Genomic DNA, 278,221 nt, shown 5'->3' with positions numbered 1-278,221 from the left:
GCGGCGGGCGGGCGGGCGCGGGGCCGGGCGGGCGCGCGGGCGGGCGCGCGGGAGGAGGAGGATGGGGTGAGCGCGGGCAGGCGCGGGCAGGGCCGGGCAGCGGCGGCCGGCGGGGCGGGCGGCGGCTCCTGGCAGCCCGGGGGGCGAGCCAGCCGGGACCCCGCGGCGGGAGGCGGCCGGCGGCGGCGGCGGCTCCCTCCGGGGAGGGTCGGGGGGCGCGTCGGGGGCCCATGGGGGCGGGGCGCGCGGGGGCCGGGCCCTGAGCGCCGCGCGCGCACCATGAACTCGTGGGACGCGGGGCTGGCGGCGCTGCTGGCGGGCACCATGGGCGTCTCGCTGCTGGCCAACGCGCTGGTGCTGCTCTGCCTGCTGCACAGCGCCGACATCCGCCGCCAGGCGCCCGCGCTCTTCACCCTGAACCTCACGTGCGGCAACCTGCTGAGCACGGTGGTCAACATGCCCCTGACGCTGGCCGGCGTGGTGGCGCAGCGCCAGCCCGCCGGCGACCGCCTGTGCCGCCTGGCCGCCTTCCTCGACACCTTCCTGGCCACCAACTCCATGCTCAGCATGGCCGCGCTCAGCCTGGACCGCTGGGTGGCCGTGGTCTTCCCGCTCAGCTACCGCGCCAAGATGCGCCCCCGCGACGCGGCGCTCGTGGTGGCCTACACGTGGCTGCACGCGCTGGCCTTCCCCGCCGCCGCGCTCGCCCTGTCCTGGCTGGGCTTCCACCAGCTCTACGCCTCCTGCACGCTCTGCAGCCGCCGCGCCGACGAGCGCCTGCGCTTCGCCGTCTTCACGGGCGCCTTCCACGCGCTCAGCTTCCTGCTGTCCTTCGTGGTGCTCTGCTGCACCTACCTCAAGGTGCTCCAGGTGGCCCGCTTCCACTGCAAGCGCATCGACGTCATCACCATGCAGACGCTGGTGCTGCTGGTGGACATCCACCCCAGGTGAGGGCGGGGGGCGGGGGGCTGGGAGGGACGCGGTCGGTCTCCAGGAGGGTCGCACCCGTGTCCCGACGGCAGGTGGGCGCGTTTGGGGTGCCCCCCACTGCAGAGGCCAGGGCCACAGATCCGGGAGCTGCTTCTCCCTCCTCTGCGTGTGTGGGGGGGGGGGGGAGGAGGTGTGTGGGGCCTGCCAAAGGGGTCCCCCCGGCGTCCCCCTCTGTCTGCCCACCCGAAGCTGCTGTCCTTCCGGCTCTTCCCTGTCTCTGCCTCTTGATCCAAAGAGACTCCCCTGGGAACAGCTTCCTGGTTGAGGATTTGGGAGGGAGGGGTCTTCATGTCCCACCTGCTGAGCTCTGACCCCCTCTGTGGAGCCCTGAGACCCCGCTGGGGAAATTTTCACCCCATGGAGTGCTGGGATAGAGGCTGCCCACCCCCCTCTGTCCCCGCTGCTGCTGTTTCTCAGGTCATGGCTGGGGGAGGGTATCCCGGTGTAAACTAAACCCTCCCCCCCCCCCGCACTTGAAGTAATAGTGCCTTCGTGGCTGGGGAGTGGGGGGCATCTGGGTGTCCAGTGCCTCTCGGGAGACTGGGGAGAGACGGGGGAGTCTTAGCCGGGGTGTCCTGAGCCGGGAACAGGCTCACGGGGCTGTCTCCGGCCTTGGCTACTGCAGCTCCCCTGGACCAGAGGAAAGGTCCCCATCTCAGTTGGTGAACCCTCCGCTCCCCTCGGGGGGGGGGGGGACCTGGGTCCCTGCAGCCGATGTCCACAGCTACAGGACCCTTCTCCAGCCCACCAGGGTGGGTCTCCCCGGGGCCAGGGTCTCACCGTAGCTCGCCAACCCCCCTGGCCCACGGCTGGCCTGGTGGCCAAGACTGATGGACATGAGAACATTCCTGTCCTGTGGGATGCAGCCTCCAAGCAGCCCGACACCCCCCTACACACAGGCTTCTTGGCCCCCCACAGATCAGAAAGCAGAGGAGCCAGGCGAGCTGCCTCTAAGCCCCCAAGCCCCAGGGTCTCCCTGATCTGCGGCTGAGGTCTGGGGGCACAGAAGGGGACAGTCCTGAGTCCACGGAAGCCCCTGGGCTTCTGGCTGGGCAGTGGGAGGCAGGCGGGACCTTTGCTCCCTGGGCGTTGTGCTGACAGCTGCCATGCCAACAGCTCACGGACTCGATTCAGAGGAGCCTGTTTGGGGTTCCCAGGGGATCCGGGGTCTAGTCGCTAAACTCCAGGGGCTGCTGGATCTCCCCAAAGCATCGCCCATGCATCGAGCAGTAGGCTGGACTCCTGCCCTCGGCCACAGTCCAAGACCCCGAGACTCTCCACTCTAAATGAAACCTGGAGGGCTGAGACTCGCCCTCAGGTGATCCCCTTCCCTGTGGAACCCAGTTTCCAGGTCCGTGGAGCAGCTTAGAATCCTCAGTTGTCACTCTCCACCTGGGTGTCCAGCCCCCCGGTTTGTCGTGCTCAGGGTCACCAATCCCCACTCCAGGACAGAGATGGTCTGATTCTGTTCCTAGGGCACCGGATCTGGGGTTCTCCTGGGACCTGCCTCGGGGCACCCTGCCATTCGCCTCTGGGGCTTGCGTCCAAGTAGGGTGCCCGAGGCGGCCCCCAGGGCTCCTGCCCAGGTCTGCCACCGAGCTTGATGGGCTGGAGAGCAGGGCTGGGCAGGGAGCAGGAACACCCACGTGGTGATGAGACAGAGGGTCTCTCCCAACTGGCAGATAAAGTAGGTCGCCCCCTCCTGCCCACGGCTGCCCGCCTCAGGAGCGTGCCAGGCTCACGTGCGGATTCTCGGGCTCCTGGGACTTCTGTGCCCCCAACATACCTCTCTGCGGCTACACTCAGACGCCCCCTCGGGCTTTGAGCCCAACACAGGGAGATCGGACCCCCAGGAGAACGGGCCTGGGAACAGGGTTGCAGGATCAGAAATTACCCGGGTCACCAAGCTTGGGCTGTAGCCCCCCTAACTGGGGGGGTTGTGAATACGCCCCATCCTTCATCTGTGGGTGCCAGGGTCTCTCCAGGTCCAGAGCCTGGGCCAGGGACCTGTTTGCCCAGCCCTGAGCAAAGTGGGGAATGCCCGCACCAGAGTCCTCACCCCAAACCCAGCCTTTCTCCACCTGCCAGTTCACCCCACTTGCCTCTGTCTTCCTCGAAAGGCCAGAAAATTTAAAAATCTCTTGATGCGAAGCTCAGAACTGAGGACAGACATTGGGGTGCTCTGGGGTGTGGGGTGCAGCCTGCCTGGATTCCTGTGTCCGTGGGCTTTGGGCTTTCCCAGCCCCATCCGTGCCCAGCATCTGTTCCTACAAGGGCCCAGGGCTGGGAGGCACCCGGGTACTTCTCGGAGTCAGGGGACCTGGAGGAGACGGGGTCCGAGCCCCGTCCCAAACCTGGCGCGTACCCCTGGGTGTGGCTTGAACCCTCCCGCCCCATGTGTCCTGGACAGCCACTCCCTCGGCCCTGCTGTCCACCCGCCCCACTGGTAAAGCCGTGGGGAGCCCTGAGGCAGCTGTGGACAGTGATCGGGGAGCAAGTGGTCAGGATACGGATGGAAGGAGCACCCTAGCACCCCCCACACCCAGGGGCTGGCCTGACTGCTGCAGGCTGGGGACCCTGGCCCGCTAAGGAATCAGGGCACACTGGGCGGGGAGACTGGACCATTCTCTTCCATATCAGGGTTTGGGGGAGCAGCTTGTGTTCTCCACGATGCCGGCAGCACAGGAGGAAAATAATGAGGGGCGGCCTCCTGCACCCCTCCTTCTAGGGAGGCTGCTTCCTGGCACCCAAGCCTCAGTTTCCCCCTGTGTGGGCTGAGGGGCTGGAGGAACGAATTTCATTCTCGCGGGCCCACAGGTCACTCCCGTGAAGAGTGTGGCCCCAACTGTCCCTGCCTGTGCTGGGTCCAGGCTGTTCCCAATTGAGGCAGGATAAGTTTCTTTGTCTCTCCTCTGAACTTGCACAATTTGACTTTTCTGCCTCCTCAGAGCCTCCTGTCTTTGGAGGTGGGTCCTGGATGGGGCAGGGGCTCGGGGTGGGGCTGGAACATGCCTGGTGTCCAAGCAGAGGCTGAGGGAGTGAGCGGTGACTGGGTGCCCACTCTGGATCTCTGTTTGTGCTCCCTGAGTACAGAGCCAGGATGCTATGGGGTGGGCTTTCCCAGTGGGGGGCACCTCAGGGCCCAGCAGGGATTCCTAGTACCTCAGCAGGGACCCAGTCCAGCCTCAGGGAGCGGTGTGGCAGCCCTCAGAGCCGGTGACTCACTGTTGCCTCTGACATACTTGGCAGCCCTCATTACAGCTGCAGGGAGCTCGCCTTGGATGCTGTGAACCAGAGTAGGGGTGGTCAGGCCATTGGCTTGAGGCCACAAGGCTCGGATGGGTACCACAGGTACGAGCGTCCAGGCTGGTGCCTCACCCCAGGGATTCTACAGCCTCTGAGTTCAGCACTGGACATTGTCGGGGTCACAGACTGGGGGAGGAGGTGAGCCCAGGGCCACCAGCTTCTTGGCTGGACCTCGGTGAGTGCTCGGATGCAGCTGGGGCTCCCTCTCAGGTGGACCTAGCGGGCACCCGCCCCTCCTCTCAGTGCCCAGTGATCCCTGGTTGGTCAGGACCCCAAACACATGACCCAGGTCTCCACAAGCCTCACAGCCAAGGAGTGGAATTTGGGGAGGGGGGCTAAGTCACTCTCAGGACCCGTCCTGCTGCCAGCCCCCATGCTGTGCTCCCCCGGGGAGGCGGTGGAGCTCCTAGGGTGCCTGACTTCAGTTTCAAACCGAGACAGTGCCCAGTGCATGAGGACAAGCCAGTCACCCCACTGCCCTGGCCCGGGGCTGCTGGAAGGACGCGCTGCTGGGTCAGAGTTCGCCAGCAGCTGAGGAGTGACCCCCCACCCCACCCCAGCAGCTCAGCTCGGTCCTCAGGTGCACAGGTGGGGGGGGGGACGCTGAGCTGCCCTGCAGGGAGTGTGACCACGTGGCATGCCAGCCTCCAGGGGAGCAGAGCCTGGGTGCCTCTCCTGCGGGCACCCAGGCTCACCAGCTGCCCACCTAAGGCTGGTGGTCCTCAAATGCTGGACTTGCCCTTTTCAAAGGGGGAGGTGCCCCACCTTCCCTTAGGCTGAATCCTGTACTCGGAGCCACTGGGTGTCACAGTGTCCTGGGACACGTGGCCATGTTCCCCTCCCCAACTGACCCGGGAGCCCAGCCTGACCCCTGCTCCGGGGTCCTCTGGAAAGCAGGAGACCTACGGTCTGAGCAGGCAGGTGCCGGGAGGAGCTCCCATCCGTTTCTCTAGCCACTCAGCCCGTCCTGGGTAGATTCAGGTAGATCCCAGACGTCCCGACTCATGTGATTAGCAATCGGACCCAATGAGTACAGGTCATGCTGTCAGCCACAGATCGCGTGTGTGAGCTGCTCTGAAGCCCATGTGTGTTGAGTCGAACTCCAAACTCCTGGGAAGCCCAGGAGGAAACGCCGCTGGGATTCCAGCCTCGCCCAGTCGAGGGGAGCTGCCCCCTGGTGCATGCAAAGTTCCCAGGGAGTCCTGAAGTCGCGTCCATGGGAGACAGAGAGGCGGCCCCTGCCCTCCCATGGTCCCGTTTGTGCCCAACCACCTCTGCCCTTGGCTTCCTGGGCTGCTCTGTACACAGTGCTCTGTTAGGAATTGAGGCTTCTCTCACTTGAGAGCAGCAGGGATGCTGACCTGTGAGGGACATGCTGACTGCTGCTTCCGACTCGGCCCTCAAAGCTGTGTCCCCTGACCCCCTCAGAGCCTGGCCCGCCACTAGCTTCCCAGCGTGCAGGGCCGGGGTCGGCAGGAACCCTGTTGCTCACAGGGTGATGTCGGAATGTGGTAGCTGGAGGGACAGTAGAGTGGGCAGGGCACTGGCCTCGCATGCAGCTGACCCACCCGGTTCTATTCCCGGCGCCACAGATGGTCCCCTGAGCCCCACCAGGAGTGAGCCCTGAGCATGGCCAGGTGTGGCCCCCAAACTAGACAAAAGATTGTGGTGCCCCGGCTCGGCAGAGGTGGGGGTTGGGAGGAGAGGGGTGAGGCGTGGAGGGTCCTCTGGACACGCAATGCCCAGCTGCCCTGTGAATCACCAGGAACAAGAATGTGGATTGAAATCCTGCTTCCATCCACCCGCTGAGCCAGTTCTGTGATTCACGGAGCTCCTGGGCCTTATAAAATAGGGCAGGGAGATCCCAGCCGGCAGGGAAAATGCTTGTTTGCTTGTTTGTTTGGAGGCCACTCAGAGATGCTCAGGGCTTCCTCCTGGCTCTGTGCTCAGAGATCACTCCTGGTGGGCTCAGAGGGGCCCGAGGCATGCGGGGGAACAAAGCCGTGTGCATGGCAAACGCCTCACCCACTGCTCGATTTTTCTACCCCTGTTTGGTTTTGATTTTTAAAGGAATGAATGGAGTTAGACTGAGCAGCACTTCAGAGCTACTCCCAGCTCTGTGCTGGGGGCAGAGGGAGCATGAGCGGTGCCTGGGATCAAACTCAGGGCCTCCTGCATGATCTCAGCCCCTTACGCTCTCTGAGAGTCAGTATCAGGCCCAAGTTTATGTGCGTCTACAAAGGCAGTTCCTTCACCCGCTCTGTGCCTTAAAGAGCAGCATCATCTACACGGGCAGTTCCTTCACCTGCTCTGTGCTTTAAAGATCAGCATCATCTATACAGGCAGTTTCCTTACCTGCTCTGTGCCTTAAAGAGCAGCATCATCTACACGGGCAGTTCCTTCACCCGCTGTGTGCCTTAAAGAGCAGCATCATCTACATAGGCAGTTCCTTCACCCACTTTGTGCATTAAAGAGCAGCATCATCTACACAGGCAGTTCCTTCACCCATTCTGTGCCTTCAAGAGCAGCATCATCTATATAGGCAGTTCCCTCACCTGCTCTGTGCATTAAAGAGCAGCATCATCTACATAGGCAGTTCCTTCACATGCTCTGTGCCTTAAGGGGCAGCATCATCCGCTCGACTCTGGGTGTCCGACTCTTCGTTCCATGCAGTGGCTCTTAGTGGGGGTTCATCCCTACCCATGTGTTCCAGGAGGGGGCCTGGAGGTTTAGTGCTATCACCCAGGGGCCCAGGGGTGCCCTGCCCCCTCCAGCTGGGCCCTGGCCCCCGCTGACCATCTCCCTCTCTCCCAGCGTGCGGGAACGCTGTCTGGAGGAGCAGCGGAGGAGGAGGCAGCGCGCCACCAAGAAGATCAGCACCTTCATCGGCACCTTCCTGCTGTGCTTCGCGCCCTACGTCATCACCAGGTGAGCCCGCCGGGCCAGTGCGCAGGGCTGGAGCAGGGCAGGCCTGCGGCCCAGGGGCGTCCCTGCGGTTCCCTCCAGCACCCACTGCATCAGTCCGGGCCACTTGGCCCCTGTTGTCCCCACCCAGCCCTATGGGAGATGCAGTACCCACCTCGGGACGCATCCAAGCTCTTCCGGTGCAGAGCTGGGAACTGCAGTGCCTGGCGCCAGGGTGGAGGGGAGCCCCTGCCCGGGACTGGGTGGAGGGAGGGCCACCACTGCCCAGGGGCTGGGTGGAGGGAGGGTTACCCGGGAACTGGGTGGAGGGACGCCCATGCCTGGGGCCTCAGGGTGGGGCACACTGCTTCCTCAGCTCGTCCCCAGCAACTGTGTGATTTAGGAGGGAGTAAGGAGAAAGGGGGACTTTGGAGTACCAAGGAGGTAATTCAAAGGGCTGGCACAGTGGGCACCCCAGGTTCGGACCCAGCATACTCCAAAATATGGGGTTTCGGTGTTCTGTTTGGGGGTGCATGTGTGTTGAGTCGTGTAAGTGAAGGCAAGAATGAAAGAGAAAGAGAGAATATAGTTGATGGGGTAGGTAGGTGGGGTGCATGTGAGAGAATTCATGTACATAGATCGTATATGGTGCGTGTGAGTGGGTGTGTACGGTGCATGATACATGTACATGTCTATGTGTGGGTCTGTGACACTATGTGTGGTATGCATTTGGACGAAAGTGTCTGTGGTCTGTGTATGTGTATGTGTAGATGTATTGTGTATGGTGTTATGAGCAAGTGTGCATATTTGAGTGTGTGCATGGTATATTTGTGAGTGTATAGTGTGTATACACTGCACACAGACACAGGCATGCATGCATGCATGCATACACCACACACTCACTCAGACACATAGGTACCACACACATACACACCACCCACATTGACCTCCCTCTGTGTGCATAGAACAGATACCCGCACATGTATATACCACGCATGTGTGTTTGTAAGTGTGGGGTGTGTATGTCCATGCATGCAGATGGTGTGTGTGGGTGTGGGTATGTATGTCTGGGTGCCTGTGTGGTTGCAGATCTATGTGCGTCTGTGTGTCTGTCTGTGTGGTGGTTTGTGTTTGGTACGCTTGCGTGTTTATGTAGATATGTGCCTGTGTGAGTATGCGTACGCATCGTATGTGTATGCATGCGTGGTGTATACATTGGGTATCTGTTCTATGCACATAGAGGAATGTCAATGTGGGTGGTGTGTGTGTGTGTGGTACCTATGTGTCTGAGTGAGTGTGTGCTATATGCATGCCTGTGTCTGTGTGCAGGCATGTATGGTGTGTATATGTGTGTGTCTGTGTGAGTGTGCAATCATGTGCATTCATGGTATGTGTAGGTGGTGTGTAGGTATGTGGTACACGTGAGTGGGTCTGTGAGCCTGAACGAGTGTGCGAGTCCCTGGCATGGATGGCACCTGGCTGTCCCTGATGCCATGTCTGCGCGGCTGCCAGGTTCCATGGCACCTGGTTCTGGCCACAGCACCACCCACACTCTGCACGCCAGGCCTGGTCCCTTCAGCCCCGTGTGCCCTGCAGGGCAGCTGGGGCATCCACACAGCCCTGCCCTGGCATGCCGCTACCTCGGGGAGCTGAGCACTGTGGGGATGTGAGCCCCAGGGCTGCCCCCCCACCCCGTGCCAGGTGGATCTGGCCTGGGCAGAGCAGGGCTGCCCTTCTTCCTTCTAGAATTTTCCGCTAGATATCTCGGCACTTGGGACATCGGTTGGGCATTCTTTATGGGGGTCTGTCCTGTGCCTACTCAGAGCTGTGCCGTCAGCCTGGCTCTGTGCAGGGGCACTCCGACCCAGCCCAACTTCACGGGGACCTGCTTGTTATCTGCTCACTGACGTGTTGCTGTCCCCTCGGCTCTGGGCACGGGGGCCGGGGGCCCTGCAGGACATCCCCCTCTCCCGGCGGCTCCACATGGCTAGGCTGGCCCGGTCAGGGTGAGATGTGCCGAGGAGGAGCCCCGGGGTGGGGGCTACATGGACTGTGCGACCTGAGGGTGGCGAGAACTTGAGCCCCCCAAGGAGAATAGTAATGCGCTCCGACTCGGAACTATTGGATTTTTCTCCGGCTTAATCTCATTTCCCAGCAACACGGTCCCTTTTTTTTCCCCTCCCTGATAGCTCCTCTCGCTCTAATGGAGCCCAGAAAATAACGTTTCCGTCAAATTGATGCGAGACTCACCTCTCATCTCTCATCGTGTCCACTCCAAATGGATTTGGTGCATTTGGAGTTTTCAAAAACACTCAGAGAACACTTGCTCCTCTTACACGGGGACGAGTGACAGCTCACTCCAGAGAAAAACTGCATCCAGGAAACCTCTTAACTAAGCATCCGGGTTCTGGTGGGCCCCAGCCCAGCAGCCCCTCCAGGCGCCCGGCAGCCCTGTCTTATTGGGGAAGAGCCATCGGAATCGGATCTCAGGGCAGAGCAAACACGTGCTCCTCTCCTGCTGCCTACGTGTCTCTTAAAGATTTCTTTAGGATTGGGGCTGGAGTGATAGCACAGCAGGGAGGGTGTTTGCCTTGCACACGGCCAACCCGGGTTCGATCCCCGGCATCCCATAGGGTCCCCAGAGCACTGCCAGGAGTGATTCCTGAGTACAGAACCAGGAGTGACCCCTGTGCATCGCCAGGTGTAACCTAAAAAGAAAAGAAAAAAAAAGATTCCTTTGGGATTTTTAGACCACATCTGGTGTTGCTTAGTCTCTGTTCCCTGCAGAGACTTGGGAAACCTCTGGGGATTGGACTCTGGCTGGCGGCATGCAAGAAGACAAGCGCCTTCCCGCTGTTGTCTGGCTCGGGGCCCCGTGGCTCACATTCTCCAGCGTCTTCTCTCTGTAGCCCGGAAGGCTGAGAGGAGGCCTGCCCTGCCCTGTGGGTCTCCCAGTGGATCTCCCACTCCAGACTCAGTGGCCCTGGAGTGGCCCGTCCCCTGGTGGAGTCACAGTTCATGTGATAGACAGAGAAGGAACTCGGACTCTGAGGCAGGAGGAACTCATGCAGAGCCCAGGTCTTAAGGCGGGACTGGGGTTGGAGTGATAGCACAGTGGGTAGGGCGTTTGCCTTGCACGCGGCCGACCCGGGTTCAATTCCCAGCATCCCATAGGGTCCCCCGAGCACCGCCAGGAGTAATTCCTGAGTGCAGAGCCAGGAGGAACCCCTGAGCATCGCTGGGTGTGACCCAAAAAGAAAAAAATAAAGACGAGACTGGCCTTATAGACAGTGGACAATCCGCCAGAAAGAACCCAGGATTCGAGTATAGAGCCCTGAGACCCCAGGCATGGGTTTCTTCGGGGCTCTTGACCTGGCTGGATAGAGCGGCCATCGGTGCAAAATACAGCAACAGGACATGATATGGACTAAAATGATTATGTCTATGATTAACAATTTTATCTTCGTTTCCTAGTGAAACAGAGTTGAAGGGCGTTTCACCTGTTTGTTTTCGCGGCAGGGGAACTTGTTTCATTTATTTTGGGGTTTGTGGGTTTTTTTTCGAGGCCATCCCCCGAGTGCTCAGGGCTTACTCCTGGCTCTACAATCAGGGATCTCCCCTAATGGGGCTCGGGGAACCCTATGTGGTGCTGGGAATCGAACCCAGGTTGACAAAGTGCCCTCCTCGCTGTGCTATCTCTTTCCCCGTGGCTGGGAAATGTGTCTCTAACCCGAGGTCATTCTCTTTCCGTTGGATGGTGCCAATCTGTCTCCAGGACAGTTTTGGGGGAGAGTGTTCACGCCCTGACCCCATGTTCCCTTCTTCCCTTGGCCTGCAGCTACTCACATCCCCTTCACTGTCCGGGAACCCGGGGACCCAGCTCCTGCCCTGCTCAGAGTGTATGCCCCTCGAACCCCGGCCCAGTCTGAGTCCTGTTTAAGGGTGTCATCAGGAAGAGTCCAAGGTCAAGTCCAGGTGGAGTTGGGGGGACCTGGTGGGGCCTCCGGAACAGGAAACGGCAGCCAGGTAGTTGGTACAGGGAACCGCTCCTGATCGGTCTTCCCCGCTATTGTCTTGGGGCCACCCTGTGAGAGTACCAGAGCATTCTGGGGTGTTTAGGGAAACAGAGGACCCCCGTACACACCTCAAGGAGAACTCATTGGATCCCCCTGGCTCCCCGTGTGTGCGGGTCATGACCAGGATCATGGGCAGCTCCATTTTGAGGTCACTGCCAGGACATGAGAACCCCCAGGCTCAGGGCACGGGACCTGCTAGGGCTGTTTGCTGGGACATTCGTGTGCACTGCCTTGATTTGCGGGGCACATTGGTGAGAATTTACCAAAACCCCATACACACCAGGCATCCAGCACCGCTTACTGTGGGGTCTCTCAGCCTGGAGTTTGGGGCCACTGGTGCTCCCGGGGTGGTTCTGCTGTCCCCTGCATCATCCAAGGGGAGATGTGGCCACCCCCCTTCAGAAGACAGACTGCTCTGAAAGGCAGGAAGTGATCCCCACTGGAGAAAGCAGGGCTGCAGACTGGGGGGCCAGGGGTTAGGGAGGGTCCCTGAGAGCACACACACACACACACACACACACACACAATGAAACTGAGGACTGGGTTGGAGGGACAGATGAGTCATTTCCCTGAGCAGTGCATCGCGTGGGTGGTGAAGCTGCCGCCAGCCTCAGTGAGCTCTCGACCAGGTCTCCAAGCTTTTGAAAAGAGCTGATGAGTCTTCCAGGCCCCTCCCCCAGCCCCTGTTTCTGCGCCAGAACACAGAGCTCCCATCCTGAACCTGCTCCCAGGATGCTCTCCCCCACCAGAAGGGACCACCGAGAGTCACCAGGGACTGTGCTGGGATGGCCAGGCACAGTCTCCAGGGAAACAGCAGCAGTGGGTGGATGGATGGATGGATGGATGGATGGACGGACGGATGGATGGGATGGATGGGTGGATGGACAGGCAGATGAATGGATGGATGGATGGATGGATGGGTGGATGGATATATGGATGGATGGATGGATGGATGGATGCATACATGGATGATGGATGAGTGGATACATACATGGATGGATGGGTGGATGGATGGATGGGTGGATGGATGGATGGGTGGATGGATGGATGGACAGATGGATAGGATGGATGGATGGATGGGTGGATGGACAGGCGGATGGATGGATGGATGGATGGATGGATGGGTGGATGGATGGATGAGTGGGTACATACATGGATGGATATATACCTGGATGGATGTGTGGATGGATGGGTACATGATGAACAGAGATTGGGGAGAGAAGCTGACTCATGCTTGACCATAGAGACAGAAGTACCACAATCTGCCCACTACAAGTTGAAACCCAGGAAAGCCTCCAGTATCAATCTAGTCAAGTGCAGAAGTCGAGATGAGCTGACCCTGCCCAAGAGAGACAGGGAGAGGGTAAATTCCCCCTTCCTCAGACACTGGTTCTATCAATAGGCTGGAGAGTGCCTCCCCCCAAAACAAGAAAGGAGTGTCCGCTGTAGCAGGCCCATGGATTCAAATGCAAACCTCATCTGGAAAGTCTTGCAGACACTCCAGGTTATTCTGACCACCCCGAGGTCAGCCGAGTGGGCAGGAAGTTAACCATCAGACTTGGGTTAGCGAGTCGGCAGGCCTGCAGGACAGGGCCGGCGTGGGCCCGAGGAGACCATGGCTTGTTTTGGAGTCTCCTGGAAGAGGGGTCCAGCAGTGTAGACCTGTGTCCATCCCAGCTTATGCGGGTTGATGAGCTCAGGAGGCCCCGCGTGGGGCATATGTGAGCTCCTGCGAGCTGAGAGTCAGGCTCTTAGATGACTTTAGAATTCATTCTGAGACCCCACAGAGATGAGTGGGCAAATGGAGTGAGCACTGACAAATGGGGAAACTGAGGCTTGGGGAGCTGTGCCAGGTCGCCTGCTGGCAGCTGTGAAGGGACCCAGACAGGGGTCAGGGTGGCCGTCAGGCAGCTTTTGGGCCTCTCCCGCCACCCCGTCTCGTCCTCATCCCCTTTAAAACAGTGGGAAAGCCACCTAGGCAGCCCCACTGGGGCCGTGTTGGGGGTAGGACTGGAGAGGAAACTCATTTGCTTTGGATCCTGAGAGTAAACAGGCTTAGGCCCCCGCTCCCTCACTCCGCTCTGCACGGCCTTCTGAGCCTCACCGACATCCTCCTCTGCAAGAGGGGGAAACTAAGGCAGAGCCAAGTTCTGGACCCAACCTGGGAGTCCCAGCGGGGCCCTCCCTTTGCAGGTGGGGCCCCTCCTGCATTTCCTCCTGGTGAGTGTGGGGTGGTCCCTAGTCCACACAGAAGTGTTCATGATTCCAGGGATGACTGAGGAGCACCCTGGGGTGTCACTGACACCCCTCGCTGAGACGTCAGCACAGACACCCATACCGGCAGCGTCTGCCCACCACCCCCGCACCCTTCCTTCCCTTCCCCAGGGGCGTGTGGGTGAGCTGCTGGGAACACGGGTCCCGGGGGGAAGGGCACCCAGGATGGGGGCTCTGGTGGGGAAGACCCAGGTGGAGGGGCCGGGGAGGGGTGTTTCTGTGACCCCCGTCTCTGCCCCTCACCCAGAGACTTCCTCAGAGCATCAAGCACGTCGCTGGGCTTCCAAAGTCCCAGTCCGAGAGTTGGTCCCCTAGACAGTCAATTCTTCTCGGTGCGAGACCTCTTCTGAGCTCCATGTGGATTTCTGAGTGTCCTTTCTTGGGCCACATGGGACCCTTGGAGTGTCCATTGACACCCACACATTCATCCTGCACTCCTGGGGGGAGAGGGGGGCACACGCTCAGGGTGGCCCCTAGCACAGCTCTTGTGCTGGGACCGCCTGGGCCTGATTGGTGGCATCAAAGGTCTAACGGGTGCTGGCAAGCCCTTGGCACTGGTCTAGACCTGAGATTCAAAGCCACAAGGTACACCCTGCACCCCACGCCATGGCATGGACCCAACAGAGTGCCCAGACGCGGGTGGGGAGAGGCGGGAGGCACCGAGCCCCTTCCCCAGGGTGCCGGGCTGGGAGCACTTGGTCCAGAGCTGGAGGTGGAGCTCTTGGTTGACAGGATCAAGTGGGGCCCTGCATGTAGCTTCAGCTGTGGCAGCCAGAGCCTGCCCTGGGCCTGCCACTGACAGGGAAACCGTTTCTGGAAACCACAGCCTTTCTTCCTTTGTGTGTGTGTGTGTGTGTGTGGGTGCAAAGCCAGAGGCACTCAGGGGCCACTCATGGTAGTGCAGGGGGCTCCCTGCAGCAGGAGAGGAAGGCCCCCTGCATGCAGAGTGGGTGTCTCCCTCTGCCTCCTCCCCGCCTGGCCACCTCCACCCTGGCTAGGGCTCTATCCCTTCCGTCCACCGTCACACTGACCCCTGGGTCCCATCCAGGCCACCCCTGACAGCCCAGGCCCACCTCGGGCCTCTTTTCTGCATGCTCGAGTAGGATTTGATGATTTGCAACAGACTCTCACTCCGAAGCACTAATGAAATCATTTTGGAATTAAAACTTGCATGTGTAGCTGCCGCTGTACGCCTATTATCTCTCGCGGGGCGCTTGCAGATAATTATGGTTGTCCCCGACTCTCTGGGCGGGGCGTGGAGGTGCAGAGGATCTGACAGCAGCATTGGGTGGGGGAGAGGGAGACGGCAGAGGTTTGCCAAGCACGTGGCCTGCAGGATGATTAAATGTTCTCTCGCAGGACCCCTCTCCGTGCTGCTGTTCTGGAGGATGTGAAAGTGTCAGTTATTACGTTCAGGTCTTCAGATAGTTTTCCCCAAGTCTTTGGGAAGACTGTGTGTGTGTGTGTGTGAGAGAGAGAGAGAGAGAGAGAGAGAGAGAGAGAGACAGAGAGACAGAGAGAGACAGAGAGACAGAGACAGACAGAGACAGAGACAGAGAGAAAGGGAGAGAGGGAGAGAGGGTGGGGGACTAAGACAGGAAGAGAGAGAGGAAGAGAAGAAGAGAGAGAAGAGAGAAAGAGAGGAGAGAGGGAAGAAGGGAGAGAGAAGAGGAGAGGAGAGGGATAGAGGGAAGAGAGAGAATGGGTGAGAGAGAGGGAAAGAGAGAGGGAGAGAGAGAAAGAGGAGAGAGAGGAGGGAGAGAGGGAGAGAAACAAGGGACAGAGGGAAGTGGGAGAAGGCGGGTTGGGACGTGATGGAGAGCCCGGGTCTGAGGGAAGGGCGTGTGCCCAGTCCTCTGGCCCTGAATGGCAGAGCGGGGTGAGGTCCCTGCCGCTGGGCTCCCAGAAGGCTGGGGGAGGGGCAGGCAAGGGAGACACAGTCTCTATGCCTGGGCCCCGGGTTCGGAGTCTGGTTCTCCCGCGTGCAGAGCACGAGGCCTCAGCCTGCCCGAGAACAAGCGGGCTCTTGAGAGTTTGCAGAGCGTCATGGGGCGCCGACCACGGGTCCCTGGGGTGCAGGTCCCCCTCGCTCCCTCAGGGACTCACGTGACCCAGCCAAGGGCGGGGAGAGTGCTTCCAGGCCGCCTGCTCAGATGGCCTCTGCCAGGAGCACGGTGAGGGGGTCCGTGGAGAAGTCCTGGGGGCAGGGCCCTGGGAAGGGGGTCCCAGGCTCCCCTGGGTTTCACCAGTCAGAAAGACGCGCCTGTGAGCTGGCATCAGGTTCGCTGAGAGCCCCCCGCCTGCTGTCTGTCTCCAGTTCTCCAAGCACTCCCCGTGTTTTGGAACTCCTGAAATGCTGTGGTCCCTGCCCCCTGCCCCCGCTCCTCCCTCCCACCTGCTCCCTGTGTCTGTGTGTGCACAGGCAACTGTGTGTGAGCATATGTGAGCGTGAGCATGTGTGTATGTGTTTATTTGATTGAGCATGTGAGTACGTGGTCGTGTGTCTTTGTGTCTCTTTGTGTGTGAGTGTAACTGTGTTTATGTGAGCAACCGTGTGTATATGTGAGTTTGTGTACGTATGTGTTCATATGTGTGCATGTGAGCAAGTGTCTCTGTGTGACTGTGTTTTGTGTGGTGTGCGAATGTGAGTGACTGCGTATGCATATGTGAGATTGTGGATGTGTGGATGTGTGGATGTGTGTATGAGTGTTTGTGTCTCTGTGTGTATGTATGACTGTGTATATGTATACTTTTTGTATGTGAGTGACTTTCTGTATATGTGAGTTTGTGTATGTGTCCATATGTGTATGTGTGTGTGAGAGAGAGCAAATGTCTCTGTGTATGTGTGACTGTGTTTATTTGTGGGTGCATGAGCTTATGGGGGTGAGGATGAGCATATATGGGTGTGTCCATGTGCGTTCATGCGTATGTGTGGGAGTGCATGGGAGTGTGTATTTGTGTGTCTGGGTGTGTGAGCGTATACTTTTCCCCTTAGAAGAACACCGTCATATTGGATCAGGGACCACATACCCCATCCTGATCCCATCTGAATGTATATCTGCAGTGACCCACTTTCCCAGTTAGATCACATCTGAGTTGCTGGGAGTTAGAACTTCAGCAGATGTCTTGGGGGTGGTGGGGGCAGACACAGTGTAACCCCCAACCGGGGCTCTGGCAGAAGTGAGCAGAACCCCACCTCACTAGCATGAGGCCCCAGTCACCCCTAAACCCTGGGCTGTGAGATTCGACTGGGGGCAGGAGAAGGGGGTCCGACCTCATCCAGCAGCAATATCTCACCCACCCCATCCAGCAGTGGGGAACGGATGCAGAGGGCAGAGTCTCAGGACTGCCGTGGCACCAAGGGACAGGGCAGGTCTCTTGCCCAGCTCTGGGCTCAGGGGCACCGTGACAGTTGGGGACCCCTTGTCTGAAAGGAACAGGGACTGTGGGCAGGAACGGGCAGTGCCCTCACTGTGGGGACAGAACAGGGGGGTGCTGGGGAGAGGCAGGAAAGAGTCAGCCATCACATCTGAGCATGGGCTGTAGTTTGGCCCGGTCCCCAGGGTATCCCGGGCACTGACTTGGCCGCTACTGACCCAGTACCTCTACCCCAGAGCTGACGAAGGCCAACATGCCGTCATCTGTCGTATGGACAGGGACGCAAGGTGCATACCCTGGCTAGCACAGGGAACCTCCAGGGGTGGGAGTTTCCAGGGACCCCCAGGGCTGGTCTCAGCCTGTCATGCTGAGACCCTGGGAAGGTGCTGCTGTCTGTGGAGCAGGGTTTGCTGCATGGGACTCCCGCTCACTCAGATTCTCGTAACCTCTCTCCTTGTCTGTGGAATGGGGCCAGTGCCACCCATTCTCTGGGACAATATCAAGATTTTTCAGGATTGTTCCTATCGGGTATTTGACCCAAAGGAGACACTGGGCTGGAAGTGGCCCCTGAGCCAGGCCCGGTCCAGCCTTTACACCAAGTCTCCGAGATTCCAGCCCCGGTAGGCTTTGCCTCTTCATTATCTGAGTGGTGATGTTGCAAAAACATTTTATTCTTGGAATTCTACCGAAGCTGAAAATGGTAATTTTGATCTTGCTGGATGGTTTGATGAGGCCTGCCTCCTGGAATGTGTCCCCTTGGGAGTGGGAGACGCCCCCTGAACCTCGGAAGGAACCAGAGATGGAGGCATTTGGGGAAAGCCTGTGGCCGGCTTGCTTTGGCAGCTTCCCTCACAGCTTCTCCCTGGTGCTAATTAGGTGTCAGCTCTAAATTCAGGGTTTCTGTCTCCACAAATCCACCACTTCTCACTCACAGACTCCCAGGCAATCAAAGCACCCGTGGCCCTTGCCCCATCTCAACTCCCAAGGGTGCGAGCAGAAATGAGACCACATGCTTTGGGAGAGGCGAGGACCAGGGCCACCACAGAGAGAAGCCGGGGAGGACCCGGTGCATCCCCAAGGATGCTGGAAGACCAGAGGCCCCTGCAGCCCAGGGCCCATCCAACTGGCCTGGACAGAGCTCAGCCTCCCCAGAGGAAGCACCGGAAATATATGGGCGCTGGCCAAGGTGCTGAAGCCCAGCCCCGGGCGCCTCCCAGCCCAGAGCACCCACAGCCCCTCCTGCAGGGACACCCAGGTTCTAGCCATGGGCAGCATAGGTACCCCCACCCCCCAGCTCCCTGTGTGACACTGGGAACCCCTGCCCCCCCATGGGTCTCCCTCACTCGTTGGACAAGAGGTGGGAGGCTGCTTTCTGATCTGCAAGCTCTCTCTCCCTTCTCTCTCTGGGACTGGGGGTCACATCCAGAGATGGCTCAGACCCAGGAACACTTGAGAGAGGAGAGAGAACAAGCTGATCTGGGGGAGGGGTTTCACAAGCAGAAGAGCACATGGCGGCCTGCGGTTCTGCTTTAACTCCTTGAAGGCACCAGGAGAGTTTGAGCAGTTTCCCCCTCTTCTCCCTTGACACATGAACTGTGTCTTCCCTGGCGTCTACCACCAAATAAAGGTGACTTTAGGGCACCCTGGAAGCTGATCTGGTCCCAGGGGCTCCCAAAGTCCCAGCCCCAGAGTTGGTCCCCTAGTCAGTAGATTCTTCTAGGTGCGAGACCTCTTCTGAGCTTCACAGAATGTTTGCAGATTGGGGGGCTGGAGAGACACTGAGGCAGGTAATCTGCATGCAAGCAATCTCAGTTCAATCCCCAGCACCCCCAGATGGTCCCCAGGGAACCACCAGGAGTGGTCCCTGAGCACAGAGCCAAGAGGAAGCCAACTGGGTATGAGCCCAAACCAAACAGAATGAAGATTTTTTCTTTCTTCTTTTTAGGTCACACCTGGTAATTGCTCAGGGGTTACTCCTGGCTCTGCACTCGGGGATCACACCTGGGGGTGCTCGGGGGACCATATGGGATGCCTGGGATCGAACCCAGGTCAGCCGCGTGCAAGGCAAACACGTTCCCTGCTGTACTATTGCTCTAGTCCCAGACTGCAGATTTGCAGGTGGTCATCAACCCTCCCTCCCGCCCCTCCCCCAGGTGACAGGGCTAGGACTGGACCCACCTGGGTGCAGAGACCAGAAGGACAGTCTTGTCCAGCCCCCAGATTTCGTTCAGACTCACAGCGGGAAGCTCCTTCCCCGACTGGCAGGACAGTGGCAGGGCTGGAACAATTAGGCAGGACAAGTGGCTCTGGTGGGGGTTTCCACTGCAGACCTGGGGCAGGTCCCTCCTATCTGGGGTCCACTGGCCGCAGCGCCCCTGTGGGTATCGTCTCTCTGGTGCATTCAGGGACGCACCCTGCCCTTCCCCACCTGTTAAACTGAGGCTGTCCCCTTCCCCAGGAGTCCATGCTTGGCCCTGCAGGGCTCTTAGTGTCAAACCTGGAAGGAACCAAGCCTCTGACTGCCTGGGGCAATGCCTGGGGCGATGGTTGTCATGGTGACAAGTGGGACCCCAGGGAGATGCCAGCTTGCCCGGGTCGGGGTGCAGTGCCCCCAGTAACTCGGTGCCCGCCTCCCCGTGTGTCTGCAGGTTGGTGGAGCTCTCCTCGGCTGTGCCCATCGGCCCCCACTGGGGGGTCCTGTCCAAGTGCTTGGCCTACAGCAAAGCCGCCTCGGACCCCTTTGTCTACTCCCTGCTGCGCCATCAGTACCGCAAGAGCTGCCGGGAAATCCTGGACCGGCTCCTGGACCGGTTCCTGCACCGGCGAACGCTGCGCTCCTCGGGCTTCAGGGCGGCTGACACTCACAACCACAACATCCTGCCAGCCCCCGAGTGAGTGTCCACACACCGCCCCAGGCGCCCCTGTTCCTGCTTCCCTGGACTGTGCCTCGGGGCTCCCCAAGGCCGCTTGGAGCTCCTGGACTGGCCAGAGACCCAGAGACAGTCCGTCCTGGTGAGGATGCGCAGGGCCGGTGGCGGGGACTGCGGGCCCGGGCTAACATGGCCCCTGACACTGGCCTCACTGGACACGCGGCTGCGGGCAGTCGGCGGCTCCCTAGGACACTGCCCCTCTGCAAGGGAGGCCATCTGGCCTCGGGGCTTCCGTCCGCCTGACCCCTTGCCCCCGCTGGTAGTGTGTTCACTACAACAGACTTTCTCCAGCTGGCCCAGAGCCCCTGGTGCCCCGCTGGCCCTGGGGTCCTGAGTCCAGACCCCCGGGGTGCTGCCCAGTGGCTACCCACCTGTTGTCTTAGAAACGGTTTTGTTGGATTCAGTTCTGCTCTCTGTCTCCCCCTCCCCAGACCCCAAAGCTAATGTTCTTGTGTGCAGACAATCTTCGCATGAAAACAGTGACATCAGCGGGTGACCACGTCAGCGTGCGCTGGGGTGTGACCCCCGAGTCACCGCCGTCCCCTTCCCACACCACAGATGCCGGCGTCCAGGGGCGGGCAGGAGGGAGGAGCTGGCAGGGACAGGCATGTCAGGAAGTGACCCCTGGGCCTTAGGCATCTTGTCCAGCATGCCCGGGAGGCAGGTGGACAGGGTGACCTGCAGGGTTCTCACCTGGACGTGGGGGCCCAGTTTCTGCCCTCCCAGGGCCTCCATCTCGGGGTGGCCGTGAGTCAGTGTGAGTCACAAAGCGTGGAGACTTCCAAAGGCAGCGAGTCTCCGTGCACCATGCTGGGTCCCCGTGAGAACCCCTACTCTCATCCCCCACTCCCGTCCATCGTAGTTCCTTCTCGATGGACCCAAGCCCAAGTTGAGAGCTGTGGCCAGTCCCCTGCCATTGTGCTCCTGCCAGTGAGCATGCGAAGGTTAAGAGCAGGGAGCCTGGGCACCCAGGCCGAGCCCCCTGAGACATGCAGAGGACAGAATCAGAGGCGTCTCCTGCACTTGCAGCTGTAACTCTGCAGACCGCCCCCCACCCAGTGGGGACACCAAGGAACCTCTGGGTTTTCTCTGCTGAGGCTTTGTGTCAGAAGGCGCTCTCTCCCCAGCCCTCGCTCCTCACTTCCCAGCACAGCCCAGCCTACCCAGCCTCCGTTCAGGGTTTCCATGGAAACCAGAGCAGAGAGATGGAGCGGCCTGGACACCTGCCCGGGTTGGCCCTACCTGCCCCTCAGAGCCCAAGGGCACGTCCTCTTCCCAGTTCCATGGTGGCCCGAGCAGAAACCGGCCTCTCCGGTGGCGTGAGCTGATTGCTGAGTGTACCCGGGTCGGCCACTCATCTTAGCGACACCCAACATTCCTCTCTGCAGCCCTTCCCTGGGGCTCACAACCCTTCTTGTCCACCCACTCCCCCAGTCCCGGTAAGCTCGGGGGTGAGGGAAGATGGACAAGGTCAAACCCAGCACAGGGCAACCTTCTCTCTGGAAGTTTGTCAGTGCTGGTCAGAGGGGCCTGCTGACCCTCCAAGGTCAAGGAGCAGAAGTTCCAGGCTGTCCTCTGGGTATGTCGGGAGAGCTGGTGGGAAATGGCTCCTGGCAGAAAGAGACGCTTCCTAGTGGAACTTCCAGAAGCAACCAGGTGTTTCCCCCTTACCTGGAGCAAAAAGAAATGAAAATAAAATGTCTCCAGCAGGTGCCAGGCTTCCTGGGGCAGAGGGGCTCTGTGGCCACCAAATCTCTAGGGTGGCAGAGACCCCGGCGGGCTCCGCTGACGTGATAGCAGGGATGTCTGCTGGCTGGGTGCAGGCAGCATCCTGGCAAGGGAGAGAGAAACCCACCCCAGTCAGTACAGCAGCTGCCCCCCGAGCCCCCTGGCTCCCTTAGTCCTGCCGAATCATCTACCTCAGGGGTCCTGGAGCTCTGGAACCTGGTTCTCTCAGACCGGTCAGTCAGGAATGGTCGGATGAGCCCTGGGCGGTGCTGAAGGGCCGAGGCTGGCTTGTCGGTGGGTCTGGGAGGGAGGGGCCCGTGGGGCAGGCCCAGCTGTGGCGCTGCCGGACCGAGCACGGAGCGAACGTGGAAAAGGAGTTCCGAGAGGAAGCGTCCCCATCCCTGACCCATGCACCCCCTCTCTCGTGCGCTCTCGCAGTCTGTGGGTGCTGCCTGGCCTTGGGACCCCCATCCTTCCACGGGGGTCTCGCTGCTGAAGAAGCCCGGCCCCGTGAGGAGGAGTCTGTTCACTGGAACGAGGGGTCAGGCCCTGGGGCTGCCCGAGCAGTGGTCAGTGACCCCCAGAGATGCTTTGTGGGGTGTAGGGGGGAGGAGGGACGCCGGAAGGGGCCTCTGGGACCCCTGTGACTCCCCCAGGACTTGAGTCCGTGGCTGTGCCCCTGAGCAATAAACCTCCCTCGTCCTGTGGCGAACGTGGTTCCTTCTCCAGCTGCCGTTCTTCCCCTCTGCGTCCCGACAGCCTGGGAGAAATGGGCGCAGGGAGCAGACCCCCTCGCAGAAGCACAGGGGTGGCGGGTAGGGGGGCTGGTGGGAGTCCTGCAGACTGATAGTTTATTTTCGAGTGTTGGCGGGAGGGGCATCCCAGGGATCAAACTCGGGGTTCACACATGCAAAGCTGTGCTGTGTGGTCACACCCCCTCACCTGTGTTAGCCGTGTGGGCGGGGTTTCTAGTGAAGATGTTGTAGCAGGTGCCTGGAGTCCTGGTCTCAGCCCCTCTGTCCTCCGGGCCATGAGCCCCATGAGGAAAAGAGGGTTCGGGACATCCTTGGGGTGCCCCCGCCTTTCTGGAGGGTCACGAACAGCTTCCCAGTCTCCCTTCCCGCGCTGCCTCGCCAAGTCGGGCCACGAGGCGGGGCTCTGTCTCTGCAGACCCATCCCTGCCCTCCTGCACCCCCGGGAGCTGGACCATCCGGGCAGTGCCTCCTCCCCTCCACACAGAGCTTGCTTTCATTGGTCTCATCGCTCTGCTTCCTTCTCCAAAGGGCGTGAGGGGGGCCCTGCGCCCTGCACCTCACTCCAGGGCTGAGTCACTTTGTTCTCAGAGGGGCAGGGAGAGTGGGGGGCAGGGGGTAGGGGTTGCTGAGAGCAACAGAACAGCCTCTGCAAGCCAGTGTTCCCTTGGCGGGGCTGGAGGGTGCCTGGGCTAGGGACAGGTGTGGCATCCGGGCTTTGGTGGGGATCTGGAGAAGCCCGGGGACCCTGGCCTGGGTCCCACTTCCAGCTGTGGCTGGCTGCCTGGCTGCGGCACTGACTAGCGGCTTCAAGCGTGGGGCAACACCAAGCCAGACACCCCAACAGCCTTTTTCCTGCAGGGGACCCCCCACCTCCAGCTGACGCCTGCTCTCCCTACTCTGGGCAGCTGGAGGCACATGGTTCCTGCCCTGGTGGGCTGAGCCCCTGGTCCTGAGCCCTGGGTGCCGGCAGCAGCTGAAGCTCCCCCAGGATGGAGCCCGCCCTGGTCTCTGCCCTTTGCCCTGTTTCTGGGGGAGGCTTAGCAGCCACCTCTGTGCCTAACCCTCTCCCTCCCACAGGCCGGCAGCCACAAGGTTCTCGGCCTCGGAGCCTCCCTGCGGGGTCCGCACCCTCAGGCAGGAGGATGAGGCTGGAGACCCTGGGGAGGCTGAGCTAGATGGGGGTGAGGGGGTTCCAGGGTTGGGCAGGCAACATGTTTATAAGCTCCCCACTTTCCCGGCTAAGCCTTCCTTTGCTCTGAAGCCCAAGTGTCCCGTTGGCCCCAAGGAAGCCCCCCCCCTCGACCCCTCCCTTGGCTCTGCTGTGTGGGGGTCAGGGGACGGAGGGGCCAGGACCCTGGGAGCCTGGGAGCTCACACGCCCCTCCCCTCACATTCCCCCCACGGGCCTGGCCTCAGGGCACTCGCGTGAGCAGGAAGGGGTGGCCTGACCCAGACTTCCGGGGCCAGGCCTGCAGTCCCTCCCGGGCAGCTGTGGACTCCAGCCCTGATGCGCTCACCCCCCAGACTCTGCTCCTTTCAGTGTGCCTGGCCTTGTGCGCACAGGCACCAAGGAAGATCAGGAGTTGCATGCTGTGTGTGTGTGTGTGTATGTGTGTATTGCGGGGGGGGGGGGGGAGTCCCCGCCCGAGTGTGCCCATGAGGTGGGCTGCGGGGAAGGAGAGTCCTGAAGGACTTCATGGTGGTGGTGACATGGGTCCAGGGTTTGCTGTAGAGACGAGCCTATGACAAGACATTGGGATCAGGCCTGGGTAGAGACAGCATGTGCCAGGGACCATCTCGGGGGAACGTGGAGGAAACTTCTGTGCCGTGACAGGAAGAGCAGGTGTGTGTCTGTGGCCAGAGGGAGGTAGATAGAGCCTTGGAGCTGGAGACCCAGAATTAGATCTCTCAGCAGGAGAAACCAGGCCAGGGGAATGCACTTATCCGTCTATTGAAAACAAAGGAGAAGGCGGGAGAGACAGGGAAGAGAACAAGGGAAGGAGGGAGGAGGGAGGGAAGGAGGGGAAGAAGGGGCTGTAACCATAGTTCAGCAGATAAGGTGCTTGTCGGCACACGGCCAACCCAGGTCTGACCCCCAGCACCAAAGGTCCCCAAGAGCACAACTGGGTGTGGCCTCTAAAAAAAAAACAAATGGAAGCAGGGAAGAAGGGGGGAGGGATAGGGAGGAGGGAAGGAAGAAAGGGAAGGAGGGAGGGAGAAAAGAAGGAAGGAAGGAAAGAGGGAGGGAGGGAAGGAAAGAAGGAAGAAAGGGAGGGAGGAGGGAGGGATAGGGAGGGAGGGAAGGAAGGAAGGAAGGAAGGAAGGAAGGAAGGAAGGAAGGGAGGGAGGGAGGGAGGGAGGGAGGGAGGGAAAGAAGGAAGGAAGGAAGGAAGGAAGGAAGGAAGGAGGAAGGAAGGAGGGAGGGAGGGAGGGAGGGAAGGAAGGAAGGAAGGAAGGAAGGAAGGAAGGAAAGAAGAAGGAAGGAGGGAGGGAGGGAGGGAGGGAAGGAAGGAAGGGAGGGAGGGAGGGAGGGAGGGAGGGAGGGAAAGAAGGAAGGAAGGAAGGAAGGAAGGAAGGAAGGAAGGAAGGAAGGAAGGAAGGAAGGAGGAAGGAAGGAAGGAGGGAGGGAAGGAAGGAGGGAGGGAAGGAAGGAAGTCGGTCCTGAATGCCCTTTGGGTCTCGGGTCAGGCCTGTGTGTGCCTCGGGACAGTGACGGTGTCTGTGCCGTGTCCTTTCTCCCACGGCCCATGACTCAGCACCGGACTCTCTGGCACAAGGGAGTCACTGGACACATGGGACAGAATGGGAAGTTGGTGCTTCAGTGGGTTCAAAGGGCCGAAGACCCGCGTTGGCGCTGGCAGGCTCAGATTCTCTCCATCAGGGCCCCAAACTCAGTGATGCCCCCAGCCCCAATGAGTGTGCTCAGGGGACTCAGATGCCATCACAGAGACTGGCTGGCCTGGGTGTTTCCACTTCCTGTCAGCAGGTCAGAGCGTTCTCTCCCACCTGGTTCATAACCACTCCCCACCCCACCCCCCTCTGTCTCCTGTTGTCTTAAATTCAGGATGCCGAACACCACCTCTTGGCTTGAGTTCCTTACTAGTAACCAAACTCTGTGGCCTAAAAATCGTAAAAACCCTTCCGAGGCCAAGTTCCAGTGCAAACTGAGATCATTCCGAACCTCAGCAACCCTCGTCTACGGCCAGGGTCTGGGTAGAGTGCTGCTGGACTTTTTGGGAGAATTGGGGCGGGGGGGGGTGTCCAGGGACATGTCCTGGAAGGAAGCCTGGTCACGAAGTGTTGGTGTCCTGTGAAAAATCAAAAAGGTGCCTTGTCTCAACCTCCTCACCACCCGGGCGCTTCCTAAGTCTGGACGAGAGGGTCTTTATTTTTTCGGGCTCCATGGAAAAGGGAATTCAGCCCCTTGTCACCAGATGTGCGTATCTACCCTGGCAGCCCGTGCCCGTGTCTCCCATGAGCGTGTCCATTGCCCACACTGACCCTCCCCAGCAGCCCACGGGAGCAGAATCATTTCTCGTAGGCAACCAGACCCGACAGTTGCTCCCTCAGGATGCCTGGAAGTCCGAGTCACATGGTCGCCCAGCCTGGATTTTTCCATTCCTCTGCTTCTCAGAGGTGCCGTTATTTCTCGGTTCCCAGGTGCAGTGGGGCATGAGAACATCCTCTAGTCACAGGCAGGGGAAGGTCCAGAAAATGGACCAGGAGGTAGCAGGAGAGACCCACATTCGTGAAACCTGCACAGGGTCAGTCTTCCGGGAGGAATTCACTTTATATTTGGAAACTTCAAAATACCAGGATAAATCAGGACTAAGAAAACGAAAAGGTATTTTATTCCCAGGAACAACATGCTGTGTGAATAATGGGCCCCGGGCAATGTTCTGTCCCTAATGTCAGGCCCAGAAGAAAACGGGGGACATCTGTGTTTATGTCGGAGCAAATGTGCCCATAAATCAGCACCCGTGACTCTGTGTGCCCATAAATGCGCCCGCCCATAAACAGGGTGCCCTGACTCGGTGCCCTGGACTCGATGTCTGTGGGTGACTGTGCTCCAGCTGTTACACACCAAGCAGAAAGCAAATGACACAGATTTCGCATCCTCTCGTGTTTGTTAATATTGTAGCTTTAACTCTATTTCCTCCTAATTCATGAAGCAGAAGTATGGCTCTGCGTGCAAAAAGAACAAACATTACCAGACGCCCTCCCGATGTGGCACTATTACCTTTACTGTAGTAAGACACTTGCCCATTGCTGTTTTCTGTTTACCGTGGGACTCGGAAATTTGGAACCCAAAGCCAGCCTCGCCGGTTCTGTTTACAGTGGCTTATGTTTTGTGAAGACATATCAAATGTTGTAATATATTTTTATGATAGACCCAATGGTTAATACAGGAAAAAATAAACTATATATTGTGATTCTGTCCAATAAAGCGTCCTGTTATAAGATCTCACACCTGGGTGACCCAGTATGAAGGCATTTTTCTTATTTACATGTTATTGTCAGAGCTCTGACAGCCAAAGACCTCCAGAACCAGCCACAACCATGCTGAGACCACTCTCTACATGCCTGAAGGTACTGGCAGAGGAACAAAGGTATGCGGGTCCCGGGGCTGAGATCTCCAAGCCTGCTGGGATCGGGACTGAGCATCCTCCACCCAGAGCCTCCAAATTTCAGTAGGCAGGGGTCACTCCCACCATCTGGCCCTCTGGTGCCATGTAATCCCATCAATGGCCAAGACCCAGAGACTATAAAACCCAGCTCCCAGAAGTGCGCGACCACATTTGCAGCCGCGCGACATCTTATTGTTTCATTCTTACTTTGGACAACCTGGCAGGCTACCGAATGTAACCTGCCACATGGCAGAGTCTTGCAAACTCCCCGTGGCATACCCAATATAACCAAATACCAGTAACAATTATGGGTCTCATCCCCCTAACCCTGAAAGAGCCTTGAATGTGGCACTTTTTAGAATCTCAGGGCTAGAACGAAGGAGACTTACTGGTGCCTGATTGAGGCAATTGATGAACAACAGGATGATTGAGATTGTGATAGTGATTGTCAGAAGTGCTGGCTTTGGGGCTGGAGCGATAGCACAGAGAGTAGGGCATTTGCCTTGCACGCAGCCAACATGGCCGACACAGGTTCAATTCCCAGCATCCCATATGGTCCCCCGAGCACTGCCAGGAGTGATTCCTGAGTGCATAAGCCAGGAGTAACCCCTGAGCATGGCCAGGTGTGACCCAAAAAGAAAAAAAAAGAAGTGCTGGCTTTCTATTACTTCCCCCTGGGACAAAAGTTTCTCTCCTACTCTCTCATTTTTTATCCCCTTCTTTCCCTCTCCTCCTGACCCCTTTATTGGGACACTCACAGCTGTAGGGGGGGGTCACTGTTCACCCGCCAGGGTTTCTCTTTCCTTGTTTAACCCATGACTCCCCATGCTGGGGACTACACGGCACCTGACTGCCTTGACCTGGGGACTCAGGCACTGTGTGCCAGTACCCCACTGAATGGGTACCTGTCCCCTACATCCAGGGACAGAACCGAGGAACTTCAGAAGGGAAGGAGCTTCCTGAGTGTTGGGGGCTCGTGGTGTGCCAGATGCTGTTCCAGGGCTGCCTAGACTGAATGTGTGTGTGTCCCCCCCAAAAAATTATTTTTCAAGGGGCCTCCCAAGAGATTCTTGGGAGACACTAGGGCCACACTAGCAGTACCTGAACAACATCGGGTGATGCTCAGTGGAACCAAGATCTGGCCAAGACAAGGCCTGCACCCTGACCCCTAGACTATCTCCCCAGGCCTGCCCCAGACACCTCAGGATTCTTCTGTTGAAAGCTGATCTGCAATGTGATGGCACTAGGAGCTGGTTCAGATGGAAAATAGGTCAAAGGATGGAGTCCTGGAGAATTCCACGCATCCCCAAGGAAGGAAGAATGAAGTCATGCATGTTGCTGCAACTTGAACGGAGCTAGGAGAGTCCTGTTAAGTAAAGTAAGTTGGAAGAAAGACAAATGCCAAATGTTCTTATTTATCTGGGGTATAAGGAGCAAAGTGAAAGGAATTGGGAGGTACCAAAGTTGGGCAAACCTTGGGTCCTGGGTTACAGAAAGGAAAATTCCAGGGTAGGAGAAAAGGGAGGAGGGTGGAAGAGGAAGTGCCCTGGAGGTAACGGGCAAGGACCAGGAGTCATCTGTGGTGTGGAAATGAGGAATCGGGATGCACCAAAACCATTACAACCAGCCATACCAAAAGCCTGGGACACACCCTACAATTCAATGAAGAAACATGTTCGTTAAGGAGGCAGGTGGGTGGGCAGGAAGGAACCTGGGGACAGAGGGAAGTGGACAGATGGCAAGATTGGTGTAAGGACACTCTTAGCCGGAAACTTTATAACTGACAACTTTATCCAATCTTAAACTCAAAAAAATAAAGCTCTAGTGGGAGGGTCAACATATAAACCAATGGAAAAGCAGAGTCTGGAGACAGACCCTCCCACCCAAATACGAGCAACCAATCACAACGAAGGTGCATTTCCACGAAGGAATGAGGGCTTCCATCAGGGTCCTGGGACAGTGAAGTGTGAAAGGGAATCACAAACCTCTACACCTAGCTCACCACCTCTGCTAAGCTTGACTTCAAATCAATTATAGCCCCAGTGTCAAGACGAAAAATGAAAAATTTCGCAAGGAACGTGGGAGAAAATCTTCTCCACTTGGAGCCGGCAGCGACGACTTTGATAAATGCAAAGAGTGCGACCGTCGAATGAAAAATTGATGAATTGGACCTCATCAAACTTTAACACGGCTGCTCTCAGAGACCATTAAGGAAAGAACGGGCCGGCCGCAGGGTGGAGGGGATAGCTATAAGATATGAGTCTGGCCAAGGAACTGCACCCAGAATAGATCAGAAGATGATGCCACAAGGGGAGAATTCCAACAGCAGCTCCAAAGGGTCCGTGAAGGGCCAGAGGAGCCTGGGGAGGGTTGATGCTGTCCCCACGACAGGAAAGACCAAACCCAAGGGAAGGCACAACCCCTAGAAGGGAGCTGAAGATTGAGGACACCAAGCGCTAGACAGAGGAACCAGTGTCGAGGATATGACATGATCCTGGGGCACAGGAAGCCAGACCTCCCCTTACTATAGCCCAGCAGACCCCACAATCCCCACTTACTTCCGCCCCTCAGTTCCACACTAATCAGTGACCCCATGAGTCCACACTCACCAGTGACCCCATGAGTCTACGTTCACCCGTAACCCAATGATTCCACTCTGACCAGTGACCCCGTGTTTCCAGACTTATCTACAACCCAGCGGTGTCACACTTATACCATGACCCCCACGATTCTCCCTCCACACTTGCCCCTAGAAGAAACAAACGCACATGTGCATGCCCAAAAAGCAGTGTTAGGTGAGTGTCCTGGTATCTTCTCTAGGTAATAGACCCAACTGGCAACAACCCAAGCATCCACTGGCTGAGGAGTGAATCGTTGCTGTCTTGCCCAGAGGGTGTGGGTGACAAGAGACATGAGAAGCAGGAGACAGAGGGGCAGGGAGGAGGGGCAGGGCCCCTCTGGTTTGGGAGTGGCGCCCCTGCAGAGGGACAGAGGGATACGTGGGCAGGGATGGCAACGCCATGTGTGTCTTCCACTGCTGGCCACACAGCTGGTTTGTCAGAGCTCCTCAGGTGCATTCAGACAAGGGGGGCTAATAGGTGACTGATGTTCTGGCACCTCCAAAGGCCACTGCTGGGGCAGCACCAGCTTCCCACCACTATTTCAAACCTCAGGCACATAGAAGCCAAGGATACATTTTACGGGGCTGGAGTAATAGCACAGTGGGTAGGACGCTTGCCTTACACGTGGCCGACCCAGGTTCGATTCCCAGCATCCCATAGGGTCCCCTGAGCACCGCCAGGAGTGATTCCTGAGTGCAGAGCCAGGAGTAACCCCTGTGCAATGCCAGGTGTGACCCAAAGAACAACAAAACAAAACCAAAAAAAAGGGTACATTTTACTGTGCATGGACTAAGCCAAGCGACGTCAGTCTAACAAGTCCAGCTAGCGACCTGAGGTTCCAGCCAGCCCTGGGAAATCTCAGGAAGTAAGGACAGGAAGTGCTGATGGGAAGGTCCCACTTTTACCATACTGCCCAGCACTCCCTGGAGCTGATGTTGTGTCCACGCGCCTCCTCCTGCACCGCCCTCTCTGCATGCAGCACCGATGACCCCCATGGATGCCCGCAGATAGCGTCTTCCAGACAGAGTCTTCCAGACAGAAGCCAAGACAGAATCTCAAAGGCAACCAACTGCATTCCCAAGCGAAGGTTGGCCTATTTTCACTGCACTCGTGCGGCACGTGCGCTTGCTTGGCTTTAAGTGTGCCGAGGGACGAGGCGCACAGTGTGGCTTAGAGCTGCCGTCATGGCAGAGGACGAGCCCAGGTTGTCTTTCAAACACCTGCAAGAGCTCTTCAGCACCACGGCCCCTGGACTTGTACCAGCGACCGAGTCCCAAACTAATGTCCCTGAGGTCTGCCCTCAGCCTGAGGCGGGGAATGTTGCATCTCAGTGGCGTCACGGACTGAATCACACTGGTGCACTGAATCCCGGGTTGAGCTGGTGTGAGTCTGGCCCGGCCTGGCCTCGGCTGCCCCCAGACCCTCAGCTCACCCCCCTCTCCCGTGGGAAGGAAGGATGGGGCTCGGCACTGCTGGGGGAGGCGGGAAACCTGCAGAATTTACTGCTTCAGAAGTTGTTTTCTGAAAGGTGCAAGAGAGGCTCGTCTGGGGTCCCCATCGGGAGGGTCTGCAGGCTCTAAGCAGGAGCCGGAGGGAGGCTGGGGGCAGGGTTAGGAGGGCCAGGACACGCGGGGCCAGTCTCCCACCTGGGAACACCCCTGCTCTCCTGGGGGACAGGCAGGACGGTCGCCTCTGGCCCCTTCCTGTATCCAGCTCCCGCCCGCGCCGCCCCCCCGTCCCCGCCACCCCCCACCCGGCCAGGTCCACGGCAGGCAGGTGCTGAGCCAGCGCTTCTGGAACTGAACCCCCGTGATGAGTCACACCGAATGAGTGGCACTTTCCTGCTGGAGTTCTCAACTCCCTCACGCGTTCCTGCAGACACGAGGGGTTTCTGAGAGCCGCTGGGACGTCCAAGTCAAAATATTCCTTCTGACGCATGCTATTTGCAATTTCCACAACCCCAGTCATTATCCCCTCAGAGGCTCGAGGGTGGTGACGAAGCTCTCCCAGAGGGCTGCCAGGCAGGGGCGGCGACCAGCCTGCTGTCCTCCCCCAGTGGCCAATCCGGGCCACGGTTCTGTTCCGTTAACCGCGAGCGACCCAAAGAGTCCCAGGCTGGGACGCCTGGGCAGTGTGGGGTTCAGGGGGACCTCGAGTCACTCAGAATCCCAGGGGATATCCAATGCCCCAGGACCCCAGGAACCACCCCCCTCCCCTCCGGAGATGCTCCAGTAACCACAGATTGATTTCGACCGTGGGTCCTGCCGCTTCCGGGGCCCCCCTAGCGCACCCCCTCACCCCCTGCCTGACATTTCCCCCTGTTTATCTCATTAAGGAGAAGCTGCACGCTGCAGATTTTGCTCCTGGTTTCATTAGGAGGCTCCTCCTAATTGCAGGGTTTGAAGCGGAGCTCCGGGCTGTGCTCGGATGGAAATTAAACCCAGAGAGAAAGAGAACAAGGCGAGTGCGTGGGAGTCGGGTAATTGCATGCCTGTGTCTCTGGCGGGGCTCGGCAGGCCGCGCGGCAGATGGGGTGTACGAGGAAGGGAGGATGGAAATGGATCTCAGCTCAGAGCAAGGACGGAAACCAAAGCCGCCCGGAGGACAATTCTGGACCAGCCGCCCCCAGCGACATCCTCTGCAGCGTGGCTCTATCTGGCCGTTTCTCCGCTGGCCAGGGCTGATGGCTGTGCTCACGGGCCCGACTTGGTGGGGTTCTGACACAGGCTCCGAGCGAATGGGGTGGGGAGAACAGGGGTCTGGGTCTGCTTCAGACATAGCCGGGGTACCGCAGTCTGCAGACCCTGCATCCCTCTGGCCAAGTCCTGACCGTTTAGAACCTGGGGTCCTGCTCAGCCCGTCCCCCCGCACAGGCGAGAGGCTGTGTCATGGGCTCTGGAATCAGGTGTCCTGGCGGGGGTTCCATCCTTGCACCCTGTGACCGTCCCCTCTCCCGCCAGGCCCTGGTACCCAGATGCCCCTCGTTCTCGGTGCTGGTGCCTTCCCCACTAAACCTCCCACTTCCAAGGAATCGGTAATGTTCTCTGGAACTCTGGGCCTCCTGGCGTCTCGCTTTTCAGGACAGCATTTCTGGTGGAGAGCGGGTGGCCCCAAGAAGAGCCCAGGGTGCTCGGGCTGTGTGCCTTGGACGCCAGCCCCCCGGGGTCATCAGGCTTTTCAGACATTGTCGCACTCTGACCCGTGCAACAGAAAGTGGGGTGGGGGTGGGGCAGGGTGTTCAGGGCGTCTGCGCTTGAAGCACCCAGACTGGTGAGTTAACGTTAATGGACCGTTCAAATAGCTCCTTTGTTCCAGCCCAGACAAGAGCTCACACGCATCTCTGACACCTACAAAGAGGAACTCTCTAGAACTTGACTGGGAGACTCGAGTAGACTGGGGGCCCAGGTCTGCAGCGGGGCAGGGGTTCTGTGAAGCAGATGCTGGCTCTCTCACACCAGCCGTGTGAGCTCCGATGCCCTCCCGACCCGGAGCAGGGGCAGAGATGGGCAACTGCAGAGATGATGCGGGGAGACATGGCACATGCAGGCTTCTCTGTTCTGTGACGCACAGCTTCTGCCGGTGACTGCAGAACTTCCGCCCTTACCCCAAGGTACTCAGCCAGACCTTGTGCACTGGGTGGCCTGTGCACTGGGAGTCCCAGGAGAAGAGACTAATGAGTTTGCCATGTCCAGCTGGAGCCTTGAGCTGTCCCACAGACATTCAGTACTAACCCAGGTCTGCTGAGTAATGGGTCCCTGAAGATGTCCTGGTCCTTGAACCTGTGATGAGGCAGCAGGGATGGCGTTAAGTGCAGCCCTGGCTGAGTGTGGACCAGGATGACACTCCCGACTGGCACCACCCAATGACTTTGAAGGGCCCTTAAAGCGCAGAGGAAGGAAGCAGGAGTGTTGGGGAGGTTTGAAAACCTGCTAACAGCATTGAGAGAGGCCCAGGTGCAGAACCATGGAGGGCAGGGAACCCAGAAAAGCAGCCTAGCAGGGAGACAGCAGACCCAGAAACTCGAAGGGGAGCCCTGGCAGCATCTTCTTTGGGCCCAGTTGAGACTCACTTTGGCTTTTTTTTCCCTGTCTTTTGTGCTTATTTAATTTCCTTTTTTTTCAGATTTATTTTATTATTTGGTTTCTCCATGTAGCAAGAATCTGTCATGTCACTGTCACTGTCACTGTCATCCCATTGTTCATTGATTTGCTCGATCGGGCCCAGTAACATTGTGAGACTTGTTACTGTGCTTGGCATATCGAATACGTCACGGGGAGCTTGCCAGGCTCTGCCATGCGGGCGAGATACTCTCAGTAGCTTGCCGGGATCTCCGAGAGGGGTGGAAGAATCGAACTCGGGTTGGCCATGTTGGCTGCGTGCAAGGCAAATGCTCTACCCGCTATGCTATCGCTCCAGCCCATTTTTAATATATTTTTTAATAAATCACTGTGAGATACAGTTATTAACTTTTGTGATTACGTCTCGGTCATACCATGATCATTGTATCACTTTGGCTTTTGATGGTGTAATAAACCTGAATGTCAAGGTGTCAGAGCAGGGAATGGGTCACGGCAGCCAGAGAGGTCTACAGCCTCGGCACAGTCTCCACAGCCTGGCCTCCTCGTTCAGCAGTCTCACGGGGGCCCTAAGGGGGTTGATGTGGACTGTGGGGGTTCTGAGACAGTTACTGTGGCTGGGGCGGGGTTGAACACTTCAGGAAGGGCGTAGAACTGCAGCGAAAGGAGTCCCCCGTCTGTGCAGAGGTCATCCTGTCATCGTGGACAGTTTCCTAACTGGCAAACACCCCCCAGAGTAAGCCGCAAGCCCTGACTCTCCCCCCTGCAGGAGACGGGAAGGCTGATGGCACCATCACAGTGATGAACGCACGGAACTTTCCACGCGGCGGCTGGATAGCTCCCCAGTCAGCAGGTCAGAGGGCCGAAGCGACAGCACAGCGGGGAGGGCACGTGCCCTGCATGCGGCCAACCCCAGTTCGATCCCAGGCATCTGCCAGGAGTGATTCCTGAGTGCAGAGCCAGGAGTAACCCTTAAGCACTGCCGGGTGTGGTGTGCCCCCCAACCCAAAGCAAAATAAAACCAAAAAACCCCCAAGTCAGCAGGCAGGTAAAGTATCCAGAGAGCTGGTCAGGCCCCAGGAGGTAAGATGGCAACGATGGTTTGGTTTGTGGCCACACGGCACCGGAGAGGTCAACTGACTGTCCATCCATCCACAGGGCTGACTTCACAAGCTGCTGTTTATTAAATGACTCGAGAGGTTTTTAAGGAAGCAGGTGGCGTTTACAGATCGGTGAAGAATCAGCTCCCAACTTTATTTTTAGGTTAAAAAAAAAAGCAAGGTGCAGAATAGCATATGTAGTACTTTTGTCTGAAAAAGCTGTGAAACTCTGTAAATAGACTTCCCCGGAGAGCGCAGGCAGGAGCTAGGTAGACTCGGAGGAGGCTGCTCGGGGCTGGGGGCTGCAGGTGTCCTTGACTTGCCCTTCGCCTTCTCTCGGAGCTCCGTGCTCCCCTCCTGCATCATAAATCAAAGGAAAGGTGGCCGAGAGGGAAGGAGCAGAGGGCCCTGAGCAGCTGGTGTGCAGCTGCTGTGAGAGGCAACGAGGTGTTTCCGCGGGCAGGACACACTACTGACTGAGTTAAAAACCAGCAAGAACGTGCCTGCCATGCCAGGGCACTGTGTCAGAGCTGACTGAGTCTTGAGGAACTGCAGGGTTTGGAGGAGTCAGTGCAAAATGTTGCACTTGTGTGGGGGTCCTTAAAACCTCCCTGATGTCTGAGCCCTTTCTAGGCCTTCTGAGCTCCAATGAGGAAAGTGGGTCCCCTCTGGAACACAGAGAAGTTTCACCATCTCAAGGCTTCTAGAAACTTCCTGGTGGGCTGAGGACAGACGTCAGGCCCTCTCAAGGCTCACTGTTCCCCACCTTTCCCGGACCTGCTGCTGTCCCTCTTATTAACCTGCACGCCAAGTTAAGACTGTGCGGCCACCACCCACCTCTGACACACTGAGGGTGTCCCGCGCCCAACCCACCCTGGTGACTCTCCCCTAGGATTAAACACCCGATTCAGACGCTATGTGCCAGGTGCTGATTATCCCGTTACAGAAATCATGTGCCTGGAATGACCCTCGAACCTCCCAGTCATCCAATTTCACTCACCTGAGTAATGTGAGGGCCTCTTGAGAGCTTCAGGAAATGAGGTGTGAGAGGGAAATGACTGACCGTTAGTAGGGGCATGAGAGGGGTGAGCTGAGCGTGAAAGTCTGCCCATGGAGAGCAAGACTGTGGAGAGATTGGTGGTGGTGGTGTGTGTGTGTGTGTGTGTGTGTGTGTGTGTGTGTGTGTGTTTGGGGGGGATGGGGGGTCTGTGGCACTTTGGGGCCTCGGCGGGGATCAGGGAGGTCGTGCTTCTGGGGCGGATGAAAGCCAGGACTGAGGGTCACAGAGGCTTGGGCAGGCACGAGAGGAGTGTCCTAAGCCTGGGAGGGAGAGGTTTCCAGAAAGAGAGGAGGCCTGGCAGAAAGGACCACGAGGTGAAGTAATGTTCTGGGATGGAGAGAGGGGACTGTGGGGCATATGACAGGTACAGGGGGACAGTGGATGGAGCCAAAGTCAAGACAGGAGGTGGGGGGAGGACCATGACAAAGTGAGGGGAAAGAGGAGGAGGGAGAAGCGGGAGAGGGAGAGAAGGAGGAGAGGGAGAGAGAGGGAGGGGAAGGAGGGAGGCGAAGAAGGAGGAGAGTGAAAGGATGATAAAGAAATAAGTTAGAGATATTTGTCCCTATTTTTCCCAGCTCCTTCCCCCAAAGCTCAGTGTGTGTGTGTGTGTGTGCGTGTGTGTGTGTGTGTGCGTGTGTGTGTGTGTGTGTGTGTGTGTGTGGGCGCGCACATGAGCACACGCAGGGTTTAAGTCACTTTGCTTTCAGATTCTTAAACTGAAAAGCAGCACTGTCCTCCTGTTGTTCATCAATTTGCTCGAGCGGGCCCAGTAACGTCTCCATTGTGAGACTTGTTGTTACTGTGTTTGGCATATTGAATACTGTCACGGGGAGCTTGCCAGGCTTTGCCATGCGGGTGAAACACTCTTGGTAGCTTGCCAGGCTCTCTGAGAGGGGCGGAGGAATCGAACCTGAGTCATCCGGGCCGGCCGCGTGCAAGGTAAATGCCCTACCCGCTGTGCTATCGCTCCAGCCCAAACTGAAAAGTAAAAAACAAAAACAATTTGAATGCGTCCTATATCGGTGGGGTTCTCCAGGAAGACAGAAGCATTAAGAGATTTATTCGGGATATTAGCTCTCATGACTCTGGGGCTGCAAATGCAGGGCTGGCGGGCAGGGGCCAGGAGACTGGGGACAGAATTTCTTCCCTGGGAAACTAACTTGTGCTCTGAAACCCTTTATGAGCGGGGTCCCCTCTGCCGTCCAGCCTGTGTCAGAGAAATCCACTCCCCGACATGCCTTAATGACCACAAGTACGGGCCCTTCACCAGAGCCCCCTGACGAGGCTAGAGTTAGGGTTTGGTTGATAGCTGGCCAAAATCACGCCCCCCAAAGCCTGCAAACTTGTGGGCTCGGGGTCTTCTGCCACAGCTAGACCCAGGCAGGCTGATTTCATATCCTCCTAAGATAAGTCTGGAGGTGGGAAGAGTGGGCTGGGGGTGGCAGGACCTCAGGAGTGCACACACAATGCAGGTCTCAGCTCCCAAGGTTCTCCCTGGGCTGGGGGACACAGGACAGACACCTACTCACCACCCCAAGTGGCCTCTCCCCATGGGAGGTGCTTCCCGCTGTGTGCAGGGAGGGGGAGTGAGGGGCCCAGCCCACCCAGGGCACACTGGACTCAAGTCCTTCCCCTGCAGCCTGCCCGCCTCCTGCACGGGGTGTCCTAAGGAGCGTGGGACGCCCAGACACCCTCATGACACCTCTGAAGGCAGCCTCCATCCTAACCTGACTGGGCCGGAAACGCATCATAGCGCAGACGGGAAATACATCAGACTGGAATTATGTCAGACCTCAATCACCCTAGTCACTGTCCTACCGCTCCAGCCCATATTCAGTTCTGAACTCCACGTATAAGTGGACTTATGTCGTGACTCTGATTCTTGTACCTATTGTCATGTGTGCAAGTCCATTCCTACTTCTGCAAATGGCAGAATATCCTTCCACATAGCTAAATAATTCCATTGTGCATTTATGAATGTATTCTTATATAAAATTCCATTGTGCATTTATGAATGTATTCTTATATAGGCTGGAGTGATAGCACAGCGGGTAGGGCGTCTTCCTTGCACGCAGCCAACATGGCTGACCCGCGTTCGATTCCTCCGCCCCTCTCGGAGAGCCCGGCAAGCTACCGAGAGTATTCGATATGCCAGACACAGTTACAACAAAGTCTCCAATGGAGACATTACTGGGCCCGCTCGAGCAAATCGATGATCAACGGGAGGGCCTTTACTTACTCGAGCTCGAGCTTATATATACATATTATACATATATACACACACATATATATTTTACGCCTTTGATGGGCATAAGTTGTTTGCACATCTTGGCTATCACGAATAAAGCTGCAATAAACTTGGTAGTTCTTCAAAATACCCCCTTTCTGTTCGTGTTGGGTCCATGCCCACTAGTGGAATTCCTGGATCATGTAAGAGATTTGCTTTTCATTTTTTTTGAGGATCACACATCTGATTTCCCAGATACGTTATAATTGCATTTCATCCTAATGAGTTCTCATCCTAAATCTGTGTACATTGAAGCACATGCTTTTAAGAGCTGGTGGCTGAGGAAAGGTGCAAACCTCTTCCCTAGCTCAGTGTTCTTCAAGCCACAAGGATGAGTCACACAGCTCTGGGGCATAAAATCGACCTAGTGGGATGGAATTGCTATTCGGGGTGGGGTGGGGGTGGGGAGCTGGGGTCAAGACAAGCAGAGTTCAAGGACTACTTCTGGCTCTGGAGTGACCCTGCAGTGCCAAGGGATCCCCATGGGGTGCTGGGGATCAATCCACATCAGCTACATGCAAGGCAAGCGTCTTAACACTATCTCACCAACCACCAACTGCCATTTCTCTCAAAGCAAAACAAACAGAAGAGGAAATATCAGGAAATACCATATGTAGCAAGGTCACGGCAGACTTTGCTAGTTGTGCGAGGTGTGTGTACAGTCACAGCATTAAATGTCTCTCTAAGTACGTGCGTGGCCCAAATGTTTAAGATCACAGCTCTGGAAAGCAGGTCTCTCAAGGACAGATCTCCTGACCATGGTGAGCCCACCATTATGTACCTCCCTACTGATGCTTGGACGATGTCTGGAGTTCCCAAGCACTCAGCCAATATTTATATAAAGGGGACAGGTTGACATCCGAAGGATAAGAATCCTATTCTCTCCAGTTTTTATCCCAAACGGCTCTTGATCCTATTCAAGCCCTGTGCTGGGCATGTGCGCAGTACTTTAAGTTAGTTGTGAAGTTCCTGTTCACCTTTTGGTCCAGCAGGATGTGCAATTGGGTTATGTTCTGACCTCAGGGGGTGGGTGGGGAGTGCGCCTGAGATGGTTGGTACATATTCCTGGGTACAAGCTACTTCCAGAGCCAGAATGGCACTTGGACAGAGGCTCTGAGCCAGAGCCTGAGGGCTCCCAGTGGGGGAACCGGGATGCAGAACGGCGGGCGGGTACAAGAACTGGGACAGCTCAGCCGGACACTGGTGCTCGGTGGTACCGGCAATGCTCTATGAGGTCGAGAACAGATAGAGGAGAGATGGGGTCTCTGGTCTCAGAACTCCATCTCCCACCTATCCACAGCAGTAAGGGTGCATGAAATTCATTTGTGGGACACAAAAAATGCATAGTATGCTACCCAAGGACAGTCGAAACAAGGGCCAGGAGGATTGATCCATGTTTGGAAGCTTGTCACAAGTGTGGAGGGGGGCAGTTAGGACAGAGAAGGGACCACTATGACAATGATACTTGGAAATGATCACTCTGGACGAGAACTGTGTGCTGAAAGGAGAAAAAGGGATATATATATATATGATAACCATTCAGTTACCTATACTGCAAACCATAATGCCCATAGGAGAGAGAGAAGGAAAGAAAGAGAGAGTGAGAGAGAGAGAGAGAGTGTAGAAGTGTTTGCTATAGAGGCAGGCTCAGGGAGAGGGTCACGATCACGATCACGATCACGGCCATCCTGTTATTCGTCGATTGCCTCCAGCAGGCCCCAGTAATGTCTCCTTCGTCCTAGCCCCTGAGATTTTTTTTTAAGTGCCATATTAAAGGCTCTTTCAGAGATAGGAGAATGACACCCATCATAGTTACTGGTATTTGGCATATTGGGTATGCCACGGGGAGTTTGCCAGACTCTGTCGTGTGGGCAGGTTACATTCGGTAGCCTGCCAGTTTGTCCAAAGTAGAAATGAGATAATAAGATGTCGCTTCCGGGAGCTGGGTTTTATAGTCTCTTGGTCTTGGCTGTTGATGAGATTACACGGCGCCAGGGGGCCAATTGGTGGGTGTGACCCCCGCCTACTGGAATTTGGAGGATCTGGGTGGAGGATGCTCAGCCCCAATCCGAGCAGGCTTGGAGATCTCAGTCCCAGGACCCGCATGCCTTTGTTCCTCTGCTGGTACCTTCATGCGTGTGGAGAGTGGTCTCAGCATGGTCTCAGCATTGGTTCTGAAGGTCTTCGGCTGCCGGAGCCCTGGTCAGGGCGGGGAGGGAAACTCAACCCACTCCCTCCAAGGGGCCCCGGCGAGGACAGCCAGGCGCGGGGGCAGGAGACTCTGCGCTGTTCTCTTCCGGGAGCTGGGTTTTATAGTTTCAGGGTCTTGGCCATTGATGGGATTACACAGCACCAGGGGACCAGTTGGTGGGTGTGACCCCCGCCTACTGGAATTTGGAGGATCTGGGTGGAGGATGCTCAGTCTCGATCCGAGGAGGGGTTGTGGTAGGGAAACTGGGGACATTGGTGATGGGAGGTGTACAGCGGTGAAGGGAAGGGTGTTGGAACATTGCACGACTGAAACTTAATCATGAACTACTTTGTAACTGTGTTTCTCACAGTGATTCAATAAAAAGATGAGTAAATAAATAAAACTGAAAACCTTTTAAACACTCTTTAATAAAAGAGTCCTTGAGACAGTCCAAATCCCTGGACAGTGCGTCACCTGCCCTAGGAGGGCGGGTGCTTGCCTTGAACACACCTTCTGGTCTGGACTCAGTCCCTGGCATCCCATATGGTCCCCCATCCCCCACCAGAACTGATCCCTGAGAACAGAGCCAGGAGTAGGTCCTGAGCATCGTCAGGTGTGGCCCCCAAACCAAAATAAAATAAAATGACCCTTGGTTCTTCACATCCACTCCGGGGGCAGAGGGCCCAGGAATGTGTTCTGCATGACTGATTACAACGGCTGTCACCATCTTCGCAGGGGAAGGAGCACAAATGTGAACCATGTGGAGTGAGACACACGGCAACCTACTGCCAGCATCAAGAGCTGCCTCTGCCCACTGTGCCAGCACAAAGCCACAGCTCCCAGAGGAGAGCACTGACCTTCTCCTCGAAGTCACCTCAGATCTGGAACATTCCTTCCTGCCTGCATCATCTCTGAAGAGCAGAAGCAGCAGAGGCAGCCTGACCTCTGTCCTTAAATGACCTTAAAAGCTATCGGCTTCCGGCTCCCAAGGTGCTCAGCTCTAACCCTGATAAGTACTGCCCCACGGCTGGGTACCCTGGAAACATCTCCCGCACCATCTGGGCTGGGTGAGGGCTTCTCCCTCGTGTCCAGGAGTTCAGGCTTTCTTGTGTGCATTTGTGGGATGCAGTGTTTTTCTAAGCTGTGTGTGTGATCCTCACTCACACCGACCTAGAATGGCAATTGTCTACCATACTTACGCGTGGGCTGGAGCAATAGCACAGCGGGTAGGGCGTTTGCCTTACACACAGCCAACATGGCCGACCCGAGTTCGATTCCTCTGCCCCTCCCGGAGAGCCCGGCAAGCTAGCGACAGTATCTCGCCTGCACGGCAGAGCCTGGCAAGCTCCCCGTGACGTATTTGATATGCCAAACACAGTAACATCAAGTCTCACGATGGAGATGTTACTGGGCCCGCTCGAGCAAATAGATGAACAACGGGAGGACCGTGACTGTGACCGTGACTTACGCATGCTTATAGAGAATGCAAGCCTAGCATACACATGAGATGGCAAATCTCTGCCAACTTGCATGCATGGGCCCTTCTAGATAATGGTAAGTCTCCTAGACACGTATGCATGTGCGTGCACGTGTGCACATGCGCACACACACACACACACACACACACGCTCACCCCCCAGCTCTGCCAATCTCTGCTCTCCCAGCTGGCCCCCTGGCTGCAGGGGAAGGTGGTCTTTCCGAGCTACCTCGGGCTCCATCCCAGTCTCCATGGAAACCTTGAAAGCAGACAGGACTAGGCCAGGCTGAGTTATTTGTCTCACAAATGACGAGCTACAGCAGCGTCCACTCCCTGCGGCTAGGAGTTAATAAGACAACAACTTTCCAAATGGACAGGCAGAGCACTCCTTTGCCTCTGAGAACCGGAGCCATTTCCCTGCACCAGCCTTTCAAACAGCCGTGCACAGCTGCGGACCCTGAGCGCTGACACCAGATACGGGCTAATGTGTGCAGAGGAGGCATCATCTCGGAGAGCTGAGCGGCTCTTTATAACGCTGATCAAAAGACAAAGGAGTGGGGAGCGCTGAGCTCCTGCCGGGTGCCAGGCACTAGGGGGGAGGCTCTACCTAAAATTACCTCCTGTAACCTGCACCAAGATTCATCTTCCTGCAGTTACAGAAACACCCTCAGAATCCCAAATCGGTTCCTTTCCTCTGCAGTGCTAGTGCCCCAGCTGACGTGGGCATTGTTCTGTCCTGCCCAAGGCAAAGGGCCCACCACCTCCCTCTGGAACGTCTGTGTCCCTCTGAGCTGAGATAGCTCTGCCCCAGAGCCAGTTTTGTGGACAGAGGACCCAGGTCGAGTTGATCTCATCTTTCAGTGACCTGAGATTTGCTCCCACCCTCAACGACTATTGTATGTTTTTGCTTTAAATTTTTATTAGTGAAACACCATGAGGTACAGTTGTAGACTTACAAATTTTTGTGCTTGGGTTTCAGTTATACAGTGATCGAGTACCCATCCCTCCACCAGTGCCCATTTCCCACCACCACGGGTCCCAGTATCCCTCCGACCCCCCCATCCCCCCCCATCCTCTGTGGCAGGGCATTCCCTTTTGTTCTCTCTCTCCTTTTGGGTGCTGTGGTTTGCAAAAGAGGCATCGAGTGGCAATCATGTTTGGTCTATAGTCTACTTTCAGCATGCTTCTCCCATCCTGGGAGGATCCTCCCAACACCCTTTATTTGGTGCTCCCTTCTCTATCTGAGCTCCCTTTTCCCCTAGCATGTACGGCTGGCCTCCAAGCCATGGAGTGAACCTCCTGGTACTTATCTCAGCTATTCTTGGGTGTTAGTCTCCTCTTTTGTTACTTTATGTTCCCCAGATGAATGCAATATTTCCGTTAAGTTTTAAGAGCTCTTTTTATATTCTAAATCTAAGTCATTTATCAGTTAAATCCTCCGCAAAGGATCTTTCTCCCAGGAAGGAACCACAGACCAAGATGTCAAACCTCAAGCACCTCAGACTTGAAGACAGAGGAGACAATAGCCATGCCTTGAGGTAGGCAAGTAAAATCAGAGCTCATGAAGAGCAGATGGCAGGCTTCCGGGTGTCAGAAGAGACTGGGGAATGAACGGCTGAAGCTCTTCTGCCAAGTTGGAGTCAGGGTGTGAGTCTCACAGACACCTCGTGACCGTCCGCTGGCAGTCCTCTTGTGTGTCTGAAGGGTCAGCTCTCGGACCTCGGGGCCTCAAAATCTCATACTCTAATTGACTCTCACCATGTCCCAGGCCTCAGTTTCCCCTTTAGAAAATGGGATCTTGGGGGCTGGAGCGATAGTACAGTGGGGAGGACATTTGCCTTGCACGCGGCTGACCTGAGTTCAATGCCCGGCATCCCATATGGTCCCCCTGAGCACCACCAGGAGTAATTCCTGAGAGTACAGAGCCAGGAGAAACCCCTGAGCATCACTGGGTGTGACCCAAAAAGAAAAAAAAAAGTAGAAAATGGAATCCACGCCCTAGAGAGCTTCCCAGTAACTCAGACTCTGTAAAACCTTCTGAAACACAAAATGCAATAAAGAGAAGAAGAAGAAACACAAGTTGGAATGTATGTGTGTGCGTGTGTGTGGTGGAGGGTGGGGATGGGAGGTGGGAATCTAAATATTTCAGGAATCTCTGCTATCAGCTCAATGTCCCAGCCTCGGAAGGTAGGTGGGGTAGTAACTCAGCTTCTCAGGAAGCAAACGGGGACGGTTACTTTCCTAATTCAGTTTTGGGGCCGCAGCCAGCAACACTCAGGGCTCACTCTTGGTGATATTCAGGGACCATCTGCAGTGCCAAGGATCAAACCTGGGTCGGCCACAGGCCAGGCAAGCACCTTATCTGCTGCACACGCTCCTCTGCCTGCTGAGGACTATTTCAGAAAAGCATTTCTGGCCAACAGCTCCAGAATTGATCTGTCCTTCCATTCCGGAACTCCTGGACTGGGCCATGGGGAAATAGCTCAAATCTCCCATGAGGCTGGGAATAGGCTTTTCTTTTCAGTAAGAGAGGGCAGGAGGAGGCCCACGTAAGATGGTCAGGGGGCTGCGTGGGTAAGATGGGCACGAGGAGGCCCGGGTAAGACAGGGTGGGGTGGGGGGTGTGGGTAAGACAGGCAGGAGGCCTGGGTGAGATGGGTAGGAAGCAGGCAGAGTCCCTCTGTGCATCATTGGCCAGGCTTGGGAATGGACGCTCGGGGGGACCAGGTCCCTCCCACCCTTCCCTGCGTTGCTAATCCCGTGCAACAAAGCTCAGCCTCCTCATCTTTTCATTCCACCGTGGCTGTTTTCGGGGTCACTTTTTAGGGCAGGTTTGCCCTATGGGACCGTAAACCCAGATGGGCCTCAGATCTCGGTGTCCCCAGCCCCCGTGAGAGGTGAAGCATGTAGGAGAGAGGCTGCCTCGGCCACATGACAGCCCAAGCCCTGTTCCAGCATCAGAAGGCCCATGGGAAGGGGGCCCTGTTAGCCCCTGGGACCTCGGGGACCCAGTGCTGAGCCCTCAGTTCCACAACACAGGCTCAAGGCTGGCAGGGAGCAGCCCCGCTCCCGTCCCCAGCACCTAGGGAGTTCCCTAGAGAGAACCAAGATTCATGTACACAGCTAAGGCACAGGCCTGAGGAAAAGGGGGGATGCAGGGGCTGATGGGAGGGAGATATAGAGAGTGCAAAGCCTCCCCCACCCCCCGATGTCACTGTCCTGTCACTGTCCTCCCGTTATTCATCGATTTGCTTGAGCGGGCCCAGTAACGTCTCCATTGGAGACTTTGTTGTTACTGTGTTTGGCATATTGAATACATCACGGGTAGCTTGCCAGGTTTTGCCGTGCGGGTGAGATACTCTCGGTAGCTTGCCGGGCTCTCCAAGAGGGGTGGAGGAATCGAACTCAGGTCAGCCATGTTGGCTGCGTGCAAGGCAAACGCCCTACCCTCTGTGCTATTGCTCTGGCCCCCCAGATGAACCATCACAAAGGGTGAGGAAAAACACACATATAATTGAAGGTTTGCACAGAGGTTACTTACAAGCACTGTCACTCAGACCTGTTTTATGTCACCAGGGATGTCCGTGGATTCATATTTCACAGAAAAGAATGCATAGTGGTTCATAAGGACATCTTACGAGCCAAGCACTTTATAAACATGACGATTTTCGTCTTGTAGCAGCCAAGAAATGTTGGTATTTGCGTCGCCACTTAAAAGAACGAACAGATTTCTGCTCACAGAGCTTAGGGTCTCATACCTAAGAGTGGCACCCCTCCCTCCAAAGAACCCCCACGCCACTGCCCTTTCTGGGAGGTTTTAAAGTGGGGGAGGGATTGGAAGAGTTGCCGTTCTAGTCCCCAGTCTCTTGGGATTCGTTCAGGTGAGGAAACTGTGGTCGGGGGAGGCATGAGTGGCAGAGGAAACTGTGGCAGAGTTCACCGAGTGGGGGGAAGGGAAATAGGAACCTGGGACACAGGCTGGGGTGCCTAGTCTCTGGCCATATTCACTGGTGCCTACCTAACCCAGGGGAGCATACGGCAGACCTGACCCTGGGCTGTGGGCAGAATCACACCCCTGTTCTCACTTGACCAGTTAAATCACAGCCGGGTTACCTATCTGCCAGCATCCTAACTCAAAGCGGTCTGGGAAATTATAGGAAAAGTCTTGGGTCCTTTCATAGAGTGGTTGACAGTCAGGAACTGGCATGGCTGCATTTCCATGTAATGGTTCCACAGGCCTTGGTTCCCGTCCCCCCCTCCCCCATCACCTGTCTAGTTGCCAGACCCGCCCTTCAGTTATTTTCATCGCTTCAGTCTTGGCTGGAGAAAGCGAGATGTGCCCCCCACTTGCCAAACAGGAGCTGTTGGGACATCAGGAGATAGGTGGCCTCTCTGCCTTCAGGAACTGCAGAAGATCCCCTCTAGCCTGGCTTCACACTCGTACCTTGTCTTCCCAGGGTAGCTCTGGGTCTCCAGGGGTCACTCTCCGCAAGAGTCAAGCCTCCCAATACTCGGCTTACAATGCCACGGAAAGGAACCCCCAGAAAGAATTTCAAATGTTTCTCGCCTCCCAGTATTTTTCCATCACCTAATAAATGTCAGGCCCAGAACGCATGTCAGGAAGAAGACTGTAAATCAGCCGCTGGCATTTGTGCTGAGTGGGATGATTGATGGTGGGGAACTTGAGTGTGTAAGCTGATCCCCTTCATTTCCCGGGAGATTGACGCATCCCCAGGAAAACACATCACTCCTGGGCAGGACACAGTCGCTGCCAGGCAGCCTTTTCCTTCCCACGGAAGGCACGTGTCTGCTTCAGAAGGGAATGAGCTACTTCTGTGCAGTCTTACGTGATGCCCGGGATGGAAAGACCCAGGACCGTCTCCCCATCCACAAATCTGCTGCCCTTTGGGGCCACTGGCACCCAGTGCAATCTATTTCCAGTGTACACACCCAATACTGTTGGTGTCCCCAAAGTATAGCAACTGCCGAAACGATCACATCTATTGTGCTTCCCAGTAGATCATGACTTACATCCCGGTCCCATTAATACAAACAGGGGGACAGCAAGGCTTTCACTGGAGACTTTCAAGGAAGAGAGTTCCTTCCAACGACAAGCTTTAGAAGTGCGGGATCAGTAACCTACTTTCATCTTTTGCCAAAAGCTTGTGTGTTCCATCCAAGAACTGTGGCCTGAACAAGATGGGGTGGTCAGGATTAGAACCGGGCCAGCTCTGTGATTCCAAGGCGTGGAGTCTCAAGGTCTTGACTTCAGGCCTCCCTGCTGAGGGGTCAGAGGGTCTGGCTTGGAGACACCAGAAGCCAAGACAGAATGTCAACCCTTTGAAGCATTAATGGGGAGTTAGAGGCACTAAACTTGAGCTCAGCAGCTCGACTGGAGTCTTGTACCTGACTTGGGCTCCTTTCATCCAGTCCAGTGATAAAACAGAACCAGCCACCACCACGCTGAGACCATTCTCCGCACACAAGAAGGTACCGGCAGAGGAACAAAGGCATGAGGGTCCCGGGGCTGAGATCTCCAAGCCTGCTCGGATTGGGGCTGAGCATCCTCCACCCAGATCCTCCATCTTCCAATAGGCAGGGGTCACACCCACCAACTGGACCCCTGGCACCATGTAATCCCATTAACGGCCAAGACTCAGAGACTATAAAACCCAGCTCCCGGAAGCGACATCTTATTATCTCATTCCTACTTTAGACAAACTGGCAGGCTACTGATGTAACCTGCCCACACGGCAGAGTCTGGCAAACTCCCCATGGCGTACCCAATATGCCAAATACCAGTAACAATGATGGGTCTCATTCTCCTAACCCTGAAAGAGCCTTGAATATGGCACTTTTTAAAAAATCTCAGGGCTAGGAGGAAGGAGACGTTACTGGGGCCTGCTCAAGGTAATTGATGAACAACAGGATGGTCGTGATCGTGATTGTGATTTAAAGCCAGACAAGAGCAAAGGGAAGTTGGTGCCACAATACGCTTCCCTTCGCCCAATGCCACCCACTTCCCCAAAGCGCAACTTCTACTGGTTCCATTATTCCTGGGAGAGGCAAGGTATGCTGGGATTCTATCACAGCCCAGTTCTCTCTCATCTGCACATGCAAGGCACGCTGCTTCTCTCATGTCTGGGCACTCCCTTGCCTCATGGCCTCACTGAACAAGGTTCTGGATCCTGATGTTCACAAAACAACCCCTCCCAGCAGGGGTAACACCTGCTCCATGATTTTCTGAGCTTCCTCGCTCTCAGACATGCCCCTGTTCAACCCTGGAGAATCTCTCACCTGGACCAATCTCCTCCCTCCCCTCCTCCTTTCCCCAAGCGCCTCTCCATCCCTGTATACTCTCAAATGAGCTTCCTCGATGAGAGAACAGAAGAGTCAGAGAACGACCACCCACTGTTGGCTCAGTTCCAGGCATCAGGGATGTCGCAGCCCCTATGAAGGCAGACACACAACCCCCACCCCACCCAATGGGCAGAGCACCTGGGCCACCTGCAGTGAAAGCATACCCCCCTTCCTGGACCACCTGCAGTGACAGTATGCCTCCCCTTCCTGAGCACAACCTCTAGAGTCCACCCAGAAGTCTGAGTCTTGCTCATCCTGGCCCCAAAGCAGCAGATGCTGAATCTTCTAGTCCATTCCTGGACTGGCCAGTTTTCCTGCACCCACACAGTGAGCCTTCCCCGGCAGACCAAAAGCACCTGGAAGATGCCATTCCCATGTGGGCATAGCCCACCCCTCTCCCTCTCCTGCACCACACAAAGCATTCACCTTCCAAACAGCCAGGAGTGAGGCCAGGCTTGCTGCATGAGTCTTTCCTTGCCCACAGGGCTTCTGGCCAGTTCCAGCTGGCCAGTTACCCCGGTGAACAGTCTCGATGTTTCTTAGATGCAACTGTGGGGCTTGGCAGCCCGGGCACAGGAGCACAGAGACGGTGGGGACTGACAGCACCCTACCCAGGCGTCCCTAGCACTGTGCTGCTCAGATCTTGCCGGGGCTGCAGCTGCCTTTGGTGATCCCCGGCATGCCCTGGTCAGCCCCTTCCATGCCCAGACCCTCCCCCACAGACTCCTCCACCTCCCTTGCTCTGGGGATGGCCCAACCGCGTGCGCGTGGGAAGCTTATTCCAGGGGATCCGACTTTGCCAAGTTTAGCTGCGCAATTAGCTCCTAAAGCCGGTCCTGCCGTTCCTTGATTTTTTTTAAGAAGCCTGTTTCTCCCCTTTTCCTAAGAACTAAACGACGCCTGCACCCCGTTGATTAGAGCGCGCCTGACTGGCCCTCCGCAGGTGCAGGACTCTCCCTGCGCGCCTCGGAGTGGGGATGGTGCCCGCTGGCCGCTGTGTCCCCTCCTTCCCCCTCCTAGGCTGGAGTTCTCCTAGAGGTCCCCCCAGGACTACGCCCAGTGTCCCCCAGCACCGCAAGGACTGTCCTCGCGGGGGTGGGTCGCAACCCTGCATAAACCCTCTGAGCACCTGGACGAGGAGCACCTCGGAGCCCCCAGTGTCCAGTAACTCTGGGTTCACGGTCCCCGGAAACCTCCCTCACGGCCCCTTCCCCAGCTGCTGTCAGGGCTGGACTGGACACAGCTCTCGCTGGTCCCCCCTGAGGGCCGAACCTCTATGCTACTGCCCCCCATTCTGTCTTGGGGGGTCCCTGCCTTACTGGACCCGCAGGCCGTGTGGGTCCCCTCCTCCTCGCCTGCGCAGGGTGGGGCAGGATTGTCTTCTGCTCCCGAGAGAGCAGACACTTGGCTCCACCCTCCTTTGTCTCCCAGGACCTGCAGGGGTCTGTGCGATTCTGTGCCCACCAGACCCCCAGCCTTCTACCGCACCGGCCAGTGTGTTGTGAGCACTGCGGATCAGTCCCGCAGACCCAGGGAGCGATCAGGGCAGCTGCAGGACAAGGCCTGGGGCTGGGGCAAGCAGAAAACGCAGAACCCCATCCCTCCCCCCACCCCTGTACAGAGACCCCATCAGAGTCCTGTTACAAGGAGGTGATCCATTGGGGCTTCTCTTCGGCCACCCCTCTTGTGTCATAAGCAGAGAGAGAAATAAGGGACAGCATCAGTGACAATCAGCATTTGAGAACTCTGGCCACCTGTCGGGGTTGCTGCAACTCTTCCTAGCCAACACTCTGATTTCCTGGCGCCCACAAGCCGCTGTCTCCTTAGAGGTAAGGAACTGGTGGGTTTCTGGGGCTACTTGGAGATTGCGGGTGTGGGCAGGTCCGAATCCGACTGTTAGATCATCTCTGGACCCCTGACGTTTGTTCTTCAGTTGCTCTCCTCGGCCTGCCACCTGCTCAAAACCTAGCGGCTGCCGGAGAGAACCCGTTTCTTCCAGGATGGTCCCCCCCCCTTTTGTTTTTTTATCAGTGAAACACTATGAGGTACAGTTATAGACTTACAAATTTTTGTGCTTGGGTTTCAGTCACACAATGATCAAGTACCCATCCCTCCACCAGTGCCCATCCTCCCCCACCACGGGTCCTAGCATCCCTCCCCCCCATCCCCCCCCCCCCGTCCCACCCTGCCGCTGTGGCAGGGCATTCCCCTCTGTTCTCTCTCTCTTCTTTTGGGTACTGTGTTTTGCCAGAGAGGCATTGAGTGGCAATCATCATGTTTGGTCTATAGACTACTTTTAGCATATCTCTCCCACCCTGGGAGGGTCTTCACAACACCCTTTATTTGGTGCTCTCTTCTCTATCTGAGCTTCCTTCTCACCTAGCACCTGTGGCTGGCCTTCAGGTCATAGAGCAAAATTCCTGGTACTAATCTGAGCCCTTCCTGGGTGTTAGTCTCCCGTTTTGTTGCTTTATGTTCCCCAGATGAATGCAATCTTTCTGTGTCTATCCCGCTCTTTCTGACTCATTTCACTTAACATGATACTTTCCATGTAGTACCACTTGTATGTAAATTTCATGACTTCATCTTTTCTAACAGCTACATAGTACTCCATTGTGTAAACGTACCAAAGTTTCTTTAACCAGTCATCTGTTCTTGGGCACTCAGGTTTCTTCCAGTTTCTGGCTATTGTAAAGAGTGCTGCAATGAACAAACAAGTGCAGATGTCACTTCGACTATACATTTTTGCCTCTCTGGGATATATTCCCAGGAGTGGTATTGCTGGGTCAAATGGGAGCTCAATTTCTAATTTTTTGAGAATCGTCCATACTGTTTTCCAAAAGGGTTGGACCAGAGACACCCTCACTCCATCCCTTAGCAAGACCAAGATCCAGGACAGCCTCCAGTTTCCTGGCAACGGAAAAAGTATGCTGTGAAGTTCCCAACTGATGGAAGCAGTGGTTTGGGCTGGGTGTGCCCAGGTGCAGTAACCCAGGCTTCCTGCGACGATCCAGCCTGCAGGAAACGTGCCCAGATGTGGAGCATCGTGGGCTTCACGGCGGCCCGGTCTGCATGCAGAACCACATGCTCCTCCTGCTGGATTCCTGGCCCAAGCCGAGAGCCAGGAGGGGCCGAGCGACAGCTTGGAAGGCTTTTGAAATAGCAGGGCGTCTGTGTACATAATGCACCGTTTCAAAACTGGAACGAAGCCATCCTGGAAACAGGATTATTCTTTCCTGCCGCCGTTTCGCATCTTGGCTTGGGTTTTCTAAAGTTCTCCGGCGGACGAAATTAGAAAAAAATATATGCAAGAATGTTCCTGAGTTGAGTATTGCTTACGGACTGGGGATACTAACTCTGGCATCCGAGAGACCTGGATTTCAGCTTGCTATCAGTTAGGATAAAGAACCGTTGTCTGTGCCACCAAACCTGACAACAGATGGTCACTAGCTATGTGAAAAAGTACGCTTCCTCACTTATTATCGGGGAAATGCAAATCAAAGCGACAACGGGTGAGTGAGATTAGCACATATCAAAAAGTGGGGAAAAAATCCAGTGCTGGCAGGGATGTGGTGGAAACGGAAGCCTCGTTCACTGCCAGTGGGGATGCCCTGCTGGTGGGAATGCTGTCTGGTCTGGCCTCTGTGGAAAACAGGATGGAGTCAGCTCAGCAATGAAAGAATTGAGCTTCCAGATCACCCTGAGATTGCATTTGTGGCAGCTACCCCCAAAAACAAACAAACAAAAAACATTAATTCGAAAAGATACCTAGGCACCTGTTTCCATCACTGCTACTCACAACAGCTAAGACCTGCCAGCACCCCAGGTGCCAAGAACAGAGGAGTGGATAAAGCAGCTGTCGTCTGTGCCCATAGTGGAATACGACTCAGCTGAGAAAAGATGAAATCCTGCAGTTCACTTGCCCTGGGACGGAACAGGAGAGCAAAGTGAGAAAAAACAAAAAGCGTTCTCTCTCCTATGTGCAGTGTCAGGAAACTTAGTAAGGGAAGGAGCGTAGTGGCCTCTGATGACAGACCCCAAGAGCCAGCTTATCCTTTACTTTGCCGGGGGCAGGGGTGCTGATGTGAAGAGGGGGCCTGGCGCTCGTAGGAGGGTAATTGTCTCTGGCATCAGGACCAATGCAGCAACACTGTGTGCCTCAAACATTACTGTGACCAGCATCGTAACCCTTGCCTAAAACAAACACCAGCCACTACATCTAATGAATGAGGCTGAAACAAGATAGACCAGAAACAGACGGAAACATCTGAGGACTCAGATCTGCTTTGGGGTCAGCAGGCAGCTCTGCATCCTCCGTGCCTGCTTTCAGGGTCAACCTCAAAGGAGGCTGCAGAAGCACCAGCCTTCACAACTCCATTCCAGCTCGTCTACGGAGAGAGGACAGAGTTCGCTTACATCAGAGCTCATACACCTGGTGCCCTGAGCCCTCCCGGACAAGCATAGGAATGTAGACTTCCCCTTGTTTATATTCCTGACCCATAAACTCACCAGGAGTGAAGGATAGTAGGGATAAGGACCAAGAGGATTACTCCATGGCTTGGAAGCCAGTCTCCCATGCTGGGGGAAAAGACAACTGAGATAGAGAAGAGAGCACCAAATAAAGGGTGTTGGGAGGATCCTCCCAGGATGGGAGAAGCATGCTGGAAGTAGACTATAGACCGAACACGATGGCCACCCATTGCCTCTCTTGCAAGCCACAGGACCCAAAAGGAGAGAGAGAGAGAACAAGGGGGAATGCCCTACCACAGAGGCAGGATGGGACGGGGGGATGGGATGGGGTGTTGGGAGGGATACTGGGATTATTGGTGGTGGAGAATGGGTACTGGTGGAGGGAGGGGTACTTGATCATTGTATGACTGAAACCCAAGCACTAAAGTATGTAAGTCTGTAACTGTACCTCATGGTGATTCACAAATAAAAATTATTTAAAAAATAAATAAAATAAAATAATCAGAAAAAAAAACTCACCAGGAGTGACCCAGGCTTTCTAAACAGAAGAGGAAGTCAGAACAACCCTCAGAAGTAGCTTCAGGGAGGATGACTCCGGTGAATCTGGGAGCACGCAGTGGCGATGTGGAAATGAGAAAGGAGAACCGCAAAGAGGTGATGTCTCTCTCTGTCCCACCGAAAGGGACCCTGACTTCCGGGTCCACTTAGAAATGTCCTGAGCAGGGGCCTGAGGTGGAGGAGTTAGTTCCCACTCTTTGGGGAGGGAGTGCTCCCAGAGCACATTTTCTCACACTCCACTCCATGGCCTAAGCACAGAGGACCCCAAAACCCTGCATACAGAGAGCAGACCACTCCCACTCTGGGAATCTCTTGTCTATTGTCTGTTGATTGGTGATTTTTTTTTTAATTAAATCACCATGAGATACACAGTTACAAAGTTGTTCATGATTGGGTTTTGGTCATACAATGTCCCAACACCTCCCTTCACCAGTGTGTTTCCCACCACCAGTGTCCCCAGTTTCCTTCCACCCTGCACCCCTAGTCAGGGACTTCTCTCTTCTCTGTCTCTCTCTCTTTCTCATTCTCTCTCTCTCTCTCTCATACCTCTGGGAATTATGGTTTGCAATACAGGTGAGTGTGGAAAGGTAGGACTACAGCTGAATCTCACGAAGACAATGTTTATGAGAAACAGCCTTGTTCCTGATGCCCCATTCGCTCTCAATGGAACGACCATCTCCGAATGCAACAGCTATGTGTACCTAGGTCGAGAGGTCAACATGACAAATGACCTGGCACCCGAGCTGCGCAGGAGGAAGAGAGCGGCTTGGAACGCCTTCAAGAACGTCGAAGAAATAGCTAAGAGGACGAAGAACCTCCGGCTCCGGGCACATCTCTTTGATTCCACTGTTCTTCCTGCATTAACATATGCCTCAGAGACCTGGGCCCTACGCAAACAGGATGAGAATGCTATTCAGGTCTCCCAAAGAAGAATCGAAAGAGCTATGCTTGGAATATCACGTTTCACTCAAATGAGAGAACGAATCCGGAGTTCTGACATCCGTCGACGATCAAGGATCAGGGACGCTGTCTCATTTGCCAAGGTGTCGAAAATCAGATGGGCTGGTCACGTAATGAGATTTAAAGACGACCGTTGGACTAGAGCTGTTACTGATTGGATTCCACGGGATGTCAAAAGACCGCGTGGCCGCCCACCTACCAGATGGTCAGACTTCTTTGTCAAGATCATGAACAATCGGTTTGAGGCCCTTCATGTTCCCGGAGCTAACAGATGCCATTGGGCTACACTAGCACGTGACAGGGACAAATGGAGACGTTACTGGCGCCCGCTCGAGCAAATCAACGACTAACGGGAAGTTAAGTGATTAAGTGATTAAGTGAATACAGATACGGTACTAAAAGGTTGTCATGTCTATCCCTTTACCTGCTTTCAGCACTTAATTCTTGTCCAGAATGATCATTCCTAACTATTATTGTCATGGTGGTCCCTTCTCTATCCTAACTTCCCTCCCTTTCCCCAGCCCTCTTTTCTATTGTCCCTGGGTAATCATCTCATTATATGTCTTTTTTTTTGTGTCCCACAAATGAGTGTAATCATCCTATGTCTGTCTCTCTCCTTCTAACCCTTTACTCAGCATGATACTCTCCAAATCCATCCATTTATAAGCAAAATTCATGACTTCATTTTCTTTTGGAGTCTGCATAGTATTCCTCTGCGTAGATGTACACACTTTTTCCAGTCATCTTCTCAAACAAGTTGAGTTATTTCCAGATTCTGGCTATTGTGAGTAGTGCTGCAATGAACATAGAACTTCAGATTGTGTTCTTGCTATGTTTTGGGGGGTCCCTCAGGTATATTCCCAGAAATGGTATGGTTGGGTTGTATGAAATCTCAGTTTCTGGGTTTTTTAGGGATGCCCATATTGTTTTGCACAAAGTCTGGACGAGCTGACCAACAGTGAGAGTCCCTTTTTCTCTGTATCCACACCAGAACCTGTTGTTCTTGTTTTTTTTTTTTCTGATGTGTGTCAGTCTCTGTGGTGTGAGATGATCTCTCATTATTGCTTCGATTTGCATCTCCCTGATCATTAGTGATGTAGATCATTTTTTGTGTGCCTTTTGACCATTTGTATTTATTCTTTGAGAAAATTTCTGTTCATTTCTTCCCATTTTTTGGATGAGATTGGACATTATTTTTCTTGGAAAGTTCTATCAGTGCCTTATATACCTTTGATATTAATCTCTTATCAGATGGGTATTCAGTAAATAATTTTCCCCATTCCGTGGGCTGTCTTTGTAACTTGGGTGCCATTTCTTTTGAGGATCAGAATCTTCTTGATTTAATACAGTCCCATTTGCTTCCACTTCCTTGGTCAGTGGTGTCTCATCATTGAAGATGCCTTTAGATTCAGTGTCATGGAGGATTCTGTCTACGTTTTTCTCCAAGAACCTAATGGATTCAGGTCTGATATTGAGGTGTTTAATCTATTTTCATATGTATCAACAACCCCTCATGGATAGCTAAAGCTATCCTTGGGGAAAAAAAGATGGGAGGCATCACCTGCCCCAATTTCAAACTATACTACAAAGCGCTAGTAATTATAACAGCATGGTAGTGGACTAGAGACAGACCCTCAGTTTAATGAAATAGAGTTGAATATACTGAGACAGACCAGCAAATATATGATCATTTAATCTTTTTTTCTTTTTGCTTTTTGGGTCACACCCGGCGATGCTCAGGGGTTACTCCTGGCTCTGAACACAGGAATTACTCCTGGTGGTGCTTGGGGGACCATATGGGATGCCGGGGATTCAACCTGGATCAGCTAAACACCCAACCTGCTGTACTATTGCTCTGGCCCTGATCATTTAATCTTTGATAAAGAAAAGCAAGTAATATGAATCAGAGCAAGAAAAGTCTTTCCAACACATGCTGGGTAATCTAGACAGCAACATGGGGGAAAAAATGAACTCAGACCTCTTACACCAAGCACAAAAGTCAGGTGGGTTGGTTTTGAGTGGAATGGAAGGGAAGAACTGCATGCCTTCAGGAAAGAGAACAAACTCTCACCTAGGAGCCTGGGAGTTGGGAGCAGCAGAATCAAAGCTACCAGCTCCTTACGAACCCGAAACCTCTGTGTGTGTCTGTGTGATTGCGAACGGACTTCCCTTTCACTCCGCATTTGCTGTGTTTCTGTCTCCAGAGTGTGACTATGTCAAACGGCAAAGTCAGCTGCAAAGGAATGGCCCAGCTCAATTAACCTGGAAAAGAAAAGGATGCCTCTGAATCTTCCCAGGTACACGGTCCAGGCTGACAACTCGGGGCCTTATCAGAATGGGACCCACTGACTCCCCTTTCTGCCGGAAGGCTCCGTAGCCCACAGCCACACCCGACACGCTCCGATGTAGAAACAGCTCAGCTCCACAACTGAAGCTCATCAGACTGCCAAACCATAAAACTGTTCCAGCTCTATAGTTCCTGAACTGTTGCATATTTGGTTTTGCAACACCTCCAAATTTCACAGGACCGTCAGCCAGTGGGAACACAGGAAATCTGATGGGAAATTTGTGTAGAAGACCACAATGAGCAAAAACAGTGACACAAAAGGCTCAAGTAGCACCAACCAGACCAGTAAACTCTCAGATTAAATTCTCATTTAGTAACACCATGGTGAGATACAGCAACGATCATAAATTGACTTTCGTTGATCTAATTTTTGTTCATTCCATTTGCCTTTGTGTTCTAATAAGCAATATGACGTAAGTACATCTGTGCCTGTAAGGCGGAAGGCTGGAGGGGTGGGTGGGAAACTGAGGACATTAGCGGAAGGATACATTGACGGTGGGGTTGGTGTTGGAACATTTTTTTCTATTAGTGAAACACCATGAGGTACAGTTGTAGATTTACAAATTTTTGTGCTTGGGTTTTGATTATAAGTTGGAACATTTAATGCCTGAAACAATTGGATTATGAACAACTTGAGGAAACCATGGTGCTAAAATTAAAAAATTCTAAAAAGATAAATCAAGTGGTAAGACTCTTGCCTTATACTTGGCCAGCCCCAGTTTGATTCCCAGCATATGAGTCCCTGAACACCGCCAGAAGAGGTCCCTCAGCACCAAGCCAAAAGGAAGCCTTGAGCATTGCTAGAAGTGGGCCCCCAAACTTTTGGTGAAAGAATAAAATAATGGACAAACAAATGGGCAGTTTTGCATTTTAGAAAGAAAAGCAAAGTCTCTTAACAGCGCAGAGTTCTGATCACATCCATAGAGATGAAACAAAAGAATTATTTCCTCAACTAATAAGAGAGGGCATTAAAAACAGAATACTTTAAGAATGTTTTCTGCTGCCATAGAGAAGCCCCTTAGGAATTCACAGAATTAAGGCAAATCTTGGAAACTAGCTTGATCATTCTGACTTAATAAGAACAACTGTGAGTCCCATAATTTATTCATGATTTCGTACTATGAATTATATTGTTTTCTGCCACATATGATTTTCCTTAAACTTATTTACTCTCACTGGTCAAATGAGCTCCCATGAGTTAATATTTAGAGTTCTCAAGCATGTACATTTGTGTTCAACTAAATTGAATTCTATCCTGATCAGCCATGTTTGGATAGTTTTGTCCTATGTCAGATTGGATACATGATGGTCATGATCTTTTGCTAATTTAATTCTTGGGTTAATATTCCATTTATCAAATAATGCTAACCATGGGATGCTTTGACCACCGATGAGACCACAGCCTTGCCTTCAAATGCAGAAGTTTGAATTCATATGTTTCTTATTTTTGTGTCTTGGGACGTATTCAGAAACACATTTTTGCACATTTTTGTTCTGCTTTTGGAGATTCTCCAAGGGAGAGATGTGTCAACTCTATTTCCACGTGAACCCAGGAGCTCAATTCTCAACCCTCCATCTCAAGTGTGATCTGTGAAAGAGACACAGCTTGTTTATGCTGATAAAAGCCATCACTGGTCCGAGGGACTGGGGTTATTATGTAAGCAACAGTGAGAGAGAAACAGCGGGCATGCTTCTGCTTCTCCAGGAAATGGTAGTTGGGTGCTTAACATCACAGTTCTCGGCTTCTTTCTGGCTTCTTCCTGCACCTTCAACCTCATAAAGTTTACCCGGGCTCCTGGCGAACTTTGGGTTTCTAATATAACTTAGTGTTTCCTGTGTTGGAAATTAAAACAGATTTCAAGAGCTCTATTTTAAAATGTTCGTGAACACATTTGAAGAAAACCACGAATCTGTGACATGTGAATAACATCTTAGTACTACTGTCGAGTCACAGAAAAAAAAAAAACAGGGAAAAGAAGATTCCCAGAAGATGAAATAAATGGAATGTCACCAGGCCGGATCTGATGAGATGATAACCATCTTTTGCATCCTCGATAACAAAAAGATGAAGGGATCACCTGCCTACCAGCAGTTTCTGCTCTAGCCACCTGACTCATCCTGAGATTCATCAAAGAAGATGCGAAAGGGGCTGGAGCGATAGCACAGCGGGAAGGGTGTTTGACTTGCACACGGCGGACCCAGGTTCGATTCCCAGCATCCCATATGATCCCCCCAAGCCCCACCAGGAGTAATTCCTGAGTGCAGAACCAGGAGTAATCACTGTGCATTGCCAGGTATGACCCTCCCCCCCCCAAAAAAGATGAAAAATATGCAGCTGGCTGGTCTGTCTCTGTAATGTTTCTGCAAGATATGCCCGTTCACCCCTCCACTTACAAAGGCACAAAAGAGGAAACTCGTCGTCCATTACCCACTCTGGGATCCTGCCTGTGGGGAGGCATTCTGTCTGTTTTCTCTCTTTCCTCTCCCTTTAAGTAAAACCGCTCGAGTCTAGCCAAGTTTTGTTTCTTGCTTTTCATCTTCCATCACCGGAGACAACCTGTCTGCTAGCTACAACGCTCTTATTAAATTAGTCTGGCCTCAAGGAAAGTGCTCATTTATTCCAGAACATGAAGGGGCTAATGAAGGACAGACGTAGGCAGGGAACTGGATTTGCCTTGTTTCCAGGACCTTCAGAGAGGCTTCCAGAGTCTTCCCACTTGGCCGGGCTCCATGGTCATTTGCATAGTTAGGGATTAGCGGTTACAGTTATATATTTGCCTAAATTGTTATTTCAGTAGGACCCGCTCCTCTTTCTACGCGGATAGAATCGGAAGATTTGGCTCCGCCGCCGAGCCCTGGCCTGGAATGCTGTCCTGGGGATGATGTTTATTGAATCCGTTCAGTCACCTCTCTTCAAGAGCAGCTCTATTGAGACGTGATCCCTACCACACAGTTCACTCATTCAAAGTGGATAATGAATGGCTTTTTCAGAGTCGTGCAAACCATCATCACAATCGATTCTGGAGCATTTCTGCCACCCTCCCAAACACTCCCCAGCTCCCCAAGTCTTTTCCTTCCCTGCAATCTCCCCACCCCTTGGCCTGAGGCAACCGCAAATCTATTTTCTGCTTCTCTGGCTCTGCCTCTCCCGGGACCTCCTGACAAGCAGAATCAGACAGTGAGTGGTCTTTGTCAGGAAGTGTTGCGCCAAGCCTCCTGTGCTCAGAGCGTGTCTTTTTTTTTTCCTTTTTGGGTCACACGTGATGATGCTCAGGAATTAGTCTTGGCAGTGCCTGGGGGACTGTATGGGATGGCAGGGATCGAACTCGGGCCAGCCGTGGGCAAGCCAGAGCTCTCCCCAGTGTCCTATCAGTCCAGCACCGTCAGAGCGTGTCTGGGTGGATGTGGCTGCGTTTCCCCTTCCCGTGGGTCCTTCCTCTCGCCCAGGGACTCCACCACTCACTGACCCACTCATCTCATGGAGACAGGGGGCTCTTCTGAACAGCATTGACACACTCTGTGCTGTCAATACCACCGAGTTCTTTGGGTTTAGAGCTTAGGCCTAGGAGCAGAATGACTGGATCCTGTGAAGTCACAATGCCAGTTTCTCCAAACTGCCAGACTGTTCCCTAATGCACTTTCGAAGTTCTGTGAGAACAGGCTGCTTTTATATCTGCATCTTTCCGAGGCTGAAAGCTCCAAACATTTCAAATATTTCTACCTCGGATTGAGTCTTCCCAACACGCCCAGAGGCAGGGATCACTCTACCCACTTTAGAGACGATGAGAAACACTTCAGCAGGGTGAGATGGTGTTGGTGTCGTCCAGATGCTCCGAAGCAGCACCCAGCCCCCCGCCCGAGCCCCACTGCTCTCCACCCTGGGGGAGTGACCCGTGGGTGGGCCTCCTTCCTCCACAGGTCTGGGGGGGCGTGGAATTTTCCTGAGGGGGCTAAGGTCTGTTGTTCTTGTTGCCCACGGAATCTCTGGCGGTGTATTTTCTATGCCTCAATCAAAGTCAAATCCAGCACTGATCCCAAAGTCCAGGCATCTCTGTACTTCCCCAGCACTGAAGGAGGACAGGACCCAAAGGACACGTCTTCTTCCGTGCCCCCTTGATTATCGGGAGTCTGACAATGAGGGCCTGGAAAAAAATAATACCCAAGGTGGCAGAGCACGAGAAGTCAGGACAACTGCATCGAACAGGAAGTCAGGGGCAATAGCACGAGACAGGAAGTGAGGAAACTGCATCAGACTGGAAGTGAGGGAGATCCCGTAGGACATAGGATAAAAAGGAAGTAGGGGACAGTAGGGGACAGGAATTCGGGGGAGAGGACAGGAAGTCAGGGAGATAACACCAGACAGGAAGTTGGAGGATAGCATGGGACAGGAAGTAAGGGCAACATTAAACAGGAAGTGGGGACAACTCGGAACAGGAAGCCACACGGGAAGGGGGGGTTGTTGGGTAGAGAGGCTGTTTGGCCTGAGACCGCACACAGGGCCATACTAGGACGGGATGGCATGGCCCGGGTGGCAGCCTGCTGGTGGCCCAGCGTGGCAGGCACGCACCTACCGGGGGCCAGACCTGACTTCCGGTGGGGCATAGGAACTGCTCCTCCCGCCGACCTCGGGGGCAGGCACATCCTTGCAAGGGGGCTTCCCAGCGCCCCCTGTTGGGACTCACGTGGCTCTTGAGGCTTCACCAAGGTGCCACCAGAGGGTGAGATGCTCGGGCCCCAAGGCACCCGGGGCCACATTTCAAGGGCTCGATAGCGACAGAGCTCAGTGACTGAGCCCTGGGCTGGTCCCCTAGAGTGGCCTTGCTGTGCTTTCTTCGTCTTTGAGGCACGTGACCTCCTGAGCAGGGCTAGGACCCTGGGCCACTCCTGGGGCCCTTGGCCAACTGCATGATTCAGTGCTGGGACCCCGAGGTGTGGTGCTTCAGTCCTAGGAGTCGGGGAGGGCATGTGATGCCTGGGAGCCAAGCCCTGCTTGCATGCGATGCATCCCTGGCCCTCACTCCCGGCCCTGCCACACGTGTTCATGAATGAAGTCTTATTGGGGCGCAGCCCTGCCCTCTCACACATGTATTATGTGGGTGTTTTCCTGCTGTGGACAGTTGCAAGGGCTCAGTTATCCACTCTCTGCAGGGTTAGAGGAACAGGGCTCTGGACAGAGGGTCAAAAGGCCCACAGGGGTGTCCCTATAGGTGTCAAGATGGCCACACACACACACACACACACACACACACACACACACACACAGTGGGGTGGGTGCAGAAGGTCCCTCCAGAGGGCAGGTCAGAGCAGGGTTGTGTGTCTCTGTGTGGCTGTGACTCTCCAGGAAACCACACGCTACAGCTCTTTCCACTGGCTTTATTCCCTCCACTCCAGGCCGGTGAGGCAGCAGCAGAAACGAAATGAAAAGTGGGACCCGCAGTTTCCCAGGTGGTCACTGAACCCCAGCTCTAACCCCGTGCCCTGAAAGTGACTGTACACATCCCATGACTCTGAGCCTAGGCTGGGAGCTCAGGCCTGGCCATGCGTGATGGGGCCCTACATGGTCAGCTTGTCTACAGGGGCTCGCGGCAAAGGAAGGCAGAGCTGGAGCCAAGAGGTGGGACATGAGCCTTCTTCTGGCCCTCCTCAGGTTCCCTCTGGACCCTCAAACAAGGACACCCCCAGCTCCCCTACCCAGTGATCCCCTGGCTACTGACCAGAGGGAGCCTGGACAATCTCTCTGATCTAGCCTGCGTGTAGTAAATCCCCTGGCTACTGACCAGCAGGGGGCTGGACAGTCTCTCTGGTCTAGCCTGCATGTAGTGAGTCCCCTGGCTACTGCCCAGCGGGGGGCTGGACGGTCTCTCTGGTCCAGCCTGCATGTGGGTGCCCCATGCCTGGCCAGGAGTCCTGCTCCCTATTCCTGACCTTGGGGTCAGCCTCTGGGGCGTGTCCTCTGGGTCCCCTGGCACTGAGAAGGTTCCCGGCAGTTGGGCGAGCCCCGGAGCAGAGACAGGGTAAGGTGGGGTGGTGCTCTCAGAAGCTGTGGGTGCTGCAATGGCAGACTCGTGCCCTGGCAGAGGGGGCGCCTGCTGGCACACCCACAGGAGGAAGACACGGGGCCCTTCCCGCGAGGACGACCAGCCCCGGGGCACGCGCTCACCCTCCCTAGCCTGGCTCTGACACTGGCCTTTTGCCATCACCCACTGAACTACTCAACTACAAGGGAACAAAGGAAAGAAAACCCTTTCCCAGGGCCGACCTCGCAGGGTAACACTCCCCAGCCTCCCCAAGCTTGAGCAGGGTCCGGGCGAGGGTCCCCCGAGGGCCAGGTCTCAGGGCCTCCGTCTGGCACGCTGCCGCCTCCGCCGGCGTCTCCTCCCCTGTGGCTGGGCCGGTGGGGTCAGCGGCTGCTTCCCGAACCGCTGCATGATCTCCCGGATGCGGGCCAGGTTGGTCTTGCTGAGCGTGAAGTCACAGCGCGTGGCGCCCATGTCGTAGCCCACCAGGCAGTTCTTGGTGGACGAGGTGAAACCTTCGGCCCTGGCCGTGACCACGTACTCTCCGGGGTTCAGGAGGCGCCAGTAGTCCCCGTCGCTGGCTGGGGAAGGAGGGCGGGGGCGGGGGTGGGGTGGGGTGGGGAAAGAGATGGGGCAGGAGTTCAGACGCCCGCCTTTTACGGGGCTGACCCGGTCACTCAGGTCCCCCCTGAGTGCTGCCAGGACCAAGAAAGGTCTGTCCCGAGGCAGACCACTGCGGATCTGGGCCCAGGGGCTCAGTTGTCAGCATGGAGCCTGAACCCCACCACCTACCTGGACCCCATCCCGGGTGAGCCCCGGCATCTGGAAGCCCTGATGTGCCCTCTTTGGGAGCTGACTTAAGTGGGCGGGGTGGGGGCAGCCCCTGAGCCAATGGGGAAATGACCACTGGCTTGCCTGCATGGGGTGATGTGCACCCCAACAAGCACGCCACTTCCTGAGCTGGGGTTCCCAGAGGCAAGTAGAGACGCCCTGGGTGGCCCCCACCCACCTGTGGCGGCCGTCAGTCAGGCAAGACAGAAGTGACAATTTGGAGGGTGGGACCAACCCGGCACCCTCAGGCACCCGGAGGCACTCAGCCAGTGGACCTCGAGGTTCGCCGGGAGGGTCAGAGGGTGGGGAAGCTCGTGGACCTGGGTGCTGGGCACCCCAAGAGCCACTCAGTGATGCTGACACTTCCATCCTCTGAGCAGGCCCAGCCCAGTCCCTTAGTGAGTCGTCAGGAGCACTGTGTGGGAGCACCCTGCTATCTCGGTCCACCATGACTGGGCATGGTGAGGGAGGTGACAGCCGGGAGCAGCCACCTCTGCCGGAGGCCTCTGGAGGGGACCCCTCTCCACGGCGGGTGAATGCCCACCCCCGAAGAGGAACCCAGAGCTTCTGCGGGAGGTGACCAAGGGGGGTCACATCAGCTCACAGCAACGTGTGCCTGAAGGAGCCTCTGGGGAGCACTGTTCCCCCCCAAGCCAGGAGGCTCCCTCCTGCCCACAGCCGGGCCCACCCCCCTTTCTCTAGTCACATGACCAGCCCACTTCCTGTGCCGGGGCTCAGTCGCAGGGACAATGAACGCAAAGTCCCGGGGTGACCCCCACCCCGGTGACCATGACCCAGGCCTGTCCCTGACCCCGGCCCCAGCCCCTCCTCTCAGAGCTCGCACCCCCGCCCCGAGCCCCTGACTGTGGCCTTCCTTCGGCTGTCCTCCACCTTCCACGCAGGCCCATGATCCCTCCCCCGCCCAGACACACCCCGGGGGCCACAGAGATGCCAGAAGTGGACAGCAGGCTCTTCCTGTGCTTCTGCAGACAATCCGGACCCGACTCACTCACTCTGGGGGAAATCCTGAGCAGTTGGGGTGTGGGGGAGGGGAGTGTTACCTTCAGAAAAGTACTAGTTGTGCACCCCAAACTCAGGCCCTGCTGATCGCCACTCTCCAGTGACGCCATATGCCACACTGTCCTGGCCCACTGCTCTCCAACCACTCCAGACTCTGAGCCTTGCTCATTTGACAGCACTGTTCCCTGTGGAATGCTCTTCCCTGCACTTCCAAAGGACATTCTGCACTCGTCCCCTCAGGGCGGGCATCCTTAGTCCACCCCTGGTGTCTGAAGGCCAGATGCGCCTTTCTTCCTGACTCTTCACTACAGTGCTCCTTTATGCTGACTCGGAGACACCCCACAGGGCAGCAGGGGCCTCGCTGAGGTACAAAGCAGAGGTACAGCAGGATATCCTGAGGGACAGGGGTCTTGGTGGGGCACATTGGTGGTGGTGGTGGTGTGGCTGCATGCACCAAAACCACCCGTGCCAACATTACCGAAAACATCTCTCATCCAAATCACAATCATTCGGTTTTTCGAAAGTGGTGAAGGGTTGTTGGCACTTTGGTGGTGGTACACTTTGTTTGTTTGTTTGTCTTTGTTCCTGGCTCTGTGCTCAGGGCTGACTCCTGGCTCTGTGCTCAGGGCTGACTCCTGGCTCTGTGCTCAGGGCTGACTCCTGGCTCTGTGCTCAGGGCTGACTCCTGGCTCTGTGCTCAGGGATCACTCCCGGCTCTGTGCTCAGAGATCACTCCCGGCTCTGCGTTCAAGGCTCACCCCTGGCTCTGTGCTCAGGGATCACTCCAGGCTTTGTGTTCAGGGGTCACCCTTGGCTTGTGCTCAGGGCTCACTCCTGGCTCTGTGCTCAGGAATCACTCCTGGTGGTGCTCAGAGGACGTTACATATGGTACCCAGGACTGAACCCGGGTCTGCTGTGTGCAGAGCAAACACCCCACCCCCTGCACTAACTCTCTGGACGCAAGATATACTAAGTTTGTTTATCAACATTGAAAGTACGGATGTGATTGTAACCACAATACCCGAACTACACAGAGACATGGCAGGACAATGAACAAGATGGCCAGAGCCTGTCCTGCCTGCGGGCCTCTGGGCTCTGAGACACGGCCCTACTCTCTGCTGCACGTGGGCACCCTCACTGCTCAGGGCTCACGCTGGGCACTGTCCAGTCTGTCCTCAGGCTCCTGTTCTGACTGCCACACCTGCCCGCGAGGCACACCTGGGATCAGCCACTTCCGGGAGCTCAGGGGGATGTGTGCTGGGGTACTGTCCCCTGCCCTGGGTCATCAAGGCAGCGGGGACAGCCGGGGGAGGACATCACGGCCAGTGCCGCTCAGCAGATACACGCAGCGGGGCCCATCCAGGCGGCACTAATGTCCACGCTTGGCAGCCAAGTGGCATTTGGACCCGGGGCCGGCGACAGACAGCTGTGCCTGCCTAAGGTGCCTCACACGCTTCCTCGCGTGCATGCAGAATTCTACAGAACACGGCTGTTCGTGTCATGCCAAACCCCTTCTGGGGATTCTGAAATCAAACCTGTCAGCTCACATCAGCCTCAGAGGGAAGCCAGGCGGGAGCGGAGGAAGCACGGGCTTGTGAGACAGCAGAGCCCACCCGGCCCGCGCGCCAGCCACCACCCGGCAACTGTGGCTCCGGAAAGAGTCCGAGCTCCAGCTGGGTTGGCATCTCCTGCCATCCTAACCCTCCCGCTTCCTCCCAAAGAACATGCCGGGGGCTTCTACTAGAGGTTCTACTAGAGGTTCCGTGGCAATGTGGAGCACGAGTCCTCCGCAGGGCCGGACCCCGCAGCCCTCGGGGAGAGTGACCACAAGCCCACAGCTCTCTGCAGCGGTGGACCCCACAGCCCTTGGGGAGAGTGACCCAGACCCACAACGCACATCTCAGAATGAGCAGACCAATGGGGGGTGGGGGGTGACGTTCGGACCCAGATCACACATGGATCCTGCCCCGCGGTGGGACTGAGACTGTGGGAGACGGGGTGACTACCTGGGCACCCGGGGGCTCCCTGACTGCTGTGTCGTGGGCACGTTCCAGAGTAGGTGGGGCCAAGGCTGGGGTACAGCGGCTTCCCCCATGGTGGCCGAGTGACAGTCAGGAGGGATCTTGGGGGTGGGTCTTGGATATGTGGAATAATGCACACCCCCCCCCCCACACACACACACATACACACTCGGAGGAAAGGCCTTTGTGGGCATCACCAAGGCTGTGGGTGAGTGGGTGCCTGCGTGGCATGGAGCGGGAAGGTCCTAAGTCCCCTAACTGCGACCTGACACGAGACTGAGGACCTGCGTGGGGGAGGTGGCAGGAGCAGGGAGGCCGACAGCGTCTCAGGGCAGCCTGAGGCTGGAGCACTCTGACCGGAGTCTTTCATGCCAGCCGAGACAGTGTCTGGCTTTCAGACTTCCGGCACCCTGACCAGGAGAAAATGACAGCAAGGGGCACCTCTGGTGATGCTTGGGGTCAGCAGGCCTCGCCTGGCAGTGCTCCGCAGCCCACGGGGTGCTGGGGACCAGGCTCGGGGTCCGTACGTGTCAGGCATGTGCTCCACCCTTACGTCAGACGCCCGGGTCCCAAACACCTGTGTGGGGTCCCTGTCACAGGCTTTAGCGGCTCTGTGGGAATCTGGAGGAGCCCAGGGAGCTTCTGGAAACTTCCTCCTGGTCTTTCTGCTTGGTTGCTTTGGCTCGGAGCTTACTCCGGGCTCTGTGCTCGGGGATCACTCCTGGCAAGTCTCGGGGTATGTGGGTAGATATGCCAGGCTGGGGATTTACCCTAGGCTGGCCTCATGCAAGGCCAGACCTGAACCTCAGGACCATCTTTCCGCCCCAGGTTCACCCCGTGAAACGGCTCAGGAATGCCGGGTCCTGCCGGGCGTATGTGTGTGTGCCCGGGTACCTGTTTGTACGTCATGATCGATGCCTTCCACAGAGACCACCGCACCGGGGATGCCTTGCCCGAGCGAGTCCCGCACGAGGCCTTTGATGCCACGATGGACCTGTGGGGGACAGGGAGAGAGCGGGTCAGGGTCCCCCAGACTGCCCCCGCCCCTGACACCCAGACCCAGAGCTGGCCTGACTCTGTGTGGATTCGTGTCTAATCTTCTGACCTGTGCACCAGAGAATCTCCTACTAGACTTAGAATATTGCAGAAATTTAAAAACAGGATCAGTACTCCCAAAATACACACACATTTGGTAAAAATGAAATTTAATTTTGGGGGGTGGGATGGTTACCAGGTAGCAGGGAGAGAGGAGTGGGGAATTAGTGTGGGGGTTGGTTTTGTTTTATTGTCCCTGGATCCAACCCAGGGCCGCAGGCGTGCACTGACCACTGGGCAACCTCCTTGGCCCTCCGTGTATATTGGTTAACACTTTCCTGGGCTGTGTCCACTTAACTACTGAAGCGTCCAAGAGGCCTTTGCGGAAGACACTCAGTCTACAGGGTCCTTCCACTGACAGGCCACGGAAAGTGGCCATGACCGCCTGAGCCTCATGCCCGGTTCCCCATCTCTCATATGTTGTGACTTCCCATTGCTGCCCAGGACCCTGTGCTGGACGTCCGGCCCTTGAAAGGCTGGGGTCAAGCTGGAACCATCCCTGCAGAAGGACAAAGTCTTTGCTCTCTTAGGAAACAATCAAATCGCAGAGTCGAGGCCAGACAGGGTGGAGCGTTGGGCAGGGCAGGGGCCACTGTGTCTGATCAGCCTCTGCGTGAAGAGTGGCTAGCAGCACTGCCCGCATGCTCGAGGCTCTTGGGAAAGGAAAGCTCAGGGGTCTACTTGGTCTCCACAACAGCCCCTTCGAGGGGAGAGCGTGGAGACACTTCACTCGTTAGTGTGAGCACCCATGGTGAGGGCACAGCACCTGCAACCACGTAGGAAGAGGGTTCCCAGGAGTTTATTTTATTTTATTTTATTTTATTTTGCGTTTTGGGTCACACTGGTGATGCTCAGGGGTTACTCCTGGCTTTGCACTCAGGAATCACTCCTGGCGGTGCTCAGGGGACCCTATGGGATGCTGGGGATCGAACCCGGGTTGGCCGCGTGCAAGGCAAATGCCCTACCCGCTGTGCTATTTCTCCAGCCCCCGGGTTCCCAAGAGTTTAAACAGTGACCAAATCCAGGATGGGCACAGACAGGGCCACCAGGGTGCCCCAGGGTGGCCAAGAGCCCTGGTTGATGACGCCTGATCTGATCTCCCCCCGGTGCCACCTGGGCACAGATGCTGGTGCTGGCCAGGAAGCAGCGGCCACAGCCCCCGGCTGAATGCTTCTGAGCCACCCAGGTCAGCCATGGTGGAAGGGGCTTCCGGGTCCAGCGGGTGCCCTATAGCGGGTGATGGACACCCCGGGGATCTGATGTATCCCCTCCTCCATGCTGATGTCGAGGGAGTCCGGCAAGTCTGTGCTTAGTGGGCCTGGACAGGGTTCAGGGAGTCCCCCCACCCCAGCCCAGAACAGGCAGGCGCCACTCCGCTTGGGGACGGGAAGGGGAGGGGTTTGAGCACCTGGTGCCCACAGCAGGGCTCCCTCACCCATGGGCAGCACAAGCTCCCTGCTCCCCTGGGAACTGCCCCTAAGACACCCGCTACCTGCAGCCCTGCCCCGTGACTCTCCCGCCAAGGGCTGCTGCACCCACCCACCCCCACCCCTGCCAAAGTCACAAGTTGATGCTCCTACCCCAGTCCCTTGGGCTGGAGCGATAGCACAGCGGTAGGGCATTTGCCTTGCGCGCAGCCAGCCCAGCTGAGCCGGGTTCGATTCCTCCGCCCCTTTCGGAGAGCCCGGCAAGCTACCGAGAGTATCTTGCCCGCACGGCAGAGCCTGGCAAGCTCCCCATGATGTATTCGATGTGCCAAACACAGTAACAACAAGTCTCACAATGGAGACCGTTACTGGGCCCACTCGAGCAAATCGGTGAACAACGGGAGGACAGTGCGACAGTGCGACCCCAGTCCCTTCGGATGTGACCGTTGGTGGGTCTCTGAGGGTCTGTAAGGTGGTGAGGGAGTGAAAGTCACTAGCTGGGCCCTCAGAAGCAGGGACAGACAGCCAGGGTGCGGACACAGAGTGAAGGCCACCAAGGGCCCCTGTGTGCCAGCCACAGCAGTAACCTGGAACTCACCTGCTGACCTGTCCCTCTCCCTCTCCTGGCTCCAACTGCCCCCACAAACGCTTCCCCCCCCAGCAGCCCCAGCTGACTCACCCATCTCCACAGAACAGCCCCTGAGCACCCCCAAAAGTCTCCCTGTCCCTGCCCCGGCGGGTGTGGTCAGCAAAACCACAGGGGGCCCCAGACCGTGGACAGCAGCCGAACACCACGGCATGGGGGGGTCACTTCCGGGGGGAGGGGAGGCATCCAATAGCTGCAGACAGACGAGGTCCCTCCCCCCACGGCTGGTGGGGGCACAGGACAGGGACAGGGTCCGAGGGCCGGTTGGGTTCTCGGCTTCCGGCCGCACACCCACCTGTTCCATGAACACGATCAGGGACTCCCTGTTGTTCTCCCACTCCTCGGGCAGCTCGCTCTCGTGCGGGAACTTGTCACAGCCCACGTAGATGGAGAGCTCGAAGCAGTTGGTGTGGAGGTAGCTGAAGTCGTTGAGACCTGCCAAGGGGTTCGGGGCTGCGGGTGGGTCTGAGTCCAGCCCCTTCCCCGATAGGGGTGAGGGTGTGCTTCCTGCCGGGACTGAGCAACCTGTGAGAACCTCCAGGGCTTCCGGGCAGTGGCCTCAGACACTGGGTCCAGAGACAACGGCAAAGGGGCTGTTGCCAGGGCACCCAATGTTTCCCAGAGAACATTCTAGATTGATAAAGGTAAAGGTAAAGGCCCTCCCGTTGATCGTCGATTTGCTCAAGCGGGCCCAGTAACGTCTCCATTGGAGACTTTGTTGTTACTGTGTCTGGCATATCGAATACTCTCGGTAGCTTGCCGGGCTCTCCGAGAGGGGCGGAGGAATCGAACCCGGGTCGGCCATGTTGGCCGCGTGTAAGGCGAACGCCCTACCCGCTCTGTGGCGCAATGGATAGCGCATTGGACTTCTAGATTGATAATGGATTAACAATTTGCCAATTTGACCTTGGGGACGTGGGTTGCCATAGACTGGTTGGGGTGGTTGGGGGGCCTTAGAAACCTTTAAGGGGGAGTGGGTTTTGTTTCTGTTGAGTAGCTTAGAGGTTCTGAGTTTGCATCCCCTGAAGTTGCAGGTAGACACACAACCATTGACTTTCCCCTCTGCCTTCCTCGACATATAATCACTGCTTACCCTGAATTGACTTGTCAGTTGCCACCCGTCACCGGCCTGCGTCTGCTGGCTCCCGGTCGGTAGCTCCCATCCACATCTACGAACTATCAGTCTTAGGAACGTGTTGGAATCGGTTCTTAACTCCAGGTACCCCATGTTGCTGGACGGTGATGCTGGGGCTGAGTTTTTTGTTTTGCTTTTGGACCATACCTGGAGGTGCTCAGGGGTGACTCCTGGCTTTGCACTCAAGAATTACCCCTGGTGGTGCCTGGGGGACCGGCCATATGGGATGCAGGAGACCAAACTCAGGGGTCCGTGTGCAAGGCGAATGCCCTCCCCGCTATCTCTCCAGCCTTGGTTTTGTGTTTTGGAGGGAGCCACACCCAGCTGTGCTCAGGGGTTCCTGCTGGCTCTGTGCCCAGGGATTACTCGGGCAGCTCAGGGGACCACGTGGGGCACTGGGGGTGGAACCCAGCTGGGGTTGCGTGCCAGGTAAGTACCCTACCCACTGTACTAGCACTCTCCACCCCTCAGCCAGCTTCTTAAAATTTGACTATGGGGAAAGATTGCATTCATCTGGGGAACATAAAGTAACAGAATAGGAGACTAACACCCAAGAATAGCCGAGATAAGTACCAGGAGGTTCACTCTATGGCTCGGAGGCCAGCCGCACATGCTAGGGGAAAAGGCAGCTCAGATCGAGAAGGGAGCACCAAATAAAGGGTGTTGGGAGGATCCTCCCAGGATGGGAGATGCATGCTGAAAGTAGACTGTAGACCGAACATGATTGCCACTCAATGCCTCTTTTGCAAACCACAGCACCCAAAAGGAGAGAGAGGACAAAAGGGAATGCCCTGCCACAGAGGCGGGGTGGGATGGGGGGCTTGTGGGGTGGGAGGGATACTGGGATCCATGGTGGTGGGAAATGGGCACTGGTGGAGGGATGGGTACTCGATCACTGTATAACTGAAACCCAAGCACAAAAATTTGTAAGTCTACAACTGTACCTCATGGTGTTTCACTACTAAAAACCAAAAAGAAAATTTGACTATGGGTCCAACTGGGCAAATCCTGGGCACCCATGATCTCTGGACTGACATCTACCTTGAACCACAAGCAGAGAAGTGGCCATGTGTGGGGGGGGGAGGGGGAGGTGCAGAGCTCAGGCTTTGCATGTGGGGGCCCCAGGTTCAGTCCCTGACACCCTGTGGTCGCTGGAGCACTGCTGCAAGTAGTTCTGAGCTCTGTGTGTGACCCTAAATCCCAAATAAATATATGTAAGCAGGTACATCTTAGAAAGACTATGGCCAGGTCTTAGGCCTGCATTAGAAAAGGCAAGAATGTTGCGTGGGGGTTAAGGGGGAGGGATACTGGGAACATTGGTGGTGGAGAATGGGTTCTGGTGGAGGGATGGGTACTCAGTCATTGTATGACTGAAATGTAATCACGAAAGTTTGTAAGTCTGTAACTATCTAATGGTGATTCATTGAAATATATATATATATGAAAGAAAGAAAGGAAGAAAGAAAAAAGAAAAAGGAAAGAAAGAAAGAAAGAAAGAAAGAAAGAAAGAAGGCAAGAATGCTTTGTGTCCATTAAGAAACTTTCCCCAGAGAAAGTGTTTATATAAAAAAAAATTTTTTTTCTTTTCTGCATCCCTGGTGGAAATAAAAAGCCTCCGCCCCGCAGGCAAGTAAGGAAGGCCTGGCAGGCATTCTGCACCTGCTTCACGACGGCCACGGGAAAAAACACATCTGCGGGTTCTCAGTTCTCTCTGCCCTAGCGTGGAAAAGCTCCTGCAAGGCACGTGTGGGTGGAACCCACGCGGAGTGAGATCACCTTCAAGGTCATCAGCAGAGTGACCGAGGGAGCGAGACACCTTCAGAGAGCAGGTGCCTATGACCAAGGGCGAGAGGAGGGCCAGACCCCCTGGGCCGGCCAGTGCACCCCCTCATCCATCATTCACTGAGGGAGGAAGAGACATCCCATCGCCCTGGGCATTCTGTCCATCCTGCAGATGGGAAGGGCGAGTTCCCGGCAGGCAGGTCGCATGTGCCAGGCCACAGACCATCCTGTGGAGCACTTTGACGCTGGGTTTATTTGTCACAAACATGCTTCAAGTGTGCCACTAAATGGGCATCCCCCCCACCCCGAAAGGTCAGGAGCATAAGCAGGATCTGCTGGGCTGGAGAGAGCTCAGGGCAAACACATGCACGTGTGTGCGGCAGCGGCCAAGTCTGAGCCCCAGGGCCGCATCTGGTCCCCTGAGCACTTGTCAGCATCAACTCTTGAGCATGGAGCCAGGTGTGACCCCCAAAGCAAGGAATGCACCCAGCCGAACACAAGTCCTGAATGACAAGGAGGTCACCCAGCCGGACCCCAACACCCTCATACAGGATGTGGCCTGGGCTCTGCCTCTGTCCCGGCCCGGTTTCCACCACAGCGGCAGCTTCACTGCACACCTTGGGGCGGGGGGGTCTCGCACCTCTGGGAACAGTGCCACCCCAGCTTCCTGCCCACGCCAGCCTGTGTCCTGCTCATGTTAACCAGCCTCAGGCCCACCCCCGGCTGCTTTGGGGCTTGTCACTTCCCCACTGTCGGCATTTGCCTGTCTTGGCCCTTGAAACCCGAACAGCCCTGAGTGGATGCTGAAAGGGACAGACAGACAGGCCACAGCTCTGGGCCTGGCTGCCTGGGGCAGGGTCCTCCTGGACTCCCAGTGACCCCGTTTATAAACGAGGAGTTGGGCCGGGGACTCAGTGCAAAAGGGAAGGGACCGACTCCACCAGCTGTGGACTCTCAGTGGACAACACAACAAAGGCCCAGAGAGCACGTCAGCACAGTGCCAGGAGGATGCCAGAGCATGGTGGGGTGCAGCCCAGCCCCCCTCAAAAGCATAAATGTCCAAGGGCGCCCCTGGCGCCCTTGGTCAGCACACTGCTCTGGTTAGCTGGGTGCTCAGAGCCCAGTGCCCCAGCCTGGGAGGGGGCCGGCCCAGGAGAGGGTAGTCCGGGAGGGGGTGGCCCAGCGGACACTTACTCCCGGCCACCGTGTGCCAGGAGGCCCCGTTGACCGTGCCGTCCTCCTTCTGGAAGTCCTCGGTGTGGCACACGCGCCGTCGGGCGTCGGTCATCAGGCGGTGCGTGGACGCGTAGGCATAGGCCAGCCAGCGGAACACGTGGTCGTCGGGCGTAGGCGTGCGCTCCTGCGGCCGCTGCGCCGACTGGGCCATGTCGTAGGGGTAGGCCACCACCAGCTCGCCGCCCTGCAGGCTCCCGCCCAGCACGAAGGGGACCTTCTCCAGCCAGGCGATGACCGCGCGGGTCTCGGCCGCCACCTGCGCACCCGGGGGACATGGATAAAAGACCCGGAACCGACCCAGCCCTACCCCCGCTGGTCACTCGGACATTGGATACGGCTCAGAGACCTGGAACCGCCCCTTCGCTGACCACTCGGACACTGGACACGGCTCAGAGACCTGGAACCACCCCCCCTCCGCTGACCACTCAGACAGCTGGACATGGCTCAGAGACCTAAAACCGCCCCTCCACTGACCACTCGGACAATTGGACACAGCTCAGAGACCCGGAACCGCCCCTCCTGCTCCCTCTGGTCACTCGACAGCTGAACATGGCTCAGAGACCTAGAACCGCCCCTTTGCTGACTGCTCAGGCAGCTGGACATGGCTCAGAGGCCCTCCGCTGACCACTCAGACACTGAACATGGCTCAGAGACCTGGAACCTCCCCTCTGTTGACCACTCGGATGCTGGACACGGCTCAGAGACCTAGAACCACCCTCTCACCCACTAGCCACTCGGACAGCTGGACATGGCTCAGAGACCCGAAACTGCCCCTCTGCTGACCACTCAGACACTGGACACGGCTCACAAACCTGGAACCGCCCCTCCGCTGACCACTTGGAAAGCTGGACACGGCTCAGAGACCAGGAACCACCCTCCTACCCACTGGCCACTCGAACAGCTGGACACAGCTCAGAGACCTGGAACCGCCCCTCCGCTGACCACTCGGACAATTGGACATGGTTCAGAGACCCGGAACCACCCCCCTCACCCGCTTGGCCACTCGGACAGCTGGCCGCACGGGGACAACTCTGGCCCACTGAGCTGGCCATATGGGACACGAGCTGGCCCTGGGGTGAGACCACCCAAGTGATGCTTCGGACATTGAGCCCTGCCCTGGGGAAGGTGGACACTGTGGGGATTAATGAAGAGAAATGAGGAATCCCAGGGTGGTCCCAGTGGTGGGGAGAGGGACGGATTTGTGCAGTGAGGGGCAGCAGGCAAGGGCCACGCAGCACAGAGAAGGACAGAGGGATAGGCCGGCCATACTGGGTCCCCGCAGTGCCCAAGCCTCTGTCCTTTGTCCCACCACAGCCCTGCGGGCCGGGCTTGTGTCTGCACCAGGGCACAGTCCTGGGAAAGGACATAGCAAGTTCCCACACCACTGTGGCCAGGGGCCTTGCTGTGTTCAGCTTTTGGAGTCTCTGGCCTGGTCCCATCTGAGTCTCCCTGGCAGTGGACAGGAAGCTGAGAGGAGACCACACTGGACACCCGGGCACGGCCAGCAGCACCCACACAGGGGCAAAGGCCGCCAAGCAAACTACTGATCCTCGCCTGCGTGTTCTGTGGTAAATCAGAGCAAAATGGGATGAAGGAAGACTGTGATTAGAGAAGTAGCCATGGCGGAAGGGAGACGGAAACGCCGTAAGCCAGAGGCCCGAGCCATGGCACAGCGGGACTGCATCTGCCTTGCACGCGGCCGACCTGGGTTTGATCCTTGGCACGTGATATGGTCCTCTGAGCTCACCAGGAATGATCCCTGAGCACAGAATTGGGAGTAAGCCCTAAGCACCACTGGGTGTGGTCCAAACACACACACACACACACACACACACACACACACACACACACACACACACACACACGTCAGAACCCAGGGAAATCAGAGGGGTGGCTGAATCCTATTCAACTTCAACAAACCCAGAGAGAGAGAGAGAAAGAGAGAGAGAGAGAGGGGGGGGGGGAGGGAGGGGGAAGGAGGGAGAGAATGAGGGAGGAAGGAAGAGAGAGGAAGGGAGGGAGAGAGGGAGGGAGGGAGAGAGGAAGGGAGGGAGGAGAGAGAGGGAGAGAGAGATTCAGAGATAATCAGGCCCTTGAGAACCAGGTGGAGGGTTTGTAATAGTGAGAATTTCTTTTCAGGGACTGGAGCAATAGCACAGAGGGTAGGGTTCGATTCCCAGCATCCCATATGTTCCCCTGAGCACCGCCAGGAGTGACTCCTGAGTACAGAGCTAGGAGTAACCCCTGTGCATCCCCAGGTGTGACCCAAAAACAACAACAACAAAAAAAGCAAAAAAAAAAAAGAATTTATTTTCAAAGGATGATCAATCGCATAATTAAGGAGACGCTAAGGATGTGAGGAGATAGGACACATGCACACAAACACTCACTAAAATAGTCACTCATGGAACAAAGGGAGGTGTGAAAGGCGACAGAACAGCAGGCCAGGCATTCACCTCACACCACATGTGGCTGACCCCAGTCCGTCCCTGGAAGCACCTGTGATTCCCTGAGCCCCCGCCAGGAGCGACCCCCAAGCACAGAGCCAGGAATAAGCCCCGTGCATTGCCGGGAGTGACCCCAAACCAAAACCCAAACTAAGACATTTTAAAGAGAAAGGAGATGTGAGATTTGCTTCACAAACTTCTGGGTGGGGGGATGAGGAAGGTACGCAGGCCTGGAAGCTGAGGGGGCATGGGAGAATTTTCCCAGCTTTCCATCTCTGTGTTCAATATGCTTTAATGTTGGCAAAGTTAAAGGAGAAGAAAACGGGCAAAGTCGGAAGCCCAAGCTGGACAGTGTGCTTGTGCTGGCTCAGGTGAAAGGCTGAGCCGTGCGTTTGGATCCAGCCTCAGTCACGCTTGGGAGGGGATTTCAGGAGAAATCCAACCCGAGTTCAATTCCTCCGCCCCTCTCGGAGAGCCCGGCAAGCTACCGAGAGTATCTCGCTCACACGACAAAGCCTGGCAAGCTCCCCGTGACTATTCGATATGCCAAACACTGTAACAACAAGTCTCACGATAGAGACGTTTCTGGGCCCGCTCAAGCAGATCGATGAACAACAGGAGGACAGCGCTAGTCACCAGCAGGAGCCAAACAGCGGAAGGGGCTGACACGAGCAGGGCACGACCAGAGACAGTTGGTTAAGAAACACCCAGACATACACACACACACACACACACACATACACACACACACACACACACACACACACACACACACACGGTTACATTCTGAGTTTGTTCGTCAGGACCCCCAGGTCCTGAGCATCTCCCTCATGGGCTCCCTGTTGTATTTTAGTTTCCAAGGGGTGATGAGTCCTGGGCACTGCATGCAGAGATCACTCCTGGTGGGCTCGGGGGACCGTATATGGTGCCAGGAATCAAACCCGGGTTGGCCGCGTGCCAGGTGGGCACCTTCCCCGCTGTCTCTCTCCAGGCCCCCTTTGTGCATTGGATGAACTCAGCCTTCGGGAAGCCTCCCGAGGCTTCCTTCAGACACAGCCGTACTCCAGCCGATGTCTGCATTCACCCCCTGCCCCCTCTGCCTGGTCCTCCCGCCTGTCCCCACACCCCATTGACTGATTCTCTTTCTCCAGTTGGTGCCATCCCATGAGGGTGTCCCGGAAAACGCGAGGCCCGTCTAACTGGCTCTTGATCTACGTAGGGCGTGCCCTGAGTTTCAGGTCCTGCGACTCTGCACTGTGACCCGGGACTTTCCTGCAGCTTTTGCATGGACACAGTGAGCTCTGCGGCTCCCTCCTTCCTGCAGGGAGAGCCACCCCCCTCCCCCCGGGCCTCGGCCCCTTTCACTCCCGTGAGCCCCCGCTGCCTGGGACGTACTCAGCTGACCACACATGGGCACAAACACGTTGGTTTCTGCCACACACGTAGGAGATGGATGGAAATGCCCCGCCTCCAAGGTGGCTCCATGACTCCAAGGCCACTGGGTCCTGTGGACTCCCACCCCAAGACCCCAGATGTCCCTTTCCCCCTAACCCCCAGCTCCAGACACCCCCATTTTTGCTTTTTGGGTCACACCCGGCGATGCACAGGCATTACTCCTGGCTCGTGCACTCAGGAATTACTCCTGGTGGTGCTCGGGGGACCCTATGGGATGCTGGAAATGGAACCCGGGTCGGCTGCGTGCAAGGCAAATGCCCTACCTGCTGTGCTATCGCTCCAGCCCCAGACACCCTTTTTAACAGTGTCTGGCGGAGGGAATATAACACCCTTCCCTCCTTTCCTTAGCATGGAGAGAGGCAAGACCCTTTCAGGGTCATAAGCCCTCGCTTCCTCCTGTGCAAACCCCTCTCTGTACACCACACATCCCCGTTTCTACCAAGTGGCTTTTGTTTTTCTTGCTCTTCCTGGGTTTTTGTTTGTTTTTGTTTGGGGGGGGCACACCTGGCAACGCTCAGGGGTTCCTCCTGGCTCTGCACTCAGGAATTACTCTCATTGGTGCCGGGGATCAAACCTGGGTCAGCCACATGCAAGAAAAGTGCCCTCCCCACTGTACTATTGCTCTGACGCCTTTCTCTCACTATTTCTTACGCATTTTATTTATTTATTTACTTAAAATGTGTAATTTTACATTTTTATTCTATTTTTGGGCTGGAGTGATAGCACAGCGGGTAGGGCATTTGTCTTGCACGCAGCCAACATGGCCGACCCGAGTTCGATTCCTCTGCCCCTCTCGGGGAGCCCGGCAAGCTACCGGGAGTATCTCGCCTGCACGGCAAAGCCTGGCAAGCTCCCCGTGACGTATTCAATCTGCCAAACACAGTGACAAGTCTCACAATGTTACTGGGCCCGCTCGAGCAAATCGATGAACAACAGGAGGACAGTAATGCAGTGTGATTCTATTTTTAATTATTTGGGGTTAAAGCTGTGCTCAGAAGTACTGGAAGTCCTTCTGCCACAGTAAATGGGGAGACAGGCTTGCGGGGCTGGGTGCCTGCTTCAGCGCCCACATTAAGGCACCCTGGGATGCAGAACGCTTTGGGGTTGTTTTTTTTTTTTGCTTTTTTTTTGGGGGGGGTCACACCCGGCGATGCACAGGGTTTACTCCTGGCTCTGCACTCAGGAGTTACTCCTGGCGGTGCTCAGGGGACCCTATGGGATGCTGGGAATCGAACCCGGGTCGGCCACGTGCAAGGCAAATGCCCTACCCGCTATGCTATCTCTCCAGCCCCCAGTTTTTAATCTTTTAATGAAGACACTTCCTAATTTTAATGAACAGTCATTCTAATAGCCAAAATTATTTATCGTTTATTTGTTGATTAGTGGCTCAGAAATACTCATCAGATTATTAAAAGGCTTTGTTATGGGGCATGATTGTTAAATATTATCGAATGCTCTTTTCAATAGACAAATTGTTTGCCTTGTTTTCTAGCATTACATTGATTTCTACTCAAGGTCTCTGTATTTACAGCGTATAATCTGGTTGCTCTTTTGCTAAAACTTTCGATCAATTTTCAGGATTTTTTTTCCCTTCTGAGCAACATAATCACTCGGAGTCACACACATCCCGAGAGCTCTCTGATAGGGGCTGGACTCTGCCCATTTTGATGTGTCTTGTAATCATTAACATTGGGTTCTATTTTTCTAGCTGCAGTATAATTTTTTTATTTGACTCATTATTTTGAAAAGTATGGGGCTTACTCCTAGCTCTGTGCTCAGGGATCACTCCTGGCAGGGCTCAAGGCATCGTGTGGGGTGCAGATCAAACCCGAGTTGGCCATACATAAGGCAAAGAGCCCTACCCACTGTGCTATCTCTCCGGCCCCAGCTTCAGCTGCTGCAAACATTCCTGGGACGGCCGAGAATAAACATTTTCCACTTGTTGACTGTAGAGTTCTTTGAGTCCTTTGTGTCAAGTCTCACTGGTCTTTCCCGCCTCTTCTGACTTTGTGCCTACGATAGCCAGGTAGGGTGCGAGCTGGGTCACCCTCCCTCTATTCCAGAGCACGGCAATCTCAGGAAGGGGGATTCTGGAGAAAGCTCAATGCTCCTGCCTTTCCCTGACGGTGCTGCCAGGTGACGGTGCTCCTCTCCTACAGTGTTGGGAGTCACCCACATCTTCCCAATTTGGTGCAATGAATGCCCACTTTTTTTTTTTACTTTTTGGGTCACACTGACGATGCTCAGGGGTTAGTCCTGGCTCTGCACTCAGGAATCACTCCTGGCGATGCTCGGGAGATTATATGGGATGCCGGGGCCCAAACCCAGGTCAGCCGTCTGCAAGGCAAACACCCTCCCTGCTGTGCTATCGCTCCAGCCCCAAGATGCCCACTTTCTAATGTGCCAGAATTCCCAGGTGTGCCGGATAGTTTGAGGGAAGGGGATACTGCCTAGGATGGACCTAAGCAAATTTGACGTTTCTCATGTCACCGTGTTTTGCCTTCCAATGAAGCACTCATGCAGGGTTAATTTGGGGACTTAAAGGACAAGTAAGTTCTCTTGCGTCCCTGGGTGATGAGGACCCCTACGGAGCCACCTTTGGGCCAGAGAGGAGGGTCCCTGCAGGGGGGCTGGTCCCAGAGGCTCTGCCTGGGAAGAAGCCCCTGAGACTGCAGCCAGGTGGGGAAGCATGGGATGTGAGATGCCACCGTGACCTCAGGCCCATGCAGACACGTTGTCACTCACCGTGGCGTTTTCCGACAGGAACCACTCAGGGATGGCGATGTGGTGATTGGGCAGTTCCCTGGACCCGCCGCGACGCGCCTCGGCCTCCCACAGCAGCGTGTTGAGGTCCGGGAAGTTGTTGTTGATGTCGATCCCGTCGTGGGTCCAGCGGCCCAAGGACCAGCCCCCCAGCTCCGAGCCCTGGGGGCCATGGGGGATGTGTGGGGCCCCAGTGCCTGGAGCGCACCTCCTTCCCCTAGAGCTGCTGCTGCCCAATGCCCGCTTCACGCACCCATACTTACATCACCCACCTCCTTCTCTCCCCACCTTCCACCTGTGAGGCTGAAGTGGAGCCTGTCACTTTAAGACTGAGATTCACTGGGCTGGAGCCATAGCACAGCAGGGAGGGCGTTTGCCTTGCATGCAGCTGACCCAGGTTCGATTCCCAGCACCCCATATGGTACCCTAAGTACTGCCAGGAGTAATTCCTGAGTGCATGAGCCAGGAGTAACCCCTCTCTCAGTTTCCCCCATCAGAAATTCCCGACTTCTCAAAGAACAATATCACCCCAGGCAGATGAACCGCCATGTGACAACAGCTTATCGGAGTAGGGGGCATAGGCAGTGGCACCCACCCAAGCACAGAGGGCTGAGGGAGTGGAGTCACGGGATGACAGGGACCAAGAATTGGAAACATAGTGATGGTCCCTGAAGCCACAGGACTGGACAAAGACAAGAATTGGTCACATTTTGCCAGTTCTTAGGGAAAAAATGCTGTTATATAACCAAACCCTAATAAACTGCTTAGAATTTGGAGTTGGGGTCCTTGTCAAGACTCCACTGCATGGAGGAAGAAACTGAAAAAGAAAGCTGGGTACTTCGGACAAAATGGAAAGTTGGTGTGAACTGTGATGGCTGGTCTTGACCCATGGTGATTTCTATGTCTAATGAAAACTATTTCATAAAATGGTATATAATAAAAATTGTTATCACTGTCACTGTCCCCCCGTTGTTCGTCGATTTGCTCGAGCGGGCCCAGTAAAGTCTCCATTTTTTTTAAGACTTGTTGTTACTGTGTTTGGCATATCGAATATGTCACGGGTAACTTGCCAGGCTTTGCCGTGAGGGCAAGATACTCTCGGTAGCTTGCCGGGCTCTCCGAGAGGGGCGGAGGAATCGAACCTGGCTTGGCCGGGCTGGTTGCACGCAAGGCAAATGCCCTACCGCCGTGCTATCGCTCCAGCCCAAAATTTGTTATAAAAATTAAAAAAAAAACAAGACTCCACTGCATTGAATGAGACTCGGACCCTAGCTCGAGCTAGCGATAAAGGGGCCTTGAGTTTGCAGCCTCGCGTCTGGTCTGGTCAATGTGCGAGCGAAACTCCAATCCCAGGACATAACAGACCCACCCCCACTTCCGCATCCACTTCCCCACCCCCCATCTCCATCTGGTGTGTGTCCCCAGACCCCGACGACCCCCCCGCCAGCTGCCCGCATGGAAAGGCAGGGGGAACACTGTCCATTACCATCCTGGTGGGTCACTGTGTGTAGTTCCCTCTGAGAAGGGCGGGGCTCCCGGACTCCTCCCTGCCTGCAGGGGCTGGGGGAGAGGGGGGCTGGGGCTTACCCCTTCCCAGGCCTTCTCATAGCCATCGGGGTTGAGCGAGGGCAGCAGGTGGATGCGGGTACCCTCCACCAGGCGGATGATGCGTGCATTCCCCGCCAGGTACTCCTGGCACAGGAACTGCAGCAGCAGGAGAAGCAGCTCCCGGCCCAGCACCTCATTGCCGTGGGCTCCCGCGATGTAGTGGAACTCGGGCTCACCTTCGGGCACACAAGGGACAAGGCAGAGCTGCACCCCCAACTCCGGGCCACTGGGGTGGAGTCCCCGGGCACTGCCCAACTGGCTGTCTCAGCTCGAGCTATCCCATCCAATCCGGGCGCGTGGGTTCTCATTGCCAAAGAGTGAGGCAAAAACAAAACAAAACAAAACAAAAAAAAACAAAACAAAAAACAGACAAAGATCTTAGAATGAATGGCTACGGGGTGATGGGTTTGTCCTGAGTTCGAGATATAGCGCAGGGCAGTAAATCAACGCTAAGGCACGCACCAGCCCTTGGGAGCGGCACAGGCATATCTTAAACAATGCTGGATTCTGGGGCTGGAGCAATAGCACAGAGGGTAGGGTGTTTGCCTTGCACATGGCTGACCTGGGTTCGATTCCCAGTATCCCATATGGTTCCCCGAGCACCGCCAGGAGTCATTCCTGAGTGTAAAGCCAGGAGTAATCCCTGAGCAACGCCGGGTGTGACCCCAAAAAAGCAAAAATAAATAAATAAATAAATAAACAAACAAACAATGCTGGATTCACATGAATCAATTCACAGCAATGGCATGGGGTCTCCGAGCCCCACCGGGATGAGCACAGAGCCAGGAGCAAGCCTGGTGAGGCCCCAAACACCAAAAAGAGAAAAGGAAAAAGAAAAAACATTTGTGTGGCATCTACCAGGGCACCAAGATGAACAGAAGCAGCCGCAGTCCAGCCCTGGTGCAGTTCTGTAAAGGGCTGCTCTCAAAACTCAGTTTCCCTGGAATTGACTGAGCTGGAAATGCCAGGGATTCTCAGGCTGAAGGAAAAGTCTGGAAACAGCCCCGACTCATGAAACTAAGAAGACGCCTCGAATGGGAGCTATGAAGGGGAGGGAGCCCAAAATACTGCCCCAGACCAGGGCTCACTTTGGGGATTCCTCCAGGCCCTCTCCTTTGGCTGCAGACACACACGGGGCCACTCGACTTTGATGCAGCCCATGAAGGCTCAGGGCCCGGAGTCTGCACCCTGAGTGTGCGGGGCGAGGGTGGCTCCTAGGGCTTCTGGAACATTCTGTGCCCTGCCCCACTCGGCCCTCTCTGAGGACGGAGCATGCAGGGGGAGGGAGACCCACCGACTTCGTGCTCGCCGGGGTGGTCCGAGATCTCCACGGCGTACAGCTTCAGGCCCTGGTGGCTCTTGCCGATGTTGTAGATCCTGGTGATGTTGGGACACATTTCATTCACCACCTTCATCAGCTGGGGAGACGAGGGGGAGGGCTCTGAGCAGGCAGCCTCAGAGGGGACCAGGCCCCAAGAAGGGACCACCCGCTGCTCCGACTCTCCTTGTGACACAGGGCTCCCCTCTGCCCTGCGGCCCTGACCCCAACACCCCTCCCTGCTGTGGTTTCTCCCCCAAGTGCCCTCCCCTTCCCTGGCCGTGGTTCTCACTTCCTCCCACTGTGGTATCACCTCCCTGGCTGTGGTATCATCTCCTTCCACTGTGATATCACCTCCCTGGCTTTGATTCTCACCTCATTCCACCGTGGGATCACTTCCCTGGATGTGGTATCACCTCCCTGGTTGTGGTTCTCCCCTCTACCACTGTGGTATTGACTTTTCTAGCCATGCTTATCACCTCCTTCTACTGTGGTGTCACCTACCCTGGCCGTAATTATCACCTCCTTCCAGTAGAGTATCACCTCCCCTGACGGTGGTTCTCACCTCCTTCCACTGTGGTATCACCTCCCCAGACTGTGGTTTTCACCTCCTTCAAGTGTTACCACCTCCCCTGGCCGTGGCTCTCACCTCTCAGAATTTATTATTTTCTTTGTCCCTTCTCTAGACTGCAGAGCCTCTCAAGGACAGACGAAGCCCTCTCCTTCCTCAGTGCCCCTCACCGCCCCCCACTTCCTTAGTAGCCCCTTTTATTTCTCCAGCAAGGCCTCTGGAGACGTGTCTTTACAAAGGTCCCTGCAGTGGGCTCCCCTGAAGTGCCAGGAAGCAGTTCTCTGCAGGGTCTTGGGGGCTGCAGGACTCAGTCTGTGTCTTCCCAGACAGGCAGCAGCGAGTGATCCCAGGAATAAAACCCCCTTCTCCACCCCTACACCGGGTAAGGCCCATGTTGTTCATGGCTTTGGAGCACGCATTCCTAACAGGGGTGACCTCACCCCCAAGGAGATGGAAATACGCTCACTGATGCCCCGAGTTTAAGATCACAGGATGGACTGTGGCTCCCACCAGCCGTGCAGCCTCAACCCACAGAGTTCCGCAACCCACCACATCACCCTGGTCACTGAACGGAGCCCACACAGCCCCATTTTCTGGGCACAGGACACACTGCTTCCCAGAGAGTCTGTATCTTACCTGGCGCATTTCCTTATAGCTGTGGTGCCGGAAGTCTAGGTCATCCGTGGTGGTCATTTCGTTCCGTCGGTGATAATAGTTATTGGGATCTGGGGACAGCAAAGGGCCTGTGAGTCACTTCACCACTTCAGACTTACGGCCACTGTGAAGGTCTCTGATTCGTGCAGGAACACGGTCTAGGCTCCAGCTCCTGACATTCATGGAGGAGGGAGGTGACTTTCCGAAGCATCAATGACAGCAGATTGGGTGTTGGAGATCAGGGGTCGAGAGCCAGAGGGCCTGGGTTCAAGAGGCTATTCCTGGCAGTGAGACCCTGGAGAAACTCCTGGGGTCATCTCTCATACTGATTTTTTCATCCCTAACAGGGAAAAGAAGGTTACTCCCCTTATTGATTCCTTGTCAGTATTAGATGGGATAATCAATGTGCCTTGCAAACTATTAGTACTACATGGATAGCAGGAAGAATGGGTGGCGGATAGATAGGTAATAGATGGCGGGATGGATGACAGGTGGTTGGATGGAGAGAGGAAGGGATGGATGGCTGGTGCATTGATGGATGGATGGATGGATGGATGGATGGATGGATGGGTGGATGGATGAGTGGGTGGTCAGATGGATGATAGATGGGTGGGAGGGTGAGTGGGTGAATGGATGGATGGTTGGGTGGGTGGATAGATTGATGGATGATGGATGGGTGGGAGGGTAAGTAAGTAAATGGATGGGTAGTTGGGTGGATGGTGGATGGTGGATGGATGGATGGATGGATGGATGGATGGATGAATGGATGGATGATGGATGATGGATGATGAATAGAGGATAGATGTCAGGACAATATGCATAGTCTGGAAGTGTGGTGGGCAGAGTTAGTGACTATCTGACTTTCAGATACTTTATCCTACCTAACAGAGGCTCTACCTCTGTCTAGGTATCCTTTCTCCCCTCCTAGAGACAGACCTTGCATCCTAAGTCCAGTGTCCAACATGGCAGGCTCAGCCAATCAACACAGCACTGCCTGGCCACTCTTACTGGTCCAGATAGAAGAGGACAGCAAAGTCCTTTGAAACTATGCCCCTCCTCTTTCCCCCTGAAAAGCAGGATACGTGGGGTTAGAAAAAATTTAAATGGGCTGGTCAGATGCTTGCGGTTTGGGGGTGTGACAACTGCTTCCTGGGGGGCTGCTTCTTACATTCTATTGGATCTGGGGGCGGCTAATGTAAACCTTAGGAACTTGTATGCTGTTGAGGACCCAGTTCCTGATTGGTCAGTACTGGTCAGTAGAGATCGTTTGGTAGAGTCTAGTTCGGCCCCTAGTCACCACAGTCTTCATCACCACACTAAGTCACATCCCTGGGACCTTTCTCCACCATCATCTGTATATGTCATGTATGGGTTTTGTATGTTCTTCAATAGCAGATGCTGGTCACTCTCCCTCATGAATATGTCTGAGTTTTCTGGAAAATTACTAGATTATGTATAAAGTGCTGTATCACTTTACAAGCTCTACGGGGCATCACACCAGACCCCCCAGCTCCCTCTCTTCAAAGCAGTTCTCCAGTCCCACGCCTGGGGGATGAAGGCGGGTGGTGTCCTTCCCACTTGAAGCTCTTTCATTGCCAACAAAACCCTTCTTTTCTATCCAGCTGTTCTGCTGCATTTTCCAGGGTGACAAGCAGGAGTTTGTTGATACAGAGGATCAATGAGCTCAGGACAGAGAGAACCCCGATGACACTCCAAGCGACTGAACAAATCAATGCCGGATACCATCTTCCGGGACCTTCCAGTGATGAGGGATGTGGGGGCTGGAGAGGACCCAACCCCCTTGCCTGAATCCCTTCCATAGCAACGCTTAATCCCGTTTAGCACACCCAAGTAGCTTCCACAGTCACGAAAGCAAAGAACTCCACCAGAAAAGGACTGGCCTCCGGAAGTGAGGAGCACTACTGAAGGGAGCACTCTGGGGGCCCCCGAGCTCATGCTAGGAGGACCCAGCAACGTCCAGACAGCACTCTTCTGGGAAGTTGGCAGAGATCCTGGCCTGCTCAGAGCTGAGTGCAGTGCTCAGAGAAGCCCACCTACCTACCACCCCAGGACCCCTGGGAGGGAAGAGGGCTTCCAGGCAGCTGTCTGCCAGCCCGCAAAGGCTGGAAGGGGGCCCTAGGGGCTGCGGCGGCCTGGAGCCTGCTGTGAGCCCCCAAAGGCAGTCCACACACCAGCCAGTTGGCTGCTTGATGGACCCATTGGGGAACAGCCGAATCCACATTTTCACAAACCCCCCCATTGGGCTGTTTGGAGAGAAGCTTGAGAAGCACCAGGTGCAAGTACTGAGCACCCAGCCTGCAGGGGTCGCCCCAAGGCCAGAGACTTGCTTTGCTCTTCCCCAGGGATGGAGCAAAACTATCCGACACAAAGCCCTGGCAGGGTAGTGAGATGGGTGGAAAGGAGAGTGAGAGTGTCCAGGAAAGCAGCACCAGCCCTCAGGGGTGTCAAATCCCCCCTCAGACCCATTGTGTGGTGAGGAGGTTCCTCCCGGTGCCTGTGGGCTGAACACGCCCCTTGCATTTGCAAACTTCTATTTTCCTAGCAAAGTTAGAGCCTCCCCCTCGGGGCCTCTGCGCCTACATCTGCCCACTTGCTCCTTTCTGGGAGCAATTCAACACCCCCAAGCCTCAGGGGGCTCTTTCCTAAGGCCTGCAAAGCTCTCTTTATCTTGAAATACAAATTAGACCTTCAAGGGTCTCTGAAAGGATTGAAAAACCCTCGGAGCTCAGTACAAAAGACCTCTGTTGGGTCACATTCTCGCAGCCTTGAGACGAATCAATTTGCTCTGGGATAAAAGTACTCAGCCCCCACCAGGCTCCCAGCGAGCCCTCCTGGGGCCCTGGCCAGGCCGACAAACACAGATTCTGAGGGATCAGGTTTGTCAGGGACCTCTCGGGCACCCTCCCAGCAGGAGCCAGGCCAGCACTTCCCTTCCCCTGTGGAAATCCATTCCAGATGGTTCTGAGGGAGTGGCCGGCACACCCAGGTATGGGCCTGTGCAATAAAACGGTCTTGCTACTCTCTCTCTCTCTCTCTCTCTCTCTCTCTCTCTCTCTCTCTCTCTCCAAAAAGAACCCAAAAACCCTTCTGTCTCATTTTCCCTGCTCACTGCCTTGCACGCGGCAGACCCAGTTGGCCCAGGTTCAATTCCTCCACTCCGCTTGGAGAGCCCAGCAAGCTACCAAGAATATTTTGCCCACACGGCAAAGCCTGGCAAGCTACCTGTAACGTATTCAATGTGCCAAACACCCTAACAAGTCTCACGATGGAGACGTTACTGAGCCTGCTCGAGCAAATCGATGACCAACAGGAGGGCAGTGCTACAGGGCAGTGCTCCTGCTCAGTGTCAGCTCTGGACGTTGTTGGGTTTTCTGCCTTGAAACAGGCACCAACTCAAAACCCCAGAAGGCAAAGCCCCGGCTGGTGTAAGCCCCTGACTTTCCAGAGGCCCACGGGGCTTCCAGTGGGATCACAGATCCCAGCTGAGTCCCTCAGGGCTGACGTGTGTTCCCCAGAACCCTACTCTCGACCTGGTTTCTGTTCTCTAAGGAGCCAAGGTCCAGTCTTTGCAGCCCCTTCTCTGGCCGTCCCCTCCGTCCCCCACTCTGGTGTCCCCACAGCCCCGATCCCATCCCTGACTGGCCGGTGGCTCCTGTCTCCGCGTCCCCCCCGGCCTCACCTGGCAGGGGGCAGCCCAGCACCTCCAGCCGCAGGCAGATGCCACCCCCCTCGAACCAGGACTGCGGGTTGATACGGATGTAGCGGGCCACCATGGGCACGGGCAGCTCGTTGAGGACGGGGGTCTCCTTCTCACTGTTCCCCTCGAACACCTGTGAGGGGGAGAAGCCACTGCTGGGCGGGAAAGATGCCCCAAGGGTGGAGAGTGGGCGGCCGTGCACGACCCCTTGCCCCACCCCCAAACCCCATGACACCCCCGGCTCGAGCACTGTGCAGCCCTGGATAGAGCACTGTGGGAGCTCCCAGCCCTGGGATGAAGCCACTCAGGGCTGCCTTAGGAGGGGACCCCAGCCACACTCGAGTCCTCCCTACCCATACATTTGCAGGGCGCTGAGGGGACCCGCCCTCGCGACGACCGGACGGGGAGAGATCAGCACGGCGGAGGGGGGGGAAGAGCGAGGGGGCAGGGCCCCAGGGGGGTCAGAGTCGAACAGTGCTGTCACGTGGTGGCCGTGGGTCCTGCCCTGTGAAGTCCACACTGGCCTACGGAAGGTCATGAGTGTTGTTTGGGCCAGGACTGGAGATGGGATGAGACCTCACACCTCAGGGGAGGTTGGGAGGGGACAGAAAGGCCTCCAGGCAGAGCCCATGAGCACAGCCCACCTGCAGAGCCCAGCAGGCACACCCCCATGCAGACCCACCAGACGTACCTCACATGTGGACCCTACAGCCACACCCCCCCATGCAGACCCCACTGGTGCCCCCACGCAGACCCCACGGACACCCCCCATGTAGACCCATGGCACCCCTATGCAGAGGCGGCCACTGCCTGGGCACTCACCATGTCCGCAGAGCCATTCTTGACCGTGACCCAGGTGTGGCTGTCGTTGCTGACCAGGACCTTGTAGGAGGTCACCCAGTCACTCCTGAGGAGAGAGGCGTGTGTGGGACCCCACGCTGCAGGTAGGGGTGCAGGGGAGAGCGGGTGGCAGCTGTTGGCCCTGACCTTCCACCCTCAGGCACTGTCAGAATTCACCGGATGGGGGCGCTGTGAGCTGGCTCTGGCCTTGTGGCCACCCAGGGGCAGAGCCGGGCCACAGCCCAGCTAGAACCCCCAAGTCAGAACAGAGGGAGACTCTTCCCCAACCCTATGAAGAGCAGTTTGGGGCTCAGAGCAAGAGCCAGTTTCCTCTTGGCAGCCAGCCCTGGCCCAACCGCACTGCAGTGACCCCTGGGTCCCCGCCAGGTCCGCCCTCACGCCCTCCTGAGCAGAGACAGCCGGGGCACGGTGCGGCCAAGAGCAGAGGCCACAGCCCTTGGGGGAAGCCCAGCTCTTCCTGCCGCGCTTGTTTCTTGAACCGTGTGGTCTGTTATGAAAGTGTTAAAGAGCAGAGGAGAGTCACAGACGCCGCGCCCTTCATGGTGTTCACGGTAGCACTGTAGCACTGTCCTCCCGTTGTTCATCGATTTGCTCGAGCAGGCCCAGTAACGTCTCCATTGTGAGACTTGTTGTTACTGTGTTTGGCAGATCGAATACATCACAGGGAGCTTGCCAGGCTTTGCCGGGTGGGCGAGATACTCTCGGTAGCTTGTCGGGCTCTCTGAGAGGGGTGGAGGAATCGAACTCGGGTCAGCCCGGTTGGCCGCTTGCAAGGCAAACGCCCTGCCACTGTGCTATCGCTCCAGCCCCGTGGTGTTCAGAACGTTAAAATGAAGCAGTGGTTTACGCAGAGCTTAGAACATTCCAGCAGCCGAGGCGCTCGGAACCCTTGCCCTGGGCGAGGGTCTGGGGACCCAGGACTCAGACCCCAGTCAGGGTCGGTTGCGGCTGGGAGCGAAATCTCAGGTGGAGTTCGTACAGGAAGCACAGCTGGGTCTACTCACTCAGGCTCGTTGGTTCACTTGCTAGGAAAATTATTCCCAGAGGATTCAGACAGCCCAGGCGGCAAAGCCTCACCTGGAACCTCCTCTCCCTTCCTCCTCCCACTTGCTTTGCCTGAAGCCCCCGAGGCCCTCCGGGGAGGTCTGAAGGCTGAAGCAGACCACCAGCCTGGGAGCATACAGTCTCGAAGCTTCTCTCCTGCCTGATGCTGTGAGAGACGGGGCTCAACTCTTGGTGCGGGGCTTTGCCCTCCTACTGGACAGAAACGCCGACTTCAGACAAGACAGGACTGAAGCTCTGGTGTGACATCTGGGCCCGGAAGTCCCCGGATGCTCCTCTCGGGGGCCCACCTGGGCATGGCCCTGGCATGCACTTGTGCTTGAGATCTGCTTTAACTTAAGGAAGTGACTCATTATTCCCAGATAAAGAGGAGTTTCTTACTTTCTTACTTTTTTGGGGGGAATGATGGTAGGACTTGAAGCCACCAAGGCGGCCCTCGCACTGCTTGGGGCACACCTGGGGTACATCTGGTGATGGGGATGGAGGGGGATAAGGGATCTGAGGTCCCAGGGACTAAGCAGGAGTCTCTGAGCACAAGGCCTGCGTGCCTGGCCCTGAGCTCTCTCTCGGGTCAACCCAAGCTCTTCTCCAACACAAACAACTCACCCCAAACGTCTCTCCAGTGCCTCTTCTGGGTCTGTTCCAACCATCCTGTGACTTCTCTGGCTGAGTGTCATGTATGTGGTGAATCATACCGAACGGTTACATTTGTGGGTAAATCACATTTATCTTCCTGGAATCATTTCTACTTGGCGGGGCTATGTGAGCTTTGATGCACATTGCTGAGTTCAATTTGGTAAGATATTGGTTGGGTTTGCTGAGCCCGTGCTGATGAAATCATTTTCTGCAATTTTCTTTTTGAAATGTCGCCTTAAAAAGGACCTTCGATTGTTTGGAGGGGGCCAAGTTTTAGGAAGAGTTTTCTTCGTGGGCAACTTTTTATAACAGGTTTTTAGTAAATATCAGGTAATTTGGATTTTTTTTATCGCTTCTTTTGTCAACCCTAATAACTTCTATTTCTTAAGCATTTCAGCTGCTTTCTGTCAATTTTGTTATTTAGTTCCTGGGTGTGTTCAGGGCTTACTCTTAGTTCTGTGCTCAGGAATCAATCCTGGCGTTTCTCAGGGTCCTGGAATCAAATTGGGGTCAGGAACTTGCAAGGCAAGTGCCTTACCTGCTGTGCGATCTCCCTGGCCCCTCATTTTATCATCGTTTTTAATGTCTCAGGTTGTCAGTGGTGTTTTCTTTTCCAGTCTCGTAATTGGTGGTTGATTGGCCCCTTTCTCCGGACTACTCCGGAGTTTATTACTTAGATTACTCTTCAAAGAATCAACTTTTGGCTTCAACTATTCACTATTGTTTGCTTCTTAAAGATTAAATCACTTTTAAAGATCAAAATGATTGACGACTATTGGCAATTTCCCAGTGCTCAAACTCCATTATTTTTTTTTTTCTAGCTGAGCCCTTTTGGTTTGATTTTCTGCCCCTTTCATAGTGTGACCTTCAGTCTTTTTTCCTTTCTAACAAATACACTGAAGATGAGAAAGCCCTCATCTGAGCCCTGTTGTAGCTGCATGTCACATTATTACGCCATATCTTTATTATCGTTTATTTCAACAGCTCAATTCCTATTGCGAATTTTCTTCAGCATTAAGACATTTGTAGGAGAGCAACCTTAAATTTCCAGAGAGTGAGAGGCTTCTAGTTGTCTTTTTTAGGACTGTTTTCTAACATCCCACGTGAACAGAGCAGTCTTTGACAGTGTGAGACTAACTTTGTGACTCAACATCTGATCAATGTTGGCTGATGCTCCGTGAGACCTGGGAAACCGTGGCTCTGTCAACATTGGTACAACTATGCACACGTACAATCCTGAACGAATGGGCTGGAGAGATAGTACAAAGGATAGGGCACTTGCCTTGCATGCAGTCAATTTGGGTTCAGTCCCCAGCACTCCATATAGTCCCCAGAACCCTACTAAGAGTGATCCCTGATCTCAGAGCCAGGAAAAAGCCCTGGGCACAACTGCTTATCGCCCAAAACCCATTTTCAAATGGGGTCCATGAATAAAAATGGGACCAGAAACATAGCATTGTGGGTAAGACATTTGCCTTGCATGTGCCCAACTGGGTTTGATCCCTGGCATCCCATATGGTTCCCCAAGTCTGCCAGATTTCCCTGAGCACAGAGACAGGAGTTCGCCATGAGCACCACAGGGCGTGGCCCCCAAACAAAACAAAACAACAATATCAACTCCACATTCCAATTGTGGGGGCCAGAGAGATAGTGTAGCAGGTACAGTGACCTGGGTAGCTGACCTGGGTTCAATACCCAGCATCCCATATGGTCCCCTGAGCACCGCCAGGAGTAATTCCTGAGAGCAGAGCCAGGAGTAACCCCTGAGCATCACTGGAAGTGACCCCCAGACAAACAGAAAATCCCAGTTGTGCTGCTGCAATCTGGTATCCTGAATGATTTTTTTTTTGTCTAGATTCTATCAGTTATGGAAAGAAGTACGTAGAAAATTACTAGTAAATTGTGGATTTATCTGCTTCCCCTGTCAGTCTTTGCCATATAATAGAAGCTGATTCACTGGTTGCTGACAGACTGAAGGCCCTGAGGACTGACTCTTGCGATGATGAGACGTCCTGCTCTATCTCCATCCTTCCCTGGGCGTCAACTTCAATATTAGCAGTGCTAACCCTGAATTGTTTGGTTTGGAACTTGTGTAGCTTTTTCCTCCTTCACTTTGAACTTTACGTCTTATTTACTCTCTTGTAAATAAAACAGTTCCATTTTCTAGATCTTATTCCCAAGTGCTGAGTGGTGCAGTCTTGCCCCATTAGAGAATATGGTTAAACGTAATGTCATTTCTGTTCTATCTGGATTTGTATCTTCCATCTTATCATTTTCTACTTGACCATCTGGTTCAGCTTCCTGTTCTCCCTTTCTCATTTTATTTTATAATCAGTCTCATTATTCCATTTTTCTCTTTGCTATATACTCATGGTATTCTCTTTCTGATCATTGTAAAGATTACAGCACGGACCCTTGTGTTTTTGGTCTCATTCAAAAAAACAATTTCTACTTCCAGATAGTACTAGGGCTAGACGCTAAGCCCATTTACCCAATGGTGTTTTGTGTTAGTTTGAAAATGATTTTGAAGTTTGTAACAATTTTCAATTTCCTAAGATACTACCATAGCTTTTTTTTTACAGTTGATATTTATAAAGTTACCTCTAATCCTTTTTGTAGTCTTCACTTATTTTTGCATTTCCATATAGGCATTTTCTTTCTGCTTGAGGATACCTTCGCTATTTTCTTCCTTTTATACCAGGCATATATATGAGCACTTCAATAGCTTCACTTCTTTCATGTCTCACCATGGCCTTACTTCATTCTCGCTTCTGAGTGATATTTTTTTTCTACGAAATCTAAGTTGACTTTTACTTTCTTCGAGTGCGTTAACATTTCATTTTATCGGCTTCTCAGAGCAATGTTTTCTTGACCCACAGACACACAAGCACTTGAAATCCCCACTGTGGCACTTGGTGGCCACACAATAAGAAAGCTTATGAGTAGAAAAATGTGTGCTGACCCAAGGTTGGCATTGCAGTCTCTTACGCACAGGAACCGGATGCAATTCCCCAAGTTACCAGAGATACTGGTAGGGAGCCCAAGAGTCACTGGTATGTTGTGGGTGTCATTCTGGCTTATGGTGCCCATGTGCTTCCTGAGTCCACGAGTTGCCTGTCCCATATGTTGCTGCCGAGCACATGTGGCACCTGAAACACATGTGTCACCCGCATCTCCCCTCCTGAGACATGGACTCTCATATTTCCATACTGAATGCTGGGCTGTGTCCTGGGACACCCTCTCCGCTCTGGAGAAGCCCACGTTCCCTAGAAACCCAAAGGCCTGGGTATGGTCCAGGACTGACTTTCCTTTCTTTTTTTTTTAATTTTTATTAGTGAAACACCATGAAGTACAGTTGTAGACTTACAAATTTTTGTGCTTGGGTTTCAGTCATACAATGATAGAATACCCATCCCTCCACCAGTGCCCATTTCCCACCACCATGGATCCCAGTATCCCTCCCACCCCCCATCCCCCCACCCCACCCTGCCTCTGTGGCAGGGCATTCCCCTCTGTTCTCTCTCTCCTTTTGAGTCCTGTGGTTTGCAAAAGGGAGCACCAAATAAAGGGTGTTGGGAGGGTCCTCCCAGGATGGGAGATGCATACTAACTTTCCTTTCTAGCTCCACAGCTGACTCTCATCAGTCCTACATTTTCCCAGCAGTTTTGTTTCCCAGGTGGCAGAGGTGGAGAGAGAGAGAGAGAGAGAGAGAGAGAGAGAGAGAGAGAGAGAGAGAGAGAGAGAAGAGAAAAGATTTCCTCCTCAAGGCTGTGGCCTCTTTCCTCCTCACTTGATACAAGTCACCCGGGGACCCCACCGGCATCATTAAGTGGCGACCACAAAGGGACGATAATGATTTGGAGAAGAACTTCCAGAGGAAGGAGGACTGTCCTGTGGAGGCACGCTCTCTGGGGGAAGGAGTTCTCCCCTGTAGAGACATGCTTCTGAGGGAAGAAGTGCTCCCCTGTGGAGGCACATTCTCTGGGAGAAGGAGGGGAGTCACGCTCTCTGGGGGAGTGTCCAGAGGGAGGCCTGCACCGTTTAACCTCTGTGGATAGGGTTCTCTGTGAGGAGGCTCCGCTCCCTTGTATGTCTCCTGCCCCACCAGCCACAGTGGGAAGGACACAAGAGAAGCCCACAGTGGTTGTTTTTTTTTTCTTTTTGGGTCACACCCGGAGATGCTCAGGGGTTACTCCTGGCTTTGCACTCAGGAATCACTCCTGGAGATGCTCGGGGGACCCTATGGGATGCTGGGAATCGAACCTGGGTCAGCCGCGTGCAAGGCAAACGCCCTACCCACTGTGCTATTGCTCCAGCCCCCCAACAGTGTTTAAGTGCTTGAAGATTCTACGGGGTTATGGTATAAGATCAAGCCCAGGCAGGACCCCTTTCTTCCACCTCTGCTCTCAGTCATCTGCTTCATCTCAGGCTTTGAGACCAAGGGGAGCCATGCATCCTTGTCCAAAAGGCAGCCCCTCTGTTCTATCGAGAGCTTCCACCTGTGGGGGTCAGCTGGTGCCTGTGGGCCATCAGGTATCAGCCCTGCCACTACCCACGCAGGGGACACGCCGGTTCCAGCAACTGGAACACTGCGGGAGAAGATCGCAACCCCAGTGACCTCTGCCACAGGACCACAGTGGACACAACACCCACATTTCTTAGGAGGAAGAACGTCAGCCTCACCCCAAGGGTGCTGGCAGCCGGCTACAAGCATACTTAAGAACAAATGACTGGAATCCATCCTAAAATTAAGAAGGTTGATAATCGGGGGTGAGAGAAGAGATGTTTGCTGGACACTGTCACTGTCCTCCCGTTGTTCATCGATTTGCTCGAGCGGGCCCAGTAACGTCTCCATTGTGAGACTTGTTGTTACTGTGTTTGGCATATCGGATACGTCACGGGGAGCTTGCCAGCTTTGCAGCGTGGGTGAGACACTCTCGGTAGCTTGCTGGGTTCTCCGAGAGGGGTGGAGGAATCGAACCCGGCTCGGCCGGGCTGGCTACACGCAAGGCAAACACCCTACCACTGTGCTATCAGACGAAAGGGGTTAAAGTATTTCCGAGAAGGGCAGCCACGCACAGCTCTGACAGTGGCGTCCACACTGCCTTCCAACCCCAAGACCCACGGCTACCTCGACCACGCCTCTGAGTAGACAAAGGAAGCTTTGTCTGACCACTTTCCTCCAGCCTCTCACATGATCAAAGATGATGGGGAGCAAAGGGGAAACTGCATCTGTCTGGGCTGAAGCAAGGCCGGAGTCTCTGGGGCACACGGTGCCGAGGGCAGCCCTGGGGAATGAGAGACGTGCCCTCCGTAGGGGTCGCATAGAGACCTACTGCGTGAGCCTCTGTCTCCAGCCAGCTGCAAAGACTGGCTCCAGAACGTCCACGTGTCCGATAGATTGCTCCCTAGCTGGAAGCCTGCCTCATGAACAAAGGGGAGAAGGCAGCTGGAATAGAGAAGGGATCACTAAGAAAAAGACCGCGGGAGGAATTGGTCGGGATGGGAGATGTGTGCAGGAAGTAGATACAGGACCAAACATGTTGGCCACTCAGGAGCTATATAGCAAAACGACGCCCCAAAGTAGAAAGAGAGTATGGGGAAAATTGTCTGCCATGGAGGCGGGGGGAGGGTGGGAAAGGGGGATATACCGGGGACATTGGTGGTGGGGAATGAGCACTGGTGGAGGGATGGATGTTTGATCATTGTGTGATTTTAATCTATACATGAAAGCTTGTCACTATCTCACGGTGATTCAATAAAATCTAAAAATAAAAGAAAGAAAGAAAGAAAAGAAAAAATAAAGTCCACGTGTCCTGGGCTCCATGCCGCGGGGAAGACTGGAACTCACCACCCTGTACTTCTGTCCCCTCACTTCCCATGGGGAGCTTCTCCGAAGCACAAAACCACCCCGGCTTTGGTTCTCTGGGAATGGAGGTGCAACTCCACCTCACGTAGCCCAGATCAAAAAGTTCCTGTCAAAGGCCTGCAGAGCGGAGGAGAGGTGGGCCGCCGCCTCACTCCAAACTAAAACAAAAGACAGAAAAGGAAAAATAGCCAGACCTTGTCATGCCATTCCCCCGCCTCCCGCTGACCAGAACAGGGGAGAACAACCAAGGAAAATGCTGGAAGACATCCACATGTTCCACTACCTGATGTTAATCTGGCTCCAAGAAAAACCAGAGAAGCCCACCATCAGCCAAATGCCAGGCTCGCCGCGCCCAGAACCTGCCAGCTGGCCCAGTCCGGCTCTAGTTTCATTACTCCAAAACAAGGGAGCAGTTGAAAATACTCAGGCAAGTGAAGGAAATCTTCCAGGGGCCAAAGAGCTGAGAAATGGAAAGAAAAATGAGCCACTAGCAAACACAAAAGGTAAAGGTGTCTGGGAAGAAAATGCAGCTAACAGCACCAGGATCAAAACCCTCTTTCCTTCCAAGACACATCAAACTGCAAGTCACCGACCCTGGGACTCTCCCCAGAGCTCAAAGGAGGCGAAAAGTGCCCACTTAGCACCTGAAAGAAGCACACTGAAATTCCCCTTAAAGAAAAAAATCTTCAAGGTGAGAGACAGAGAGAGAGAGGTAGAGAGAGAAGCAGACAGAGAGAGAGACAGAGAGAGAGACAGAGAGAGAGACAGAGAGAGAAGCAGACAGAGAGAGAGAGACAGAGAGAGACAGAGAGAGAGGTAGAGAGAGAAGCAGACAGAGAGAGAGGCAGAGACAGAGACAAAGAAAGACATATAGACAGAAAGAGAGAGAGACACAGAGACAGAGAGAAAGAAAAAGAGGCTGAACCCAAGTTCTGCAAGCGGGACCCCCAGGTTCAATCCTGATGCCCTATGCCACCTGAGCACTGCTGAGAACAATCCACAAGCACAGAGTTGGGACCCAGAAGTAGCCCCCGAGTACCACCAGGGGTGACCTCAAAAGCAAAACGAAAAACAAAAATCTTCAGTTTAGGTTCTTAGGGTTTTACAAATACCATCTCATCAAAGCCTATAATTTAACAAAATCAGGGAGCACACACAAAAATTCCCCCGTGATAATTAAAATGTCCCAAATGCAGAAAAGAAACATGGGTAGACAGACACCCCGACAAATTGAGATCCCAAAGAACTTTAAGATTTGAGGATATTTTAAATTTTCTTATCATTGATACATTCATACTTCCCCCTGTCGGGCATTCTTCTAACACTGTACAAACAGAAGCTCCTTTTATCCTCATATCAGCCGCACAACACAGGAGCTAAAATTACCCCAAATTCCAAGTACAGAAGAGTCTCGAGGTGGCCACATTGGTAAGTGGTGATGTCAGAAGTAAAACGCAGGAACTTGGCCCCATACATCTTTTCTTTTTTGCTTTAAGCTAGTTTTACCTATGACATACTTAAGAAATATGAGGTGAGACCATCAAAGAGAAAGAGACTATAAAAATGACCGGGCAGAACCCAATGTACCTTTCAGAAATGGAAAGGTCGGTGGAATAAGCTGAGTGAATGGAGTCCAAGAGTTTCGTGAGCAATTCCTGGAGAGAGGAAGAGTGAGGCAGAATTGAGGGATGGAAAAATCCACCGCCCCCCCCCCACGAGAGCAGCAGGGACCAAGAAACACACACTCCGAAAGAGCAGGGACTGGAAGGAAATGTCCTCTCTCCTTGAGGGGTGACAGAGAGCGTGAGTCTCAGAAACAGCCTGTCAGGGGAAGGATGGCAGGAACCAAGCAAAGGCCAGAGCCCAGGCCAGGGCATCTCTGCCAGCTCCAAGGGGAGGCATTGGAAAGCGCTTCCTGTTGGGGGAGTGGGTTGAAGAGGAGAGCACACCCAGGACTATTGGGAAACTCTGGATGGATGCATGAGAAATTCCTAGAAACTATCAACAAAAAGGCAACCAGGCAAAAAATGTTGCACAGCAAAGAAAAGACGATGGTGGTATAGCTAGTGGCCAGCTCTCAAAAATAGTTGGGTGTGGGCTGGAGCGACAGCACAGCGGGGAGGGCCTTTGCCTTGCACGTGGCCAACCTGGGTTCAATTCCCAGCATCCCATAGGGTCCCCCGAGCACCGCCAGGAGCGATTCCTGAGTGCAGAGCCAGGAGTAACCCCTGAGCATCGCTGGGTATGACCCAAAGAGAAAAAATAAAGAAAAAAATAGTTGGGTGAATCCCGCGCCAGGCTGTTTCATTCGTGGAGCCCCAGAGGGGGGCGGGTGAGACCCCTCCCTGCCCCAAGGGACCCAGCCCTGGCAGCCAAAAACCTCCAGAACTCAACTGCTGCCAGGCTCACGGCCTCTCTCCACACACTCGGGCAGAGCCTCACCCATGAATGAATCTGCAGAAAACCCAGGTCACTGTCACTGTCACTGTCCTCCCATTGTTCATCAATTTGCTCGAGTGAGTCCAGTAACATTTTGAGACTTGTTGTTACTGTGTTTGGCATATCGAATATGTCACGGGGAGCTTGCCAGGCTTTGCTTGCCATGCGGGCGAAGATACTCTCGGTAGCTTGCCGGGCTCTCCGAGAGGGGCGGAGGAATTGAACTCGGGTCGGCCATGTTGGCTGCGTGCAAGGCAAATGCCCTACCTGCTGTGCTATCTCTCCATCTCAGAAAACCCAGGTATGCAGGACTTTGTGACTGAAAACTCTGGGTTCAACAGAACCAGGAACAGGAGTCCTTAGGCCATACCACCCCTGCTTCTGGCAACTCAGTAGTCACGCCCATAAGCCACCTCTGGCTGGCTCCAGATAATCTCGTCATCGACCATGATCCAGAGTCCCATGTCCTCTCCCCAAAGGGAGCTTAACATGACACACATCATAAAAATACCACCAGATCCCGTGCCAGGCTGTTTCATTTGGGGTGCCCTGGAGGGGGACGGGTGAGACCTCTCCCCACCCCAAGGGACCCAGTCCTGGCAGCCGAAAACCTCCAGAACTCAACCACCACCATGCTCACGGCTGCTCTCCACACACTCGGGCCAAGCCTCACCCAAGAGTGAACCTATCCCTGGACAACTCATACCTCACACCATCTTAGAGGGAAGTATTTCTTTTACAGATATATATAAATATACATATCATATATTTATATGTATAAAAGGCATGCAACCTTTAACAACACGTGATCTCTTATAGGAGGACTTAATGACCGCTCGGTGAAATACAACAATCTTCACATTCCTTCCGCTAAGGAAACTTTTTTGTAGCATTTTCAGCAGTTTTTCATAACAAACAATACAAAATAAACTATTTCGGTTCCGCTTTGGGCCAGGGGTTGGGGTTCAGGATGGAAACCTCCAAAGTATGGTGGTGGGCAGATGTAATCCTGGTGGGACTGGTGTTCGAATATTAAATGTAATCAAATATTGGGCTGGAGAGATAGCACAGTGGGTAGGGTGTTGCCTTGCATGCGGCCGACCCAGGTTCGATGCCCAGCATCCCATTGGTCCCCTGAGCACCACCAGGAGTAACTCCTGAGTGCAGAGCCAGGAGTAACCCCTGTGCATTGCCGGGTGCGACCCAAAAAGCAATAAATAAATAAATAAATAAGGTAAAGGTAAAAGGTAAAGGCCCTCCTGTTGTTCGTCGATTTGCTCGAGTGGGCCCAGTAACGTCTCCATTGGAGACTTTGTTGTTACTGTGTTTGGCTGGAGCAATAGCACAGTGGTAGGGCGTTCGCCTTGCACGCAGCCAACATGGCCGACCCGAGTTCAATTCCTCCGCCCCTCTCGGAGAGCCCGGCAAGCTACCAAGAGTATTCGATATGCCAAACACAGTAACAACAAAGTCTCCAATGGAGACGTTACTGGGCCCGCTCGAGCAAATCGATGATCAACGGGAGGGCCTTTACTTACTTAAATAAATAAATAAATGCAATCAAATATTGTGGAAAAAATAAAATAAACAAAATTAAAAGAATAATAAAAAAAAAAGCAGTTGGGTGATGAGAATGGCACAAAGTGTAATAGTGATTTGTGCGGCCAGAGAGAGAGAGTACAATGGGTCGGGTCCTTTACTAGCACATGACCGATCCCCAGCATCCCATATGGTCTCTGAGCCTCCCAGGAGTGGTCCCCGAGTGCCAAGCCAGGAGTAACCCCTGAGTACTGACCTTTGTGGCCCCCAAGGGAAAAAAAATAATAGTGATGTATTTCAAATGCAGAACACAACTCTCTGGACGAACAGGGGACAGACAGAGGACAAACATGTGTGTGTCTGTGTGTATGTGTGTGTGTGTGTGTGTGTGCGCGTGTGCGTGTGCGCGTGCGTGTGCGTGTGCGCGCGCCTGTGAGTTTCCAGTCGGTCAACAGGACAGTCACATCAGGGAATGAAATACAGGGAGGAAGAAAAATAAAAGTGAGGTAGCAGTGTGGGAGTTCCCAGCCGCGCTTGTGGCTTTTCCGCTGCCCAGGGTGGGTTAATGAGCCCACGTGCCTCTCTCCTGGCTGCTTTTCGCCTTTGGAACTTTCTCGGTTTCACCACCCAGTTCAGGGTCATTTTCTTCCAATGCAAACCAAAGCCAAGTTCCACAACACTTACAAAGTTCCACTCCGGATTAGCGGCAGTTTTATTTTATTATTATTATAATTTTTCTTCCTTTGCTGTTTGGGTTCAGTGTTTACGACATGGCATTCGAGAGAAGAGGGCGTGGGTCCGACTGAAAAGGGAAAGTGCATGGGTTTCACTCTCCACTGCCAGCTTCAAAAGGTGCCAGAGAAATGATCGCAGGCCGCCCCGAGGCCACTTTCCACATGGACTTTAAAGGAAAATGGGCGATCGGAAGGCTGTTTGAAAAAAAAAAAAAACACTGAAATTGACTTCTAGGAGGCAAAGACTTTTCATGCGGAAAATGCTCAGAAAAACTATCCTATTCTTTGAGTCTGGACTGGAGTAGAAAGGTAGTAAAGTCTCTTCACTCCAAGACACAGGTGTCGGGGGTAATAAACAAGCAAACAATAACCAGGGAGCTTCAAGGGCTAGAGACGGCACCGAGGGAAGGAGCTTGTCTTACAAGCAGAAGACCAGGATTCGATCCCCAACACCACCTGTGGGCCCCCAACCCCATCAGGAGTGATGCCTGAGCAGAGAGCCAGGAGTCAGCCCTGAGCACCGCCAGGTATGGCCCAAAGACAAAAACGAAAGAAAATTATCACTTAAAAACCCCAAGTTTACCTCAGAAGGGAGAGGGCGAGTCCCTTTTTTTTTTCTTTTTTGGCTCACACCCGGTGACACACAGGGTTCCTCCTGGCTCTGCACTCAGGAGTTACTCCTGGCGGTGTTCAGGGGACCATATGGGATGCTGGGAATCCAACCTGGGTTGGCCACATGCAAGACAAATGCCCTACCCACTGTGCTATCTCTCCAGCCCCGAGGGTGAGTCTCTTTACCTGCCCCAATAGAACCCTGGAAACCACAAACTCCAGAACCCAATCGCCGACCTTCACAGGCTCAGGATGAGCCCCTCACGCATCAGAATGAATGTGCTGAAAAACTCCGGTATGCGGGTTTTGTGACTGAAACCTCCAGGCTCACATGGAGTTGGGAACGGGCGACCTCCCCCCATCTCCCTGTGCTTCTGGGAGCCTGGCAGTCCTGTGCATGAACTGCTTCTGGGCACCATATAAGCTCATTAATAGCCATAATCCAGAGACTCACAAATAAATCTTGGGAGAGAGAAACATGCTACAGAGATGCCTCTGGACCCCCCAAGTCACCATCCGTTAACATTTTAACTCTAGCTCTAGCACCCTGTTTAAAATTTTAGAATTCCTGGAGCGATATCTCATACTTTATGCCACTGATATACCAAGAGCAGCACACCACACTGGATGGGGTTCAAAGTAGAAGGTAACTGATCTTGATCAAAAAAAAATATATATATATATATATATAAATTAGCACAGACTGGCTCAACCTGTGACGACATGTTAATGATCTCTGATACAGGGGCTTATGACCCCAAGGTGAGATACAACACTTTTCACATACTTTCCTCTAAGGAAAGCTTTTTGGATCATTTTTAGTGGATTATTAATAACTTGATCACTTGATCACTTGACTTCCTGTTAATTGTCGAGTTGCTCGAGTGGGTGCCAGTAATGTCTCCATGTGTCCCTGTTGCGTGCTAGTGTAGCCCAATGGTGTCTGTTCGTTCTAGGAACACAAAGAGCCTCAAACCAAGCGTTCAGGGTCTTGACGAAGAAGTCTGACCATCTCGTAGGTGGGCGGCCATGCGGTCTTTTGACATCCCGTGGAATCCAGTTGGTAACGGCTCTAGTCCAGCGGTCATCTCCAAATCTCATTACGTGTCCAGCCCACCTGATTTTTGATGCCTTGGCAAACGAGACAGCGTCCCTGATTCTTGATCGTCGTTGACGGAGGTCAGAACTCCGGATTCTTTCTCTCATTTGAGTGAAACGTGATACTCCAAGTATAGCACTTTCGATTATTAATAACAAGCAATACAAAATAAATTATTTAGCATATGCCTTTGGGGCAGGCTTGGGAGGTGGTGGGAAAATTCGAAATAATGGTGGTGGGAAGGTGTAATGGTTGTGGGATTGGTGTTGAAAAGTTGAATGTAATAAATTATGGTGAACTTTATAAATATAAAATTTAAAAAATACCTGAGTTTAGGGCTAACTTGGAGCTGGGCTGGCTAGTTCCTGTTCAACAAAGCCCTGGTTGCTCCTGCACACATCAAAGCTGCCTCCAAGCCTCCAGTCAAAACGCCCAGTTAAATATTCTGGATTTTCTGGAGTGACATCTCCAAACTCTACACTGCTGACACATCCCAGCAGCAGCCACCAGACTGGATGGGATGCAACGAAGAGGCAACCCATCTCCACTAACAAAAACGTGCCCACAGATGGCTTAACTTGCAACAACAGCTCAGTCAACCCTCCGACAAGAACTTAATGTCCCCTTGGTGAGATACAACAATTTTTCCAAATTTTCTTCTACGGAAATATGCGGGTCCCGGGGCTGAGATCTCCAAGCCTGCTTGGATCAGGGCTGAGCATCCTCCACCCAGATCCTTCATATTCCAGTAGGCAGGGATCACACCCACCAACTGACCCACTAGCACTGTGTAATCCCATCAATGGCCAAGACCCAGAGACTATAAAACCCAGCTCTCGGAAGCGACATCTTATTATCTCATTCTTACTTTGGACAAACTAGCAGGCTACTGAATGTAACCTGCCCACACGGCAGAGTCTGGCAAACTCCCCGTGGCGTACCCAATATGCCAAATACCAGTAACAAGGATGGGTCTCATTCTCCTAAGCCTGAAAGAGCCTTGAATATGGCACTTTCTAAAAAAATCTCAGGGCTAGGACGAAGGAGACGTTACTGGGGCCTGCTCAAGGCAATTGACGAACAACAGGATGGTCATGATCGTGATCGTGGAAATATGTTTTGATCATTCCATTAGCCATTGAGTGGTGACAAGCAATATAAAATACATTATTATGGGCCTGCTTTAAAAAAAATGTTGCTTCTTTACAAAGTTCTGAAGTATTACACCACAATTACGCAAAGGGACGTGTGTGGAAAATATTCAAAAAAGTGATAAATAGACTGACATTCGGCAGACAGTAAAAATAACAGCTACTGGTCAGGCAAAAAAGAAAAACTTTTAAAAACCCCACCTAAATCCCGAATTTAAATCACAACGCTCTTTCTACAGACACAACACCCCACAGGCTGGTTCTCTGTCTCAGGACCATCTTTTGCCCAGGGAGGTGACCTCTGCAGCCTGACTGCCCCTTGGCAGGGGTTCCTGCCCCAGGGCACTGCCACCTGCCAACAGTACCCCTGTGCCACTGGCCAGCCCCTCCTTTTTCTCCTCTGAAAGTTTCCTTTGGTCCCAAACCAAAATGGCCAAACAAGGTTTGGAAATTTCTGCTAAGACGGCTGGACAGTCACCAGAAATTCCAGATCAGAAGCCTCTGTCTGGGCAGGGGATTAGAAAGAGAAAAACACAGGCCCGGGGTCATGGCACAGCGGGCAGGGCACTTGCCTGACGTATGGTTGACCCAGGATGAATCTCTGACACGACACAGGGTGTCCCCCCAGCCCGCCAGGAGTGACCCCCGAGTGCAGAGCTGGGATAAGCCCTGAGCAGCACTAGTGGTGACCCTCCAACAACAGAGGAGAAGGGGTCTTGGGGTTAAGGTGCTTATTGCACGTGGCTGACCCAACACATCCATCCCCAGCACCAGATATGGTCCCCAAGCCATGCCAGGGGTGACTCCTGAGCACAGAGCCAGGAGTAAAGTCCTGAGCACCACCATGGATAGCTGAAAAATAAGCCAAAATTATGAATCTCGTGGGCCAGAGAGAGAGCTCAGCCCAACACACACTTTGCATAGAGCAGGAGGCCGGGTTCGATCCCTGACACCGCAGGGTACCTCAGGCAATGCTGGGTGCCGAGCACAGACCCTGAGCACTGAGTTGGGAACAGCCCCTGAGCACTGTTGGGTGCCTGCTTCCCTCTCATGCAAAAGAGACAATGAAGTCGGTCCTGCAGAGCAGGGCCTCACACCAGCATCTGGCGACAGGTGGGGTAGGGGTGGGACAGGGGCATCATTGGATGATGCCAGGGTTAGACCGGACCTCCTGAACTCCACACCACGTGGCCCAGCAGACCCACAGCTGCCCACCGGAGGCTCCCTGACCACAGGGGCTGCACCAGGGCCAAGGGGCTCCACCCAAAAGGCATGTGAGGGTAAAAAAGTTGAATCTCTGCCCTAGACCCCCACGGCAATATCCGCCCCCGGGGGCTCTGAAGCCCCCTCCCTGTGGAATCAAAATGGTCAAAGCACCAGAAGCAGCAGCAGGGGAGGTGTCTGACGCCTGCCACGTGGCGCCTCCGTCTCGGGAAGACACTCGGACACAAAGTGACCAGCAGGGAGTCCTGGGGAAGGAAGTCCAAGCAGCTCCAGGCTCAGCATCAGGGGTGGCCTCGAGGGTCAGCACTGCCAGAGCCCCACGCTCTGACCTTGGGGCCACCTTCGCTCCCTCCACGTCCCGAGCCCCTCACAGACAACCACCGCCCAGGTGGGCAAACACTGTTGTTCACTGTGGTACAGGATCACGGTCAGCCCCTCTCGGGGACGCTGCCACCCTGCCTCCCGTGACCCCAGACACACGCGCCAGGAAGCCCTAGGCTCTGAATCCCATTTGGGTTGTTGCCCAGCCGGAAAGAAACCCTTTGATGGTCGCCAAGTTACTCGGGACCCCCACGTTCAGTTCCGGGGCCACGAGCCACCGTTTAAGAAGTGAGGACAGGGAGCATGGTAGCATCCACCGCTTGGCACCGGCAGGCAGTGGCAATGCCGCCGTCTCGGCTGGGGTGGGCAGAGCCACACAGTGCCCCGTTTGCCTGGCCAGCTTCCTTTTGGTGCAGGAGGACACCGGCAGCTCCTGCGTCCGGCTCACCCCCCGCCTGAAGCAACCCCACTGATTCCACACCCCAGCGGGGCTGAGTTACAACTCAGCAAGGCTCAGAGGGCCACACTCGTCTTCCGGAAACTTCTAGAAACCATATTGTGGGGGGGAGGGAGGGACAGTGGCCGCTGGTGGTGGAGGTTTAGCTTCTGCCCAGACAAGCCACAGTCAAGGACATTAATTCCACTCCTGCTCCCCGACTCCCCCCGCCCCTGTCCCCATCTGTCCCCCACCCCTCCTCCCCGCTGGCCTCTTCTCCTCCTCTCTCTCTCCGGGACCCGCAGAGCCCGAGTTCACGGGCAGTGCCACATGCCCAGTGCGAAGGCTGGACACGGTGTGAAAACCTGGCCGGTTGATTTATGAGATTTTCCTTTTGGGGTTGGCTGCCGTGGCCACTGGAGAAGGTGGGGCCCACGGAGGAAACACCATCCACGGAAACAGCGTTTGTTTTCCATTACCTCCCATGAAAAATGTCAACGGAGACGCGGGGGGCGGGGGGGGGGGAGGAATGCCTCTCGAGGGGCCAAATCCAATAAATTTGGGTCTGGGGGTGGGGTGGCGGCAGGTCTGTGGTGAAGCCCGGCGCCGAGAGCAGCAGGTCAAAGGCGGACGCTGACGGCCCCCAGGTCTAGAAGGTCCCTTGGCCTGTGAGACTGTGGAGAAAAGGGATCGGGAGAGGGCTGGAAACGCCAGAGACGGAGTGGGCGAACTGGCCGCTGCCCATGCAGGCACGGAGCAAGATGGTCACAGAGAGGCTGCCTGGCCGCTCCTGTTCCTGCCTTCTCCGGGGCTCCCGGGACCAGGATCTGCAGAGAGGCATATTGGGGCCCGCAGTCGGGAGACAAGTGTCTGGGTTTCCAGACCTGCAGCCTGCAGAGAGAAGACTCAGTCGCCCAGCATTGGTGACAGTCACAAGCTGGGCACTGGAGTGACATCAGAGCGAAGGGGAGCACAGAGAGACAGGACACGTTTCAGAAGGAAGGCTAGAGTGTGGCTGCAGGAACGGAGCTTCCGGACAGGAGGAGGCATGTGCAAAGGCCCAGGGGCAGGGCAGAGTTGACTGCTTCCAACGCACAACTTCTGAGCAGGGGGCTCTAAGGCCAGTAAGCCTGGAGCGGCTGTGTATGAAGGCGTGGAGCCAAAGTAAGTGAGGGGGTGGGCCCCCCTAGAATCGATGAGAAGCTCAGTTGCACCCACAGCCTTTGCAGGGATTTTGTGGGGGAGACACTGGGGGTCAGAACCCCGAGAAAAATGGTGCATGCCCTGTTTCCCCTTCAGAGATGATTCTACCTTCTGAGAACCTGCTTCTTCTTCATCACCCTGAAAACCAACTGACCTAAGTGAGCCTTATGGTTTCATGTGCAGTGACTCCTCACTGTTGGATGAGAGAGACGGAGAGTTGGCGCACAAGACCTAGAGCTGGTCTCCCGGAGAGAGACCCAGGCCGGCCTCCCAGAGACAGAGGCCCAGACTGGCCTCCCAGAGCGGGTGAGGAGCTCATTAAACACGTCCGATTCCCTACAAGGCACAGTTCAGAGCAGGCCGATCTATAAGGGTGAGAAAGGGGCCTGGAAACTTCTGTCTCCCCCGCAGGTGCCAAGTGCATCGCTCCACCCATCCTCAGGACGTGCAGCGTGACGCGTTCTGAAAGCACATTCGCTCCCCAGGAGGGCATGGAGCAGTGATGGATGGGGCCTGGCCGCACTGTCTGCCAATTCCTCCTGGCTCCAGCCCTTCCCTCGGTGCCCTCTGCCCCTCCCCAGGCAGCCACGTTGCCCCTGGGCCCAGCCTAAGGCACATGCAGAGTCAGGATGACAGCCAGAGAGTAGGGGAGGACAGAACACCCCATGGCCAGGGGACTCGGGCAAGGCAGAGCCCGGATCTCCACATCCATCTGGTTTCCACAGCGGTGTGTCCTGCAGTTCCTCCTGGGAGCCTGTGGCTTCCCACGGACACTTTGCTCTGCTCAGACCCCAGCCTCGTCCCACCCCACCAAGTCCAGACTTGGAAGCCCGCACTGAGCGCCAGCCCTGCATTCCCAGACGGCCGCTCCCGTCCGCCCCCCACGGGCCCGGAGTCTCAGGCCAGGCCTCCTGCACCTCCTCTCCCTGTGGCCTTGGGCCAGGACAGACGCTGGACCCGCTTATCCACAGCCCCAGGCTCAGCCTGGGGTCCTCGGGATCACCGTCCCCCAGAGCCTGCCACAGTCTGGCTTCCTGACGACCAGCGACCGCTGGCTCTACCGCCCCTTTGTGGGCATGCCAGCAGTGCCAATGGGCAGTAGCCAGTCCCCTGAGCTGCAGAGGTGGGAGAACGCTCCCTCGACCGGACAAGGAGCCCCTTGGTCCGCTTGCTTTACATTTGCACCCCCAAACTTGCCTTCCTGATATCTGCAGAGGACCCCACGTCCCAACTGACTCAGAACATAAAACTTACCAGTGGGGGGTCTTTGAGTGCTCCCGATTCCCCTTAGCTTCCCGCTATTCCCATCTTGGGGGGCACCCTCCTTCCAGCCCCGAGGCAAGCCCCTCACCACCATACCTGGGGCCCTCAGAGCCACCCAACCGCCCAGACCCACTCGCTTCCAGGACAGGGGGGGACTTTCCCTGTCCTCATTTTGCTTCTGGGCTGTGACCTCGTTCCCTTCACCATCAGAGGTCCCCCAACGGACCCCCATGCCTGTCCTTTCATGGCAAAAAGAAATCCACCCCCCACCCCCACAGGCCTGAGTCCCCGCTGGCTCACCCCGAGTTCGCTGGCTCACCCCGAGTTCCCGGCACACGCCCGAGCACCCCGCTGGAATGAGCACATCAGCCCCACCCACCTCAAAAGCATATCCACGAGACTGAAAAGCTCCTTCTAAGGACACAGGCACGGGCAGACGCGGGGATCACGGCAAGCGTCTGTCTCGTCAACAATTAAGACCGAAGATATTTGGTTGTTGTAAATAGCACGAGCTTCAACCCGAGTCATTAGCCATGGCTGTTGGAGCAGAGGAAACACGGCTCATCACCCCATCGGGAGTAACCCTGCACTGTCTCTTTGCTTTCTGAAACTTGGGGGCAGGAGAACGGTTCTGATTCATTTCCTGAGGTTTGCTACGCTGCAATGCTGTGGGACGGATCGTTTCAGCTGGTGAAAAATGCAGCTCATTCAATATCATGAAACCGATTCTATTTTGTTGTGTTCGAAAAAAATTATTTTTGTGGCTGGGCCGTGTCATTGCCAACCTGTGCTCCCTCTCCTGCCCCTTCCCGACTTCCTTCCGTGCGTCCCTGAGTCTGTAACCTGCTTTGTCGGACTCCAGTGCTGTGCACTTCGCCGGTTCTAAGGATCCGGCTCTGCTCTCAGATTCCTTGACCTGACCGAGCGCCCCACGAGCAGGTACTACCCGTCTCTGCCCATGTCAGGAGTCAGGGCCCTGTGAAGGAAGGAAATGTCAGGAACAGATACCACTGTGGGGTTCCATTAAAAGTCCTACAAACATGGGCCGGAGTGTTCACACAGCGGGAAGGGCGTTTGCCTTGCATGCGGTTGATGTGGGTTCCATCCCTGGCACCCAGTATGGTCCCCCAAGCACCACCAAGAGTAATTCCTGAGTACAGAGCCAGGCATTACGTAACCCCTGAGCATCCCCAGGTGTGGCCTCCAAGCCAAAGAAAGATCCTACAAATGTGAATGCATCCAGAGAGTTGGTTTAAAAAAAAAAAAAAAAGATTGGTGACACCTAGCAGTATTTGGAGACGACCCAGGTGCTGGACACCGGGGTAGTGACTCAGCATCAGGCGATGGACGCTGGGGTTCTGTGAGCCCCTCCCCCGCCCTTAATGTCCCTACAGACCAGAACTCCAAAGGGGGCATTTGCTCACCCCAGGGAAAGCTGCGACACGCCCACAGATGCACCGAGTGCCAACCCCAGGGAACCAGCCCGTTTCCTTTCCGTCCCTGAAGCCTGGCCAAGCCCCCGACAGCACCCCAGAGTATCGCAGACTCCACACCAGGCCTGGGAGACGCTCCTCCGGTCCTGCCCCTTGAGCTCCCAGCCCACCCGGAGGACTGAGAGAGGCGTGGGGGAGGGGACGGACCCTTCTTACTGGGGGTGCTGCTGGGAGGGGCGGGCAGGCCTCCAGATCCCCCACCACTGCCTCAGCCAGCTGCATCTTCTGTCCGGGAAGTGCATTCACAGGAAACAGGATCAGGGGCCCAGTCCAGAGGGTAAGGCCCCTGCAGACCCTGTTCGAATTCCCGGCACCATATACGGCCCCCTGAGCACAGAGCCGGGGCAGGCCCTGAGCACTGCCAGTTGGGACCTCATCCCCCAGACTACTTCATTAGAAGTAGAGCTTGGAAACCGGGACTCTGAGAAACCCAGTCACACCATGGGAAGACTCCCACTGCACCCCGACTGTCCGGAGGCCCGGGAAGCCGAAACCCACTGTGAGATCACAGCTTGAAACGGATGCAAAGACCCACACCCACCCCCAAGAGGAGCCCAGCTTGGGTCTGAGAAGGAAGAGAAGCAGCACGCGCTGGGAGCGAGACCGCCCCCCCCATCCCTGGGAATCCTCTGGGCCTCCCCATCTCTCCAGGCATCCCCCGCCCTTACACGGGAGCCTGTTCTGGGCCAGTCACATGCACAGGTTCCATCTTCGTAACCATTCAGAGCCCGAGGACCCTCATCAGGGGCCACTTCCTGTAACGACCTTCATTCATCCCAGAGTCACCTACGATTCGCCAGCAGAGGTCTGGGCTTGGGCGGGGGTCCGGGCCGCAGACTCAGAGAGCACGGTCTGCCATCCAGACCCTCGAAGCACACTGGTGGAAGACATGAACCCCAAGGCAGAGGGCACAGCCAGAGCCGGCCACCGGGGTACAGGGCAGGGGAGGAGAAGTCCACGACCTCCGACATGCCACAGCCGAGGGTGATCACAGCGTGTGACCTGGTGGGGCAGAGTCGGTGCCACCGTCACTCGGGGCTCAGACGCCATCACTCTGCTGGCCAGCGGGCAGCCCGACCAACTGGGAACACTCGCTCCAGTCCGTCACGGCCCTTCAGGAGACTCACGGGTGCAGGACTGGGTAGAGTGCTCGTCGTGACTATGAGGCCCCGCACTCCATCCCTGGTGCCTCCCCCAGCAAAGAAGCAAGGGGTGTGGTTCCCAGGGACCCTGCAGGGCCAGGGTGGGACATGGGCCTGACAGCCCAAGGTCCGGCATGTCACCCCTGAGCTCTGACGCAGGGCCCTCACCCTCCAAGGAATCAGATGTGGAATCCAGTCTCCTCCGTGCTCCTCCGCAGTGCTCCTGATGCTAATCATCCGGAGAAAGGTCTTACCCCGATCCCCCCTCAAGGTCACCCCACATCCTCTCGTGCTTCTTGTGTGCGTGGGCCGATGGGCATTAGTCTCTCCCAGATCTGTTTTTCATTTTTCTTTTTTAAGTTTTTGGGCCTCATTTGGCAGGGCTCAAGGCTTCCTGCTAGCTCTGAACTCGGGGATCTCTCGGGACAGGGCTTGGGGCAACCGTAGGTGGTGCCTGGGACCGAACCCAGATCAGCTGTGTGCGAGTCCCAGTTCTTTCGAGCCCAATAATCAACAGCCCTCCATGTCTCTCCTCACGGCGGGAGGGAGGGGAGGATCTATCCCCACACAAGGAAAACTTCTGTTCTCATCTATGTTCCATCTCCAGCTTTTCTTTCCAAGTTTCCACAATTCACATCCTCTCCTCACCGCCTTCCTCCCTACCAATTTGTAATCAGTGTCAACAAAGGTAACAAGAAGGTTCCAGCAAAACGCAGAGCAACACGTGGCATACACAGACATGCGTGCCACGGGAAAGCCACAGGGAAACACCACACCACGGACCAGTGCAACCCACGCCTGGTGCCACCAACCGCATGGCTCCACTGAGCGTCAGGCGTCTGTTACAAAGTGGGGGCTCAGAGGCCGACAGAAGGGGAACGCAGAACACTGGCAACGAGACGCAGAGCCAGGTGATTAAACAATCTGGTAACAGGGGCTGGAGTGATAGCACAGTGGGTAGGGCATTTGCCTTGCACGCAACCGACCTGGGTTCGATTCCCAGCATCCTGTATGGTCTCCCGAGCTCCCCCAGGAGTGATTCCTGAGTGCAGAGCCAGGAGGAACCCCTGAGCATCGCCGGGTGTGACCCAAAAAGAAAAAAAAATCTGGTAACGGGATGAACATCCAGGGGTATGTGGTACTTTTTAGGGGGGATGAGGGATCTCTCTAAAGATGCTTCTGAATCTGGGGGCCACTTCCCATGATTCTGCAGCCTGCAAGGGTGCCTGGTGGACCGGGGGTGCTCAGGGCAGGGGGTGCTGCTTATCTGGGGGGGCTCACGGCAGCTCCCCCAAGGGGCTGGGGAGAAGGCAGGCTTCTGGGCCTGAATCACGACGCCCATCAGCCCTCGGCCCCGTCTCCCTGCTCCCGAGATCTGCTTTGAAGTTAAAAATAACAGCATGTGTAATATGATCCCAAATAAGTTTATTTTTCAAAAGCCTTGTTTACCCAAGAACACTGAAGTCCTGAGTAATGTTTTAAAATAGCATTAGATGTTCTAACTTATCTTTACAGTAAAAAAAAAAAAGACTCGGAGGAAACTCGGTAGAGAGTCAGCCTGACAATGGTCGGACAGTCCCTTTCTGGGCCAAGGACAGGGAATCCCTGTGGGCTCCGGGGCCGTGGGCCCCTCATGGCCCTTACTGGTCACGCTGGCCTTGCTCGGAAATAAACTACGTCTCTCCAGCAAATTCCAGCAGATTCAGCGTGATTGTGACCCGGGGGGCTGGTGAGTGTCGGGTCTCAGCGTGCAGTGTAGACAGGAGGAAGGGAGAGGCCATGCCCCTAACCTCCTGGGTCAAAGGCCAGCCTCTGGCTCCTGCCTCTGTGCTGGAGATGGCTGGCAGGGCCAGGAGGAGTCTTCCTTTATTTATTTATTTATTTATTTATTTATTTTGCTTTTTGGGTCACACCTGGCGATGTTCAGGGGTTACTCCTGGTTCTGCACTCAAGAATTCCTCCTTGGCAGTGCTCGGGGGACCATATGGGATGCTGGGGATCGAACTCGGGTCGGCTGTGTGCAAGGCGAATGCCCTATCCACTGAACTATCTCTCCGGCCCCAGGAGGAGCCTTCTTTTAAATTCGGACAGTGTGAGGCCTTCTGGGCCCCCAGGCCTTGCCAAACCCATGTCTACCGCCTCTGTCCGCACTGGGTAGCCACAGGGCACCGGGGGTGCATCCCTGCTCCCCGGCATCCCTGCGCTTGGCTGGAGTACGCGGGGCTTGTGGTTCTGCAGTGAAGAGGTGCCTCTTCCTGTTCCCGGAAGCTCCCTTCAGGGGTCCCACCCATCCCCCATGCGGGACCCTCCCCTGCCCCAAGGAGACCTGACAGCCACCTCTGCCTTCTAGCACCTTCTCTCCTGGGATCCCCAGGGGAACCTGGGAAATGGACATAACAGCATCCGACCCCCAGGGGCCCCCCAACTGCATTCTGCACCTGGGAACACTCCGCCGCAGGCCCTGAGATAGCCAGCCTGGCCTGTCCAGTTGCTGTTACTGCCACAGCCTTGGCTCTGAGCTTCAGGCTGGGTGGGCTTCCAGCTCCCGCCCGGCCTTCCTTCTCTAGAGCACTTGGCGCCCACCTTCGAGGGCCGCACCTTCTGCCCAGTGCTGCCACCGACTGCCCAGAGCTCCCGCTGCAGCCCCGAGAACATGCCACAGGTCCCACAGGGCTGCCACCAAGTCCCAAGGGCCCTGCTCCCATAAAGTGAGACGTGCGGCCCCGAAGAAGCCCCTTCCCCCGGACACGAGGACCCCTGGTGACGCTGCGGCCCCTCCCCTCCAGCCTCGGCCACCACCTGGCTCGCAGGACCTCAGGCCCAGGCCGGGCACAGCCACTCACAGCCACAGCGAGTTCCTCCCCTGCGTGATGACCCCCGTGAAGCGCGTCAGCCGCCGGGCGTCGACCTCCAGCCACTGGTGCAGATCCTTCCGGCCGGCGCACCAGGCCCCGTCGTAGACGTCGTTCTCAAGGATCCCCGCCTGCAGAGCGGAAGAAGCGGGAAGGTGAGGACAACTGGGTGGAGGTGGCAAAGATCGAGCTCAGAAGGGGAGGCACCGGGCCTGGCTACTGCCTCCCTCCCAAGAGGGGCTGCTATGGAATCAGCTGGGACCCCCTCAGCCGGCCCAGCCTCCTCCCGGCCAGACTCCAGGACGGGCTTTAATGGGTTTCCTGGGCTCTCCATCCCTCACGTGTCTGACACACGGCATCTGCCTCTCCCCCGGGCAGCTGTACGCCAGGTGCAGCACAGACAAAGGGTGGGCCGCCTCCTCCCGGGAGCCCGCCAGGCAGAGGCGTGGAAACAGACTCAGGAGAACACAGTGTGGCAGGTTCTGTGCCAGGGAGGGAGGATCTGGGCCCGCGCCAGTTCTCAGTGGGGAGACCAGAGGGGAGGGCTGAGCAGAAGGCCCTCGGGTGGACCTGGGGAACCCCAACTTGGTACCACGTTTGCCCCTGGACACAGGCGAGGCTCTCTGAACCCGAATCCCCAAGCTCAATCTACATACGGATTGAGCTGTTTCTTCTCTAGAATTTCCCACGTGGGATCAACATTTGAAGGGAGAATCCCCTTCCACCCCCTCCGAAACAGGACATTTGGACCAAGCGAAGCTTCCTGGGGGTACCGAGTCCCTTTCGACATTAACTCCAATTCCCCAAAGCCATTGCACAATACCGAGTGAGAACTGTGTGACTGACGAGGTTCACCAGAAGGGCCCTCTCCCTGCCGCCCTGTCTCGGGAACCCCACCAGGGCACTGGCTGCCACCCACAGCAGCCCACCCCAGCCTTGGGTCGGGGCCGGAACCCCTCCCCTCACACCCCGGGGCTCCCCACCAGCCGGCGGTTCTGAAACGCTGCCCCCTCCGAGGGGAGGATGGGAACCTGGACCCAGCTCCTTCCCAGACCCCAGCTCCACCATCCAGCACCCCAGGGCTGAAGACATCGGGGATGTCTCTAGTAGGACCCCCACATGCTCTGAAGTCCTGCCCTCTAGAATCACAAGGACAGATGGAAGTTTCTGGTCCTCGGTGGCACGTGGGAACCTGGGGTTAATGTGCTCTCAGCAGGTCAGCCAGACCCTGTTCTCTCCCGCACAGGCAGGCAGCCGGGAGACCCTGGGATTTGGAGTCTGGGTGGCCACACCTAGCGATGCTCAGGGGTCACTCCTGGCTCTGCACTCAGGCATTACTCCCGGCGGTGCTCGGGGGACCCTATGGGAGGCTGGGAATCGAACCCGGGTTCGATTCCACATGCAAGGCAAATGCCCTCCCCGCTGTGCTATCGCCCCAGCCTCTTGAGACCCTGGGGTTTAGAGAGAAAGATGTACATGCCCGAGGGAACCACCATCGGGAGTTGAAAGTTCCGGCAGAGCTGGGAGTTTGGGGGGTCAGGTGGAGTGTGGAGGGCACTGCTGGCACCGCCATCTGGGAGACGTGTGTACTCTGGAGCTGGCTGAGCTGCAGCAGTACATGTGTTCACGGCGTTGGTTGGGTGCCCAGGACCCCTGAGGGCCGTGGCCCTGTAAACACCCGTGTCTTGAGAAATCAAAGTTGCGTCCACAGGTGGCCGGCGTCCAGCTGCTCTAGCCCTGCAGGTGCCTGTTGGGCGGGCCCAGTGTCCGGCCCCATGGCCCCAGCGGCAGAGAGGGGATCTCAGGGTTACACTGCCAGAGTGAAGCCAGACATCGGACCCCTGCAGTTGCCAGGACCTGGCAATCTCCATACTAGGCCACCACGAAGCAAATTCCAAAGCCTTTCCCGGGTGGAGTTGTAGCTCTGGGCTGGGCCCTGAGAGCTACCATAAGGCCCAAGCTCAAGGCGTGTGCACAGGCACAAAACATAGTGACTTTTTCTTTTTTTCTTTTCTTTTCTTCTTTTTGGGCCACACCAGGCAATGCACAGGGGTTCCTCCTGGCTCTGCACTCAGGAATTAACTCCTGGCGGTGCTCAGGGGGCCATATGGGATGCTGGGGATTGAACCTGTGTGCAAGGCAAATGCCCTCCCCACTGTGCTCTCTCCAGCCCCAGACAGCTGAGAAAAGGAGTCATGGAACAGTGAGGCGACTTTCCAGGCTGGCTGTGCCTCCCAGCTCGGGAGGGACGGGCCATCAGAAATGTGAGCTGACCATGTGGGCCATACTGTGAGGAGCCCAAGCACCCAGGAAGGGCCAGGTGGGGTGGCAGGGCACATGCCCAGCGTGTGTGATGCCCAGAGCCCCATTCCTGGCATCGCTTGGTCTCCCCAAGAGCGTCCTTCTGAGCACCACAGCTAGGAGGGGCTAAAGGCAGGGCGCGGGAGCCCCCCAGGTCTTCCCAGGGGACTGAGGCTCCAGGGCGTGGGCTCCCCTATCCGGGCACCATGACCCTGGACCCCTCTGCCCTGAGCCTGTGCTGCCTCCTTCCTACGATGCAGTTTCCCAGAGCAGAATGAAGAGTCACTGACATTAGTTTCAGAGAAACGAAACGACAAAGTGAGGAAGAAGCACGAGGAAGGACACAGACCCCACCCGAGTCCTGGGTGCCCTGATATCAGGGTTCGCAGAGAGGGTCCTTGTTATCCTGGGGTCCCCCTTTTCTGGTCCTGGGCTACCTGACCACCCCCTTCCCCCAGTGTATGATACCACCTTGTCGAGGATAGGCACAGTGCCACGCACCCACCTTGTGGCAAACCCTCTTCTAGAATTTTCTAAGAAAGTCATGACTTATAATATTCAGCCCCACCTCGGAGGGGGGAGGGTTGAATTTGCCTCCCCGCCCCAAGCAGCACCCTGGCAGCCGAAAAACTCCAGAATCCAACCACCATCATGCTTAAGGCCACCCTGCACACGCTCGGGTGAGCCTCACCCAAGAGGGAACCGGCAGAGGAACCCAGGTGGTGTGGCCCCGTGACTGAGATCTCCAAGCCCACTAGGATCAGGACTGGGCATCCTCCCCACAGTTCTCCAGTTTCCACTCCTCTAACTGCCCCCAGTGCCATATAATCTCAACAGCCAAGACCTGGAGACTATAAACTAAAGGTCCCGGAAGAGAGCAACACAGAATTTTCTGGAGAGCTCGGCCGCAAAATCCACTTGCTTGTATTCTCTTATATTCGGGCTTAAATGGGTCCAGAATAAAATACAACAACCTTCACATGCTTCCCTCTTATTGAGGTGGGAAGGGGCTCGGTGGTGGGATTGGTGTTTGAATATTATCTGTAATGAACTATTGTGAACTACTTTATGAAAATAAAAATACATAAAAATTGCAAAAAACATTACTGCAGTGTAACACTGTCCTCCCTTTGTTCATCGATTTGCTCGAGTGGGTCCAGTAACATCTCCATTTTCAGACTTGTTGTTACTGTGTCTGGCATATCGAATATGTCACGGGGAGCTTGCCAGGCTCTGCCGTGCGGGCGAGATACTCTCGGTAGCTTGCCGGGCTCTCCGAGAGGGGCGGAGGAATCGAACTGGGGTCGGCCAGGTGGGCCACGTGCAAAGCAAATGCCCTACCTGCTGTGCTATCGCTCCAGCTCTGTGCTATTGCAAAAAAAAAATTTTTTTTTTAAATTTTAAAAAATTTAGCCCCATTGTTCCCACCAAAAAAATCTAATGATGAAAAATTTCAGCATGTTGGCATGTCAACACCATCTCCCGGACTGTTTCCTTGAAACCAGGCACAGACAAACCCCCTTTATCAGAACACACACAGCATTGTGGGCCTGTGAAACTAGAAAACCGACTGACCCTCGTGTTTGCTTCTTCCCACCACACAGAGAGCCCGGGGGCGGGGAGGCTTATGGCTCCCCATGAGAGAACCCCAAGTGTAGGACCCACGTTAAAGCTCCAGATTAAAGCCCCCAACTCATAGCCCCAACCCTGGGCCTATCATGGAGTCCCATCAGAGCCCATAGAACACCCCATCAGGGAGTCCCCTCCGAGTCCCTTTATAGGAACCCGTCACAGAGCCCCAGTTAGAGCCCTCCTGGTCACAGAACCTCCAGTAAGAGCCCCCACCCCGCCCCGGCACAGCCCCTGGTGAGAGTCTCCTGGTCACAGAGCCCCCAGTTAGAGCCCTCCTGGTCACAGAACCCCAAGTTAGAGCCACCTGGTCACAGAACCTCCAGTAAGAGCCCCCCCCCAGCCCTGGCACAGAGCCCCCAGTTAGAGCCTCCTGGTCACAGAGCCCCCAGTTAGAGCCCTCCTGGTCACAGAACCCCAAGTTAGAGCCACCTGGTCACAGAACCTCCAGTAAGAGCCCCCCCCAGCCCTGGCACAGAGCCCCCGGTTAGAGCCTCCTGGTCACAGAACCCCCAGTTAGAGCCCTCCTGGTCACAGAACCCCAAGTTAGAGCCACCTGGTCACAGAACCTTCAGTAAGAGCCCCCCCCCCCCACAGCCCTGGTCACAGAGCCCCCAGTTGGAACATGCAGAGGGAGCCAGCAGGGGAGGGCAATGCTCCAGCTGGGCGTGAGACAAGACGTCTGTGCAGTGCAGAAGCCGTGTCTAAGGACAGGGCAGCAGAGCCAGGAGTCGACCACCAGGAATGGGAGCAGGTCCTAGTGTCGCCAGGGCCCAGCAGGTGGCGGCTCCGTCCAGCGTTGTGGCTGCATGTGGGGCCAGAGCCACGCCTATCCTGGGCAAGCTGCACCCCAGTGCCCACCCCCCACCCCTGCACATACCTGGATGTTGAGCCTCCCGCGATGCGCCCCGAGTCCGTAACGCTTGGTCGTGGAGGCGTGCAGTTGGAAGTCTGTGACCTTCAAGTTCTCCAGGCCTAGAGGCGGGCACTCTGCAGAAGAAGCACACGTGACGCGCAAGGACACTGATGGGAGAGGTAAGACTCTCTGAATCTCCGGGCACTGTCCACCCACCACACGCCCGGTGACCTCAGGTCACTCCTCCAGTGTCGCCCAGGGGCCTGAGCCCATCCCATGCTCGTTCCGTGCCTGTCCTGGGGATGGGTGCATGTTAATCAGGACAACGTGCCTGTGAATCACAGCCACGGGGCCAGGTGGGTTGGGGTCCCACAGAAGGGGAAAGTGGAGCGGGAGAGGTACCAGCTGTCGCTGGGGGCCCTGGGGATATCTGGGCCCAGGTGCTAGGACCCCACACCTCCTGCGGCCACCAGTGCAAGCCGCTCCCTTGGCCCCAAACACGGAGGTGCTGTGACTCTGCATTCCTCCTGTCACCTCTCTGAACTGGACAGTCAGCAGGTCACAGAGCATGTCGGGGGCCTCTCGGTGCCCAGAGAACTTCCTCTTGGGGGACTCTCTCCCTGCCTCGGCCGTCTCTACCCTCTCTCATAGCAAGGGAGTTACGGTCAGCTTCTCGAACCTTCCTTATCGCCGTGACCTCTCAGAGAAGAAGGAAATCCCATCACAAAAGACCCGCGGACCCTCACCCTGAACCCTCCAGGGAGGGGACACACTGAGCTAACTTCAGAGTCTGGTCTTTGGGGAGCTTAGGGGATTCCTGGGTCCTCCCCAGAAATCCTGACTGACCAGTCCATGGGGATGGAAGCTGACTGCTCATCTTCCTGGCAACTCGGAGACCTCAGAACTGGCTGGGGTCCCCCCTGCTCGGAGGGTCTTCTCAGGCCCCCTGGTTAAACTTCTGGGGCTCTGGCAGCAATGTCAGCTGGAGCTTGGTGGGAATGAATCATTCGCACACACAACCAGGGTAAATTGAACTGCCGAAAACTCATCCCTGGCCCAGTTTCCCTCATGAATTCTCCGGAAGCCACACACCTCCAGTCCTCTGCACTCTTCCTTCATATTTTCACTAAAATCACAGGTTTTAAATGCAAACACGTTAATGTCAAGGAAATTCTGATGAGTAGAAGGTGACAGCGGAAATAGCTTTATGATCATTCAGTAAAACTGAAAATGAAAATAGATTTCAATATAAAACTAAAACATAAGGGGAAAATATCTGATGTATTGAACACTCCTGTGGTTCAAAACACCGAGAGTATATGAAAAGGGGTGCAGACGGAGAAGTGGCTGAGAGAGAAGGGGCAGAAAGAGAAGGAACTGAGGGAGAAGGGTGATGAGGGAGAGGGGGCTGAGAGAGAAGGGTGATGAGAGAGGAAGGTGTGAAGAGAGGAGGGTACTGAGGGAGACGGGGCTGAGGGAAAAAGGAGCTGAGGGAGAAGGAGCTGAGGGAGAAGGGTGATGAGGAAGAAGGAGCTAAGGGAGAAGCAGCTGAGGGAGAAGGAGCTGAGGGAGAAGGGTGATAAGGGAGAAGGGTGATGAGGGAGAACGGGCTGAGGGAGAAAGAGCTGAAGGAGAAGAAGCTGAGGGAGAATGGCGATGAGGGAGAAGGGGCTGAGAGAGAAGTGTGCTGAGAGAGGAAGGTGTGAAGAGAGGAAGGTGATGAGGGAGAAGGGGCTGAAGGAGAAGGAGCTGAGGGAGAAGGAGCTGAGGGAGAAGGAGCTGAGGGAGAAGGAGCTGAGAGAGAAGGGTGACAAGGAAGAAGGGTGATGAGGGAGAAGGGACTGAGAGAGAAGGGAGCTGAAAGAGGAAAGTGTGAAGAGAGGAGGATGCTGAGGGAGAAGGGGCTGAGGGAGAAGAGAGATGAGGGAGAAGGAGCTGAGGAAGAAGGAGCTGAGGGAGAAGGGTGATGAGGGAGAAGGAGCTGAGGAAGAAGGAGTTGAGAGAGAAGGATCTGAGGGAGAAGGTCGACGAAGGAGAAGGGTGATGAGGGAGAAGGGGCTAAGAGGGAAGGGTGCTAAGAGAGGAAGGTATGAAGAGAGGAGGGTACTAAGGGAGAAGGAGCTGAGAGAGAAGGGGCTGAGGGAAAAGGAGGTGAGGGAGAAGGAGCCGAGGAACAAGGAGCTGAGGGAGAAGGGGGAAGAAAGAGAAGGGGGATGAGGGAGAAGGAGAGGAGTGAAAGGGAGCTGAGGGAGAAGGGTGATGAGGGAGAAGGAGCTAGGGAGAAGGAACTGAGGGAGAAGGGTGATGAGGGAGAAGGAGCTGAGGGAGAAGGAGCTGAGGGAGAAGGGTGATGAGGGAGAAGGGTGATGAGGAAGAACGGACTGAGAGAGAAGGGTGCTGAGAGAGGAAGGTGTGAAGTGAGGAGGGTGCTGAGGTAGAAAGGGCTGAGAGAGAAGGGGCTGAGGGAGAAGGAGCTGATGGAGATGGAGCTGAGGGAGAAAGAGCTGAAGGAGAAGGGTGATGAGGGAGAAGGAGCTGAGGGAGAAGGAGCTGAAGGAGGACGGTGATGAAGGAGAAGGGTGATGAGGGAGAAGGGGCTGAGTGAGAAGGGGGATGAGAAAGAAAGGCGTAAAGAAAGGAGGGTGCTGAGGAAGAAGGGGCTGAGGGAGGAGGAGCTGAGGGAGAAGAAGCTGAGGGAGAAAAGTGATGAGGGAGAAGGGTGATGAGAGAGAAGGGGCTGAGGGAGAATGTGCTAAGGGAGGACCTGAGGGAGAAGGGGGATGATGGAGAAGGAGCTGAGGGAGAAGAAGCTGAGGGAGAAGGGTGATGAGGGAGAAGGGTGATAAGAGAAAAGGGGCTGAGGGAGAATGTGCTAAGGGAGGACCTGAGGGAGAAGGGTGATGAGGGAGAAGTGATGAGAAAGAACGGTGATGAGGGAGAAGGAGCTGAGGGAGAAGGAGCTAAGGAAGAAGGGTGATGAGGGAGAAGGGTGTTAAGCGAGAAGGAGCTGAGGGAGAAGGAGCTGAGAGAGAAGGGTGATGAGGGAGAATGGACTGTGGCAGAAGGAGGTGAGGGAGAAGGAGCTGAGAGAGAAGGGTGATAAGGGAGAATGGTGATGAGGGAGAAAGTATTGTGGGAGAAGGAGGTGAGGGAGAAGGGTGATGAGGGAGAAGGGTGATGAGGGAGAAGGAGAGGAAGGAAAAGGAGCTGAGAGAGAAGGGTGATGAGAAAGAATGGGCTGAAGGAGAAGGAGCTGAGGGAGAAGGAGCTCAGGGAGAAGGGTGATGAGGGAGAAGGGTGATAAGCGAGAAGGAGCTGAGGGAGAAGGAGCTGAGGGAGAAGGGTGATGAGGGAGAAGGGGGCTGAGGTAGAAGGTGCTGAGGGAGAAGGCTGATGAGGGAGAACGTACTGTGGGAGAAGGAGCTGAGGGAGAAGGAGCTGAGGGAGAAGGGTGATGAGGGAGAAGGAGCTGAGGGAGAAGGAGATGAGGGAGAAGGGTGATGAGGGAGAACGGTGATAATAGAGAAGGGGCTGAGGTAGAATGTGCTTAGGGAGGAGCTGAGGGAGAAGCGTGATGAGGGAGAAGAAGCTGAGGGAGAAGGGTGATGAGGGAGAAGGAGCTGAGGGAGAAGGAGCTCAGGGAGAAGGGTGATGAGGGAGAAGGGTGATAAGCGAGAAGGAGCTGAGGGAGAAGGAGCTGTGAGAGAAGGGTGATGAGGGAGAATGGACTGTGGGAGAAGGAGCTGAGGGAGAAGTAGCCGAGGGAGAAGGATGATGAGGGAGAAGGGTGATAAGGGAGAAGGGGCTGAGGGGGAAGGCACTAAGGGAGGATCGGAGGGAGAAGGGTGATGGGGAGAAGTAGCTGAGGGAGAAGGGCGATGAGGGAGAAGGGGGCTCGGGTAGAAGGTGCTGAGGGAGAACGGTGATGAGGGAGAATGTACTGTGTGAGAAGGAGCTGAGGGAGAAGGAGCTGAGGGAGAAGGGTGATGAGGGACAAGGAGCTGAGGGAGAAGGAGATGAGGGAGAAGGGTGATGAGGGAGAACGGTGATAAGAGAGAAGGGGCTGAGGTAGAATGTGCTTAGGGAGGAGCTGAGGGAGGAGCGTGATGAGGAAGAATTAGCTGAGGGAGAAGGGTGATGAGCGAGAAGGAGCTGAGGGAGAAGTGAGATGAGGGAGAATGGACTGTGGGAGAAGGAGTTGAGGGAAAAGAGGCTGAGGAGAAGGGAGATGAGGGAGAAAGAGCTGAGGGAGAAGGAGCTGAGGGAGAAGGGTGACGAGGGAGAAGGGTGATGAGCGAAAAGGAGCTGAGGGAGAAGGAGCTGAGGGAGAAGGGTGATGAGGGAGAAGGGGGATGAGGGAGAAGGGTGACGAAAGAGAAGGAGCTGAGGGAGAAGGGTGACGAGGGAGAATGTACTGTGGGAGAAGGAAATGAGGGAGAAGGAGCTGAGGAGAAGGGTGATGAGGGATAAGGGTGATGAGGGAGATGGGGCTGAGAGAGAGGGAGCTGAGGGAGAAGGGTGATGAGGGAGAAGGGTGATGAGGGAGAAGGAACTGAGGGAGAAGGAGCTGACGGAGAAGGAGATGAGGGAGAAGGAGCTTAGAGAGACTGGTGCTGAGAGAGGAAGGTGTGAAGAGAGGAGGGCACTGAGGTAGAAGGGGATGAGGGAAAAGGATGAAGAGGCAGAAGAGTTGAGGGAGAAGGAGCTAAAGGAGAAGGGTGATGAGAGAGTAGGCTGATAAGCGAGAAGGAGCTGAGGGAGAAGGAGCTGAAAGAGAAGGGTGATGGAGAATGGACTGTGGGAGAAGGAGGTGAGGGAGAAGGAGCTGAGGGAGAAGGAGCTGAGGAAGAAGGAGCTGAGGGAGAAGGGAGATGAGGGAGAAGGGTGATGAAGGAGAATGGCCTGAGGGAGAAGGAGCTGAGCGAGATGGGTGATGAGGGAGAAGGAGCTGAGGGAGAAGGATCTGAGGGAGAAGGGTGATGAGGCAGAAGGAGCTGACGGAGAAGGAGCTGAGGGAGAAGGGTGATGCGGGAAAAGGGGCTGAGTGAGAGGGCGGTGATAGAGGAGCTGAAAGAGAAGGGAGATGAGGGAGAAGAAGCTGAGGGAGAAGGGTGATAAGGGAGAGGGTTATGACGGAGAAGGATCTGAGGGACAAAGAGCTGAGGGAGAAGGAGCTGAGGGAGAAGGGTGACCAGGGAGAAGGGTGATGATGGAGAAGGGGCTGTGAGAGAAGGGTGCTGAGAGAGGAAGGTGTGAAGAGATGAGGGTGCTGAGGGAGACAGGGGTGAGGGAGAAGGAGCTGAAGGAGAAGGAGCTGTGGAAGACAGTGATGAGGGAGAAGGGGATGAGGGATAAGGGGCTCAGAGAGAATGTTGTTGAGAGAGGAAGGTGTCAAGAGAGAAGGATGCTGAGGGAGAAGGAGCTGAGGGAGAAGGAGCTGAGGAAGAAGGGTGATGAGGGAGAAGGGGATGAGGGAGAACGAGGTGAGAGGGGAGCTGAAGGAGAAGGGTGATGAGGGAGAAGGAGCTGAGGGAGAAGGAGCTGAGGGAGAAGGGTGATTAGGGAGAAGGGTGATGAGGGAGAAGGAGCTGAGGGAGAAGGAGCTGAGTAAGATGGGTGATGAGGGAGAAGGAGCTGAGGGAGAAGGAGCTGAGGGATCAGGGAGATGAGGGAGAAGGGTCATGAAGGAGAAGGGACTTAGGGAGAAGGAGCTGAGGGAGAAGGGTGATGAGGGATAAGGATGTTGAGAGAGAAGGAGCGGAGGGAGAAGGAGCTGAGGGAGAAGTGTGATGAGGGAGATGGAGCAGAGGGAGAAGGAGCTGAGGGAGAAGTGTGATGAGGAAGAAGGAGCTGCGGAAGAAGGAGCTGAGGGAGTAGGGAGATGAGAGAGAAGGGTGATGAAGGAGAAGGGACTGAGGGAGAAGGAGCTGAGGGAGAAGGGTAATGAGGGAGAAGGAGCTGAGGGAGAAGGAGCTGAGGGAGAACGGGATGAGGGAGAAGGAGCTCAGAGAGAATGGTGATGAGGGAGAAGGAGCTGAGCGAGAAGGGAGATGAGGGAGAAGGAGCTGAGGTAGAAGGCTCTGAGGGAGAAGAGTGATGAAAGAGAAGGGTGATGAGGGAGAAGAGGCTGAGAGAGAAGGGAGCTGATAGAGGAAGGTGTGAGGAGAGGCCTGTGCTGAGGGAGAAGGGGCTGCGTAAGAAGGAGCTGAGGGAGAAGGGTGATGAGGGAGAAGGAGCTGATGAAGATGGAGCTGAGGGAGAAGGGTGATGAGGGAGAAGAGGCTGAGAGAGAAGGGAGCTGATAGAGAACGGTGAGAAGAGAGGAATGTGCTGAGGAAGAAGGGGCTGAGAAAGAAGGGTATTGAGGGAGAAGGAGCTGAGGGAGAAGGAGTTGAGGAAGAAGGGTGATGCTGGGGAAGGGGCTGAGAGAGACGGGTGCTGAGAGAGGAAGTTGTGAAGAGAGAAGTTTTCCAAGGGAGAAGGTGCTGAGTGAGAAGGGGCTGAGGAATATGGAGCTAAGGGTGAAGGAGTTGAGGGAGAAGGGTGATGAGGGATAAGGGTGATGAGAGAGAAGGAGCGGAGGGAGAAGAAGTTGAGGAAGAAGGGTGGTGAGGGAGAAGGAGCGGAGGGAGAAGGAGGTGAGGGAGAAGGGTGATGAGGAAGAAGGAACTGTGGAAGAAGGAGCTGAGGAAGTAGGGAGATGAGAGAGAAGGGTGATGAAGGAGAAGAGACTGAGGGAGAAGGAGCTGAGGGAGAAGGGTGATGATGGAGAAGGAGCTGAGGGAGAAGGAGCTGAGGGAGAAGGGGCTGAGGGAGAAGAGTGATGAGGGAGAAGGAGCTGAGGTAGAAGGCTCTGAGGGTGAAGAGTGATGAAGGAGAAGGGTGATGAGGGAGAAGGGGCTGAGAGAGAAGGGAGCTGATAGAAGAAGGTGTGAAGAGAGGCCTGTGCTGAGGAAGAAGGGGCTGAGTCAGAAGGAGCTGAGGGAGAAGGGTGATGAGGGAGAAGGAACGGATGGAGAAGGAGCTGAGGGAGAAGGGTGATGAGGGAAAAGTGGCTGAGTGAGAGGGCAGTGAGAGAGGAAATGAAAGATTAGGGTGATGAGGGAGAAGAAGCTGAGGGAGAAGGGTGATAAGGGAGAAGGAGCAGATGGAGAAGGATCTGAGGGACAAAGAGCTGAGGGAGAAGGAGCTGAGCGAGAAGGGTGAGGATGAGGAGGGTGATGATGGAGAAGGGGCTGTGAGAGAAGGGTGCTGAGAGAGTAAGGTGTGAAGAGAGGAGGCTGCTGAGGTAGAAGGGGCAGAGGCAGAAGGGTGATAGGAAAAAGGAGCTGAGGGAGAAGGAGCTGGGGAATATGGTGATGAGGGAGAAGGGTGATGAGGGAGAAGGGGCTCAGAGAGAATGGTACTGAGACAGGAAGGTGTCAAGTGAGGACGGTGCTGATGGAGAAGGAGCTGAGGGAGAAGGAGCTGAGGAAGAAGGTTGATGAGGGAGAAGGGGCTGAGGGAGAGCTATGTGAGAGTGGAGCTGAAGAAGAAAGGTGATGAGGGAGAAGGAGCTGAGGGAGAAGGAGCTGAGGGACAAAGAGCTGAGGGAGGAGGAGCTGAGGGAGAAGGGTGATGAAGGAGAAGGGTGATGAGGGAGAAGGAGCTGAGGGACAAGGAGCTGAGGGAGTAGGGTGATAAGGGATAAGGAGCTGAGGGAGACAGAGCTGAGGGAGAAGGAGCTGAGGGAGAAGGAGCTGAGGGAGGAGGAGCTGAGGGAGAAGGAGCTGAGGGAGAACGGAGATGAGGGAGAAGGGTGATGAAGGAGAAGGGCATGAGGGAGAAGGAGATGAGGGAGAAGGGTGAAGAGGGAGAAGGGTGATGATGGAGAAGGAGCTGAGGGAGAAGAACCTGAGGGAGAAGGAGCTGTGGGAGAAGGGTGATGAGGGAGAAGGAGCAGAGGGAGAAGGAACTGAGGGAGAAGGGTGATAAGGGAGAATGAGGTGAGGGAGACAGAGTTGAGGGCGAAGGAGCTGAGGGTGAAGGAGCTGAGAGAGAAGGAGCTGAGGGAGAAGGGAGATGAGAAGGGTGATGAAGGAGAATGGCCTGAGGGAGAAGGAGCTGAGGGAGAAGGGTGATCAGGGAGAAGGAGCTGAGGAAGAAGGAGCTGAAGGAGAACGGAGATGAGGGAGAAGGGTGATGAGGGAGAAAGTGCTGAGGGAGAAGTGGCTGAGGGAGAAGGAGCTGAGGGAGGAGCTGAGGGAGAAGGGTGATAAGGGAGAAGGACCTGAGGGAGAAGGAGCTGAGGGAGAAGGAGCTGAGGGAGAAGGAGCTGAGGGTGAAGGGAGATGAGGGAGAAGGACCGGAGGGAGAAGGAGCTGAGGGAAAATGGGGATAAGGGAGAAGGAGCTGAGGGAGATGGAGCTGAGGAAGAAGGAGATGAGGGAGAACGAGCTGAGGGAGAAGGAGCTGAGGGAGAAGGGAGATGAGGGAGAAGGGTGATGAAGGAGAAGGGTGATGAAGGAGAAGGGCCTGAGGGAGAAGGAGCTGAGGGATAAGGGTGATCAGGGAGAAGGAGCTGAGGAAGAAGTAGCTGAGGGAGAAGGGAAATGAGGGAGAAGGGTGATGAGGGAGAAAGTGCTGAGAGAGAAGGTGCTGAGGGAGAAGGAGCTGAGGGAGAAGGGTGATGAGGGAGTAGGAGCTGAGGGAGAAGGAGCAGAGAGGAAGTGTGATGAGGGAGAAGGAGTTGAGGGATAAGGAGCTGAGTGAGAAGTGTGATAAGGGAGAAGGAGCTGAGGGAGATGGAGCTGAGGGAGAAGGAGCTGATAGAGAAGGAGCTGAGGGAGAAGGAGCTGAGGGAGAAGGGAGATGAGGGAGAAGGGTGATGAGGGAGAAAGTGCTGAGAGAGAAGGTGCTGAGGGAAAAGGAGCTGAGGAAGAAGGAGCTGAGGGAGAAAGGTGATGAGGGAGAAGGAGCTGAGGGAGAAGGAGCTGAGGGAAAAGGAGCTGAGGGAGAAGGAGCTGAGGAAGAAGGAGCTGAGGGAGAAGGAAGATGAGGGAGAAGGGTGATGGGGGAGAAAGTGCTGAGAGAGAAGGTGCTGAGGGAGAAGGAGCTGAGGGAGAAGAAGCTGAGGGAGAAGGAGCTGAGGGAGAAGGAGCTGAGGGACAAGGAGCTGAGGGAGAAGGAGCTGAGGGAGAAGGAGCTGAGGGAGAAGGAGCTGAGGGAGAAGGAGCTGAGGGTAAAGGGAGATGAGGGAGAAGGGTGATGAAGTAAAGGGCCTGAGGGAGAAGGAGCTGAGGGAGAAGGGTGATCAGGGAGAAGGAGCTGAGTAAGAAGTAGCTTAGGGAGAAGGGAGACGAGGGAGAATGGTGATGAGGGAGAAGGAGCTGAGTAATAAGTAGCTTAGGGAGAAGGGAGATGAGGGAGAAAGGTGATGAGGGAGAAGGAGCTGAGGGAGAAGGATCTGAAGGAGAAGGGTAATGAGGGAGAAGGGGCTGAGAAAGAAGGGTGCTGGTAGAGGAAATTGTGAAGAGAGGAGTGTGCTGAGGGAGAAGGGGCTGAGAAGAAGGGGGATGAGGGAGAAGGAGATGCGGAAGAAGAAGCTGAGGGAGAAGGGCAATGAAACAGAAGGAACTGAGGGAGAAGGAGCAAGGGAGGAGGAGCTGAGGGAGAAGGGTGATGAGGGAGAAAGTGCTGAGAGAGAAGGTGCTGAGGGAGAAGGAGCTGAGGGAGAAGAAGCTGAGGGAGAAGGGTGATGAGAGAGAAGTAGCTGAGGGAGAAGGAGCTGAGGAAGAAGAGTGAGGAGGGAGAAGGAGCTGAGGGAGTAGGAGCTGAGTGAGAAGTGTGATAAGGGAGAAGGAGCTGAGGGAGAAGGAGCTGAGGGAGAATGGTGATCAGGGAGAAGGAGGTGAGGAAGAAGGAGCTGAGGGAGAAGTGTGATGAGGGAGAAAGTACTGAGAGAGAAGGTGCTGAGGGAGAAGGAGCTGAGGGAGAAGGAGCTGAGGGAGAAGGGTGATGAGAGAGAAGTAGCTGAGGGAGAAGGAGCTGAGGGAGAAGAGTGATGAGGGAGAAGGAGCTGTGGAAGAAGGAGCTGAGGGAGTAGGGAGATGAGAGAGAAGGGTGATGAAGGAGAAGAGACTGAGGGAGAAGGAGCTGAGGGAGAAGGGTGATGATGGAGAAGGAGCTGAGGGAGAAGATCCTGAGGGAGAAGGAGCTGAGGGAGGAGGGTGATGAGGGAAAAGGAGCGGAGGGAGAAGGAGCTGAGGGAGAAGAGTGATAAGGGAGAAGGAGCTGAGGGAGACAGAGCTCAGGGCGAAGTAGCTGAGGGAGAAGGAGATGAGGGAGAAGTGGCTGAGGGAGAAGGAGCTGAGAGAGAAGGGTGATGAGGGAGAAGAAGCTGAGGGAGAAGGAGCTGAGGGAGAAGGAGCTGATAGAGAAGGGTGATGAGGGAGAAGAAGTTGAGGGAGAAGGCTCTGAGGGAGAAGAGTGATGAAGGAGAAGGGTGATGAGGGAGAAGAGGCTGAGAGAGAAGGGAGCTGATAGAGGAAGGTGTGAAGAGAGGCCTGCGTTGAAGGAGAAGGGGCTGAGTAAGAAGGAGCTGAGGGAGAAGGGTGATAAGGGAGAAGGAGCTCAGGGAGACAGAGCTGAGGGCGAAGGAGCTGAGGAGAAGGAGCTGAGGGAGAAGGAGCTGAGGGAGAAGGAGCTGAGGGAGAGGGGAGATGAGGAAGAAGGTTGATGAAGGAGAAAGGCCTGAGGGAGAAAGAGCTGACGGAGAAGGGTGATCAGGGAGAAGGAGCTGAGGAAGTATGAGCTGAGGGAGAAGGGAGATGAGGGAAAAGAGTAATGAGGGAGAAGGGTGATGAAAGAGAAGGGCCTGAGGGAGAAGGAGATGAGGGAGAAGGGTGAAGAGGGAGAAGGTTGATGATGGAGAAGGAGCTTAGGGAGAAGAACCTAAGGGAGAAGGAGCTGAGGGAGAAGGGTGATCAGGGAGAAGGAGCTGAGGAAGAAGGAGCTGAGGAAGAATGAGCTGAGAGAGAAGGGAGATGAGGGAGAAGGGTGATGAGGGAGAAAGTGCTGAGAGAGAAGTGGCTGAGGGAGAAGGAGCTGAGGGAGAAGGGTGATGAGGTAGAAGGAGCTGAGGGAGAAGGATCTGAGGGATCAGGGAGATGAGAGAGAAGGGTCATGACGTAGAAGGAACTCAGGGAGAAGGAGCTGAGGGAGAAGGGTGATGAGGGATAAGGGTGATGAGAGAGAAGGAGCGGAGGGAGAAGGAGCTAAGGAAGAAGGGTGATGAGGGAGAAGGAGCGGAGGGAGAAGGAGCTGAGGGAGAAGGGTGATGAGGAAGAAGGAGCTGTGGAAGAAGGAGCTGAGGGAGTAGGGAGATGAGAGAGAAGGGTGATGAAGGAGAAGAGACTGAGGGAGAAGGAGCTGAGGGAGAAGGGTGATGATTTAGAAGGAGCTGAGGGAGAAGGTCCTGAGGGAGAAGGAGCTGAGGGAGAAGGAGCTGAGGGAGAAGAGTGATGAGGGAGAAGGAGCAGAGGTAGAAGGCTCTGAGGGTGAAGAGTGATGAAGGAGAAGGGTGATGAGGGAGAAGGGGCTGAGAGAGAAGGGAGCTGATAGAGGAAGGTGTGAAGAGAGGCCTGTGCTGAGGTAGAAGGGGCTGAGTAAGAAGGAGCTGAGGGAGAAGGGTGATGAGGGAGAAGGAACGGATGGAGAAGGAGCTGAGGGAGAAGGGTGGTAGGGAGAAGGAGCTGAGGGAGACAGAGCTGAGGGCGGAGGAGCTGAGGGAGAAGGAGCAGAGGGATAAGGAGCTGAGGGAGAAGGAGCTGAGGGAGAGGGGAAATGAGGAAGAAGGGTGATGAAGGAGAAAGGCCTGAGGGAGAAGGAGCTGAGGGAGAAGGGTGATCAGGGAGAAGGAGCTGAGGAAGAATGAGCTGAGGGAGAAGGGAGATGAGGGAAAAGAGTTATGAGGGAGAAGGGTGATGAAGGAGAAGGGTCTGAGGGAGAAGGACATGAGGGAGAAGGGTGAAGAGGCAGAAGGGTGATGAGGGAGAAGGAGCAGAGGGAGAAGAAACTGAGGGAGAAGGGTGATAAGGGAGAAGGAGGTGAGGGAGATGGAGCTTAGGGTGAAGGAGCTGAGGGAGAAGGAGCTGAGGGAGAAGGAGCTGAGGGAGAAGGAGCTGAGGGCGAAGGAGCGGAGGGAGAAGGGAGATGAGGGAGAAGGGTGATGAAGGAGAAGGGCATGAGGGAGAAGGAGATGAGGGAGAAGGGTGAAGTGGGAGAAGGGTGATGATGGAGAAGGAGCTGAGGGAGAAGAACCTGAAGGAGAAGGAGCTGAGGGAGAAGGGTGTTGAGGGAGAAGGAGCAGACGGAGAAGGAACTGAGGAGAAAGGTGATAAGGGAGAAGGAGGTGAGGGAGACGGAGCTGAGGGCGAAGGAGCTGAGGGAGAAGGAGCTAAGGGAGAAGGAGCTGAGGGAGAAGGAGCTGAGGGAGAAGGGAGATGAGGAAAAGGGTGATGAAGGAGAATGGCCTGAGGGAGAAGGAGCTGAGGGAGAAGGGTGATGAGGAAGAAGGAGCTGTGGAAGAAGGATCTGAGGGAGTAGGGAGATGACAGAGAAGGGTGATGAAGGAGAAGAGACTGAGGGAGAAGGAGCTGAGGGAGAAGGGTGATGATGGAGAAGGAGCTGAGGGAGAAGGAGCTGAGGGAGAAGGGGCTGAGGGAGAAGGAGCTCAGAGAGAAGGGTAATGATGGACAAGGAGCTGAGGGAGAAGGAGCTGAGGGAGAAGGGTGATGAGGGAGAAGGAGCTGAGGTAGAAGGCTCTGAGGGTGAAGAGTGATGAAGGAGAAGGGTGATGAGGGAGAAGGGGCTGAGTGAGAAGGGAGCTGGTAGAGGAAGGTGTGAAGAGAGGCCTGTGCTGAGGGAGAAGGGGCTGAGTAAGAAGGAGCCGAGGGAGAAGGGTGATGAGGGAAAAGGAGCTGATGAAGTAGGAGCTGAGGGAGAAGGGTGATGAGGGAGAAGGGGCTGAGAGAGGAGGGACCTAATAGAGAAAGGTGAGAAGAGAGGAATGTGTTGAGGAAGAAGGGGCTGAGGAAGAAGGGTGATGAGGGAGAAGGAGCTGAGGAACAAAGAGCTGAGTGAGAAGGGTGATGAGGGAGAAGGGTGCTGAGGGAGAAGTAGCTGATGGACAGGGACCTGAGGGAGAAGGTTGATAAGGGAGAAGGAGCTGAGGGAGAAGGAGCTCAGGGAAAAGGAGCTGAGGGAGAGGGAGCTGAGGGAGAAGGGTGATGAAGCAGAACTGCCTGAGGGAAAAGGAGATGAGGGAGAAGGGTGAAGAGGGAGAAGGGTGATGATGGAGAAGAAGCTGAGGGAGAAGGAGCTGAGGGACAAGGGTGATGAGGGAAAAGGAGCGGAGGTAGAAGGAGCTGAGGGAGAAGGGTGATAAGGGAGAAGGAGCTGAGGGAGACAGAGCACAGGGCGAAGGAGCTGTGGGAGAAGGAGCTGAGGGAGAAGGAGCTGAGGGAGAGGGGAGATGAGGAAGAAGGGTGATGAAGGAGAAAGACCTGAGGGAGAAGGAGCTGAGGGAGAAGGGTGATCAGGGAGAAGGAGCTGAGGAAGAAGGAACTGAGGGAGAAGGAGCTGAGGGAGAAGGGTGATCAGGGAGAAGGAGCTGAGGAAGAAGGACCTGAGGAAAAATGAGCTGAGGGAGAAGGGAGATTAGGGAGAAGGGTGATGAGGGAGAACGTGCTGAGAGAGAAGGTGCTGAGGGAGAAGGAGCTGAGGGAGAAGGAGCTGAGGGAGAAGGGTGATGAGGGAGAAGGAGCTGAGGGAGAAGGAACTGAGGGGAAGGGTGATGAGGGAGAAGGAGTTGAGGGATAAGGAGCTGAGTGAGAAGTGTGATAGGGAAGAAGGAGCTGAGGGAGAAGGGTGATCAGGGAGAAGGAGCTGAGGAAGAAGTAGCTGAGGGAGAAGGAGCTGAGGTAGAAAGGTGATCAGGGAGAAGGAGCTGAGGAAGAAGGAGCTGAGAAAGAATGAGCTGAGGGAGAAGGGAAATGAGGGAGAAGCCTGATGAGGGAGAAAGTGCTGAGAGAGCAGGTCCTGAGGAGAAGGAGCTGAGGGAGTAGGAGCTGAGGGAGAAGGGTGATGAGGGAGAAGGAGCTGAGGGAGAAGGAGCTGAGGGGAAGGGTGATGAGAGAGAAGGAGTTGAGGGATAAGGAGCTGAGTGAGCAGTGTGATAAGGGAGAAGGAGCTGAGGGAGACAGAGCTGAGGGAGAAGGTGCTTATAGAGAAGGAGCTGAGAAGAAGGAGCTGAGGGAGAAGGGAGATGAGGGAGAAGGGTGATGAGGGAGAAAGTGCTGAGAGAGAAGGTGCTGAGGGAGAAGGAGCTGACTGAGAAGAAGCTGAGGGAGAAGGAGCTGAGGGAGAAGGAGCTGAGGGAGAAGGAGCTGTGGGAGAAGGAGCTGAGGGAGAAGGGAGATGAGGGAGAAGGGTGATGAAGTAGAAGGGCCTGAGGGAGAAGGAGCTGAGGTAGAAGGGTGGTCAGGGAGAAGGAGCTGAGTAAGAAGTAGCTTAGGGAGAAGGGAGATGAGGGAGAACGGTGAAAAGGGAGAAGGAGCTGAGGGAGAAGGATCTGAAGGAGAAGGGTAATGAGGGAGAAGGGGATGAGAAAGAACGGTGCTGGTAGAGGAAGTTGTGAAAAGAGGAGTGTGCTGAGTGAGAAGGAGCTGAGGAAGAAGGGGGATGAGGGAGAAGGAGATGCGGAAGAAGAAGCTGAGGGAGAAGGGCAATGAAGCAGAAGGAACTAAGGGAGAAGGAGCGAAGGGAGGAGTAGCTGAGGGAGAAGGGTGATGAGGGAGAAAGTGCTGAGAGAGAAGGTGCTGAGGGAGAAGGAGCTGAGGGACAAGGAGCTGAGGGAGAAGGGTGATGAGAGAGAAGGAGCTGAGGGAGAAAGAGCTGAGGGAGAAGAGTGATGAGGGAGAAGGAGCTGAGGGAGAAGGAGCTGAGTGATAAGTGTGATAAGGGAGAAGGAGCTGAGGGAGAGGGAGCTGAGGGAGAAGGAGCTGATAGAGAAGGAGCGGAGGGAGAAGGAGCGGAGGGAGAAGGATTATAAGGGAGAAGGAGCTGAGGGAGACGGAGCTGAGGTAGAAGGGGCTGAGGGACAAGGAGCTGAGAGAGAAGGGAGATGAGGGAGAAGGGTGATGAAGGAGAAGGGCCTGAGGGAGAAGGACCTGAGGGAGAATGGTGATCGGGGAGAAGGAGGTGAGGAAGAAGGAGCTGAGGGAGAAAGGTGATGAGGGAGAAGGAGCTGAGGGAGAAGGAGCTGAGGGAGAAGGGGCTGAGGGAGAAGGAGCTGAGAGAGAAGGGTGATGAGGGAGAAGAAGCTGAGGGAGAAGGAGCTCAGGGAGAAGGAGCTGATAGAGAAGGGTGATGAGGGAGAAGAATTTGAGGGAGAAGGGTGAGGAGGGAGAAGTGTGATAAGCGAGAAGGAGCTGAGGGAGAAGGAGCTGAGAGAGAATGGTGATGTGGGAGAATGGACTGTGGGAGAAGGAGCTGAGTGAGAAATAGCTGAGGGAGAAGGGTGATGAGGGAAAAGGGTGATGAGAGAGAAGGAGCTGAGGGAGAAGAAGCTGAGGGAGAAGGGTGATGAGGGAGAAGGGTGATAAGGGAGAAGGGGCTGAGAGAAAATGTGCTAAGGGAGGAGCAGAGGGAGAAGGGTGATGAGGGAGAAGGAGCTGAGGGAGAAGGGTAATGAGGGAGAAGGGTGATGAGCAAGAAGGAGCTAAGGGAGAAGTGTGGTGAGAGAGAATGGACTCTGGGAGAAGGAGCTGAGGGAGAAGGAGCTGAGGGAGAAGAGTAATGAGGGAGAAGGAGCTGAGGGAGAAGGAGATGAGGGAGAAGGGTGATGAGGGAGAAGGTGCTGATGGAGGAGCTGAGGGAGAAGGGTGATGAGGGAGAAGGGTGATGAGAGAGAAGGAACTAAGGGAGAAACTGCAGGAGAAGGAGATGAGGGAGAAGGGTTAAGAGGGAGAAGGGTGATGAGGGAGAAGGAGCTGAGAGAGACTGGAGTTGAGAGAGGAAGGTGTGAAGAGAGGAGGGCGCTGAGGTAGAAGGGGAAAAGGGAAAATGGTGATGAGGCAGAAGGAGGTGAGGGAGAAGGAGCTGAGGGAGAAGGGTGATGAGGGAGTAGGGTGATAAGGGAGAAGGAGCTGAGGCAGAAGGAGCTGAGGGAGAAGGAACTGAGGGAGAAGGAGCTGAGGGAGAAAGGCGATGAGGGAGAAGGGTGATGAGGAAGAAGGAGCTGAGGGAGAAGGAGCTGAGGGAGAAGGAGCTGAAGGAGAAGGAGCTGACTGAGAAGGAGCTGAGGGAGAAGGGAGATGAGGGAGAAGGAGATGCTGAAGATGAAGCTGAGGGAGAAGGGCAATGAAGCAGAAGGAACTGAGGGAGAAGGAGCTGAGGGACAAAGAGCTGAGGGAGGAGGAGCTGAGGGAGAAGGGTGATGAAGGAGAAGGGTGATGAGGGAGAAGGAGCTGAGGGAAAAGGACCTGAGGGAGTAAGGTGATAAGGGAGAAGGAGCTGAGGGAGACAGAACTGAGGGAGAAGGAGCTGAGGGAGAAGGAGCTGAGGGAGAACAGAGATGAGGGAGAAGGGTGATGAAGGAGAAGGGCATGAGGGAGAAGGAGATGAGGAAGAAGGGTGAAGAGGGAGAAGGGTGATGATGGAGAAGTAGCTGAGGGAGAAGAACCTGAGGGAGAAGGACCTGAGGGAGAAGGGTGATGAGGGAGTAGGAGCAGAGGGAGAACGAGCTGAGTGAGAACGAGCTGAGGGTGAAGGGAGATGAGGGTGAAGGGAGGTGAGGGAGAAGGACTGGAGGGAGAAGGAGCTGAGGGAAAAGGGTGATAAGGGAGAAGTAGCTGAGGGAGATGGAGCTGAGGAAGAAGGAGATGAGGGAGAAGGAGCTGAGGGAGAAGGAGCTAAGTGAGGGGGAGCTGATGGAGAAGGGTGAGGGAGAAAGTGCTGAGAGAGAAGGTGCTGAGGGAGAAGGAGCTGAGGGAGAAGGAGCTGAGGGAGAAGGGTGATGAGGGTGAAGGAGCTGAGGGAGAAGGAGCTGAGTGACAAGTGTGATAAGGGAGAAGGAGCTGAGGGAGACGGAGCTGAGGGAGAAGCAGCTGATAGAGAAGGAGCTGAGGGAGAAGGAGCTGAGGGAGAAGGGAGATGAGGGAGAAGGTTGATGAAGGAGAAGGGCATGAGGGAGAAGGAGATGAGGGAGAAGGGTGAAGAGGGAGAAGGGGGATGATGGAGAAGGACCTGAGGGTGAAGAACCTGAGGGAGAAGGAGCTGAGGGAGAAGGGTGATGAGGGAGAAGGAGCAGAGGGAGAAGAAACTGAGGGAGAAGGGTGATAAGGGAGAAGGAGGTGAGGGAGATGGAGCTGATGACGAAGGAGCTGAGGGAGAAGAAGCTGAGGGAGAAGGAGCTGAGAGAGAAGGAGCTGAGGGAGAAGGGAGATGAGGGAGAAGGGTGATGAAAGAGAAGGGTGAAGAAGGAGAAGGGCCTGAGGGAGAAGGAGCTGAGGGAGAAGTAGCAGAGGGAGAAGGGAAATGAGGGAAAAGGGTGATGAGGGAGAAAGTGCTGAGAGAGAAGGTGCTGAGGGAGAAGGAGCTGAGGTAGAAGGAGCTGAGGGAGAAGGGTGATGAGGGAGAAGGAGCTGAGGGAGAAGGAGCTGAGGGAGAAGGGTGATGAGGGAGAAGGAGTTGAGAGAGAAGGAGCTGAGTGAGAAGTGTGATAAGGGAGAAGGAGCTGAGGGAGATGGAGCTGAGGGAGAAGGAGCTGATAGAGAAGGAGCTGATGGAGAAGGAGCTGAGGGAGAACGGAGATGAGGGAGAAGGGTGATGAGGGAGAAACTGCTGAGAGAGAAGGTGCTGAGGGAGAAGGAGCTGAGGAAGACGGAGATGAGGGAGAAGGAGCTGAGGGAGAAGGAGCTTAGGGAGAAGGGTGATAAGGGAGAAGTAGCTGAGGGGAAGGAGCTGAGGGAGAAGGAGCTGAGGGAGAAGGAGCTGAGGGAGAAGGGTGATGAGGGAGAAGCAGCTAAGGGAGACTGAGATGAAGAAGAAGGAGCTGAGGGAGAAGGAGCTGAGGGAGAAGGAGCTGAGGGAGAATGAGCTGTGGGTGAAGGGTGATGAGGGAGAAAGTGCTGAGAGAGAAGGTGCTGAGGGAGAAGGGGCTGAGGGAGAAGGAGCTGAGGGAGAAGGGTGATGAGGGAGAAGGAGCTGATGGAGAAGGAGCTGAGGGAGAAGGGTGATGAGGGAGAAGGAGTTGAGGGAGAAGGAGCTGAGTGAGAAGTGTTATAAGGGAGAAGGAGCTGAGGGAGAAGGAGCTGATAGAGAAGGAGCTGATAGAGAAGGAGCTGAGGGAGAAGGAGCTGAGGGAGAAGGGAGATGAGGGAGAAGGGTGATGAGGGAGAAAGTGCTGAGAGAGAAGATGCTGAGGGAGAAGGAGCTGAGTAAGAAGGAGCTGAGGGAGAAGGAGCTGAGGGAGAAGGAGCTGAGGGAGAAGGGTGATAAGGGAGAAGTAGCTGAGGGGAAGGAGCTGAGGGAGAAGGAGCTGAGGGAGAAGGAGCTGAGGGAGAAGGGTGATGAGGGAGAAGCAGCTAAGGGAGACTGAGATGAAGAAGAAGGAGCTGAGGGAGAAGGAGCTGAGGGAGAAGGAGCTGAGGGAGAATGAGCTGTGGGTGAAGGGTGATGAGGGAGAAAGTGCTGAGAGAGAAGGTGCTGAGGGAGAAGGAGCTGAGGGAGAAGGAGCTGAGGGAGAAGGGTGACGAGGTAGAAGGAGCTGAGGGAGGAGCTGAGGGAGAACGGTGATAAGGGAGATGGAGGTGAGGCAGATGGAGCTTAGGGCGAAGGAGCTGAGGGAGAAGGGTTATGAGGTAGAAGGAGCTGAGGGAGGAGCTGAGGGAGAACGGTGATAAGGGAGATGGAGGTGAGGCAGATGGAGCTTAGGGCGAAGGACCTGAGGGAGAAGGAGCTGAGGGAGAAGAAGCTGAGGGCAAAGGAGCTGAGGGAGAAGGAGCTGAGGGAGAAGGAGCTGAGTGAGAAGGGAGATGAGGGAGAAGGGTGATGAGAGAGAAAGTGCTGAGAGAGAAGATGCTGAGGGAGAAGGAGCTGAGGAAGAAGGAGCTGAGGGAGAAGGAGCTGAGGGAGAAGGAGCTGAGGGAGAAGGGTGATAAGGGAGAAGAAGCTGAGGGGAAGGAGCTGAGGGAGAAGGAGCTGAGGGAGAAGGAGCTGAGGGAGAAGGGAGATGAGGGAGAAGGAGCTGAGGGGAAGGAGCTGAGGGAGAAGGAGCTGAGGGAGAAGGAGCTGAGTGACAAGAGTAATTAGGGAGAAGGAGCTGAGGGAGAAGGGAGATGAGGGAGAAGGTTGATGAAGGATAAGGGCATGAGGGAGAAGGGGACGAGGGAGAAGGGTGAAGAGGGAGAAGGGTGATGACGGAGAAGGAGCTGAGGGAGAATAACCTGAGGGAGAAGGAGCTGAGGGAGAAGGGTGATGAGGGAGAAGGAGCAGAGGGAGACGAAACTGAGGGAGAAGGGTGATAAGGGAGAAGGAGGTGAGGGAGATGGAGCTTAGGGCGAAGGAGCTGAGGGAGAAGGAGCTGAGGGAGAAGGAGCTGAGGGAGAAGGAGCTGAGGGAGAAGGAGCTGAGGGAGAAGGAGCTGAGGGAGAAGGAGCTGAAGGAGAAGGGAGATGAGGGAGAAGGGTGATGAAGGAGAATGGCCTGAGGGAGAAGGAGCTGAGGGAGAAGGGGGATGAAGGAGAAGGAGCTGAGGGAGGAGCTGAGGGAGAAGGGTGATATGGGAGATGGAGGTGAGGCAGATGGAGCTTAGGGCGAAGGAGCTGAGGGAGAAGGAGCTGAGGGAGAAGGAGCTGAGGGCGAAGGAGCTGAGGGAGAAGGAGCTGAGGAAGAAGAAGCTGAGTCTGAAGGTTGATGAGGGAGAAGGAGTGGAGGGAGAAGGAGCTGAGGGAAAAGGGTGATAAGGGAGAAGGAGCTGAGGGAGACTGAGCTGAGGGGGAAGGAGATGAGGGAGAAGGAGCTGAGGGAGTAGGAGCTGAGGGAGAAGGAGCTGAGGGAGAAGGAGCTGAGGGCGAAGGAGCTGAGGGAGAAGGAGCTGAGGGAGAAGAAGCTGAGTCTGAAGGTTGATGAGGGAGAAGGAGGGGAGGGAGAAGGAGCTGAGGGAAAGGGGTGATAAGGGAGAAGGAGCTGAGGGAGACTGAGCTGAGGGGGAAGGAGATGAGGGAGAAGGAGCTGAGGGAGTAGGAGCTGAGGGAGAAGGAGCTGAGGGAGAAGGGAGATGAGGGAGAAGGCTGATGAAGGAGAAGGGTGATGAAGGAGATGGGCCTGAGGGAGAAGGAGCTGAGGAAGAAGTAGCTGAGGGAGAAGGGAAATGAGGGAGAAGGGTGATGAGGGAGAAAGTGCTGAGAGAGAAGGTGCTGAGGGAGAAGGAGCTGAGGGACAAGGAGCTGAGGGAGAAGGGTGATAAGGGAGAAGGAGCTGATGGAGAAGGAGCTGAGGGAGAAGGGTGATGAGGGAGAAGGAGTTGAGGGAGAAGGAGCTGAGTGAGAAGTGCTATAAGGGAGAACTAGCTGAGGGAGAAGGAGCTGATAGAGAAGGAGCTGGTAGAGAAGGAGCTGAGGGAGAAGGAGCTGAGGGAGAAGGGAGATGAGGGAGAAGGGTGATGAGGGAGAAAGTGCTGAGAGAGAAGATGCTGAGGGAGAAGGAGCTGAGGAAGAAGGAGCTGAGGGAGAAGGAGCTGAGGGAGAAGGGTGATAAGGGAGAAGGAGTTGAGAGGAAGGAGCTGAGGGAGAAGGGAGATGAGGAAGAAGCAGCTAAGGGAGACTGAGCTGAAGAAGAAGGAGCTGAGGGAGAAGGAGCTGAGGGAGAAGGAGCAGAGGGACAAGGAGCTGAGGGAGAAGGAGCTGAGGGAGAAGGGTGATAAGGGAGAAGGAGCTGAGGGAGAAGGTGCTGAGGGAGAAGGGAGATGAGGGAGAAGCAGCTAAGGGAGACTGAGCTGAATAAGAAGGAGCTGAGGGAGAAGGAGCTGAGGGAGAAGGAGCTGAGGGAGAAGGAGCTGAGGGAGAAGGAGCTGAGGGAGAAGGGAGATGAGGGAGAAGTAGCTAAGGGAGACGGAGCTGAGGAATAAGGAGCAGAGGGAGAAGGAGCTGAGGGAGAAGGAGCTGAGGGAGAATGAGCTGAGGGTGAAGGGTGATGAGGGAGAAAGTGCTGAGAGAGAAGGTGCTGAGGGAGAAGGAGCTGAGGGAGAAGGAGCTGAGGGAGAAGGGTGATGAGGGAGAAGGAGCAGAGGGGAAGGAGCTGAGGGAGAAGGAGCTGAGGGAGAAGGAGCTGAGTGACAAGTGTAACTAGGGAGAAGGAGCTGAGGGAGAAGTAGATGAGGGAGAAGGTTGATGAAGGATAAGGGCATGAGGGAGAAGGAGATGAGGGAGAAGGGTGAAGAGGGAGAAGGGTGATGACAGAGAAGGAGCTGAGGGAGAATAACCTGAGGGAGAAGGAGCTGAGGGAGAAGGGTGATGAGGGAGAAGGAGCAGAGGGAGAAGAAACTGAGGGAGAAGGGTGATAAGGGAGAAGGAGGTGAGGGAGATGGAGCTTAGAGCGAAGGAGCTGAGGGAGAAGGAGCTGAGGGAGAAGGAGCTGAGGGAGAAGGAGCTGAGGAGAAGGAGCTGAGGGAGAAGGAGCTGATAGAGAAGGAGCTGAGGGAGAAGGAGCTGAGGGAGAAGGGAGATGAGGGAGAAGGAGCTGAGTGAGAAGTGCTATAAGGGAGAAGGAGCTGAAGGAGAAGGAGCTGATAGAGAAGGAGCTGATAGAGAAGGAGCTGAGGGAGAAGGAGCTGAGGGAGAAGGGAGATGAGGGAGAAGGGTGATGAGGGAGAAAGTGCTGAGAGAGAAGATGCTGACAGAGAAGGAGCTCAGGAAGAAGGAGCTGAGGGAGAAGGAGCTGAGGGAGAAGGGTGATAAGGGAGAAGGAGCTGAGGGAGAAGGAGCTGAGGGAGAAGGGAGATGAGGGAGAAGCAGCTAAGGGAGACTGAGCTGAAGAAGAAGGAGCTGAGCGAGGAGCTGAGGGAGAAGGAGCTGACGGAGAAGGAGCTGAGGGAGAAGGAGCTGAGGGAGAAGGAGCTGAGGGAGAATACCCTGAGGGAGAAGGAGCTGAGGGAGAAGGGTGATGAGGGAGAAGGAGCAGAGGGAGAAGAAACTGAGGGAGAAGGGTGATAAGGGAAAAGGAGGTGAGGGAGATGGAGCTTAGGGCGAAGGAGCTGAGGGAGAAGGAGCTGAGGGAGAAGGAGCTGAGGGAGAAGGAGCTGAGGGAGAAGGAGCTGAAGGAGAAGGAGCTGAGGAAGAAGGAGCTGAGGGAGAAGGGTGATAAGGGAGAAGGAGCTGAGGGAGAAGGTCCTGAGGAAGAAGGGAGATGAGGGAGAAGCAGCTAAGGGAGACTGAGCTGAAGAAGAAGGAGCTGAGGGAGAAGGAGCTGAGGGAGAAGGAGCTGAGGGAGAAGGAGCTGAGGGAGAAGGGAGATGAGGGAGAAGCAGCTAAGGGAGACGGAGCTGAGGAAGAAGGAGCAGAGGGAGAAGGAGCTGAGGGAGAAGGAGCTGAGGGACAATGAGCTGAGGGTGAAGGGTGATGAGTGAGAAAGTGCTGAGAGAGAAGGTGCTGAGGGAGTAGGAGCTGAGGGAGAAGGAGCTGAGGGAGAAGGGTGATGAGGGAGAAGGAGCTGAGGGGAAGGATCTGAGGAAGAAGGAGCTGAGGGAGAAGGAGCTGAGTGACAAGTGTAATTAGGGAGAAGGAGCTGAGGGAGAAGGGAGATGAGGGAGAAGGTTGATGAAGGATAAGGGCATGAGGGAGAAGGAGATGAGGGAGAAGGGAGAAGAGGTAGAAGGGTGATGACGGAGAAGGAGCTGAGGGAGAATAACCTGAGGGAGAAGGAGCTGAGGGAGAAGGGTGATGAGGTAGAAGGAGCAGAGGGAGAAGAAACTGAGGGAGAAGGGTGATAAGGGAGAATGAGGTGAGGTAGATGGAGCTTAGGGCGAAGGAGCTGAGGGAGAAGGAGCTGAGGGAGAAGGAGCTGAGGGAGAAGGAGCTGAGGGAGAAGGAGCTGAGGGAGAAGGGAGATGAGGGAGAAGGGTGATGAAGGAGAATGGCCTGAGGGAGAAGGAGCTGAGGGAGAAGGGTGATGAGGGAGAAGGAGCAGAGGGAGAAGAAACTGAGGGAGAAGGGTGATAAGGGAGAAGGAGGAGAGGCAGATGGAGCTTAGGGCGAAGGAGCTGAGGGAGAAGGAGCTGAGGGAGAAGGAGCTGAGGGCGAAGGGAAATGAGGGAGAAAGGTGATGAGGGAGAAAGTGCTGAGAGAGAAGGTGCTGAGGGAGAAGGAGCTGAGGGAGAAGGAGCTGAGTCTGAAGGTTGATGAGGGAGAAGGAGCTGAGGGAAAAGGGTGATAAGGGAGAAGGAGCTGAGGGAGACTGAGCTGAGGGGGAAGGAGATGAGGGAGAAGCAGCTGAGGGAGTAGGAGCTGAGGGAGAAGGAGCTGAGGGAGAAGGGAGATGAGGGAGAAGGGTGAGAAAGGAGAAGGGTGATGAAGGAGATGGGCCTGAGGGAGAAGGAGCTGAGGGAGAAGTAGCTGAGGGAGAAGGGAAATGAGGGAGAAGGGTGATGAGGGAGAAAGTGCTGAGAGATAAGGTGCTGAGGGAGAAGGAGCTGAGGGAGAAGGAGCTGAGGGAGAAGGGTGATGAGGGAGAAGGAGCTGAGGGAGAAGGAGCTGAAGGAGAAGGGTGATGAGGGTGAAGGAGTTGAGGGAGAAGGAGCTGAGTGAGAAGTGTGATAAGGGAGAAGGTGCTGAGGGAGAAGGAGCTGAGGGAGAAGGAGCTGATAGAGAAGGAGCTGAGGGAGAAGGAGCTGAGGGAGAAGGGAGATGAGGGAGAAGGGTGATGAGGGAGAAAGTGCTGAGAGAAAAGATGATGAGGGAGAAGGAGCTGAGGAAGAAGGAGCTGAGGGAGAAGGAGCTGAGGGAGAAGGGTGATAATGGAGAAGGAGCTGAGGGGAAGGAGCTGAGGGAGAAGGAGCTGAGGGAGAAGGAGCTGAGGGAGAAGGGAGATGAGGGAGAAGCAGCTAAGGGAGACTGAGCTGAAGAAGAAGGAGCTGAGGGAGAAGGGGCTGAGGGAGAAGGAGCTGAGGGAGAAGGGAAATGAGGGAGAAAGGTGATGAGGGAGAAAGTGCTGAGAGAGAAGGTGCTGAGGGAGAAGGAGCTGAGGGAGAAGGAGCTGAGGGAGAAGGGTGATGAGGGAGAAGGAGCTGCGGGAGAAGGAGCTGAGGGAGAAGGGAGATGAGGGAGAAGCAGCTAAGGGAGACTGAGCTGAAGAAGAAGGAGCTGAGGGAGAAGGGGCTGAGGGAGAAGGAGCTGAGGAAGAAGGAGCTGAGGGAGAAGGACCTGAGGGAGAAGTGAGATGAGGGAGAAGCAGCTAAGGGAGACATAGCTGAGGAAGAAGGAGCAGAGGGAGAAGGAGCTGAGGGAGAAGGAGCTGAGGGAGAATGAGCTGAGGGTGAAGGGTGATGAGGGAGAAAGTGCTGAGAGACAAGGTGCTGAGGGAGAAGGACCTGAGGGAGAAGGAGCTGAGGGAGAAGGGTGATGAGGGAGAAGGAGCTGAGGGGAAGGAGCTGAGGGAGAAGGAGCTGAGGGAGAAGGAGCTGAGTGACAAGTGTAATTAGGGAGAAGGAGCTGAGGGAGAAGGGAGATGAGGGAGAAGGTTGATGGAGGATAAGGGCATGAGGGAGAAGGAGATGAGGCAGAAGGGTGAAGAGGGAGAAGGGTGATGACGGAGAAGGAGCTGAGGGAGAATAACCTGAGGGAGAAGGAGCTGAGGGAGAAGGGTGATGAGGGAGAAGGAGCAGAGGGAGAAGAAACTGAGGGAGAAGGGTGATAAGGGAGAAGGAGGTGAGGGAGATGGAGCTTAGGGCGAAGGAGCTGAGGGAGAAGGAGCTGAGGGAGAAGGAGCTGAGGGAGAAGGAGCTGAGGGAGAAGGAGCTGAGGGAGAAGAAGATGAGGGAGAAGGGAGATGAGGGAGAAGGGTGATGAAGGAGAATGGCCTGAGGGAGAAGGAGCTGAGGGAGAAGGGTGATGAGGGAGAAGGATCTGAGGGAGGAGCTGAGGGAGAAGGGTGATAAGGGAGATGGAGGTGAGGCAGATGGAGCTTAAGGCGAAGGAGCTGAGGGAGAAGGAGCTGAGGGAGAAGAAGCTGAGTCTGAAGGTTGATGAGGGGGAAGGAGGGGAGGGAGAAGGAGCTGAGGGAAAAGGGTGATAAGGGAGAAGGAGCTGAGGGAGACTGAGCTGAGGTGGAAGGAGATGAGGGAGAAGGAGCTGACGGAGTAGGAGCTGAGGGAGAAGGAGCTGAGGGAGAAGGAGCTGAGGGCGAAGGAGCTGAGGGAGAAGGAGCTGAGGGAGAAGAAGCTGAGTCTGAAGGTTGATTAGGGAGAAGGAGCAGAGGGAGAAGGTGCTGAGGGAGTAGGAGCTGAGGGAGAAGGAGCTGAGGGACAAGGGAGATGAGGGAGAAGGGTGATGAAGGAGAAGGGTGATGAAGGAGATGGGCCTGAGGGAGAAGGAGCTGAGGGAGAAGTAGCTGAGGGAGAAGGGAAATGAGGGAGAAGGTTGATGAGGGAGAAAGTGCTGAGAGAGAAGGTGCTGAGGGAGAAGGAGCTGAGGGAGAAGGGTGATGAGGGAGAAGGAGCTGATGGAGAAGGAGCTGAGGGAGAAGGGTGATGAGGGAGAAGGAGTTGAGGGAGAAGGAGCTGAGTGAGAAGTGTTATATGGGAGAAGGAGCTGAGGGAGAAGGAGCTGATAGAGAAGGAGCTGATAGAGAAGGGGCTGAGGGAGAAGGAGCTGAGGGAGAAGGGAGATGAGGGAGAAGGGTGATGAGGGAGAAAGTGCTGAGAGAGAAGATGCTGAGGGAGAAGGAGCTGAGGAAGAAGGAGCTGAGGGAGAAGGAGCTGAGGGAGAAGGGTGATAAGGGAGAAGGAGCTGAGGGGAAGGAGCTGAGGGAGAAGGAGCTGAGGGAGAAGGAGCTGAGGGAGAAGGGAGATGAGGGAGAAGCAGCTAAGGGAGACTGAGCTGAAGAATAAGGTGCTGGGGGAGAAGGAGCTGAGGGACAAGGAGCTGAGGGAGATGGAGCTGAGGGAGAAGGTGCTGAGGGAGAAGGGAGATGAGGGAGAAGCAGCTAAGGGAGACGGAGCTGCGGAAGAAGGAGCAGAGGGAGAAGGAGCTGAGGGAGAAGGAGCTGAGGGAGAATGAGCTGAGGGTGAAAGGTTATGAGGGAGAAAGTGCTGAGAGAGAAGGTGCTGACGGAGAAGGAGCTGAGGGAGAAGGAGCTGAGGGAGAAGGGTGATGAGGGAGAAGGAGCTGAGGGGAAGGAGCTGAGGGAGAAGGAGCTAAGGGAGAAGGAGCTGAGTGACAAGTGTAATTAGGGAGAAGGAGCTGAGGGAGAAGCGAGATGAGGGAGAAGGTTGATGAAGGATAAGGGCATGAGGGAGAAGGAGATGAGGGAGAAGGGTGAAGAGGGAGAAGGGTGATTACGGAGAAGGAGCTGAGGGAGAATAACCTGAGGGAGAAGGAGCTGAGGGAGAAGGGTGATGAGGGAGAAGGAGCAGAGGGAGAAGAAACTGAGGGAGAAGGGTGATAAGGGAGAAGGAGGTGAGGGAGATGGAGCTTAGGGCGAAGGAGCTGAGGGAGAAGGAGCTGAGGGAGAAGGAGCTGAGGGAGAAGGAGCTGAGGGAGAAGGAGCTGAGTGAGAAGGAGCTGAGGGAGAAGGAGCTGAGGGAGAAGGAGCTGAGGGAGAAGGGAGATGAGGGAGAAGGGTGATGAAGGAGAATGGCCTGAGGGAGAAGGAGCTGAGGGAGAAGGGTGATGAGGGAGAAGGAGCAGAGGGAGAAGAAACTGAGGGAGAAGTGTGATAAGGTAGAAGGAGGTGAGGCAGATGGAGCTTAGGGCGAAGGAGCTGAGGGAGAAGGAGCTGAGGGCGAATGAGCTGAGGGAGAAGGAGCTGAGGGAGAAGAAGCTGAGTCTGAAGGTTGATGAGGGAGAAGGAGCTGAGGGAAAAGGGTGATAAGGGAGAAGGAGCTGAGGGAGACTGAGCTGAGGGGGAAGGAGATGAGGGAGAAGGAGCTGAGGGAGTAGGAGCTGAGGGAGAAGGAGCTGAGGGAGAAGGGAGATGAGGGAGAAGGGTGATAAAGGAGAAGGGTGATGAAGGAGATGGGCCTGAGGGAGAAGGAGCTGAGGGAGAAGTAGCTGAGGGAGAAGGGAAATGAGGGAGAAGGGTGATGAGGGAGAAAATGCTGAGAGAGAAGGTGCTGAGGGAGAAGGAGCTGAGGAAAAAGGAGCTGAGGGAGAAGGGTGATGAGGGAGAAGGAGCTGAGGGAGAAGGAGCTGAGGGAGAAGGGTGATGAGGGTGAAGGAGTTGAGGGAGAAGGAGATGAGTGAGAAGTGTGATAAGGGAGATGGTGCTGAGGGAGAAGGAGCTGAGGGAGAAGGAGCTGATAGAGAAGGAGCTGAGGGAGAAGGAGCTGAGGGAGAAGGGAGATGAGGGAGAAGGGTGATGAGTGAGAAAGTGCTGAGAGAGAAGATGCTGAGGCAGAAGGAGCTGAGGAAGAAGGAGCTGAGGGAGAAGGAGCTGAGGGAGAAGGGTGATAAGGGAGAAGGAGCTGAGGGAGAAGGAGCTGAGGGAGAAGGAGCTGAAGCAGTAGGAGCTGAGGGACAAGGAGCTGAGGGAGAAGGGAGATGACGGAGAAGGAGATGCGGAAGAAGAAGCTGATGGAGAAGGGCAATGAAGCAGAAGGAACTGAGGGAGAAGGAGCTGAGGGACAAAGAGCTGAGGAAGGAGGAGCTGAGGGAGAAGGGTGATGAAGGAGAAGGGTGATGAGGGAGAAGGAGCTGAGGGACAAGGACTTTAGGGAGTAAGGTGATAAGGGAGAAGGAGCTGAGGGAGACAGAGCTGCGGGAGAAGGAGCTGAGGGAGAAGGAGCTGAGGGAGAAGGAGCTGAGGGAGAACAGAGATGAGGGGGAAGGGTGATGAAGGAGAAGGGCATGAGAGAGAAGGAGATGAGGAAGAAGGGTGAAGAGGGAGAACGGTGATGATGGAGAAGTAGCTGAGGGAGAAGAACCTGACTGAGAAGGAGCTAAGGGAGAAGGGTGATGAGGGAGAAGGAGAGGAGGGAGAAGGAGCTGAGGGAGAATGAGCTGAGGGTGAAGGGAGATGGGGGAGAAGGACTGGAGGGAGAAGGAGCTGAGGGAGTAGGGTGATAAGGGAGAAGGAGCTAAGGGAGACTGAGCTGAGGAAGAAGGAGCCTAGGGAGAAGGAGCTAAGGGAGAAGGAGCTGAGGGAGAATGAGCTGAGGGTGAAGGGAGATGAGAGAGACGGACAGGAGGGAGAAAGAGCTGAGGGAAAAGGGTGATAAGGGAGAAGGAGCTGAGGGAGACAGAGCTGAGGAAGAAGGAGATGAGGGAGAAGGAGCTGAGGGAGAAGGAGCAAAGGGAGGAGGAGCTGAGGGAGAAGGGTGATGAGGGAGAAAGTGCTGAGAGGGAAGGTGCTGAGGGAGAAGGAGCTGAGGGAGAAGGAGGTAAGGGAGAAGGGTGATGAGGGAGAAGGTGCTGAGGGGAAGGAGCTGAGGGAGAAGGAGCTGAGGGAGAAGGAGCTGAGGGAGAAGGAGCTGAGTGACAAGTGTGATTAGGGAGAAGGAGCTGAGGGAGACATTGCTGAGGGAGAAGGAGCTGAGGGAGAATGGAGATGAGGGAGAAGGTTGATGAAGGAGAAGGGCATGAGGGAGAAGGAGATGAGGGAGAAGGGTGAAGAGGGAGAAGGGTGATGACGGAGAAGTACCTGAAGGAGAAGAACCTGAGGGAGAAGGAGCTGAGGGAGACTGGTGATGAGCGAGAAGGAGCAGAGGGAGAAGAAACTGAGGGAGAAGGGTGATAAGGGAGAAGGAAGTGAGGGAGATGGAACTTAGGGCGAAGGAGCTGAGTGAGAAGGAGCTGAGGGAGAAGGGAGATGAGGGAGAAGGAGCTAAGGGAGACGGAGCTGAGGAAGAAGGAGCTGAGGGAGAAGGAGCTGAGGGAGAAGGAGCTGAGGGAGAATGAGCTGAGGGTGAAGGTTGATGAGGGAGAAAGTGCTGAGAGAGAAGGTGATGAGGGAGAAGTAGCTGAGGGAGAAGGAGCTGAGGGAGAAGGGTGATGAGGGAGAAGTAGTTGAGGGGAAGGAGCTGAGGGAGAAGGAGCTGAGCGAGAAGTAGCTGAGGGAGAAGGAGCTGAGTGACAAGTGTGGTTAGGGAGAAGGAGCTGAGGGAGACAGAGCTGAGGGAGAAGGAGCTGAGGGAGAAGGGAGATGAGGGAGAAGGTTGATGAAGGAGAAGGGCATGAGGGAGAAGGAGATGAGGGAGAAGGGTGAAGAGGGAGAAGGGTGATGAAGGAGAAGGAGCTGAGGGAGAAGAACCTGAGGGAGAAGGAGCTGAGGGAGAAGGGTGATGAGCGAGAAGGAGCAGAGGGAGATGAAACTGAGGGAGAAGGGTGATAAGGGAGTACGAGGTAAGGGAGATGGAGCTTATGGCGAAGGAGCTGAGGGAGAAGGAGCTGAGGGAGAAGGAGCTGAGGGAGAAGGAGCTGAGGGAGAAGGGAGATGAGGGAGAAGGGTGATGAAGGAGAATGGCCTGAGGGAGAAGGAGCTGAGGGAGAAGGAGCTGAGGGAGAAGGAGCTGAGGGAGAAGGAGCTGAGGGAGAAGGGAGATGAGGGAGAAGGGTGATGAAGGAGAATGGCCTGAGGGAGAAGGAGCTGAGGGAGAAGGGTGATGAGGGAGAAGGAGCAGAGGGAGAAGAAACTGAGGGAGACGGGTGATAAGGGAGAAGGACGTGAGGCAGATGGAGCTTAGGGCGAAGGAGCTGAGGGAGAAGGAGCTGAGGGAGAAGGAGCTGAGGGCAAAGGAGCTGAGGGAGAAGGAGCTGAGTCTGAAGGTTGATGAGGAGAAGGAGCTGAGGGAAAAGGGTGATAAGGGAGAAGGAGCTGAGGGAGACTGAGCTGAGGGGGAAGGAGATGAGGGAGAAGGAGCTGAGGGAGTAGGAGCTGAGGGAGAAGGAGCTGAGGGAGAAGTGAGATGAGGGAGAAGGGTGAAAAAGGAGAAGGGTGATGAAGGAGATGGGCCTGAGGGAGAAGGAGCTGAGGGAGAAGTACCTGAGGGAGAAGGGAAATGAGGGAGAAGGGTGATGAGGGAGAAAGTGCTGAGAGAGAAGGTGCTGAGGGAGAAGGAGCTGAGGGAGAAGGAGCTGAGGGAGAAGGGTGATGAGGGTGAAGGAGCTGAGGGACAAGGAGCTGAGGAAGAAGGAGCAGAGGGAGAAGGAGCTGAGGGAGAAGGAGCTGAGGGAGAATGAGCTGAGGGTGAAGGGTGATGAGGGAGAAAGTGCTGACAGACAAGGTGCTGAGGGAGAAGGAGCTGAGGGAGAAGGAGCTGAGGGAGAAGGGTGATGAGGGAGAAGGAGCTGAGGGGAAGGATCTGAGGGAGAAGGAGCTGAGGGAGAATGAGCTGAGTGACAAGTGTAATTAGGGAGAAGGAGCTGAGGGAGAAGGGAGATGAGGGAGAAGGTTGATGAAGGAGAAGGGCATGAGGGAGAAGGAGATGAGCGAGAAGGGTGAAGAGGGAGAAGGGTGATGAAGGAGAAGGAGCTGAGGGAGAATAACCTGAGGGAGAAGGAGCTGAGGGAGAAGGGAGATGAGGGAGAAGGAGCAGAAGGAGAAGAAACTGAGGGAGAAGGGTGATAAGGGAGAAGGAGGTGAGGGAGATGGAGCTTAGGGCGAGGGTGCTGAGGGAGAAGGAGCTGAGGGAGAAGGAGCTGAGGGAGAAGGAGCTGAGGGAGAAGGAGCTGAGGGAGAAAGGAGATGAGGGAGAAGGGTGATGAAGGAGAATGGCCTGAGGGAGAAAGAGCTGAGGGAGAAGGGTGAAGAAGGGAGAAGGAGCTAAGGGAGGAGCTGAGAAAGAAGGGTAATAAGGGAGATGGAGGTGAGGCAGATGGAGCTTAGGGCTAAGGAGCTGAGGGAGAAGGAGCTGAGGGCAAAGGAGCTGAGGGAGAAGGAGCTGAGGGAGAAGAAGCTGAGTCTGAAGGTTGATGAGGGAGAAGGAGCGGAGGGAGAAGGAGCTGAGGGAAAAGGGTGATAAGGGAGAAGGAGCTGAGGGAGACTGAGCTGAGGGGGAAGGAGATGAGGGAGAAGGAGCTGAGGGAGTAGGAGCTGAGGGAGAAGGAGCTGAGGGAGAAGGAGCTGAGGGCGAAGGAGCTTACGGAGAAGGAGCTGAGGGAGAAGAAGCTGAGTCTGAAGGTTGATGAGGGAGAAGGAGCGGAGGGAGAAGGAGCTGAGGGAGTAGGAGCTGAGGGAGAAGGAGATGAGGGAGAAGGTTGATGAGGGAGAAGGAGCTGATGGAGAAGGAGCTGAGGGAGAAGGGTGATGAGGGAGAAGGAGTTGAGGGAGAAGGAGCTGAGTGAGAAGTGTTATAAGGGAGAAGGAGCTGAGGGAGAAGGAGCTGATAGAGAAGGAGCTGATAGAGAAGGAGCTGAGGGAGAAGGAGCTGAGGGAGAAGGGAGGTGAGGGAGAAGGGTGATGAGGGAGAAAATGCTGAGAGAGAAGATGCTGAGGGAGAAGGAGCTGAGGAAGAAGGAGCTGAGGGAGAAGGAGCTCAGGGAGAAGGGTGATAAGGGAGAAGGAGCTGAGGGGAAGGAGCTGAGGGAGATGGAGCTGAGGGAGAAGGAGCTGAGGGAGAAGGGAGATGAGGGAGAAGCAGCTAAGGGAGACTGAGCTGAAGAAGAAGGAGCTGAGGGAGAAGGAGCTGAGGGAGAAGGAGCTGAGGGAGAAGGAGCTGAGGGAGAAGGGAGATGAGGGAGAAGCAACTAAGAGAGATGGAGCTGAGGAAGAAGGAGCAGAGGGAGAAGGAGCTGAGGGAGAAGGAGCTGAGGGAGAATGAGCTGAGGGTGAAGGGTGATGAGGGAGAAAGTGCTGAGAGAGAAGGTGCTGAGGGAGAAGGAGCTGAGGAAGAATGAGCTGAGGAAGAAGGGTGATGAGGGAGAAGGAGCTGAGGGAGAAGGAGCTGAGGGAGAAGGGTGATGAGGGTGAAGGAGTTGAGGGAGAAGGAGCTGACTGAGAAGTGTGATAAGGGAGAAGGTGCTGAGGGAGAAGGAGCTGAGGGAGAAGGAGCTGAGAGAGAAGGAGCTGAGGGAGAAGGAGCTGAGGGAGAAGGGAGATGAGGGAGAAGGGTGATGAGGGAGAAAGTGCTGAGAGAGAAGATGCTGAGGGAGAAGGAGCTGAGGAAGAAGGAGCTGAGGGAGAAGGAGCTGAGGGAGAAGGGTGATAAGGGAGAAGGAGCTGAGGAAGAAGGAGCTGAGGGAGAAGGAGCTGAAGGAGAAGGAGCTGAGGGACAAGGAGCTGAGGGAGAAGGGAGAAGAAGGAGAAGGAGATGAGGAAGAAGAAGCTGAGGGAGAAGGGCAATGAAGCAGAAGGAACTGAGGGAGAAGGAGCTGAGGAACAAAGAGCTGAGGGAGGAGGAGCTGAGGGAGAAGGGTGATGAAGGAGAAGCTGATGAGGGAGAAGGAGCTGAGGGACAAGGACCTGAGGGAGTAAGGTGATAAGGGAGAAGGAGCTGAGGGAGACAGAGCTGAGGGAGAAGGAGCTGAGGGATTAGGAGCTGAGGGAGAAGGAGCTGAGGGAGAACAGATATGAGGGGGAAGGGTGATGAAGGAGAAGGGCATGAGAGAGAAGGAGATGAGGAAGAAGGGTGAAGAGGGAGAACGGTGATGATGGAGAAGTAGCTGAGGGAGAAGAACCTGACTGAGAAGGAGCTGAGGGAGAAGGGTGATGAGGGAGAAGGAGAGGAGGGAGAAGGAGCTGAGGGAGAATTAGCTGAGGGTGAAGGGAGATGAGGGAGAAGGACTGGAGGGAGAAGGAGCTGAGGGAGTAGGGTGATAAGGGAGAAGGAGCTAAGGGAGACGGAGCTGAGGAAGAAGGAGCTGAGGGAGAAGGAGCTGAGGGAGAAGGAGCTGAGGGAGAATGAGCTGAGGGTGAAGGGAGATGAGGGAGAAGGACAGGAGGGAGAAAGAGCTGAGGGAAAATGGTGATAAGGGAGAAGGAGCTGAGGGAGACAGAGCTGAGGAAGAAGGAGATGAGGGAGAAGGAGCTGAGGGAGAAGGAGCAAAGGAGGAGTAGCTGAGGGAGAAGGGTGATGAGGGAGAAAGTGCTGAGAGGGAAGGTGCTGAGGGAGAAGGAGCTGAGGGAGAAGGAGGTAAGGGAGAAGGGTGATGAGGGAGAAGGAGCTGAGGGGAAGGAATTGAGGGAGAAGGAGCTGAGGGAGAAGGAGCTGACAGAGAAGGAGCTGAGGGAGAAGGGAGATGAGGGAGAAGGTTGATGAAGGAGAAGGGCATGAGGGAGAAGGAGATGAGGGAGAAGGGTGAAGAGGGAGAAGGGTGATGAAGGAGAAGGAGCTGAGGGAGAAGAACCTGAGGGAGAAGGAGCTGAGGGAGAAGGGTGATGAGCGAGAAGGAGCAGAGGGAGATGAAACTGAGGGAGAAGGGTGATAAGGGAGTAGGAGGTGAGCGAGATGGAGCTTAGGGAGAAGGAGCTGAGGGAGAAGGAGCTGAGGGAAAAGGAGCTGAGGGAGAAGGAGCTGAGGGAGAAGGAGCTGAGGGAGAAGGGAGATGACGGAGAAGGGTGATGAAGGAGAATGACCTGAGGGAGAAGGAGCTGAGGGAGAAGGGTGATGAGGGAGAAGGAGCAGAGGGAGAAGAAACTGAGGAGAAGGGTGATAAGGGAGAAGGAGATGAGGCAGATGGCGCTTATGGCGAAGAAGCTGAGGGAGAAGGAGCTGAGGGAGAAGGAGCTGAGGGCAAAGGAGCTGAGGGCTAAGGAGCTGAGGGAAAGGAAGCTGAGTCTGAGGGTTGATGAGGGAGAAGGAGCGGAGGGAAAAGGAGCTGAGGGCAAAGGGTGATAAGGGAGAAGGAGCTGAGGGAGACTGAGCAGAGGGGGAAGGTGATGAGGGGGAAGGAGCTGAGGGAGTAGGAGCTGAGTGAGAAGGAGCTGAGGGAGAAGGGAGATGAGGGATAAGGGTGATAAAGGAGAAGGGTGATGAAGGAGAAATGGCCTGAGGGAGAAGGAGCTGTCAGAGAAGTAGCTGAGGGAGAAGGGAAATGAGGGAGAAGGGTGATGAGGGAGAAAGTGCTGAGAGAGAAGGTGCTGAGGGTGAAGGAGCTGAGGGAGATAGAGCTGAGGGAGAAGGGAAATGAGGGAGAAGGGTGATGAGGGAGAAAATGCTGAGAGAGAAGCTTCTGAGGGAGAAGGAGCTGAGGGAGAAGGAGCTGAGTAGAAGGATGATCAGGGAGAAGGAGCTGAGGGAGAAGGAGCTGAGGGAGAAGGGTGATGAGGGAGAAGGAGTTGAGGGAGAAGGAGCTGAGGGAGAAGTGTGATAAGGGAGAAGGAGCTGAGGGAGAAGGAGCTGAGGGAGAAGGAGCTGATAGAGAAGGAGCTGAGGGAGAAGGAGCTGAGGGAGAAGGGAGATGAGGGAGAAGGGTGATGTGGGAGAAAGTGCTGAGAGAGAAGATGCTGAGCGAGAAGGAGCTGAGGAAGAAGGAGCTGAGGGAGAAGGAGCTGAGGGAGAAGGGTGATAAGGGAGAAGGAGCTGAGGGAGAAGGAGCTGAGGGAGAAGGAGCTGAAGGAGAAGGAGCTGAGGGACAAGGAGCTGAGGGAGAAGGGAGATGAGGGAGAAGGAGATGCGGAAGAAGAAGCTGAGGGAGAAGGGCAATGAAGCAGAAGGAACTGAGAGAGAAGGAGCTGGGGGAGAAGGAGCTGAGGGAGAAGTGTGATGGGGGAGAAGGAGCTGAGGGAGAAGGAGCTGAGGGAGAAGGGTGATGAGAGAGAATGAGTTGAGGGAGAAGGAGCTGAGTGAGAAGTGTTATAAGGGAGAAGGAGCTGAGGGAGAAGGAGCTGATAGAGAAGGAGCTGATAGACAAGGAGCTGAGGGAGAAGGAGCATGAGGGAGAAGGGTGATGAGGGAGAAAGTGCTGAGAGAGAAGATGCTGAGGGAGAAGGAGCTGAGGAAGAAGGAGCTGAGGGAGAAGGAGCTGAGGGAGAAGGGTGATAAGGGAGAAGGAGCTGAGGGAAAGGAGCTGAGGGAGAAGGAGCTGAGGGAGAAGGAGCTGAGTGAGAAGGGTGATGAGGGAGAAGGAGCTGAGGGACAAGGACCTGAGGGAGTAAGGTGATAAGGGAGAAGGATCTGAGGGAGACAGAGCTGAGGGAGAAGGAGCTGAGGGAGAAGGAGCTGAGGGAGAACAGAGATGAGGGAGAAGGGTGATGAAGGAGAAGGGCATGAGGGAGAAGGAGTTGAGGAAGAAGGGTGAAGAGGGAGAAGGGTGATGACGGAGAAGTAGCTGAGGGAGAAGAACCTGACTGATAAGGAGCTGAGGGAGAAGGGTGATGAGGGAGAAGGAGAGGAGGGAGAAGGAGCTGAGGGAGAATGAGCTGAGGGTGAAGGGAGATGAGGGAGAAGGACTGGAGGGAGAAGGAGCTGAGAGAGTAGGGTGATAAGGGAGAAGGAGCTAAGGGAGACGGAGCTGAGGAAGAAGGAGCTGAGGGAGAAGGAGCTGAGGGAGAATGAGCTCAGGGTGAAGGGCGATGAGGGAGAAAGACTGGAGGGAGAAGGAGCTGAGGGAAAAGGGTGATAAGGGAGAAGGAGCTGAGGGAGACAGAGCTGAGGAAGAAGGAGATGAGGGAGAAGGAGCTGAGGGAGAAGGAGCAAAAGGAGGAGGAGCTGAGGGAGAAGGGTGATGAGGGAGACAGTGCTGAGAGAGAAGGTGTTGAGGGAGAAGGAGCTGAGGGAGAAGGAGGTGAGGGAGAAGGGTGATGAGGGAGAAGGAGCTGACGGAGAAGGAGCTGAGGGAGAAGGAACTGAGAGTGAAGGAGCTGAGTGACAAGTGTGATAAGGGAGAAGGAAATGATGGAGACAGAGCTGAGGGAGATGGAGCTGAGGGAGAAGGAGCTGAGGGAGAAAGAGCTTAGGGTGAAGAGAGATGAGGGAGACTGACTGGAGGGAGAAGGAGCTGAGTGAAAAGGGTGATAAGGGAAAAGGAGCTTAGGGAGAAGGAGCTGAGGAAGAAGGAGATGAGGGAGAAGGAGCTGAGGGAGAAGGAGCAAAGGGAAGAGAAGCTGAGGGAGAAGGGTGATGAGGGAGAAAGTGCTGAGAGAGAAGGTCCTGAGGCAGAAGGAGCTGAAGCAGAAGGAGCTGAGGTAGAAGGCTGATGAGGGAGAAAGAGGTGAGGGAGAAGAAGCTGAGGGAGAAGGAGCTGAGGGAGAAGGAGCTGAGGGAGAAAGAGCTGAGTGACAAGTGTGATAAGGGAGAAGTAGCTGAGGGAGAGGGAGCTGATGTAGAAGCAGCTGATAGAGAAGGAGCTGAGGGAGAAGGAGCTGAGGGAGAAGGGAGATGAGGGAGAAGGTTTATGAAGGAGAAGGGCATGAGGGAGAAGGAGATGAGGGAGAAGGTTGAAGAGGGAGAAGGGTGATGATGGAGAAGGAGCTGAGGGAGAAGAACCTGAGGGAGGAGGAGCTGAGGGAGAAGGGTTATAATGCAGAAGGAGCAGAGGGAGAAGAAACTGAGGGAGAAGGGTGATAAGGGAGAAGGAGTTGAGGGAGATGGAGCTGAGGGCGAAGGAGCTGAGGGAGAAGGAGCTGAGGGAGAAGGAGCTGAGGGCGAAGGAGCTGAGGGAGAAGGAGCTGAGGGAGAAGTAGCTGAGGGAGAAGGGAAATGAGGGAGAAGAGTAATGAGGGAGAAAGTGATGAGAGAGAAGGTGCTGAGGGAGAAGGAGCTGAGGGTGAAGAAGGTGAGGGAAAAGGGTGATAAGGGAGAAGGAGCTGAGGGAGACACAGCTGAGGAAGAAGGAGATGAGGGAGAAGGAGCTGAGGGAGAAGAAGCAAAGGGAGGAGAAACTGAGGGAGAAGGGTGATGAGGGCAAAAGTGCTGAGAGAGAAGGTGCTGAGGGAGAAGGAGCTGAGGGAGAAGGAGCTGATAGAGAAGGAGCTGAGGGAGAAGGAGCTGAGGGAGAAGGGAGATGAGGGAGAAGGGTGATGTGGGAGAAAGTGCTGAGAGAGAAGATGCTGAGTGAGAAGGAGCTGAGGAAGAAGGAGCTGAGGGAGAAGGAGCTGAGGGAGAAGGGTGATAAGGGAGAAGGAGCTGAGGGAGAAGGAGCTGAGGGAGAAGGTGCTGAAGGAGAAGGAGCTGAGGGACAAGGAGCTGAGGGAGAAGGGAGATGAGGGAGAAGGAGATGCGGAAGAAGAAGCTGAGGGAGAAGGGCAATGAAGCAGAAGGAACTGAGAGAGAAGGAGCTGGGGGAGAAGGAGCTGAGGGAGAAGGGTGATGGGGGAGAAGGAGCTGATGGAGAAGGAGCTGAGTGAGAAGTGTTATAAGGGAGAAGGAGCTGAGGGAGAAGGAGCTGATAGAGAATGAGCTGATAGACAAGGAGTTGAGGGAGAAGGAGCTGAGGGAGAAGGGAGATGGGGGAGAAGGGTGATGAGGGAGAAAGTGCTGAGAGAGAAGATGCTGAGGGAGAAGGAGCTGAGGAATAAGGAGCTGAGGGAGAAGGAGCTGAGGGAGAAGGGTGATAAGGGAGAAGGAGCTGAGGGAAAGGAGCTGAGGGAGAAGGAGCTGAGGGAGAAGGAGCTGAGGGAGAAGGGAGATGAGGCAGAAGCAGCTAAGGGAGACTGAGCTGAGGAAGAAGGAGCTGAGGGAGAAGGAGCTGAGGGAGAAGGAGCTGAGGGAGAAGGAGCTGAGAGAGAAGGAGCTAAGGGAGAAGAGAGATGAGGGAGAGGCAGCTAAGGGAGACGGAGCTGAGGAAGAAAGAGCAGAGGGAGAAGGAGCTGAGGGAGAAGGAGCTGAGGGTGAAGGGTGATGAGGGAGAAAGTGCTGAGAGAGAAGGTGCTGAGGGAGAAGGAGCTGAGGGAGAAGGAGCTGAGGGAGAAGGGTGATGAGGGAGAAGGAGCTGAGGGGAAGGAGCTGAGGGAGAAGGAGCTGAGGGAGAAGGAGCTGAGTGACAAGTGTGATTAGTGAGAAGGAGCTGAGGGAGACAGATCTGAGGGAAAAGGAGCTGAGGGAGAAGGGAGATGAGGGAGAAGGTTGAGGAAGGAGAAGGGCATGAGGGAGAAGGAGATGAGGGAGAAGGGTGAAGAGGGAGAAGGGTGATGACGGAGAAGGAGCTGAGAGAGAATAACCTGAGGGAGAAGGAGCTGAGTGAGAAGGGTGATGAGGGAGAAGGAGCAGAGGGAGAAGAAACTGAGGGAGAAGGGTGATAAGGGAGAAGGAGGTGAGGGAGATGGAGCTTAGGGCGAAGGAGCTGAGGGAGAAGGAGCTGAGGGAGAAGGAGCTGAGGGAGAAGGAGCTGAGGGAGAAGGAGCTGAGGGAGAAGGGAGATGAGGGAGAAGGGTGATGAAGGAGAATGGCCTGAGGGAGAAGGAGCTGAGGGAGAAGAAGTGAGTCTGAAGGTTGATGAGGGAGAAGCAGCTGAGGGAAAAGGGTGATAAGGGAGAAGGAGCTGAGGGAGACTTAGCTGAGGGGGAAGGAGATGAGGGAGAAGGAGCTGAGGGAGTAGGAGCTGAGGGAGAAGGAGCTGAGGGAGAAGGGAGATGAGGGAGAAGGGTGATAAAGGAGAAGGGTGATGAAGGAGATGGGCTTGAGGGAGAAGGAGCTGAGGGAGAAGTAGCTGAGGGAGAAGGGAAATGAGGGAGAAGGGTGATGAGGGAGAAAGTGCTGAGAAAGAAGGTGCTGAGGGAGAAGGAGCTGAGGGATAAGGAGCTGAGGGAGAAGGGTGATGAGGGAGATGGAGCTGAAGGAGAAGTAGCTGAGGGAGAAGGGTGATGAGGTAGAAGGAATTGAGGCAGAAGGGGCTGAGTGAGAAGTGTGATAAGGGAGAAGGAGCTGAGGGAGAAGGAGCTGAGGGAGAAGGAGCTGATAGACAAGGAGCTGAGGGAGAAGGAGCTGAGGGAGAAGGGAGATGAGGGAGAAGGGTGATGAGGGAGAAAGTGCTGAGAGAGAAGATGCTGAGGGAGAAGGAGCTGAGGCAGAAGGAGCTGAGGGAGAAGGAGCTGAGGGAGAAGGGTGATAAGGGAGAAGGAGCTGAGGGAGAAGGAGCTGAGGGAGAAGGAGCTGAAGGAGAAGGAGCTGAGGGACAAGGAGCTGAGGGAGAAGGGAGTTGAGGGAGAAGGAGATGCGGAAGAAGAAGCTGAAGGAGAAGGGCAATGAAGCAGAAGGAACTGAGGGAGAAGGAGCTGAGGGACAAAGAGCTGAGGGAGGAGGAGCTGGGGGAGAAGGGTGATGAAGGAGAAGGGTGATGAGGGAGAAGGAGCTGAGGGACAAGGACCTGAGGGAGTAAGGTGATAAGGGAGAAGGATCTGAGGGAGACAGAGCTGAGGGAGAAGGAGCTGAGGGAGAACAGAGATGAGGGAGAAGGGTGATGAAGGAGAAGGGCATGAGGGAGAAGGAGATGAGGAAGAAGGGTGAAGAGGGAGAAGGGTGATGACGGAGAAGTAGCTGAGGGAGAAGAACCTGAGTGAGAAGGAGCTGAGGGAGAAGGGTGATGAGGGAGAAGGAGAGGAGGGAGAAGGAGCTGAGGGAGAATGAGCTGAGGGTGAAGGGAGATGAGGGACAAGGACTGGAGGGAGAAGGAGCTGAGAGAGTAGGGTGATAAGGGAGAAGGAGCTAAGGGAGACGAAGCTGAGGAAGAAGGAGCTGAGGGAGAAGGAGCTGAGGGAGAATGAGCTCAGGGTGAAGGGCGATGAGGGAGAAGGACTGGAGGGAGAAGGAGCTGAGGGAAAAGGGTGATAAGGGAGAAGGAGCTGAGGGAGACAGAGCTGAGGAAGAAGGAGATGAGGGAGAAGGAGCTGAGCAAGAAGGAGCAAAGGGAGGAGGAGCTGAGGGAGAAGGGTGATGAGGGAGAAAGTGCTGAGAGAGAAGGTGCTGAGGGAGAAGGAGCTGAGGGAGAAGGAGGTGAGGGAGAAGGGTGATGAGGGAGAAGGAGCTGAGGGAGAAGGAGCTGAGGGAGAAGGAGCTGAGGATGAAGGAGCTGAGTGACAAGTGTGATAAGGGAGAAGGAACTGAGGGAGACAGAGCTGAGGGAGATGGAGCTGAGGGAGAAGGAGCTGTGGGAGAAAGAGCTTAGGGTGAAGAGAGATGAGGGAGACTGACTGGAGGGAGAAGGAGCTGAGGGAAAAGGGTGATAAGGGAAAAGGAGCTTAGGGAGAAGGAGCTGAGGAAGAAGGAGATGAGGGAGAAGGAGCTGAGGGAGAAGGAGCAAAGGGAGGAGAAGCTGAGGGAGAAGGGTGATGAGGGAGAAAGTGCTGAGAGAGAAGGTGCTGAGGCAGAAGGAGCTGAAGCAGAAGGAGCTGAGGTAGAAGGGTGATGAGGGAGAAGGAGGTGAGGGAGAAGGAGCTGAGGGAGAAGGAGCTGAGGGAGAAGGAGCTGAGGGAGAAAGAGCTGAGTGACAAGTGTGATAAGGGAGAAGTAGCTGAGGGAGAGGGAGCTGATGGAGAAGCAGCTGATAGAGAAGGAGCTGAGGGAGAAGGAGCTGAGGGAGAAGGGAGATGAGGGAGAAGGTTTATGAAGGAGAAGGGCATGAGGGAGAAGGAGATGAGGGAGAAGGTTGAAGAGGGAGAAGGGTGATGATGGAGAAGGAGCTGAGGGAGAAGAACCTGAGGGAGAAGGAGCTGAGGGAGAAGGGTTATAATGCAGAAGGAGCAGAGGGAGAAGAAACTGAGGGAGAAGGGTGATAAGGGAGAAGGAGTTGAGGGAGATGGAGCTGAGGGCGAAGGAGCTGAGGGAGAAGGAGCTGAGGGAGAAGGAGCTGAGGGAGAAGGAGCTGAGGGAGAAGGGAGATGAGGGAGAAGGGTGATGAAGGAGAATGGCCTGAGGGAGAAGGAGCTGAGGGAGAAGTGTGATCAGGGATAAGGAGCTGAGGAAGAAGGAGCTAAGGGAGAACGGAGATGAGGGAGAAGGGTGATGAGGGAGAAAGGGCTGAGGGAGAAGTGGCTGAGGGAGAAGAAGCTGAGAGAGAAGGAGCTGAGAGAGAAGGGTGATGAGGGAGAAGGAGCTGAGGGAGGAGCTGAGGGAGAAGGGTGATATGGGAGAAGGAGCTGAGGGAGATGGAGCTGAGGGAGAAGGAGCTGAGAGTGAAGGTTGATGAGGGAGAAGGAGTGGAGGGAGAAGGAGCTGAGGGAAAAGGGTGATAAGGGAGAAGGAGCTGAGGGAGATGGAGCTGAGGGAGAAGGAACTGAGGGAGGAGGAGCTGAGGGAGGAGGAGCTGAGGGAGAAGGAGCTGACTGAGAAGGGAGATGAGGGAGATGGGTGATGAAGGAGAAGGGCCTGAGGGAGAAGGAGCTGAAGGAGAAGTAGCTGAGGGAGAAGGGAAATGAGGGAGAAGAGTAATGAGGGAGAAAGTGATGAGAGAGAAGGTGCTGAGGGAGAAGGAGCTGAGGGTGAAGAAGCTGAGGGAAAAGGGTGATAAGGGAGAAGGAGCTGAGGGAGACACAGCTGAGGAAGAAGGAGATGAGGGAGAAGGAGCTGAGGGAGAAGAAGCAAAGGGAGGAGAAACTGAGGGAGAAGGGTGATGAGGGCAAAAGTGCTGAGAGAGAAGGTGCTGAGGGAGAAGGAGCTGAAGGAGAAGGAGCTGAGGGAGAAGGGTGATGAGGGAGAAGGAGCTGAGGGAGACGGAGCTGAGGGAGAAGGAGCTGAGGGAGAAGGAGCTGAGGGAGATGGAGCTGAGTGTGAAGGTTGATGAGGGAGAAGGAGCGGAGGGAGAAGGAGCTGAGGGAAAAGGGTGATAAGGGAGAAGGAGCTGAGGGAGGAGGAGCTGAGGGAGAAGGAGCTGAGGGAGAAGGGAGATGAGGGAGATGGGTGATGAAGGGGAAGGGTGATGAAGTAGAAGGGCCTGAGGGAGAAGGAGCTGAGTGAGAAGTAGCTGAGGGAGAAGGGAAATGAAGGAGAAGGGTAATGAGTGAGAAAGTGCTGAGGGAGAAGGTGCTGAGGGAGAAGGAGCTGAGGGAGAAAGAGCTGAGGGAGAAGGGTGATGAGGGAGAAGGAGCTGAGGGAGAATGAGCTGAGGAAGAAGGGTGATGAGAGAGAAGGAATTGAGGGAGAAGGAGCTGAGTGAGAAGTGTAATAAGGGAGAAGGAGCTGAGGGAGAAGGAGCTGCGGGAGAAGGAGCTGAGGGAGAAGGGAGATGAGGGAGAAGGGTGATGAGGGAGAAAGTGCTGAAAGAGAAGGTGCTGAGGGAGAAGGAGCTGAGGAAGAAGGAGCTGAGGGAGAAAGGTGCTGAGGGAAAATGTGCTGAGGGAGAAGGAGCTGAGGGAGAAGGAGCTGAGGGAGAAGGAGCTGAGGGAGAAGGAGCTGAGGGAGATGGAGCTGAGGAAGAAGGAGATGAGGGAAAAGGGTGATGAGGGAGATGGAGCTGAGGGAGAAGGAGCTGAGGGAGGAGCTGAGGGAGTAGGGGCTGTGGGAGAAGGAGCTGAGGGAGAAGGGTGATCAGGGAGAAGGAGCTGAGTAAGAAGTAGCTTAGGGAGAAGGGATGATGAGGGTGAAGGGAGATGAGGGAGAAGAACTGCAGGGAGAAGGAGCTGAGGGAAAAGGGTGAGAAGAGAGAAGGAGCTGAGGGAGACAGAGCTGAGGAAGAAGGAGATGAGGGAGAAGGAGCTGAGGGAGAAGGAGCTGAGGGAGAAGGAGCTAAGGGAGAATGAGCTGAGGGTGAAGGGAGATGAGGGAGAAGGACTGGAGGGAGAAGTAGCTGAGGGAAAAGGGTGATAAGGGAGAAGGAGATGAGGGAGACAGAGCTGAGGAAGAAAGAGATGAGGAAGAAGGAACTGAGGGAGAAGGAGGAAAGGGAGGAGGAGCTGAGGGAGAACTGTGATGAGGGAGAAAGTGCTGAGAGGGAAGGTGCTGAGGGAGAAGGAGCTGAGGGAGAAAGAGCTGAGGGAAAAGGGTGATGAGGGAGAAGGAGCTGAGGGAGAAGGAGCTGAGGGAGAAGGAGCTGAGGGAGAAGGAGCTGAGGAGAAGGAGCTGATTGACAAGTGTGATAAGGGAGAAGGAGCTGAGGGAGACAGAGCTGAGGGAGAAGGAGATGAGGGAGAAGGGAGATGAGGGAGAAGGTTGATGACGGAGAAGGGCATGAGGGAGAAGGAGATGAGCGAGAAGGGTGAAGAGGGAGAAGGGTGATGACGGAGAAGGAGCTGAGGGAGAAGAACCTGAGGGAGAAGGAGCTGAGGGAGAAGGGTGATGAGGAAGAAGGAGCAGAGGGAGAAGAAACTGAGGGAGAAGTGTGATAAGGGAGAAGGAGGTGATGGAGATGGAGCTTAGGGCAAAGGAGTTGAGGGAGAAGGAGCTGAGGGAGAAGGAGCTGAGGGAGAAGGGAGATGAGGGAGAAGGGTGATGACGGAGAATGTCCTGAGGGAGAAGGAGCTGAAGGAGAAGTAGCTGAGGGAGAAGGGAAATGAGGGAGAAGGGTAATGAGGGAGAAAGTGATGAGAGAGAAGGTGCTGAGGGAGAAGGAGCTGAGGGTGAAGAAGCTGAGGGAAAAGGGTGATAAGGGAGAAGGAGCTGAGGGAGACACAGCTGAGGGAGAAGGAGCTGAGGGAGAAGTAGCTGAGGGAGAAGGGAAATGAGGGAGAAGGGTAATGAGGGAGAAAGTGCTGAGGGAGAAGGTGCTGAGGGAGAAGGAGCTGAGGAAGAAAGAGCTGAGGGAGAAGGGTGATGAGGGAGAAGGAGCTGAAGGAGAATGAGCTGAGGAAGTAGGGTGATGAGAGAGAAGGTATTGAGGGAGAAGGAGCTGAGTGAGAAGTGTGATAAGGGAGAAGGAGCTGAGGGAGAAGGAGCTGTGGGAGAAGGACCTGAGGGAGAAGGGAGATGAGGGAGAAGGGTGATGAGGTAGAAAGTGCTGAGAGAGAAGGTGCTGAGGGAGAAGGGAGATGAGGGAGAAGGGTGATGAGGTAGAAAGTGCTGAGAGACAAGGTGCTGAGGGAGAAGGAGGTGAGGAAGAAGGATCTGAGGGAGAAAGGTGCTGAGGGAAAAGGTGCTGAGGGAGAAGGAGCTGAGGGAGAAGGAGCTGAGGGAGAAGGAGCTGAGGGAGAAGGAGCTGAGGGAGATGGAGCTGAGGAAGAAGGAGCTGAGGGAGAAGGGTGATGAGGGAGATGGAGCTGAGGGAGAAGGAGCTGAGGGAGGAGCTGAGGGAGTAGGGGCTGTGGGAGAAGGAGCTGAGGGAGAACGAGCTGAGGGTGAAGGGAGATAAGGGAGAAGGACTGGAGGGAGAAGGAGCTGAGGGAAAAGGGTGATAAGGGAGAAGGAGCTGAGGGAGACCTAGCTGAGGAAGAAGGAGTTGAGGGAGAAGGGGCTGAGGGAGAAGGAGCGAAGGGAGGAGGAACTGAGTGAGAAGGGTGATGAGGGAGAAAGTGCTGAGAGAGAAGGTGCTGAGGGAGAAGGAGCTGAGGGAGAAGGAGCTGAGGGAGAAGGGTGATGATGGAGAAGGTGCTGAGGGAGAAGGAGCTGAGGGAGAAGTGTGATGAGGGAGAAGGAGCTGAGGGAGAAGGAGCTGAGGGAGAAGGGAGATGAGGGAGAAGGGTGGTGAGGGACAAAGTGCTGAGAGAGAAGGTGCTGAGGGAGAAGGAGCTGAGGAAGAAGAAGCTGAGGGAGATGAGGGATGAGGGAGAAGGAGCTGAAGGAGAAGGAGCTGAGGGAGAAGGAGCTGAGGGAGAAGGAGCTGAGGAAGAAGAAGCTGATGGAGAATGCAGATGAGGGAGAAGGGTGATGAAGTAGAAGGGCCTGAGGGAGAAGGAGCTGAGGGAGAAGGGTGATCAGGGAGAAGGAGCTGAGTAAGAAGTAGCTTAGGGAGAAGGGATGATGAGGGGGAAGGGTGATGAAGGAGAAGGAGCTGAGGGAGAAGGAGCTGAGGGAGAAAGAGCTGAGTGACAAGTGTGATAAGGGAGAAGTAGCTGAGGGAGAGGGAGCTGATGGAGAAGCAGCTGATAGAGAAGGAGCTGAGGGAGAAGGAGCTGAGGGAGAAGGGAGATGAGGGAGAAGGTTTATGAAGGAGAAGGGCATGAGGGAGAAGTAGATGAGGGAGAAGGTTGAAGAGGGAGAAGGGTGATGATGGAGAAGGAGCTGAGGGAGAAGAACCTGAGGGAGAAGGAGCTGAGGGAGAAGGGTTATAATGCAGAAGGAGCAGAGGGAGAAGAAACTGAGGGGAAGGGTGATAAGGGAGATGGAGGTGAGGGAGATGGAGCTGAGGGCGAAGGAGCTGAGGGAGAAGGAGCTGAGGGAGAAGGAGCTGAGGGAGAAGGAGCTGAGGGAGAAGGAGCTGAGGGAGAAGGAGCTGAGGGAGAAGGAGCTGAGGGAGAAGGGAGATGAGGGAGAAGGGTGATGAAGGAGAATGGCCTGAGGGAGAAGGAGCTGAGGGAGAAGTGTGATCAGGGATAAGGAGCTGAGGAAGAAGGAGCTAAGGGAGAACGGAGATGAGGGAGAAGGGTGATGAGGGAGAAAGTGCTGAGGGAGAAGTGGCTGAGGGAGAAGAAGCTGAGGGAGAAGGAGCTGAGAGAGAAGGGTGATGAGGGAGAAGGAGCTGAGGGAGGAGCTGAGGGAGAAGGGTGATAAGGGAGAAGGAGCTGAGGGATATGGAGCTAAGGGAGAAGGAGCTGAGTGTGAAGGTTGATGAGGGAGAAGGAGCGGAGGGAGAAGGAGCTGTGGGAAAAGGGTGATAAGGGAGAAGGAGCTGAGGGAGATGGAGCTGAGGGAGAAGGAACTGAGGGAGGAGGAGCTGAGGGAGGAGGAGCTGAGGGAGAAGGAGCTGAGGGAGAAGGGAGATGAGGGAGATGGGTGATGAAGGAGAAGGGCCTGAGGGAGAAGGAGCTGAAGGAGAAGTAGCTGAGGGAGAAGGGAAATGAGGGAGAAGAGTAATGAGGGAGAAAGTGATGAGAGAGAAGGTGCTGAGGGAGAAGGAGCTGAGGGTGAAGAAGCTGAGGGAAAAGGGTGATAAGGGAGAAGGAGCTGAGGGAGACACAGCTGAGGAAGAAGGAGATGAGGGAGAAGGAGCTGAGGGAGAAGAAGCAAAGGGAGGAGAAACTGAGGGAGAAGGGTGATGAGGGCAAAAGTGCTGAGAGAGAAGGTGCTGAGGGAGAAGGAGCTGAAGGAGAAGGAGCTGAGGGAGAAGGGTGATGAGGGAGAAGGAGCTGAGGGAGACGGAGCTGAGGGAGAAGGAGCTGAGGGAGAAGGAGCTGAGGGAGATGGAGCTGAGTGTGAAGGTTGATGAGGGAGAAGGAGCAGAGGGAGAAGGAGCTGAGGGAAAAGGGTGATAAGGGAGAAGGAGCTGAGGGAGGAGGAGCTGAGGGAGAAGGAGCTGAGGGAGAAGGGAGATGAGGGAGATGGGTGATGAAGGGGAAGGGTGATGAAGTAGAAGGGCCTGAGGGAGAAGGAGCTGAGGGAGAAGTAGCTGAGGGAGAAGGGAAATGAAGGAGAAGGGTAATGAGTGAGAAAGTGCTGAGGGAGAAGGTGCTGAGGGAGAAGGAGCTGAGGGAGGAAGAGCTGAGGGAGAAGGGTGATGAGGGAGAAGGAGCTGAGGGAGAATGAGCTGAGGAAGAAGGGTGATGAGAGAGAAGGAATTGAGGGAGAAGGAGCTGAGTGAGAAGTGTGATAAGGGAGAAGGAGCTGAGGGAGAAGGAGCTGCGGGAGAAGGAGCTGAGGGAGAAGGGAGATGAGGGAGAAGGGTGATGAGGGAGAAAGTGCTGAGAGAGAAGGTGCTGAGGGAGAAGGAGCTGAGGAAGAAGGAGCTGAGGGAGAAAGGTGCTGAGGGAAAAGGTGCTGAGGGAGAAGGAGCTGAGGGAGAAGGAGCTGAGGGAGAAGGAGCTGAGGCAGATGGAGCTGAGGAAGAAGGACCTGAGGGAAAAGGGTGATGAGGGAGATGGAGCTGAGGGAGAAGGAGCTGAGGGAGGAGCTGAGGGAGTAGGGGCTGTGGGAGAAGGAGCTGAGGGAGAAGGGTGATCAGGGAGAAGGAGCTGAGTAAGAAGTAGCTTAGGGAGAAGGGATGATGACGGTGAAGGGAGATGAGGGAGAAGGACTGGAGGGAGAAGGAGCTGAGGGAAAAGGGTGAGAAGAGAGAAGGAGCTGAGGGAGACAGAGCTGAGGAAGAAGGAGATGAGGGAGAAGGAGCTGAGGGAGAAGGAGCTGAGGGAGAAGGAGCTAAGGGAGAATGAGCTGAGGGTGAAGGGAGATGAGGGAGAAGGACTGGAGGGAGAAGTAGCTGAGGGAAAAGGGTGATAAGGGAGAAGGAGATGAGGGAGACAGAGCTGAGGAAGAAAGAGATGAGGAAGAAGGAGATGAGGGAGAAGGAGGAAAGGGAGGAGGAGCTGAGGGAGAACTGTGATGAGGGAGAAAGTGCTGAGAGGGAAGGTGCTGAGGGAGAAGGAGCTGAGGGAGAAAGAGCTGAGGGAAAAGGGTGATGAGGGAGAAGGAGCTGAGGGAGAAGGAGCTGAGGGAGAAGGAGCTGAGGAGAAGGAGCTGAGTGACAAGTGTGATAAGGGAGAAGGAGCTGAGGGAGACAGAGCTGAGGGAGAAGGAGATGAGGGAGAAGGGAGATGAGCGAGAAGGCTGATGAAGGAGAAGGGCATGAGGGAGAAGGAGATGAGCGAGAAGGGTGAAGAGGGAGAAGGGTGATGACGGAGAAGGAGCTGAGGGAGAAGAACCTGAGGGAGAAGGAGCTGAGGGAGAAGGGTGATGAGGAAGAAGGAGCAGAGGGAGAAGAAACTGAGGGAGAAGTGTGATAAGGGAGAAGGAGGTGATGGAGATGGAGCTTAGGGCAAAGGAGTTGAGGGAGAAGGAGCTGAGGGAGAAGGAGCTGAGGGAGAAGGAGCTGAGGGAGAAGGGAGATGAGGGAGAAGGGTGATGATGGAGAATGTCCTGAGGGAGAAGGAGCTGAAGGAGAAGTAGCTGAGGGTGAAGAAGCTGAGGGAATAGGGTGATAAGGGAGAAGGAGCTGAGGGAGACACAGCTGAGGGAGAAGGAGCTGAGGGAGAAGTAGCTGAGGGAGAAGGGAAATGAGGGAGAAGGGTAATGAGGTAGAAAGTGCTGAGGGAGAAGGTGCTGAGGGAGAAGGAGCTGAGGGAGAAAGAGCTGAGGGAGAAGGGTGATGAGGGAGAAAGAGCTGAGGGAGAATGAGCTGAGGAAGTAGGGTGATGAGAGAGAAGGTATTAAGGGAGAAGGAGCTGAGTGAGAAGTGTGATAAGGGAGAAGGAGCTGAGGGAGAAAGAGCTGTGGGAGAAGGAGCTGAGGGAGAAGGGAGATGAGGGAGAAGGGTGATGAGGTAGAAAGTGCTGAGAGAGAAGGTGCTGAGGGAGAAGGGAGATGAGGAAGAAGGGTGATGAGGTAGAAAGTGCTGAGAGAGAAGGTGCTGAGGGAGTAGGAGCTGAGGAAGAAGGAGCTGAGGGAGAAAGGTGCTGAGGGAAAAGGTGCTGAGGGAGAAGGAGCTGAGGGAGAAGGAGCTGAGGGAGAAGGAGCTGAGGGAGAAGGAGCTGAGGGAGATGGAGCTGAGGAAGAAGGAGCTGAGGGAGAAGGGTGATGAGGGAGATGGAGCTGAGGGAGAAGGAGCTGAGGGAGGAGCTGAGGGAGTAGGGGCTGTGGGAGAAGGAGCTGAGGGAGAACGAGGTGAGGGTGAAGGGAGATAAGGGAGAAGGACTGGAGGGAGAAGGAGCTGAGGGAAAAGGGTGATAAGGGAGAAGGAGCTGAGGGAGACCTAGCTGAGGAAGAAGGAGATGAGGGAGAAGGGGCTGAGGGAGAAGGAGCAAAGGGAGGAGGAACTGAGTGAGAAGGGTGATGAGGGAGAAAGTGCTGAGAGAGAATGTGCTGAGGGAGAAGGAGCTGAGGGAGAAGGAGCTGAGGGAGAAGGGTGATGATGGAGAAGGTGCTGAGGGAGAAGGAGCTGAGGGAGAAGTGTGATGAGGGAGAAGGAGCTGAGGGAGAAGGAGCTGAGGGAGAAGGGAGATGAGGGAGAAGGGTGGTGAGGGACAAAGTGCTGATAGAGAAGGTGCTGAGGGAGAAGGAGCTGAGGAAGAAGAAGCTGAGGGAGATGAGGGATGAGGGAGAAGGAGCTGAAGGAGAAGGAGCTGAGGGAGAAGGAGCTGAGGGAGAAGGAGCTGAGGAAGAAGGAGCTGATGTAGAATGCAGATGAGGGAGAAGGGTGATGAAGTAGAAGGGCCTGGGGAGAAGGAGCTGAGGGAGAAGGGAGATGAGGGAGAAGGTTGATGAAGGAGAAGGGCATGAGGGAGAAGGAGATGAGGGAGAAGGTTCAAGAGGGAGAAGGGTGATGATGGAGAAGGAGCTGAGGGAGAAGAACCTGAGGGAGAAGGAGCTGAGGGAGAAGGGTTATAATGCAGAAGGACCAGAGGGAGAAGAAACTGAGGGAGAAGGGTGATAAGGGAGAAGGAGGTGAGGGAGATGGAGCTGAGGGCGAAGGAGCTGAGGGAGAAGGAGCTGAGGGAGAAGGAGCTGAGGGAGAAGGAGCTGAGGGAGAAGGGAGATGAGGGAGAAGGGTGATGAAGGAGAATGGCCTGAGGGAGAAGGGGCTGAGGGAGAAGTGTGATCAGGGATAAGGAGCTGAGGAAGAAGGAGCTAAGGGAGAACGGAGATGAGGGAGAAGGGTGATGAGGGAGAAAGTGCTGAGGGAGAAGTGGCTGAGGGAGAAGAAGCTGAGGGAGAAGGAGCTGAGAGAGAAGGGTGATGAGGGAGAAGGAGCTGAGGGAGGAGCTGAGGGAGAAGGGTGATAAGGGAGAAGGAGCTGAGGGATATGGAGCTGAGGGAGAAGGAGCTGAGTGTGAAGGTTGATGAGGGAGAAGGAGAGGAGGGAGAAGGAGCTGAGGGAAAAGGGTGATAAGGGAGAAGGAGCTGAGGGAGATGGAGCTGAGGGAGAAGGAGATGAGGGAGGAGGAGCTGAGGGAGGAGGAGCTGAGGGAGAAGGAGCTGAGGGAGAAGGGAGATGAGGGAGATGGGTGATGAAGGAGAAGGGCCTGAGGGAGAAGGAGCTGAAGGAGAAGTAGCTGAGGGAGAAGGGAAATGAGGGAGAAGAGTAATGAGGGAGAAAGTGATGAGAGAGAAGGTGCTGAGGGAGAAGGAGCTGAGGGTGAAGAAGCTGAGGGAAAAGGGTGATAAGGGAGAAGGAGCTGAGGGAGACACAGCTGAGGAAGAAGGAGATGAGGGAGAAGGAGCAGAGGGAGAAGAAGCAAAGGGAGGAGAAACTGAGGGAGAAGGGTGATGAGGGCAAAAGTGCTGAGAGAGAAGGTGCTGAGGGAGAAGGAGCTGAAGGAGAAGGAGCTGAGGGAGAAGGGTGATGAGGGAGAAGGAGCTGAGGGAGACAGAGCTGAGGGAGAAGGAGCTGAGGGAGAAGGAGCTGAGGGAGATGGAGCTGAGTGTGAAGGTTGATGAGGGAGAAGGAGCGGAGGGAGAAGGAGCTGAGGGAAAAGGGTGATAAGGGAGAAGGAGCTGAGGGAGGAGGAGCTGAGGGAGAAGGAGCTGAGGGAGAAGGGAGATGAGGGAGATGGGTGATGAAGGGGAAGGGTGATGAAGTAGAAGGGCCTGAGGAGAAGGAGCTGAGGGAGAAGTAGCTGAGGGAGAAGGGAAATGAAGGAGAAGGGTAATGAGTGAGAAAGTGCTGAGGGAGAAGGTGCTGAGGGAGAAGGAGCTGAGGGAGGAAGAGCTGAGGGAGAAGGGTGATGAGGGAGAAGGAGCTGAGGGAGAATGAGCTGAGGAAGAAGGGTGATGAGAGAGAAGGAATTGAGGGAGAAGGAGCTGAGTGAGAAGTGTGATAAGGGAGAAGGAGCTGAGGGAGAAGGAGCTGCGGGAGAAGGAGCTGAGGGAGAAGGGAGATGAGGGAGAAGGGTGATGAGGGAGAAAGTGCTGAGAGAGAAGGTGCTGAGGGAGAAGGAGCTGAGGGAGAAGGAGCTGAGGGAGAAGGAGCTGAGGGAGAAGGAGCTGAGGGAGATGGAGCTGAGGAAGAAGGAGCTGAGGGAAAAGGGTGATGAGGGAGATGGAGCTGAGGGAGAAGGAGCTGAGGGAGGAGCTGAGGGAGTAGGGGCTGTGGGAGAAGGAGCTGAGGGAGAAGGGTGATCAGGGAGAAGGAGCTGAGTAAGAAGTAGCTTAGGGAGAAGGGATGATGAGGGTGAAGGGAGATGAGGGAGAAGGACTGGAGGGAGAAGGAGCTGAGGGAAAAGGGTGATAAGAGAGAAGGAGCTGAGGGAGACAGAGCTGAGGAAGAAGGAGATGAGGGAGAAGGAGCTGAGGGAGAAGGAGCTAAGGGAGAATGAGCTGAGGGTGAAGGGAGATGAGGGAGAAGGACTGGAGGGAGAAGTAGCTGAGGGAAAAGGGTGATAAGGGAGAAGGAGATGAGGGAGACAGAGCTGAGGAAGAAAGAGATGAGGAAGAAGGAGCTGAGGGAGAAGGAGGAAAGGGAGGAGGAGCTGAGGGAGAACTGTGATGAGGGAGAAAGTGCTGAGAGGGAAGGTGCTGAGGGAGAAGGAGTTGAGGGAGAAAGAGCTGATGGAAAAGGGTGAAGAGGGAGAAGGAGCTGAGGGAGAAGGAGCTGAGGGAGAAGGAGCTGAGGGAGAAGGAGCTGAGGAGAAGGAGCTGAGTGACAAGTGTGATAAGGGAGAAGGAGCTGAGGGAGACAGAGGTGAGGGAGAAGGAGATGAGGGAGAAGGGAGATGAGGGAGAAGGTTGATGAAGGACAAGGGCATGAGGGAGAAGGAGATGAGCGAGAAGGATGAAGAGGGAGAAGGGTGATGACGGAGAAGTAGCTGAGGGAGTAGAACCTGAGGGAGAAGGAGCTGAGGGAGAAGGGTGATGAGGAAGAAGGAGCAGAGGGAGAAGAAACTGAGGGAGAAGTGTGATAAGGGAGAAGGAGGTGATGGAGATGGAGCTTAGGGCGAAGGAGTTGAGGGAGAAGGGAGATGAGGGAGAAGGGTGATGACGGAGAATGTCCTGAGGGAGAAGGAGCTGAGGGAGAAGGGAGATGAGGGAGAAGGGTGATGACTGAGAATGTCCTGAGGGAGAAGGAGCTGAAGGAGAAGTAGCTGAGGGAGAAGGGAAATGAGGGAGAAGGGTAATGAGGGAGAAAGTGATGAGAGAGAAGGTGCTGAGGGAGAAGGAGCTGAGGGTGAAGAAGCTGAGGGAAAAGGGTGATAAGGGAGAAGGAGCTGAGGGAGACACAGCTGAGGGAGAAGGAGCTGAGGGAGAAGTAGTTGAGGGAGAAGGGAAATGAGGGAGAAGGGTAATGAGTGATAAAGTGCTGAGGGAGAAGGTGCTGAGGGAGAAGGAGCTGAGGGAGAAAGAGCTGAGGGAGAAGGTTGATGAGGGAGAAGGACCTGAGGGAAAATGAGCTGAGGAAGTAGGGTGATGAGAGAGAAGGTATTGAGGGAGAAGGAACTGAGTGAGAAGTGTGATAAGGGAGAAGGAGCTGAGGGAGAAGGAGCTGTGGGAGAAGGAGCTGAGGGAGAAGGGAGATGAGGGAGAAGGGTGATGAGGTAGAAAGTGCTGAGAGAGAAGATGCTGAGGGAGAAGGGTGATGAGGGAGAAGGGTGATGAGGTAGAAAGTGCTGAGAGAGAAGGTGCTGAGGGAGTAGGAGCTGAGGAAGAAGGAGCTGAGGGAGAAAGGTGCTGAGGGAAAAGGTGCTGAGGGAGAAGGAGCTGAGGGAGAAGGAGCTGAGGGAGAAGGAGCTGAGGGAGATGGAGCTGAGGAAGAAGGAGCTGAGGGAGAAGGGTGATGAGGGAGATGGAGCTGAGGGAGAAGGAGCTGAGGGAGGAGCTGAGGGAGTAGGGGCTGTGGGAGAAGGAGCTGAGGGAGAACGAGCTGAGGGTGAAGGGAGATAAGGGAGAAGGACTGGAGGGAGAAGGAGCTGAGGGAAAAGGGTGATAAGGGAGAAGGAGCTGAGGGAGACCTAGCTGAGGAAGAAGGAGATGAGGGAGAAGGGGCTGAGGGAGAAGGAGTGAAGGGAGGAGGAACTGAGTGAGAAGGGTGATGAGGGAGAAAGTGCTGAGAGAGAAGGTGCTGAGGGAGAAGGAGCTGAGGGAGAAGGAGCTGAGGGAGAAGGGTGATGATGGAGAAGGTGCTGAGGGAGAAGGAGCTGAGGGAGAAGTGTGATGAGGGAGAAGGAGCTGAGGGAGAAGGAGCTGAGGGAGAAGGGAGATGAGGGAGAAGGGTGGTGAGGGACAAAGTGCTGAGAGAGAAGGTGCTGAGGGAGAAGGAGCTGAGGAAGAAGAAGCTGAGGGAGATGAGGGATGAGGGAGAAGGAGCTGAAGGAGAAGGAGCTGAGGGAGAAGGAGCTGAGGGAGAAGGAGCTGAGGAAGAAGGAGCTGATGGAGAATGCAGATGAGGGAGAAGGGTGATGAAGTAGAAGGTCCTGAGGAGAAGGAGCTGAGGGAGAAGGGTGATCAGGGAAAAGCAGCTGAGTAAGAAGTAGCTTAGGGAGAAGGGATGATGAGGGGGAAGGGTGATGAGGGAGAAGGAGCTGAGGGAGAAGGAGCTGAGGGAGAAAGAGCTGAGTGACAAGTGTGATAATGGAGAAGTAGCTGAGGGAGAGGGAGCTGATGGAGAAGCAGCTGATAGAGAAGGAGCTGAGGGAGAAGGAGCTGAGGGAGAAGGGAGATGAGGGAGAAGGTTTATGAAGGAGAAGGGCATGAGGGAGAAGGAGATGAGGGAGAAGGTTGAAGAGGGAGAAGGGTGATGATGGAGAAGGAGCTGAGGGCGAAGAACATGAGGGAGAAGGAGCTGAGGGAGAAGGGTTATAACGCAGAAGGAGCAGAGGGAGAAGAAACTGAGGGAGAAGGGTGATAAGGGAGAAGGAGGTGAGGGAGATGGAGCTGAGGGCGAAGGAGCTGAGGGAGAAGGAGCTGAGGGAGAAGGAGCTGAGGGAGAAGGAGCTGAGGGAGAAGGGAGATGAGGGAGAAGGGTGATGTAGGAGAATGGCCTGAGGGAGAAGGAGCTGAGGGAGAAGTGTGATCAGGGATAAGGAGCTGAGGATGAAGGAGCTAAGGGAGAACGGAGATGAGGGAGAAGGGTGATGAGGGAGAAAGTGCTGAGGGAGAAGTGGCTGAGGGAGAAGAAGCTGAGGGAGAAGGAGCTGAGAGAGAAGGGTGATGAGGGAGAAGGAGCTGAGGGAGGAGCTGAGGGAGAAGGGTGATAAGGGAGAAGGAGCTGTGGGATATGGAGCTGAGGGAGAAGGAGCTGAGTGTGAAGGTTGATGAGGGAGAAGGAGCAGAGGGAGAAGGAGCTGAGGGAAAAGGGTGATAAGGGAGAAGGAGCTGAGGGAGATGGAGCTGAGGGAGAAGGAGATGAGGGAGGAGGAGCTGAGGGAGGAGGAGCTGAGGGAGAAGGAGCTGAGGGAGAAGGGAGATGAGGGAGATGGGTGATGAAGGAGAAGGGCCTGAGGGAGAAGGAGCTGAAGGAGAAGTAGCTGAGGGAGAAGGGAAATGAGGGAGAAGAGTAATGAGGGAGAAAGTGATGAGAGAGAAGGTGCTGAAGGAGAAGGAGCTGAGGGTGAAGAAGCTGAGGGAAAAGGGTGATAAGGGAGAAGGAGCTGAGGGAGACACAGCTAAGGAAGAAGGAGATGAGGGAGAAGGAGCTGAGGGAGAAGAAGCAAAGGGAGGAGAAACTGAGGGAGAAGGGTGATGAGGGCAAAAGTGCTGAGAGAGAAGGTGCTGAGGGAGAAGGAGCTGAAGGAGAAGGAGCTGAGGGAGAAGGGTGATGAGGGAGAAGGAGCTGAGGGAGACGGAGCTGAGGGAGAAGGAGCTGAGGGAGAAGGAGCTGAGGGAGATGGAGCTGAGTGTGAAGGTTGATGAGGGAGAAGGAGCGGAGGGAGAAGGAGCTGAGGGAAAAGGGTGATAAGGGAGAAGGAGCTGAGGGAGGAGGAGCTGAGGGAGAAGGAGCTGAGGGAGAAGGGAGATGAGGGAGATGGGTGATGAAGGGGAAGGGTGATGAAGTAGAAGGGCCTGAGGGAGAAGGAGCTGAGGGAGAAGTAGCTGAGGGAGAAGGGAAATGAAGGAGAAGGGTAATGAGTGAGAAAGTGCTGAGGGAGAAGGTGCTGAGGGAGAAGGAGCTGAGGGAGAAAGAGCTGAGGGAGAATGGTGATGAGGGAGAAGGAGCTGAGGGAGAATGAGCTGAGGAAGAAGGGTGATGAGAGAGAAGGAATTGAGGGAGAAGGAGCTGAGTGAGAAGTGTGATAAGGGAGAAGGAGCTGAGGGAGAAGGAGCTGCGGGAGAAGGAGCTGAGGGAGAAGGGAGATGAGGGAGAAGGGTGATGAGGGAGAAAGTGCTGAGAGAGAAGGTGCTGAGGGAGAAGGAGCTGAGGAAGAAGGAGCTGAGGGAGAAAGGTGCTGAGGGAAAAGGTGCTGAGGGAGAAGGAGCTGAGGGAGAAGGAGCTGAGGGAGAAGGAGCTGAGGGAGAAGGAGCTGAGGGAGATGGAGCTGAGGAAGAAGGAGCTGAGGGAAAAGGGTGATGAGGGAGATGGAGCTGAGGGAGAAGGAGCTGAGGGAGGAGCTGAGGGAGTAGGGGCTGTGGGAGAAGGAGCTGAGGGAGAAGGGTGATCAGGGAGAAGGAGCTGAGTAAGAAGTAGCTTAGGGAGAAGGGATGATGAGGGTGAAGGGAGATGAGGGACAGGGACTGGAGGGAGAAGGAGCTGAGGGAAAAGGGTGATAAGAGAGAAGGAGCTGAGGGAGACAGAGCTGAGGAAGAAGGAGATGAGGGAGAAGGAGATGAGGGAGAAGGAGCTGAGGGAGACGGATCTAAGGGAGAAGGAGATGAGGGTGAAGGGAGATGAGGGAGAAGGACTGGAGGGAGAAGTAGCTGAGGGAAAAGGGTGATAAGGGAGAAGGAGATGAGGGAGACAGAGCTGAGGAAGAAAGAGATGAGGAAGAAGGAGCTGAGGGAGAAGGAGGAAAGGGAGGAGGAGCTGAGGGAGAACTGTGATGAGGGAGAAAGTGCTGAGAGGGAAGGTGCTGAGGCAGAAGGAGCTGAGGGAGAAAGAGCTGAGGGAAAAGGGTGATGAGGGAGAAGGAGCTGAGGGAGAAGGAGCTGAGGGAGAAGGAGCTGAGGGAGAAGAAGCTGAGGAGAAGGAGCTGAGTGACAAGTGTGATAAGGGAGAAGGAGCTGAGGGAGACAGACCTGAGGGAGAAGGAGATGAGGGAGAAGGGAGATGAGGGAGAAGGTTGATGAAGGACAAGGGCATGAGGGAGAAGGAGATGAGCGAGAAGGGTGAAGAGGGAGAAGGGTGATGACGGAGAAGGAGTTGAGGGAGAAGAACCTGAGGGAGAAGGAGCTGAGGGAGAAGGGTGATGAGGAAGAAGGAGCAGAGGGAGAAGAAACTGAGGGAGAAGTGTGATAAGGGAGAAGGAGGTGATGGAGATGGAGCTTAGGGCGAAGGAGTTGAGGGAGAAGGAGCTGAGGGAGAAGGAGCTGAGGGAGAAGGAGCTGAGGGAGAAGGGAGATGAGGGAGAAGGGTGATGCAGGAGAATGTCCTGAGGGAGAAGGAGCTGAAGGAGAAGTAGCTGAGGGAGAAGGGAAATGAGGGAAAAGGGTAATGAGGGAGAAAGTGATGAGAGAGAAGGTGCTGAGGGAGAAGGAGCTGAGGGTGAAGAAGCTGAGGGAAAAGGGCGATAAGGGAGAAGGAGCTGAGGGAGACACAGCTGAGGGAGATGGAGCTGAGGGAGAAGTAGCTGAGGGAGAAGGGAAATGAGGGAGAAGGATAATGAGGGAGAAAGTGCTGAGGGAGAAGGTGCTGAGGGAGAAGGAGCTGAGGGAGAAAGAGCTGAGGGAGAAGGGTGATGAGGGAGAAGGAGCTGAGGGAGAATGAGCTGAGGAAGTAGGGTGATGAGAGAGAAGGTATTGAGGGAGAAGGAGCTGAGTGAGAAGTGTGATAAGGGAGAAGGAGCTGAGGGAGAAGGAGCTGAGGGAGAAGGAGCTGAGGGAGAAGGAGCTGAGGAAGAAGGAGCTGAGGGAGAAAGGTGCTGAGGGAAAAAGTGCTGAGGGAGAAGGAGCTGAGGGAGAAGGAGCTGAGGGAGAAGGAGCTGAAGGAGATGGAGCTGAGGAAGAAGGAGCTGAGGGAGAAGGGTGATGAGGGAGATGGAGCTGAGGGAGAAGGAGCTGAGGGAGAAGGAGCTGAGGGAGAATGAGCTGAGGGTGAAGGGAGATAAGAAAGAAGGACTGGAGGGAGAAGGAGCTGAGGGAAATGGGTGATAAGGGAGAATGAGCTGAGGGAGACCTAGCTGAGGAAGAAGGAGATGAGGGAGAAGGGGCTGAGGGAGAAGGAGCGAAGGGAGGAGGAACTGAGTGAGAAGGGTGATGAGGGAGAAAGTGCTGAGAGAGAAGGTGCTGAGGGAGAAGGAGCTGAGGGAGAAGGAGCTGAAGGAGAAGGGTGATGATGGAGAAGGTGCTGAGGGAGAAGGAGCTGAGGGAGAAGTGTGATGAGGGAGAAGGAGCTGAGGGAGAAGGAGCTGAGGGAGAAGGGAGATGAGGGAGAAGGGTTGTGAGGGAGAAAGTGCTGAGGGAGAAGGTGCTGAGGGAGAAGGAGCTGAGGAAAAGAAGCTGAGGGAGATGAGGGATGAGGGAGAAGGAGCTGAAGGAGAAGGAGCTGAGGGAGAAGGAGCTGAGGGAGAAGGAGCTGAGGAAGAAGGAGCTGATGGAGAATGCAGATGAGGGAGAAGGGTGATGAAGTAGAAGGGCCTGAGGGAGAAGGAGCTGAGGGAGAAGGGTGATCAGGGAGAAGGAGCAGAGGGAGAAGAAACTGAGGGAGAAGTGTGATAAGGGAGAAGGAGGTGATGGAGATGGAGCTTAGGGCGAAGGAGTTGAGGGAGAAGGAGCTGAGGGAGAAGGAGCTGAGGGAGAAGGAGCTGAGGGAGAAGGGAGATGAGGGAGAAGGGTGATGCAGGAGAATGTCCTGAGGGAGAAGGAGCTGAAGGAGAAGTAGCTGAGGGAGAAGGGAAATGAGGGAAAAGGGTAATGAGGGAGAAAGTGATGAGAGAGAAGGTGCTGAGGGAGAAGGAGCTGAGGGTGAAGAAGCTGAGGGAAAAGGGCGATAAGGGAGAAGGAGCTGAGGGAGACACAGCTGAGGGAGATGGAGCTGAGGGAGAAGTAGCTGAGGGAGAAGGGAAATGAGGGAGAAGGATAATGAGGGAGAAAGTGCTGAGGGAGAAGGTGCTGAGGGAGAAGGAGCTGAGGGAGAAAGAGCTGAGGGAGAAGGGTGATGAGGGAGAAGGAGCTGAGGGAGAATGAGCTGAGGAAGTAGGGTGATGAGAGAGAAGGTATTGAGGGAGAAGGAGCTGAGTGAGAAGTGTGATAAGGGAGAAGGAGCTGAGGGAGAAGGAGCTGAGGGAGAAGGAGCTGAGGGAGAAGGAGCTGAGGAAGAAGGAGCTGAGGGAGAAAGGTGCTGAGGGAAAAAGTGCTGAGGGAGAAGGAGCTGAGGGAGAAGGAGCTGAGGGAGAAGGAGCTGAAGGAGATGGAGCTGAGGAAGAAGGAGCTGAGGGAGAAGGGTGATGAGGGAGATGGAGCTGAGGGAGAAGGAGCTGAGGGAGAAGGAGCTGAGGGAGAATGAGCTGAGGGTGAAGGGAGATAAGAAAGAAGGACTGGAGGGAGAAGGAGCTGAGGGAAATGGGTGATAAGGGAGAATGAGCTGAGGGAGACCTAGCTGAGGAAGAAGGAGATGAGGGAGAAGGGGCTGAGGGAGAAGGAGCGAAGGGAGGAGGAACTGAGTGAGAAGGGTGATGAGGGAGAAAGTGCTGAGAGAGAAGGTGCTGAGGGAGAAGGAGCTGAGGGAGAAGGAGCTGAAGGAGAAGGGTGATGATGGAGAAGGTGCTGAGGGAGAAGGAGCTGAGGGAGAAGTGTGATGAGGGAGAAGGAGCTGAGGGAGAAGGAGCTGAGGGAGAAGGGAGATGAGGGAGAAGGGTTGTGAGGGAGAAAGTGCTGAGGGAGAAGGTGCTGAGGGAGAAGGAGCTGAGGAAAAGAAGCTGAGGGAGATGAGGGATGAGGGAGAAGGAGCTGAAGGAGAAGGAGCTGAGGGAGAAGGAGCTGAGGGAGAAGGAGCTGAGGAAGAAGGAGCTGATGGAGAATGCAGATGAGGGAGAAGGGTGATGAAGTAGAAGGGCCTGAGGGAGAAGGAGCTGAGGGAGAAGGGTGATCAGGGAGAAGGAGCTGAGTAAGAAGTAGCTTAGGGAGAAGGGATGATGAGGGGGAAGGGTGATGAGGGAGAAGGAGCTGAGGGAGATGGAGCTGAGGGAGAATGAGCTGAGGGTGAAGGGAGATGAGGGAGAAGGACTGGAGGGAGAAGGAGCTGAGGGAAAAGGGTGATAAGAGAGAAGGAGCTGAGGGAGACAGAGCTGAGGAAGAAGGAGATGAGGGAGAAGGAGCTGAGGGAGAAGGAGCTGAGGGAGAAGGAGCTAAGGGAGAATGAGCTGAGGGTGAAGGGAGATGAGGGAGAAGTACTGGAGGGAGAATAGCTGAGGGAAAAGGGTGATAAGGGAGAAGGAGCTGAGGGAGACAGAGCTGAGGAAGAAAGAGATGAGAAAGAAGGAGCTGAGCTAAAAGGAGGAAAGGGAGGAGGAGCTGAGGGAGAACTGGGATGAGGGAGAAAGTGCTGAGAGGGAAGGTGATGAGGGAGAAGGAGCTGAGGGAGAAAGAGCTGAGGGAAAAGGGTGATTAGGGAGAAGGAGCTGAGGGAGAAGGAGCTGAGGGAGAAGGAGCTGAGGGAGAAGGAGCTGAGGAGAAGGAGCTGAGTGACAAGTGTGATAAGGGAGAAGGAGCTGAGGGAGACAGAGCTGAGGGAGAAGGAGCTGAGGGAGAAGGGAGATGAGGGAGAAGGTTGATGAAGGAGAAGGGCATGAGGCAAAAGGAGATGAGCGAGAAGGGTGAAGAGGGAGAAGGGTGATGACGGAGAAGGAGCTGAGGGAGAAGAACCTGAGGGAGAAGGAGCTGAGGGAGAAGGGTGATGAGCGAGAAGGAGCAGAGGGAGATGAAACTGAGGGAGAAGGGTGATAAGGGAGTAGGAGGTGAGGGAGATGGAGCTTAGGGCGAAGGAGCTGAGGGAGAAGGAGCTGAGGGAGAAGGAGCTGAGGGAGAAGGGAGATGAGGGAGAAGGGTGATGAAGGAGAATGGCCTGAGGGAGAAGGAGCTGAGGGAGAAGGGTGATGAGGGAGAAGGAGCTGAGGGAGGAGCTGAGGGAGAAGGGTGATAAGGGAGAAGGAATAGAGGGAGAAGAAACTGAGAAAGAAGGGTGATAAGGGAGAAGGAGTTGAGGGAGATGGAGCTTAGGGCGAAGGAGCTGAGGGAGAAGGAGCTGAGGGAGAAGGAGCTGAGTGAGAAGTAGCTGAGGAGAAGGGAGATGAGGGAGAAGGGTGATGAAGGAGAATGTCCTGAGGGAGAAGGAGCTGAGGGAGAAGGGTGATGAGGTAGAAAGTGCTGAGAGAGAAGGTGCTGAGGGAGAAGGAGCTGAGGGAGAAGGAGCTGAGGGAGAAGGGTTATGAGGGAGAAGGAGCTGAGGGAGAAGGAGCTGAGGGAGAAGGAGCTGAGGGAGAAGGAGCTGAGGGAGAAGGAGCTGAGGGAGAAGGAGCTGAGGGAGAAGGAGCTGAGGGAGAAGGAGCTGAGTGACAAGTGTGATAAGGGAGAAGGAGCTGAGGGAAACAGAGCTGAGGGAGAAGGAGCTGAGGGAGAAGGGAGATGAGGGAGAAAGTTGATGAAGGAGAAGGGCATGAGGGAGAAGGAGATGAGGGAGAAGGGTGAAGAGGGAGAAGGGTGATGACTGAGAAGGAGCTGAGGAAGAAGAACCTGAGGGAGAAGGAGCTGAGGGAGAAGGGTGATGAGGGAGAAGGAGCAGAGGGAGAAGAAACTAAGGGAGAAGTGTGATAAGGGAGAAGGAGGTGACGAAGATGGAGCTTAGGGCGAAGGAGCTGAGGGAGAAGGAGCTGAGGGAGAAGGAGCTGAGGGAGAAGGAGCTGAGGGAGAAGGGAGATGAGGGAGAAGGGTGATGAAGGAGAATGTTCTGATGGAGAAGGAGCTGAGGGAGAAGGGTGCTGAGGGAGAAGGAGCTGAGGGAGGAGCTGAGGGAGAAGGGTGATAAGGGAGAAGGAGTAGAGGGAGAAGAAACTGAGAAAGAACGGTGATAAGGGAGAAGGAGTTGAGGGAGATGGAGCTTAGGGCGAAGGAGCTGAGGGAGAAGGAGCTGAGGGAGAAGGAGCTGAGGGAGAAGGAGCTGAGGAGAAGGGAGATGAGGGAGAAGAGTGATGAAAGACAATGGCCTGAGAGAGAAGGAGCTGAGGGAGAAGGGTGATGAGGGAGAAAGTGCTGAGAGAGAAGGTGCTGAGGGAGAAGGAGGTGAGGGAGAAGGAGCTGAGGGAGTAGGGTTATGAGGGAGAAAGTGCTGAGAGAGAAGGTGCTGAGGGAGAAGGAGCTGAGGGAGAAGGAGCTGAGGGAGAAGGAGCTGAGGGAGAAGGAGCTGAGGGTGATGAAAGAGAATGGCCTGAGGGAGAAGGAGCTGAGGGAGAAGGGTGATGAGGGAGAAAGTGCTGAGAGAGAAGGTGCTGAGGGAGAAGGAGCTGAGGGAGAAGGAGCTGAGGGAGAAGGAGCTGAGGGAGAAGGAGCTGAGTGACAAGTGTGATAAGGGAGAAGGAGCTCAGGGAGAGAGAGCTGAGGGAGAAGGAGATGAGGGAGATGACGGAGAAGGTTGATGAAGGAGAAGGGCATGAGGGAGAAGGAGATGAGGGAGAAGGGTGAAGAGGGAGAAGGGTGATGACGGAGAAGGAGCTGAGGTAGAAGAACCAGAGGGAGAAGGAGATGAGGGAGAAGGATGATGAGGGAGAAGGAGCACAGGGAGATGAAACTGAGGGAGAAGTGTGATAAGGGAGAAGGAGGTGAGGGAGATGGAGCTTAGGGTGAAGGAGCTGAGGGAGAAGGAGCTGAGGGAGAAGTAGCTGAGGGCGAAGGAGCTGAGGGAGAAGGAGCTGAGGGAGAAGGAGCTGAGGGTGAAGGTTGATGAGGGAGAAGGAGCTGAGGGAGGAGGAGCTGAGGGAGAAGGAGCTGAGGGAGAAGAAAGATGAGGGAGAAGGGTGATGAAGGAGAAGGGTGATGGAGGAGATGGGCCTGAGGGAGAAGGAGCTGAGGGAAAAGGGTGATAAGGGAGAAGGAGCTGAGTGAGACTGAGGTGAGGGAGAAGGAGATGAGGGAGAAGGAGATGAGGGAGGAGGAGCTGAGGGAGAAGGAGCTGAGGGAGAAGGAAGATGAGGGAGAAGGGTGATGAAGGAGAAGGGTGATGAAGGAGATGGGCCTGAGGGAGAAGGAGCTGAGGGAGAACGGAAATGAGGGAGAAGGGTGATGAGGGAGAAAGTGCTGAGAGAGAAGGTGCTGACGGAGAAGGAGCTGAGGGAGAAGGAGCTGAGGGCGAAGGAGCTGAGGGAGAAGAAGCTGAGGGAGAAGGAGCTGAGGGTGAATGTTGATGAGGGAGAAGGAGCTGAGGGAGGAGGAGCAGAGGGAGAAGGAGCTGAGGGAGAAGGGAGATGAGGTAGAAGGGTGATGAAGGAGAAGGGTGATGAAGGAGATGGGCCTGAGGGAGAAGGAGCTGAGGGAAAAGGGGGATAAGGGAGAAGGAGCTGAGGGAGACTGAGCTGAGGCAGAAGGAGATGAGGGAGAAGGAGATGAGGGAGGAGGACCTGAGGGACAAGGAGCTGAGGGAGAAGGTAAAATGAGGGAGAAGGGTGATGAAGGAGAAGTGTGATGAAGGAGATGGGCCTGAGGGAGAAGGAGCTGAGGGAGAAGTAGCTGAGGGAGAAGGGAAATGAGGGAGAAGGGTGATGAGGGAGAAAGTGCTGAGAGAGAAGGTGCTGAGGGAGAAGGAGCTGAGGGAGAAGGAGCTGAGGGAAAAGGTGATGAGGGAGAAGAAGCTGAGGGAGAAGGAGCTGAGGGAGAAGGGTGATGAGGGAGAAGGAGTTGAGGGAGAAGGAGCTGAGTCAGAAGTGTGATAAGGGACAAAGTGCTGAGAGAGAAGGTGCTGAGGGAGAAGGAGCTGATGGAGAAGGAGCTAAGGGAGAAGGGTGATGAGAGAGAAGGAGCTGAGGGAAAAGGGGCTAAGGGAGAAGGAGCTGAGGGAGAAGGAGCTGAGGGAGAAAGAGCTGAGTGACAAGTGTGATAAGGGAGAAGGAGCTGAGGGAGAGGGAGCTGATGGAGAAGCAGCTGATAGAGAAGGAGCTGAGGGAGAAGGAGCTGAGGGAGAAGGGAGAGGAGGGAGAAGGGTGGTGAGGGAGAAAGTGCTGAGAGAGAAGCTGCTGATGGAGAAGGAGCTGAGGAAGAAGAAGCTGAGGGAGATGGGGGATGAGGGAGAAGGAGCTGAGGGAGAAGGAGCTGAGGGAGAAGGAGCTGAGGGAGAAAGGGCTGAGGAAGAATGAGCTGATGGAGAAGGGAGATGAGGGAGAAGGGTGATGAAGTTGAAGGGCCTGAAGGAGAAGGAGCTGAGGGAGAAGGGTGATCAGGGAGAAGGAGCTGAGTAAGAAGTAGCTTAGGGAGAAGGGAGATGAGGGAGAAGGGTGATGAGGGAGAAGGAGATGAGGGAGAAGGAGCTGAGGGAGAATGAGCTGAGGGTGAAGGGAGATGTGAGAGAAGGACTGGAGGGAGAAGGAGCTGAGGGAAAAGGGTGATAAGAGAGAAGGAGCTGAGGGAGACAGAGCTGAGGAAGAAGGAGATGAGGGAGAAGGAGCTGAGGGAGAAGGAGCTGAGGGAGAATGAGCTGAGGGTGAAGGGAGATGTGAGAGAAGGACTGGAGGGAGAAGGAGCTGAGGGAAAAGGGTGATAAGAGAGAAGGAGCTGAGGGAGACAGAGCTGAGGAAGAAGGAGATGAGGGAGAAGGAGCTGAGGGAGAAGGAGCTGAGGGAGAAGGAGCTGAGGGTGAAGGGAGATGAGGGAGAAGGACTGGAGGGAGAAGTAGCTGAGTGAAAAGGGTGATAAGGGAGAAGGAGCTGAGGGAGACAGTGCTGAGGAAGAAAGAAATGAGGGAGAAGGAGCTGAGGGAGAAGGAGGAAAGGGAGGAGGAGCTGAGGGAGAACGGTGATGAGGGAGAAAGTGCTGAGAGAGAAGGTGCTGAGGGAGAAGGAGCTGAGGGAGAAAGAGCTGAGGGAAAAGGGTGATGAGGGAGAAGGAGCTGAGGGAGAAGGAGCTGAGGGAGAAGGAGCTGAGGGAGAAGGAGCTGAGTGACAAGTGTGATAAGGGAGAAGGAGCTGAGGGAGAGAGAGCTGAAGGAGAAGGAGCTGAGGGAGAAGGGAGATGAGGGAGAAGGTTGATGAAGGAGAAGGGCATGAGGGAGAAGGAGATGAGGGAGAAGGGTGAAGAGGGAGAAGGGTGATGAAGGAGAAGGAGCTGAGGGAGAAGAACCTGAGGGAGAAGGAGCTGAGGGAGAAGGAGCTGAGAGAGAAGGGTGATGAGGGAGAAGGAGCTGAGGGAGGAGCTGAGGGAGAAGGGTGATAAGGGAGAAGGAGGTGAGGGAGGTGGAGCTTAGGGCGAAGGAGCTGAGGGAAAAGGAGCTGAGGGAGAAGGAGCTGAGGGAGAATGTGCTGAGGGAGAAGGGAGATGAGGGAGAAGGGTGATGAAGGAGAATGACCTGAGGGAGAAGGAGCTGAGGGTTAGGGTGATCAGGGATAAGGAGCTGAGGAAGAAGGAGCTGAGGGAGAACTGAGATGAGGGAGAAGGGTGATGAGGGAGAAAGTGCTGAGGGAGAAGTGACTGAGGGAGAAGAAGCTGAGGGAGAAGGAGCTGAGAGAGAAGGGTGATGAGAGAGAAGGAGCTGAGGGAGGAGCTGAGGGAGAAGGGTGAAAAGGAAGAAGGAGCTGAGGGAGACGGAGCTGAGGGAGAAGGTGCTGAGGGAGAAGGAGCTGAGGGAGAAGGAGCTGAGTGTGAAGGTTGATCAGGGAGAAGGAGTGGAGGGAGAAGGAGCTGAGGGAAAAGGGTGATAAGGGAGAAGAAGGTGAGGGAGACAGAGCTGACGGAGAAGGAGATGAGGGAGGAGGAGCTGAGGGAGAAGGAGCTGAGGGAGAAGGGAGATGAGGGAGAAGGGTGATGAAGGAGAAGGGTGATGAAGGAGAAGGGCCTGAGGGAGAAGGAGCTGAGGGAAAAGGGTGATCAGGGATAAGGAGCTGAGGAAGAAGGAGCTGAGGGAGAACGGAGATGAGGGAGAAGGGTGATGAGGGAGAAAGTGTTGAGAGAGAAGGTGCTGAGGGAGAAGGAGCTGAGGGAGAAGGAGCTGAGGGAGAAGGGTGATGAGGGAGAAGGAGCTGAGGGAGAAGGAGCTGAGGAAGAAGGGTGATGATAGAGAAGGAGTTGAGGGAGAAGGAGCTGAGAGAGAAGTGTGATAAGGGAGAAGGAGCTGAGGGAGACAGAACTGAGGGAGAAGCAGCTGATAGAGAAGGAGCGGAGGGAGAAGGAGCTGAGGGAGAAGGGAGATGAGGGAGAAGGGTGATGAGGGAGAAAGTGCTGAGAGAGAAGGTGCTGAGGGAGAAGGAGCTGAGGGAGAAAGAGCTGAGGGAGAAGGAGCTGAGGGAGATGGAGCTGAGGAAGAAGGAGCTGAGGGAGAAGGGTGATGAGGGAGAGGGAGCTGAGGGAGAAGGAGTTGAGAGAGAAGGGTGATGAGGGAGAAGGAGCTGAGGGAGGAGCTGAGGGAGAAGGGGCTGAGGGAGAAGGAGCTGAGGGAGAAGGAGCTGAGGGTGAAGGGAGATGAGGGAGAAGGACTGGAGGGAGAAGGAGCTGACAGAAAAAGGTGATAAGGGAGAAGGAGCTGAGGGAGACCAAGCAGAGGAAGAAGGAGATGAGGGAGAAGGGGCTGAGCGAGAAGGTGCGAAGGGAGGAGGAGCTGAGTGAGAAGGATGATGAGGGAGAAAGTGCTGAGAGAGAAGGTGCTGAGGGAGAAGGAGCTGAGGGAGAAGGAGCTGAGGGAGAAGGGTGATGATGGAGAAGGTGCTGAGGGAGAAGGAGCTGAGGGAGAAGTGTGATGAGGGAGAAGGAGCTGAGCGAGAATGGAGATGAGGGAGAAGGGTGATGAGGGGGAAAGTGCTGAGAGAGAAGGTGCTGAGGGAGAAGGAGCTGAGGAAGAAGAAGCTGAGCGAGAAGGGGGAAGAGGGAGAAGGAGCTGAGGGAGAAGGAGCTGAGGGAGAAGGAGCTGATGAAGAATGAGCTGAGGGAGAAGGGAGATGAGGGAGAAGGGTGATGAAGTAGAAGGGACTGAGGGAGAAGGAGCTGAGGTAGAAGGGTGATCAGGGAGAAGGAGCTGAGTATGAAGTAGCTTAGGGAGAAGGGAGATGAGGGAGAATGGTGATGAGGGAGAAGGAGCTGAGGGAGAAGTATCTGAAGGAGAAGGGTAATGAGGTAGAAGGGGCTGAGAAAGAAGGGTGCTGGTAGAGGACGTTGTGAAGAGAGGAGTGTGCTGAGGGAGAAGGGGCTGAGGAAGAAGGGGGATGAGGGAGAAGGAGATGCTGAAGAAGAAGCTGTGGGAGAAGGGCAATGAAGCAGAAGGAACTGTGGGAGAAGGAGCGAAGGTAGGAGGAGCTGAGGGAGAAGGGTGATGAAGGAGAAGGAGCTGAGGGAGAAGAGTGATGAGGGAGAAGGAGCTGAGGGAGAAGGAGCAGAGTGACAAGTGTGATAATGGAGAAGGATCTGAGGGAGAAGGAGCTGAGGGAGAAGGGTGATGAAGGAGAAGGAGCTGAGGGAGAAGGAGCTGAGGGAGAAGAGTGATGAGGGAGAAGGAGCTGAGGCAGAAGGAGCAGAGTGACAAGTGTGATAAGGGAGAAGGAGCTGAGGTAGAGGAAGCTGAGGGAGAAGGAGCTGATAGAGAAGGACCTGAGGGAGAAGGAGCTGAGGGAGAAGGGAGATGAGGGAGAAGGGTGAAGAGGGAGAAGGGTGAAGAGGGAGAAGGGTGAAGAGGGAGAAGGGTGATGATGGAGAAGGAGCTGAGGAAGAAGAACCTGAGGGAGCAGGAGCTGAGGGAGAAGGGAGATGAGGAAGAAGGGTGATGAAGGAGAATGGCCTGAGGGAGAAGGAGCTGAGGGAGAAGGGTGATCAGGGATAAGGAGCTGAGGAAGAAGGAGCTGAGGGAGAACGGAGATGAGGGAGAAGGGTGATGAGGGAGAAAGTGCTGAGGGAGAAGTGACTGAGGGAGAAGAAGCTGAGGGAGAAGTAGCTGAGAGAGAAGGGTGATGAGGGAGAAGGAGCTGAGGGAGGAGCTGAGGGAGAAGGGTGAAAAGGGAGAAGGAGCTGAGGGAGACGGAGCTGAGGGAGAAGGAGCTGAGGGAGAAGGAGCTGAGTGTAAAGGTTGATCAGGGAGAAGGAGCAGAGGGAGAAGGAGCTGAGGGAAAAGGGTGATAAGGGAGAAGGAGCTGAGGGAGACGGAGCTGAGGGAGAAGGAGATGAGGGAGGAGGAGCTGAGGGAGGAGGAGCTGAGGGAAAAGGAGCTGAGGGAGAAGGGAGATGAGGGAGAAGGGTGATGAAGGAGAAGGGTGATGAAGGAGAAGGCCCTGAGGGAGAAGGAGCTGAGGGAGAAGTAGCTGAGGGAGAAGGGAAATGAGGGAGAAGGGTAATGAGGGAGAAAGTGCTGAGAGAGAAGGTGCTGAGGGAGAAGGAGCTGAGGGAGAAGGAGCTGAGGGAGAAGGGTGATGAGGGAGAAGGAGCTGAGGGAGAAGGAGCTGAGGAAGAAGGGTGATGATAGAGAAGGAGTTGAGGGAGAAGGAGCTGAGTGAGAAGTGTGATAAGGGAGAAGGAGCTGAGGGAGACAGAGCTGAGGGAGAAGGAGCTGAGGGAGAAGGGAGATGAGGGAGAAGGGTGATGAAGGAGAAGGGCATGAGGGAGAAGGAGATGAGGGAGAAGGGTGAAGAGGGAGAAGGGTGATGACGGAGAAGGAGCTGAGGGAGAAGAACCTGAGGGAGAAGGAGCTGAGGGAGAAGGGTGATGAGGGAGAAGGAGCAGAGGGAGAAGAACTGAGGGAGAAGCGTGATAAGGGAGAAGGAGGTGAGGGAGATGGAGCTTAGGGCGAAGGAGCTGAGGGAGAAGGAGCTGAGGGAGAAGGAGCTGAGGGCGAAGGAGCTGAGGGAGAAGGAGCTGAGGGAGAAGAAGCTGAGTGTGAAGGTTGATGAGGGAGAAGGAGAGGAGGGAGAAGGAGCTGAGGGAAAAGGGTGATAAGGGAGAAGGAGCTGAGGGAGACTGAGCTGAGGGCGAAGGAGATGAGGGAGAAGGAGCTGAGGGAGAAGGGAGATGAGAGAGAAGGGTGATGAAGGAGAAGGGTGATGAAGGAGATGGGCCTGAGGGAGAAGGAGCTGAGGGAGAAGTAGCTGAGGGAGAAGCGAAATGAGGGAGAAGGGTGATAAGGGAGAAAATGCTGAGAGAGAAGGTGCTGAGGGAGAAGGAGCTGAGGGAGAAGGAACTGAGGGAGAAGGGTGATGAGGGAGAAGGAGCTGAGGGAGAAGGAGCTGAGGGAGAAGGGTGATGAGGGAGAAGGAGTTGAGGGAGAAGGAGCTGAGTGAGAAGTGTGATAAGGGAGAAGGAGCTGAGGGAGAAGGAGCTGAGGGAGAAGGAGCTGAGGAAGAAGGATGATGATAGAGAAGGAGTTGAGGGAGAAGGAACTGAGTGAGAAGTGTGATAAGGGAGAAGGAGCTGAGGGAGTCAGAGCTGAGGGAGAAGGAGCTGAGGGAGAAGGGAGATGAGGGAGAAGGGTGATGAAGGAGAAGGGCATGAGGGAGAAGGAGATGAGGGAGAAGGGTGAAGAGGGAGAAGGGTGATGACGGAGAAGGAGCTGAGGGAGAAGAACCTGAGGGAGAAGGAGCTGAGGGAGAAGGGTGATGAGGGAGAAGGAGCAGAGGGAGAAGAAACTGAGGGAGAAGCTTGATAAGGGAGAAGGAGGTGAGGGAGATGGAGCTTAGGGCGAAGGAGCTGAGGGAGAAGGAGCTGAGGGAGAAGGAGCTGAGGGCGAAGGAGCTGAGGGAGAAGGAGCTCAGGGAGAAGAAGCTGAGTGTAAAGGTTGATGAGGGAGAAGGAGCAGAGGAAGAAGGAGCTGAGGGAAAAGGGTGATAAGGGAGAAGGAGCTGAGGGAGACTGAGCTGAGGGAGAAGGAGATGAGGGAGAAGGAGCTGAGGGAGTAGGAGCTGAGGGAGAAGGAGCTGAGGGAGAAGGGAGATGAGGGAGAAGGGTGACGAAGGAGAAGGGTGATGAAGGAGATGGGCCTGAGGGAGAAGGGGCAGAGGGAGAAGTAGCTGAGGGAGAAGGGAAATGAGGGAGAAGGGTGATGAGGGAGAAAATGCTGAGAGAGAAGGTGCTGAGGGAGAAGAAGCTGAGGGAGAAGGAGCTGAGGGAGTCAGAGCTGAGGGAGAAGGAGCTGAGGGAGAAGGGAGATGAGGGAGAAGGGTGATGAAGGAGAAGGGCATGAGGGAGAAGGAGATGAGGGAGAAGGGTGAAGAGGGAGAAGGGTGATGACGGAGAAGGAGCTGAGGGAGAAGAACCTGAGGGAGAAGGAGCTGAGGGAGAAGGGTGATGAGGGAGAAGGAGCAGAGGGAGAAGAAACTGAGGGAGAAGCTTGATAAGGGAGAAGGAGGTGAGGGAGATGGAGCTTAGGGCGAAGGAGCTGAGGGAGAAGGAGCTGAGGGAGAAGGAGCTGAGGGCGAAGGAGCTGAGGGAGAAGGAGCTCAGGGAGAAGAAGCTGAGTGTAAAGGTTGATGAGGGAGAAGGAGCAGAGGGAGAAGGAGTTGAGAGAGAAGGGTGATGAGGGAGAAGGACCTGAGGGAGGAGCTGAGGGAGAAGGGAATGAGGGAGAAGGAGCTGAGGGAGAAAGAGCTGAGGGTGAAGGGAGATGAGGGAGAAGGACTGGAGGGAGAAAGAGCTGAGGGAAAAGGGTGATAAGGGAGAAGGAGCTGAGGGAGACCAAGCACAGGAAGAAGGTGATGAGGGAGAAGGGACTGAGGGAGAAGGTGCTAAGGGAGGAGGAGCTGAGTTAGATGGGTGATGAGGGAGAAAGTGCTGAGAGAGAAGGTGCTGAGGGGGAAGAAGCTGAGGGAGAAGGAGCTGAGGGAGAAGTGTGATGACAGAGAAGGTGCTGAGAGAGAAGGAACTGAGGGAGAAGTGTGATGAGGGAGAAGGAGCTGAGGGAGAATGGAGATGAGGGAGCAGGGTGATGAGGGGGAAAGTGCTGAGAGAGAAGGTGCTGAGGGAGAAGGAGCTGAGGAAGCAGAAGCTGAGGGAGAAGGGGCATGAGGGAGAAGGAGCTGAGGGAGAAGGAGCTGAGGGAGAAGGAGCTGAGGGAGAAGGAGCTGAGGGAGAAGGAGCTGAGGGAGAAGGAGCTGAGTGACAAGTGTGATAAGGGAGAAGGAGCTGAGGGAAACAGAGCTGAGGGAGAAGGAGCTGAGGGAGAAGGGAGATGAGGGAGAAAGTTGATGAAGGAGAAGGGCATGAGGGAGAAGGAGATGAGGGAGAAGGGTGAAGAGGGAGAAGGGTGATGACTGAGAAGGAGCTGAGGAAGAAGAACCTGAGGGAGAAGGAGCTGAGGGAGAAGGGTGATGAGGGAGAAGGAGCAGAGGGAGAAGAAACTAAGGGAGAAGTGTGATAAGGGAGAAGGAGGTGACGAAGATGGAGCTTAGGGCGAAGGAGCTGAGGGAGAAGGAGCTGAGGGAGAAGGAGCTGAGGGAGAAGGAGCTGAGGGAGAAGGGAGATGAGGGAGAAGGGTGATGAAGGAGAATGTTCTGATGGAGAAGGAGCTGAGGGAGAAGGGTGCTGAGGGAGAAGGAGCTGAGGGAGGAGCTGAGGGAGAAGGGTGATAAGGGAGAAGGAGTAGAGGGAGAAGAAACTGAGAAAGAACGGTGATAAGGGAGAAGGAGTTGAGGGAGATGGAGCTTAGGGCGAAGGAGCTGAGGGAGAAGGAGCTGAGGGAGAAGGAGCTGAGGGAGAAGGAGCTGAGGAGAAGGGAGATGAGGGAGAAGAGTGATGAAAGACAATGGCCTGAGAGAGAAGGAGCTGAGGGAGAAGGGTGATGAGGGAGAAAGTGCTGAGAGAGAAGGTGCTGAGGGAGAAGGAGGTGAGGGAGAAGGAGCTGAGGGAGTAGGGTTATGAGGGAGAAAGTGCTGAGAGAGAAGGTGCTGAGGGAGAAGGAGCTGAGGGAGAAGGAGCTGAGGGAGAAGGAGCTGAGGGAGAAGGAGCTGAGGGTGATGAAAGAGAATGGCCTGAGGGAGAAGGAGCTGAGGGAGAAGGGTGATGAGGGAGAAAGTGCTGAGAGAGAAGGTGCTGAGGGAGAAGGAGCTGAGGGAGAAGGAGCTGAGGGAGAAGGAGCTGAGGGAGAAGGAGCTGAGTGACAAGTGTGATAAGGGAGAAGGAGCTCAGGGAGAGAGAGCTGAGGGAGAAGGAGATGAGGGAGATGACGGAGAAGGTTGATGAAGGAGAAGGGCATGAGGGAGAAGGAGATGAGGGAGAAGGGTGAAGAGGGAGAAGGGTGATGACGGAGAAGGAGCTGAGGTAGAAGAACCAGAGGGAGAAGGAGATGAGGGAGAAGGATGATGAGGGAGAAGGAGCACAGGGAGATGAAACTGAGGGAGAAGTGTGATAAGGGAGAAGGAGGTGAGGGAGATGGAGCTTAGGGTGAAGGAGCTGAGGGAGAAGGAGCTGAGGGAGAAGTAGCTGAGGGCGAAGGAGCTGAGGGAGAAGGAGCTGAGGGAGAAGGAGCTGAGGGTGAAGGTTGATGAGGGAGAAGGAGCTGAGGGAGGAGGAGCTGAGGGAGAAGGAGCTGAGGGAGAAGAAAGATGAGGGAGAAGGGTGATGAAGGAGAAGGGTGATGGAGGAGATGGGCCTGAGGGAGAAGGAGCTGAGGGAAAAGGGTGATAAGGGAGAAGGAGCTGAGTGAGACTGAGGTGAGGGAGAAGGAGATGAGGGAGAAGGAGATGAGGGAGGAGGAGCTGAGGGAGAAGGAGCTGAGGGAGAAGGAAGATGAGGGAGAAGGGTGATGAAGGAGAAGGGTGATGAAGGAGATGGGCCTGAGGGAGAAGGAGCTGAGGGAGAAGTAGCTGAGGGAGAACGGAAATGAGGGAGAAGGGTGATGAGGGAGAAAGTGCTGAGAGAGAAGGTGCTGACGGAGAAGGAGCTGAGGGAGAAGGAGCTGAGGGCGAAGGAGCTGAGGGAGAAGAAGCTGAGGGAGAAGGAGCTGAGGGTGAATGTTGATGAGGGAGAAGGAGCTGAGGGAGGAGGAGCAGAGGGAGAAGGAGCTGAGGGAGAAGGGAGATGAGGTAGAAGGGTGATGAAGGAGAAGGGTGATGAAGGAGATGGGCCTGAGGGAGAAGGAGCTGAGGGAAAAGGGGGATAAGGGAGAAGGAGCTGAGGGAGACTGAGCTGAGGCAGAAGGAGATGAGGGAGAAGGAGATGAGGGAGGAGGACCTGAGGGACAAGGAGCTGAGGGAGAAGGTAAAATGAGGGAGAAGGGTGATGAAGGAGAAGTGTGATGAAGGAGATGGGCCTGAGGGAGAAGGAGCTGAGGGAGAAGTAGCTGAGGGAGAAGGGAAATGAGGGAGAAGGGTGATGAGGGAGAAAGTGCTGAGAGAGAAGGTGCTGAGGGAGAAGGAGCTGAGGGAGAAGGAGCTGAGGGAAAAGGTGATGAGGGAGAAGGAGCTGAGGGAGAAGGAGCTGAGGGAGAAGGGTGATGAGGGAGAAGGAGTTGAGGGAGAAGGAGCTGAGTCAGAAGTGTGATAAGGGACAAAGTGCTGAGAGAGAAGGTGCTGAGGGAGAAGGAGCTGATGGAGAAGGAGCTGAGGGAGAAGGGTGATGAGAGAGAAGGAGCTGAGGGAAAAGGGGCTAAGGGAGAAGGAGCTGAGGGAGATGGAGCTGAGGGAGAAAGAGCTGAGTGACAAGTGTGATAAGGGAGAAGGAGCTGAGGGAGAGGGAGCTGATGGAGAAGCAGCTGATAGAGAAGGAGCTGAGGGAGAAGGAGCTGAGGGAGAAGGGAGAGGAGGGAGAAGGGTGGTGAGGGAGAAAGTGCTGAGAGAGAAGCTGCTGATGGAGAAGGAGCTGAGGAAGAAGAAGCTGAGGGAGATGGGGGATGAGGGAGAAGGAGCTGAGGGAGAAGGAGCTGAGGGAGAAGGAGCTGAGGGAGAAAGGGCTGAGGAAGAATGAGCTGATGGAGAAGGGAGATGAGGGAGAAGGGTGATGAAGTTGAAGGGCCTGAAGGAGAAGGAGCTGAGGGAGAAGGGTGATCAGGGAGAAGGAGCTGAGTAAGAAGTAGCTTAGGGAGAAGGGAGATGAGGGAGAAGGGTGATGAGGGAGAAGGAGATGAGGGAGAAGGAGCTGAGGGAGAATGAGCTGAGGGTGAAGGGAGATGTGAGAGAAGGACTGGAGGGAGAAGGAGCTGAGGGAAAAGGGTGATAAGAGAGAAGGAGCTGAGGGAGACAGAGCTGAGGAAGAAGGAGATGAGGGAGAAGGAGCTGAGGGAGAAGGAGCTGAGGGAGAAGGAGCTAAGGGAGAATGAGCTGAGGGTGAAGGGAGATGAGGGAGAAGGACTGGAGGGAGAAGTAGCTGAGTGAAAAGGGTGATAAGGGAGAAGGAGCTGAGGGAGACAGTGCTGAGGAAGAAAGAAATGAGGGAGAAGGAGCTGAGGGAGAAGGAGGAAAGGGAGGAGGAGCTGAGGGAGAACGGTGATGAGGGAGAAAGTGCTGAGAGAGAAGGTGCTGAGGGAGAAGGAGCTGAGGGAGAAAGAGCTGAGGGAAAAGGGTGATGAGGGAGAAGGAGCTGAGGGAGAAGGAGCTGAGGGAGAAGGAGCTGAGGGAGAAGGAGCTGAGTGACAAGTGTGATAAGGGAGAAGGAGCTGAGGGAGAGAGAGCTGAAGGAGAAGGAGCTGAGGGAGAAGGGAGATGAGGGAGAAGGTTGATGAAGGAGAAGGGCATGAGGGAGAAGGAGATGAGGGAGAAGGGTGAAGAGGGAGAAGGGTGATGAAGGAGAAGGAGCTGAGGGAGAAGAACCTGAGGGAGAAGGAGCTGAGGGAGAAGGAGCTGAGAGAGAAGGGTGATGAGGGAGAAGGAGCTGAGGGAGGAGCTGAGGGAGAAGGGTGATAAGGGAGAAGGAGGTGAGGGAGGTGGAGCTTAGGGCGAAGGAGCTGAGGGAAAAGGAGCTGAGGGAGAAGGAGCTGAGGGAGAATGTGCTGAGGGAGAAGGGAGATGAGGGAGAAGGGTGATGAAGGAGAATGACCTGAGGGAGAAGGAGCTGAGGGTTAGGGTGATCAGGGATAAGGAGCTGAGGAAGAAGGAGCTGAGGGAGAACTGAGATGAGGGAGAAGGGTGATGAGGGAGAAAGTGCTGAGGGAGAAGTGACTGAGGGAGAAGAAGCTGAGGGAGAAGGAGCTGAGAGAGAAGGGTGATGAGAGAGAAGGAGCTGAGGGAGGAGCTGAGGGAGAAGGGTGAAAAGGAAGAAGGAGCTGAGGGAGACGGAGCTGAGGGAGAAGGTGCTGAGGGAGAAGGAGCTGAGGGAGAAGGAGCTGAGTGTGAAGGTTGATCAGGGAGAAGGAGTGGAGGGAGAAGGAGCTGAGGGAAAAGGGTGATAAGGGAGAAGAAGGTGAGGGAGACAGAGCTGACGGAGAAGGAGATGAGGGAGGAGGAGCTGAGGGAGAAGGAGCTGAGGGAGAAGGGAGATGAGGGAGAAGGGTGATGAAGGAGAAGGGTGATGAAGGAGAAGGGCCTGAGGGAGAAGGAGCTGAGGGAAAAGGGTGATCAGGGATAAGGAGCTGAGGAAGAAGGAGCTGAGGGAGAACGGAGATGAGGGAGAAGGGTGATGAGGGAGAAAGTGTTGAGAGAGAAGGTGCTGAGGGAGAAGGAGCTGAGGGAGAAGGAGCTGAGGGAGAAGGGTGATGAGGGAGAAGGAGCTGAGGGAGAAGGAGCTGAGGAAGAAGGGTGATGATAGAGAAGGAGTTGAGGGAGAAGGAGCTGAGAGAGAAGTGTGATAAGGGAGAAGGAGCTGAGGGAGACAGAACTGAGGGAGAAGCAGCTGATAGAGAAGGAGCGGAGGGAGAAGGAGCTGAGGGAGAAGGGAGATGAGGGAGAAGGGTGATGAGGGAGAAAGTGCTGAGAGAGAAGGTGCTGAGGGAGAAGGAGCTGAGGGAGAAAGAGCTGAGGGAGAAGGAGCTGAGGGAGATGGAGCTGAGGAAGAAGGAGCTGAGGGAGAAGGGTGATGAGGGAGAGGGAGCTGAGGGAGAAGGAGTTGAGAGAGAAGGGTGATGAGGGAGAAGGAGCTGAGGGAGGAGCTGAGGGAGAAGGGGCTGAGGGAGAAGGAGCTGAGGGAGAAGGAGCTGAGGGTGAAGGGAGATGAGGGAGAAGGACTGGAGGGAGAAGGAGCTGACGGAAAAAGGTGATAAGGGAGAAGGAGCTGAGGGAGACCAAGCAGAGGAAGAAGGAGATGAGGGAGAAGGGGCTGAGCGAGAAGGTGCGAAGGGAGGAGGAGCTGAGTGAGAAGGATGATGAGGGAGAAAGTGCTGAGAGAGAAGGTGCTGAGGGAGAAGGAGCTGAGGGAGAAGGAGCTGAGGGAGAAGGGTGATGATGGAGAAGGTGCTGAGGGAGAAGGAGCTGAGGGAGAAGTGTGATGAGGGAGAAGGAGCTGAGCGAGAATGGAGATGAGGGAGAAGGGTGATGAGGGGGAAAGTGCTGAGAGAGAAGGTGCTGAGGGAGAAGGAGCTGAGGAAGAAGAAGCTGAGGGAGAAGGGGGAAGAGGGAGAAGGAGCTGAGGGAGAAGGAGCTGAGGGAGAAGGAGCTGATGAAGAATGAGCTGAGGGAGAAGGGAGATGAGGGAGAAGGGTGATGAAGTAGAAGGGACTGAGGGAGAAGGAGCTGAGGTAGAAGGGTGATCAGGGAGAAGGAGCTGAGTATGAAGTAGCTTAGGGAGAAGGGAGATGAGGGAGAATGGTGATGAGGGAGAAGGAGCTGAGGGAGAAGTATCTGAAGGAGAAGGGTAATGAGGTTGAAGGGGCTGAGAAAGAAGGGTGCTGGTAGAGGACGTTGTGAAGAGAGGAGTGTGCTGAGGGAGAAGGGGCTGAGGAAGAAGGGGGATGAGGGAGAAGGAGATGCTGAAGAAGAAGCTGTGGGAGAAGGGCAATGAAGCAGAAGGAACTGTGGGAGAAGGAGCGAAGGTAGGAGGAGCTGAGGGAGAAGGGTGATGAAGGAGAAGGAGCTGAGGGAGAAGAGTGATGAGGGAGAAGGAGCTGAGGGAGAAGGAGCAGAGTGACAAGTGTGATAATGGAGAAGGATCTGAGGGAGAAGGAGCTGAGGGAGAAGGGTGATGAAGGAGAAGGAGCTGAGGGAGAAGGAGCTGAGGGAGAAGAGTGATGAGGGAGAAGGAGCTGAGGCAGAAGGAGCAGAGTGACAAGTGTTATAAGGGAGAAGGAGCTGAGGTAGAGGAAGCTGAGGGAGAAGGAGCTGATAGAGAAGGACCTGAGGGAGAAGGAGCTGAGGGAGAAGGGAGATGAGGGAGAAGGGTGAAGAGGGAGAAGGGTGAAGAGGGAGAAGGGTGAAGAGGGAGAAGGGTGATGATGGAGAAGGAGCTGAGGAAGAAGAACCTGAGGGAGCAGGAGCTGAGGGAGAAGGGAGATGAGGAAGAAGGGTGATGAAGGAGAATGGCCTGAGGGAGAAGGAGCTGAGGGAGAAGGGTGATCAGGGATAAGGAGCTGAGGAAGAAGGAGCTGAGGGAGAACGGAGATGAGGGAGAAGGGTGATGAGGGAGAAAGTGCTGAGGGAGAAGTGACTGAGGGAGAAGAAGCTGAGGGAGAAGTAGCTGAGAGAGAAGGGTGATGAGGGAGAAGGAGCTGAGGGAGGAGCTGAGGGAGAAGGGTGAAAAGGGAGAAGGAGCTGAGGGAGACGGAGCTGAGGGAGAAGGAGCTGAGGGAGAAGGAGCTGAGTGTAAAGGTTGATCAGGGAGAAGGAGCAGAGGGAGAAGGAGCTGAGGGAAAAGGGTGATAAGGGAGAAGGAGCTGAGGGAGACGGAGCTGAGGGAGAAGGAGATGAGGGAGGAGGAGCTGAGGGAGGAGGAGCTGAGGGAAAAGGAGCTGAGGGAGAAGGGAGATGAGGGAGAAGGGTGATGAAGGAGAAGGGTGATGAAGGAGAAGGCCCTGAGGGAGAAGGAGCTGAGGGAGAAGTAGCTGAGGGAGAAGGGAAATGAGGGAGAAGGGTAATGAGGGAGAAAGTGCTGAGAGAGAAGGTGCTGAGGGAGAAGGAGCTGAGGGAGAAGGAGCTGAGGGAGAAGGGTGATGAGGGAGAAGGAGCTGAGGGAGAAGGAGCTGAGGAAGAAGGGTGATGATAGAGAAGGAGTTGAGGGAGAAGGAGCTGAGTGAGAAGTGTGATAAGGGAGAAGGAGCTGAGGGAGACAGAGCTGAGGGAGAAGGAGCTGAGGGAGAAGGGAGATGAGGGAGAAGGGTGATGAAGGAGAAGGGCATGAGGGAGAAGGAGATGAGGGAGAAGGGTGAAGAGGGAGAAGGGTGATGACGGAGAAGGAGCTGAGGGAGAAGAACCTGAGGGAGAAGGAGCTGAGGGAGAAGGGTGATGAGGGAGAAGGAGCAGAGGGAGAAGAACTGAGGGAGAAGCGTGATAAGGGAGAAGGAGGTGAGGGAGATGGAGCTTAGGGCGAAGGAGCTGAGGGAGAAGGAGCTGAGGGAGAAGGAGCTGAGGGCGAAGGAGCTGAGGGAGAAGGAGCTGAGGGAGAAGAAGCTGAGTGTGAAGGTTGATGAGGGAGAAGGAGAGGAGGGAGAAGGAGCTGAGGGAAAAGGGTGATAAGGGAGAAGGAGCTGAGGGAGACTGAGCTGAGGGCGAAGGAGATGAGGGAGAAGGAGCTGAGGGAGAAGGGAGATGAGAGAGAAGGGTGATGAAGGAGAAGGGTGATGAAGGAGATGGGCCTGAGGGAGAAGGAGCTGAGGGAGAAGTAGCTGAGGGAGAAGCGAAATGAGGGAGAAGGGTGATAAGGGAGAAAATGCTGAGAGAGAAGGTGCTGAGGGAGAAGGAGCTGAGGGAGAAGGAGCTGAGGGAGAAGGGTGATGAGGGAGAAGGAGCTGAGGGAGAAGGAGCTGAGGGAGAAGGGTGATGAGGGAGAAGGAGTTGAGGGAGAAGGAGCTGAGTGAGAAGTGTGATAAGGGAGAAGGAGCTGAGGGAGAAGGAGCTGAGGGAGAAGGAGCTGAGGAAGAAGGATGATGATAGAGAAGGAGTTGAGGGAGAAGGAACTGAGTGAGAAGTGTGATAAGGGAGAAGGAGCTGAGGGAGTCAGAGCTGAGGGAGAAGGAGCTGAGGGAGAAGGGAGATGAGGGAGAAGGGTGATGAAGGAGAAGGGCATGAGGGAGAAGGAGATGAGGGAGAAGGGTGAAGAGGGAGAAGGGTGATGACGGAGAAGGAGCTGAGGGAGAAGAACCTGAGGGAGAAGGAGCTGAGGGAGAAGGGTGATGAGGGAGAAGGAGCAGGGGGAGAAGAAACTGAGGGAGAAGCTTGATAAGGGAGAAGGAGGTGAGGGAGATGGAGCTTAGGGCGAAGGAGCTGAGGGAGAAGGAGCTGAGGGAGAAGGAGCTGAGGGCGAAGGAGCTGAGGGAGAAGGAGCTCAGGGAGAAGAAGCTGAGTGTAAAGGTTGATGAGGGAGAAGGAGCAGAGGAAGAAGGAGCTGAGGGAAAAGGGTGATAAGGGAGAAGGAGCTGAGGGAGACTGAGCTGAGGGAGAAGGAGATGAGGGAGAAGGAGCTGAGGGAGTAGGAGCTGAGGGAGAAGGAGCTGAGGGAGAAGGGAGATGAGGGAGAAGGGTGACGAAGGAGAAGGGTGATGAAGGAGATGGGCCTGAGGGAGAAGGGGCAGAGGGAGAAGTAGCTGAGGGAGAAGGGAAATGAGGGAGAAGGGTGATGAGGGAGAAAATGCTGAGAGAGAAGGTGCTGAGGGAGAAGAAGCTGAGGGAGAAGGAGCTGAGGGAGTCAGAGCTGAGGGAGAAGGAGCTGAGGGAGAAGGGAGATGAGGGAGAAGGGTGATGAAGGAGAAGGGCATGAGGGAGAAGGAGATGAGGGAGAAGGGTGAAGAGGGAGAAGGGTGATGACGGAGAAGGAGCTGAGGGAGAAGAACCTGAGGGAGAAGGAGCTGAGGGAGAAGGGTGATGAGGGAGAAGGAGCAGAGGGAGAAGAAACTGAGGGAGAAGCTTGATAAGGGAGAAGGAGGTGAGGGAGATGGAGCTTAGGGCGAAGGAGCTGAGGGAGAAGGAGCTGAGGGAGAAGGAGCTGAGGGCGAAGGAGCTGAGGGAGAAGGAGCTCAGGGAGAAGAAGCTGAGTGTAAAGGTTGATGAGGGAGAAGGAGCAGAGGGAGAAGGAGCTGAGGGAAAAGGGTGATAAGGGAGAAGGAGCTGAGGGAGACTGAGCTGAGGGAGAAGGAGATGAGGGAGACCGAGCTGAGGAAGAAGGAGATGAGGGAGAAGGGGCTGAGGGAGAAGGTGCGGAGGGAGGAGGAGCTGAGTGAGAAAGGTGATGAGGGAGAAAGTGCTGAGAGAGAAGGTGCTGAGGGAGAATGAGGTGAGGGAGAAGGAGCTGAGGGAGAAAGGTGATGAGGGAGAAGGAGCTGAGGCAGAAGGAGATGAGGGAGAAGGGTGATGAGGGAGAAGGAGTTGAGGGAGAAGGAGCTGAGTGAGAAGTGTGATAAGGGACAAAGTGCTGAGAGAGAAGGTGCTGAGGGAGAAGGAGCTGATGGAGAAGGAGCTGAGGGAGAAGGGTGATGAGAGAGAAGGAGCTGAGGGAGAATGAGCTGAGGGAGAAGGAGCTGAGGGAGAAAGAGCTGAGTGACAAGTGTGATAAGGGAGAAGGAGCTGAGGGAGAGGGAGCTGACAGAGAAGCAGCTGATAGAGAAGGAGCTGAGGGAGAAGGAGCTGAGGGAGAAGGGAGATGAGGGAGAAGTTTGATGAAGGAGAAGGGCATGAGGGAGAAGGAGATGAGGGAGAAGGTTGAAGAGGGAGAAGGGTGATGATGGAGAAAGAGCTGAGGGAGAAGAACCTGAGGGAGAAGGAGCTGAGGGAGAAGGAGTTGAGAGAGAAGGGTAATGAGGGAGAAGGAGCTGAGGGAGGAGCTGAGGGAGAAGGGTGATAGGGAGAAGGAGGTGAGGGAGATGGAGCTGAGGGCGAAGGAGCTGAGGGAGAAGGAGTTGAGGGAGAAGGAGCTGAGGGAGAAAGTGCTGAGGGAGAAGGGAGATGAGAGATAAGGGTGATGAAGGAGAATGGCCTGAGGGAGAAGGAGCTGAGGAAGAAGTGTGATCAGGGATAAGGGGCTGAGGAAGAAGGAGCTGAAGGAGAACGGAGATGAGGGAGAAGGGTGATGAGGGAGAAAGTGCTGAGGGAGAAGTGACTGAGGGAGAAGAAGCTGAGGGAGAAGGAGCTGAGAGAGAAGGGTGATGAGGGAGAAGGAGCTGAGGGAGACGTAGCTGAGGGAGAAGGAGCTGAGGGAGAAGGAGCTGAGGGAGAAGGAGCTGAGTGTGAAGGTTGATCAGGGACAAGGAGCAGAGGGAGAAGGAGCTGAGGGAAAAGGGTGATAAGGGAGAAGGAGCTGAGGGAGAAGGAGCTGAGGGAGAAGGAGATGAGGGAGGAGGAGCTGAGGGAGGAGTAGCTGCGGGAGAAGGAGCTGAGGGAGAAGGGAGATGAGGGAGAAGGGTGATGAAGGAGAAGGGTGATGAAGGAGAAGGCCCTGAGGGAGAAGGAGCTGAGGGAGAAGTAGCTGAGGGAGAAGGGAAATGAGGGAGAAGGGTAATGAGGGAGAAAGTGCTGAGAGAGAAGGTGCTGAGGGAGAAGGAGCTGAGGGAGAAGGAGCTGAGGGAGAAGGGTGATGAGGAAGAAGGAGCTGAGGGAGAAGGAGCTGAGGAAGAAGGGTGATGATAGAGAAGGAGTTGAGGGAGAAGGAGCTGAGTGAGAAGTGTGATAAGGGAGAAGGAGCTGAGGGAGACAGAGCTGAGGGAGAAGGAGCTGAGGGAGAAGGGAGATGAGGGAGAAGGGTGATGAAGGAGAAGGGCATGAGGGAGAAGGAGATGAGGGAGAAGGGTGAAGAGGGAGAAGTGTGAAGAGGGAGAAGGAGCTGAGGGAGAAGAACCTGAGAGAGAAGGAGCTGAGGGAGAAGGGTGATGAGGGAGAAGGAGCAGAGGGAGAAGAAGCTGAGGGAGAAGCGTGATAAGGGAGAAGGAGGTGAGGGAGATGGAGCTTAGGGCGAAGGAGCTGAGGGAGAAGGAGCTGAGGGAGAAGGAGCTGAGGGCGAAGGAGCTGAGGGAGAAGGAGCTGAGGGAGAAGAAGCTGAGTGTGAAGGTTGAGGAGGGAGAAGGAGATGAGGGAAAAGGGTGATAAGGGAGAAGGAGCTGAGGGAGACTGAGCTGAGGGAGTAGGAGATGAGGGAGAAGGAGCTGAGGGAGTAGGAGCTGAGGGAGAAGGAGCTCAGGGAGAAGGGAGATGAGGGAGAAGGTGATGAAGGAGAAGGGTGATGAAGGAGATGGGCCTGAGGGAGAAGGAGCTGAGGGAGAAGTAGCTGAGGGAGAAGGGAAATGAGGGAGAAGGGTGATAAGGGAGAAAATGCTGAGAGAGAAGGTGCTGAGGGAGAAGGAGCTGAGGGAGAAGGAGCTGAGGGAGAAGGGTGATGAGGGAGAAGGAGCTGAGGGAGAAGGAGCTGAGGGAGAAGGGTGATGAGGGAGAAGGAGCTGAGGGAGAAGGAGCTGAGTGAGAAGTGTGATAAGGGAGAAGGAGCTGAGGGAGAAGGACCTGAGGAAGAAGGGTGATGATAGAGAAGGAGTTGAGGGAGAAGGAGCTGAGTGAGAAGTGTGATAAGGGAGAAGGAGCTGAGGGAGACAGAGCTGAGGGAGAAGGAGCTGAGGGAGAAGGGAGATGAGGGAGAAGGGTGATGAAGGAGAAGGTCATGAGGGAGAAGGAGATGAGGGAGAAGGGTGAAGAGGGAAGGGTGATGACTGAGAAGGAGCTGAGGGAGAAGGAGCTGAGGGAAAAGGGTGATAAGGGAGAAGGAGCTGAGGGAGACAGAGCTGAGGGAGAATGAGATGAGGGAGGAGGAGCTGAGGGAGGAGGAGTGAGGGAGAAGGAGCTGAGGGAGAAGGGAGATGAGGGAGATGGGTGATGAAGGAGAAGGGTGATGAAGGAGAAGGGCCTGAGGGAAAAGGATCTGAGGGAGAAGTAGCTGAGGGAGAAGGGAAATGAGGGAGAAGGGTAATGAGGGAGAAAGTGCTGAGAGAGAAGGTGCTGAGGGAGAAGGAGCTGAGGGAGAAAGAGCTGAGGGAGAAGGGTGATGAGGGAGAAGGAGCTGAGGGAGAATGAGCTGAGGAAGAAGGGTGATGAGAGAGAAGGAGTTGAAGGAGAAGGACCTGAGTGAGAAGTGTGATAAGGGAGAAGGAGCTGAGGGAGACAGAGCTGAGGGAGAAGCAGCTGATAGAGAAGGAGCTGAGGGAGAAGGAGCTGAGGGAGAAGGGAGATGAGGGAAAAGGGTGATGATGGAGAAAGTGCTGAGAGAGAAGGTGCTGAGGGAGAAGGAGCTGAGGAAGAAGGAGCTGAGGGAGAAAGGTGCTGAGGTAAAAGGTGCTGAGGGAGAAGGAGCTGAGGGAGAAGGAGCTGAGGGAGAAGGAGCTGAGGGAGATGGAGCTGAGGAAGAAGGAGCTGAGGGAGAAGGGTGATGAGGGAGATGGAGCTGAGGGAGAAGGAGTTGAGAGAGAAGGATTATGAGGGAGATGGAGCTGAGGGAGGAGCTGAGGCAGTAGGGGCTGTGGGAGAAGGAGCTGAGGGAGAACAGGCTGAGGGTGAAGGGAGATAAGGGAGAAGGACTTGAGGGAGAAGGAGCTGAGGGAAAAGTGTGATAAGGGAGAAGGAGCTGAGGGAGACGGAGCTGAGGAAGAAGGAGATGAGGGAGAAGGGGCTGAGGGAGAAGGAGCGAAGGAAGGAGGAGCTGAGTGAGAAGGGTGATGAGGGAGAAAGTGCTGAGAGAGAAGGTGCTGAGGGAGAAGGAGCTGAGGGAGAAGGTGCTGAGGGAGAAGGGTGATGATGGAGAAGGTGCTGAGGGAGAAGGAGCTGAGGGAGAAGTGTGATGAGGGAGAAGGAGCTGAGGGAGAAGGAGCTGAGGGAGAAGGGAGATGAGGGAGAAAGTGCTGAGAGAGAAGGTGCTGAGGGAGAACGAGCTGAGGAAGAAGAAGCTGAGGGAGATGGGGGATGAGGGAGAAGCAGCTGAGGGAGAAGGAGCTGAGGGAGAAGGAGCTGAGGGAGAAGGAGCTGAGGAAGATGGAGCTGATGGAGAAGGGAGATGAGGGAGAAGGGTGATGAAGTAGAAGGGCCTGAGGGAGAAGGAGCTGAGGGAGAAGGGTGATCAGGGAGAAGGAGCTGAGTAAGAAGTAGCTTAGGGAGAAGGGAGATGAGGGAGTAGGGTGATGAGGGAGAAGGAGCTGAGGGAGAAGGAGCTGAGGGAGAATGAGCTAACGGTGAAGGGAGATGAGGGAGAAGAACTGGAGGGAGAAGGAGCTGAGGGAAAAGGGTGATAAGAGAGAAGGAACTGAGGGAGACAGAGCTGAGGAAGAAGGAGATGAGGGAGAAGGAGCTGAGGGAGAAGGAGCTGAGGGAGAAGGAGCTAAGGGAGAATGAGCTGAGGGTGAAGGGAGATGAGGGAGAAGGACTGGAGGGAGAAGGAGCTGAGGGAAAAGGGTGATAAGGGAGAAGTAGCTGAGGGAGACAGAGCTGAGGAAGAAGGAGATGAGGGAGAAGGAGCTCAAGGAGAAGGAGGAAAGGGAGTAGGAGCTGAGGGAGAACGGTTATGAGGGAGAAAGTGCTGAGAGAGAAGGTGCTGAGGGAGAAGGAGCTGAGGGAGAAAGAGCTGACGGAAAAGGGTGATGAGGGAGAAGGATCTGAGGGAGAAGGATCTGAGGGAGAAGGAGCTGAGGGAGAAGGAGCTGAGGGAGAAGGAGCTGAGTGACAAGTGTGATAAGGGAGAAGGAGCTGAGGGAGACAGAGCTCAGGGAGAAGGAGCTGAGGGAGAAGGGAGATGAGGGAGAAGGTTGATGAAGGAGAAGGGCTTGAGGGAGAAGGAGATGAGGGAGAAGGGTGAAGAGGGAGAAGGGTGATGACGGAGAAGGAGCTGAGGGAGAAGAACCTGGGGGAGAAGGAGCTGAGGGAGAAGGGTGATGAGGGAGAAGGAGCAGAGGGAGAAGAAACTGAGGGAGAAGGGTGATAAGGAAGAAGGAGGTGACTGAGATGGTGCTTAGGGCGAAGGAGCTGAGGGAGAAGGAGCTGAGGGATAAGGAGCTGAGGGATAAGGGAGATGAGGGAGAACGGTGATGAGGGAGAAAGTACTGAGAGAGAAGGTGCTGAGGGAGAAGGAGCTGAGGAAAAAGGAGCTGAGGGAGAAAGGTGATGAGGGGGAAGGAGCTGAGGGAGAAGGAGCTGAGTGAGAAGGAGCTGAGGGAGAAGGAGCTGAGGCAGAAGGAGCTGAGGGATAAGTGAGATGAGGGAGAAGGGTGATGAGGAAGAAAGTGCTGAGAGAGAAGGTGCTGAGGGAGAAGGAGCTGACGGAGAACGGAGATGAGGGAGAAGGGTGATGAAGGAGAAGGACATGAGGGAGGAGATGAGGGAGAAGGGTGAAGAGGGAGAAGGGTGATGATGGAGAAGTAGCTGAGGGAGAAGAACCTGAGGGAGAAGGAGCTGAGGGAGAAGGGTGATGAGGGAGAAGGAGCGGAGGGAGAAGGATCTGAGGGTAAAGTGTGATTAGGAAGAAGGAGCTGAGGGAGCAGGAGCTGAGAGAGAAGGGTGATGAGGCAGAAGGAGCTGAGGGACAAGGACCTGAAGGAGAAGCGTGATAAGGAAGAAGGAGCTGAGGGAGATGGAGCTGAGGGAGAAGGAGCTGAGGGAGAAGGAGCTGAGGGAGAAGGACCTGAGGGAGAAGGGAGATGAGGGGGAAGGGTGATGAAATAGAAGGGCCTGAGGGAGAAGGAGTTGAGGGAGAAGGGTGAAGAGGGTGAAGGTTGATGATGGAGAAGGAGCCGATGGAGAAGAACCTGAGGGAGAAGGAGATGAGGGAGAAGGTTGATGAGGGAGAAGGAGCGGAGGGAGAAGGAGCTGAGGGAGAAGGGTGATGAGGGAGAACGGTGATGAAGGAGAAGGGCCTGAGGGAGAAGCATGATCAGGGAGAAGGAGCTGAGGAAGAAGGAGCTGAGGGAGAAGGGAGGTGAAGGAGAAGGGTGATGAGGAACAAGGAGCTGAGGGAGAAGGATCTGAGGGAGAAGGGTGATTAGGGAGAAGGAGTTGAGGGAGAAAGGAGATGAGGGAGAAGGGTGATGAGGGAGAAAGTGCTGAGAGAGAAGGTACTGAGGGAGAAGGAGCTGAGGAAGAAGGAGCTGAGGGAGAAAGGTGCTGAGGGAGAAGGAGCAAGCAGAGGGAGAAGGAACTGAGGGAGAAGGGTGATGAGGGAGAAGGAGTTGAGGGAGAAGGAGCTGAGTGAGAAGTGTGATAAGGGAGAAGGAGCTGACGGAGACAGAGCTGAGGGAGAAGGAGCTGAGGGAGAAGAATCTGAGAGCGAAGGGTGACGAGGGAGAAGGAGCTGAGGGAGGAGCTGAGGGAGAATGGTGATAATGGAGAAGGAGCTGAGGGAGACTGAGCTGATTGAGAAGGAGCTGAGGGAGAAGGAGCTGAGGGAGAAGGAGCTGATGGTGAAGGTAGATGAGGGAGAAGGACCGGAGGGAGAAGGAGCTGAGGGAAAAGGGTGATAAGGGAGAAGGAGCTGAGGGAGATGTAGCTCAGGAAGAAGGAGATGAGGGAGAAGGAGCTGAGGGAGAAGGGTGATCAGGGAGAAGTAGTTGAGGAAGAAGTAGCTGAGGGAGAAGGTAAATGAGGGAGAAGAGTGATTAGGGAGAAAGTGCTGAGAGAGAAGTTGTTGAGGGAGAAGGAGCTGAGGGAGAAGGAGCTGAGGGAGAAGGGTGATGAGGAAGAAGGAGTTTAGGGAGAAGGAGCTTAGTGAGAAGTGTGATAAGTAAGAAAGGAGCTGAGGGAGATGGAGCTGAGGGAGAAGGAGCTGATAGAGAAGGAGCTGAGGGAGAAGGAGTTGAGGGAGAAGGGAGATGAGGGAGAAGGGTGATGAGGGAGAAAGTGCTGAGGGAGAAGGTGCTGAGGGAGAAGGAGCTGAGGAAGAAGGATTTGAGGGAGAAAGGTGATGAGGGAGCAGGAGCTGAGGGAGAAGGAGCTGAGGGAGAAGGAGCTGAGGGAGAAGGAGCTGTGTGAGAAGGGAGATGAGGGAGAAGGGTGATGAGGGAGAAAGTGCTGAGAGAGAAGTTGCTGAGGGAGAAGGAGCTGAGGGAGAAGAAGCTGAGGGAGGAGGGTGATGAGGGAGCAGGAGCTGAGGGAGAAGGAGCTGAGGGAGAAGGAGCTGAGGGAGAAGGAGCTGAGGGAGAAGCAGCTGAGGGAGAAGGGAGATGAGGGAGAAGGGTGATGAAGTAGAAGGGCCTGAGGGAGAAGGAGCTGAGGGAGAAGGGTGATCAGGGAGAAGAAGCTGAGTAAGAAGTAGCTTGGGGAGAAGGGAGATGAGGGAGAAGGGTGATGAGGAAGAAGGAGCTGAGGGAGAAGGATCTGAAGGAGAAGAGTGCTGGTAGAGGAAGTTGTGAAGAGAGGAGTGTGCTGAGGGAGAAGGGGCTGAGGAAGAAGGGGGATGAGGGAGAAGGAGATGCAGAAGAAGAAGCTGAGGGAGAAGGGCAATGAAGCAGAAGGAACTGAGGGAGAAGGAGCGAAGGGAGGAGGAGCTGAGGGAGAAGCGTGATGATAGAGAAAGTGCTGAGAGAGAAGGTGCTGAGGGAGAAGGAGCTGAGGGAGAAGGAGCTGAGGGAGTAGGGAGATGAGGGAGAAGGAGTTGAGGGAGAAGGAGCTGAGTGAGAAGTGTGATAAGGGAGAAGGAGCTGTGGGAAATGGAGCTGAGGGAGAAGGAGCTGATAGAGAAGGAGCTGAGGGAGAAGGAGATGAGGGAGAAGGGAGATGAGGGAAAAGGGTGATGAGGGAGAAAGTGCTGAGAGAGAAGGTGCTGAGGGAGAAGGAGCTGAGGAAGAAGGAGCTGAGGGAGAAAGGTGATGAGGGAGAAGGAGCTGAGGGAGAAGGATCTGAGGGAGAAGGAGCTGAGGGATAAGGGAGATGAGGGAGAAGGGTGATGAGGGGAAAGTGCTGAGAGAGAAGGTGCTGAAGGAGAAGGAGCTGAGGAAAAAGGAGCTGAGGGAGAAAGGTGATGAGGGGGAATGAGCTGAGGGAGAAGGAGCTGAGGGAGAAGGAGCTGAGGGAGAAGAAGCTGAGGTAGAAGGAGCTGAGGGATAAGTGAGATGAGGGAGAAGGGTGATGAGGGAGAAAGTGCTGAGAGAGAATGTGCTGAGGGAGAAGGAGCTGAGGAAGAACGGAGATGAGGGAGAAGGGAGATGAGGGAGAAGGAGTTGAGGGAGAAGGAGCTGAGTGAGAAGTGTGATAAGGGAGAATGAGCTGTGGGAAATGGAGCTGAGGGAGAAGGAGCTGATAGAGAAGGAGCTGAGGGAGAAGGAGATGAGGGAGAAGGGAGATGAGGGAAAAGGGTGATGAGGGAGAAAGTGCTGAGAGAGAAGGTGCTGAGGGAGAAGGAGCTGAGGAAGAAGGAGCTGAGGGAGAAAGGTGATGAGGGAGAAGGAGCTGAGGGAGAAGGATCTGAGGGAGAAGGAGCTGAGGGATAAGGGAGATGAGGGAGAAGGGTGATGAGGGAGAAAGTGCTGAGAGAGAAGGTGCTGAAGGAGAAGGAGCTGAGGAAAAAGGAGCTGAGGGAGAAAGGTGATGAGGGGGAATAAGCTGAGGGAGAAGGAGCTGAGGGAGAAGGAGCTGAGGGAGAAGGAGCTGAGGTAGAAGGAGCTGAGGGATAAGTGAGATGAGGGAGAATGGTGATGAGGGAGAAAGTGCTGAGAGAGAAGGTGCTGAGGGAGAAGGAGCTGAGGGAGAACGGAGATGAGGGAGAAGGGAGATGAGGGAGAAGGAGTTGAGGGAGAAGGAGCTGAGTGAGAAGTGTGATAAGGGAGAAGGAGCTGTGGGAAATGGAGCTGAGGGAGAAGGAGCTGATAGAGAAGGAGCTGAGGGAGAAGGAGATGAGGGAGAAGGGAGATGAGAAAAAAGGGTGATGAGGGAGAAAGTGCTGAGAGAGAAGGTGCTGAGGGAGAAGGAGCTGAGGAAGAAGGAGCTGAGGGAGAAAGGTGATGAGGGAGAAGGAGCTGAGGGAGAAGGATCTGAGGGAGAAGGAGCTGAGGGATAAGGGAGATGAGGGAGAAGGGTGATGAGGGAGAAAGTGCTGTGAGAGAAGGTGCTGAAGGAGAAGGAGCTGAGGAAAAAGGAGCTGAGGGAGAAAGGTGATGAGGGGGAATGACCTGAAGGAGAAGGATCTGAGGGAGAAGGAGCTGAGGTAGAAGGAGCTGAGGGATAAGTGAGATGAAGGAGAAGGTTGATGAGGGAGAAAGTGCTGAGAGAGAAGGTGCTGAGGGAGAAGGAGCTGAGGGAGAACGGAGATGAGGGAGAAGGGTGATGAAGGAGAAGGACATGAGGGAGGAGATGAGGGAGAAGGGTGAAGAGGGAGAAGGGTGATGATGGAGAAGTAGCTGAGGGAGAAGAACCTGAGGGAGAAGGAGCTGAGGGAGAAGGGTGATGAGGGAGAAGGAGCGGAGGGAGAAGGATCTGAGGGAAAAGTGTGATAAGGAAGAAGGAGCTGAGGGAGCAGGAGCTGAGAGAGAAGGGTGATGAGGCAGAAGGAGCTGAGGGACAAGGACCTGAGGGAGAAGGGTGATAAGGAAGAAGGAGCTGAGGGAGATGGAGCTGAGGGAGAAGGAGCTGAGGGAGAAGGAGCTGAGGGAGAAGGACCTGAGGGAGAAGGGAGATGAGGGGGAAGGGTGATGAAGGAGAAGGGTCTGAGGGAGAAGGAGTTGAGGGAGAAGGGTGAAGAGGGTGAAGGTTGATGATGGAGAAGGAGCCGATGGAGAAGAACCTGAGGGAGAAGGGGATGAGGGAGAAGGTTGATGAGGGAGAAGGAGCGGAGGGAGAAGGAGCTGAGGGAGAAGGGTGATAAGGGAGAGGAGCTGAGTGAGATGGAGCTGAGGGCGATGGAGCTGAGGGAGAATGACCTGAGGGAGAAGGGAGATGAGGGAGAACGGTGATGAAGGAGAAGGGCCTGAGGGAGAAGCATGATCAGGGAGAAGGAGCTGAGGAAGAAGGAGCTGAGGGAGAAGGGAGCTGAGGGAGAAGGGTGATGAGGGACAAGGAGCTGAGGGAGAAGGAGCTGAGGGAGAAGGGTGATTAGGGAGAAGGAGTTGAGGGAGAAGGGAGATGAGGGAGAAGGGTGATGAGGGAGAAAGTGCTGAGAGAGAAGGTGCTGAGGGAGAAGGAGCTGAGGAAGAAGGAGCTGAGGGAGAAAGGTGCTGAGGGAGAAGGAGCGAGCGGAGGGAGAAGGAACTGAGGAAGAAGGGTGATGAGGGAGAAGGAGTTGAGGGAGAAGGAGCTGAGTGAGAAGTGTGATAAGGGAGAAGGAGCTGAGGGAGACGGAGCTGAGGGAGAAGGAGCTGAGGGAGAAGGGTGATGAGGGAGAAGGAGCTGAGGGAGAAGGATCTGAGAGCGAAGGGTGATGAGGGAGAAGGAGCTGAGGGAGGAGCTGAGGGAGAATGGTGATAATGGAGAAGGAGCTGAGGGAGAAGGAGCTGAGGGAGAAGGAGCTGAGGGAGAAGGAGCTGAGGGAGAAGGAGTTGAGGGTGAAGGTAGATGAGGGAGAAGGACCGGAGGGAGAAGGAGCTGAGGGAAAAGGGTGATAAGGGAGAAGGAGCTGAGGGAGATGGAGCTCAGGAAGAAGGAGATGAGGGAGAAGGAGCTAAGGGAGAAGGGTGATCAGGGAGAAGGAGCTGAGGAAGAAGTAGCTGAGGGAGAAGGTAAATGACGGACAAGGGTGATTAGGGAGAAAGTGCTGAGAGAGAAGTTGTTGAGGGAGAAGGAGCTGAGGGAGAAGGGTGATGAGGGAGAAGGAGCTGAGGGAGAAGGAGCTGAGGGAGAAGGGTGATGAGGGAGAAGGAGCTGAGTGAGAAGTGTGATAAGTAAGAAAGGAGCTGAGGGAGATGGAGCTGAGGAAGAAGGAGCTGATAGAGAAGGAGCTGAGGGAGTAGGAGTTGAGGGAGAAGGGAGATGAGGGAGAAGGGTGATGAGGGAGAAAGTGCTTAGAGAGAAGGTGCTGAGGGAGAAGGAGCTGAGGAAGAAGGAGTTGAGGGAGAAAGGTGATGAGGGAGAAGGAGCTGAGGGAGAAGAAGCTGAGGGAGAAGGAACTGAGGGAGAAGGAGCTGTGTGAGAAGGGAGATGAGGGAGAAGGGTGATGAGGGAGAAAGTGCTGAGAGAGAAGTTGCTGAGGGAGAAGGAGCTGAGGGAGAATAAGCTGAGGGTGAAGGGTGATGAGGGAGAAGGAGCTGAGGGAGAAGGAGCTGAGGGAGAAGGAGCTGAGGGAGAAGGAGCTGAGGGAGAAGCAGCTGAGGGAGAAGGGAGATGAGGGAGAAGGATGATGAAGTAGAAGGGCCTGAGGGAGAAGGAGCTGAGGGAGAAGGGTGATCAGGGAGAAGAAGCTGAGTAAGAAGTAGCTTGGGGAGAAGGGAGATGAGGGAGAAGGGTGATGAGGGAGAAGGAGCTGAGGGAGAAAGATCTGAAGGAGAAGGGTGCTGGTAGAGGAAGTTGTGAAGAGAGGAGTGTGCTGAGGGAGAAGGGGCTGAGGAAGAAGGAGGATGAGGGAGAAGGAGATGCAGAAGAAGAAGCTGAGGGAGAAGGGCAATGAAGCAGAAGGAACTGAGGGAGAAGGAGCGAAGGGAGGAGGAGCTGAGGGAGAAGGGTGATGATAGAGAAAGTGCTGAGAGAGAAGGTGCTGAGGGAGAAGGAGCTGAGGGAGAAGGAGCTGAGGGAGAAGGGTGATGAGGGAGAAGGAGCTGAGGGAGAAGGAGCTGAGGGAGAAGGGTGATGAGGGAGAAGGAGCTGAGGGAGAAGGGTGATGAGGGAGAAGGAGCTGAGGGAGAAGGAGCTGAGTGATAAGTGTGATAAGGGAGAAGGAGCTGAGGGAGACGGAGCTGAAGGAGAAGGAGCTGAGGGAGAAGGAGCTGAGGGAGAAGGGAGATGAGGGAGAAGGGAGATGAAGGAGAAGGGTGATGAAGGAGAAGGGCATGAGGGAGAAGGAGATGAGGGAGTAGGGTGAAGAGGGAGAAGGGTGATGATGGAGAAGGAGCTGAGGGAGAAGGAGCTGAGGGAGAAGGAGCTGAGGGAGAAGGGTGATGAGGGAGAAGGAGCGGAAGGAGAAGGAACTGAGGGAGAAGGATGATAAGGGAGAAGGAGCTGAGGGAGAAGAACCTGAGGGCGAAGGAGCTGAGGGAGAAGGAGCTGAGGGAGAAGGGTGATAAGGGAGAAGGAGCTGAGGGAGATGAGTGAGAAGGTTGAAGGGTGATACGGGAGAAGGAGCTGAGGGATAAGGAGCTGAGGGAGAAAGAACTGAGGGAGAAGGAGCTGACGGAGAAGTGTAATGAAGGAGAAGGAGCTGAGGCAGAAGGAGCTGAGGGAGAAGCATGATGAGGGAGAAGGAGCTGAGGGAGAAGGAGCTGAGGGAGAAGGGTGACGAGGGAGAAGGAGCTCAGGGAGAATGAGCTGTGGGAGAAGGAGCTGAGGGAGAAGGAGCTGAGGGAGAAGGAGCTGAGGGAGAAGGGAGATGAGGGAGAAGGGTGATGAAGTAGATGGATCTGAGGGAGAAGGAGATGAGGGAGAAGGGTAATCAGGGAGAAGGAGCTGAGTAAGAAGTAGCTTAGGGAGAAGGGAGATGAGGGAGAAGGGTGATGAGGGAGAAGGAGCTGAGGGAGAAGTATCTGAAGTAGAAGGGTAATGAGGGAGAAGGGGCTGAGAAACACGGGTGCTGGTAGAGGAAGTTGTGAAGAGAGGAGTGTGCTGAGGGAGAAGGGGCTGAGGAAGAAGGGGGATGAGGGAGAAGGAGATGCAGAAGAAGAAGCTGAGGGAGAAGGGCAATGAAGCAGAAGGAGCTGAGGGAGAAGGAGGGAAGGGAGGAGGAGCTGAGGGAGAAGAGTGACGAGGGAGAAAGTGCTGAGAGAGAAGGTGCTGAGGGAGAAGGAGCTGAGGGAGAAGGAGCTGAGAGAGAAGGGTGATGGAGAAGGAGCTGAGGGAGAAGGAGCTGAGGGAGAAGGGTGATGAAGGAGAAGGAGCTGAGGGAGAAGGGTGATGAGGGAGAAGGAGCTGAGGGAGAAGGAGCTGAGTGATAAGTGTGATAAGGGAGAAGGAGCTAAGGGAGACGGAGCTGAGGGAGAAGGAGCTGATAGAGAAGGAGCTGAGGGAGAAGGAGCTGAGGGAGAAGGGAGATGAGGGAGAAGGGTGATGAAGGAGAAGGGCATGAGGTAGAAGGAGATGAGGGAGAAGGGTGAAGAGGGAGAAGGGTGATGATGGAGAAGGAGCTGAGGGAGAAGAACCTGAGGGAGAAGGAGCTGAGGGAGAAGGGTGATGAGGGAGAAGGAGGTGAGGGAGACGGTGCTGAGGGCGAAGGAGCTGAGGGAGAAGGAGCTGAGGGAGAAGGGTGGTAAGGGAGAAGGAGCTGAGGGAGATGAGTGAGAAGGTTGAAGGGTGATAAGGGAGAAGGAGCTGAGGGATAAGGAGCTGAGGGAGAAAGAACTGAGGGAGAAAGAGCTGACGGAGAAGGGTAATGAAGGTGAAGGAGCTGAGGCAGAAGGAGCTAAGGGAGAAGTATGATCAGGGAGAAGGAGCTGAGGGAGAAGGAGCTGAGGGAGAAGGGTGACGAGGGAGAAGGAGCTGAGGGAGAATCAGCTGAGGGAGAAGGGTAATGAGGGAGAAGGGTGATGAAGGAGATGGGGCAGAGAGAGAAGGGTGCTGAGAGAGGAAGTTGTGAAGAGAGGAGGGTACTGAGGGAGAAGGGGCTGTGGAAGAGGGGAGATGATGAAGAAGGAGCTGAGGAAGGAGCTGAGGGAGAAGGGTGATGAGGGAGAAGGAGCTGAGGGAGGAGCTGAGGGAGAAGTGTGATGAGGGAGAAGGGGGATGAGGTAGACTGGGCTGAGAGAGAAGGGTGCTGAGAGAGGAAGGTGTGAAGAGAAGACTGTGCTGAGGGAGAAGGGGCAGAGGAAGAATGGTGTTGGGAGAAGTAGCTGAGGGAGAAGGAGCTGAAGGAGAAGGGTGATGAGGGACGGTGATGAGGGAGATGGGGCTCAGAGAGAATCGTGCTGAGTGATGGAGGTGTCAAGAGAGGAGTGTGCTGATGGAGAAGGGTGATGAGGGAAAAGGAGCTGAGGGAGAAGGAGGTGAGGGAGAAGGGTGATGAGGAGAAGGGTGATGAGGGAGAAAGGGCTGAGAGAAAAGGGTGCTGAGAGAGGAAGGTGTGAAGAGAGGAGGGTTTGGAGCGAGACGGGGCTGATGGAGAAGGAGCAGAGGGAGAAGGAGCTGAGTGACTAGGGTGATGAAGGAGAAGGAGCTGAGGGAGAAGGAGCTGAGGGAGAAGGAGTTGAGGGAGAAGGGTGATGAGGGAGAAGGGTAATGAGGGAGAAGGGTGATGAGGGTGAAAGGGCTGAGAGAGAAGGGTGATGACAGAGAAGGGGCTAAGGGAGAAGGACCTGAGTGAAAAGGGGGATAAGAGAGAAGGGTGATGGGGGAAAAGGAGAGGAAGGAAAAGAAGCTTAGAGAGAGGGTGATGAGAAAGATGGGGCTAAGGGAGAAGGAGTTGAGGGAGTAGGAGCTGAGGAAGAACGGAGGTGAGTGAGAAGGGTGATGATTGAGAAGCGGCTGAGAGAGAATGGACTGAGGGATAAGGAGCTGAGGGAGAAGGATCTGAGGGAGAAAGAACTGAGGTAGAAGGAGCTGAGGGAGAAGGGTGATGAAGGAGAAGGAGCTGAGGGAGAAGCATGATGAGGGAGAAGAAGCTGAGGGAGAAGGATTACAAGGGAGAAGGAGCTAAGGGAGAATGAGCTGAGGGAGAAGAGTGACGAGGGAGAAGGGTGATGAAGGAGATGGCGCTGAGACAGAAGGGTGCTGAGAGAGGAAGTTGTGAAGAGAGGAGGGTGCTGAGGGAGAAGGGGCTGATGAAGAAGGGAGATGATGGAGAAAGAGCTGAGGGATAAGGACTGGGGGAGAAGAATCTAAGGGAGATGGACCTGAGGGAGAAAGGTGATAAGTGTGAAGGAGCTGTGGGGGAAGGGGGTGAGGGAGAAGTGTGATGAGGGAGAAGGATGATGAGGGAGAAAGTGTTGAGAGAGAAGAGTGCTGAGAGAGGAAGCTCTGAAGAGAGGAGGGTGCTGAGGGAGTAGGGGCTGACAGAGAAGGAGCTGAGGGAGAAGGGTGATGAGGGAGAAGTAGCTGGGGGAGAAGGAGCTGAGGGAGAAGGGTGATGGGGTAGAATGGTAATGAGGGAAAAGGTTCTGAGAGAGAAGGGTGCTGAGAGAGGAAGGTGTGAAGAGAGGAGGGTGCTGAGGGGAAGGGGCTGAGAGAGATGGGGCTGAGGGAGAAGAAGCTGATGGAGAAGGGTGATGAGGGAGAAGGAGCTGACGTAGAAGGTGGTGAGGGAGGAGATGAGGGAGAAGTGTGAGGAGGGAGAAGGGTGATGACGGAGAAGGGGGTGAGAGAGAAGGTTGCTGAGAGAGGAAGGTGTGAAGAGAGGAGGTTGCTGAGGGAGAAGGGCCTGAGGGAGAAGGGTGATAGGTAGAAGGAGCTGAGGAAGAAGGAGCTGAGGGAGAAGGGTAACAAGGGAGGAGGGTGATGAGGGAGAAGGGGATGAGAGAGAAGATTGCTGAGAGAGGAAGTTGTGAAGAGAGGAGGGTGCTGAGGGAGAAGGAGCTGAGGGAGAAGTGTGATGAGGGAGAAGGAGCTCTGGGAGAAGGAGCTGAGGGAGAAGGGTGATGAGGGAGAAGGGTTATGAGGGAGAAAAGGCTGAGAGAGAAGTGTGCTGAGAGAGGTAGTTGTGAAGAGAGGAGGGTCCTGAGGGAGAAGGGACTGATGGAGAAGGAGCTGAGGGAGAATGAGGTGAGGGAGAAGGGTAATGAGGGAGAAGGGTGATGAGCGAGAAGGGGCTGATGGAGAAGGAGCTGAGGGAGAAAGAGCTGAGTGAGAAGGAGCTGAGGTAGAAGGAGCTGAGGGAGAAGGGTGACAAGGGAGGAGGGTGATGTTGGAGAAGGGGATGAGAGAGAAGCGTGCTGAGAGAGCAAGATGTGAAGAGAGGAGGGTGCTGAGGGAGAAAGAGTTGACCGAGATGGAGCTGAGGGAGAAGGGGCAGAGGGAGAATGAACTGAGGGAGAAGGAGCTGATGGAGAAGGAGCTGAGGGAGAAGGGTGACAAGGGAGGAGGTTCATGAGGGAGAAGGGGCTGAGAGAAGGGTGCTGAGAGAGGAAGATGTGAAGAGAGGAGAGTGCTGAGGGAGAAGGAGTTGAGCAAGAAGGAGCTGATGGAGAAGGAGCTGAGGGAGAAGGGTGACAAGGGAGCAGGTTGATGAGGGAGAAGGGGCTGAGAGAGAAGCGTGCTGAGAGAGGAAGATGTGAAGATAGGAGTGTGCTGAGGGAGAAGTAGCTGAGCGAGAAGGGTGATGAGGGAGAAGTGTGATGAGGGAGAAGGGGCTGAGGGAGAGGGAGGTGAGGGAGGAGCTGAAGGGGAAGGGTGATTAGGGAGAAGGAGCTGAGGGAGAAGGGTGATGAGGGAGAAGGAGCTGTGGGAGCAGGACCTGAGGGAGAAGTGTGATGACAGAGAAGGGGCTGAGGGAGAAGGAACTGAGGGAAAAGGGGGATGAGGGAGAAGGGTGATGAGGGAAATGGAGAGTAAGGAAAAGGGGCTGAGAGAGAAGGGTGATGAGAAAGAAGGGGCTGAAGGAGAAGGAGCTGAGGGAAAAGGAGCTGAGGGAGAAAGAGCTGAGGGAGAAGGAGCTGAGGGAGAAGGGTGATGACGGAGAAGGAGCAGAGGGAGAAGGAGCTGAGGGAGAAAGAGCTGAGGGAGAAGGAGCTGAGGGAGAAGGAGATGAGGGAGAAGGGTGATGAGGGAGACTGGGCTGTGAGAAAAGGGTGCTGAGGGAGGAAGGTGTGAAGAGAGGAGGTTGCTGAGGGAGAAGGGGCTGAGGGAGAATTGTGATAGGGAGAAGGAGCTGAGGGAGAAGGAGCTGAGGAAGAAGGGTGATGAGGGAGAAGGGTGATCAGGGAGAAGGGGCTCAGAGAGAATGGTGCTGAGAGAGGAAGGTGTCAAGAGAGGAGGGTGCTGAAGGAGAAGGGGCTGAGAGAGAAGGACCTGAGGGAGAAGCGTGATGAGGTAGAAGGGTGATGAGGTAGAAGGGGCTTAGGGAGAAGGAGCTAAAGGAGAAGGGTGATGAGGGAGAAGGTTGATGAGGGAGAAGAAGCTTAGGGAGAAGGAGCTGAGAGAGAAGCGTGATGAGGGAGAATGGACTGAGGGAGAAGAAGCTGATGGAGAAGGAGCTGAGGGAGAAGGGTGATGAGGGAGAATTGTGATGAGTGAGAAAGGGCTGAAAGAGAAGGGTGCTGAGAGAGGAAGGGTGAAAAATGGAGAGTCCTGAGGGAGAAGGGGCTGACGGAGAAGGAGATGAGGGAGAAGGAGCTGAGGGAGAAGGGTGATGAGGGAGAAGGAGCTGAGGGAGAAGGAGCTGAGGGAGAAGGGAGATGAGGGAGAAGGGTGATGAGGGAGAAAGGGCTGAGAGAGAAGGGTGCTGAGAGAGGAAGGTGTGAAGAGAGGAGGGTGCTGAGGGAGAAGGGGCTGAGGGAGAAGGAGCTGAGCGAAAAGGAGCTGAGGGAGAAGGATGATGAGAAGAAAACTGATGAGGGAGAAGGGTCTGAGGGAGAAGGAGCTGTGAGACAAGGAGCTGAGGGAAAATGGTGATGAGGGAGAAGGAGCTGAGGGACAAGGAGGTGAGGGAGAAAGGTGATGAGTGAGAAGGGGCTGAGGGAGAGGGAGGTGAGAGAGGAGCGGAAGGAGCAAGGTGATGAAGGAGAAGGAGCTGAGGGAAAAGGAGCTGAGGGAGAAGGGTGATGAGCAAGAAGGACTGGGGGAGGAGAACCTAAGAGAGAAGGAGCTGAGGAGGTAGGCTGATGAGGGAGAAGGAGTTGTGGGAGAAGGAGCTGAGGGAGAAGTGTGATGAGGGAGAAGGGTGATGAGGAAGAAAGGGCTGAGAGAAAAATGTGCTGAGAGAGGAAGTTGTGAAGAGATGAGGGTGCTGAGGGAGTAGGGGCTGATGGAGAAGGAGCTGAGGGAGAAGGAGCTGAGGGAGAAGGGTGATGAGGTAGAAGGGTGATGAGGGAGAAGGGGCTTAGGGAGAAGGAGCTGAAGGAGAAGGGGGATGAGGGAGAAGGATGATGAGGGAGAAGGAGCTGAGGGAGAATGAGCATAGGTAGAAGTATCTGAGGGAGATGAGTCATGAGGGAGAAGGAGCTGAGGGAGAAGGAGATGAGGGAGAAGGAGCTGAGGGACAAGGTGGTGAGAGAGAAGGGTGATAAGGGAGAAGGGGATGAGTAAGAAGGTGCTGAGGGAGAAGGAGCTGAGGGAGAAGGGTGATGAGGGAGAAGGAGCTGAGGGAGAAGGAGCTGAGGGAGAAGGGTGATGAGGGAGAAAGGGCTGAGAGAGACGGGTGCTGAGAGAGGAAGGTGTGAAGAGAGGAGGGTGCTGAGGGAGAAGGGGCTGAGGGAGAAGGAGCTGAGCGAAAAGGAGCTGAGGGAGAAGGATGATGAGAAGAAAACTGACGAGGGAGAAGGGGCTGAGGGAGAAGGAGCTGTGAGACAAGGAGCTGAGGGAAAATGGTGATGAGGGAGAAGGAGCTGAGGGACAAGGAGGTGAGGGAGAAAGGTGATGAGGGAGAAGGGGCTGAGGGAGAGGGAGGTGAGAGAGGAGCGGAAGGAGCAAGGTGATGAAGGAGAAAGAGCTGAGGGGAAAGGAGCTGAGGGAGAAGGGTGATGAGCGAGAAGGACTGGGGGAGGAGAACCTAAGGGAGTAGGAGCTGAGGAGGTAGGCTGATGAGGGAGAAGGAGTTGTGGGAGAAGGAGCTGAGGGAGAAGTGTGATGAGGGAGAAGGGTGATGAGGAAGAAAGGGCTGAGAGAAAAATGTGCTGAGAGAGGAAGTTGTGAAGAGATGAGGGTGCTGAGGGAGTAGGGGCTGATGGAGAAGGAGCTGAGGGAGAAGGAGCTGAGGGAGAAGGGTGATGAGGGAGAAGGGTGATGAGGGAGAAGGGGCTTAGGGAGAAGGAGCTGAAGGAGAAGGGGGATGAGGGAGAAGGATGATGAGGGAGAAGGAGCTGAGGGAGAAGGAGATGAGAGAGAAGGATGATGAGGGAGAATGGGCTGAGGGAGAAGGAGCTGAGGGACAAGAAGGTGAGAGAGAAGGGTGATGAGGGAGAAGGGGCTGAGTAAGTAGGTGCTAAGGGAGAAGGAGCTGAGGGAGAAGGGTGATGAGGGAGAAGGAGCTGAGGGGAAGGAGCATAGGGAGAAGGGTGATGAGGGAGAAGTGTGATGAGGGTGAATAGGCTGAGAGAGAAGGGTGCTGAGAGAGGAAGGTGTGAAGAGAAGAGGGTACTGAGGGAGAAGGGGCTGAGGGAGAAGGAGCTGAGCTAGAAGGAGCTGAGGGACAAGGGTGATGATGAAGAAGTGTGATGAGGGAGAAGGGGCTGAGGGAGAAGGAGCTGAGGGATAAGTAGCTGAGGCTGAAGGATGATGAGGGAGAAGGGTGATGACGGAGAAGGGGCTGACAGAGAAGGGTGCTGAGAGAGGAAGTTGTAAGGAAAAGAGGGTGCTGAGGGGAAAGGGCCTGAATCGAAGGGTAATGATGGAGAAAGAGCTGAGGGAGAAGGACCTGAAGGAGAAGGAGCTGAGCTAGAAGGGTGATGAGAGAGAAGGGTGATGAGGGAGAAGGGTATAAGGAAAAGAGGGTGCTGAGGGAGAAGGGCCTGAGAAGATGTGTGATGATGGAGAAAGAGCTGAGGGATAAGGACTGGGGGAGAAGAATCTAAGGGAGATGGACCTGAGGGAGAAGGGTGATGAGGGTGAAGGAGCTGTGGGAGAAGGAGCTGAGGGAGAAGGAGCTGAGGGAGAAGGGTGATGAGCTAGAAGGACTGGGGGAGAAGAAGATAAGGGAGAAGGAGCTGAGGGGTAGGGTGATGAGGGAGAAGGAGCTAAGGGACAAGGAGGTGAGGGAGAAGGGTGATGAGGGAGAAGGGGCTGAGGGAGAGGGAGGTGAGCGAGAAGGAGCTGAGCGAGAAGGAGCTGAGGGACAAGGGTGATGACGAAGAAGGGTGATGAGGGAGAAGGGGCTGAGGGAGAAGGAGCTGAGCGAGAAGGAGCTTAGGAGAAGGAGCTGAGGGACAAGGGTGATGAGGAAGAAGGGTGATGAGGGAGAAGGGGCTGAGGGAGAAGGAGCTGAGAGAGAAGGGTGATGAGGAGGACGGGTGATGAGGGAGAAGGAGGTGAGGGATAAATAGCTGAGGCTGAAGGATGATGAGGGAGAAGGGTGATGAGGGAGAAGGGGCTGACAGAGAAGGTTGTAAGGAAAAGAGGGTGCTGAGGGGAAAGGGCCTGACTAGAAGGGTAATGATGGAGAAAGAGCTGAGGGAGAAGGACCTGAGGGAGAACGAGCTGAGGGAGAAGAAACTGTAGGAGAAGGGTGATGAGGGAGAAGGGTGATGAGGGAGAACAAGCTGAGGGAGAAGGAGCTGAGGGAGAAGGGTGATGAGGGAGTTGGAGCTGAGGGAGAAGGACCTGAGGGAGGCGCTCAGGGAGAAGGAGATGAAGGAGAAGGGTGATGAGGGAGAAGCGTGATAAGGAAAAGAGGGTGCTGAGGGAGAAGGGCCTGAGAAGATGGGTGATGATGGAGAAAGAGCTGAGGGAGAAGGACTGGGGGAGAAGAATCTAAGGGAGATGGACCTGAGGGAGAAGGGTGATGAGGGTGAAGGAGCTGTGGGAGAAGGAGCTGAGGGAGAAGTGTGATGAGGGAGAAGGGTGATGAGGGAGAAAGGGCTGAGAGAGAAGTGTGCTGAGAGAGGAAGCTGTGAAGAGAGGAGTGTGCTGAGGGAGTAGGGGCTGACAGAGAAGGAGCTGAGCGAGAAGGAGCTGAGGGAGAAGGGTGATGAGGTAAAAGCGCGATGAGGGAGAAGGGGCGTAGGGAGAAGGAGCTGAGGGAGAAGGGTGATGAGGGAGAAGGGTGATGAGGGAGAAGGAGCTGAGGGAGAAGGAGCTGAGGGATAAGGATGATGAGGGAGAAGTAGCTGGGGGAGAAGGAGCTGAGGGAGAAGATTGATGGGGTAGAAGGGTGATGAGGGAAAAGGGTCTGAAAGAGAAGGGTGCTGAGAGAGGAAGGTGTGAAGAGAGGAAGGTGCTGAGGGAGAAGGGGCTGAGAGAGATGGGGCTGAGGGAGAAGAAGCTGTTGTAGAAGGGTGATGAGGGAGAAGGAGCTGAGGGAGAAGCGTGATGAGGGTTAAGGGTGATGAGGGAGAAGGGGCTGAGAGAGAAGGGTGCTGAGAGATGAAGGTGTGAAGAGAGGAGGGTCCTGACGTAGAACGGGCTGAGGGAGAAGGGTGATGATGGAGAAGGAGCTGAGGGAGAAGGAGCTGAGAGAGAAGTGTGATGAGGGAGAATGGGCTGAGGGAGAAGGAGCTGAGGGAGAAGGCTGATGAGGGAGAAGGAGCTGAGGGAGATGGGTGATGAGGGAGAAGGGATTTGAGGCAAAATTGGCTCAGGGAGAAGGAGCTCAGAGAGAAGGGTGATGAGGGAGAAGGGTGATGAGGGAGAAGAAGCTTAGGGAGAAGGAGCTGAGAGAGAAGCGTGATGAGGGAGAATGGACTGAGGGAGAAGAAGCTGATGGAGAAGGAGCTGAGGGAGAAGGGTGATGAGGGAGAATTGTGATGAGTGAGAAAGGGCTGAAAGAGAAGGGTGCTGAGAGAGGAAGGTGTGAAAAATGGAGAGTCCTGAGGGAGAAGGGGCTGACGGAGAAGGAGATGAGGGAGAAGGAGCTGAGGGAGAAGGGTGATGAGGGAGAAGGAGCTGAGGGAGAAGGAGCTGAGGGAGAAGGGAGATGAGGGAGAAGGGTGATGAGGGAGAAAGGGCTGAGAGAGAAGGGTGCTGAGAGAGGAAGGTGTGAAGAGAGGAGGGTGCTGAGGGAGAAGGGGCTGAGGGAGAAGGAGCTGAGCGAAAAGGAGCTGAGGGAGAGGATGATGAGAAGAAAACTGACGAGGGAGAAGGGGCTGAGGGAGAAGGAGCTGTGAGACAAGGAGCTGAGGGAAAATGGTGATGAGGGAGAAGGAGCTGAGGGACAAGGAGGTGAGGGAGAAAGGTGATGAGGGAGAAGGGGCTGAGGGAGAGGGAGGTGAGAGAGGAGCGGAAGGAGCAAGGTGATGAAGGAGAAAGAGCTGAGGGGAAAGGAGCTGAGGGAGAAGGGTGATGAGCGAGAAGGACTGGGGGAGGAGAACCTAAGGGAGAAGGAGCTGAGGAGGTAGGCTGATGAGGGAGAAGGAGTTGTGGGAGAAGGAGCTGAGGGAGAAGTGTGATGAGGGAGAAGGGTGATGAGGAAGAAAGGGCTGAGAGAAAAATGTGCTGAGAGAGGAAGTTGTGAAGAGATGAGGGTGCTGAGGGAGTAGGGGCTGATGGAGAAGGAGCTGAGGGAGAAGGAGCTGAGGGAGAAGGGTGATGAGGGAGAAGGGTGATGAGGGAGAAGGGGCTTAGGGAGAAGGAGCTGAAGGAGAAGGGGGATGAGGGAGAAGGATGATGAGGGAGAAGGAGCTGAGGGAGAAGGAGATGAGAGAGAAGGATGATGAGGGAGAATGGGCTGAGGGAGAAGGAGCTGAGGGACAAGAAGGTGAGAGAGAAGGGTGATGAGGGAGAAGGGGCTGAGTAAGTAGGTGCTAAGGGAGAAGGAGCTGAGGGAGAAGGGTGATGAGGGAGAAGGAGCTGAGGGGAAGGAGCATAGGGAGAAGGGTGATGAGGGAGAAGTGTGATGAGGGTGAATGGGCTGAGAGAGAAGGGTGCTGAGAGAGGAAGGTGTGAAGAGAAGAGGGTACTGAGGGAGAAGGGGCTGAGGGAGAAGGAGCTGAGCTAGAAGGAGCTGAGGGACAAGGGTGATGATGAAGAAGTGTGATGAGGGAGAAGGGGCTGAGGGAGAAGGAGCTGAGGGATAAGTAGCTGAGGCTGAAGGATGATGAGGGAGAAGGGTGATGACGGAGAAGGGGCTGACAGAGAAGGGTGCTGAGAGAGGAAGTTGTAAGGAAAAGAGGGTGCTGAGGGGAAAGGGCCTGAATCGAAGGGTAATGATGGAGAAAGAGCTGAGGGAGAAGGACCTGAAGGAGAAGGAGCTGAGCTAGAAGGGTGATGAGAGAGAAGGGTGATGAGGGAGAAGGGTATAAGGAAAAGAGGGTGCTGAGGGAGAAGGGCCTGAGAAGATGTGTGATGATGGAGAAAGAGCTGAGGGATAAGGACTGGGGGAGAAGAATCTAAGGGAGATGGACCTGAGGGAGAAGGGTGATGAGGGTGAAGGAGCTGTGGGAGAAGGAGCTGAGGGAGAAGGAGCTGAGGGAGAAGGGTGATGAGCTAGAAGGACTGGGGGAGAAGAAGATAAGGGAGAAGGAGCTGAGGGGTAGGGTGATGAGGGAGAAGGAGCTAAGGGACAAGGAGGTGAGGGAGAAGGGTGATGAGGGAGAAGGGGCTGAGGGAGAGGGAGGTGAGCGAGAAGGAGCTGAGCGAGAAGGAGCTGAGGGACAAGGGTGATGACGAAGAAGGGTGATGAGGGAGAAGGGGCTGAGGGAGAAGGAGCTGAGCGAGAAGGAGCTTAGGAGAAGGAGCTGAGGGACAAGGGTGATGAGGAAGAAGGGTGATGAGGGAGAAGGGGCTGAGGGAGAAGGAGCTGAGAGAGAAGGGTGATGAGGAGGACGGGTGATGAGGGAGAAGGAGGTGAGGGATAAATAGCTGAGGCTGAAGGATGATGAGGGAGAAGGGTGATGAGGGAGAAGGGGCTGACAGAGAAGGTTGTAAGGAAAAGAGGGTGCTGAGGGGAAAGGGCCTGACTAGAAGGGTAATGATGGAGAAAGAGCTGAGGGAGAAGGACCTGAGGGAGAACGAGCTGAGGGAGAAGAAACTGTAGGAGAAGGGTGATGAGGGAGAAGGGTGATGAGGGAGAACAAGCTGAGGGAGAAGGAGCTGAGGGAGAAGGGTGATGAGGGAGTTGGAGCTGAGGGAGAAGGACCTGAGGGAGGCGCTCAGGGAGAAGGAGATGAAGGAGAAGGGTGATGAGGGAGAAGCGTGATAAGGAAAAGAGGGTGCTGAGGGAGAAGGGCCTGAGAAGATGGGTGATGATGGAGAAAGAGCTGAGGGAGAAGGACTGGGGGAGAAGAATCTAAGGGAGATGGACCTGAGGGAGAAGGGTGATGAGGGTGAAGGAGCTGTGGGAGAAGGAGCTGAGGGAGAAGTGTGATGAGGGAGAAGGGTGATGAGGGAGAAAGGGCTGAGAGAGAAGTGTGCTGAGAGAGGAAGCTGTGAAGAGAGGAGTGTGCTGAGGGAGTAGGGGCTGACAGAGAAGGAGCTGAGCGAGAAGGAGCTGAGGGAGAAGGGTGATGAGGTAAAAGCGCGATGAGGGAGAAGGGGCGTAGGGAGAAGGAGCTGAGGGAGAAGGGTGATGAGGGAGAAGGGTGATGAGGGAGAAGGAGCTGAGGGAGAAGGAGCTGAGGGATAAGGATGATGAGGGAGAAGTAGCTGGGGGAGAAGGAGCTGAGGGAGAAGATTGATGGGGTAGAAGGGTGATGAGGGAAAAGGGTCTGAAAGAGAAGGGTGCTGAGAGAGGAAGGTGTGAAGAGAGGAAGGTGCTGAGGGAGAAGGGGCTGAGAGAGATGGGGCTGAGGGAGAAGAAGCTGTTGTAGAAGGGTGATGAGGGAGAAGGAGCTGAGGGAGAAGCGTGATGAGGGTTAAGGGTGATGAGGGAGAAGGGGCTGAGAGAGAAGGGTGCTGAGAGATGAAGGTGTGAAGAGAGGAGGGTCCTGACGTAGAAGGGGCTGAGGGAGAAGGGTGATGATGGAGAAGGAGCTGAGGGAGAAGGAGCTGAGAGAGAAGTGTGATGAGGGAGAATGGGCTGAGGGAGAAGGAGCTGAGGGAGAAGGCTGATGAGGGAGAAGGAGCTGAGGGAGATGGGTGATGAGGGAGAAGGGATTTGAGGCAAAATTGGCTCAGGGAGAAGGAGCTCAGAGAGAAGGGTGATGAGGGAGAAGGGTGATGAGGAAGAAGGGGCTGAGGGAGAATTAGCTGCGGGAGGAACTGAGGGAGAAGGGTGATGAGGGAGAAGGAGCTGAGGGAGAATGAGCATAGGTAGAAGTATCTGAGGGAGATGGGTCATGAGGGAGAAGGAGCTGAGGGAGAAAGAGATGAGGGAGAAGGAGCTGAGGGAGAAGGAGCTGAGGGAGCAGGGGCTGAGGGAGAAGGAGCTGAGGGAGAAGGCTGATGAGGTAGAAGGGGCTGAAAGAGAAGGGTGCTGAGCGACGAAGGTGTGAAGAGAGGAGGGTGCTGAGGGAGAAGAGGCTGAGAGGGAAGGGGCTGAGGTAGAAGGAACTGAGGTAGACGGATCTGAGGGAGAAGGGTGATGAGGGAGAAGGGGCTGAAGGAGAAGGAGCTGAGGGAGAAGGAGCTGAGTGAGTAGAGTGATGAGGGAGAAGGGGATGAGGGGACTCCTAAGCTCACGCTGTCTAGAATTCCTCAACGAACTGGATAAAGTAAATGTGACATATTAAAGGGGGATCATCCCAGTGTATAGTTGGGAGAGGACAGAGAAGCGGAAGTGGTGAGAGGCCTTGGTCATACAGGTGATGTGGCCGAGGCGTACAGTTGCATCCCATGCAGAGACTCAACGACTCAGAACATGAGCGCTGAGCAGCCACCTTGAATAAAGAGGCACCCACCTCTGAAATCGGGCTGTCCAGGGGATAGGCGGGGGGGCAGGTAGAGCCCAGGATGACTGACGGGAGGTGGGAGAGGACACCAGCAGTGGGGCTGGAGTCAAAATATTGTGTGCCTAAGACTCATCTATCAATGACTTTGTAAATCGCGACTCTTTAATTAACTTTTTTTTAAGCAAACAGAAAATGAGTAACCAGAGTAGGTCCTCACAGGAACCTCTGTCCTGAGGAGGGTCACGTTTCATCTTTAGTGTGGAGTGAAATGCCAAAGGAGACACAAGTGTCCCCAGGACATGCCTGCCCACAGAAATTCATGGAAAATCCAGTGATTGCACTCATTTGTGGGGTGTAAAAAAACACACTGTGAGACCATTACCCAAGCACAGTGGAAACAGGGCAGGAGGGCTGGGCCATGGTTGGAAACTTGTCACAAATGGGGGTAGAGAGCAGTTAGGAGAGAGGAGGGGTTACTATGACAGGGAGAGCTGGGAATGGTCACTCTGGACAGGAACGGAGTGATGAAGGGAGGAAAAGGGATGTGCATGATGACATTTTGGTATCTGTACTGCAAACCATAATGCCTAAAAGGAGAGGGAGAGAGAGAGAAGAAAGAGAGGAGAGAGAGAAGAGAGAGAGGAGAGAGACAGAAGAGAGAGAAGAGAGAGAGAAGAGAGAGAGAAGAGAGAGAGAAGAGAGAGACGAGAGAGAGAGACGAGAGAGAGAGACAAGAGGGGGGGCAGACTAGGGTTGGGGGTGGCAGGAGGAACAATGGGAGAACATTGATGGTGGGAAATATATACTGGTCAAGGGACAGGTGTGGAACATTGTATGACCAAAACCCAATCACAAACAACTTTGCAACTGTGTATTGCACAGTGATTTCATACTTAAAAAAATAATAATTAGACTTACATGAAAAAGGTCCAAGTTTAGTTTAAAAATTATAAATAAGGTAAAGGTAAGGTAAAGGCCCTCCCGTTGATCGTCGATTTGCTCGAGCGGGCCCAGTAACGTCTCCACTGGAGACTTTGTTGTTACTGTGTCTGGCATATCGAATACTCTCGGTAGCTTGCCGGGCTCTCCGAGAGGGGCTGAGGAATCGAACTCGGGTCGGCCATGTTGGCCGCGTGTAAGGCGAACGCCCTACCGCTGTGATTCAATGAAAAAAAACATGCTATGGAATTTCGGTGATGATACCAAGCCTTCCGGCCAGGAGGGTCAAGAAATGGTCTCCAGGAGTTTCTCCGAGACCAACACTCATGCCTGCCACCCGGCCCTATGACCTCTGATACCCACCCAACCAAAGCACATCCTCCACACCTAGAACACAAGATCCTGGCACACAAGCTCTTCCTTACCAAACTCAGAGCACCCCGCACACACGGCAGCGTGAAAATGAATAACTCAACCGAGGCCCAGTTACACTCCAGGATGCTGTAAGCACCTGGGAATAAGGGCAGCTTCTCTAGACACACACCATGGGTAAGGCTGCCCAGAGAGTGGGAGGACAGCGGGCCTGGTCCCAGGGTCGCCCAGTGGCAAAGTGTCCACCTTCCCAGTCCCCAGCACATGGCACCTGCAAGTGTGATCCCTGATGCCACACGAGGCCAGGCGGTAGCTGACCTGAACCACATGTGCAGCCATCACGTGAGCGAATTCCACAGGTCAGAGTGTGAAACTCTTGGTGGGCACCATGACCAGGTTCGGGAACCACAGCTGAGTGTATGCGACCTGCTTGTCGCAGAAAGCACGAGAATGAGAGGGAAGGAAGGAAAATGTTTCTAAAACTGTTCTTTGGTTTATCATATAAGTTGGTACCCGAATGGAGCACTGAGCACTGTCCTCCTGTTGTTCATCGATTTGCTCAAGCGGGCCCAGGAACGTCTCCATTTTGAGACTTGTTGTTACTGTGTTTGGCATATCAAATACGTCATGGGTAGCTTGCCAGGCTTTGCCGTGCGGGGAAGATACTCTCAGTAGCTTGCCGGGCTCTCCGAGAGGGACAGAGGAATCGAACCTGGCTCGGCCAGGCCGGCCACGTGCAAGGCAAATGCCCTACTGCTGTGCTATCGCTCCAGCCCAAATGGAAGTTCACATAAAAGTAAGTATTGCATTGTAGCACTGTAGCACTGTCCTCCCGTTGTTCATCGATTTGCTCGAGTGGGCACCAGTAACGTCTCCATTATGAGACTTGTTACTGTTTGAGCTTGCCAGGCTCTGCCATGCGGGCGGGATACTCTCAGTAGCTTGGCGAGCTCTCTGAGAGAGGCAGAGGAATTGAATCCAGGTCGGCCATGTGCAAAGCAAACGTCCCACCCTCTGTGCTATCGCTCCAGCCCAAAATTTATATTATTTATAATTAATATCAGCCCTGCAGGGTGGCTGGGTGTTCACTCAATAAACCAAAAAAAACCCACATTCCTGCACATTTGCAGGTTAGGATCCAAAGCTTTCCCGGAGAGCAGGGATCCAAGAATCAACCGAATGAGAGACTCGCTTATCAAGAGAGGTTAGAGCTCATCCACGGGCCACGTCAGTAGATCAGAAAACGATGTCGTCAATAAGAATAAACAGATGCGTGGGATTAGCTCAACTCTAATAAAAAATTCCAAAATAATAGAAGCTAGCAAAGAGGACAAGCTAAGCTTTGAGAATGAATAGATGACCTACCCACACACTGGGAATTCTCTTCCGTGACACACCACGAACAAGAAACACCCGAGACAGACTTCAGCACACAGCTAAAGTTATCTCTGCAAGAAGAAACTGTGAATCTGTTCTCTTTTCTTCTCGTGTTTATCTTACAATTTTTCTTTCTGTTTTTTTTTTCTTTTTGGGCCACACCTGGCAATGCTCAGAAGTTACTCCTGGCTCTGCATTCAGAAATTACTCCTTGAGGTGCTTGGGGGACCACATGGGCTGCTGGGGATCGAACCTAGGTCAGCCTCATGCAAGGCAAACGCCCTACCCACTGGACTATCATTCCAGCCCCACAATTTTTCAACAAGGGTCACTGCGCTCACAACCCTAGGCCTCAGTGAACATCATCTCCTTGAACTCAAAGTGGGGGTGTTGGTTCCCCCGACACTGGGACCCCCTTCCCAGCCACATCTCCAGTTCTGACCTGGGGGTGCTGAGAGGAGGGAGCATTTGAGTGCTGACACCCTGCACCCCTGCAGCCCTGTGCTGCGACCACCAGCCCAAGGCCAGGCCTGACACCACCACCCCCTGCTTCCATGAAGCCCACTTCCGGTCCCTATTTCCACAGCTGCTTCTTCCTCCAAGGTTGTCCTTTCTTCCTTAATCTCTCCAGAACAGAAGGGCAAAGAACTTTCCCAGGCCCTGAGCACTTTGCTGCAATCAACTTTGAAGCAAGAACGCTTGAGAAAGCATAGCTCCACGCATTCTGACCTAGAACCCAGGAACCAAAGGAGCCACCCTGGGGGTCTGCTGCAGTGAGGATATGTCACTGTCACTGTCCTCCCATTGTTCATCAATTTTCTCGAGAGGGCCCAGTAACGACTCCATTGGAGACTTTGTTGTTACTGTGTCTGGCATATTGAATACGTCGCGGGGAGCTTGCCAGGCTCTGCCGTGCGGGCGAGATACTCTCGGTAGCTTGCTGGGCTCTCTGAGAGGGGCAGAGGAATCGAACTCGGGTGGGCCATGTTGGCTACGTGCAAGGCAAACGCCCTACCCGCTGTGCTATCACTCCAGCCCGAGGATGTGTACTTGTGGCAAAAACAGTAGGCCCAGCTGTGTGTGTGTGTGCGCACGTGTGTGTGTGTGCACGTGCACAAGTATGTATGCGGGTGTTTATGCACACACAAGGTTTGAGTAGAGAAATGGGCCTGGAAAACAATCTTCCTAAGAATGTCTCATATAATTTTAACAACTTCCAATTCTGGTAATGAACAACTAAAATCCTCCAAACCAACTCTTTTGCTGGGGCTACTAAAAAAAAATGAAAAAATCTGGACAAAAGGTTTTAAAAATATGTGCCAAGCATTTTAGAATTAACAAGATGGAGTGAGGCTGAACAAGTTTGAGGAATGAATCTCAGAGCTTTTGGCCAGCTCAACAGGATCCTTGAAAAGCTGCAAGCCTGGGGCCGGGGTGATAGCACAGTGGGGAGGGCGTTTGCCTTGCATGTGGCTGACCTGGGTTCGATCCCCACCATCCCATATGGTCCCCCGAACACTGCCAGGAGTGATTCCTGAGTGCAGAGCCAGGAGTAACTACTGAGCATTTTGGGGAATGACCCAAAAAGGGGGGAAAAAAACCAAGCAAACCCAGGAGCAAGAATGAAGGGGAAGAGAGTCCCGTGTGTGCGACTGAGCAGAGGTGGGCAGGAGAGCAGGGCGCCAGGGGCCAGAGAGAGAAGCTGGATGGGGAGAGACCTCTGCTCATACTAATGCCGTTTTCCCCAATTAATGTCAAGTTTTCGTCCTTTGAACCGAGGGGATGTTTGCCATCTGAATCTATACCAGGGCGTTTTTGAAAGAGCAGAAAAATATTAAGTATCCTCCAGTGATTTCTTTGAAAACAGAATCGTGTTCCAGAAAGACACGCAATGCCATGACTTCCTAAGCGTCACAGAATCAAAACTCCAATGATGAGAAGGTCAGCTCCCTTCCTCTCCAAAACACAGAAAAGAATTAATGAGAGAGTGACTTGCTCCTAGGCCAGATGGGGCGCCAGATGGAACGTGGTGTGTGCTGTGTGTGTGTGTGCACGTGTGCGTGTGTGCGTGTGCTGTGTGTGCTATGTATATATATTGTGTGTATGTGTGTGTTGTGTATGTTCGTGTTATGTGTGCTATGTGTGTGCTGTGTGTGTGTGTGCTATGTGTGTGTGCTATGAGTATACTGTGTGCATGTGCGTGTGTGTGTATGTGCATGTCCGTGCACAGAGCAACACCGAAGTCACTTTAACAAGAAAATAAGACGTCTATGTTCAGGGTCCCCTGAGGTGAGGACCCCAACACCACTGAGAGCAGGAACCCGCAAGGCCACAGGAGGACACAGGCCACATCCTAGAGGCGTCCGGAGGGAAATCGATTCTCATCTGTGAAGTGTCTGTGGGAGTGAAAGGCAGCTGAGCTTCTGCCCGGCCATGGACACCCAGTCCTCTGCGGGGTTTCACGGCTGGCAATCTCCTGGTTAGAAGTAGCCCAGGTTGGGGCTGGAGCAATAGCACAGCGGGGAGGGCATTTGCCTTGCACACAGCCGGCCCAGGTTCGATTCCCAGCATCCCATATGGTCCCCCGAGCACTGCCAGGAGTGATTCCTGAGTGCAGAGCCAGGAGTAATCCCTGGGCATCGCCTGATGTGGCCCCAAAACAAAAATCAAGAAAGAAACAGCCCTAGGTGGGTGTGGGGTACCTCAGGGAACGGGCAAATCCCCTGGGCCCATCAGCTCTGCCACCCTGTGTCGTGGTGCCGTCTGTGTCCAGCAGTGAGTGGAGAACCACGTAATACCAAGCAAGCACCGGGCCCGTGGGCAGCATCTCCTAGTGGTGGGACAGCCGAGGCCACGTGGGATCCAAATTCATCTCATCACCTCAGGGTTGCTCAGCCCAGGCATGGCCGTCGGTGACCTCATCTCACATCCTGTGTGCAGAGCCCCATTGAGGCCGTGACACCCGCTCAGACAAGAAACAGGGATGCGGTAGCTCAAAGTCACGCATCGCCAAGGCGGGGGGGGGGGGGGGGGGGGGCCAGGTTCTGATAGCAGCGGGGAGGTAGCCCCTGGCCACTGGTGACAGCAGCGGTCTCCTTTCCGTGGCCCCAAGGGGCCAATCCTCTAAGAGAGGCAGGTTTGGAGTCAGAGACCTAGTGCCCAGCCCAGTCCCCGATGGAACGGCCGTAGCTCGCTGGGGCCTGATCGCGGGGAGCCGGGAGAAGGCCCTGTGTCTACAGGGAGGGCAGCTTCCCATGTTGTGAGCAGACTCTGTCCTCTGCCTGCTGGGATTGGAAATGCACACCAAGGTCATGGGCTGCTCTGGGCCCCCAGGAAAGGGAAGAATGATGGCTGTGGGCGGCCTCGGGAAGGGCCAGGCGGGAAACCCCAAAAGGACTGGTCAGAGGCAGCGGATCGGAGAGACCATCTGGCCTCCAGGCCCTGTGCTGGAGACAAATCTCCATCATGGCGGACAGAAGTGGAAGCCGGAGTCTGGTGGGAGCGGAAGTGAGCGTCTGGCTGCACATCTACCCTCATGGAGAGAGGCTGGATGCCAGGCACGGTCACCCGCAGCCACATGACTTCTGCCCCACGTGGCCTTGGCACCCACCCACCCACCCACATGGGGGGCTGCAGCAGCCAGGCCTGGCCCCTCACGCATGGGCAGCGCTGGGGGACCTGTCTGAGCGCTGCTCCCCGTGCTCCCCAGCCCACCGCATCCTCCCCGGGTCAGCAGACCAGGGCGGGGGGCACCACTCACCATCCCTGACGTCCTCCTCGGGGGTCACAGGGACACTGGTGGCATCGAAGGCCACCTTCTCTGAGCTCTTGGTTCTCGCAGCTTTCCTGTTACTATTTTTACCTAGAGAAAGGAAAGGAGGAGAGGGTGGTCTTCACGGCCTTACTGCCACCGCGTGACCCTCACCCGAGGCTGGTGCAACACCAGCCAGGCGGCACCTGCCCCCCCCCACCCACGCCTTCTTCCGGTGGGGTGGTCCCAGTTAGAGGAAGGTGGATTCTGTGAGCCGCGGGAGGGCCAGCTTCCAAGAAAGTTGCCACTGTCCTTATTCTGACACAGGCCGCGGGGGACAGCTAGCAGGTGAAGGGGGCGACCTCCAGGCTCAGACACCAGTGCCCAGCCAGGAGAGGGGGTCATGACCTCCCCCAAGGAAGGGGCTCCTTCTGGGAGCCCGGGACACCGCCTGCCCACCCCTACCCTTCGCTCCCTCTGCTCCTGCCATGCCAACTGCCTCACCCCGAATTCCGCACGTGCTGGCCTCCCCTGGAACCCTTTCTCCTCACACCCCATCTCATGCCCTCGGGCCTGGGGGACCCAGACAGCCCAAGCTGTGGGGCAGATGTGCTCCTGCCCAGGCTCTGAGTCTCCAGGAGACCCACATATGGCAGCAGAAGCCCCCAGGGCGGAGCAGGCACCCACACCTCCTTCCCCGGGAGGACCCCCGCAGCCCCATGTTTTGTGCAGGTGGAGGCCAAGTCCCCAGGCCCTGCCCTGCCTCTACGCGCGGCCCCACGCGGCCCCTCCACCTCCCTCAGCTCTGTTCCAGCAGTGAAACAAGAAGGCGAGGGCATGCCATGAGCAGCGGTTAAGGGAGTAAACCAAGCACTCTAGCCCAGTGTATAATGGTGCGACCCCACCTCCAGAGCTCAGGGCCTCCCCACCCCCTGGGCCAGGAAGATGAACAAAATCCCCACCCGGGGCACTGCTGAAGGCCCTGTGGTTTCAGCTGCAGCGTCTGTGGAAAGGACTAGGGAAAGGGTGGTCCCAGGGGAGCCCCTCGTCATCCCCTACTCAGCCAGTCCCCAGGAGTCACCCACTGCTGAAGGCTGCCTGCTGGCCCACCGAGCCCCCAACCGTCCACACGGACGTTCCCGGGGAGGTCGGCCATTCACCCTAAAGGCCCTTTGACAGACGAGGACACTGGCTTGGATGAGAGAGAAGCCCTCAGCCCACACCCCAGGCCACTGGCGGCCACATGAGTGGCTGACTCTGGCCACCTCTAGACTCCCAGAAGGGTCTTCCGGGAGTTCCATCTGCCGACGCATGGCGTGTGAGGCCAGGCTGGAGCTGAGCGCTGAGCCGGGCCCAGGGCGGCCAGCACCCAATCAGCTTCTCCATCTGGGCTGCGTGACGGAGTAGATTCCTTCAAAGCAGCAAAGTCACTTGCCAACATGGCCACAAGTTTGTTCTATTCTGGTCGATGGTGAGAAGGAGAATGTTTCCCGCAAAGGGAAACTATTTCTCTCCTCCCCAACGCGCACACGAGTTTAGAGCAGCTACCCTCCTCCAGAGATGCAGGGGTTCTGTCGCTGGTACGCTGTGCCCCCCGGGAACCCCAGATTCCCCCCACCCCATATCTGCACACCTCCAGGACCGGGCCAGCTCGGGGCCCTGCCTGCCTCCTGCTAAGGAACCCCAGGAGAAGAAGGGTTCTCAGGAGCCCTGCGGAACAAACAGGCATAGCAGCTTGAGAACATCTGCGGAGAGCCAGGACTCTGGGTGAACGAGCAAAGACTAAACAAAAGTGGGGCGCACCCCAGGGCCGGGCGGATGGCAGCAGGAAAGGACCCAGGCGCCGGGAGCTCTTTGGTTCTGAGCTGGTCGAGCTTCTGAGGGAACAAGAATCGGGGCTGGGACGGGTGATCCTGGGGACTGGCTGAGGAGGGGATGACGAGGGGCTCCCCTAGGACCACCCTTTCCCTAGTTCTTTTCACAGAGGCTGCAGCTGAAACCACACGGCCAGTGAATCCATCACTCCTTGCCCCTCCCTATCCCAAGCTGTCATCCCTGGGAAGCACCGGCCAGCCCTGCTGTCCTCTGTGTCCACTTCCCCGCAGAAGCTGGGGTCCCATCAGGGGCCCCAGGGCACACGGGACAGCTGCTGGCAGACAAGGAAGGAGACCCTGGCGTGCGTCTCTTGTTTTTTACTGGGTCAAGAACCAGCTGTCTTTCTTTTCTTTTCTTTTTCTTTTTGGGTCACACCCAGCGATGCTCAGGGGTTACTCCTGGCTCTGCACTCAGGAATTATTCCTGGCATTTCTTGGGGTCCCACATGGGATGCCAGGGATCAAACCCGGGTTGGCCGCATGCAAGGCAAATGTCCTCCCAATTGTACTATCGCTCCAGACCCAAGAACCAGCTTCCTAGGCGACACTCCAGTGGGCCAGCAGGAGTCCTCAATGGCTACATCTGGTCCACACCATCAGAGGAAAGGGCTGGGAGACAAAGTGGGCTGTGGACAGTGGGTGACAACCTCATCATGAGTGGGTGTAAACCTATCTACAAACTTAAAGTAGGGGTGAAGCTTTGGGGAGGGTAAACTGAGGACACCGTTAAGGGTGAGGCTTTGGGAGGGTAAACTGAGGACACCGTCCTATATTTCAGCTTTGGGCAGGTCCAATGTGCTGGTCTAATAAGATCTTTGGCCTAGTTTCTATCCCCACTCTTATTCTCCCTTCCTGTCTAGGGAAACTGGAACCTTGAAGCAAACCAGGTTGTTTCTTGTCAAAATAACCCTGATCCGGGGCTGGAGTGATAACATAGAAGGTAGGGCGTTTGCCTTGCATGCGGCCGACCCGGCTTCGATTCCCAGTATCCCATATGGTCCCCCGAGCACTACCAGGAGTAATTCCTGAGTGTATGAGCCAGGAGTAATCCCTGTGCATAGCCAGGTGTGACCCCCCCAAAAAAGAAAAATTAATAAATAATCCTGATCCAACCTTTCCTGGGGATTCTCAGGTCAGGGAAGTCATTCTCTAGAATTGGGCTTTGCAACCTTCCTGCGCCTCTGGGCTGGGACCTGTTCTGCCCACCTGTCCACAGTCACAACCAAGGCAGGACACGAGTGGGCTACCACCCCAAGGACCCACAGTGGTTGGGGCGAGTGACTGGGGAACGCGGGTCTGCACGCCAACTCCCTGGTGTTGCCTCTCCCACTACCCAGGTGGGTGCTCGCCCCCAGGCAGCCGCTTCCTGCCGAATGGGTCCTTGAGGCTGGGAGAGAGTAACAGGCACAGCTGGGAAAGAGTCCCAAGAGCTCGGCCACATCCCCCTTCGGGACTCTCCCAGAGTCTCCCTTTACCCAGGATCTACCGCGGAGAAGTACTTTTGCTGTTGTTCTATTTGGGGACAACCACCACCCCGTTTTGGAAAGCCAGACTTCATTTTGTGCCTCCGGGTCTCGAGTTTATAACCTAGTTAGAAAAACATGCCGGGGGCTGGAGCCATAGCACAGTGGGAAGGGCGTTGCCTTGCATGCAGCCAACCCAGGTTCGATTCCCAGCATCCCATAGGGTCCCCCGAGTACTGCCAGGAATAATTCCTGAGTTCATGACCCAGGAGTAACCCCTGTGCATTAACGGTTGTGACCCAAAAAATCAAAAAAAAAAAAAAAGAAAGAAAAGAAAAAAGAAAAACATGCCAGACCCCAAGGACATGGGCATAAGTGCCCAGACAACAGGAAAGATTCAGGTAAGAAGATGTGTTCACCACCCTGGTTTGCTTCTGTAGCCTTCTTGCTGGCTCTCGGTCAGGAGAACGCCCCTGGCAGGGGCACCCAGACACTTGGAAGTCACAGAAGCAGAAAGGCATGGGGGTCGAGCCCTTTCCCAGAGGGCATGGGAGTTCCGAGTCTCTTAGGCTTGTGAATTCCCTGTGCTGAATCCCTCATATGAATATGTTTCAGTGGGTGAATAAAACCTTGAAACATCTGTTCTTTCTCTGTGCGTCTCCATCCGCAGCTGAGCTCAGGCTATGGTCACTGAGAATTTGGAGGTTCCCCCGAGACCTCTGGCACCTAACAGGGCCCAGTAATGCCCCCAGTAAGGCCCAGGGTCTATGGCTGGTCTTGCTCTTGGCCATGTTCAGGGTCCATCTGTGATGCTGGGGTCAGGCCCAGGTTGATCACACGCCAGGTCCCTTCCCCATTCCACTATCACTCAGACCCCAGCCTTTGGAGCATTCTATGAAGTTCCACAACTTCGAAGCTGATTTGTCCAATTATTTACAGAACCCATATCAGCCCTGAGGCTAAGTCAGTCCATGTGAGGCAGGTGTCTAAATCCTTGATAAAATGGGATTGGGGGGTGGGGGGGAGGGGGAATTTAAATGGAAATAAGCCGGGGATCTCGGCAAGACCTCAGGTTCTCCATCCTGCTCCAAGTAGCTCCCGGGGGCAGTAGTGCCTGGCTGGCAGGGCCTGCTGTGGGCAGGCATTGGAACAACAGCACAATCACAAGCTCCCTATTCTCTGGCCTCCTTGGGCTTAGAAGAGGCCCTCCCGTTGATCATCGATTTGCTCAAGCGGGCCCAGTAACGTCTCCATTGGAGACTTTGTTGTTACTGTGTCTGGCATATCGAATACTCTTGGTAGCTTGCCGGGCTCTCCGAGAGGGGCAGAGGAATCGAACTCGGGTTGGCCATGTTGGCTGCGTGCAAGGCAAATGCCCTACCGCTGTGCTATCGCTCCTTAGAAGAGAACTACCCGCATTATTCGCCAATGCGAGTCAGGTAGGAAAAACCTGGAAACAGTCATTCAGAAATCCCTAGAGGTTAGGGTTAGGGTTAGCAATAGTGGAGCAACAGTACAGCAGCAAAGGATTGGCCTTGCATGCTGCTGACCTGGGTTCAATCCTCAGCATCCCGTATGGTCCCCTGAGACCACCAGAGGTGATTGCTGAGTGCAGAGTCAGGAGTAAACCCTGTGCATCACTGGATGTGTGCCCCCCTCTTAAAAAAAAAATCTCTAGAAAAATTCAGTATTCATCCCCGTTTACTGTCACCGTCCTCCCGTTGTTCATCGATTTGCTCGAGCGGGCCCAGTAACATCTCCATTGGAGACTTTTGTTGTTACTGTGTTTGGCATATAGAATACGGCACGGGGAGCTTGCCAGGCTCTGTCGTGCAGGCGAGATACTCTCGGTAGCTTGCCGGGCTCTCCGAGAGGGGCGGAGGAATTGAACTCGGGTCGGCCATGTTAGCTGCGTTCAAGGCAAACTCCCTACTGCTGTGGTATCGCTCCAGGCCCAATAGCACAGCAGGTAGGGCATTTGCCTTGCATGTGGCCAATATGGCTGACCTGAGTTCGATTCCTCTGCCCCTCTTGGAGAGCCCGACATCCCCGTTTACAAGAAAAAAAATTTCCAAAATTAAAACATTTAAGAGGATCCGAATGCCCTTACTACTTACTGGAACAGTCTTCTCTCTGCCCTTACAGCTCGTCTCCAAGCCATGACAGGGACGGGCCCAACCCATTTCTCTGTCATTTCATGCAGAGCAGAAAGACTAGACCAAGGTTCACAGATTCCTTTCACGGTGCCCATGTGACCTGTGGGGCCTCCCAGCACTTTGCTTTTCTGAGGGTCAGCAGAGCCCCCTGCCCTTTAAAGAGACAGCACCCGAAGCTGCGGCCAGTGGCTGTGCCTGCCTTGGGGGCAGTGTGGACGAGAGAAGGTGCCACGCAGCCCAAATGGAGACGCAATGGAGGAAGCCAGAGAGCCAGAATGAACACCCAGGACTGGGCCAGACTTGGACCCCAGAGACCCAAGCAGGAGGGGCCTCCAGCTCTCTTGGCAACCCAGGGCCATACAATACATGCAGATGGGCTGCGGGCAGCCGACCCAGAAGTACCCCCAGGGCCAGACCCCACGATCACGTGGGCCTGTGTCTCAGATGCTCCCCACTCCTGACCTAAACCCACAACCCCCATCAGACTCTCTGGCTGGCTGTGGTCCGGCCAGACCCCCACCCCCGAGTTTTCTGAGTCCCTGACCAATTTCAGCAAATCACTGATCAACATTTCCATAAAACTCTATGACATCTGAGTCTTGAACAAAAACCAAATCAGCATTCTGCCCCTCTGATAAGCCTTGGCTGCCCTGGTGCACAGACACGCAACTGCCAAGCAGTTAGGCTACTCATTGCCCTGACCAGGCGAGTCCCTGCATTCTATTAGCCCCAAGCTCGGGGACAGGAGAGGGGCTGGAAAGCTCACAGGTGCCAGGGCTTTTGCTGGAGATGCCAAGACTGAAAGTTCAGGCTTTATTTCTGCTCAGGAACGTCCAGAGGAGAAACCCCCCCACCTCAGGGTGGCCCAGGGTCAGAGGCCAGCACCTCTGGTTCCCATGCAAATCATTCCACCCCCAGCATCAGAGCCCCAAATGGGGTGCCTCTCCGTCCTCCTCCAAGCACAGACTCTGGGTTTGGGGACCAGGACGTAGGCAGGGGCCACACCAGCATGGCTTGTCCTTGGAAAGCATTTTGAAAAGAGTCAGTGTCTGAGAAAACTGCTCGTGCGTTGTCATGAATCCAGCGTGTGTGTTCTCTAACGCAACCTTCATCTGGAATTATACGGGTTTACCTGGAGAGATCATTTCAGATGCCGAGTGTTGGCACAGAGAACATCTGTCTGATGAGGCGAGCGACAGCCATGGGCTTGCTCTGACCACGCTCACGGAAATATTTACCAGGTCCCTTCATACATCCGCACACCACTGCTTCGCCCAGAGAAAAGGCATTTCCATCCAAAGGCCAAACACTACAAGACGCCCTAAAGACAGGAAAACGGAGCTGGAAAGAGCTTTCCAGCAACAGGCTGGCAGGCATGCTACAGAAAGGGCTTTGTCCACAATGAAATCTGCTCAAATAACAACTCTCTTCTCTGCCCCCATGCTGGGGCACCACACAGCACAGAATGCAAACTTGCCAGCTCTGGGCACAGACTCTCTGCGGGCATGGCTCCTGGCCCAGTCTACAGATGCCAGGCCCAGGACTATGGCTCAGGGCTGCCATGAGACAGCCATAGAGAGTGGCGTGTTCTCCCCACTCCTGGAGGGAAGGAGCAAACCTGTGCCTTTCCGTTCTAAAGACTGGAGGCCATTGGTACACCAGGACGCGATGGGACGTCACACCCCAGGTGCTGCCTCAGCTTGAGAACGGTTTCAGGTCTTGTATCCTGACCGTGGGCATGGACCCATGGACCTGTCACATGCAGACAACTGCACAAACACACACATACACCATTCATGGACACACCCCCATACACACTCGCATACACACAGACACACACATTCAACCATGACACACACACACACACACACACACACACTCAACCATACACACGACACTCATGCATACTCACACACTCACTCACTCACACACTCACTTCACAAGCCAGGTATAAGAACCGGGTATAAGATGAGGGCTAGCCTTCAGTTCACAGATTGGTTTTGTTTTATTCCGTGGAACCTCAGGAGACCCAGGGGTGATTCTCAGCCCATCAGGCCAGTGACTCAACACAAGGGCCCAAGGATGTGGTGCTCGTGCCAGCCCTGCAGTACTAGGGCTCCCCTGGCCAGACGGTGGTGCTCAGGGATTCTCCAGGGACTCATCTGCCAGGGCTTGAAGACCTCCAGGGTCACACAAGGGGGTGCTTGTGAAACTGCGGTCAGCTACATGCAGGGCAAGTGAAAACCCTGTCCTACCTCGCTACCCAATGGTACTGTTTCCTCTTTTTTGGTTTGGGGGCCAGCCCTGCCAGTGCTCAGGGCATACTTTCGTCTCTGTGCTCAGGAACTGCTCCTGGAGGAGCTCGGGGGGATTTGGGATGCTGGGAATCCAACCTGGGTTGGCTGCGCACAAGGCATGCCCCCTCCCCTCTGTGCTCTCTCCGGCCCCTGGTTAGTGGTAAATTGTGTCCACATGCTCCTCCTAGTTGTCATGCAGCAGTGATTCTCAACTTAGAGGAGACACCAGGCACTGTCAGAGATATTTAGCCTGTCACGTTAAGGGAAAGGAGCTGGGACTAGAGATGCCGCTAAGTCCTTAGAGTGCACAGGACAGCCCCATACCCACACCAGTCCAAATGCCACAATGCCACCTTCATCCTGAGAGAGGCTGGGAATAAAAGATGAGGGATGAATACAGTACATTACAGCCTCCCCTCACCGCAGCCTCCAGCCTCCTCTCACTGCCTCCTTTGGAAGTTGATATGTGATCTCCAAGGTGGTGGTGGTGGAGTGTGGTTTTTCCTGAACTTGTTCAGGCTTTTTTTTTGCCCCTTGAGGCTTTGTTTCAAGGGTGGTACCAAACTGCTCGCAACTACCCACCCAGGTGCCATGCATCCACCCTGCAGGTTTCGTGTTCAGAAACAGCAAAAACAGCGCATTGAAGAGGTGCTAAAGCCTCGAGCCATCCTCATCACCCACAATTCAGACAAGCCAGACCCAAGACACACAGAGCACCTGGCAGTGCCTTCTCTGCGCCTCAAGTGCCACCCTCTGACTCTTTCCCAGTGCCAAGGACGCAGCCCACTGGCTCTTCCAGGACCAGGAACGCAGCCCGTTGGCTCTTCCAGGACCAGGGACGCAGCCCGTTGGCTCTTCCAGGACCAAGGACACAGCTCATTGGCTCCGGAATTATCCAAACGATTGACAAGAGATGCTTTTAGAGCAAGATCTTGACCAGAGGATAAGTTTATGCAGCATCTGCATTAATCCTCGGCACTCTGTGCCAGCTGCCACCGCAGAGAAGAAGGAGCTACAGGACATATGGTACCCGAGGGTCACCTGCCCCCTCTTTCTGGGGAACTGCAGGAAGGGGCATCTGAGGGCACCTGGTGAGGACCCAGGAAAACACCCATGCAGGCCTGTCTTGTCATTTCTGCTGCTCCTTTGTTTCCAAGCAAACCCAGTGTATAACTTTTAAAAGTGACTTCAGGATTTGTCACTAAAAGATACCATGTCGAGTGAAGTAAGCCAGGAAAAGAAGACGAACACAGGAATGCCTCACTTATCTGTGGTATACAGAGAGCTGGATGGGGAAATGTAATGTAGTAAAGGGGGGTGCAGAGGCCACCCCTGACCCCAGGGCTTAGGAGGAGAAGGACAGCGAAGGAAAGAAATCAAAGAGGGGAAGAAGACGATGAGAAAGGGCAGTGATGTGGGGACAGGGCTCAGGGCTTTGGTTATACTGGCAAAATAGGAGAGCAGGAGAGCACACCAGGCTTGGCAACTCTGAAATCCGAGGTCTAAGCTGCAAAGTCATGGGTCTTTAGTTAAGGGTCCTTAGTTCACTTGATCACTTGACTTCCCGTTAATCCTCGATTTGCTCAAGCGGGCGCCAGTAACATCTCCATTCGTCCCTATCGCGTGCTAGTGTAGCCCAATGGTGTCTGTTCATTCTAGGAACACGAAGAGCCTCAAATCGATCATTCATGATCTTGATGAAGAAGTCTGACCATCTGATAGGTGGGCAGCCACGTGGTCTTTTGACGTCCCGTGGAATCGAGTCGGTAACGGCTCTAGTCCAGCGGTCATCTCTAAATCTCATTACGTGACCAGCCCATCTGATTTTTGACGCCTTGGCAAACGAGACAGCGTCACTGATTCTTTATCACTTATGGAGATCGGAACTCTGGATTCTTTCTCTCATTTGAGTGAAACGTGATACTCCAAGCATAGCTCTTTCAATTCCTCAGGAACAACAGTGGAATCAAAGAGATGTGCCCGGAGCCGGAGGTTCTTCATCCTCTTAGCTATTTCTTCGACGCTCTTGAAGGCGTACCAAGCCACTCTTTTCTTCCTGCACAACTCAGGTGCCAGGTCATTCATTCAGAAGCCAGGTTGACTTCTCGACCTAGGTACACATAACCGTTGCATTCAGAGATGGTCGTTCCATTGAGAGCAAATGGGGCATCAGGAATGAGGCTGTTTCTCATAAACATTGTCTTCGTAAGATTCAGCTGTAGTCCTACCTTTCCACACTCACAGTCAAAGTCAGCCAGCATTTGTGCTGCTTGGCTGATGTTTGGTGTTATTAAAACAATGTCATCAGCAAAGCGGAGGTGGTGTAGTTGCCGACCATCTATCTTCACTCCCATTCCTTCCCATTCTAGTCGTTGCATGATGTTCTCGAGGGTGGCACTGAAGAGTTTCGGTGAAATGGTATCACCCTGCAGAACCCCTCTCTTGACATCAATGATTACTTCTTTGTAGAATGGTGAGATCCTGGTAGTGAATCCGTAACACAGCTCACGGAGGATCCTGATGTATTGAGTTTGAGTGCCCTAACTCTGAAATCCGAGGTCAAAGCTGCAAAGTCATGGGTCTTTAGTTAAGGGTCCTTAGTTAAAAAAATATATTTTTCTTTTACTTTTTGGGTCACCCTCGGCGATGCACAGGGGTTACTCCTGGCTTTGCATTCAGGAATTACTCCTGGCAGTGCTCAGGGGACATATGGGATGCTGGAAATCCAACCTGGGTTGGCTGCGTACAAGGCAAAGCCTTACCCACTGTACTTTGGCTCCAGCCCCTAAAAATTATTTTTTAAAGATAATAAAACCAACTAGAGCAAAATAAAAAATGACTTCAGTACTGGAGAGTAAGTACTGGGTAAAGATTACACACACACACACACACACCCCATATATGGTCTCTAAGCACCACCAGGAGAGACCCCTGAGCACACAGCCAGGAGTAACATTCATGGAACTGAGAGTGCAATTTTATATCCATCTTTCATTCCACCAACATAAGCTTTTGGGAAATGAATTTATTATCCACAGAGCCAAACACTCTTACATCCCAGCCTTTTCTCTCTAACTCCTTCCGAGTTCAGGTGAACGCCAGAAGTGCCTAGAAGGTACCTGCATGAGAGAGAGAGCTCCCACCCAGGCCCTGGAATCAACTTGAAATTCTCCAGCCAAGGCCCAGCCTTCTTTCCTCCAGCCACGGCTTCTGCTGCTACATCAAGCTAGCCCTCAGCCATAGCACCGATTACAGCACAAAGTGTCCCTGTCTCCCCCATCAGGGCCCACTCTGGGCTCAGTCTCTGGCAGGGAAGGTTGGCGGTTGGGGAAGGGAGGGGAGGGTGGAAGGTTCCATTGGCCAAACAAAAGAAAAGGAGAAGAAACAGTAGGGGGAGGGGGTTGAGGGATTGAGGGATGGGAGTTGAACACTAATGCTAAATGTCACTCTTGGCTTGCCATAGTTCAAGGTGCTCTACAAACTCGCCTCTGATTCATTGCTTGGCTCTCCTGGAGAGCTCAGAACTGAATCTGGAATTTCCAAGCACCGCCCCCACCCTACACACACACACACACTTCATAGGGGGAGCAGAGACCCAGTGCTCAGCACACCTGTGGATACTTTCCCAAAGCTTCCCCTACTGTCTATGAATCCACCATTGTCCCCAGACCCCCAGACCCTCCCCCAGCAGCCGAGCCCAGCAGTTCCTGGAAGGACTGGTCGAATGCACTGCTCGCAAGCAGAGGATGACCAGGGAAACCTGGGTTTCCCGGTGGACACCGTGCACACTGGGCAGCACATGCAGAGCAAACATCAGGGGTTCCTGGGGGCCCTTGAACCCCAGCTCTGCATGCGAGGGGCACATTCAGAACCCCCATGTCCCCCTGCAGCTCTCCAGGAAACAGTGAAGATGCCCCCCCGCCCGACCTCCCCCTGATAAATCAAGCGCTTGGCTGATCACACACGAATTTGATTCTAACCCCAAAAGGCTTTGAATGAAAAACACAGGAAGATTTTCCAAGCCTGGGAATGAGAGAGACTGAGCAGTCACCCAGCCTGTCGGAACCTCTTCAGCATCTCCGGTGGGGAGGAGAGGGGTGTGGGTGGGGGAGAGGATCACCCAGCCCTTGGGCACCTGGAAGAGCAGACAAGGGCAGGGCGACATAGCAGCCCTATCCCCACGCCAGCACATCACTCACACGCTTGTCTCCCAGAGAGCCCACAGAACAGTGGCATCCTGCAGTCCTGTTCAGGGTCCCCCAACTTATACCATGGTTCATTCACTACGTAGCACTGTAGCACTGTCCTCCCGTTAGTTCATCGATTTGCTGGAGCGGGCACCAGTAACGTCTCCATTGTGAGATTTATTGTTACTGTTTTTGGCATATCAAATACGCCATGGGGAGCTTGCCAGGCTCTGCCGTGCGGGCGGGATACTCTCCGTAGCTTGCCAAGCTCTCCGAGAGGGGCAGAGAAATTGAACCCGGGTCAACTGTGTGCAAGGCAAACACCCTACCCGCTGTGCTATCACTCCAGCCCTTCATTCACTATGAGGGGAACGAATTCACCTTGAAACATGGTGGGACCCATTCCCTCAGTCCCCCTCAGCCATTCACAGGTTAAGGGGCACCAGGGGAGGGTCTCCCTAACCCCTCTGACCGTTGATCTTCCTGAGCAACTGGACAACATCACCACACCCAGGCAGTGATGCCCAGACGGGAGCTGAGGTGCCTCCTTATCTCTCAAGGCCGTCCAGGGTCCAGGGAGCGAGACCGGCCACCCCCGTCCCAGGTCCTGAACCCCGAGACCTCAGTTCATTCATACAGGCTCACTGATAATCGCAGCAGAAAACATGCTGGTCAAGGAAGAGGGAGACCAGGTCACACAGGGTGGACACAGCTGATCATAAGCTGGCTGGGTTGTTGCTCGGGGCCCGGTGCTCAGAGCTCACCAACAGCAATCAAAGGGGGCAGGAGGGAGGAGGTGCCCCTGCAGGGTGGCAGTCGGGCCTTTCACAGCATCCCCCTCCTCGCCCTCGCCCTCTCCATGGACACAATCCAAAGCAGGATATGCTCCTGCCCAGGGCTGCAAACCTGGGCAGCCCCTCTCCCCTCCCGGGACTCCAGAAAGCTGGAGGGAGGCAGCCGGGAGGAAACACCGGTCTGGTGGTATGTCTGAGCTCTCCCCGGAGCAGTCGCGCGCCAAAAGCAAACCCTGCCAGCCACGGCCAGCCTTGCACTGGGGCCAGCTCGGAAATTCTCGCCCGCCCGGCGAAGGGGGAAGCGGGCAGGGAAGGCAGGAGGCAGCGGCCAGGCCCGGGAAGTTTCCAAGTCAGAGCTGGCGCCGAGAGAGCCCAGCATCACCAACTGCTGGGGGAGTCTCTGCCCTCTGACCCCTGCCCTGCAGGAGCACCTGGGGCTCCGCGGGGTGCAGCGCAGAGCCTGGGGAGAGGTGGGGCCGGCCGCGGGGTCTCGGGGACGCCTGGAGCCCGCGCGCCCCTGGGCGCAGCGACGGCCAGGTGGGGCCCCGGCAGTCACCCACCTTCGGGAGGCGGCGCGGCGGCCGGCTTCCCCCTCCTGGGCGCCCTCCTGGGCGGGGTGGCCTTCGGGGGCGGCCGCGGCTCCTCCCTGGGCCCCGCGGGCGGCGGGACCCGCTCGGGCTCGGGCTCCGGCCGCGCGTCGCCGTAGGGCTCCGGGCTCCAGGGCTCCCGCAGCGAGTAGTCGGGCTCGTCCAGGGCTGCGTCCTGGGCCCCGAGCAGGGTCACCTCCAGGACCGCCAGCGCCAGCGCCAGCGCGGCGGCCCCCGGGCGGGCCATGCCCTGGGCAGGGGCGCGGACGCGGGCAGCGCTGGCGGGCGGCGGGCGGGGGCGCGGGGCTGGCCGCGGGCAGGGCGCGGGGCAGGGGCGCGGGCAGGGGCGCGGGAGGCACCGAGAGTGACCGGCCGACGGGGAAGCTGGGCCGGGCTGGGCCCGGCGGCGGGGCTGGGCCAGGGGCGGGCGCAGGGGGATCCCCGCCCCGCCCTTCCTCTTCCCTCCCTCTGGCCGCCCACCCCGAGCTGACCCGCCCCGTCAGGTGTTGGGGTCCCCTTCGTCTCCAGCCCTGTCTTCCGACACCCCCGCCCCCGCAGGCGCCGCTTCCAGAGAACTCCAAGGAGTTTCTAGCCAGAAGGAATCTGGAGGTCCACGCGATCCCTTCCCTCCCGCTACAGGTGGGAGAAGTCCAAGAAGAGCGGCCAAGGTCCAAGGTCCAGGTCAATTACAGCCCCAAGTTTGGCCACGCCCGCTCCCTCGTGGCCCCGCCCATTCCGCCCTGACCCCGCCCACTCCATCCCGGCCACGCCTGCCCGGTCAGGCCTGGTCTGCCACGGACACGCCCACTTCCTTATACGTGCCCCGCCCACTCCCTCCTGTCCCCGCCCTCTTCCTCGTGGCCCCGCCCCGTCCGTCCTGACCCCGCCCACCATGCCCCGCCCAGTCCTCTCCGCCCCGCCCCCTCCCTCCTGGCCCCGCCCCACCCGCCCCCATCTCCAGACCTGTTTCCCAGCTGCTGACCAGGCAAACCTCCTCTTTTTGGGGGGGCACTGCTTGAAATGAGCCTCCAGGTTTCCCAGGACAGACTCAGGGGTGGGGGCACCCAGGAAAGCAAGGCCTGCAGGAGGGGAGCCCCCCCTTCATGGAGCTGCCCTCCTGGGTGTCACGGGCCATCTGGTTCCCCCAGAGCCAGACAGGGCTCCAGGGCTGGAGCTTGGTCCCCAGCGTGGCTCCCTTGGGACTCCGGAGACCTCTCTGTCCTGGCCTTGCGGAGTGGGGCACAGGGAGCCTGCCCACTGCCCACAGGCCCCGCTGCCCGCTGCGGCTCTCCCAGGAATCTCTCTGGGCCTGGATTCTTCAGGACCCCCTTTGCTAAGTCTGCGGGTCCGTTCCATGCCAGGACTGAGGCGGGACATCTGCGGCCCTTCTCACCTCCCGCTCACCTCCCGCTCTGCCCGGGGTGGTAGCCTGACACCTTCACCGTCCCTTCAGACCTGCTCTGAGCTGGATTGGGGTGTCCTGGCAAAGCCCCCCACTTCCCTGGTCTTAACCTCTGGACCCCTGCTGAGGGCGGAGCTCACTCTCCTGGCCCTCCCCACTGCCCTCACCCCGGGCACCTGCCTGTACACAGCACAGGGCAGAGAGGCCAGGCCGCAGGCTAAGGCAGGACCCCAGACTGGGCAGCCAGCCCCCAGAACATTCCCAAGCCCAGAGCCACAGCAGGCCTTGGGAGCAGTGAGGAGAAAGGCCACCTCTGCTCCCACGGGTCCAACAGCCTGGCCTGGGACCCTCTGAGCCTTCCCAGCCTTCTCCGAGATTCGTCCTCCCACCCCCTCTCAGCCCTGGGAAACTCCAACTCCAGCTTCCTAGCCAGGAGCACCCAAAGAGGCTCCAGGGGGCTCAGAACCTGCCCCCTTTGAGATAGCTGAGAACTCACTGTTCACGCAGCCCCCAGACCCTGAGACTCTGGCACACCACAGGGTGTGGCCCAAGCCTAAAAAAACTCTTTAAGCAATGCAGTGGGTCCCTCCCAATCCATGGGGGGTGGGGACTTGATGTCCCCAAACAAGCTGGTGCTCCTGAGGACCCAGATGCACACTTCCACCTCATCCCATAGTCGGGGCCGGCCATGGGCATCTCAGCAGCTCAGGCCCAGGAGCTCTAAGAGCATGCCAGCCCCTCTCATGGGAGAATGGCACAGACTTCCTCCGGGGGCCCATACCCGTTTCACAGTTTACTCAGATGTGACTCGCCAGAACCCTCCCTGCTCTCACCTTCTCCTCCAACCCTTGTGTTTGCCTTCCTGGAGAGATGCATTGTCAACGCTGACAGAACAATGAGATGAGAATGAGTGGGCATGAGGGGCTGGAGCGATAGCACAGCAGGGAGGATGTTTCCCTTGCATGCTGCCAACCCGGGTTCGATTCCCAGCATCCCTAAGCACTGCCAGGAGTAACTCCCGAGTGCAGAGCCAGCAGTAACCCCTGTGCATTGCTGGGTGTGACCCCCCAAAAAGCAAATAAATAAATAAATAAACCCTTCAAAAACAAAAAAAGAATGGATGGGCATGAGGAAGGAAAGCTCAGTGGTTGGGGCATTTGCTTTGAGGGAACCAGCACCTGAATTCGACCCCAACACCACTTGCCCCCCACCCCATCCCAAGCATCGTGGAGGCCCTAAGCACTGCTGGGGTGAGCCTGATGCCCCCCAGTACCACCAGGCGCTTCTGAGTGTCACCAGGAGGGCCCCCAAACTCCCTGAGTACTCGGGAAACCCCCCACTAAAAAGAAATCCAATGAATTTCGCAGACGCCCCCTCTCCTGGCATGCAGCAGCCCCTGTAAGGTTCTGGTGTCTGTGCCTTGGACTCTTTGCCATGGGGACACCAGCCCAGCTGCCAAGAGGACTCGCTTCATGGACCCGCTGGCGCCAGCTGTGACAGTGCCTACTCCTGCCGGGGAAGCTGGGGACGGGCAGCCCCTCATGGCCCCTCTACTTCCTTGGCGGGCCCTGGCCGGGGTCTTGCACTGCCGCTGTGACGTGCAGAAGCACCCACGGTCCCCCCACCCAAGGTCCCTCCCACGGAGGCCAGCAGCTGCCTCCACATCAGCCACCTGTGTCCTCACTGTTCCCAGGAGAGCGGTGATAGCTCTGCTCCCCCCTGCTGTGTCCTCACGTCCCCAGGAGGGAACACAGTCAGCCTGTCCTTACTGCGGGACTTGACTGGGCTGACACCCAGGGCCTGGGCAGAGTGGCCCGAGACCTGGTTCTCAGCCTCACGCTGTGTTTAGTCAAGGAAGTCTGGGCCCCAGGAAGGGCTTGGCCCCTGGGGCTGAGAGTTAATGTCTCTCCTCTCTCTCTCTCTCTCTCTCTCTCTCTCTCTCTCTCTCTCTCTCTGTCCTCCCCCCTCCTCTCTCTCCTCCCTCCCTCTATCTCCCCTCCCTCCCATCTCTCCCCTTTCCTCTCTCCCTTTCTCTCCCTCTGTCTCTGTCTCTGTCTTTCTCTGTCTCTCTGCCTCCATCTTTCTCTCTCTGTCTATCTCTGTCTCTCTATCTCTGTCTCTGTCTCTCTGTCTCTCTATCTCTGTCTATGTGTGTCTATCTCTCCCTCTGTCTCTGCCTCTCTATTTCTGTCTCTCTGTCTCTGTCTCTCCCTCTCTCTCTCTGCCTCTCTCATTGTTTCTATCTCTGTCCCTGTCTCTGTCTCTCTGCCTCTGTCTCTGTCTCTCTCTATCTCTGTCCCTGTCTGTCTGTCTGTCTCTCTCCCCTTCCCCTTTGGATTTAATTCTATACACAGCAGTACTCAGGGGTTACTCCTGGCTCTGCACTCAAAAATTACTCCTGGCAGGCTTGAGGGACCATATGGGGTCCCGGGGATTGAACCCAGGTTGGCCGCGTGCAAGGCAAGTGCTCTGCCCCGATACTATTGCTTCAGCCCCCGGGCTAACTCTCTGGACATGGGGAGACACACTGGCATCACAGAGCCCCTCCTGGGTGCCCAGTCTCCCCAGTTCAGGTCTGTCAACGCCTGGCCAGCCTTGGCTGGGAATGGGGTGCACTGGGTGAAGCCGCCTGTTATTCTTCCCCGAGACTCAGCTAAGCCCGTCTCTGTTCCACAGCATAAATCCGTACTTGTCAAATAATCCACAAACACCTTCCAGAGCTAATCATTTTTCAAATATTTATGAGCCTCTCGGAGAGGATTTATATTCCAGCAGCTTGACAGGGAACAGCAGTGAGGGCAGTTCCAGAGAGCTCTCCACGGAAGCGAACGTTGTCAAGACATCGGTGCTTCCAGAACGTTCCCATAACGGACTTTCACACCTGCTCATTTCAGTAATTATCCCTGAGACTTTTACTCTCTGAGAGCATGAAAATGGAATTTTTTTTTTCAAAAGATCAGTAATTTGAAAAATTAGCTGCTATATAAAGAGAAAGTATGCTTCAACCCCATCAGGGCTAAAAATACGATCCCACCACCGATGGTCCCAGCGCATGAGAGAAAGTTGTTATGGCAACTCGGATGTTAACTGTGTGGCTGGAGGGAGTTTCCCCCTCGGGATTCTGTTGAGACGTGGAGGTTTAAATGGCAGCGTCCTTTGTCATGTCCTCGGCCTCATTACTACGTAATTACCCGCTTTACACGGAAGCCTCGGCACATGTCCTTCCCGCGGCGATGCAGCCTCCTCCCCACAGTTCCCGACTTTCCGCATCTCTCTTCCCCGTGGCCTCTGCATCTCCATGGTCAAAGAGGCCTGGGGTGGCTCCCTGCGGCTGGTGACCGTCCCTCTGTGAACAGCAGGATGCTGTGGGTGGTTCGTCCACAGCCGAGGCCACCCCCCTCAACTGGCAGGAGCTTCCCAGCAGGACACGCGTCTACCCTGGCGTGGCTTTTCTCTCCCCACCTGGCTCGACTTTCTGCCTCCCTGAGCTTCACCCCTTCGGACCCTGGCAAAACCCGGAGTCTCCAGTGTCTGATGCAGAGTGGACATGAGGGTCAGCAGTGGGAGACCATTGGGGCGCTTCCTTTTCTTTTCCCTCTAACCTTTCCATCCTGGCCCACACTTGGGTCCCAGGACTCCCGGTTCTGACTGTCCCCCTCTACCCCCATGGTCCCCAATGCCCACCTGCGCAGATCCAGTCCTCCAGGCCTGTGGGCAGTAGAGAGGTGGCCGGGCAAGACTTGCTGCCCCCCCCCCGCCAAGGTTTGTCTCCTCAATCTTTTCTTAGCCCTGTTTGCGTGCGGGGGAACTCAGCGTCAGAAGCCAAGGGGCAAAGTGTAGGAAGATGCGGTCCCAAGCCCCGTCACGCATGAAACGCTCCAGGTATGACATGGTTCAGAGTTGAGGAAGGAGTGATCGTACAGCAGGGAAGGTACTTGCCTTGCATGCGGCCAACCCAGATCCAATCCCCGGCAGCCCATATGTCCCCGAGCACTATCAGGAGTGATTCTTGAGTGCAGAACCAGGAGTCAGCCCAGGCACAATCAGCTGTGCCACCAAAACCAAGCAACCAAACAAAAAAGGATTGGGATGGAGCGATAGCACAGCAGGTAGGGCCTTTGCCTTGCACGCGGCAGACCCGGGTTCAATTCCTGGCATCCCATATGGTCCCCTAAGCACCACCAGGAGTAATTCCTGAGCATCGCTGGGTGTGACCCAAAAAGCAAAAATAAATAAATAAATAAATAAATAAAAGAGGATTGGAGGTAAAGGTTTGCAAGGCCCAAGCTCCTTACACACCCTCCTCCTTCTTTCAGGTGTGGGACTCTGCAGGGCTACACCTGGGTGAGAGGTCCAAACACTTTTCCACTCAAAGAGCCCAGCAGTGGAAAGGCCAGCTCTGAAATAGCCATTCCTAGCCAGGTAGCCTGAGACCACGTCCCCCCCATTCTGCACGGGATTCTCTGCAGGGAACCTTTTCCCCCTCCATTCATGGAAGACACCAAGATTACTTGGGACATGGCAAACAGAACCAATGTGAAGATCTAGTCAAAACCTAACCAAAGATATATCAAAGCCTAGGGTTGCTGACACAAGGGAGAATCCAGAGAGACAAATGCCGCCAATGAGATGAAGATGGGAATCAACTGATGTTTGTGAACAGCAGTTCTGATGGCCATAAGGATAAAGTTCCCAGATGTCTGAAATGATCAAAATTCCAATCTGATCAAAGTTTAATCCTGGGAAACAGTACAAGAGTGCAAGTTGCTTAGGTCATTTTTTTTTTGCACTTAATATCATCTTTATTGTAGCACTGTAGCACTGTCCTCCTGTTGTTCATCAAGTTGCTTAAGCGGGCCCAGTAATGTCTTCATTGTGTTACTGTGTTTGGCATATCGAATACATCACGGGGAGCTTGCCGGGCTTTGCCATGGGGGTGAGATCTCTCGGTAGATTGCCAGGCTCTCCTAGAGGGACAGAGAAATTGAACCCGGCTCAGCCGGGCCAACCGCACACAAGGAAAATGCCCTACTGCTGTGCTATCGCTCCAGCCTATCATCTTTATTATAAATCCAAAAATGAGAGAGGCTAAGGAAAAAATCAGATGGATGCATTTAATAGAAACAAACATAGCAAAAAAATCAATAAATTATGAGCTAACTGAATACAACAGTTTAATTGAGGGGAAGGTGCTTGAGGCCACACCCAGCAATGCTCAAGGCTTACTCCTGGTTCTGTGCTCAGCAATCAGTCGTGATAGGGTTGAGGGGATCATTTGGGTGCCTGGAATCAAACCAGGGGTAGCAGCAAACAAGGCAAACATCTTGGCTCTCGTACTATGTCTAAGGCCCCTGAGAGCTTAATTTTTTAAATTAGTGTAATAGAGTCCTCTTTAAGAATCCAAGGATGGTTTTAAATCAGAAAAACGGTTTTATAATTGATCACATCAGTAGAACAAGTGACCAAAAAATTTAGGACAGAGTCAATGAGTTATCAATAAAGTATTCATATCAGAAAAGTACTTAAAATTCAGTGCTCATGGGGCAGGAGAGAGTAAGGTAAGGTGCTTGCTTTGCATGAAGCCAACTGGGGTTCAATCCCGTGTGATCCCTGAGCACTGCCAGCAGTGGTCCCTGAGTGCAGCGCCAGGAGGAAGCCCTAAGCATCTCTGAGTGTGGCCCCCAGACAAAACCAAACCAAAAAATTTAATTCTATTTAGTGAAGAAACTCTTGTCAACCTACCAATAAAAGAGAACTTTCTCTCCTCCATGAACTTTGCATGTCAAACACCTGCCTCAAACTTGATATTTCATGAAATCGGTTCTATGCCTTTTTCCTTTAAGACTGATTTATTACTATTGCAAAGTTGTGGCTAACATTCTGACTAACTCGGTAAAGAAGGAGACAGACAAGAATTCAATTTAAGGACTGATAATGGCCTTGATTCAGGCCAAGGATGCAGCCCAGCCTTACAGCACATGCCTTAAATATGCGAGGTCCTATCGGAAAAAAAGACTTTATTAGGGACACGATAACTGATACAGGAAAGGCTGACACCATCATCAGACAAATTTAAACAAAACACAGTTTTTTCAGACAACACATTGTTTCGCAAGATTGGCAGATATAAAGGATCATTTCGAAAAATTCATTTCCATCTCTCTTCACCAAAAATAACAAACCAGAAAATGTTTTTTAACAAAGATACTTTTACCCTACTCGCTAATGATGGTTTTAATTATATTAACATTTATCTATCCAACCAAGAATGTAGAAGGCCTGCGAAGAAGCAATTCTGAAATCTCACTGAAGATGGAGGAGATCTGGGCAAGTGAGAAAATATCACAGGCTTTCTCGTGGACAGCTTGTGCGACAGAGATTCAACGATTCCCCCTGCAAAGCAACCTCTCCATAAATAAGCTGAATTAAAAAATGGAAGCACCGGGCTGCAGAGATAGCGAAGAGGAAGGACCCCGCCTTGATGCCACCAGCCCTGTCTTGGTCTCTATACCACATATGGTTCCCCCCAGCACCATCAGGGGTCATTCCAGAACACAGAGCCAGAAATAATCTCTGAGCACGGCCAGCTATGACCCAGACAACAAAGCAAATAACTAATTTTTTTTAATTTAAAACCATACGCAATTAATATATTCAGTTTGGTTAAAGTCCTATCGTGCATACAAAGAATTTGTTGGGGGGGGTGTGATGTTGGGGAGGATATGTTTTAGGTCACACCCAGCAGTGCTTGGAGTTTCCTCCTGGCTTGTACTCAGGGATCACTCCTGTGGTGCTCGGGTGACCATTTGTGGTACCTGGGTCCAACCCAGATTGACCACATGCAAGGCAGAACCCCACCCCAACAAATGTTTTGGGGGTGGAGAGGCAGGGGTTGGGGGGCCACACCCAGCAGTGTTCAGACTTACTCCTGGCTCTGCACTCAGGGATCACTCCTGGCGGACTCGGGGGACCCTATGGGGTGTCAGGGATAGAACCTGGGTCAGCTGTGTGCAAGGCCAGTCCCCTGCCCACTATACTATCACTCCAGCCTGAGAAAAAGAAATATTTTAAACTAGCTAAAATAATCTTCGCTTGGGGCTGGAGCAATAGCAGAGCAGGTAGGGCATTTGCCTTGCATGCAGTCAACCCAGGTTTGATTCCCAGCATCCCATAGGATCCCCTGAGCACCGCCAGGGGTAATTCCTGAGTGCAGAGCCAGGAGGAACCCCTGTGCATTGCCAGGTGTGACCCAAAAAAGCAAAAACAAACAAACAAACAAAAAATTAAAATAATCTTCACTCACATGACCAAGTACAGAACACGTTACAAAGTCACAGTTCGACCTCATGATGTCTCACTAATAAAAAATAAATAAATAAATAAATAAATAAATAAAGTCACAGTTGGGGGGAAAGAGAGAGGAACAGGAATTAGGGCCAGTCCAGGGCTAGGGCTTGTGCACGGCCCGGCTTCAACCCCGTGCACCTCGAGCACTGCCAGGTAGGGCCTGGAAACTCCTGAGCACTGCTGAAGAGGCCCTGGTGGTCCCCCAGCAGAGTGAGGCCACGGCAGCATTGCATTCTCACGCCGAACCACCAACCTGGCTGGCCAAGAATTTCTAGGAGCGGCTCTTGGCTGCCCTTGGGAGCCCTCAAACACAAAACAAAACCAAGAAAGAGAAGCCATCATATCGACCCCAAACCAGCAAAGGCGAGAGGCTGGACAGGAGGGTCTGGGCACACATGGGCAGGGAGCCCCGTTCCCAGGGAGCACTGGGCACCCCAAGAGCCCATCCTCTGACCTCGGATGATGCCATTAGACTCCCACAGCCAAGTTTAAGAGCTGAAGATGCAAGGGTGAAAGGTGACCTCTGCAGAGAGCAGGAGGAAATGCAGAAAAGTAGCCCTGGGTCCACCCCCCCCCCCCCCCCCCCCGGCAGGGAAAATGCTCAGAGAACCCTTACCCCAGGGGAAGGAGTGAGAGCTTCCCCCTGGCACAGGACCCCGCAAGAGGCTTAAGCCTCACCCAAATTCGTGTCTGTGGCACAGACGGAGGGAAGGAGAGTCCTGGGGAGAGAAGCGGGCAGGGCCATAAAAAGGAAAAAGAAAACTCCTGGAGGAAAGAGAGAACACCTGAGGCAGAGACCAGAGCATGCTCAGGGCTGAGACAGGGCCAGCGGGGAAGGTGGGTGGTAGGGGGGCGGGTGGGGCAGAATGGCAGACTCTGGCCTGCTGTGTGCAAGACCTTACGTTTGATCTGCTGTCTCCCCTGCTCCGGGACCCCCAAGCACTGCTGGCTGTGCCCACCGCAAGAACCACTGTGTGTGGGACTGGAGAGATAGCACAGCGGGTAGGGCGTTTGCCTTGCATGTGGCCGACCTGGGTTCGATTCCCAGCATCCCATATGGTCCCCTGAGCACCACCAGGAGTAGCAATTCCTGAGTGCATGAGTCAGGAGTAAACCCTGTGCATCGCTGGGTGTGACCCAAAAAGCAAAAAAAAAAAAAAAAAAAAAAAAGAATAAAAAAAAAGAAGAACCACGGTGTATGCATGCATGTGCGTGCTTACACCCACAAGTGTGTACTCCGTGCACCTACTATGTGTACAGAGCATGCACACATGTGTACCTGCACAAGGGTGTGCATACGTGAGTACACGCACAGGCCTGCCTGTGTGAGTGTGCATGCACGTGTGTGCACGTGTATGAGAACATGCATGGACGCATGTAAGAGTGTCCAGGCCTCGGAGCAGTCCCTCTGGAAGCAGGTCTCATGACGGGGCCCCTTTGCCTGCAGCCGAGGGGACTCGCTAAGGCAATTAGCACTTGGCCTGCGATGGGGAAGGGGGGTCCGATCCAAGAGACTATTTTTAGAGGTTCCTAATGGAAACCGCTTTCCTTTCAAACCGCAAGTCTTCTTCTGTAATTAGAAGCGTGACTATTATTCACGCTCTTTGTTTCTCAAATTTCTGCACATTAGCTGATGTTATCGTGGAAATGCATCAACTCAGATGGGCCAACCGGACGGGCAGCATTGCTGGCAGGGAGCTGGGAGCCCCGAATGACCTCATTCACCCAGCCACAAAGTGGCGAGGGGTAGACCGTGGCCCAGGCTGCCCAGCCTGCAGCCCACCTGGCCAGCCTGAAGATGGGATGATAGAAGCAGCTTCCAGAACCTTCCCTCAGCAACTAGCTGCGGCTCCTGAGAGAAAGGACACATTGGAGCTAATTTTTTTTCTTCTTTCTTCTTTTCCTTTTATTTCTTCTTTTTTTCCGCCTTTGTCCGGGGTGTCTCCCAAGTGTGCTCATGGGGCTGGGGCCCCTCCTGGTCATACTTGACCAACCAGGCCGGATGGTTCAATGCTCAGAACCGTCCATGGGTGCAGGGGGACCTTAGGGCCACACCCAGCAGGGCTGGGGATTGTCAAGGCTGGAGCTCAAACCTGGGTCCTTGTGCTCGCTCGAGGTCTAACAGGCTCCCGTGTGCCTCGGGGGTCTCCCCTCCCAAGCCAGCTCCCTCGGCAGGGCTGATGGGGGGGATATGCCCTTGGCAGATCCATTGCAGGAAGCCACGGGCCCGTCCTTGCCCGGCTGACAGCATCTCAGTCCCACTCGCTCGCACCACCTGACGTATGGGCGCTGTGTTTCCACCCCCCCCCAGCCCCCCGCTCCCACCCCGTCGCCTTGGTCTCAGCCACTTGTTCTCAGGGACATCTGAGCTTTCTCCTTTCTTGGTGGACAATGCAGAAGCTGCCGGCGAGTCTCGGCTGGGCCGGTGGAAACGCCCCACGGGGCCGCTGCCAACAGCCGTCAGCTTCCTGACAAGCAGCCTGAGTGGGCTGTGGGCTGCTGCACTCCCCTGGGTATCCAGGGCCACGGGGCAGGGATGTCGCGGACCCCCAGGGTCAAGGGTGCCTTCCCAGGAGGGCCAGAGGAAGATGCCCGCTGAGACTCTCATGCCCAGACTCAGACCCTGCACGGTATGACCTCTTCTGGGGTGCTGAGGAGAGGGGCCCCAGCTTTTGGTTCAAGCCCACAGGGTCTCAGACAACCACAGCCACAAGGGATACCCACCCGGGCAATCTCTGAGCCCACCTGGGTAGCTCTTCTCCCTGGAGTAAACCCCAGGGCCGGGTTTAGCCCTGAGCCCCATGCTGGAATGTTCTGGGGCATCTGCCCACAAGGACCACCTTCTCCAGTGCAGAACTCGGGGGCCCAGAGGTACCCCTGTACTCAGAGTGTGGGTGAGTGACCAGGCCAGGCAGAGAAGACCTTGGGGGGGGGGGGGTCTGTCACTCCCTGTGGGGCTGAGTGTATTGGTGGGCATGTGCGTCTATACACACGGAGGTGGGGAGCGTCTGCCACCCTCCCCCCAAGGGAACGGAAGGGGCTGGAGCAATAGTACAGTGGGGAGGGCGTTTGCCTTGCACGTGGCCAACCCAGGTTCGATTCCCAGCATCCCATAGGGGCCCCTGAGCACCGCCAGGAGTAATTCCTGAGCACCGCCGGGTGTGACCCCAAAAAGAAAAAAAAAAAGGAACGGAAGGCAGCTCGCACAACTGCCTGTGACAGGATTTCAAACAAAAGAACAAGCCCACTGGGGGTAGAAATCAGAGCAAGTGAGAGAGGGAAAAGGGTATAAAAATAGAGGAAGGGGGGACTGTGGGGGTCCAGGCAGGGGAGGAGGAGCAGGAGCAGGGAAGAGGCAGAGCAAGAGGGTGCTTTGGTTTCCTTGGAGACCCACGGCCGCAGGTCCCTGGGAAGATGCCCTGGAATGACGGTGCCCATCCTGGCACCTGAGGCACACGGTGCCCCTGGGGTCTGGCAGTGACCCGTCAGGGTGGAGCATAGGGAGGGTCCCCAGCCCAGCAGCAACCTGAGCCGGGTCTGCGTGCCCACCGCTTCCTGGGCAGCCCCCAAACTTCAGGGGCGATGGAAGCAGAGCGCAGCAAGGTGCCCCACATGGACCTGCCTGCTGGCACTGCCCACCCCGGGACTCAGCCGGGCACAGGCGCCGGCTCTCTGCCATGCTGGCACTGCTGGTCACCCCTCATGGCCAGCCCAGTGCCAGCTCCCGTGCCCCGTTTTCACTCTCCCTCCCTGATGCTACTCAGAAAGGCTGCAGATGGGGGACCCCAGGTGCGTCTGACAATGGACGAGAAGACCTGGGGTGGCCCTGCCCCCTCTAATGCCCCCTCTCGCCCACCTCAGGCTGCCTGTGCTTTCCTGGCTCTTCCTCTTCCACACCATCGGCTCCGGGTCCCCCCACCCCCATCTGGAATAAGCCCCCCATTCATCTCCCCCTGGCCGCTGTTTGGCACTTAACACAATGGTGGTATTTGGTGTCGTTTTGCAGGGGTTGAGGTGCTCAGAAGCAGTGCTCAGGGAATTGCTCCCAGGTGGACAGTTTAGAGCTCAGGGCCAGAGGTGGCCACACCTGGCAGTGCTCCAGCTATGGCCACCTCCGCAAGGTCCCAGGGAGCCCTGCTGGGTGCTGACTCACGGAAACTGTCCCTGGCACAAATGGCGATTCTAAAAACGTGTGTGATCATATAAAGCCCACGTTCCTGCTGGCCTCAAGGGACCCCGTGCAGGCAAAGGAGAGTGGGTGAGAGGGGGTTCGGGTGAGGGGTGCGTGTGAAGGAGAGTGGGGTGAGACCACCGTGAGGGCAGGTTCTGGGGCAAGACCCCCTTCTGCATGCACAGCTTAAACAGGACAAGCTCCAGCTCTGGTCTGGGGATCTGAGGCAGCAGCCACCTAGTCCTCCCTGCCCCCCTCCCTGAAAATCCACAGCAGCCGGATGAGAGGAACTTCCTGCTACACAGACATGCTGTCAGACTCCGTGTGCGTGTGCACATATAAGCATGCACAGTACATGTGTGCAGTGTGTGATACATGCATTGCATGAGTGTGTGTGTGCATGTGTGTGTTCAGTACTCACGTGCACACGCGTATTATGTGGGCACGACACGTGTGTATGCATGTGTCTGTTCATGTGGGTGTGTATTGCATTGAGTGCGGGGTGAGGGTATTATTGTGTATTGCACATGAACAAGTGTGCACATGCCTGAGTAATGTGCATTGCATATATGTTTTCGTGTGCCTTTTTGGGTGTCGACTGCCTGTGTGTATGCATGTGCGTGGGTTTGTTGTGTGTGTCTGTGTATATATATGTCTGGGCATTGCATATATATGCAATATATGCATATATGTGTGTGCATGTGTGTTGCACGCATGTGTGTGTTCGATCTCCTTCACTCAGAATCTCCTCTGGGTCACCCTCCCCCTCACTCAACCAGGCTCCCAGAAGCGTCAACTAAATGGTCTCAAGGGGTCCTCCAGGCTCCCTGACCCCCCTTGGAGGACCCGGCAGGGGCATCGGGGATGGGGCTAACAGACAGAGAGGGAGCAGGGTGGGGGCTGTGCCCACCCACCTTTCTGGAAACCGTTGGGGCCAGGTGGAGACACAGAAGTTGGGAGGAGTCCGAGGGGGATGAAACGCAGCAGATGCGCCCGCACGGGGGCTACTGGACCCTCTCCAGGCGGGGCCCCACCAAGGTCCTCGCTGCCCACATCCGAGGGCCCACTGGGATGTGCCCCGCCACAGGGAGAAAAGTTCCGACAGACACTTTTCATGTCATCAGAAATAATTAAGTCCCACAGTTGTTTCTCACAACCAGCCCGGACCCCCCCCCCCAACTTTCCTGCGAATTGAAACAAAGATACGGAGCTGTAGAGAGCCCCCGCGGGTGGGCCTACCGCTGCCTCAGACCCACAGAGTAAGGGGCAGCAAGCCGCCGCCACCGCCACAATGCCCCTTCCCACCTGACGGGGTTTTCTCCAGAACATTCTCTTCTACATGCTGGAGGGAACAGGAGTATGACTCGTCCCATTTTACAGAAGCAGCAAGTTGATGATGCCTGGCCAGTTTGTCTCTCGGGCTGCCACAGAATTGTCATGGCCCCCGGACCCGAGAGTCTATACAGTGTCACTCACACCCTTTCTGCCCTATGAAGCCCAAGCCAGGGTTCAAATGTGGACAGTCTGGTGGTAGAACCCTGCTGCTTACACACCGTGCTCTAGCATCCGTCCAACAATTGTTTAACTGAGCATCTACTCAGGACAAGCACTGGGCTGGGTGCTGGGGACAGGGGATATCATTCTAATTGAAACACATGCCAACCAATCTTAGAGGGAAAATGCACATTTTTTTCTCTTACAGATGGCCGACCCGAGTTCGATTCCTCCACCCCTCTTGGAGAGCCCGGCAAGCTACCGAGAGTATTCAATATGCCAGACACAGTAACAACAAAGTCTCCAATGGAGACGTTACTGGGCCCGCTCGAGCAAATCGACGATCAACGGGAGGACCTTTACCTTTACCTTTACCTTACAGATGCATATGTAAAAAGCACACAAGGCTCAACCTTTAACAATATGTTAGTGATCTCTTCTAGAAGGACTTAATGGTCTCTCCGTGAAATACAGCAATCTTCACACTCTTTCCTCTAAAGATACATTTTTGTAGCATTCTCAGAGTTTTTTTTTTAACAAACAATACAAAGTATATTATTTCAGTTCTGTTTTGGGGCAGGGATTGGGGTTTGGGATGGAAACACCTGAAGTGTGGTGATAGGAAGGTGTCATGGCGGTGGGATTTGGTGTTTGAATATTAAATGCAATCAAATATTGTGAACTACTTTATAAAAGAAAACAATTTTTTTTTTGCTTTTTGGGTCACACCTGGCGATGCACAGGGGCTACTCCTGGCTCTGCACTCAGGAATTACCCCCTGGTGGTGCTCAGGAGACCATATGGGATGCTGGGAATCGAACCTGGGTCTGCCGCGTGCAAGGCAAATACCCTACCCGCTGTGCTATTGCTCCAGCCCCATAAAAGAAAAAAAATTTTTTAAAAAAAGAAACACATGCGAGCCCTTGATGAAGATGAATGCAAAAACATCCCTGGAACTCTGACCTAGGAAGAAATTAAGACAGGGCCATGAGTCTGTGAGAATATTTAAGAAAAAAGAATTGAAGAGAGAGCAATTTTTATACATTGAACCAAAGGAGCGTGGTCTTCTGAGGTGATATCACAGGGCCTGTCCTCTCCAGCAGGAAGAGAAAGGCAGCTGGCAGGTGGGTGAGTCCAAGGCTCTCACTCTCAACAAACTTTCACCCACGACTCTTACACCGTTAGCTTGGCTCTGACTTTGATGAATTCTTAGTGTCAAGACTCTCTGATTTTAAACAAATTATAAACTTGAACTCAATAAAGTCTAAAAACCTGTTACCTCAAAAAAACCCGCTCTTCCTAGACCCTCTGCACCGGGAAAATTTGAGAACCATTAATTACTATGGCAAGAGCCCGGCAAGCTCCCCGTGGCGTATTCAATATGCCAAAAACAGTCACAGCAAGTCTCACAATGGAGACATTACTGGTGCCCACTCGAGCAAATTGATGAACCACGGGAGGACAGTGCTACAGTGCTACTATGGACGAGGGAATACAAACATTCTGAAAGTTAGACACATCCCCGATTACCCAAGGGCAAACTGGTACAAAAATATTGGAGTGTGGGCTGGTGGGGATAACAGAGGGTGAGAGAGTACAGTGACCAAGCACTTCCTGTTCCAGTACCATATAGGGTCCCCCCGCCAGAAGCAACCCTTGAGCACAGAGCCAGGAGTAAGCCCTGAGCACTGCCAGGTATGACCCCACGTGACCCCGCCCCACATACGCACATAAAATATAATTTTTTTGACAGTTTCAGGGATCAAACCCAGGGTTCACTTAATCACTTAATCACTTAATTTCCCGTTAGTCGTCGATTTGCTCGAGCGGGCGCCAGTAACGTCTCCATTTGTCCCTGTCGCGTGCTAGTGTAGCCCAATGGCATCTGTTCGCTCCGGGAACATGAAGGGCCTCAAACCGATCGTTCATGATCTTGACAAAGAAGTCTGACCATCTGGTAGGTGGGCGGCCACACGGTCTTTTGACATCCCGTGGAATCCAGTCGGTAACAGCTCTAGTCCAGCGGTCGTCTTTAAATCTCATTACGTGACCAGCCCATCTGATTTTCGACACCTTGGCAAAACCCAGGGTTACACACATGGAAAGCAAGTGCTTTACCACAGAACTACCTCCCAGACCCAGTAAAAATTTTGAGAAGTTCCTATGGCCAAACTTTTTCAATCTCGATACAGAATTCAATATATAGAATGATTGTAATGTTTAGAAATAAGAATCATTAGGAAACGTCTAGCTGGAAGGAAAAAATAGGGACTTCTTTTGGCATGACAAATCCTGGTGAATTTCCCTTTCATTGTATTTTTCTTTACCGAGATCTTTGTGGAGACTGAAGCAGTTTTGTAATGTTAATCTTAACTGCCAAAAGCACAGTTGCTTGTAGAGAAAGGTAATGTCCGTGTCTTCATTTTCATTCAAGGGAGACAGACTACTTCTCACCAAACACTTCTTTTCAGAGAGAACAGCTACCAGCCAAGGATGTGCAAACGATTTCGGCATTCGCCCATGGGCATGTGGTTTCAATTATCCACGACTGAAAAACAGGCTGAAAGTTCAAAAATCCTTCAACGTCCTAGATCTGGTCTGCTGACAGTTGTTAATTCTGTTTGCATGTAAAAAGATCCTTATGGGAAACAGTCCCCACTGTGGGGCAGCCCCTGTCCCCAAACTGCTGACATGACAGCAGGAAGTGGGGAGAAGCACGAGGTTGCCTCAGAAAGCAGCAGCAGATGGGAGTGGGGGTGTCAGGGGCAGGGGAGACCACCGGCTGCCAACACCTGGCACCGAGGAGTTCACTCGGAGCCCGGATTGTGGCCTGGCTGAGGTGCTGGTACCAACATTGACGTTCCAGGGGGTCCTGGGCAGCCCCCACTGGTGCCATGGCTGGGTGGGCATGTTTAGGGAAGGGAAGAGAACTCCAGGCCACAAGGCAGCTCAGAACCACGGTGGATCGGCCCTGACAAATTTCAACACCAGGCAGGGAAGCAAAGTCCTTCCTTCTGTCTCTTGCAGGAGGTAAGGGATGGGGAGCGGAGGGCTGGATCCCCCCAGTCTGCTCAGGGAGATTCTGCCAAGGAAAAGAGCATCCCCCATCCTATCTCCCCCCACCTCCTTGGACTTTTCCCTTTAAGGATGATGCCGGGATGGTTCAGGATTTCTCAATCTGAGCGCAGCTGACCTTGGCAGACAGACGCATCTTCATTGTGCCATTGTCCTGTGCACTGAAGGGCTGGAGCCATAGCACAGTGGGTAGGGTGTTTACCTTGCAGGCAGCCAACCCAGGTTCGATTCCTCTGCCCCTCTCGGAGAGCCCGGCAAGCTACTGAGAGTATCTCACCCACACGGCAAAGCCTGGCAAGCTCCCCATGACATATTTGATATGCCAAACACAGTAACAAGTCTCACAATGGAGATGTTACTGGGCCCGCTCGAGCAAATTGATGAACAACAGGAGGACAGTGACAGTAACTGAAGGATTTATTTTATTTTATTTTTTTGAGGGGGGGATACACCCAGAAGTGCTCAGGGCTTACTCCCAGTTCTACGCTCAGGAATCATTCCTGGTGGGGCTTGGGGCACATGGTGAGCCCAGGTCTCCAGCTTTCAACACAAGTGCCCTGTCCACTGTGCTATGTCTCCAGGCCACTTGTTCTGTAGGTTTTTTTTAACAGAGTCCCCAGCTTCCCCCCAATTCTCCAGACCTTGATGAGCATGCCCTGCGGGGAGCAAAGCTGAGCCCAACTGAAAGCAGGGTCCCAGGCCTGCTGTGTGGACAGGGCGTGCTAAGGAAGAACGGGTGAGTCTGGGTGTCAGGACTGTGGGTGTGACTGCAGAGGACAGCCGAGCTCCAGGGAATACAGAAACTCGCTGAGCTCACGGTTCCTCTAATTGGGAAAAGGCACGATTTGGCCTGGCAAGGTGGCTGCCTGCCCTTCTTCCAAGACTGCTTTTCATCCTGGAGAGCTGGTCTGGGTGCATGGTTCACCCAGATACATCACACAGCAAGCCCAGCTGAGAGTCCCAACACCACAGGACCCCAGAAGACCACTTGGAGTGAGCCCCAAGCACGAAGACACAAGCAGCCCCTGAGCATTGCCAAATGTGGCCAGACACTCTCCCAAATAACCAGCGACGCACTTAGCATGAGAGGCCACAGTGACACTTTCTGACAGAGACGTGTTGTGTGCACTGTGTGCATGTGAAAGGCGGGGATGGCCACGGGGTCGGTAGCTGCAGATGGACCTGGAGAGGGGCTGAGGCGAGGGCATGGATAGACAGATACTGAGACCAGACATGGACAGATACATGGACACACATGGACGAAGATGTGGACACACATGGACAGATACATGGACACACATGGACAGAGAGGTGGACATGGATATATACAGAGACATTGGCAGGGACATGAATCTAGACATTCAAGCAGATGGACATGACCGTGGCCATGGGCTCCGGCATGGGCATGGACAGGGCCAAGCAGGACTGAGTCACAGCCTTGGACAGACTCCGACGTGACCTTGGAGTTGGGTCTAGGCTTGAGCGGGAACTTGAACTTCACCAGAGACATGGTGTGGACTTAGGGTGGACACGGGCTTAGACAGGAGCCTAGATACAGGAGTGGAGTTTTGTTTGGACTTGGACTTCAACTATAGGTTTGGGCTAGGACACAGATCTAGTGCAGGACAAGACGTGGGCATGGCCATGGGCCTAGGCCTGGACCTGCACTTGGCCTTGGATGTGGCCTGGACTTAGACCACTGGACACGGACGTAGAAGTAGATGCAGACTTGGGATTAGACACGGACTTGACTTGGATGTGACCATGGCCAGAGACAGAGCCAGGGACTTGAACAAGACGTGGACGTAGAGGCAGATATGGTCTTAGACGCAGGCACCGATAAAAATAAAGAAATGCAGAGAGAAAATGGCAAACTGTTACGTTTACTCGAACGGAACAGACTTCAACTTCCCTGGGAGTTTGACAAATTTTAGAATGATTCAGTTCCCCTCACTGCTCATGTGACAATCAGCATCTACTCTGTGCAGCCCAGTGCAGTATTTGAAAGACCGATCTCAAGATCAGCTAGACTTGGGGCCAGAGAGACAGTCCAAGGGTGGGGAATTATCTTGCACGTGACCGACTCAGATTTGATCCCCAGAGCCCCACCAAGAGAGACCCGTGACAAAGAGCCAGAACCGAACCCACAAACAAACAAAAAGATCAGCTGGATGGTGAAGAAGCGCACCCCTTACAGAGGGGTGGAAAGAAAATGTGAGCTATTCGGGACAAGTGGAAGCCCCAGATCCAGTGCCTTTCCCTCCACTTTTCACCTAAGATTTGTTGTCAGGGTGAGATTTAGGAATATCACTTTAAAATATCTGTTGTCAGGCTTGAATGCTTGCCTAGTTCTTCGGCAAGTTTCCAGAGCTCATTAAGCCACGGAGATTATTAGAAAGAATCTCACACACTTATTAATTTTTGTTTTCCAGTGAATCAAAGATCATCTTTGCCAGCCTTTGCTAAATCTGAAAAACACGCCGGCATTTTGATTGCTAATTAGTGTACAGAGGGAGAGAGATAGTGGCTGCTACAACAATTTCACAGAATAGAGTGAATTTAATTGAAATGCATGATTAAAGGAGAAAAAAAAGCCGCTCTGATTTGTAAACATCCTCTTGGAAATCTTACGACGATGCCAAAACATTGGTTAGTTGTGCACCTCCAATGAAACTTGGCGTCCCCTGAATCTCCTGTGTGTGTTTCGTGGTCGAGCTTATTGGTCCTGGACATCAAGCCGGGCCCCTACCACCCGTGGCCACTCTGGCTTTGTTTTCTGTTTATCTGCTTGACTCGTCCTCTGGACTGTGTCATTCTTCCAGCAGACAGTCGTTGATGGTCAGTGACTGGCGACTCTCCCCCTTGCCCCAGTGGGTCCCACAGGCTGTCCCCTCTGCTGGTCGGCCCGGGTGAGAGCCCAGGGAGACGATGAAGCACTCTGCCCAGGGTCCCGTGACCAGCAGGTGGAGCAGGGGCCTAAGTGGGAGATTCTGCCCTCTGTCACCTCACTAGAGCTCCACAGGGCCTTAGGGCTGCCCCTTCCTTGATGACTCACAATAACCGAGCCCTGATCGGCATCACCTTGGTGACAATTCTCCCACCACCGAGCTGTGCCAATCTTGATGAACCTGCACCTGGATTCTCCGTGTACCAGCCTTTGCCCCCTCCGAGTGCGAATGGGCCACTTTTGAGAACTTAACTGTCCTGCAGTTTTAATTCCCACCTACTCTGGCAAGATATCCAACTCCTGATTCCCTGGCTCTCTCCCTTCTTGGGAATTTTCTCTGGCCCTCTCCCAGGGGTAGGGGAGGGAGGAAGTGGGCACCTCTGATCTCTTTGTCCAGCAAGACCTGCCCCCTGGGCAGGATGGGGCCAGCCTGTCAAGTACATTTTGTGTCCTTGGTGGTACAGGGTAGAAGGCCTGTCCGTGCTGCTCTGGCGGGTCTCTGCCGCACTTCGGTGTAGCAGCACCTCGGCCCTCAGCTGGGACACCTGTCCCCACCTTTCTTTCCCTGCCACTGCCACAGAGATCAACATCCTCCGGGGCTCAGTGCCTTATCCTGCAGAGAGCATGCAGCCCAGGGACAGGCAGATTCCCGGCTCACCTTGGCAGCCCCGTGAACTTCCTCGGGAAAGTCCTGTGTACCAGGGGACCCTGCAGGCACCCCGTGGCGCTCCCCAGAGCACCCCACTTGCCTTCACACCTGCTTTATGCTGCTGAGGGAGACGCTGCTCCCTTCAGCCATGAACTTGAGGAATTGTCAGCAGGATAAAAAAGCAAAGGCAGGGTGGGGGGGGCGTCAGGGGGGAGGGAGGCTTCCAGCCGCTCATGGTCTGAGTTGTTTTCGGGGTGGGGGAGCCCTGGAACATTCCACAGCAAAGCAGGGCTCTTAGCCAGGGACAGCCTGCAGGGGTGCGGTGCTGGGTGGACATTTCCTGTGGGAACTGCGGGTTCCTTCCAGACAGCCCGACCGTCCCTGTCCACAGAGCCTCAAGCGCACCCCAACGAAAGTTCCAGAACAGTGCGATGAGCCACACAGATCTGCAGCTGGGCAGCTGAGGGTTGAAAATTCAAAACAAGCCTGGGAGCAGCCGGCCATGTGCTTCCAATTTCCCCCGTGACGGGAACGGCAGGCGCGGAGGCACTTCCGGCGATCCTCAGCCTCCTGGGCTGTGGGTCTGCACTCGGCCTTGCAGGGGGACATCAGGGCCACCACTGCCAGCGGGAGACCGAGGCAGGTCCATGCTCTACCCCCAGGTTATCAACTGGGCCTCGAGGCCCCTTCCTGGGAGAGCAGGAGCCTGAATCCCCAGAACTGCCCCAACACCTTTCATCTCTCACTAGAGACAGGGCGAGAGGCTGGACGGCATGACCAGACCCAGTGGTCAGCGGTCAGCGCTGATCATGGGACAGGGCACCCCTCCCTCCGCTTCCCAGGACTCAGGGACCGGGGGATGCTGAAGCCACAGCTGGTTCCCTGAGGGGGGCAGGGGCGGCGGGAGGTCTGGCCCTGTGTGTGGAGCCCTAGCCCCAAGCACTGCACGCTCAGGGCATCTCAGGAGAGCCGGGGTGGAGGGGGTGTCCTACCTGCCGTGGTGGCAGCCTCAGGGTTGCGTCTCTGCTCCCGAAGTCCCCCATGGGTGAGGGCCCCATTTCCAGCCTAGCTCAGTCCATCCACGTCCAGACTGAGCCACGACCACCCAGTCCTGGTCTCCGAGTTAGTTCACAGGTTCCCAGAGGAAGCAGATGTGGGGGATCAGGTTCCCACCCACCACAAACGCTCAATAGCACCCATCTATGCAGGTGGGTGAAGAGCCAGTCCCACAGAGGGGGCGAGCTTCTCATCCCTGGGGGCTCCTGCTGGGACAGACTGGGCCCACTTCCACCCCTTCAGCTTTTATCATTCAGTGGCCACATAAGTAAGGTAGCACTGTCCTCCCATTGTTCATCAATTGCTCTAGCGGGCCCAGTAACGTCTCCATTGTGAGACTTGTTACTGTGTTTGGCATATCGAATATGTCATGGGTAGCTTGCCAGGCTTTGCCATGCAGACAAGATACTCTCGGCAGCTTGCCGGGCTGTCTGAGAGAGACTGAGGAATCTAACCTGGGTTGGCCGTGTGCAAGGCAAACGCCCTACCCACTGTGCTATGGCTCCAGCCCATAAATAAGGTCATTGTCCTCCTGTTGTTCATCTATTTGCTCCAGCGGGCCCAGTAATGTCTCCATTGGAGACTTTTGTTGTTACTGTGTTTGGCATATCATATACGTCAAGGGTAGCTTGCCAGGCTCTGCCGTGCGGGCGAGATACTCTCGGTAGCTTGCCGGGCTCTCTGAGAGGGGTGGAGGAATCGAACTCAGGTCGGCCATGTTGGCTGCGTGCAAGGCAAATGCCCTGCCGCTGTGCTATTGCTCCAGCCATAAATAAGGTAGTAAATGGCAATAGAGTTGGACTCTTTGACAGCTCAGGACATTCATAGACTCTAAACCAATTTTCAAGGGGTTAGTTTAAGGCAAAAGACAAGCCCCACAGCACACCAAACTTTTACAGGAAGATGGCACAAAACTCCATGGCCATAATCTCTCTCAATGTCAATGGTCTAAACGCACCAATTAAGAGAACTGGAGTGGCAAAATGGATTTAAAAATGAATCAAACGCTCCGCTGCCTATAAGAAACACATTTGGACAGTCGGAGCAAATACAGACTCAAAATCAAAGGCTGTAAAATAATTGTGGAAGCAAACAACTCCTTCAAAAAGGCTGAGATGGCCGTACTAGTATCTGATGTCATAGATTTCAGGCTGGACAAGGTTAAAAGGGACAGAGAAGGCGATTTCTTAATAATAAAGGGGTTTGTATATTAGGAAGAAATTGACTCCTAAATATATATGCACCCAATGGGGAACCAGAAAAAAATATGTAAAATAATTGCTAATAGACTTCAAGGAAGGTATTGATACCAACACAATAGTAGTTGGAGATTTCAACACCGCTTTATCACCTCTTGTTAGACCAACAAGAAAAAAATCAGCAAGGAAATACTGACTTTGAAGGAAGAAATGGAAGAGAGAGGACTAGTAGATATGTACAAATTTTTTCATCCTCAAAAGCCAAATACACATTCTTCTCCAATATGCATGGGATACTCTCCAAGATAGACTAGATTCTGGGCCACAAACATCCATAAAATCAAGAGGATAAAAATTGTATCAACTATCTTCTCAGATCATGATGCACTGAAAATAGAAGTTAATCACTCAGAAATGGAGAATCAAATCAAATACCCGAAAATTTAACAGCTCGCTACTGAACAACCAGTGGGTCAGAGAGGAAATCAAAAGATTCTTGGAAACAAATAAGAATGAGGACACAAGCAACCAGCACTTGTGGGAAATATCAAAAGCAGTGTTAAGAAGAAAGTTTATAGCTCAGAAAGCATTCATCTGGAAGGTAGGGCCCATATAAATAACTTAACTTCACAAGCTAAAGATCTTGAAAAATGACCAGTAAAAGGAACCCAAACCAGGCAGGAAGAAGGAAATAATAAAATTTAGAGCAGAAACAAATGAGCTGGAATCCAAAAATATACAAAATATCAATGAAATCAAGAGCTAGTTCTTTGAAAAAGTAAGGTAGATAAACCTTTAGCAAATTCTAATAAACTGAAGCAGAGATGAAGGGGAGACATCACAATAGAAACCACAGAAATTCAAAGGACCATCAGAGGTTACTTAGAAAATCTTTATGTCATGAAATAGAATCTAGAAGAAAGGGGTAAATTCCTGGATTCCTATAACCTCCCAAGGCTGAACCAAGATGATTTGGAATATCTGAACAGACCTATAACTATCAAAGAATAGTTGTCAGAAGTCTTCCCAAAAACAAAAGTTCAGGTCCAGAAGGGTTCACTAGTGAATTTTTAAAAACTTAAATAGGACATACAGCAAATCTTTTTCAATCTTTCCCATGAAACTGAAGAAATAGAAACACTCCAAAAACAGTTTCTATAAAGCGAACATCACCCTGATACAAAAAGCAGATAGAGGCAACACACACACACACACACACACACACACACACAATTATAGGCTGATATCCCTGTAAACACAGATGCAAAGATACTCAACAAAATACTAGCAAATAGAATTCGATAGCCCATCAAAAAGATTATATACCATGACCAAGTAGAATTCATCCCAGGAATGCAAGGATAGTTTAACATTCACACATCAGTTGACAAAATACACAATATCAATTAAAGAAAATTTCAAACCATATGATCATATCAATAGATGCAGAGAAAGCATTTGACAAGATCCAGTACCCATTCATGATTTTTAAAAACTCAATAAAATGTGTGTTGAAGTAACTTTCCTCAACATAGTCAAAGCCATTTATAACAATAATACAAGAAGTATTATTCTCAATGGGGAAAAACGAAAAGCCGTCCCTATAATATCAGGCACAAGGCAGTTGTCCACTCTTGCCACTCCTATTCAATATAGTACCGTATAAGTACAATATAAGTACTTGCCATAGCAGTTATGCAAGAAAAAATATATCAAAGGCATCCAGATAGGAAAGGAAGAAGTCAAAAACTTTCCCTATTTGCAGATGACATGATACTATATGTAGGAAAATCCTAAAGATGCTACCAAAATGCTCCTAGAAACAATAGACTTGTAAAGTGGCAGGCAAAAAATTGATACTCAAAAGTCCATGGCTTTCCTATATACAAATAATGAAACAGAATAAAGAGATATAAAAAAAATTCCATTTACAATAGTGCCTCAGAAAATCAAGTACCTCAGAATGAGCTTAACTAAAGAGGCAAAAGACCTCTGCAAAGAAAACTACAAAACACTACTTCAAGAAATATAAGACACGAGGAAATGGAGACACATCCCCTGTTCATGAATTGGGAGGATTAACATTGTCGAAATGGCAATACTCCCCAAAGCATTATACAGATTCAGTGCAGTCCCTATAAAGATACTATGACATTTTTTCAAAGAAATAAGCACTCCTGAAGTTCATATGGAACAATAAACCCCCACAAATAGCCAAAGCAGTTCTTGGTGAAAAGTATATGGGAGACATCACCTTCCCCAATGTCAAACTGGACTGCAAAGCGGTAGTAATTAAAACAGCATGGTATTGGAATAGAGACAGTTCAATGGAATAGAGTTGAAGATCCTGGCACAGACCCCCAAATATTTGACCATTTCATCTTTATAAAAGAGCAAAAAAATATTAAGTAGTGCAAGGAAATCCTCTTCAACAAGTGGTTCTGTGAAAATGGGTCAGCTGCATGCAAATAGTAATAATAATAATAACAATCACTTAATCACTTAACTTCCCGTTAGTCGTCGATTTGCTCGAGCGGGCGCCAGTAACGTCTCCATTTGTCCCTGTCGCGTGCTAGTGTAGCCCAATGGCATCTGTTCGCTCCGGGAACATGAAGGGCCTCAAACCGATCATTAATGATCTTGACAAAGAAGTCTGACCATCTGGTAGGTGGGCGGCCACGCGGTCTCTTGACATCCCGTGGAATCCAATCAGTAACAGCTCTAGTCCAACGGTCGTCTTTAAATCTCATTACGTGACCAGCCCATCTGATTTTCGACACCTTGGCAAATGAGACAGCGTCCCTGATCCTTGATCGTCGACAGATCTCAGAACTCCGGATTCGTTCTCTCATTTGAGTGAAACGTGATATTCCAAGCATAGCTCTTTCCATTCTTCTTTGGGAGACCTGAATAGCATTCTCATCTTGTTTGCGTAGGGCCCAGGTCTCTGAGGCATATGTTAATGCAGGAAGAACAGTGGAATCAAAGAGATGTGCCCGGAGCCGGAGGTTCTTCGTCCTCTTAGCTATTTCTTCGACGTTCTTGAAGGCGTTCCAAGCCGCTCTCTTCCTCCTGCGCAGCTCGGGTGCCAGGTCATTTGTCATGTTGACCTCTCGACCTAGGTACACATAGCTGTTGCATTCGGAGATGGTCGTTCCGTTGAGAGCGAATGGGGCGTCAGGAACGAGGCTGTTTCTCATAAACATTGTCTTCGTAAGATTCAGCTGTAGTCCTACCTTTCCACACTCACGGTCAAAGTCGGCCAGCATTTGTGCCGCTTGGCTGATGTTTGGTGTTATTAAAACAATGTCATCAGCAAAGCAGAGGTGGTGTAGTTGCCGACCATCTATCTTCACTCCCATTCCTTCCCATTCCAGTCGTCGCATGATGTTCTCGAGGGTGGCACTGATAACAATAACAATAATAATAATAATAATGGTGAACTCAGATCTCTTTCTTTCTAAGGTCAGGCACAAAAGTCAGATCAAAATGGATTAAAGACCTTAATATTTGACTTGAATTCATAAGGTACATGGAGGAAGAAGTAGTAAGAATTCTCTATGACGTTGAAGCTAAAGGCATCATCAAAGATAAGACACCACTGATCAAACAAGTGGAAGCAAAGATAAACAACCGGAACTACATCAAATTACAAGAAGCTTCTGCCCCTCAAAGGAAATGGTCACCAGAATACAGAGACAAACCATGCAATGGGGAAAATTATTTACCCAACACTCATCTGATAAGGAATCGATATCAAAGATAGAAGACATCGGTATGGTAGAACTTTCCAAGAAAAAAATTCAACTCCATCAAAAAATGGAGAAAGAAATGAACAGAAACTTCCTTAAAGAAAAAATTCAAATGGTCAAAAGTCCCATGAAAAAAATGATCTCTATCACTAATTATCAGGGAGATACAAGTTGAAACAACAATGAGACATCATCTTATGCCACAGAGACTGGCACATATCAAAAAGAACAAGAACAACAGTGCTGGTATAGATGCCACGGGAACGAGACTCTCATTGCTGGTGGGAATGCCGACTGGTCCAGCCTTTAAAAAAAAAAAAAACAGTATGGGAATTCCTCAACAAAACTTAACTTTCAGCTTCCATATAACCCAGCAATACCACTCCTGAGAATATACCCTGAGGACCCAAAAACACAATGCAGAAATGCCATCTTCAGTAGTGAAATATTTTTTTAAAAAATTATGAAACTAATACCCAATGACAGTAGAAACAAGGGCCAGAAGCATTTGAAAACTTGCCACATATGGGGGCTGGGGGATGATGCATTTAGAACAGAGAAGGGACCACTACGACAATGACAATTGGAAATGATCACTCTGATCAAGACCTGAGTGATGAAAGGAGCCAAAGTGAAACACATAACCTTTCAGTAACAGAACTGCAAATGAGAGAGAGAGAGAGAGAGAGAGAGAGAGAGAGAGAGAGAGAGAGAAAGTGCCTGCCATGGAGGCAGGTTGGGGGCAGTGGCGGAGGGAAACTGGGAACATTGGTACACTGATGGTGGAAAATGTCTGCTGGTGAAGGGCGGGTGTTGGAACATTGTATGACTGAAACACAATTACCAACAACTTAGTAACTGTGTATACATTGTATGGCCGAAACCCAATCATGAACAACTTTGTAACTGTGTCCAGAGAAGAGGAAGGGGGAAAGTGTGTAGGGAGGGGAAGGGGAGGGGAGGGGAAGGGAAGGGAGGGCAGGGGGGAAAAAGGACAAAGCAAAGGCCATGAGTGACGCACTGCACAGCTGCTGAGAATATTCCGGAGTGCCGGACTCTCCTGGCCACTGGCCGGCTCCCTGCAGTGCCGGTGGACCAGGCTAGTGCCCAGTCAGCCCCTAGCAGCAGAGAGGACACCACCCACTCACACGCCTCCAGGGGAGGCCCACGCACTAGCCCTCTCACACTTGGGGGACAGCGACGCCCCCAGAAAGTCCGCCAGTCCTGCCTGCGGAGGGGGCGCTCGGTGGGCGTGGCCCAGGTGCACCCCCCCCCCGCGACCTCCCCCGAGGACACAGAATCTCAATGCCCCACCCCCCACCCCAGACTGCCCGGAGCCGGAGCGCGTCCATCTGGGCGCAGCCCCTGGGTTTCCCTGCCCAGGAGGGAGGCACCCGCCAAGACCCCGCGCCCAGCCTGCGCCTGCCAGCCCAGCGCAAGCCACGGATCTCTTTTCCAGAAGCTTCCTGTTGCCCATGGAAAGAAGTGTTTCCATAGCGATGCCCTCCCCCTGCTGCCTGTCAGCCAGAAAGTGGCTGGTGTGGAGCCATATGGGTGCGGGGGGGCTCGGGAAATGCCCCCTCCTGCTGGCCCTCGGGTGCCCCAGTGGCCCTGGGGGAGGTATCTCCAGGGATCAGGCTCAGGCGACTCTAACCCTGCCTGACCGCAGGGCTGTGCAGTCCTGGCCAGTGCCTTCCCTGATTTCTTCCTCTTGAAAATGGGGCCATGGGCGGGAGCGATAGCACAGCGGGTAGGACGTTTGCCTTGCATGCGGCTGACCCGGGTTCGATCCCCGGCATCCCATATGGTCCCCTGAGCACCGCCGGGAGTAATTTCTGAGTGCAGAGCTAGGAGTAACCCCTGTGCATCGCCGGGTGTGACCCCCCAAAAAATATAAAAGAAAAAGAAAATGGGGTGTGTTCCCCTTCCAGGTGAGAGTTATCTCGGGCTGAACCGCAGGGTCCCAGCCTCACCCCTTCCTGCTAGTTCCCAGCAAGCCCAGCATGAAGCAGGGACATTCCTATGAAGACCCCTCCCCACCTGCCTCTGCTCCGTAGACACTGTGCCCCTCCTCTGCCTTTGGGGGTGCTTGGGGAAAGGGCTTGAAACCAGAGCAGAGCCCCAGAGGAGAAGACCTTCCCCCGGGGGGTGTCCTCACATTGAGGACAGAGTGACACAAAACCCAAAGTGACCAGCAGAGCGCCCAGCGCAAACGTCAGCATCTGAGCTCACTGTAAGTCATTCCAGGCCCTCTCAGCTGGAGCTGGCAGAGGAGGCTGGTGCCCAGCTGTGGACACCACCAGGACCCCCTGGCCTGTCCTTCTCCGACACCCCTTCCCCTGACTCTCTCCATAGGTCCCCCGGGGACTTCCCTCTGTCCCAGCCGCTGGGGGTCTTTTGGAACAGCTCAAATAAACTGAAAGGCGCCCTTTAGAGGGGCAGGAGAGAGCACAGCGGGGAGGGCATTTGCCTGGCACGCAGCCAGCCCAGGTTTGATGCCCGGCACCCTATGTAGTCCCCGAGCACCACCAGGAGTGATTCCTGAGTGCAGAGCTGGGAGTTACCCCTGGGCATCGCCAAGTGTGACCCAAACAAACAGTTCCCTAGTGACTGAGCAAGTTGCAGCTGAGCTGAGAGGCCGACAAGGGCCAGCCCCAATGGCCACTGATGGTCACTGTGATGACGGGGGAGCCGGGCGCTGGGGCTCTGCTCCTCACCCTCCATCTCAGACGAGGCCACTACTCAGGACGGAGTGATCACCTGAGGCCGGATCCCGCGCCTGCAGGGCCTCAGAGGGCTGGACTCCAGCCCCAGAAGCGCGGAGGGGGGAGGGGAAGTCAGGAAGCGGGTCATCTGGATCATCAAGGAGAGCCCGCTGCAGGGGCCCGACAGCCCCAATGGGGTGCTGCTTGCTGACCCCCCTCTGACCTGGGTGAACCCCCACTCCGGTACTCTCCCCAGAGCAGCCGAGGGGTCACATAGGCAGCTCTGAGGTCTTTCTGTCTATACAGACAGGTGCCTTGTGGAGCCCTAAGGAAGGTGCTATGACGCCTTGTCCCACAGCTGGGGACAGGATGGGTGACCCCCAGAGGGGGAAATTTCAGCCCATCTTTGTTTTTTTGTTGTTTTTGGTTTTTGATGGATCATATGGTTGGGTGTTTTTTGTTTTGTTTTGTTTTTTGCTTTCTTTTCTTTTTGTAATTGAATCACCATGAGATACAGTTACAAACTTTTTTTTTTTTTTTGCTCTTTGGGTCACACCTGGTGATGCACAGGGTTTACTCCTGGCTCTGCACTCAGGAGTTACTCCTGGCAGTGCTCAGGGGACCATATGGGATGCTGGGATTTGAACCTGGGTCGGTCGCGCGCAAGGCAAATGCCCTCCCCGCTGTGCTATCTCTCCAGCCTCCCAGTTACGAACTTTTATGACGAAGTTTCAATCATACAATGATCAAACACCCATCCCTCCACCAGTGCACATTTTCCACCGCCTATGTCCCCAGTATCCCTCCCACCGCCCCACCCTACCCCACCCCCGTGTGCTGCTGCCCTAAGCATTCTTTCTTACTCTCTCTCTCTCTTTGGGGGATATTATGGTTTGATACAGATACTGAGAGGCCATCATGCTTGGTCCTTAGTCTACTTTCAGCATGCATCTCCCATTCCTAACAATCCCCCCAACCGTCATTGACTTAGTGGTCCCTTCTCCATCCTAGATGCCTTCCCCTCCTAGCATACAAGGTCAGCCCCTCTTGGTCCAAGATATTGTACAGAGCCCAGGCGGGGTGTCAGTTAACCTGTGTCCAGCCCCAGTTGGACACCCCGGATAGGGGCATCACTTAGGTCCCCTGTCCACCAAAGGAAAATAGCAAGTGTGGGCAGTGGTGAGTGAGAAGTGCTGGACACAGAACAGATTCTCCCTGATCTCATCAGGGTCTTCCTCCTACAGACGGGCTTCAGGTGGGTCCCACAGCTGCATCCAGGTTAGACACAGTTTATTTCCAGCACTGACTCAAACTCACTCACTTCTGCTTTCTGAGTCTTTTTTATTTTAAAATTTGGGGTCAGGGTGGCTTCCCCTGCCCCCACCATCGAAAGACCCAGCACCCCCTGCCCACACCCAACATCTTCTGGCAGAGAAACGACAGCCCAGCCCCACAGCTCAACTGCAAAAGAACATGATGCAGCTGAAATGGCCCAGGGAGTCTGGCTTGGGTTGAAAACTCCGGGGCCTTTTCAGGATGTGGGCAGGTAGAATCCCCTTCAGCCTTGCCCAACACCCTCCAGCATAGAATCGGCCCAGCTTCCTGACTGGACCTCAGTAAGCCTCCAGAAAGTTCCAGTTCCACGGCGCATGGAGCTCACGGCCGCACAACACCTCCCAATTTCATAGAACTGTCAGCCCAGTAGTGTGATACCCGGGTTTGGGGTTTCCTGTTTGCAGAGAGGCCAGTTCCACAAGTAAGAAAGCAAGAGCAGAGGAAGCTTTTATTGCTAGCTCAAGCGAGGGTCCAAGCCTCACCCAATGCAGCGGAGTCTTGACAAGGGCCCTGACCCTAGTTCCAAGGAACAGTATATCGCCCATGGCTACATAAGCAAAATTGGCACAGTTGTTGGGTACAGTTTTCAGTTTTTCCAAGAATCGCAAGGAAGCAGTCACAAGTCTGGAAGCTAAATGGTCATGCCCACCTGCTATGCCCAGGGATATCCTACTTATCATAGACTGGTTAGTGGTGTCCAGGGGAGTTCCAGCTTTGGCCAAGGACAGTCTCAGGAAATGTTTTTTTTGTGGGGAAACAGAAACTCAGGCCTGCTGCTTGTTTTGCTGAAGTGCAGCCTGTCATGGCGCATATGAGGGTCTTTCTCTGCCTCACATGAGGAACACAGCAAGTCTCACAGGAACGCTGTGTAGTGGCCCCCTGGCTCAGTGAGCAAAACCGTAGCACCGAAGGCAGCACCAACAAGCCCAGCAAAGCCTCTGGCAGTAGTTTTAAACAATTAGCACAAATTGACTTTTATTGATACCCATTTTTTCAACGATTCCATTTGTCTTTGCATCATAGCAAGCAATGTGAAATCAATGTGCTCCTTCCTGCCTATTCAGGGAGTGGACTTAAGGGGTATTGGGAAACTGGGGACACAGGTAAGAGAGAAGGTCCCATTGGGGGTGAGACTGGTGTTGGTACACTGAATGCCTGCAACAACCGGAGAATGAACAACTTGGCAAATCACAGTGTTATAAGAAACGGTCACTATATCGGTCACGGTCACTGTCCTCCCGTTGTTCATCAATTTGCTCGAGCGGGCCCAGTAACGTCTCCAGCGTGACACTTGTTACTTTGTTTGGCATATCGAATACGTCACGGGGAGCTTGCCAGGCTTTGCCATGAGGGCGAGATACTCTTGGTAGCTTGCCAGACTCTCCAAGGGGGTGGAGGAATCGAACTCGAATTGGCCATGTTGACTGCTTTGCAAGGCAAATGCCCTACCTGCTGTCCTAAATTAATAAAATGTGAGGGATGGTTTGGGCCAGACCTGCTTGAGCTCAGGACCTACTCCTGGCTCTATGCTCTTGGTCACTCCTGGCAGTGCTTGGGGGACCATATGTGGTGCCGGGCATTGAACCAAGATCAGCCATCTTGCAAGGCAAGTGTCTTTAGCCTCTGTACTGTCTCTCCACTTTCATCTCTGGTCTTTAAAGCAGAGCACTATGGGGGAGATAGTACAGAGGGTAGGGTGGTTGCCTTGAATGCAATCAACCCATGTTCCATCCCCAGCACCATTTAGGGTCCCTGGAAACCTTCCAGGAGTGATCTCTGAGCACAGAGCCAGGAGTAATTCCTGAGCACAATTGAGTGTCTCCCCTAAAACCCTCACACACGTAAATAAAAAGCAAGAGAGGGTCCTAGCAAGTTTGAAGACATGGGTAAACTGAGTCGCCTATCTAAACAATAACAGCCAACAAATGAGCTTTCAGCTCTCAGTCTTGATCTTCTTAAGAAACACCCTGCCCAGGAATTTCTGAAGACAGCCCAACACATTTAAGGAAAGCTCCTGAGAGTGACTTCTAGAACTTTCCCGCGGGCTCCAGGTGGCATCTTGGCAGCCTTTCTCCTCTTCATCCTGAAAAGAGAAGCTCATTTGTCCCCTTGCAGGGACCCAGACTGAGCCTGGGCTTTACCTGCAGGTGTTGGGAGAAGACGCCTCCTCCAGGTGTGCAAGACTCCGGCCTGGAAAGTTCCTTTGTCCGGGAAGGAATGAGCCTCCCCGTGCAGGCCAAGGGAGTAAGTCTTTAATGCAAAGTTCGAAAAGAAAGAAGGGTCCAAGGCAGAGTGTCCTTAAAGGCTCCTCTGGCCGCCTGGCGGGTCACGCCTGACCCCGAGCTTCTGGTAGCAGCTTCCACAAAGCCCAGGAGGGCGATTTCTTCCCTCCCGCGGAGCTGCTTTCTGGAAGCCATCCCCCCTCCTGCGACTATTCCAAGAATGCAAGGAGGGTTTGTGTTTTCTGCTGAGAGAAGGGGGTGCCGCCAGGCGCGGGCTGTGCGGACAGATGTCTCGCCCGCGAGCAGAGCCAGCGAGGAAACGCGGCTGCCGGGAAATCTGGGAGCACCGGGAGAGGCGCCCCACCCGGGCGCCACACGGGACCTGCTCCAGGCGCGGGGAGGAGCGGGCGGGGCCGAGGGGCCTCCTGCTCCCAGATGGCCATTAGCCCTGGCCTCCTCTGCGCGCTGGACCGGCTGGACCGCGCAGCTCTGGAGTACACGAACCGGAGCCAGCCTCGGGCCCTTCACGACCGTTGGTGCCCTGCACACTTGGTTGCACACAGGGCGGAGTCCCCTCTGGACACTGCAGTTTCTCCACACACACCTGTGCTCACACACTCACACACACATACACACACAAATATACACTCACGCATGCATGCACACACGCACACACACGCGCACGCATACACATATGTATATACACGCATACATGTATACACACATGCACACGCAGGCACACACACATGCACACATGCACACATACACACCATACACACGCATACACACATGCACATGCATGCATACACACGCACACACATGCACACACATATACACACGCACACACATGCACACACATATACACACGCATACACTATACGCATACACACGCACGCACACACATATATGCACTCACGCACACATGCACGCATGCAGAGCAAGCACTTCTGCAGTGCACCAGTGCTGGGTAACTGGTAAGAGTGAACGTGGTGGGTAACAGTTACCTGCTTGCAAAGGGTTCCTGCGCCTGCGCATATGAACTACATTTCCCAGCGTCCCCTGGGCGCGGAGACTACATTTCCCAGCTGCCCTTGCAGTTGGGTTTAGTAGCAGAAGGGAAGGGTCAAGCGTGGGCTCCTAAG

General features: G+C 54.9%; 2 protein-coding genes across 2 annotated transcripts; one reads left to right on the top strand and one right to left on the bottom strand.

Annotated features, from left to right (window-relative positions):
- The first annotated feature begins 256 nt into the window (after window positions 1-256).
- Window positions 257-19,835, top strand: GPR26 (G protein-coupled receptor 26). The gene is made up of 3 exons (XM_056112236.1): window positions 257-947; window positions 7,111-7,224; window positions 19,577-19,835. Exons 1-3 carry the CDS (start codon window positions 280-282, stop codon window positions 19,821-19,823), a joined length of 1,029 nt encoding a protein of 342 aa, XP_055968211.1. The 5' UTR covers window positions 257-279; the 3' UTR covers window positions 19,824-19,835.
- A 42,972-nt stretch (window positions 19,836-62,807) lies between these two features.
- On the bottom strand, window positions 62,808-243,972 carry CPXM2 (carboxypeptidase X, M14 family member 2). The gene is made up of 13 exons (XM_056112237.1): window positions 243,699-243,972; window positions 118,966-119,075; window positions 114,147-114,286; window positions 89,042-89,126; window positions 88,202-88,352; window positions 84,484-84,572; window positions 83,253-83,376; window positions 81,938-82,134; window positions 80,333-80,512; window positions 73,644-73,941; window positions 69,828-69,967; window positions 67,259-67,358; window positions 62,808-63,073 (listed from the first exon to the last, which is right to left on the bottom strand). Exons 1-13 carry the CDS (start codon window positions 243,970-243,972, stop codon window positions 62,808-62,810), a joined length of 2,154 nt encoding a protein of 717 aa, XP_055968212.1.
- Between the last annotated feature and the right edge of the window lie 34,249 nt (window positions 243,973-278,221).

This window comes from Sorex fumeus, unplaced genomic scaffold, assembly GCF_029834395.1.
Source record: "Sorex fumeus unplaced genomic scaffold, SorFum_2.1 ptg000016l, whole genome shotgun sequence".
Taxonomy (NCBI): Eukaryota; Metazoa; Chordata; class Mammalia; order Eulipotyphla; family Soricidae; genus Sorex; species Sorex fumeus.
Note: the sequence above shows the minus strand (reverse complement) of the source record. Positions and strands in the feature narration are given on the sequence as shown.

What these genes read in the sequence shown, in the direction of transcription:
- GPR26 (XM_056112236.1), top strand. Translation starts at nt 280, where the DNA reads ATGAACTCGTGGGACGCGGGGCTGGCGGCGCTGCTGGCGGGCACCATG. An exon ending in CTGGTGGACATCCACCCCAG is followed by an intron (nt 948 to 7,110) that starts GTGAGGGCGGGG and finishes CCTCTCTCCCAG; the next exon opens with CGTGCGGGAACGCTGTCTGG. An exon ending in GCGCCCTACGTCATCACCAG is followed by an intron (nt 7,225 to 19,576) that starts GTGAGCCCGCCG and finishes GTGTGTCTGCAG; the next exon opens with GTTGGTGGAGCTCTCCTCGG.
- CPXM2 (XM_056112237.1), bottom strand. Translation starts at nt 243,972, where the DNA reads ATGGCCCGCCCGGGGGCCGCCGCGCTGGCGCTGGCGCTGGCGGTCCTG. An exon ending in CGCCGCGCCGCCTCCCGAAG is followed by an intron (nt 119,076 to 243,698) that starts GTGGGTGACTGC and finishes CTTCTTCTGCAG; the next exon opens with AGTGCCCGCCTCTAGGCCTG. An exon ending in CTGGCACACGGTGGCCGGGA is followed by an intron (nt 69,968 to 73,643) that starts GTAAGTGTCCGC and finishes ACCCCTTGGCAG; the next exon opens with GTCTCAACGACTTCAGCTAC.